Source organism: Solanum lycopersicum, chromosome 2 (assembly GCF_036512215.1).
Source record: "Solanum lycopersicum chromosome 2, SLM_r2.1".
NCBI classification, from domain to species: Eukaryota; Viridiplantae; Streptophyta; class Magnoliopsida; order Solanales; family Solanaceae; genus Solanum; species Solanum lycopersicum.
Window position 1 is genome coordinate 58,355,417 of NC_090801.1, and position 284,660 is coordinate 58,640,076.

The 284,660-nt window shown below is 31.0% G+C and overlaps 39 protein-coding genes, 2 long non-coding RNA genes, 1 other non-coding gene and 1 pseudogene across 67 annotated transcripts; 18 read left to right on the plus strand and 25 right to left on the minus strand.

The window, feature by feature from the left end:
• Positions 1-6,954: 6,954 nt before the first annotated feature.
• LOC101248261 (phospholipase A1-II 1) lies at positions 6,955-9,061 on the plus strand. The gene is made up of 2 exons (XM_004232910.5): positions 6,955-7,912; positions 8,182-9,061. Exons 1-2 carry the CDS (start codon positions 7,271-7,273, stop codon positions 8,797-8,799), a joined length of 1,260 nt encoding a protein of 419 aa, XP_004232958.1. The 5' UTR covers positions 6,955-7,270; the 3' UTR covers positions 8,800-9,061.
• A 5,688-nt stretch (positions 9,062-14,749) lies between these two features.
• On the plus strand, positions 14,750-16,633 carry LOC101247979 (phospholipase A1-II 1-like). The gene is made up of 2 exons (XM_004232909.5): positions 14,750-15,698; positions 15,791-16,633. The coding sequence occupies exons 1-2, from the start codon at positions 14,994-14,996 to the stop codon at positions 16,373-16,375; spliced, it is 1,290 nt and encodes a 429-aa protein (XP_004232957.2). The 5' UTR covers positions 14,750-14,993; the 3' UTR covers positions 16,376-16,633.
• A 3,430-nt stretch (positions 16,634-20,063) lies between these two features.
• LOC101252954 (GDSL esterase/lipase At1g28580-like) lies at positions 20,064-25,735 on the minus strand. Of its 2 annotated transcripts, none has more exons than XM_004233802.5 (5): positions 25,346-25,730; positions 24,994-25,218; positions 21,137-21,285; positions 20,789-21,065; positions 20,064-20,386 (listed from the first exon to the last, which is right to left on the minus strand). In XM_004233802.5, the coding sequence occupies exons 1-5, from the start codon at positions 25,599-25,601 to the stop codon at positions 20,136-20,138; spliced, it is 1,158 nt and encodes a 385-aa protein (XP_004233850.1). In that variant the 5' UTR covers positions 25,602-25,730; the 3' UTR covers positions 20,064-20,135. The 2 variants fall into 2 exon arrangements, with proteins under 2 accessions (XP_004233850.1, XP_010316801.1); XM_010318499.4 differs by lacking the exon at positions 20,064-20,386 and adding an exon at positions 20,467-20,697 and having other exon boundaries at positions 25,346-25,735.
• A 1,580-nt stretch (positions 25,736-27,315) lies between these two features.
• LOC101247389 (phospholipase A1-II 1) lies at positions 27,316-29,009 on the minus strand. Of its 2 annotated transcripts, none has more exons than XM_010318497.4 (2): positions 28,205-29,009; positions 27,316-28,143 (listed from the first exon to the last, which is right to left on the minus strand). In XM_010318497.4, exons 1-2 carry the CDS (start codon positions 28,826-28,828, stop codon positions 27,535-27,537), a joined length of 1,233 nt encoding a protein of 410 aa, XP_010316799.1. In that variant the 5' UTR covers positions 28,829-29,009; the 3' UTR covers positions 27,316-27,534. The 2 variants fall into 2 exon arrangements, with proteins under 2 accessions (XP_010316799.1, XP_004232955.1); XM_004232907.5 differs by having other exon boundaries at positions 27,316-28,137; positions 28,205-29,003.
• A 481-nt stretch (positions 29,010-29,490) lies between these two features.
• Positions 29,491-30,967, minus strand: LOC101252657 (phospholipase A1-II 1-like). Its single transcript, XM_004233801.5, has 2 exons — positions 30,290-30,967; positions 29,491-30,214 (listed from the first exon to the last, which is right to left on the minus strand). The coding sequence occupies exons 1-2, from the start codon at positions 30,935-30,937 to the stop codon at positions 29,621-29,623; spliced, it is 1,242 nt and encodes a 413-aa protein (XP_004233849.3). The 5' UTR covers positions 30,938-30,967; the 3' UTR covers positions 29,491-29,620.
• A 1,749-nt stretch (positions 30,968-32,716) lies between these two features.
• Positions 32,717-34,370, minus strand: LOC101247684 (phospholipase A1-II 1-like). The gene is made up of 2 exons (XM_004232908.5): positions 33,545-34,370; positions 32,717-33,466 (listed from the first exon to the last, which is right to left on the minus strand). Exons 1-2 carry the CDS (start codon positions 34,166-34,168, stop codon positions 32,858-32,860), a joined length of 1,233 nt encoding a protein of 410 aa, XP_004232956.1. The 5' UTR covers positions 34,169-34,370; the 3' UTR covers positions 32,717-32,857.
• A 733-nt stretch (positions 34,371-35,103) lies between these two features.
• On the minus strand, positions 35,104-40,201 carry LOC101252358 (factor of DNA methylation 1-like). 2 transcript variants are annotated; one of them, XM_069293635.1, is made up of 6 exons: positions 40,048-40,201; positions 38,714-39,920; positions 37,121-37,336; positions 36,467-36,695; positions 35,652-35,861; positions 35,104-35,452 (listed from the first exon to the last, which is right to left on the minus strand). In XM_069293635.1, exons 2-6 carry the CDS (start codon positions 39,305-39,307, stop codon positions 35,262-35,264), a joined length of 1,440 nt encoding a protein of 479 aa, XP_069149736.1. In that variant the 5' UTR covers positions 39,308-39,920; positions 40,048-40,201; the 3' UTR covers positions 35,104-35,261. The 2 variants fall into 2 exon arrangements, with proteins under 2 accessions (XP_069149736.1, XP_069149735.1); XM_069293634.1 differs by having other exon boundaries at positions 38,714-40,073.
• Positions 40,202-40,731: 530 nt separating this feature from the next.
• LOC104645841 (uncharacterized protein At4g18490) lies at positions 40,732-51,592 on the plus strand. Of its 6 annotated transcripts, XR_011214744.1 has the most exons (17): positions 40,737-41,059; positions 41,799-41,862; positions 42,326-42,452; positions 42,766-42,951; positions 43,090-44,046; positions 44,212-44,400; positions 44,465-44,593; positions 44,738-44,836; positions 45,290-45,472; positions 45,562-45,736; positions 45,982-46,046; positions 46,125-46,164; positions 46,283-46,459; positions 47,378-47,488; positions 47,585-47,662; positions 47,760-47,834; positions 47,999-51,592. XR_011214744.1 is itself a non-coding variant. In XM_010318493.4 (16 exons), exons 2-15 carry the CDS (start codon positions 41,799-41,801, stop codon positions 47,648-47,650), a joined length of 2,568 nt encoding a protein of 855 aa, XP_010316795.1. In that variant the 5' UTR covers positions 40,737-41,059; the 3' UTR covers positions 47,651-47,662; positions 47,760-51,592. The 6 variants fall into 6 exon arrangements, 4 of the variants coding, with proteins under 4 accessions (XP_019067842.1, XP_019067843.1, XP_010316795.1 ...); XM_010318493.4 differs by having other exon boundaries at positions 47,760-51,592; XM_010318494.4 differs by lacking the exon at positions 44,738-44,836 and having other exon boundaries at positions 47,760-51,592.
• On the plus strand, positions 50,915-51,592 carry LOC104645840 (CLAVATA3/ESR (CLE)-related protein 2). The gene has a single exon (XM_069293636.1). The coding sequence runs from the start codon at positions 50,915-50,917 to the stop codon at positions 51,134-51,136; it is 222 nt and encodes a 73-aa protein (XP_069149737.1). The 3' UTR covers positions 51,137-51,592.
• Positions 51,593-61,639: 10,047 nt separating this feature from the next.
• LOC101247090 (GDSL esterase/lipase At5g45920) lies at positions 61,640-66,727 on the minus strand. The gene is made up of 5 exons (XM_004232906.5): positions 66,453-66,727; positions 66,149-66,376; positions 62,843-62,910; positions 62,564-62,728; positions 61,640-61,957 (listed from the first exon to the last, which is right to left on the minus strand). Exons 1-5 carry the CDS (start codon positions 66,549-66,551, stop codon positions 61,795-61,797), a joined length of 723 nt encoding a protein of 240 aa, XP_004232954.1. The 5' UTR covers positions 66,552-66,727; the 3' UTR covers positions 61,640-61,794.
• A 1,993-nt stretch (positions 66,728-68,720) lies between these two features.
• On the plus strand, positions 68,721-72,594 carry LOC101246784 (uncharacterized). The gene is made up of 3 exons (XM_004232905.5): positions 68,721-68,941; positions 70,882-71,267; positions 72,192-72,594. The coding sequence occupies exons 2-3, from the start codon at positions 70,900-70,902 to the stop codon at positions 72,313-72,315; spliced, it is 492 nt and encodes a 163-aa protein (XP_004232953.1). The 5' UTR covers positions 68,721-68,941; positions 70,882-70,899; the 3' UTR covers positions 72,316-72,594.
• A 12,456-nt stretch (positions 72,595-85,050) lies between these two features.
• LOC101246495 (pyruvate decarboxylase 1) lies at positions 85,051-88,178 on the plus strand. Its single transcript, XM_004232904.5, has 7 exons — positions 85,051-85,818; positions 86,042-86,205; positions 86,344-86,905; positions 87,048-87,136; positions 87,299-87,416; positions 87,567-87,755; positions 87,843-88,178. Exons 1-7 carry the CDS (start codon positions 85,348-85,350, stop codon positions 88,011-88,013), a joined length of 1,764 nt encoding a protein of 587 aa, XP_004232952.1. The 5' UTR covers positions 85,051-85,347; the 3' UTR covers positions 88,014-88,178.
• A 999-nt stretch (positions 88,179-89,177) lies between these two features.
• Positions 89,178-90,427, minus strand: TCP1 (TCP transcription factor 1). Its single transcript, NM_001246854.2, is given in 1 exon segment — positions 89,178-90,427. A coding segment is annotated over 1 exon segment (990 nt). The 5' UTR covers positions 90,359-90,427; the 3' UTR covers positions 89,178-89,368.
• Positions 90,428-95,487: 5,060 nt separating this feature from the next.
• On the minus strand, positions 95,488-100,768 carry LOC101246204 (SUN family protein SUN5). The gene is made up of 6 exons (XM_004232903.5): positions 100,497-100,768; positions 98,588-98,697; positions 98,297-98,464; positions 96,981-97,208; positions 96,150-96,263; positions 95,488-96,063 (listed from the first exon to the last, which is right to left on the minus strand). The coding sequence occupies exons 2-6, from the start codon at positions 98,660-98,662 to the stop codon at positions 95,740-95,742; spliced, it is 909 nt and encodes a 302-aa protein (XP_004232951.1). The 5' UTR covers positions 98,663-98,697; positions 100,497-100,768; the 3' UTR covers positions 95,488-95,739.
• Positions 100,769-102,518: 1,750 nt separating this feature from the next.
• TRNAI-UAU (transfer RNA isoleucine (anticodon UAU)) lies at positions 102,519-102,592 on the minus strand. Its single transcript has one exon. It is a non-coding gene; the product is annotated as a tRNA-Ile (tRNA).
• A 421-nt stretch (positions 102,593-103,013) lies between these two features.
• LOC101251749 (sodium/calcium exchanger NCL-like) lies at positions 103,014-107,506 on the minus strand. The gene is made up of 9 exons (XM_004233798.5): positions 106,999-107,506; positions 106,051-106,248; positions 105,794-105,975; positions 105,436-105,581; positions 105,082-105,343; positions 104,846-104,997; positions 104,454-104,715; positions 104,052-104,357; positions 103,014-103,370 (listed from the first exon to the last, which is right to left on the minus strand). Exons 1-9 carry the CDS (start codon positions 107,390-107,392, stop codon positions 103,122-103,124), a joined length of 2,151 nt encoding a protein of 716 aa, XP_004233846.1. The 5' UTR covers positions 107,393-107,506; the 3' UTR covers positions 103,014-103,121.
• Positions 107,507-109,199: 1,693 nt separating this feature from the next.
• LOC101245909 (GTPase ERA-like, chloroplastic) lies at positions 109,200-115,721 on the minus strand. The gene is made up of 9 exons (XM_004232902.5): positions 115,258-115,721; positions 114,513-114,658; positions 112,973-113,113; positions 112,786-112,899; positions 112,216-112,341; positions 110,888-110,986; positions 110,665-110,766; positions 110,158-110,238; positions 109,200-109,931 (listed from the first exon to the last, which is right to left on the minus strand). Exons 1-9 carry the CDS (start codon positions 115,676-115,678, stop codon positions 109,845-109,847), a joined length of 1,317 nt encoding a protein of 438 aa, XP_004232950.1. The 5' UTR covers positions 115,679-115,721; the 3' UTR covers positions 109,200-109,844.
• A 2,238-nt stretch (positions 115,722-117,959) lies between these two features.
• Positions 117,960-122,319, plus strand: GLR1.2 (glutamate receptor 1.2). Its single transcript, NM_001320631.1, has 5 exons — positions 117,960-118,207; positions 118,946-120,249; positions 120,420-120,732; positions 120,878-121,269; positions 121,378-122,319. Exons 1-5 carry the CDS (start codon positions 117,967-117,969, stop codon positions 121,903-121,905), a joined length of 2,778 nt encoding a protein of 925 aa, NP_001307560.1. The 5' UTR covers positions 117,960-117,966; the 3' UTR covers positions 121,906-122,319.
• Positions 122,320-123,650: 1,331 nt separating this feature from the next.
• On the plus strand, positions 123,651-125,998 carry LOC101245610 (peroxidase 19). The gene is made up of 3 exons (XM_004232901.5): positions 123,651-124,050; positions 124,387-124,587; positions 125,203-125,998. The coding sequence occupies exons 1-3, from the start codon at positions 123,790-123,792 to the stop codon at positions 125,782-125,784; spliced, it is 1,044 nt and encodes a 347-aa protein (XP_004232949.1). The 5' UTR covers positions 123,651-123,789; the 3' UTR covers positions 125,785-125,998.
• A 542-nt stretch (positions 125,999-126,540) lies between these two features.
• On the plus strand, positions 126,541-130,439 carry LOC101245317 (uncharacterized). Of its 2 annotated transcripts, XM_004232900.5 has the most exons (7): positions 126,541-126,740; positions 126,845-126,936; positions 127,056-127,122; positions 128,563-128,593; positions 128,735-128,875; positions 129,986-130,011; positions 130,106-130,439. In XM_004232900.5, the coding sequence occupies exons 1-7, from the start codon at positions 126,699-126,701 to the stop codon at positions 130,166-130,168; spliced, it is 462 nt and encodes a 153-aa protein (XP_004232948.1). In that variant the 5' UTR covers positions 126,541-126,698; the 3' UTR covers positions 130,169-130,439. The 2 variants fall into 2 exon arrangements, with proteins under 2 accessions (XP_004232948.1, XP_025885164.1); XM_026029379.2 differs by lacking the exon at positions 130,106-130,439 and having other exon boundaries at positions 126,544-126,740; positions 129,902-130,017.
• LOC101244924 (SNI1-like protein) lies at positions 130,318-138,892 on the minus strand. Its single transcript, NM_001346819.1, has 15 exons — positions 138,644-138,892; positions 138,490-138,556; positions 135,910-136,003; positions 135,725-135,814; positions 135,551-135,628; positions 135,362-135,430; positions 134,348-134,429; positions 134,207-134,256; positions 133,867-134,085; positions 133,727-133,797; positions 133,578-133,647; positions 133,357-133,422; positions 132,096-132,248; positions 131,790-131,920; positions 130,318-131,000 (listed from the first exon to the last, which is right to left on the minus strand). The coding sequence occupies exons 1-15, from the start codon at positions 138,813-138,815 to the stop codon at positions 130,928-130,930; spliced, it is 1,485 nt and encodes a 494-aa protein (NP_001333748.1). The 5' UTR covers positions 138,816-138,892; the 3' UTR covers positions 130,318-130,927.
• Positions 138,893-146,723: 7,831 nt separating this feature from the next.
• Positions 146,724-150,144, plus strand: LOC101244636 (GDSL-like lipase/acylhydrolase superfamily protein). Its single transcript, NM_001346821.1, has 5 exons — positions 146,724-147,181; positions 147,645-147,775; positions 147,995-148,228; positions 149,231-149,480; positions 149,869-150,144. Exons 1-5 carry the CDS (start codon positions 146,905-146,907, stop codon positions 150,057-150,059), a joined length of 1,083 nt encoding a protein of 360 aa, NP_001333750.1. The 5' UTR covers positions 146,724-146,904; the 3' UTR covers positions 150,060-150,144.
• A 503-nt stretch (positions 150,145-150,647) lies between these two features.
• LOC101251151 (GDSL esterase/lipase At5g45960) lies at positions 150,648-153,452 on the minus strand. Its single transcript, XM_010319027.4, has 5 exons — positions 153,140-153,452; positions 152,777-152,907; positions 151,656-151,889; positions 151,080-151,341; positions 150,648-150,980 (listed from the first exon to the last, which is right to left on the minus strand). The coding sequence occupies exons 1-5, from the start codon at positions 153,441-153,443 to the stop codon at positions 150,787-150,789; spliced, it is 1,125 nt and encodes a 374-aa protein (XP_010317329.1). The 5' UTR covers positions 153,444-153,452; the 3' UTR covers positions 150,648-150,786.
• A 3,039-nt stretch (positions 153,453-156,491) lies between these two features.
• Positions 156,492-157,873, minus strand: LOC104645837 (uncharacterized). The gene is made up of 2 exons (XR_002026845.3): positions 157,654-157,873; positions 156,492-157,491 (listed from the first exon to the last, which is right to left on the minus strand). It is a non-coding gene; the product is annotated as an uncharacterized lncRNA (long non-coding RNA).
• Positions 157,874-158,586: 713 nt separating this feature from the next.
• On the plus strand, positions 158,587-162,594 carry LOC101250863 (ethylene response factor B.2). Its single transcript, XM_004233795.5, has one exon. It carries the CDS (start codon positions 161,652-161,654, stop codon positions 162,444-162,446), a length of 795 nt encoding a protein of 264 aa, XP_004233843.2. The 5' UTR covers positions 158,587-161,651; the 3' UTR covers positions 162,447-162,594.
• Positions 162,595-167,148: 4,554 nt separating this feature from the next.
• PTI5 (pathogenesis-related genes transcriptional activator PTI5) lies at positions 167,149-167,925 on the minus strand. The gene has a single exon (NM_001247058.2). The coding sequence runs from the start codon at positions 167,889-167,891 to the stop codon at positions 167,406-167,408; it is 486 nt and encodes a 161-aa protein (NP_001233987.1). The 5' UTR covers positions 167,892-167,925; the 3' UTR covers positions 167,149-167,405.
• A 2,067-nt stretch (positions 167,926-169,992) lies between these two features.
• On the minus strand, positions 169,993-173,115 carry LOC112940987 (LOB domain-containing protein 27-like). Its single transcript, XM_026029759.2, has 3 exons — positions 172,681-173,115; positions 171,215-171,998; positions 169,993-170,759 (listed from the first exon to the last, which is right to left on the minus strand). Exons 1-3 carry the CDS (start codon positions 173,071-173,073, stop codon positions 170,707-170,709), a joined length of 1,230 nt encoding a protein of 409 aa, XP_025885544.2. The 5' UTR covers positions 173,074-173,115; the 3' UTR covers positions 169,993-170,706.
• A 6,868-nt stretch (positions 173,116-179,983) lies between these two features.
• Positions 179,984-182,951, minus strand: S (compound inflorescence). 3 transcript variants are annotated; one of them, XM_010317546.4, is made up of 4 exons: positions 182,181-182,951; positions 181,380-182,081; positions 180,351-180,617; positions 179,984-180,247 (listed from the first exon to the last, which is right to left on the minus strand). In XM_010317546.4, exons 1-3 carry the CDS (start codon positions 182,302-182,304, stop codon positions 180,370-180,372), a joined length of 1,074 nt encoding a protein of 357 aa, XP_010315848.1. In that variant the 5' UTR covers positions 182,305-182,951; the 3' UTR covers positions 179,984-180,247; positions 180,351-180,369. The 3 variants fall into 3 exon arrangements, with proteins under 3 accessions (XP_010315848.1, XP_010315847.1, NP_001234072.1); XM_010317545.4 differs by having other exon boundaries at positions 181,380-182,084; positions 182,181-182,950; NM_001247143.1 differs by lacking the exon at positions 179,984-180,247 and having other exon boundaries at positions 180,370-180,617; positions 181,380-182,084; positions 182,181-182,304.
• Positions 182,952-193,668: 10,717 nt separating this feature from the next.
• Positions 193,669-196,233, minus strand: LOC101244338 (rac-like GTP-binding protein RAC13). Its single transcript, XM_004232897.5, has 7 exons — positions 195,693-196,233; positions 195,508-195,595; positions 195,028-195,137; positions 194,734-194,797; positions 194,562-194,626; positions 194,081-194,146; positions 193,669-193,986 (listed from the first exon to the last, which is right to left on the minus strand). The coding sequence occupies exons 1-7, from the start codon at positions 195,789-195,791 to the stop codon at positions 193,885-193,887; spliced, it is 594 nt and encodes a 197-aa protein (XP_004232945.1). The 5' UTR covers positions 195,792-196,233; the 3' UTR covers positions 193,669-193,884.
• Positions 196,234-197,364: 1,131 nt separating this feature from the next.
• LOC101250571 (uncharacterized) lies at positions 197,365-204,384 on the minus strand. The gene is made up of 8 exons (XM_010318488.3): positions 201,610-204,384; positions 200,480-200,517; positions 199,737-199,814; positions 199,353-199,436; positions 199,228-199,262; positions 198,310-198,395; positions 197,812-197,877; positions 197,365-197,723 (listed from the first exon to the last, which is right to left on the minus strand). The coding sequence occupies exons 1-8, from the start codon at positions 201,674-201,676 to the stop codon at positions 197,689-197,691; spliced, it is 489 nt and encodes a 162-aa protein (XP_010316790.1). The 5' UTR covers positions 201,677-204,384; the 3' UTR covers positions 197,365-197,688.
• A 651-nt stretch (positions 204,385-205,035) lies between these two features.
• On the minus strand, positions 205,036-206,588 carry LOC101243853 (phospholipase A1-II 1). Its single transcript, XM_004232895.5, has 2 exons — positions 205,865-206,588; positions 205,036-205,777 (listed from the first exon to the last, which is right to left on the minus strand). Exons 1-2 carry the CDS (start codon positions 206,450-206,452, stop codon positions 205,157-205,159), a joined length of 1,209 nt encoding a protein of 402 aa, XP_004232943.1. The 5' UTR covers positions 206,453-206,588; the 3' UTR covers positions 205,036-205,156.
• A 12,337-nt stretch (positions 206,589-218,925) lies between these two features.
• Positions 218,926-220,534, minus strand: LOC101268830 (phospholipase A1-IIgamma). The gene is made up of 2 exons (XM_004232894.5): positions 219,827-220,534; positions 218,926-219,759 (listed from the first exon to the last, which is right to left on the minus strand). The coding sequence occupies exons 1-2, from the start codon at positions 220,454-220,456 to the stop codon at positions 219,151-219,153; spliced, it is 1,239 nt and encodes a 412-aa protein (XP_004232942.5). The 5' UTR covers positions 220,457-220,534; the 3' UTR covers positions 218,926-219,150.
• Positions 220,535-225,168: 4,634 nt separating this feature from the next.
• On the plus strand, positions 225,169-228,195 carry LOC101268159 (transcription elongation factor 1 homolog). 5 transcript variants are annotated; one of them, XM_069293638.1, is made up of 7 exons: positions 225,169-225,292; positions 225,382-225,419; positions 226,069-226,163; positions 226,435-226,558; positions 227,131-227,201; positions 227,803-227,824; positions 227,913-228,195. In XM_069293638.1, exons 4-7 carry the CDS (start codon positions 226,446-226,448, stop codon positions 227,974-227,976), a joined length of 270 nt encoding a protein of 89 aa, XP_069149739.1. In that variant the 5' UTR covers positions 225,169-225,292; positions 225,382-225,419; positions 226,069-226,163; positions 226,435-226,445; the 3' UTR covers positions 227,977-228,195. The 5 variants fall into 5 exon arrangements, with proteins under 5 accessions (XP_069149739.1, XP_069149740.1, XP_004232940.1 ...); XM_069293639.1 differs by having other exon boundaries at positions 226,069-226,137; positions 226,239-226,558; XM_004232892.4 differs by lacking the exon at positions 226,069-226,163 and having other exon boundaries at positions 226,239-226,558.
• Positions 228,196-229,362: 1,167 nt separating this feature from the next.
• LOC101266385 (transcription factor VOZ1) lies at positions 229,363-234,085 on the minus strand. Of its 2 annotated transcripts, none has more exons than XM_004232884.5 (5): positions 233,952-234,085; positions 233,139-233,379; positions 232,589-232,720; positions 230,344-230,851; positions 229,363-230,222 (listed from the first exon to the last, which is right to left on the minus strand). In XM_004232884.5, exons 2-5 carry the CDS (start codon positions 233,343-233,345, stop codon positions 229,666-229,668), a joined length of 1,404 nt encoding a protein of 467 aa, XP_004232932.1. In that variant the 5' UTR covers positions 233,346-233,379; positions 233,952-234,085; the 3' UTR covers positions 229,363-229,665. The 2 variants fall into 2 exon arrangements, with proteins under 2 accessions (XP_004232932.1, XP_010316788.1); XM_010318486.4 differs by having other exon boundaries at positions 233,139-233,390; positions 233,952-234,064.
• A 4,814-nt stretch (positions 234,086-238,899) lies between these two features.
• On the minus strand, positions 238,900-241,321 carry LOC101266992 (octanoyltransferase LIP2, mitochondrial). Of its 10 annotated transcripts, none has more exons than XM_010318483.4 (3): positions 241,012-241,313; positions 240,397-240,515; positions 238,900-239,722 (listed from the first exon to the last, which is right to left on the minus strand). In XM_010318483.4, exon 3 carries the CDS (start codon positions 239,716-239,718, stop codon positions 239,041-239,043), a length of 678 nt encoding a protein of 225 aa, XP_010316785.1. In that variant the 5' UTR covers positions 239,719-239,722; positions 240,397-240,515; positions 241,012-241,313; the 3' UTR covers positions 238,900-239,040. The 10 variants fall into 10 exon arrangements, with proteins under 10 accessions (XP_010316785.1, XP_069149744.1, XP_019067844.1 ...); XM_069293643.1 differs by lacking the exon at positions 240,397-240,515 and adding an exon at positions 239,790-239,851 and having other exon boundaries at positions 241,199-241,309; XM_019212299.3 differs by having other exon boundaries at positions 241,199-241,307.
• Positions 241,322-243,148: 1,827 nt separating this feature from the next.
• On the minus strand, positions 243,149-250,684 carry LOC101266689 (OPA3-like protein). Its single transcript, XM_010318479.4, has 4 exons — positions 250,163-250,684; positions 248,980-249,114; positions 244,517-244,603; positions 243,149-243,794 (listed from the first exon to the last, which is right to left on the minus strand). The coding sequence occupies exons 1-4, from the start codon at positions 250,289-250,291 to the stop codon at positions 243,636-243,638; spliced, it is 510 nt and encodes a 169-aa protein (XP_010316781.1). The 5' UTR covers positions 250,292-250,684; the 3' UTR covers positions 243,149-243,635.
• Positions 250,685-252,456: 1,772 nt separating this feature from the next.
• Positions 252,457-253,273, plus strand: LOC101267861 (histone H3.2). The gene has a single exon (XM_010318478.4). The coding sequence runs from the start codon at positions 252,706-252,708 to the stop codon at positions 253,114-253,116; it is 411 nt and encodes a 136-aa protein (XP_010316780.1). The 5' UTR covers positions 252,457-252,705; the 3' UTR covers positions 253,117-253,273.
• Positions 253,274-255,948: 2,675 nt separating this feature from the next.
• Positions 255,949-257,660, plus strand: LOC101265884 (trans-resveratrol di-O-methyltransferase-like; annotated as a pseudogene).
• A 4,064-nt stretch (positions 257,661-261,724) lies between these two features.
• Positions 261,725-264,473, plus strand: LOC101265297 (probable O-methyltransferase 3). The gene is made up of 2 exons (XM_004232880.5): positions 261,725-262,918; positions 263,995-264,473. Exons 1-2 carry the CDS (start codon positions 262,154-262,156, stop codon positions 264,301-264,303), a joined length of 1,074 nt encoding a protein of 357 aa, XP_004232928.1. The 5' UTR covers positions 261,725-262,153; the 3' UTR covers positions 264,304-264,473.
• Positions 264,474-267,024: 2,551 nt separating this feature from the next.
• Positions 267,025-275,230, minus strand: LOC138342179 (uncharacterized). The gene is made up of 6 exons (XM_069294385.1): positions 274,045-275,230; positions 273,833-273,951; positions 273,455-273,694; positions 272,293-272,725; positions 267,741-267,877; positions 267,025-267,120 (listed from the first exon to the last, which is right to left on the minus strand). Exons 1-6 carry the CDS (start codon positions 275,228-275,230, stop codon positions 267,025-267,027), a joined length of 2,211 nt encoding a protein of 736 aa, XP_069150486.1.
• A 797-nt stretch (positions 275,231-276,027) lies between these two features.
• On the plus strand, positions 276,028-277,836 carry LOC101264992 (trans-resveratrol di-O-methyltransferase). Its single transcript, XM_004232879.5, has 2 exons — positions 276,028-276,904; positions 277,238-277,836. The coding sequence occupies exons 1-2, from the start codon at positions 276,131-276,133 to the stop codon at positions 277,544-277,546; spliced, it is 1,083 nt and encodes a 360-aa protein (XP_004232927.1). The 5' UTR covers positions 276,028-276,130; the 3' UTR covers positions 277,547-277,836.
• A 931-nt stretch (positions 277,837-278,767) lies between these two features.
• Positions 278,768-279,970, plus strand: LOC101249987 (uncharacterized). The gene is made up of 2 exons (XM_004233793.5): positions 278,768-279,051; positions 279,213-279,970. Exons 1-2 carry the CDS (start codon positions 278,824-278,826, stop codon positions 279,765-279,767), a joined length of 783 nt encoding a protein of 260 aa, XP_004233841.2. The 5' UTR covers positions 278,768-278,823; the 3' UTR covers positions 279,768-279,970.
• Positions 279,971-280,040: 70 nt separating this feature from the next.
• Positions 280,041-281,047, plus strand: LOC138341801 (uncharacterized). The gene is made up of 2 exons (XR_011214745.1): positions 280,041-280,305; positions 280,447-281,047. It is a non-coding gene; the product is annotated as an uncharacterized lncRNA (long non-coding RNA).
• Positions 281,048-284,660: the final 3,613 nt, after the last annotated feature.

Below are 284,660 nucleotides of genomic sequence, written 5' to 3' on the forward strand. Positions count from 1 at the left end.
TATCTTTTTTTTTTGTTTAAAATATCAAATTTATATAATTTAAATTACTTTTAAAAATTAATCAAATTAATTTTCGATAAGTATAAATGACAAATAATTCTGGACGGAGAAAGTATACGCTCTGCTGTAAATTATTTCCTTTTTTTTGTATAGGGAATGGTGCAAGCTGCAAAAGAGATGGAGTTGAAGAGAGTTTGAAAAGGATATGCTTGCAATTTCGATCAATTAGGTCCCACTTTCCAGATGTGGCAAACTTTAACACCTTGCTGTATAATCAGGGAGCAAATTAGCCAATGAAATTAGGATTTGAGCGTAAATTAATGATCAGTTCATTTATTCATTCACTATATTTTAAAATATTTGATCCAGTTTAGTCAAAAATTGTTTTGATACACAGTAAAAATTTATTGATGAGGTTAAATTATTTATCATCTTAAATGTGTGTGGAGTGTTATTTTTTTTTTTTATACACTTTAATAGAATCAAAATGTGTTAAGTTACGAGTCATTGTTAGCCTATTTCATCCCAATCAATGGTCCATGCAATTTTTGGACTAGTCATAACATTTATTAATTCATTAATATTGATTTAGGTGGTATTATATCTATGGAATGATAGTGAACTAATTAAAATAAAGAAGATATTGGTCAAAAAGAAACCAAATTAATATTAGAAGAAATGAACTTCACGTCTTACTGAAGGCAGAGTAACACAAAATAAAGGGGCAGACAATTAATTACGTCTTTTGTAATAAGCCACTTTGAAAAAACTTTTGCCAGTATATATGTAGCTAGGTATATATATTTATTGCCTTTTCGTTTTTAATTTTGAAACTGTAAATTTAAGTCACTAATAAAATAAAAAGGATGAAAGTAACACTCTACGTTTCCTCAAAATCCGGACAAAAAATCTATACTAATGCTAATCATTGAGAGAGTTATCTTTGTAATTAATTCATTTGTTATTGATCATTTGTCTCTAGGCTCTAGCTTATGATATACTCTCTCGTTTTTTTTATTGCATATTTTCAATTTTAATTTCTATATGATTTGATTACACACATTTAGACTAATTATTTAGAGTGCGATAAAATCAATAAAATTGAACTATTTAACATAATGATGGAAGTCTAAGCTATATATGGCCCCATAGTTAGGGTAATCAATATATTGAAGCCAAATCTGACTGTTTTGATAGAATGACATAACAAATCACTACAACAAATGGTCAGTATTAACATCATCAACTGCTATAGAATCTTAATGCGATGTAACTAGTAAAGATTTGCAATTGGAATATCTAATGTACAAATAATAATGGGCCAAGAAAGAATTTTGATATTCTCATTATGAACAGATTAACCCTAAATTCCGATTGCTAGAAATTTTGATAGTTCTTTTTAATTATTTTTTATATCATTTTCAGCTATGAGATACATGTATTATAACATGTCAATATATATGTATCTATCAAGATTAAAATGTCGAGATACATAATTAAAGGAAAAATCCTTTTCGACGACAAAATGGTATTGTACCTATGTTATTTTATCTTTTTGAATATTTTTATCTTTTTAACTTTATATCTTTTTATTAAAAAAAATCAGTTTATTCTAAAAATTTAAAAAATACTATATATATTTTTATTTTCTGTTCATTTATCATTATCCATAATTTAATACTTTTGAAATAAATGTAATAAATCAAGTATTTCCTTAATTAAAGGAGTAACTTATGGGATATTAACAAAACAAAACAGACCCCCTTAACATAAAAAATGTAATAATAAAATTGAAAGGAAAAAATAGTCAGGTGATTTAAATTAAAGTTATACTTACTTTGAAACGAAAAAATATTTAAAATTATCAACAGATATAAACAAGAAGAAACAAATATTTTGCTTAATAGATGAGAGATTGCACATGTCGTCGTAAATTAAAGCAAAGGGGGGGTTTGAGAAAATGACACAAAGTAGATATAACCAATACACGGCCATCTAAACAATAAATACAGAGGAAGACGTTAATAATACCTTCAAATATTTTGCTGCATGCTGATGATCAGCTTTCTCAAATTAAACTTAGCATTTATTCATGAAAATAGCTTGTTTCTTTCTGCTACTATTATTATTTCCATGTTTTATTGGGGGCCACCATGTCACATGCTCATATTAAACACAACAATCCCCTCCCCCACCCCCTTGGGCCTTCATTTCCTTGGTAATAGACGCTTTGTTTCATTTTTTTTTTTTTAAAAAATAATAGTTTAAATAAGTGAATTATTCAAAATTTTGTTTAAAAAAGAATAGAGTGTCGTTAAAATTTAAATATTTTTTTGTTTCTAATTACTTGTTTATTTTTGAATTGGTAGATATATTTAAAAAATGATTAATGATTTAGTTAGTTTACTATTTTATCTCTATTAATTATGAAGTGGCTGAAAAGTTTTACATATTTCTAGTTATTTAATTGTAGATAGAATAGATTAAAAAAAATTGTCCTTTCTTAATTTATCAAAATAAACAAATAATTAGGAACAGAACAATTATTTTATTTTGACTTTAAAGTTGATTTAACCATTTTTAATTAAAAAGCTTATTAACTTACAAAAATCTTATATTTTTTTCGTGCAAAATACATATTTCAAACATAACTTTATTTTTGTAATTAAACTTTAAATATTCTTTTTTTGTTTCAGATATCATCGAATTCATATTCAAACGTCTATTTAATTTCTTGGATAAGAGAGCCGTTCCCCTAGAGTTAATAATCAGGTAACGATAATTTGTTGACTCAATTATAGAAGCTCAAGTCTACATTATTTCTAAAAACTTATACTAATATTTGATGGAGGAGGTTAAGTCTTAATTAGGGACCCTCATCAAGAATTTTATGTGGAGCAAATTAAAGATGTGATTTAATTTAATTTAATAGGGCATGAATCTTTTACCAAGCACTTGACATATGAACTACTACTATAAAATATTGATGAATTCAGAAAAATCGCTTCGATCGGATAGATTTTTTAATCACAACTTGACCCTGCAAGGTCCATATGCAATAGCATCATCTATACAAAACTTATAACTTATAAAGTTATAATCAATCGCTACCCTCCCAAAAGAAAAAAAATAAAAATTAGTTTTCTCCTTTCAAAATATATGTGATGATGATTGATTAGCGTGAAATTTAAGAATTAAAAGAATTGCATCTTTCTAAAAAAATTTAATTATAAACATTTATCTAAGATTGTAAATCATCTTGTTATAGATTAAAAGAGAAGTTTAAAGTTGAACTGTTATATTCTTTGCCTCTAAATAAGTGTTCTGTTAACCCTCTCACTCTTACTAAGAAATATAACTTTATCAACTTATTTATAACAGTTATCTACTCATTTATATTTATTAGATGTGTTTGTGAGGCAATAAACACATTTTAATAAAATCATTCAAGGACATAATTTAAATCATAATTTTCATTATTGTTCTTTATGAAATCATAAATATTATTTTTTTCGTCTCATTTTATATGTTATTCGTTTCTAAAATACTTGTTATTTTATAAAATTTATGAATAAGTTACCATATTTTACCTACTATATTCTTGATAAAATGTTAATTAATTTTGTCATTAATTAATAAAGTTGACTAAAGAAAACATTAAATAAGAATAGAAAAGTAAATTTACATTATTATAAATGCAAATATAAAATAAAAGTGAAATATAAAATGAAGGAAGAGAGTACAATTTAATAATTAATAAGGTCGGCTGCTCGATATTAGGACCGGTGGTACAAGGCAAAGGCAGAGAAGGGAGGGCACACTTTGATTTAATGACTATATATATATATGTATATATTGACATTGTGGTCTAATTAAGTTAATTTCGTATGATTGAGGGAACCATTAATCTTTCCTTCTCTGATTTGGACTCATCAATCACTCAAATCATACTCCTCATATCTCAAAATAAAAAACCAAAAAAAAAAAAACAATATCTAAATTTAGCTTCACTTATAATTGAAAGGATTTTGCAATTCTGTCTAAAAATATTGTTACTACAATTTTGTCTCATAATATTGTGTTACTGCAATTTTAATCATTCTCATGAAAATGAAAAGCTTTGTCCCGTGACTTCTGTCTTTGCTTTGTATATATTCCCTAACATAGAAAAATTACATTAATTAATATATTTTAAAAAATAATTACTGATTTTAGCGATATTTATAGCAATGCTTTGTTAAATCTGAAATATGTATTAAAAGTGAATTATGTATGCAATATATGAATTGTAATTGTTTTTTGAAATATATCATGTTTATTTGGTAAAAAATTATCACATTATATTATAAGTGTATTAAAATGTGTGATATCATTATTAAAATTTATATTATATATGAATAATAAATTGGTCTTTGTAATATGTATTAAACTTGTATTATAAATGAATTAAAAATGATCAAGTGAAAAAAATATTATTACTATATTGATAAATATTTTTTTTATTATAGTATATTTAGGTAAATTTCTCCTAAACAATTTATTTTAAATGATTAGAAATTTAGAATATTATGTAGACTAGTATATAAAATTTATATTTTTTTCATTTAAAAGTCTCGATTTAGAGATTAAGCACATGAAAAAGGATTTTTTTTTTCTAAAAACAAATTTAATATGTAATATTTTATATTCATGGTGTTCCACATCCTCCGGTACACCTCATGATTAACAAGAAAATAATTTATCATAAACAAGAATTTTTTTTTTAAAAAAATATATTTATTTTTCTTTAAAAAAATTTCCTTCCTACCAAATACACCCTAGATTTACACTTTTACAATAAAAGAGGAAGTATAGTAACACTAGAAGGAGCTAAAATGGATTCTCAAATAGTAGCATATTTTAACGGCCCAATATGATTCAAATGGACTGTTGTAAGTTGGTAGTGAAATTTGATATGAGGTTCGTATTAGTTGGGCTACTTAATTTGTAATCAAATAAATATGATCTCCAACTTGATCAGCACAAAATAAGTTATCATTTGTTACATATAAAATTTTATTATCCGAGATGTATATTACCTTCGTCTTATTTTATATGTCACATTTTAAATTTCAAGAGTCAAATAAATCTGTCTCTGATCGTAAATTTTTCATAGATTTTACTAATATTTGGAACTATCAATTATTGTGACTCGTATTACTTTTTACATAGTTTAGAAATATATAAATTTCATTTAGAAAAAAATTGAAGATTTATGCGCAAATTTCTGATCAAACTTAAATTGTTTGACTCTTAAAACATAAAAGACGTCATATAAATTGAGACAAAGAAAGTATATTGGACGTATTATCTTTTATTTCATATCGTCCTATATAATAGTTGGCGTTTCAAAACTTGGTCCGTCGAGTTCAAAGGAAACTCTATAAATTAGTGGTCTATAATTAGGTTCCACCGAAGTGAGCGGAGGCGGAGCTAAAATTAGGTAAAGTGAGTAGGTGGAGTTAAAATTAGAAGTTTTAAATTTTATATTTTAAAATTAAAAAAAAAATATTACAAAGCATGACCGTTAAAAAAAATAGAAAGAATTAGGCAAAGTGAATCTAAGTCTAATTGTCTACATAATTTTGTTCTTTATTCTCATTATGAGCAAACCCTATGTGTTATATTGTTCAATCTTTTTATATTAAGAAAAAAAGAAATTAAAACATATGTTAACAACAAAGCATGAATATATAACAAACAAATAAAAAAGTGAGAAATATTTTCGCTCGTTCTATTCTTTTTGTCTGCTCTTAATAGAAAATTAAAACAAATGAGGATTTGTAGGAGTTCCATTGCTCAACAAGAAATGTGCTTAGGCCATGTAGGTGAGGTAAAAACTATAGTCCAGTTAAATGTTCAAAGAGAACTTATTCAATCCATAAATCCTCATTTTGTTAATGAAATGAATAGATTGAATAATTTTCTTATTTTTGAGTTAGCTTTTGGGTATAAGTTAGGTCAAAAATCTAATTTAATAAATTATATCTTAGAAAATTGTTTTAAAATAAAACTTCGACAAATATTAAATAGCCCTACAATAATAGTGTGTTTTAATTCTAGATAGCGTAAATAAATAAAGTATCTCTTTTAATAGTAAATAGGGTATATTGATAATACTTATATTTTTAATGCTTATACTCTTCTTGTCTACTTTTAATTATCGTGATTTTTTTTTAGAGTCAAATTATTAAAACATTAACATTTTACGATTATTTTTTCATATTTTAATATTTTATAGTATTTTTCATATATTTTTTTTAATATCTAAATTTTTTTCTTTAAAATATCGAACTAACATAATTTAATTTGATTTTAAATATTAGTCATATTGACTTTCAAAAAGTGCAACATGTCAAATAAAAATACATTGAAAAAATATTAGTTATGCTTATATTATTTATTATGCATTTTTTGGCGTGATATATTAAAAATTGTACCCATCATATAAAAATATTTATTTACAAAAAAGCTTTTCATAATTACGATGGAAAATATTTATTTAATGCATATATTTATATTAGATCCTTTTGTATTACTAATTCATACAAATTCATAATGTTAATAATACACTATTCAATATATAACAAAATACGTAATTAATACAAATATTAATTATTTATAGCATCAGAAAATATATCTTACCAAAGTAATGTACCAAACTAATACACAAAGTTACGAAACTAATGTACTATTCCCCAAAAGCCGCCACCAACTTGTGTGTGACCTTTGTGTTCTTTTTCATCACTTTCTTTATATTATATATTGGGAAAAAGTAAAGTACGACTCTTTTTTTAAATTAATCAATATAAAACAACTATGTATTTATAATGGACCAAAGGAATTACTGATTACTTTTTATTATTCAAGCCCCTGATTGATTACTTAAATAATAGATTATGTTTGTTTTAATTTATTCATTTGATTTTAATTTTAAAATTAATATGAAATTTTAAATTAAACATATATATATAACATATTAAAATATTTTTTAATCTCGTAATTATAAAATAAGTAATATTCTACTCAATAATTTATTCAACCAAAAAAGAAAGAAAACAGAAATGGAAATGGAGGGAGTAATTATTTTTGTAATCACTTTGGCCTTTACCCTGTTTCCAAAGTGTTGCTCTTTGCTTAGCTCTTTCGTTATTTGGAAGAGAACTGCTCTCTAACACAACTTTAAAAGTGGTAGCAATTTTAATTACTCCATATCTATTGAAGTATATCTATGGGCTGCATAAACAAAGGATTGGAAGCTGTTAGTATCAAAATCAGAAATTTTTTCAAAAAGAAAAAAGGGATCGAAAACAGAGACAACAGCGTAGCAGAAAGATGGGAGATTTTGAATGGAAAAAACAACTGGGAAGGCTTACTTGACCCTTTGGATTACGATCTCCGACGATACCTTATTCACTATGGCCAAATGCCTCAAGCCATCTGCGATTCATTCAACAGTGAAATAGCATCGAAGAATTTAGGGACAAATCGATACTCCAAAAAGAATTTCTTCAAAAGAGTGGGACTCGACAAAAACAACCCATTCAAATATGAAGTCACAAAATACATCTATGGAGCTTCAGATGTACCAAGTAAAACTGAAAAGATCAAATCATCAAATTGGATAGGGTTTGTTGCTGTTGCCACTGATGAGGGCAAAGTTGCATTAGGAAGGAGGGATATTTTGATTGCTTGGAGAGGAACCATGTGTCCTGCAGAATGGAATGATGATTCTGACTGGGTTTTGGTTCCACCCACAAAAATCTTTGGAGAAAATACGCATGACACTCTTGTACACAGAGGTTTTTATTCAGTTTATACTTCTCTTAACGACGCTTCTAAATTCAATCGAACAGCTAGTGCCAGAGACCAGGTAAGAATCTCTCTGTTTTTCTTTCTTCAAAAAAATTAGGGTATGGATAGGGGAAGGGGAAATGAGTGTGGAGATTACGAGTTGGAGATTTGAACCCTTATTAACAATAAAGTGAAAGTTCATAACTCAATCAATTGATCTATTAAGATTCTCTTATTTCTGTTTAGTATACTTGCAAATTCTATGATTTATTTACTAAAAAGAGAAATATCATGATATTAGCCATAGATTGTAGCTACTATCGAGACCCTATGGTTTGAAACAAACAGGTTATTGAAGAAGTTAAGCGATTGGTGGAGCAATACAAGAGAGACAAAGTTAGCATTACTCTAAGCGGCCACAGTATTGGTTCATCATTGTCCACACTATGCGCAATTGACATAGTTGTCAACAAAATCAATAAGGAGTTTCCAGTGACTGCATTTTTATTTGCTAGCCCACGAACTGGAGAGGCCAATTTCAAGAAAGCTCATCAACATTTGAAAAATCTTCAAATCTTGCGGATTACCAATGCTCTTGATGAAGTTCCTGAAAAACCAGACCGCGGACAGGTAGAGGGCTCTGATACAGATTGGAGAGTGTATGAACATGTTGGGTATGAAGTTAAAATTGATACTACAAAATCAGAGTATTTGAAGAAAGATGTAAATAATCATTCTTTGGAAGTTTATCTGCACGGAATTGCTGGAACACATGGACCAGAAGGAGAGTTCAAGTTGGAAATAACTCGGGATATTGCGTTGGTGAATAAGGAAACGGACGCATTGAAGAATGAATATGGTGTACCAGTGTATTGGCGGACCGTGCAAAATAAAGGAATGGTTCAACAAGAAGATGGATCTTGGATTCTCAATGATCGTGAGGATGATACTGATCTTTCAGAGTAAAATTACTCCTTTTTTTAGGGACTATGTGATCTTGTTTTTTCAAAGGGCATGTTAACAGGGGCGGAGCGTTCATCGGCACGAATTCAGTAGCTCTTTGTAGACCCTATATTTTGTATTAGAATCAAGTATTAACTTGTGTACCTTTAAATACACTGACTGACAGTTCAGTGATAAAGAAGCCAAGGAAAATGTAGAACTACTAAGCTCCTAATACCGACTTTGTCTCTGCCTGATAATGCATTATACCATCTTTATGATCGTATAACGTTGACTTCCTTCCTTTGCTATTTCTAATGTTATGCAAGTTTGGACGTTTGCAATAGAAACAGCTAGGACAAAAGGGGTAAAGCTGTAGGATATAATGTTTTTCTAAAATCTTAATAGCTGACCACCTTATAATCTATTGTTCTATTTCCCTTTACTACCCACTTATTTTTGTAAAGTAAAAACAAAAAAAGAGTATTTCTTTTTCTTTTTTTGTTCCTTTTCTTTTTAGTAAAATAAGGATACCCTTACTTCGAGCTTAATCATTGGACAAGCTACTATGCTTCGAAGAGATTATTAACTTGTCAACTTCACACGAATACTCGAGTTAATACCTCAAATGGTCACTCGACTATGTACTCTTCTCTCAGAAAGTCACTTAACTTTCAATTTTCACTCAAAAGTCATTTAACTATGCACTTCTTTCTCAGAAAGTCACTCAACTTTGAATTTTAACTTAAAAGTCACTCAACTATCCACCCTTTCCTCAAAAAGTCACTCAATCTATTAAATTATTTTTTTAATTAAAATTTATTGATATTAATTATTTATATAACAAACCAAAATTTTAAAAAAATAAAAATACCATTTAAACCATTTAGTGATCCACCCACCTAACCCAATCCATTAAAAAATATGATATGACCCATTTTATTTTGTCTTTAATCCTAATTCAAGGTTTAAAGAGAGGGATAATTTAGGATTAAAGACAAAATAAAATGGTCATCATATTTTTAATGGGTCAGGTTAGGTGGGTGGATCACTAAATGATTTAATTTATTTTTTAAAACTTTTAGTTTGTTATATAAATAATAAATATCAAAAAATTTTAGTTAAAAAATAATTTAATGGATTGAGTGACTTTTTGAGGAAAGAGTGAATAGTTGAGTGACTTTTGAGTTAAAATTCAAAGTTGAGTGACTTTCTGAGAAAAAGTGCGTAGTTGAGTGACATTCTGAGAGAAGAGTGCATAGTTGAGTGACCATTTGAGGTAATAACTCCTATTACTTTGATCATTTTATAGTAAGTGATGTTTCTAGTATAGACGCCCATTTTCAAAAACTATTCATTTCTAAAAACTAAATTACATTTTTATTAATCAGATATATAATAAATGACTTGAAAAAGATGTACTAGTTGTTTAGTGTCCCTTTAATGAAAATCATGTTTATTGAGAAATCAATAAATAAAGCATCTGAATATTATTGACACTCTCCTAATAAATTAATCAAAAATTTGGTAGTTTAGCTAGTTGAGTAGTAAAAAAAAAAAGGTAATAGATATTGATGTGAAAACAATATCACATTTACGAGAAATCTGAACGTGAAACAGTAATGTGTTCATCCTTCCAAAAGAAGCAACAATAAAGTAACGACAACACAGTCTTTTACATAAAAAAGCAACAATCATTCACAATTTATAGGCATTAAATTTAACAAGATCTTGATTGGAAAAATATATATATGAAATTCTTTGTCATGATATGTGAAAACAGCAAATTTTCTTTTCTGGTTGCTTCGGTTGCTTTTATTTGATTCAATCATTGTGTTGTCTTTTATTATTTATTTTTTTCATTTGGTGTTCAGTTATTTTTCTTTTTAATTAATTTTAATCTATTATATATTTTTAAAACAAATTTTTATTTTTACTTTATCACTTTAACTTCGTTACTTTGCTAATTCAATTTTTATGCAAGTTTGGACGTTTGCAATAGAAGTGGCCAGGATAAAAGGGGTAAAGATGTAGAATATATTCCTTCCCAAAATATCATAGGTTGGATATCTAATTTCTTTACTTTTTTGATAAGGATCGTAGTCCATTCTTTGATTAATTTCCATTTCCTTGCCACGATTATTAATAAAAATAAAAAAAGGAAAAGAAAGAGCATTCCATCCATTGATAGAAGTGTATATAAATAGTATATACTTACGTGCTTAATCATGGGATAGAAAACTATGCTTCTAAGAAATTATTATTCTTTTCGTCCGAGTTATTTTGATTTGGTATAAAGTTTAAGAAAGAAAGTATTTTGATATCTATAATCTAAAATAAGTTATAGATATTTGTGCGACTATAAATTATTTCATTAAGAGTAAGACGAATATTTTAAACTTAAATTGTCACTTAATATAAAAATATATGTGGGGACAAACTAAAAAATATATAGCTCTGTCATATAAACTACGATAGACGAAGTAACTTGTTGACCTTAAACTAACACTCCATTTCAAAATAAGTAGTGTTTTGAGCTTGAATGCACCATTTAAAAGAGAAAAATTATTTATTCCTAAAAAACATAAACATGTGATTTTTAATATTTTTTTCATATCAAAATAAGTATTACTTTGATAATAATCACATTTTTAAGCAATCAATAAATACAATATATAATTTATTGAACATATATTTTGAAACGAAAAGAGTAATTAAAACATCTAAGTTCTATGTAACCTGTGAGATATCATAACTTTTTTTTTTGAAAAAATACTAAATATAAAACATAAATAATTTCAAAGGCGACTTTTAACATGATGGACACAATATTATATAAATGTGAATTTAAAATATAAATTTAATTAATTTGATATTTTAGATTTTATCACTAAATATTATTAAATTTATATATATATATATATATATGCGCGCGCCCGGAGATATAAGATCAACTGAACTCATTAATTATATGTTGTATCATCAAATATTATTGGTTTTAATGTGCATATTTGGTTTAATTATATTAAAGAATTACAATGCCAAAAAATAGGAAAATTCCAAAGCGAACTCAAACTTTTTGAAAGATTAAACAATATATATAAAATGATACCAATTACCACTTAGAGAGGTGTTATCTAGTTTTAGAAAAAAAAATATAATAATGTAGATGTAAAATTTAAATTACTAACATCTATATTTAATAAAAAAAAATATAACACTATTATATCTGTTTTTAGGAGAGGAGCATATGTTCACGTTAACCTAGTGACCCTCTTTTGCATACGCCACTACATAATAATTTATAAATTTACAATCTGATAGCTTTTAAACAGTTTTGAAGATTAAAAAGTATTTTTTGCAAAAAAAAAAGGTGCTATTTTGTTCTACTTGAAGTTTAGCTAAATAGTCGAGGATTACTCCCTTCTCTCTAATTACTTGTTTGTTTTTAAATTACACACATATTAAAAAAAGTAATGATTAAAATAGTGAGATTACTATTTTACTTGATTAATTATGAAGTGAATGAATTAAAAATTTAAGATTTTCAAAATTAACTAATTAAGCATATAATAAGTAAAAAAAAAGTTCTCATTTCTTTCTTGATTATGTCAAAATGGAAGAATAAAAAAAGAAATTAAACAAGTAATTAAGGATAAAGATAGTAACATTCACTCTGTCCAATAATAATTATTCACTATATACTTAATACACCCCTTAAGAAATAATAAATAATAGAAAATTCTTCATATTAGATTTATTGCTTTAAAAATATGTTAGATAATTAATAATTAATAATAAAAATAAAATAAATTATTTCTTAAATTTCCATGTCTCAATTTCCAGAAGTGTTGAGATAATGACTAGGCATTATTGAGTTGAGTTAAAAGACTTGTCAATGTGAAATTAGCGATGCGTTCATACTTCATCAAAACAACAGCAGAGTAACGGGAAAACATTATTTTCCGTCAAGAATCATTGACAATATTTTGGCATTAAATTATACTCTCCAGGTCTAATATTTGAGAAAAATATTAAGGTGTTTCACGTTTAAGAAAAGAAAAGAAATTAAAATTAAGTATTTTTAATAATTATTATCAAACTTATAATTAAATATTAATTTTAATACTAACTAATTGAAAGATAAAAAATTGAAAGAATATACTAAAAGTATTTTTGAAAATTGCACAAAATTATTTAGAAAAATAAAAATGTCTCAACAATTCAATTAATTTGTCCTTTATAAAATCAGAATTATAACTTTGTAGGTAATATCTCTCAAAAATATACAATATCAATAAATGTAACATTCATTTTTGAATTTTGAACAATAAAAAGATTCATAAATATAGCTTTGGAATGTTGATATAATATATTTGAGACATTACCTATTAATTGAGATAAAATGATAAAAATTTACTATATTATTTATCGTTTTTCTTAATGGGTGTATCAAATTAAAAATTGATACTCCTTTCATTCTATATTAATTGATTACTTTCTTTTTTACACATCAAGAAATTATAAATAAGAACATATTTTTACAAGTTCACCCTTAAAAACTTATAAAAAATTAATCATAAGAATAGTATAAAAAATAAATTAATGTTAACTTGATTTGATAAAGCGGATAACTAATATAGATTAACTTTTTTTTATTAAGAAAATGAACTAAGATGAAACAGAAGTAAATAAATAGAGACGGAAGGAGTATGAATTTTTGTCTTTGCCATGGGAACGGCAAAGGATTTCCCATTCTATTTTCACGGGTTGCTTTTATTTGATCCAACCACCATTTTGTCTATATTTTATTTTTCTTTTTTTTGTTTTCCACCTGTTGTCCATTTGTATTGATTTTGCATAAATTCTATTGAAGTGACAAATACGCTTTACCATAAATATATTTCACATCATTACAGTCTAAGTGATCAATCTTGCATATTGTCAGGTCGGCTTAATGTAGACATTTTGACACTTCTTTTTGATAAATAATTATCTGCACAGGCTGTTCAAACATAATGTAATCTCTATTATTAAATAATTTAATGCAGTAAAATATATATCAATTAATTATAATTAAAATAAAATAAATTATTAATTTAAACATATGATATGCATATATGAATTTGATATGAACATTCTATATGAATAAGTTTTATGTCTTCCTTTTTCATTAAATCTTTTATTTCCATCACCTTATTAACAAAAGGATCATGGCACACACATATATATATATATAAAGTGAATTGAACATTTAAACATTGGGTCTTTAAAATGAGATATGTTGTGTAACATTTAAAAATTAACCCTTATTTTAAAGTGAATTGAAATTAAAAAAAATTCTACCAAAGCTATCTTGGGTCTTTAAAACAGTAGCGGAGTCAGAATTTTTAATAAGAAATTTAAAATGTGAGAAATAAACACACAAATTAATAGAAGAAGGTTCAATATCTATTTAAAAAATAATGTTTATATTGTATAACTAATATATTTATCGCTGAAGGGGTTCGGATGAACCCACAAAGTATATGCTGCCTCAATCCTAAGGTGTTTTATTCCCAAAAAGCAAATCATCATTTAAGATACTTCACGTTTGATCTGATACTGTTATAAAATTATGCTAGCATTGGCTATCCCGAAAATGCCCTCTCTAATAGGAGATAAGGAGGCCAAAATTAGGACTTTATGTGTTGAGTAGAAATTAATGTAGCTCATCACATTGCTAAACCGAAATTGGTTAGCAATGTCAGCATGACATCCAAATCGTATGGAGTGGAGATGCCAAAAGGAACAGTAAAACTTGTCAAAATCGATGAATAATGTCCCCATAAAATTGGTGAAAGAAGATTGACTTATAAATTAAATATAACTATAATTACTCAAAAATTATACAAAAAACTTCTCTAAATAATATTCTACAGTGACTTGCCCCATATAACAATATATTTATGGATAAGATAATGTATTGTTACGAATATCACATTAATTCCCAAATAAAAATTTGGGAAAAAACAGGAGAACAAAAAGAAGATAAGAAATTAAAAGGAAACGGACCAGTTCAAACGTATAGATTTGGCCGCCCAATTAATGGGGATATCCAGAAGCAAGAAAGTTGGACCACCACAAGTTTTGCCCAAATCTTTTAGGGGTACTATTTAAATTCGAATTTTGAACTTTTTGCAGTCCAATTAAAAAGCAAAATACCCCAAACAACAAAGATGTTCAAAGCAACAAAAAAGGAAACCATAGAAAAAATGTCCATGCCCAAATTGTTATTAGCACTTTGCATCTTTTCTGTGGTTTCTCCGACTATAGAAATGATGCAAAATGTAGACAAAAATATGGGGAATATAACAGAAAGATGGAGAATTCTTAGCGGAAATAGCAATTGGGAAGGGTTATTAGATCCACTCGACAATGATCTTCGTCGGTACCTCATTCGCTATGGCGAAATGACACAAGCAGCTCGAGACGCCTTCAACACCAATAAAATTTCTAAGTATGCTGGAACTTGCCGATATTCTAAGAAGAATTTCTTTTCTCGGACGGGGATTGAGATATCGAATCCGTTCAAGTATGAGGTTACTAAATATATATACGCAACATCAGCAGTACAAGTTCCGGAGGCATTGTTCATAAAATCATTGTCACGAGAAGCTTGGAGTAAAGAGTCAAATTGGGCTGGTTTTGTTGCTGTGGCTACAGATAAGGGGAAAATTGCATTAGGAAGAAGGGATATAGTGATTGTGTGGAGAGGAAGTGTTCAGACTCTGGAATGGTTTAACGATTTCGATTTTATTCAAGTTTCAGCAACTAAAATATTTGGTGAAAAATCTGATCCTAAAGTGCATCACGGTTGGTATTCCATTTATACTTCAGATGACTCACGATCACTATTTAATAAGGAAAGTGCTAGAGACCAGGTAAATTCATTTATTATGTCTTCTGCGAATTTAACATTAGTATTATTTGCAATTTTAGATAGAGCAAGTGATAATCACGAATTCCATTTTAGGTACTTGGTGAAGTTAAAAGATTGATGGAACAATATAAGACGGAGGAAGTTAGCATAACAGTAACAGGGCATAGCATGGGGGCATCCATGGCAACATTAAATGCAGGGGATATAGTTTTCAATGGAATTAACAAAGGATTTCCAGTCACTGCATTTCTATTTGCAAGTCCTAGAGTGGGAGATGAAAATTTCAAAAGGACTTTCTCAAAACTCGAAAACCTTCGAGCTTTGAGAATTCGAAATGCCCCAGATTTAGTTCCAAGTTACCCATTGTTCGGCTACTCAGATGTTGGTGTCGAATTGGCCATTGACACTAGGAAATCGGGATATCTAAAAAGTCCGGGAGATCAGAGCAGTTTTCATAATACAGATTGTTACTTGCACGGAATTGCTGGAACACAAGGATCCAAAGGAGGATTCAAACTAGAAGTGGAACGCGATATTTCACTCATTAATAAGTATTTGGATGCGTTAAAAGATGAATATGGTGTACCAACTTCATGGTGGGTTGAGAAGAATAATGGAATGGTTCAACAACAAAATGGAACCTGGATTCTCGTGGATCATGAAGATGATGATTTTTAGTTCTCTATCGAGCAAAAATATAGATCTTAAATTTATGAACGAACAGAAACAAAAATAGTACCGGTTTTGATTCCATGATTGATTGGTTCATCATGTACACACGTATGAGAGGATAATTTTTTTTTTTATCTTTTGTGTAATTTGGAAGTAGGGCCAAGCGATATACAATATCTCAGATACGATTATTGGCACTGCAACAAAAAATAAATGCAGTAATTATTTACTTGCATTAATATATACAAATGTTTATTACTAGTATTTTATATAAATGTCATTAGGAATGTGATAATATTAATAATTGACGTTGATTGTTTTTACAAGTAATAAATATTATCCTTAAAAAAAATCTATCTCAGTTAAATGTCTCTTTTATTGTTGCAAGTGATATAAAATGGATGACTAATGCATTCTTTCATTGACGAATGGTTTTTGTTAGTTACGATAATAACGAAACAATAAACTGTACATTTTTGTTTTTTTTGCTTAACAACTCGTGACTCCCATCAATATCTTTTTTTTTAATCATAAGAATCAAATGTTTCCGTCGATCACATAAATAAAAATTTGTTTCATCTCCTTCATGTGAAATTATTACTTATTTTGAATTATAAAAAAAAAATTAACAAGTATATTGAAATAGAGGAGTATTGAACTTTAATTCACCAGTATACGCGCGTTTGATGCGATCTTTAAGGCCTGCAAGTTTTTACTAGGCAAGTACTACAATAATTGCTTCAACATGGGTCTTAACCGTATCAATTCAATTCAATAATCTTAATTAATCAAATATATTTATTTTACATATTTATTAAAAAAATAACAATGATATGATATTTCTTGTCACTTTAATTTCCGATAGATAATACAATGAATAAAAACCTTTGTGTACATGAATGTTATCCCTATTTTCAACAAATATTTTTGTTGGTTGGACTAACGGCCATTTACAGTCATCGTTGTTTTCTGATTTATTAAAGAAGGGATTACTTAAAGCTTTAGTGTTAGGTTCATTATATAAATAATTGTAATTAAGAGGACTATCCATCAAAGAAGTTGTTAAAGTAGTTAGAAGATTGTTAGAGTAGTTAGAATAAATTCAGTTTGTTATTCTTGTATATATATAGTTGAATGTACAGGTTACAAATATATTTTTGAAATAATACACAAGGATCACACGTATCCTTCCTCTATACTGCTTCTTCTTCCTTGCTCTTCTCTGTTTCTTTTCTTCATCTTCTTCTCCACTGTAGCTTCATGATCATGCATGATTAACATGCATCAGCTACAAGAAGATTAACATGATTCCGTCATGCTCCCTCTCCAAGCAATCAAAATTTACTTGAAGGCGCACACACATATTTGGTGATTTCACGTGGAGCCCCACTCTTGTGAAGAGGTTTCACTAATCACTTGAATTGATATAAATATTAATAAAACATTATTTGATTTAGAGGATATTTAGATTGACATCATTTTTTTACTAATATAAAAATAACTTAATATTAGTAAAAAAAATATAATTTAGGATGTGTTTGGTAAAATTTAAAAATATATAATATAACTTAAACTAAGTTACACATCCCTCAGCTTTTTATTTTTTAAGTTAAGTAAAAAGTTTAAAAAACTATTTAAAATGTATATTTAAAAAAATAAAGAACTCGCTACTTTTTATCATTTTCTCTCCGACCACAAACCATTGATTCTGTCACAATTTATACTATTTATTTTTCTTTTCAATCAAACTAAAAAAAAATAACATATTTTTATATTAAATAATAATTTAATTTTAAAATATCATTTTATTTTTATAGAATAATTTAAAATTACATATTTAAATCTTTTTTCTGATTTCTAAATTCCATACCAAACCAAAGAAACCATGTCCGAAGCTGATGCATCTGCTTAAGTTCGTTAATAATAATAATAACTTTATGCGCAGTGAGTGGGACTCGAAAATACCAAAACTATTGTGACGTTACTGAGCATTTGTCGGCTTTCCTCAATTGATTAATTTGTAGCTTTTTCTTTACTGTGTGTGATATTAGTTGATGGTTTTATAAAAAAATAAGTATTCTATATTAATTGTTTTAACTTTTTTAATTAGAGATAAGTGTTAAAAATATATTTAATTTTCAGTTTGAGAAACACACTTCAGTGGTGTGTGTAGTACACTGTCTCTTTTATATGAAAAGAATTTAATACATGACATTCTACATAAATAAAATATTTTACCTAGATAAAAGTTAAATAATAAAAAATTAATATTAATTAAAAATTAAAGAATACTATCCATATAAAAATTAAATTATTTTTCTTATCTCACTCCACCACCTCCTCCACGTACCTCCCTTCCACGCGACAATCCCATCTTTTTTTTAAAAAAAAATATTTATAAAATATTTTTAAAATTTCATACTTCATCCTCCTCCTCCCCGATAGAAATTGCTATTATTTTATTTAAAAAAATCTACCCCATCCTATTTAATCTTCCGCTCCTAATATTTTTTACGTTTTTCTTATTTTGTGTTAGATATGCACGTACGTATATTTTTAGAACAAAATTATACTAGTTTATCGAATATAAAATAAACAACTAAAAAATATAAAAAGTCTTGTGGCAGCAAGTAAAAAATATTTTCGATATACATACCTAAACACTGGGAAAAAAATTGAAAGCAGAGGGTTAAGTGGGATGGGTAGAATTATATTTTTAAGCAAATAAAATAATATTTAAATTTGTATTTGATGAGGGAGAGGAGATGAAGTAAGAAATGAAATACTTTTATAAAATAAAATAAAAAAACTTTTATAAATGGTGTGGTGTAAGAAAAAATATTTTACATTTCTTTTGTAAAAAAATATTTTTTTTATAATATTTTTTTAATTTTTAATTTTAACTAATACTAATAATTTATTTATTTTTTGTGAAGGTTAAATATTTATTTCATGTGGAGTGTGATATGGAAATTCTTTAAAATAAGAAAGAGAGTGTGTATTACACATACCATGATGAGAATGATATAAAAGAGAAATGTGTGTTTCTCAAACTAAAAAATGATAATTTAGGTATAAAACTCAAAAAAAAAAAAAGTTTAAATGTGTTTTTGACACTTATATCTTTAAATTAAGAAAACATTATTTAAATACATATATGAAAAGGAAAGTGATCATAACGTGAGAGTATCATACTTAATTGAATGAATGTGAATGCTTAAGCATTAAGATGTGTATTAAACTAAGATGATTAAATTAAATATTTACACATATGTTTCATTTTATGTACCATCATTTTATTTGAAAATCCTCAAAAGAAATGTTACATTATTATAATTAGATACATTTTAATTTTAATATTTTATTTATTTTTAATAAAATGATTTTCAATTACATAAATCTGTATATTTTCTAATGGCGGATTGTTTCACCTGAATCACATAAATAACAAAAATGTTTCATCTCATTTGTGTGAAAGAATAATAATGTGTTTAGACTTAATGTAAAAGTATAATGGAAACACAACCCTTCTTTAGATAATTGTGTTTTATTTTTTTAATGATAATACTAGAGATCATTTGTTGGGACAAGTTATCTCGAGATTAATTATTTTGGAACAACTTTTCATCTCTAAGGTATACGTGATGAGATAAATAATTTCAAGATTGTCTAGTAACTTCAACCAAACGCAAGATAAAATAATCTTATATTTTATTTTTAAAATTATTATACCTTATATCTCACACGACTCAAAATAATAAAAAGTTTAGCTTACATTTGGATTGAAACGATTAGTGCATATTTTAGGAACGGGAGGAAAAGTGAAAGTGCCTTGTAAAAGTCCAGTGGCAATCCATTTATACGCAGCTTCTGTAAAATGCATTCCATCCCAACTAGCATACACTGAAGTGTCACTGCAAATATCTCTTGCTGATGGATCCCCACACAGTGCTGAAAATTTGAAGTTGTATGGACCTCCTGCTCCACAACATGCAACTAAAGCTCCTTTTCGAAAACCTGTAATAATTCATTGAATTTTTTGAACGAATCATAAGATTAGCACTTCATTCAATGAAGTGATCAATAAATTGTTGAGAATTTGATCTCCTTATATGGAATTGGACAATCCTCCGTGAAGCTAGATTTTGAGGTTGAGTTAGACCCATCTTTACATGATATCAAATCCAGATTCATTCCAGTTTCTCTGTTCACCAATGTTCCCCCTATATTATAGTGTCCACGCTCCAGCTAACAAGGTCTGGGCGTGCGGGAAGTGTTAAAAATTTTCATCTCGCAAAAGGGATGGAAATTTGATCTCCTTATGTGCCCTTGAAAAATCCTCCCATCATGAACTAATTTTGAGGTTGAATTAACCCAAATCCATAATTACATGAATTAAGAAATGAAATTAATAATTACCATGGCTCTTTGGAGAGGCATAAAATTGCATGGCTGCATTGTAGTAGTCAGCATAGATTATTGTAGCAGCAGGATTAAGGTCTCTAAGAAGATGAAGTTCCTTCTGAAGAAGCTCATTATATTGCTGCGAGAATTTGTTAAGCCAATTAATACAACCAGTTTTGGGATCATACTGCCCCTTATCTGAGTGCATAAATTTTGTGAGATAAGCAGTTGAACATCCAATCGGCAAATCCCCTGGAACTAACAGTGTGCTTGCACCTAACTCGATTAATTCCTGCGCGCATTAAATTACGTACTATGGTTTAGTATTATTTTGAGGTAAAGCAATATGAAGTGTGTTTTGACCTGTATAGCTGAACTAATAGTCTTGACGACTGCTGGAACATATGATTCAACCTCTTCCTTAGTGCTGTTACCAAGAAAACCATAGTTGAAATCATTGCCTCCAATTTCTCCCATAAGTATCAATGAGTTTTGAAGAAATTCCTCGCATTCTTTGTCACATAATCAAAAGAGAGTTGGTGATAGACAAATGTTGAAGAAAACTTATCCAAATATATTCTAAACTTTTTTTTTGAAATGTCTATAAATATTTCTGAACTATTCAATAGGTTCCCATTTAATTTTCCTTCCTATTTTTTTAAAAACAATTGCTCCCTCTGTTTAAAAAGAAATGACTTAGTTTGATTCGATATAGAGTTTATGAAAAGAAAAAAAACTTTTTATTTTGACATAATACATAAATATACCCTTTAATTTGGCTTCAAATCACATTTATGCCCTTCAACTTTGGGTGTTCACAAGTAGACACTTAAACTTGTATACAATTAAACAAATAGACACACATGTTCTATGTATCATCCTATATGTCATTTTTTGTCCTACGTGGTTTGTGTCATGTAGAACTCATGTGTTTATTTATTTAAAAGTTGGATAGTTAAAGTGTTTGTTTGTGCATTACGAAAGTTGGAGGTCAAAGTTAAAATTTGAAACCAAGTTTAGGGTCCAATATAAGTATTATGCCTTTTATTTTTGTAGTTCTAAATAAAAGTTAGGCATAATACATAAATATGCCCTTTAACTTTGCTTCGAATCACATTTATGCCCTTCAACTTTGGGTGTGCACAAGTAGACACTTAAACTTATATAAAGTTGAACTAATAGACACACATGTCCTGCATGTCATCCTACATGTCATTTTTTGTCCAACGTGGTGTCCTACGTGTATTTTGCCATTTAGGACTCATGTGCTTATTTATTTAAAAGTTGGATATTTAAAGTGTCTGTTTGTGCATTATGAAAGTTGGAGGTCAAAGTTATAATTTGAAGCCAAGTTGAGGATCCAATATATGTATTATGCCTAAAAGTTAGGCATAAGACATAAATATATCCGAGTTTTTGACCAAAATGAGCTATTTTAAAAATCAATTTACCTAATTAATATATTTTTAATTTTTTTTTATAAAAATAGTATAAACGTACTTTATGGTAACGTTTTAGGATATTTTCATTATAAAAATTCAACGGACAAAAAGTTAATGGATTGACGACGTTAAACGCATAAACGTAACTGTGAGTAACGTTTTAGGTGTAAAACGTTACTCAAGAGTACGTTTTTGGAGAATCCAATCACGGGCCACTGACTCCAATCCTGCAAAGGCGGAGTCAAATCATTCAACTGTAAAACGTTACTATGAGTAACGTTTTGCACCTAAAATGTTACTTTGACTTCCGTTTCTTAAGAATCTAATCACGGGCCTTCGACTTCTGCAAATTTAGAATATATTTAGCTATAAAACGTTACTCACAGTGACATTTTACTTTAAAAACGTTGCTTTCAATTACAACACTCTGTTAAAGTCATATTCCTCAATTTTTCAAACTGACCAAAGTGATTATAAATAAATGTTGTTGTAATATTTTGCATGTTCAAATATAATTCAGCAAAAATTTTCGTTGTGTGGTCCATTTTAAAAATAATATTCACAAAATTTCATCGAGTATGATACATTTAAATGTCTGTCATATTGATGTTAATCCAATTAATATTTTTATATAACATTATAAATCATATAAATAAAATCAAAGATTTTCATAATACCAATTGCATGTAAATTGAACTGTTGAAAGTATATATATAGGTACGCGTTTCATAATACCAATTGCATGTAAATCAAAGGTTGTGAATATTATTTTTAAAATGGACCACACAAGGAAAATTTTTGTTGAATTATATTTGAACATGCAAAATATTACAACAACATTTATTTATAATCATTTTGGTCAGTTTGAAAAATTGAGGAATATGACTTTAACAGAGTGTTGTAATTGAAAGCAACGTTTTTAAGGTAAAACGTCACTGTGAGAAACGTTTTATAGCTAAATATATTCTACATTTGCAGAAGTCGAAGGCCCTTGATTAGATTCTTAAGAAACGGGAGTCAAAGTAACATTTTAGGTGTAAAACGTTACTCGTAGTAACGTTTTACAGTTGAATGATTTGACTCCGCCTTTGCAGGATTGGAGTCAGTGGCCCATGATTGGATTCTCCAAAAACGTACTCTTGAGTAACGTTTTACACCTAAAACGTTACTCACAGGTACGTTTATGTGTTTAACGTCGTCAACCCGTTAACTTTTTGTCCGTTGAATTTTTATAATGAAAATATTCTAAAACGTTACCATAAAGTACGTTTATACTAGTTTTGTAAAAAAAATTAAAAACATATTATTTTGGTGAATTGGTTTTTAAAATAGCTCATTTTGGTCAAAAACTCAATATATCCTTTTACTTGGATTCGAATCACATTTATGTCATTCAACTTTAGGTGTGCACACTTAGACACTTAAACTTGTATAAAGTTGAACAAATAGACATACATGTCTACATGTCATACTACATGTCATTTTTTGTCCTACGTGGTGCCCTATGTGATTTGTGTAATGTAGGACTCATGTGTTTATTTATTTAAAAGTTGGATAATTAAAATATTTGTTTGTGCATTGTGAAAGTTGGAGGTCAAAGTTAAAATTTGAAGCCAAGTTTAGGGTCTAATATATGTATTATGCCTAAAAGTTATGTCAAATGTATCAAAATACTCCTTAATTTTGTGATCGTAAACATACCACGTGAAAAGTTAAGTTAAACTGTTAACAAAAAAGAAAAGAATCATCTTTTTGAAACATACTAAAAAGAAAATTTTGATCCGATTAATAAACTCAACTCTAACCACGATGATTTGCCTTCAGCTCTTTTTCTTCTTGTGAGTGTGAAAAAACAGATGCAAGAAAGTGCCCTCTGCTTGTATGATCAAATGGCTCATAGAAACTATTTATTTGTAGATGTAGTTGTTAAACTTGTAGCTATGTATTAAAGGCAAAACAAGTGCGGTTGTTGAATATGGGACCTATTTAATTGTGGACATGACATGACTACTTTACTTATTCTATTTTCTATCACCATATCTTTAAATCAAGTGCTCTACCACTGAGTCATCCATTCTTGTGGTTCTTAATTTAAAGGGCGTTTAATGTTTCAAATCATGAGAACCAGAGGAACATTGGTGTTGTTTTTTCACAAATTTATGGCCTCAAATCTCAATATTTAACTAATCAATAACGCTTAGGTGGATTATAAATCGGGTCAGAATTAATGATTCATAATTTAGTGAGAATTTTAGTTGACAATAATTAGGTGGAGGGAATAGTTTTGCGTGGTTTGTCACGTTATTAACATTTGAAATATTAAATCTTTACGATATTTGTGATCTTTTGAAAAGATAAAATTATCTATTTAACATAGTTGAAGAGCAATTTCTGACTGTTTTACCGTTTAAATTAAGACAAAGCAACAGAATGCTGGGTCTTATTCACACCTTCTTCAGTGCACTTAAAATTCAGGCAAGCTGAGACATTTTCTAATTTCATTGCAATTCAACTTTTATTTTCTCAACAAACTGATCATGAGAACAACACCTCGTTATAAATGAGATGTTTTCAACAAATTGGGTTATTCTTGCAAATTTTAGTAATTTCTCTGTTTTTTTTTATATTTTATCTTTTATTTTAATTTCAACTATTCACGTGACATTTTTAGGACTATATAATTTGCATGCTTTAATTTAAAATTATAAGACTCAATTTTCTTTTTCTTTCTTAAATATTAAAGAAGGCTAATAAGAGGAAAAATCTAATATTACTAACCTGAAGGAAATTTGCAAAAAGAAGTCATCATATCTTTGAACCAATCCATTTGAGTCCCCAAAGACACATTGTTATTGGGTATTATTCCCTTATCCAACAAGTAGGCAGAATCAAGTGCTGTTGCCCCTCCCACGGCAAAATTCACACCTTGCCTGAATTTTACATTATTCCTTTCATCTTTTCCTTCCAAATATGCTGGCACTAATGGGAGCCCCAAACTCTCAGCTACAAATACAACAAGTGATCACAAAAAAAATAAAAAAATATATATATAAGGCATTCAACATCTTTGCATAAGAGTTTAGACTTATTTAGTATTTATCATACATGTAACAAATTTGTAGATACGTACCAATAAAATCTATAACAAGACGTCCATCAGAAAATCGACCGGTAGGATGATGAAAGAAGGTTTCACCATAAGGTGGCAAGGAGAAATGGGAAGGAGGGGTTTTGTTTAGAGAGATATGAAGTTTATTTCCTGTGTCAGCAAGCGAATCGCCGAAACTAATAATAGAGTCGAAACACCCCTCAATTCTCTGAAAATTATGGTTTAACACCAAAAAAATGAAACTCCATTTAACCAATTTTAGAGAAGAAGAAGTCATGATAAAGACAGACAAACGGCGTTTAATTTGCAACAAAGAAAAAAAGTCACATTTTTATAAGCGAAAATGTGACACAAATGATCCCTTATATTTAGTGCTAGGTTAAAAGTAGTTCATTAAATATCATCCAAGTGATTTTGGTCTTTTAATTTAAGATTATGAGTATTTTTGGTCTATTTATCAATTTTTTGTTTGTAAATTTACTGATTAAATTATGAGTTAAAAGGTTGATAAATATCTGATAACGGTCAAAATAGTCCTTTTTGGCTAACTTTAAAAAGATCAAGATTGTTCATATATAATAAAAGGACTATTTTAAATTTACTACCAAAAATAAAGAACTATTTTTATCATTTTTTAAAAACTCTATGTCATGTTGAAAGCATGAACGTCGTTTCAGTTTATTGTACAATCCTTAGTGATTAAATTTGTCCCCACCAAACTACTCGTTGAAAAAAAATGGAAAAAAAATTTGAAAAATATTTTAATTTTAGTTAAAATTATTGTTATAATATCAAATTTTATAAAAAAATTTTTACCTTATATTATTTGATAATGTATTTTAAAGACATATATGTGGTGGACACATTAGTATTTTCAATTATACAATACTTTTTATGTGCACATGAACACATATATACATTTAAAATATATTATTAAATAGTGCATGGAAAAATATTCTTTCTAATTTTGTATTGTTACAACAATTTTGATCCAAATTCATATATATTTCAGATTGCCCCGCCCACAAAAAAAATAATTATACAATCTCATCATCAAATCACTCATTTGACTAAAATAAAGAGGGAAACAGTACAAGGAGTAGTTAGGAGGCAAGTACTCCAGCATGGGTCTTAACAGTATCCGTTCGATCAAAATGCATCCACTTTACTGAACATTCTATGAACACAACTCACTTTAGGTCTATTATATTAGTTTTATTATGTTTGGTAAAGTTTTTTATTAGGTTTAAAAGTCAATATGATCTATACAATGTTTGATTGATAAGTTCTAAATATTATATAAAAGTTATTCATGTATAAATTTATACGGTGTTTGATTACGCTTTTTGTAATCCTACATAATTAATATCTACATAACTTATAAGGAAAACTATGTATAAGTTATGAGGTGAAGTAACTTCTGTGAGTATTTAATTATAAATTTTTAAAAAATAAAATTACTCATTTATCCCTATTAATTTATTTTTATTTAAAAGTTTACATAACTATTCTATTTTCCCAATTATTTTTCTTTCTTATTATGAATAGGAATGTATAATTTTGATAGCACATGCTTTAATTATATATTCACATTATATGTTACAAAATATATTCCACATATTTAATTATCATGTATTATTTTTTATTTGAAGTGTGAATTTATATATGATTTATATATTTGGTATATTAAAAATGTACAAAAAACACATGCAACATATTGATCGAAAATTTACATTATATAATATAAGATAGCGCAATGTACTTGAAATATATTAATAATATTTTTTTATAAGCTTTAAACATTAAAAAAATAAAAGAGAAAAAACACACACAATTCCTAGTTAAGTATAAAGAAAATTTGTTTCTTTATTTTTTTCAAGGGAGAATTTATTCCATTTTCTTACTTATTTTATTTGTAAATAATATACATTAATTTATATTAAAATCAATATTTAAAAACTAATAATTGTCTTTCAAGATGACTCAGTTGGTTTATGAAGGGTAGTTATCCACACGGATAATCAGAATTGATCCCTACTCAATGCCTTATGAATCGAGTTTACATATTCTTATATGATTTGCAGACTATTAAACAGTGGATAACAAAACAACCATTACATTACATACACAGTACAAACAAAAATAGGTTACCACAACTCTAAGAAGTAATTTTCTTGAAATTGACTTTCTAATTCTAACATAATAGAAATCTAAGTCTCATGATCGATGAGAATCCAAGATCCATCTTCTTGTTGAACCATTCCTTTATTCTTCTCAATCCACCATGCACTTGGTACACCATATTCTTCCTTCAAAAAGTCGCCTTGCTTATTCACCAGTGCAATATCTCGATTTATCTCCAGCTTAAACTCTCCTTCTACTCCATGTGTTCCAGCAATTCCATGAAGATAAACTTCCAGAAAATGACTAAATATATCTTTCTTCAAGTATTCTGATTTTGTAGTATCAATTACAAGTTCAAAGCCAACATCTTCATACGCTCTCCATTCTGTAATTGCACAACCTTCTACCTGTCCACGCTCCATCAGCTTCGGGATGGGATCAGGGACATTGGTAATCCGCAAGATGTGAAGGTTTTTTAAGTTTCTATATGCTTTCTTGAAATTAGCCTCTCCAACTCGTGGGCTAGAAAATAAAAATGCAGTCACTGGAAACTCCTTATTGATTTCGTTGACAACTATGTCAATTGCGCATAGTGTGCCCAATGATGAACCCATGCTTTGCCCGGTAACACTGATGCTAATTTCCTCCTTACTGTATTGCTTCAACAACCTTTTAATTTCTTCAAGAACCTGCCGCTTTTAATTTTAATAGTTATATACTATCAATCGGAAATCAAAGTTGCAAGAAATGTCATACCTGATCTCTGGCACTGGTTGTCCTGTTGAAATTTGAAGCTTCGTTAAGACAAGTATAAACTGAATAAAAACCTTTGTGTACAAGAATGTTATCCCTATTTTCACCAAATATTTTTGATGGTTGGACTAGAGACCATTTATCGTCTTCGTTCATCTCTGATTTCGTCTTGGTACCTCTCCAAGCAATCAAAATGTCTCTCCTCCCTAATGCAACTTTACCCTCATCAGTGGCAACAGCAACAAACCCAATCCAATTTGATTCTTTCGTCTCTTCAGTTTTACTTGAAGCTGCATACACATATTTGGTGATTTCATATGGGTTTTTGTCGAGCCCAACCCTTGTGAAGAGGTTCTTTTTGGAGTATCGACTTGTTCCTCTGTATTTTGAAACTTTCTCATTATTGAATGAGTCGCAGATGGCTTGAGGCATTTGGCCATAGTGAATAAGGTATCGTCGGAGATCATAATCCAAAGGGTCAAGTAAGCCTTCCCAGTTATTTTTTCCACTCAAAATCTCCCATCTTTCAGCTATGCTGTTGTCTCTATTTTCGATCCCTTTTTTCTTTATCAAACAACTACTGATTTTTCTACTTACAACCTCCCATCCTCTGTTAATGCATCCCATCTTTCTTATGATTCAATACTGGAGTATTGTTTTTTTTCTTTTTTAGATCTGCGGAAAAATGTGGCAATTTAATACTCTCACCATGAGTGATAAGTGGATACTATAATCAAAAATAGCAGGTCTGAGTCTCGCCACGATTCTCCAAAATTATATTCTCATTACCCCCACCATACACCTCTTTCAATCAATACGGTGCTGATATTTCGTAATGTTAGGTTAAAATTTAATGTTGATTTTGATCGTCACCTAAAAAAATTTTATTATAGCATATTATTAAATTTATTATCAAAATACCTTAAGAGAGTGTTATCTTATGTAATGACTAATTTAATTTTTAAGTGCATCTTTCCTCTTCTATTTCTTTATTCCTTCTTTGTATCATTTCTAACTCTATTTTTAGGGGCCCTCCATTTATATGAGGAAAAATAGACCGACACATCACTCAGGTGTGAGCATATATGGCTGCCATAAAAACTCCAAAAAGAAAAACCATGATCACGTCTCCCTCCATATATATATATATATCCAGGATCTACTTTCTTGAATAAGAATCTACTAATACTGGTAAATTATTAGATCCATTGACACATCACTCTTTATTAATGTGTATATTTATTACCACAAAAAGCCTTTTTTGTTATAATGTATACTTCAACAAGACATACCAGAATTTATCATAATTAATATTTATTGATATTATCATACATTGCGAGTTTTTTATCTATTTATTTTTTGTACATCGCGAGTTCTAATACTAGTGAAGGTAGAAAAAAAAACGTCCTTGTAAAAGAATTAAAAATCATTATCTTCATCTTCATGATCCATAAGAATCCAGGATCCATTTTGTTGTTGAACCATCCCTTTGTTCTCCACAACCCACCACGAAACAGGTACACCATATTCATCTTTTAACGTGTCCATATGCTTGTTAACAAGTGAGATATCGCGTTCCACTTCTAGCTTGAACCCTTCTTTTGATCCTTGTGTTCCAGCAACTCCATGCAAGTAACATTCCAAGTTATGCCATGTCCAATAGTCTCCACCACTTTTTAGATAGTCCGATTTTCTAGTGTCCATAATTAATTCAACACCAACATCTGAGTAGCCAATAAACGGATAATGTGGAATTATATCTGGTATATTTCGGACTCTCAGAGCTCGAAGCTGATTTTCAAGTTCTGAGAAGGTCTTATTGAAATTTTCATCTCCCACTCTAGGACTTGCAAATAGAAATGCCGTGACTGGAAATCCTTTGTTAATTCCATTGAAAACCATATCTACTGCATTTAATGTCGCGATGGATGCTCCCATGCTATGCCCTGTTACTGTTATGCTAACTTCCTCCGTCTTATATTGTTCCATCAATCTTTCAACTTCTCCAAGTACCTAATTATAAAAAAAAAATTAGATTATTATTGTTAGTAACAGGACATATTTAATTTTTTTTATTACATCATTTACCTGATCTCTAGCACTGGCTTTATTGAATAGTGATCGCGGATCATTTGAAGTATACATGGAATACCAACCGTGATGAACCTTAGGATCGGAGTTTTCACCAAAGATTGTTGGGGCTGAAACGCGAATAAATTCAAAATCATTAAACCATTCCATAGGGACAACAGTTGATCTCCAAGCAATCACTATATCCCTTCTTCCTAATGCTACTTCCCCCTCATCAGTGGCCACAGCAACAAAACCAATCCAATTTGACTCTTTACTCCAAGCTTCCCCTGACAATGATTTTATGATGAATGCTTCTGGAACTTGTATAGATGATGTCGCGTATACATATTTAGTCACCTCATACTTGAATGGATTCGATATCTCAATCCCCACTTTAGAGAAGAGGTTCTTCTTAGAATATCGGCTACATCCAGCATACTTTGATGTCTCGTCATTGTTGAAGGCATCTCTAATTGCTTGTACCATTTCTCCGTAGTGAATGAGGTACCTACGAAGATCATTGTCAAGTGGATCTAATAAGCCTTCCCAATTGTTGTTCCCACTAAGAACTCTCCATCTTTCTGCTATATTCTTGTTTCCATTTTGCATCTTTTCAATGGTTTCCCTTGGGTTTTTTCTTGGTTTGAAGCAGTTGAAGTACATTTTCCTCTTGTGAGTTAACTTGATTTTTTTTTTCTTCCGCTATATGTATGATGAGGCCATTTATTGGTAATATAGTTAACAAATTGCATCATTCATTTATCATGAGAAGTTTTGGTGTTGCTTTTTCATTCTTTCAATTCCACACTCAAACTGACATTGCCTAATTAACAGAAATGTTATGGAAAGAAGAATTAAAGGGACATTCTTGACATTTTCACAAGGCAAGAATTCCATCTGTTTTGTTTTGAACAATTTACACTCATGTTGTTTGTTGGAGAATATATATTGAATGTCACTAGCTATGTGACATTCAAAAGTTCTTACCCAATAATTATCTATTTTGGTTTTTAAGAGAAATCCTTCATCAACACTAGTCATTTTAGTATGTTAAAAAACAATCTAGGTGAAATATTTAAGACTGTTACATTAAATAAAAAATTTGTAAACACCTGATATATTTTTAATCATAAGATCATAAAATTCAAAAAAAAAATTTAATTTCTTAAATTTTTTATCAAATCAGAATAAGATAAACAAATCAAAATGAATGCTACATTATATTTGCTAAAAAAGTCTCACTAGTCTTTCTTTGCTTTGAACTCTTAAGCATAGTTGCTTATACTTGGAGCACCAAATATTTAATATGAATAACATAATCTGAAGTGGGAGGACCCAAATCAACCCATTCATTTGAGTCCTCACACATTGGATTCATTGATAACTTAACTGGCTATAGCTCTCGGAATCACTAGTTTGATTATTTTTCAAATGCATTACTTTTGTCTCCCTCGCTTAATTTTATGTTATACAATTTAAATTTTACGAAGTAACTTTCTTATTTTGTTTGTGATTTGAACCTATGATCTTGTAAGAGGTAACTTTTTTTATTTTGATCATAAATTTGAATATATAACCTCAAAGTTTTTTGGAAAAATAATTATACATTTTAAAATCATATAAAATATTATAAATTATAATAATTTAAAATATTTAATAGACATAGGAGTAAATTGGATTAAAAAAAAATTCTTATTTGACTTTTGAGAAGTTAAAAGTGTCAACAATAAACAAGGGCAAAAAGAATATTAGCATCCGTTAACTAAAAGAATTTTCACTTTTCTCCAAAAAAAATCATTTCACTGTACGTATTGTAAAACAACTTTTGATGATGAAAAACAAATCTTATATTTTCATTTTTGTTCACTTCTATTATATTTTTACCCTAAATATTTTATTTTATAAAAATCACGCATTTAAATTATATTTCATATATTTTAGAAATAGTAACATTCAAACAACTAAATATTATTTACAAAATTTATAACCAAATTTAACTCCAACTTTAAAATTTCAAATTAAAAAAATATCTGCAATAGTACTAATAGTTCGTTTATAAGATCTAATTATGTAATAGTTCGTTTATAAGATCTAGTGTACAATATTATGTAACTATTAATTTAAGATATTATTCTTTTAGAACACATTTAATTGTATATTTTAGATGAATTGATTGAGTTGGATGATTTATCCCTTTTTTTAAAATAGGAGGTGTAAATCATAAAATTTTAAATATCTTTTACAAAAAGTACATAATCAAACACAATTTTATTTTTCAAATACCAAACAAAATAATTTTTTTTAAAAAAAAATTTCTGGCCAAATGCCCCACTATATATTTTCAAGAAAAGTTGAAGGGCTATGACCCACTACTCTGACTAATTAACTTTTTTCACATCTTATTAGGATATTTTTTTATTTTATTTGTGGAGTATAAACAAATTTTTTTTTTTTTTTAAAAAATATGTTATTTTTAATGTATCAAATTAAATATGATATATATATATAAAAAAAATCTCAATGATAACTGATATTTCCATTATTACACTTTATTTAACACAATTCTCATTCATACTCTACTCCCTAATTGTGGTCATCCTCGTGATCCATAAGAATCCAAGATCCATTTTCGTGTTGAACCATTCCTTTATTCTTCTCGATCCACCACGACGCTGGCACTCCATATTCATCCTTCAACACATCATCTGCTTTATTCATAAGAGCAATATCCCGATTCATCTCCAACTTGAACTCTCCTTCGAATCCATGGGTTCCAGCGATTCCGTGCAAATAAACCTCCAAAATATGACCATTTATCTCTTTCTTCAAGTAGTCTGATTTTGTAGTATCAATGGAAAGTTCAAACCCAACATCTTCATACACTCTCCAATCTGTTTCACAACCCTCCACCTGTCCACGATCTGGCAGCTTCGTAATCAGATCAGAGGCATTGGTAATCCTCAAAATGTGCAAGTTTTTCAAATTTTCACAAGCTTTTTTGAAATTGATCTCTCCAACTCGTGGGCTAGCAAATAAAAATGCAGTCACTGGAAACCCCTTATTGACTTGGCTGACAGCTATGTCGATTGCGCATAGTGTGGCTAATGATGAACCCAAGCTGTGTCCTGTAACACTGATGCTAACTTCCTCCTTTTTGTATTGATCCATCAACCTTTTAACTTCTTCAAGAACCTGTTTGAATGTAAAAATTACAAAAGGGAATTTTAATGAATATCACCTGTGAAGATATAAAAAGAAAAACAGCCGTACCTGATCTCTAGCACTGGTTGTTCGATTGAAATTTGAAGCGTGATTAAGAGAAGTATAAATTGAATAAAAACCTTTGTGTACAAGAATATTATCCGTATTTTCTCTAAAGATTTCGATTGGTTGAACCATAGACGATTCGAAATCGTCATTCCATTCAGAGACAGTTATAGTCCCTCTCCAAACAATTAAAATGTCTCTCCTCCCTAATGCAACTTTACCTTCATCAGTAGCAACAGCAACAAACCCGATCCAATTCGATACTTTGACCTTTTCGGTTTTACTTGAAGCTCCATAGAAATATTTGGTGATTTCATATTTGTTTCTATGGAGACCAACCCTTGTGAAGAGGTTCTTTTTGGAGTATCGACTTGTTCCTCTGTATTTTGAAACTTTCTCATTATTAAATGAGTCGTAGATGGCTTGGGGCATTTGGCCATAGTGAATGAGGTATCGTCGGAGATCGTAATCCAAAGGGTCAAGTAAGCCTTCCCAATTGTTTTTTCCACTCAAAATCTCCCATCTTTCAGCTATGTTGTTTTCTCCATTCTCGATCCCCCTTTTCCTTTTCAAACAATTACTGATTTTTCTACTTACAACCTCCCATCCTTTATTAATGCATGCCATCTTTCAATACTGGATTTGTTTAGTTTTATTGCTACTACTGAAGAACTTGGCAATTTGAATTTGAATGGCAGATCTGAGCCTTTGCACCATTCGCGATGATTTACTTCTTTCATAGCCCCAGCACCACAGAGTACTTCCTCTGGTCCACTCTAATGAATTATTGGGGGGTGTGACACACCTATATTTGAAGACATTCATTATAATATTATTCGTTTCATTTTGTCAAGTTCTTTTTTAAAAGTAGAGAGGGTCAAGTAGTAATTTCATTAAAAAAAGAACAGTAATTTTAAATTTAAATATAATAGAGTACTACGTGAACCTTACCAAATACTTAGACATATGAACTACTATTACTATAAAATTATTGTGACCCAAGTTCATTTCTACTTTTTCACCATACTAAAATTAAACTTGTTCGCTCTTCCACTACACCATTGGGAGAGACAAATTTATTTTTTTGATTTTATCTTTAACATAAACTATTTATTTTAAATCATTTCTTGAGTAAATTAAAAACTATACATTAATTAGTACAAATATTATAATAAAATATGCACTTCACATATTATTTTTAAGAATTGTATAAAATTTATTGTGGACAAGTAAAAGTGAACTGATCAAATACATTATCACCGAATCACTCCTCTTTTGAAAACAAATGTACCACACGTGAACACTTCATTGTCTTTGTTGTAATGTTTTAGCTCTTCTTGAATGTTAGCAATATTCAAGTAAAGTGATTATTGCATTGCAAAATATAGTTGTAGTAAAGTGATGAGTGGTCACCATCCATTAAATTAACACTGAAAAATGCAGATACTATGGATATAGAGGAATCACAGTTGGTTGGCTACCTCAGTTTGATTCCCTACATTGTAATCTCCTCTCCATTTTGAAGGAGGCGCACTGTTGAGAGCCAGAGAACAAGAGTATGCGATTTTGAAGTTCTATTATTAAAAGGACACAAGCTAATAACCTTTTGGGCAATCAATGATACAATGAGCTTCTGTGCGTAAAGAACCAAACATATACACCAAGGCATTCTTAGGGCAGAGGTCCTGCAAGTCCAAGGTGATGAATAGTGTAGAACTCATCAATATTTTAGGATCGCTTCATACTCAGCTAAAGACAAATTGCAATCTTCATCATCATCTACATCAAATTCCATAGGTTCTGCAACTTTGATTTGCATCTTATTCTCTACAGCTAATCTCAAGAAACCTCGATAGATTTGGATTTTTGCACCATAAAGAAGTAGGATGCTGCCTGGCGTCATTAAGTCAACTACATGACAAAACCAGAGTTATCATAAGCATAAGCAATAGATATTATGCAAATAGCAGTAACTTTATGACCATCATTTATGGTTCCTTGATAGTGGAGAGCTAGATGGAGCAATATTGGACTGGGGATACAAAAAGAAAGAAAAGATGGAACTAGATGAAGGCAAATGAAAGAATAGAGAAAAAGAAGATGGCATTACCTTGTTCATTACGAGTAGTTAATATGATAGTTCCGGTTTCATCTCCAACTAGACTCTCAGCTACACGTGTGGTTCGGAAAGAAGAATAGTGGTATGACGGTAGGGACTGCTGCTCTTCCCTCTTGTCAAACACCACATCAGTATTCAGGACCTTAACAATTAGATTAATGCCCTCTGTCCCTGGCTTCAACTCATCCACCTTCACAAATCCTAGTAGAAAACTTGTGACTTATTACAAAAATGCATACTTTTCATATATCTTTATAAATAGGGAAATCAAACAACAAACAAAATTATGGCATGTTCATTAGGATAAGAATCTTTAACCCAATTTTTTCCTCCAACTTTATCTAAAGTGTAGATCGTGCTTATGATCAGAATAGATTTTGGCTATCATCTAAAAAAAGTGATTTTAGTTTCTCATTTATAATGCAAGAGGCAGAGGGAAGAACATTCACTAAAGCCCTTGTCCTTATCTGGAAAAAGAAAAGATGGAACAATTGCCCTCTTTGAACAATCTAACTCCCCCATTTATAATACAAAGCTTAGTACTTCTCTTATTTTGCTACCACATACTTGGCTTCATTATACAAAATCTGTTTTGATGTTCCTCTTGATCTTATCTGGCCACTAACAAGTAAATGGTCACTCAGAGCATATCATTATGTGTTTGATTGACCTCACTGAATAATATAGCATTATAGCACGGTGTTTGTAAGACTTAAACATGTCAAAGCAAGGTTGACTTGAACCTACAAGCTGAAGGAGAATACAATAATTGCATAAATATAAGAGTATAAGACACTAAAGCACACCTGTATCTTTGATCTTTGCCTCCGTCAGTTTTTCCTCCATTAAACAAATGGCTTCTTCTAGTGTAGCTTTCCTACCTTCCTCGAAATTCCAAAGCTGATGTGTCGTAGTTCTTTCCTTCATGCTATACTCTTTGATTTCTTTCAAGGCTATAACAACAGCTAAATATACTTCATATCCCCAGTCTTTCCTCAGTTGCTGGAGATGCTGGTCCTCTTGGTCTATTGTTTCCTGAAGCACAAATAATGGTTATGAAATTGAAATCATGTAACTTAAAGTAGAGAGAGTTCAGTTGCAAATGTTTCGGAGGGGACATCATATAAACAGTTGAGTTAGAATTCCACGGAAGGAGAGAAAAACTTCAGAGGAATAAATTGTATCAATAACAAGATGTTTGCTAATTAGACCATAGAAACTATAGAAATCAGTTTGAACATAATCATTTTGTTGCCCATTTCACTAATTTATTATGAAAGGGGTGTGTTTATTGCATCATTTGACTACATGAATGTCTTGACTTTCCAGAACTTACTTTCAGAAATTAAGAAACCAAAAAATTTCATTTCATTTGACAAGCAACAACAAATTGAATATATTTCTACAAATATTGAAGCTTAAACAGGTAAAAGGGAAGAAGAAAGGATTCAGATAGATACTGCTTGAACTTCCCCACTTAAGGTGACAGTTTTGAATGGATTCCACTTGGGGTTCTCCACATTTGCCTGCCATATAGAACACAATTCTGTCGCTTTTTCCTCGGCAACTTGATGAGAGAATTTCTGCTTGCATGCAGCGCGAAAAGGACAAGTATCAATGGCACCAAACCTTTTTATGCCAATATCCACATCATCATAGTTCAGCTCAGAAAGAACCTGAAAAAGAAAGAAAACAACTCGGTCATTATCGCATAAATTCAGAATGGAAAAGTGAATGAATAAGGAGTTTCCACATTGATTTACAAGTGCAAACCCTAGCAATTCATGTATTTGAAGAAATTACATCCAGAAAAGTTACACAAGCCAGAGAAGTATTTCACTAGCATAGACATCAATAGAACAAATATTGGATAAACAGATAGACCTTTTGACTTTTACACAATCTTACAGTGATGACAGTTTATACATGCGTTTCTTGCAACACATTTTCCTAGTGGTGACACTCACGTCATTGAATCTTTTCAACCACATCATCCATCTAAAGGGAGGAGTAGGCCACATGCAGAAAACAAAAAATCCCACAGACAAGCAAAGACGTTACTCTGCAAGCAAATGGTGGTAAGGCAACAGGCCAATGAACAGGTATTTTGCAATGGTTAGTGCCTACATGAGCCACACCATTCTCTACTCTTAAATACCTACAAAAAATTTGATCGGCAACCGCTAATACATCCTCATTTGAGATGAAGTGTACCTGTTACAGAATTTTCATTTACTTACATGTAGAAAGTCAAAACAGGTAGAATTCCCAAATACATACTATACTATCAAAGCACATAAATGTAAGAATTCCATACAGATGCTTATACCAAACATCAGATGATTAAAACCTTATGTGCATATTTTAAGAGTTACCTCAGCCCATAGCCTCTAGAATTTATAGGCTAATAGCTAGGGTACTTCTTCCAACCATGAAATAGAAGTAGAAAATCAACCTAAATCCTAGGAAATGGATTCCTCAAAGTCATGTAATTTCCAGGTAAAACAAGGGAACCAAATTCTTCATCAAATAGTAATATAATTGCTGGTAAGTCCCAAGACGACTATCAGATAAACAGACAACAAAACTTGCCACATACTTGAGGAATCGCTGGTTATATGGAATTTACTTTGTGCATAGTTCATACATGAGGAACATACTAAACCAAGTCTCGGGAAAACACGAAATTAGATGGTTCATGAGAAATGCATGAGGCTATATCCATTGTCAATGATGATTTAGGAGTTTCGACCTAGGGAACTTTTCAGAATGAAATCCTACACTGAATGCTTTCAAATTGCTTTCTAAGCAGATAGGTATAGACTCCAATTTACATATGCAGATTGAGGAGAAAAAGAAATAAAGAAATATAGGATAGAAAGTTGTTGGCTTAGATGCTGAGATTTGCTTATTCTGAGCATCAAAAGCATATTTCCTGGCAAAGAAACCATAGTAGTAACCTGATGTCGGATATAATTAGCAGATTTAAATGAATAATGCTTATGGCATAGCTGTAGTAAAATTATGTTTAAGAAATGTCCAAAGACCCATACACTAATCATCTTTTTTCGAGCTTCTACTAGCTCAGTTGTCTCACTTTCCTTGCCCTTAAGCTTCTTAGCTAAAGTTTCCCAATATTGTCTTTCCTTGGTGAGCTTTTGCACAGTTTTTGTCAACTCTTTCACCTTTTCCGTGGGTTCTTTATCTTCAACTTGGACCTCCCTTAAAGCTCTTATAGCTTGCTTATATGCTTTAACTTCCTTAGTTTCAAGCTCCTTCTCAAGCATAGCTATCTTACTCATTGCAGAGTCCTTCTCTATCTTATGCTCAGCATTTATATACTTTTTATAATCCTCAAACTTGGTTCTTAGCTCCTCTTCCTTTTGAAGCGGAGCATTCATATACTTTCCAATTTTCTCTTCCTTAGTTTCTAGCTCCTTCTCAAAAAAGGCTATCTTCTTGGCTGCGTCTTCTTTCTCCTTCTCTAGCTCCTCTATCTTACTTGATGCAGCTTGCTGCTCCATCTCAAGCATAGCTATCTTACTCATTGCAGCGCCCTTCTCTATCTTATGCTCAGCATTTATATGCTTTTTGAAATCCTCAAACTTGGTTCGTAGCTCCTCATCCTTTTGAAGCTGAGCATTCATATACTTTTAAATTTCTCTTCCTTAGTTTCTAGCTCCTTCTCAAGAAAAGCTATCTTCTTGGCTGCGTCCTCTTTCTCCTTCTCAAGCTGCTCTATCTTACTTGATGTATCTTGTTTCTCCATCTCAAGCATAGCTATCTTACAGAATGCAGCTTTTCCCTCCTTCTCAAGCAAAGCTATCTTATTAACTGTACGTTCTTTCTCCTTCTCAAGCAAAGCTACCTTATTAACTGTACGCTCTTTCTCCTTCTCAAGCTTGTATATCTTAATCAATGCAGCTTGTTTCTTCTTCTTTACTGCGACTATCTTACGAAGTGCAGCTTCTCGTTCCCTCTCAAGATGAGTAATCTTGCTCAATGCAGCTTCTACCTCCTTCTCAAGCTCAGCCTTACTTGATAGCAATTCATTCCCCTTCTGTAAATCAGATAATTTTCATCAGAAGCTAACTCAACGGGATTTTGAACTCAACGGGATTTTGAACTTGTTGTCATCCCATTTGTGTGTTTCCAGTTATTTTTATCAGCACTTACATGGGTGTTTGAATTTTCAGACGTTGTGATGATCTCCATTGTTCTCTTAGGTGTGTCAATCAGTAAAATGCAAAGTCTGATAACCTGAAATTAGAAATATGCAGAGAGCTGTAATCTGTATGTAAAGCTACCTCCTCCTCCTTTCAGTTTGCATTAATCAAATTTGAGCCACAAGAAGGGAAACTAAAATTCTAAATGAAAGTTGACTGACCTTTGAAATGAACTCATCAAAAGTAACCTTCTACTGTAAATTATAATCTCAGTTTTTTTTTCATCAGCGGGTGGAGTTGGGAAAACTGTGAAAGAAAGAAATGGAGGGAACCTTTTGAATTTTGAAACCCAAACCCTAAACTTATTTCCAGATTAAATTAATGAACATTTCCCCTATTCCCATTTATTACTTGTTTAGTTTCCAAATATTAAGAAAATAATAATTTGCATAATTAATTTACTATGTAATTATACTGATCCATAGAATTTCAAAATCAATTTACTATTAACTCTATAAATATATGAAGATGTAATATGTAAAAAATATTATTATTTTTTAATTATCAAAAATAATAAATAAAAAGTCAAAATAAAACAGAGAGAGTGATAAATACCATTATAAAATATATGATTATAAATACAATAAATTTTTTACTCTTTAAATACAGAAATGGCATCGTATAACAAAAGAGTGTAATAGTTTTTGTATATGAAATTTAACGGAAATAACAATATCGTAAACAATAAAATTACTCTTTGAACCACTATACTTTTGTTTAATTGATTCTTACAAGGAAGAAACAACTCATATTAACTGTTAGTTTATCGATACAAATGTTTATAGTGATTTCAGAATTACAAAGAAGATATCGGAAGAATATTTTTGTTAGCTTATAAAAGAGGTGGACAATAATTGCTTGTAATTTCTTCTGCTAGTCCTTAAAAACAAATTTTCCAGCTATGGCAATTTAGATTCCTTCTTTGGCACATTCCGGAATAGAAATCCTTAATTTTGTTTGCCAATAATACCCTTAATTGTCCATCGATATAAACCCAATTTAGGCGCGAAACGATTATTATTTCGACCCCGAATTCTCTGTAGTCTCTATTCACTCCATATTTACACTAACGCAAAGCGAAAGCAAGCGATCGGGATTCGGAACCAAAGCATTGAATTCACCGGGAAAAGAAGCTGAAACCGTCTATTTCAATCCGTCGTTCACTTTCAACAGGTTTTGCAGATTCGTATAGTTTTTGCTTTTACTTCGATTTCTTCCGTATGTAGAAAACTGTGAAAATGTTTAATCGAGGAAATTTTGTGATGCATAATCAATTTTCGCATAATCTGAGCTGTGAATTTTTGTTTCAATTTGTAAATTTGGTGAATTGGTGAAGAGATCAACTCGTTCTTACTGAGACATTGATTTTAGCTGCATCATCAACAAATCCTCTATTTTCTGACAATTTTAGTTGGTGATTGATTTAAAAATCCATCAATTTATGTATGTTTTAGTCGACAGTTGTATGCGAAGATGATTAATCTACTTGAACAGCTCAGGAGAGAGGTGAATCCACGTGATTTAATTTCTCATAGCCTTGTCATCGAACCAGTACGTATAATTGGAAAAATTTTAAATCGCATTTTTCTTCTATTTTCCAGTTTATTCAATAGGATTTTCTTTTGCACTCATGAATTTATCATGTTATTTGGCTTCCTTAATTGGCAGGAAACTTAACTTCTGATCCTTGAACTCTATTCTATTAGTATCTCTAGGATTGGAAAAGAGGCATAAGACTACGAAAATATATGTTTGGTTCTCTTTTTATATCCTTTGCATTGAGAAAGCAAACTCTGTCCACATTCAAATAGTTTCTGGAATATTCGTTTCTTGTTTGGTTGGATTTCGTAGCACTTTGTTATTCCTTTGAGAGCCTGCAGCAGTTAACTACAAAACCATTCTTTCTGTGCAGATGGCAGAAACACAGAAGAGAGCATCCTCGACTGTCAAAGCAAAAGAAAACAACTCGTTACTTGGTATTTACCATTCGTTTTGGGTTCCTACTAGGGCTCTAACCTTTTTGTACCATTAGAAACTGAAAAGTGCTTTTCTTAAAACTTAAACACATCCGATTTCAACATTAATTACCTACTAAAACAGATAGCTTCCTTCAACAGAATGTTATGTAATACCAAATCTGTTTTAGTCAATATTACAGAGACAATCAAGATGAGATTCACATCACTGATCCATCAGTACTTGGTGTACCAGAGACATTTCAGATAATTAGCTTTCTTAAAATGAGAATGCCACGAACAACAGATATTGGGTGACATCCTTCAAAATGGGAATGCTACATTGAAGCATAATTTCTGTAAAAGATAGTTATCGACAAGTTTTTACTTATCCACATCTTGAGTAGTGCAGTTATTAAATCAGTAGTAATTTGTTAATGTCCTTGTGTCTTGAATAATTGCTGTTCACATTATGTTATGACAGATCTGGATATTGGAAATGACTTTCTTAAGTCGTTCAAATCAGTGTCTATGGGAGAAGATGATGCAATGGATTTCGACTTTGGGCCTATATCCAAGAACAAGAAAAAGACATTCAACTTTGACAAAGAGTAAACCCTGCATAGCCTTGTTTCTATTTTTGATTGCATAATTAGTTTATTTGCTAAGCTACTGTATCAAATACTCATATTCATGATTTTTATTTTACTCGTATATTACCTTTTTTATTGTGTACTTGGATCTAAGGTTTCTGTCATTAACTTGCAAGTCTATTTGTCTGCCTCTCTTAACGGTGCTGTTCTATGTTATAATTTGCAGTACTTTTTGATAAACAATTTTCCAGACTTGATTCAGGACAAGCTAAAGAATGTAGAATAACGGAGAAATGATATGTTGCTTACATTGACATTGAACTTTCTTCAGGGATATGGATTTCACTCTTGATACTGATTTCGGGAAGATTTCGTCCTTCAACGTTGACATGTCAGAATTTGATATATATCCCCCAAGTAAAAAGGATCAAAAATCAAAGGAGACATCAAAAGAAGAATCCACTGTTGCTGTCAACAAAAAGAAAGGAGATGGCTTCAATTTTTCATTTGATTTTGAGTATGTACTACCTTTGGTGGTCCTTTATATTCTGTTCTGTATTTATCTAAGGCGTAAATTATGCTTCAGTTCATCAAAACATGACTCAGTAGTTCTATTTGTACCTAAGTGGAGTATCCCCTCCTGTGTTTGGTTCAGGTTGGATAATTTCAGGTTTGGGTCAAGTCAGGAGAGTAATGGCAAAGCGAAGAACAACCAAGAAAAGGATTGTTTCAATTTTGGATCAAGCCAGGAGAGAGAGAAGGCAAAGAACAACCAAGAAAAGGATTGTTTCAGTTTTGGATCGAGCCAGGAGAGTAGAGAAAAGGCAAAGAACAACAAAGAAAAGGATTATTTTAGTTTTGGATCAAGCCAGGAGAGTAGAGAAAAGGCAAAGAACAACAAAGAAAAGGAATTTTCATCTTCTAAGAGAAGTGGTAATGAAGGCTCTGGAAGTCATCTGAATAAAGACATTGGTTTGTTAGAGGAGGGGACAGTTCAGAAACACACTGCATCAGAGGCCAGGGTGACTTCAATTGTCGATTCTCATATTGACATAGATAAAAGTCATGGCACCACAAAACATAGTTTATCTTCAAACAATACTATGAGCAACAATGAAATTTTAAAATTGCAATCTGCTGGCTATGAAGTTTCACTGGAAAAAGAGAAAAGTTTATTACAAGAAAAAATATCCACCAGCACTCGTGAAACAGTTTGCCAAGTAGAGGAGGGATCATCTTTGATATCACAGAGTGAATCAAGGAGGAATAATTCTTCAAGTTTGCAGGAACATGTTAATTCTGTGGCTGCGGATGTTAGTCTCTTAGGTGTAGGAACAGATTCTAACAAAGGGGTGCTTTTGGACTCTGACACAAACTATGATAAGTCAGTTTTAGAAAATTTCTCTTTGGAAGATGTGGCAACCTCAATGAAAGATGCTAGTGATAGGAGAAACTTTGACAGTGATAAGCACGTTTTGATGACCAACAAGGACAGGACTGAGACACATTCCAACAGTATGTCAAATGCTACTGAAGAAAAAATGCGAGACATGAAAGTCTGTAACAACATTCAGAGCCCAACTTCAGAGCCTTCTGCATCCTCGTTAAGCAAGTAGGTCAATATAGACCATCTCCCTTTTATTTATTCAGCATTACTGTCCAGGATTTCTAACTTGGAAACTGTAGGGCTTAGCTACTGCACAGAATGGTGTAAATAAGTATCTGTCATGCATTTTATGATACTGTGGTGCACTTGCTTTCTCTGAAATTGTCACAGAATAGTAGCTGAAAAATTGACAGTAGAGAAAAGAAGAGAAACTGGTGTCATCAGGTCAAAGTTTTTTATGCCATCAATTAAACCTGCAGCACAGATGCAGACAACAACATCACTGACTGAGACAAATGTTTCTGCATTTAGTAACAAAAGAATTGGCCCCATACCACAGAGTCGTCCAGCTGAAATAATGTAAGCCGATGGAATAAACTAGTCGAAATTTTGTAGACAGTGTATATGATATAATCTAATACAGATCTCAAGATAACAAAGATGATGACACTGGGAGCAAGGCTGGTTTTGCCTCAGATTCTAGATCTCTACCAAAGATTAACCCTCTTCAGACAGGAAGTCAGGAGGGATGCCAAGTTTTAGGGACTTCTATGTAAGTTTTTGGTTACTTACTTTTTGTATCATGCTTAATTTCCAAGTTTCATTTTACTTTACCTGGCCGTAGTTTCATGGTAACTGCAAAAATACTAACTTCTGTTGTTGATAATCCAACGTCATCGTAATAATAATACTTTAGCAAGGGCTCCCAGGCGGATGCTGCGAAAAACATAAAAACATCGACCGCCAAATCTGCTCCCCAGAAAAGCAAAGCAAGCAGTAAAGTTCTTACTTTCAGGTTTTTCCCCTCTGATTGATGCTTCCAACCAGATATGCCGTCGAATTCACCTTGTAAAATGTTTGACATGCATATATGACTATTCCTCACCATACATGGAATGCTTAGCTGATTATGTTGCTTAGTGTATATGGCAACTACTGTTTCTGTTTGGACACCTGCACTATAAAGAGTTAATATATTGATCTGATCTATTTGATTTTTCTCTCTTAAGCTAGTCATGCTTGATGCATATGGAAATCATTTCAACCAAAATTATTAGTAATACAAGATATTGTTTGGCAGACTCAGAAGATTAAGAAGTCGTCTTATTTGTTATGAATGATAATTCCATATTTCTAAGCCATATATACGACACTCTGATATTGTGCTTGATTCCAGTCAAATGTCTCTCTTGATCAATGAAAATAGAAACATTTTCTAACCCAAAAATCTTTGACATGTTTCCTACAGTTCTGGGGTAAATCTTCCAAGCAAAACTCAACAGATAGCTGCATCCGTCCCATGCAGCATAGCCATTCCAAGGAACATAGCTCCGATTCCAACTGCAAAGAGCACTCTCAACCAAGGAGACAAAACACTTCCAATTAAAGCTGCCAGGAATCTTCTAGAGACATCTCGCTTAAAAATTTCAGCGTACAATACTATTTTTCTTTCAAATTCTTCAAAAATACGCCTTCTCATATTTCTGCAAGCTGTCAATCAATCACATGTATCACATGCAGAAAACTTGGTACAAATCCTGATACACCTCAGACAGTGTTGCAAAAAAATTTGAAGTCCTCAAAAACTGTGGACCAGCATGGTGGGTTTAAAGCTATTTTACAAGCCAAAGACAATTTCAAAGAGACGCTGAAGCAAACACCTGTTTACTTGTCTATGAAGAGGAAAGTATCAGAGGTCTGTTTTCCTTCCTTTTTTTTTTGATAAAGTTAAAGTTGTATTCTTCAGCATTAAGGGTATGCTGGTTACCTCCAAAAAGTTTCAAGCTAAAACCATAATTACATTGATCCTAGGAAATCTACAAGCATTAAGGTCTGCTTTCCTTTTCTCCACCACTTTCCCTTGCAAAAGGAGCAACTTATCTGCATAGTTACACAACCACTATGGGACATCTTTGACATTTGTGATAGCATTTAATGCAGACAAATTCAGATTTCATGATCCTACTTCCATCAAAGCGTCTTGCACAATCACCCAATGGAAGCAGGTTTTTCTATAAAATTAGTTAGTTTCCAACTTTTCATCAAGCTGAATGTAGGCATGATTACTCCTCAATATTCTACAGGGGATCCTCTGAAGGTACAGAAAGTATATTCAACAAACAGGTGATTGGTAGAAAAGGAACAGATATATATGTTTGACATAGTTTTGCAAGTGCTTCACTATATTGGAATCTAAAAGCATGTCAACATTTTAAATATCTTCACCATTCTTCACTGATAGGTTAATGACCATGATCATTCTGTAAATGGTAATAAGACAATCGAACATGAAGATTGTCAAATCTCTTTACGTGATGTTCCTACGAGGATGAACACCAAAGAGTTAGGAAGCCCTTCTGTGATAGAAGATGAGGACAACATAAAGAAGGCTCAGACTTTGTCAAAGGATCTTGAAGATGTAAGCAGTGCTTCCCACTATTTTTTATTCGCCCTTGTTTTCTATTTCTGGTTTAGTATGAGCATCTTTTCAAATAACTCATGAAGTAATCACTGCCACCAATTTTGAAAAAAAGATAAATGCTTGTTCAGCCAGTATTTTTGTACTCTAAACAAATAACCAGACAACAAAAAGTTCATATTTTAAGCTTCTCTGAGAATTAGGTGCATGATACCACCTTCCCATTTTATATTGGCTACATGAACAAGAAAAAGGCATTCTCTCTCAACTTGTTTTCTGTTGGTAATTTTGACTTGTCCTTGTTGGTCCTTGAAATTGTTACAGTAGTTCCTTTTAGGTTTATATCTTTGGATTTAAATTTTCTTAAAATTCTTAGCATTGTATCAATCCTAGCTATTGAGTTCCACCTTAGTGAAAACTTTCAGTATGCTTTTGAAAGCAGGGTCTGTTTTCACTTCACCCCAGTAGTCCAAGAAGCATCCATAAATTTGACAAAGAAAAAGAAGAGACGAACTACAAGACATTTTTGACTGTTATGTCTGATTTTGTTGGTGGGCTAATGTATCTCTTATATTGGTGGAACATAATAGTATCCCAAATCAGTTGGTTGATGCAATAATTAGTGTCCTAGGCTCCTAGCCTACTCTTGTTTTAATGCTTTTAAGCGGATAATAGAAGTCCAAACATTACGGGTGTGCAAGAATTCTTCAGTCTTCAACTTAGCTTCTTTTTCATTCTAGCTAACAACAATTTGTTCTTAGGTGAGGCCAGGACCTGAGGCATGATATGGGAGACTGTCTTCAACTTAGCTCCTTTTCCTCTGTGCTAACAACAATTTGTTCTTTATTGAGGCCTGGACCTGAGGCATGGGACTGGAGACTGTCATTGCTGGCTAATAATAGTTTATTGTGTTTGCAGATATGCAACATGCTGAGAAAAAAGCAAGAGGAGGCAAAAGAACTATTAGTTCGAGCTGTTGTGAACAACAATAAGCTGCTTCTGCTTAACCATCCAATTTATAGAGAGAAGATATCCTTATTACTGACCTACTGTCGTGCCACTTCCTTTTCACAATTTCAATTCTCTATTTAAAAATAAGTTGTGTATGCCTTCACCCCTTAAAACATACACAGGGTTCAGAAATTTGCTGCTGAATTGATGACGAGGAATCACCAAATAGAATCACAATAAGACAACATAGAGGTATTTTTCTCCTATGTGTGTTACACCCCACGAAAAGGACTTGAGTAAAGATATTGAACACAAACCTTACTGCTTTGTTTGTCATCCCTGGTTCCAGTTCTGTAGTTTCAGGCGGAGTCTGCTGCATGTTCAAATGCAGTCGCGGAGAATCTTTTTTCTTTGCTTTCCTCAGGTGAAGAAGCATTGATTACACAAATGTAAAAGAAGACTTTTGCTGATAACAAACTAAAATGGTTACTCTCAGAGGCAGATCTTCCCGCTGAAGGGAAATCAAACTTCTACTAAATTTCAAGTACCCCACATACATTTGGCATCTAATAATATGTCCATGTACAGGTGTGGGCAGTCTGCTTATACTGAGAGCACCAGAAGATATTGAACCTCTTGTTAGTCTTTACACAATTTTGTGATTCTTTACAGCTTCCTTCTCTTGGGCACCTTATAAAGACACACCAAATGAGATATCTGTCTTCTATTACTACCTATATGTGATTCATTTCCAAATACAGGTCAATAGCCCAAGATCTGAAGTAACTCTTAACAGTATGAGCTAAAAGTTGAACTTATGACGAGTAACAGGCTAAAACACTGAGGGGGGAGTAAGATAACAGTTCTAAATTCTAAAGGCATACATTTTATGAAATTACTTCTTGTCGGAAAAAAATGAAACTGCCCTATCTTGAGCTGAATTGTCTTTGGGCTTATACACTTGGGCCTCTATTATTTCTAAGTTCTGACCTACGCAAGTTCATTCAGAGGAGGAGTAGGATTAATATTCGGGTGTAACTAGGACTCTTCATGTAAATAATCTACCTTGCAATTATTTTAGTATTTATCTTTTAGAGTTAGTATTTATCATTAGGATTTATATTCGGATGTAACTAGAACTCCTCATGTAAATAATCTACCTTGTAATTGTCTATAGTACTTATCTTTTAGAGTTAGTATTTATCATTAGGATTCTTTTTGTATAAAGAGATAGCTTCTCTGTACAGTCGAGGATCAAGAAATACAAAGCAAAATTTATTCTTCTAGTCGATCTCTAAATGTTTTTTCATTACTTAAAATGGAATCAGAGCAGTCTCTAGAAAATTTTTATGAACTATCGAGTTTGCTTGGTATTTTTTTTACCTCAAGTGACCAACTTGTCATACTGTGGAGCTGTAGGTGGCATATTTTGTTTTTTACAAAAATAAGAGGTAGTATGTGGTAAGAAATAAGGTATGACGTTGGATCATACCTTTCTAAATCTTGTTGTAGGAGAAAGAGGCTTCCCTTTGCAAAGTTGAAGGAAACAAGAGTTGAGAAGACTAATGAAAAATCAATTACTATTAGTCTCCCATGATTAATATTACAATGAGACCATAGTTCCTCTATGGAGATCTTTTTTCCTGATTAAACCCCATCTTAAAAAAAAGAGAAGAAAAATGAAACTTGGTTGGGGGAATAAGCAAAATGGAAACTAGTACGTTGGCCATAGGCTTGTTGTTGAGAGAATTATATGCTAATCCTCACTTTATTAGAGTATGATGTCAATCAGATAGCTATAACACTGGTTGCAGTTAAAGCATTCTTAAAGTTGGTTTATCATTGTTAGGTCAAAAGTGTGGAGGCAACTAATAGATTAGGTATACATAATTTTCAACGCTAGGTCTTTCTTAAGTAAACTGGAGCCACTGTCCATCGTATCGTGGAGCTGATAGTTTTTTTCTGTATATTGAGGTGAATTTAAGGCAAGTATTTTAAATTCAATTGAACTTTAGCTCGAATTATGTATATATGCGCATGTAAAAAAAAAATTAAAATGTACAAATATAATGAGACTATGGTCATTCTGAACTTCTTACTTTGGATCTTCGATTCAACTACATGACCATTTAATGCGTTGAGTAATTTTTTTAATTTTGACTAAGGATTATAGGTTTTTTGCAAGAGAAACAGGGGTATCAGGAATGAGTCTCTGTTAGTTAAAGAAGGCAGCTATTATCTGCTGATAAGATTGATTTTGGCTGAATCTAAGTATCGACAGGACATTCTTTAATCAGCGTGCTTTATCAAAATTTGACTTTTTTTTTATTCTTTGGACATGAAATGGTAGAAAAAAGAGTCTTAAATTTTGAACAAGAAAATTATCCGAATTTAGACAACTTCATATTACCAAGGACATGATCGTAGATAGGTGGCCGTGGAGGTCATGTATAAGCATAGAAGGTTAAAAGATATTGTTGTCTTGTTTTTCGAGGGCTTAGGCTTGTTGGTGTTTGTCGGAGTACTAGCCGAATTCTTGTAGTTCTTGCTTTTGATACCTATCATTATATGTTTATTGTGTTTAAGTTACTGCGCTATTTTGTTGTTGTTCTTATTCCTTTCTACTATTTCTCTTATTAGTTTTTATGTTGTTTCACTGTTTTTTCTTCTTTTCTATAGCTGTATATCCTGTACTTGAGCCAAGGGTCTTTGGTAGTACTACGACATGCACATACCTCTACCCCCATTGTGGGATTTCACTGGATATGTTGTTGTTGTAAGATTATCTGAATACATAATTCGAATAATATGCTACAAAGATCTTGAATTATTTTTTTTTATCTAATCCACAACTTTGCTATTGATGTTGAGATGCTGTTTTCATCTTAGTTCCTATTGGCTTTTGCATTAAGTAAATCTCTCTTCTTTTTTGCTGCTTGGCTCACTATATCTGTATGAGTTTCATGTTTATCAGAAATACCAGTCCATTAGGTATCATATATCTGCTTATAAATTGGTTGTTGACGTATAATAAACCGTTCAGCCAATGAACTTAATTCTATCCCCATCAGCATCTATTCAAATTAGATGAATTCCCTGCTGTATATTCACTATTTTTATCAAAGTCATCCTCCATAATCCCTACATGTGGTCCTCACTAAATCTTTATTCATGGCCCAAAAAAGCAAATTTATAACCTTTTAAAATAAGCTGACACAAAGAGAGTTGACATTTTCCTAGGTATCGCTTGAGAAAGAATAAACTTATAATTTCATAAATGGACAATGCAGACCCCATGCCTTAACATTACTGGATAGTGAAAATTGTTTGGATAAAAATAAAGACAAAAACATTGTGCTTCTTGAATCAGTTTCCTCTAACTAAAGGTCTACAAATGTATAAAAAAATTATGGAACATAACGAGTAGTCACAGCAAGAAATGTATATATAATGGGACTGATCTCTAGCTGTTGTGAAACACTCTGGCTAGTTGCATATTCTTGAATGATAAATACAATGTCTAAGTTCAAGTATTTATCTTGCATTATTTTGCTATTGCTTTCGTCTGCATTACTCGAGGCTCGCCCCATAAGGTCTATTAGGATTGCCAGGGAAGCGTTGGAGGAACAATTCGAAAGAGAGAAGGCGAAAGTTGGCGCACACGAGTGGCCTCAGCGAGTGAGTCCAGGAGGACCTGACCCTCATCACCATTTTAAAAACAACTAATCAGAAAGTTGTAGTCTTGCCAAGACTGAGTAAGAACTAGGGAAGTAAAAATCAAGATTAATCGATCCTCCCTACATCCTAGCGTCCATATTAATCTATGTTACTCAAATCCTTCAAAAATGTCATCGGGTGTGTGTTGGATGCTCCAAAAGTAAATGCATTTTTGGAGGATCTGACATGTGTGCCGCTGCATTTTTGAATGTACAAAAAAACGAGTTTTTTTGGGGATTAGTATGAAAATTCACAAGAAACTTGTTTTTCTGCAAATTTTCATACTAGTTCTCAAGAAAATCTTCATCCCCATGTAATTCACAGTTTTCTTGTAGTGACAAGTGACATAGTCCAAAACTGGCTCAGTATGTGTCTAGATACAGTGTGTGATTATAGTTACTAACAAGGAATGTTTTTTTTTCCTTCTGTATAATAATAATAATATGATCTGATGGTTTTTGAACATTTCCCTTTTGTATTGCTTTTTACGTTAAATATTCTAAACTCAGAATGATTTCTCTTTATATTGCTGAATTAATCAATTCTGATCTTTGTGACTGAAAAAATAATACATTCAAGAATTTAACTAACAGCTGCTGATACTAACTTTCGAATTTGATCCAAGTAGGAATTCAAAATAAAAGAAGGGAGTATCAAATTATCTGATGCTATATTACACCACTAGATACAAAAGTCCGGACAAGTTCAGCTCAATATATATTATTTTATTTATTTTAATTTTATAATTTTGTTATAACTTATTGTTATAATTTTTTTAATGTAAATTTTAAATAATATATATGGCATAATGTGATATTTTAAAAATTTTAATTTGCAAGCCGCAGCAATAATCTTATTATGACTAAATTATTGTAAAAATTTAAGAAATCTCATACTGTAATTCAATAATCTTATTATGACTAAATTATTGTAAAAATTTAAGAAATCTCATACTGTAATTCAATAATTCAATAATTATACTTTGTCCCTACAAATTTAGTATTTACTAAAAATCCCTTAAAATTTTTGTGTCGTGATACTTTAGACTCTGGTGATACATGATAAATTTAAACTGTTAAGAAAAAAATGGGGAAAAAACAGTACATTTAAACTTGTTAACTAAAATAGCTTAATTTACGGTAACAGATCATTAATCAGCATTAAATTAGCACGTAATTGAATATTAATTTCAAATTTTGAAAATCAAAGATTATATCATCTATTTTGAATACAATTTTCAAAACCGCATGATACATAGAAAACATTATGATACACAGCAAATTCATGTATCAATGCATCGTCTAAAACACTATACACACTGATTCAAAATGTATCAGCAAGCACACTTGATGGATTCAAAATGTATCAATGCATCATCTAAAACACTATACACACTTCATGTATCAATCCATCGTCTAAAACACTATACACACTGATTCAAAATGTATCAGCAAGCACACTTGATGGCGCAGTTATTGAAATTAATCACTGAAACATTATAAAAATTTACGATAAAAATTTGAAATAATTTCAGATTGAGTTAGTAGGTTTCTTTTTTTAACATTAAAGACAAAAAGGAACAGATTGATTTTTCAAAGAGTTCAAAACTATAAACAAATATATATAATTTAAAACTCTTATATAGAGAAGAATTAAGAAGAAAAATTGAGATCGTCTGTGATAATTGGGTCAGCATCGACCCAATTTTCAGCAAAATCATCAACTTGGATTTGATCAAGCACAAGTACTAATCTCATGGCAAAGGCACAATCAAACCCAGGCTTTATTGAGAGAGAGAAAACGTCTTTTCCAAGCACCACAAGAGCACAAGCATCCAATTTTCAGAAATTTCAAATTTTTTAAATTTTGAAATTCAAAATTTCATATTAAATGTTGTGAAACATTTTTAATTAAAATTAATAATTCAAAATTCAAAAAGTGGAAGATTGAGTGTTTTAGTGGAGAAAAAATAGGTATGATATGGGGAAGTGTGTGTTATAGGAGAGAGAAGACTATATATCTCTAAACTTCTACTAAAATTAAAAAAAAGGGAATTATGTAATATTTAAAAAAAGAAGGAAAAATTAGAGAATATTAAACTTATAGTTGTGTATTTAAGTTATATTTTCTAAATTATTCTCGAACTCAAATTTTATTTCCGGAAGCACTCGCACGGGTCGACCAAGATGTGTGTCCCGTATATTAGTAGTGGATATAGAAGTAGTGGATACACAAATAGTATAAAAAAAAAAAATTATCTGGCAACTTTAGATACTAAATAAATAAATAAACATTAGGTGATTGCCTATGAAAAGTGAATCTATAACTGAAAAATAACAAAGTAAATAACGGTAATGTGTGAAAAAAAAAATTCCTGGTGATTTCCATAAATAGGATCTTCAGGTATCACTATTTTAATACGTTAAGTAATGAAAAAGTCTAATATTAGTAAAATTAATAAGTTTATTCTCCTCATAAGTATTAGATAATCTTCTTTCCTCTTGAGAGTGAGTTAAAATTTAAATTAATAACCTAATTTTATATGATATCAAAAGTATAATTTCCTTTTATCTTACTCGATATTGAATTTTCAAAAATTCAAATTTATTCATGCATTAAATGTCATGATTTCTTATTTGATATTGGAAAAAGCTTTTCTTAACAAGAAGTTATAGCGATGAGGATCATTTGAAGAAAAAAGTTTATCCGCTCCGGGTATTTATATCAAGCCAATATAAAATGTATCATTACGTGATTTAACAAAGTAAAATGAATTATAAATTTAAATACACGACACATATATATTAGCTTAGTATAAATGTCCGATTCGAATAAATTTTACCCTCATATCAAACATTTTGTAATTACTGTCAGAGATTTTAGTCAAAATTATGACAATCACCGCAATTTGTTACAAAATAATTTTAACACCACATTTTTGTTTCAAAATTGTTGCAAATCAACTATATATTTGATATACAATCTTCTAATGTTAGTCCAAATTAATCAGAAATAAGTAATAAATATTCAATTTTTTAAAATTCCTGACGAATATATGCATATATGTTTGCACAACTTTTCTTAACGAAAAACCAAAAATTAAACACCAATCTTTTAATTGTGGCCTTTCTTTCCCTTAAATTGGAGGACCTAGGGCCAGGGATGGACTCTTTCGAAGCATTGAAGGGGCATAAATGATAGGGATAAGTGACCATTTCCTCAAAGATCCTTTATATAAAGCTAAGACACTTTAATTTGTTGATACATATATTATTTTATCACTGAGATCCTAAGATTTGACTATTATTATGGAAGATCAGGCTTAATTAATTGATGATTAAGGATTAATTTCAGATGCACGCCTGAGCACTTTGCTTTAATCCTACTGGAAACTTATAAAGCAAGGGCATTGCACATTAATACATTCCTTGTTGGGATATTACTTTTAAATTTTCTTTTTGCTCTTATACTTATCTCTACAACATCCTCTTCTTTGAATATTTTGACGTATTGCTTTACTCAATGAATTATTATTATTGTTAGGTAATTTGTAATGACGTATTTTTGCAAAGTCATAATTTCTCTTAGATTGAAATAATCAAATTTGTGTAAAAGCTAACAGAGATTTTTATATAATGACGCTTGGGTAATAGCTAAGATAAGAGTTGATTACAATGTAAGAAAAATAGTATTTTAATGATAATTAATTAATATGAATATGAATAAAAACTGCTAAAACTTTTATCATTATTAATTAATTGTCATTTGATTTAATAGTGCTATAAATTTTAGAAATATTTATAAAGAATATTATTTATTTTAAAAAAATATTTGACGATAACGAATAAATTATAATTATTAATGTCATTCCTGGTAATAGCAAGTGGTGGTACCAGAGGCGGATCCAAAGTTAGGAGTTTGAGAATTCTAAATCAATTCTGTTTGAAGGTTCATATGTTAATATACATGTATTTATTTAATTTTTTAATACAAATATAGGATCTAAAAAAACTAATGGATTCGGTCATATTCATAAATCTCACTCAACTCTGCCTCTAAATGATACCCGATTTTAATTAAAAGCCGCAATGTTTATCATAGGAAGTTGTCAACATATATATCTAACTGTTAGTTGTCACTTGTCAATTGGGGCTTAAAAGCTCTTCACTTTTGTGCTTATTAATCTCTTCTACTAAAATAAACATCAAATAATTAATTGATATCACGATTGCGTTCTTTGACTTGTATAAATTGACAATATTAGTACAGTAATTGTCAAAAAAGCAGCAAATCAACTATATGATGTGATTGTGACATGGATTAGCACCATCTTTCACATACCGGAAATGCCACACATAATCTAATTAATGTAATGTAATGCCATTTTTTTTCCTTATTATTGTTATAATTTGACCAACGAGGTTATAAGAATTTTTAATTGATTTTGTTTGGGATTTTGTGTTTGATCCATTGAGATTCTGGGCCACGTCTTGAAGGTCGGTCACTATCCACCATTGACATTAAAGAGCACACGATGTTAGGAATTTTGTTATGAATCAGCCTCGGCCCAATGTAATGTTGCACAACTAGTTATTGAGTAGAGAAGAAGCAACGTAACTGAAAGGCCTTCACAAAGGTTGATTCGGGATCCATACACAATTAAATGCTAGCTAAAAGGGATAACGGATGAGAAAGAAGGATTTACGCATCTCCTTTTTGTGAGTTTCGTTGTTGAGTTTGAATTGCGTTGATCTTGTTGTTGGATTTATTACAAATTTTCACTCAGTATTATATTAGAACATCGATCTATGACCATTAATTATATACACAATAGTCGTTCTGAATTTAATCATCTTCAATATTATTCGATTCACATTATTCTAAAAAAATTGCTTGGATGTATTAATTAATCATAGGAATTAGATCAATATATCAACTAAGCTCTCACTTTTTTGACAACATATAAAAAATTATTTTGATATCAAGAACAACATAATCAATATGAGAACCATGATCACCAAATATTTTAGGTGGATCATTAGATTATTTTCACAAAATCCAAAGCATCATTCTGCATTACATGAAAAATAAAAGACATTATATTCCAACCGCCCATGAAGTGTAAACGGACAAGCCACCTAATAGTAACCAAAAAAGAAGTGTTTTAATATTAGCCATAAAAGATAAGATACTTTAGAAGAAGGGGACAAGAATCTTGTTATTTTATTGTTTGTCTTTTGTCTTTCCACATAAGGAAGATAATTCTTAGTACAATGTTGACTCACAAAAAAGATTATAGTAAATCATGTATATATGTCATTTGGCCTCCATATCCACTTTGCTAATTTTAAATCTTCATTTCCTTGTCTTTCTTTGATGTCCTCAAGCACCTTGTAGACAACAAAAAAGGCTTCATCATCGAATCCTTTTTATCTTTTAAAAGTCGGTGACGCAGTTTAACTTTTCACGTTTAAAATATAAAAATTTGATCACATAAAGAAGCTTGAAGGGATTCAATATTTTTATACATACATTAAAAATTATTTTAATCATACGTATAAAAAGAATATATTTTTTATTGAAAGGTTCTACCTAGCACCGTCCTGATAAGAGCCCTAAGAAAACTATGAGTAGTTGGATAAGCACATTCTCAAGAGAAAAAAAACAATTAATTACCGACAATATAATTTACTATTTAGGAACTTGAAAGAATGATAGTACTAATTAAGATATAATAATAATCAAAAGGTCTAGAGATTCTTCATCATTTGTCCTTTTTTACGTTGCTATATGCGGAGCGGCGATTCGAATATAAAGAAAAAGATTTAATATGCAAAGAACAATATGACAAGAAAAACTTTTAAACCTTACGTATATATTTTGTCTTTTGTCTTAAAGTAAACATTAATGTATTATCAAATTATATAAATAGATTTTTCTTTTTGCTATTACGTCACAAGTTAGGGACAACTCTTATATAATCGAGCATACGATCTATTTTCATGCTCAGGAGTATATGTGTAACGCTCATTACAAAAGGTGAACATTGACATAAAGAATGATTGATAGATTTTTAGATTGATCGATTTTTTTCTAAAAAAACTATATACATATGACACTTTAAATAAATTTTTAATTTGAAATTAAGAAAGAGGAAGTTAATGTACAGTAATGTTATGTAAGACATTAAATTGTACGTGTATTTTTTGGGTTCGATAAGCAACATATAGCAAAGGACAAATCTATTATGAGATCACTTTGGGGTAGAAAAACAAAATATCAACTAGTTAAAAGAATTTGAGGACGTTGAATCAAATACAGATGCATTCATGAATGAGCAAACTTGTAATCTATCTCTTATTATATTGAAAATGGCCAAATTCTGACCTGTTATGTTACCTTTTTTCATATGCTCTTGATCTATATGAATTAAATAAAAATATTTTTTATTTAAAGTTTGGTTCAAAAATATCTAGTTTGGTTTAGGGATATCAATTGATCGAGTTGAATTAAATTTGAACGGGTTTAAATGGATTAAGATAATGAACGGGTCAAGATCGACTAACTCAACCCAAATTTGTTTGGGCCAGAATGAGTTGGGTCAAAATGGGTTAGTAATGGGTCATAATTCAATCCATTCAATTTTTACTAAGTTTTATCTTATTTTTAGAGAAACTTTCACATATAACAAACATAAAAATCATATTTGTATGATATAACTATAGTTTGCATAATTGTGCTCCATAACAAATTTTATGTTTGCTATGGAGATTTTTGATATGTATAATTCGCTAGATATATCCAATTATATACAAATTGTTCAGTTTTGTATAAATTCATTTTTGTATTGTAATTTGTATAATTATAAGTGTGTATGACAAAAATATATGTATTTGTATTTGTGTATACACTTTTCTCTCGCTTTATACAATCAAAAACACATTTTTTACCGAAATGAATAAAATGGCTAATTGTATGCCGAATCAGATGACAAAAAAGGGGGATTTGCTGCGAATTACAATAAAATAAACTATGGCTATTGCATTTAATTTGAATTAATAGAATTTGCTATTTCATACAATTTTTCTTATTTTTTATTTTATAAGCTTTTTTAGTACCTAATAGATTTTTTTTTCTTTATATAACTATATAACATATAGAATCGGGAAAAAATTTAATAAATATTTTGGCAAGATTTCTTAATTAATTAATTTGGGTAACATATCAACTCAAATTTTAACGGGTTGGGTTGAGATGAGTTGAGCTAACAAACGGACGGGTCAATAACCAACTCAGATTCAAATAGATTGGATCGGATTGGATAGGTTGAATTTGATTTTGCTACCCCTAATTTGGCCAATAATAGGAACATTATTGAACCAACTATTAACGAGCATTTTTATTTAATTTTACATAAATCCAATAAAAATATTTTTAATCCTGTTCCGCTTACTTTATAATGGGAAAATTGTATATAATAGCAAACTAATAACCTAAATTAAATGGAATAGCTAGGGTTTGATTTAATTGTGCTCCATAGCAAACATTAGCTAAAATTTGCCAGCGTCTCTCTCCCAAAAATCTCGCTCGCCACTTTCCATTCTCGCTCGCCTCTCTCGCTTTATACACAGAAGTGTATAATTCTGTTTCTGTTTTGTATAAAGCGAGTGAAAATTATATATACTCATGCAAAAATGTATATATTCGTGTTATACACTTAATTATACAATTTACAAACATTTTACTTCAAATATTGCAGAGAAAAAGGCCAACGAATTATACAATTGCAGTGAAATACAATTTTCTCTAGCTTTATACAACAGAAGTGTATATATTGTGCTTCTGTTTTTGTATAAAGCGAGAAAAACATATATCTTCTTGCTATACACTTATAATTATGCAATATACATACATTTTAACTCGATTCAACTGTATGCAAAACAAATTATACAATTGCAGCGAAATAGGCCAGCGAATTATACAATTTGCGCCAGCGAATTATAAAATTGTATATGTATAGCAAATTATACAATTTTATGTTTGCTATGGAACGCAATTATGCAAAGTTTGTTATAGCATACAAATATGAATTTTTTATTTGCTATATGTGAAAGTTGCCCTATTATAATTAATTAATAACAAACACTCAGCACGCAGGCCTCTCTAATATTATTGGACTGACCCCAGTTCTGTTTTTGGTAATGTACTATGTATTCTTAATGTTGATTTATATGGGTGCCAGTTAATTATGTTGAGAACAATCCAAGAAATGATGACAAAGATATTAGTCATCCAAATCAACGTGATATATATAGTGGAAACTTTGAAAGGAAAAAGAAAGAGAACACTATGAAATCAACAAAAGTTGCAAATGCAATCGAATCGAATGGAGAACTTCTAATGATTTATTTAAGAGGCAGAGTTAGGTGGAGTTCATGAATTTGGATAAATCTCATAGCTTTTTTAAAAATTTTATATTTATACTAGAATATTAATATATATGTATATTAATTTTTAAACCCGCAACAAAATTGATTGACAATTTTTAAAGAAATTTAAAACCTCATATTTTTAATTTTGACTTCGCCTCTATCAATATTTAATAGTTTTTATGTAAGCAACTTAACCTGAGTGCAAAATATCATTAAACAAACCACAATATCTCAAATCATTATAAATTTCAGGATGGAAGATCCAAAATTCTTTTTGTATACCTTTACTATTAATTTGAAATAATACTATTTTTGGACACTTCCCCTTTGGATTTTCCTTATATATTTGGATAATAATTCTTGATTTCTTACTTCACCAAACTTGCCACCTTCCGCTAACTCTCTTATAAGTCTTTGAATTTTCTGATCAAACCAATATATCTAGCTATGGCCAAATCTAATTTTATGCTAAGCTCAATTTCAGTCCTTGTACTACTAATGTTTTTTTCACTAGTAAGTTTCTCCGTTGCAAGAGCAGCTACAAGTTATCGTGGAGTCGAGAACATGAGGAAAAAGATAGATAGCAAACAAATATTAAGAGAATTATTAGCGAATGATTTGGGAAATAAAATGGAGCAAAATTATAGAAAGGTAATGATGAATAAAGATAGAGTTGCACCTGGAGGACCAGATCCTCAACATCATAATTAGCAGACAACCTCATGAACTACAACAAGAAGACGTTTAGCGACAATTGAGTTGATGTTATTATATTGAAAGTCGCTAAAATTTTTTAGTGACATTTATACAGAGTGATGATTATAAATATTCATATTTGATGTTGCTGCTAAACTCTTTATAAGTTGCAGCGATGTATTAAATTTTCATCAATATATGAATGAAAATATATAATTTTCTCTATGCATGATTTGGAAAATGTAACTCTTTTTCCTAAAATCTTTTTATTTTGTAGTATAGCTATACTCTTAGGTCGGTTGCTATTTTTGGTTCTAGCTTGTGACACTTTTTAGACATGCATGCAGAGGCTATTCATCTGTCTGATTTATTAAAAAATGGTACGATCGAATAGTGGTATTTTGGAGCTTTTCGTTATAATGCAATTGACAAATCTAGTGTGTTAGGGTCTAGGGAGTTGCTTAACGATAAACTTAATTGGAAGAACAATATATATATATAATTTTCTCTCGCTTTATACAAAACAGAAACAAAATTATAAGAAAACAAAGGAAAACAGAGCAATAGTAAATAAAGGGAGAAAGAACAACAAAAAAGAAAGTAAAAAAGAAAGGACAACAAAAATGAAAAAACAAAAAAGAAAGGACAACAAAAATGAAAAAAGAAAGGGAGAAAGATAGAAAGAGCCAGACAGAGAAAATGAAAAAGAAAGAAAAAAAAGGGTGAAAGAGCGAGACGATACTGAGAAAAGGAAAAAACTAAAGAAGCTGCTATAAATGATAATAATTAAAGAATATATTCAGAATAAATAATTATTTTTTAAAAGGAATTCACTCATGTAATTAATCCTTAACTTAATTTTTGATGGGCCGAAATAAACTGAAAATGGACTAAATGTTTTGGAAAAATTGTGCAAAGTAACAAACATCTAGTCTATATTAGGTACTATAGAGTACAATTTCTCCAATTCTTAATATTTGCCCCGATTTGTATAAATCCTATAATTTTGTTCTTAATTGTATAAATTCATAATTTTATATATGTTTACTCAAATTATTTTTATACAATTTATGAAAAATCATAATAAATTACCCTATTTATGTATTGACAACCGATATATACGAACAGTGTTCTAAAAAATTATATATGTATAATACAAAATTTGTATATACTTGCCCTATTAGTATATTCACAAGAGGAACAGGCAGAAATATACAAACCGCAACTTCAATAACAAATAGAGCTACAATTATAAAGCAAATTATCAAAATTATAGCTATAAAGCGTTATTGTGTCTATTATATTTGTTATTTCTAAAATTTAAGGTTAACCAACCTAAACTTCCAACTATATATGTTAAAACACATATTCATTTGAGCTAGGATTTACCACGATAAATTACTTGAACATTGATATCTTCAAGTCAACAAACAATACACTGTCTTATTGTTCTAAAAATAGGATAAAATCTATTCCACGATATATATTATTGAATAAGAAAAGGAAAGGAAAGAGAGATTTTAAGTTTTTAAGTCAATACTATATTCCTTCAAAAGACTTTAGGGGATCATTTGGATCCACTTCATTAATCTGTGGGAGATCAACTGCTAGAGTTTTCAGACTCAGTCCTTTCTTTTTAAGAGCCCCGATCACCTCCTCAAACACTATTTTGTTGCCAGTTTTAGTCAGGTGCAAACCGTCGCTGTAACATTAAAAATGGATAAATGCAATGAGACTATTAATTAGAAAAGATTTAACTTATATACACCGACCTATAGATCATGATAAGTGAAATCTGTAAACCTGGAAATAAAGCAAGTTAGAAGCTGCAGGATGTAAATATTGTCTACATTGTAATGTCAGTGTATTTAACTAAAATCAAGAGATGGAGCAAAAGAGAATCCTAGGATTAAACAGAGTTTGCAGTATATTCTAAACATGTCATTTGGCATCGATCACACTTGAAGCTTTCTAAATTGAAATTTTGAAATTATGAAAAGCTACAAATAATATAATTGTGATCAAGTAGCAACTATGTACTACATTTGCCCCAGCAATTATATATGATTGTAATTTGAATCTAAATATATGTAAACAATGCTTGCCGATATGTAGAATTGAAATGCATTACAAGAATTGAAGTTTTACGATAGGGAAACAATCAAACAACTTAGATGATCAGAATAATATCCTTTTAGACTCAACATGTAGCATTTCTGGTAGTATGCAGAGGCAGCCAACTAAATGAATCACGAGAAATAAAATCATAAAAAAAAAAAATTCTTGTAGAGAGGAGGGGATCAGATACCTTAAACAAGCTGTTTGCCAGCCAGGGATTTGTTGCATTTTGGTCCAGAGATCGATAGCGGAGACCCCACATTCAGCAGCAACAGCCAGACATGCCTTGGCGTAGTTTCCAGCAGCTTCGTTCGTCCTCTCTGGCAGTCCCAATTTGTTCTCTGCAAAAGGACATCTACATTTGGTTGAATTAAACATCAGTACTGTTTCAAGAAAAGTAAAAATAATAATACTGTCATCATGTTGTTCTAGTCAAAGAATCATGAAAACATATATATGTAAAGATTACAGGACTCGCGAAGGCTCATCAATTGGAGGAGGTGAAATGAGGATAACTTCAGTTGTTGGCCATCTCCCCTACAAATAGCAAAGTGAATCTTCAACATGAGCACTAACTATAGAATATACACAAATGGATGGCTATTAAATTACAAGATAAAATTTAAGCATTATGATAGCAAACACCGATAATTTTATGTTTATACTTTGATTTTTGCGAAGGGCTTAGTCAATGACTACTTATATAATGACAAACTACTTCCCTCAATCAAAAAGGTTCATCAAAAGTACAGGCGAATTCATCAAATTTATATTTGATGAATGCAAAGTTACGAACTTTTTGAGATTATGAATTCAAAACTAGATATTTATTAAAAGTTCAGAATGTTACATATACCCACATCTATCGTACGGTATAGACCAAATATGTGACGTTCATCAATTGAATTCCATATTCAAAATTATAGGTCTGCTCCGGTCCAAAAGCCAGACTCAAATATTAAGCGTGTAGTTCCACCATAGTAGCTTTCATAAATTAAAGGTCTGGGCTACTGACTACATGTTACTAGGTTTACACAGGGGCGGAGCTACGTGGAGTTAGGGTGTCCAGCTCGTCGAAAAATTACAATATATATATATATATATGTACCACATATAGGTCAAAATCAAAGCTTACTTCAAACACCCTTAGAACTAATAATGGAGAGTTGTAGCACGGTGGCAACGGTATGCTCAAAACATACGTGGTGCCTAGGTTCAAATCCTTGTAGAGTTGATCAACAACTATGCAGTATACAAAGAAGATAAAAGGTATGAAGTGTCATCTTCAGTATTATATTGTCATGCTAATAAGGAGGACACATATATAGTGAATAATGATTCATCAAGTTGACTTGTTGGAATTATGACCTCCGCAATTCAACTAAGGAACACGTATGAGCTACATGTTCCTAAATTATTTTGTAGTTTGACGTTGATATGTATGCAAATGGATAATACTACAGTTTTCAATTATACTTTTATTGAACCACTTACCACTTATCAATACATATCAATTGGAATTATCAAGAATTGGAATTATTTGTGAGCAAAATCTTTCTTGGATCGATGAAAAAGAAGAAAAGCACAGCTCGGAATTGCGTTATGACGTCAAGGCAAAAGCAAATCAGCTTATATATTTAAACCAAGAATTGCATGAAAATGACAGGGCACTCCATGCATTGCATAAAGAAACAGAAAATTTACTTCAAATAAAATCAATAGACAAGTGGGGGAGCAAAAAAAGCAACTACTGGGCCTTATATTTGAACACTTTTAGTTGGAACTGCTTCATGCTTATTATACTGATCAATATATAAGCAAAAGAGAGGTTCATGCTTTTACATTGAGAACTACATACACTAAGGATCCATCAAACCCCACTTTAAACTTTTTTCCTTCCTTTCGTTTTCAAGTATTGTAGGACTCATTTTTGGCATAATTTATCCCTACATATTCGTGCAAAATAATATAGTGATTAAAACCAGCTTGAACACAACTCAACTAATTTCCTGATGTACCTACTATATGCTTTTCGCCAGTACAAATGCCAGATAAGTCTATCCACTAAAGTGTGGACAAATGGGAAGAAAGCATCTAATGGTTTTTTTCCTTGCTAGAATTCAAACAGGAGATTTCGCGATTTTCAACCTACTTGATTGACAACTAGGCCAAACATTTTGTATAGAAATGAATTTTTTAATACAAATACCGAGTTTGAGGAAAGCTAGAATACATAGATAGTACTATGGCTCTGACTCTGATATAACATCCTGTTTGGACTTGACTGTATGGAATATATTTTTATTTTGTGTACCTTTTAAAAATGCTGAAGGGTCAGTAAAGTAATTCGTTCCTTCCAGGACGGAGGGGTAAAACTTAAACATTTTATATCATCTTATCCCATATTCTTCGTGACATAAGAAAACTAGAATTTCTAGAAATCTTAAAGTGATGAACTATTAACTAAGCTTAAGAAACAACACTACAATCAAATAATATAAGAAAGAAGCATAAATAATGAGTAACTTTGTCGATAATAATTTGAAATTTTTTACTATGATTAATTTTCCCTTTTTTAAAATTTATAGGAGAATTTTCCCTTGTCTAGATTCAATTTTACTAATTTTCAAAACTAAACTGAAATTATATCAACTCAATATTAAAAATATAAAATTTTAATATTCAAAACTTATATAAAACTATAATAAGTCCCAATTCTTTTAATGTCAATTTTGTAGAAAATAAATTTTAAAAAATGTTATCATACTGTCAAGGGGTATGTGTAGACGCAACGTAACAATGTCAAATGCAAATACCCTAAGATTGACCATTATATACACGGTCGAAAATGTCGCTATATGTCCAAATTATTATTTTTGATCGATATAAAAATAAATTATAATATAATCTCAAAAAGTAAGTTTCAAATTTTATTCTTACATTATATCTTTACAAAAAAAATTTTGTTTCTCATATTTTAAATTAAATGATAAAAAATAAGAAATTCAAATACTAATAAGCAAATAGATCTAAATTTAGATTAGCTGTTGAATTCATTCCCTGATCGAAAAGGAAAATATATTTATTTCACTTGTTTCTAATAAAATAATTTACTACTATAATTATTCTCTATTTCCTTCCTTTGTTTTATAATGAAAATTTCGTAAGCGATGGTAAATGAAGGCAACCATACAACACACAAATCAAGAAGACAATATTTAAAAAAGAAAAAAATATAGGCATAATATATATATATATTAAATATAATTTAAAACTGAATTAAAAAATATATTTATATATTATGTCAAAAATATACCATACTATTTTTAACCTGAAGCATTTGTTGGGCTACCAAACAAAATTAAAAAAACCTATCTATACACGTGATCCAGCACAATTACAGCTGCCGTATCTTATTTTATTTACCAGGAAAATAGTGAAAAACGTCAACAAACTCGTCAAATTTCAAAAACTGCAAATCTCAACGTATTATCAGATTCATGATACTCATTTGATGGATTTATGACATTTGCACGTGTAGAGAGAGAAATAGGAATTTACTTGTTTAATTTTATGAAATTAATAAGTAATTTTATATTTTATTTGTAATTTATTTTATTATTAATTATTATTAATAATATATTTAAAGAATAATTTTTTAAAAATATATAAAGTTAATAGTAAATATAATATACTATTATTTTTCAACATGAATAAAATGTCTATTGAGATTTCCCCAATTTTAACTCAATTTAAAAGAAAAAAAGAAAGGTACCTTAAGGAAGGCGACAATGGAGTGAAGATTGTGCTTGAACTCCTCAAGAGGAACGTGTTGAAAAGCAGAGCATCTATCAGCAAGAGACGCATCGTTCGCTCCAAAGAAAACCGTCACCGCCAATGGCGATTCCGATTCGGATTTCTCAGTCGCCGGAAAAACTTTCTCCAACACTTTCAATGCCCATCTTGTGTTATACCCACTATACCCTCTTAACACCACATCCGCCTAAACAAAACAAAAATCATCAACAGAAAAGAGGAGAAAAAAATTAAATTAAACAGAAGAGGTGTTGAATATATACGGTGCGATTGAAGTGTTTGACGAGAGAAGCACCCCATCCACCCTCATCGAATGACATTTCAGTGATGGAATCTCCAAACAGATAAATCTTTGGTCTCATTTTTCCTGCTGAGAATCAAGTGAAAAGGAGAGGAGAAAGAGAAGGTAGATTTTAGCTTTTAGGGCTATATGGAAGAGCGTTGATGATTGTAGGAGGAGAAAGATGCAGTAGTAGTACTTTAAAAGCTTTTTCCCCTTTTTACATAAAAGAAAAAAAAGACTTCTAATGTTTCCTTTGATAAATACTCTTTTATTTTAATTTTTATTTCCTTTTTTTTAGATCAGGGTCAGAAAGAAATGCATTTAATAGAGTATGAAGTTTAAAGAAAAAAAAGGAAAATTTACCGAATTCACACTAGATTAGAACTTAAATAAAGTCTAAGTTTGCAATACTAGAATTTTTATCAGACATATATTTTGAGATACACGAGATTAAAATTAGATATAATTCATTATAGTTACATTATATTCAAATGAATTTGCATATATATTGAATACATAGTAAATCTCGCTTGCGTCCCTTCCATCTCATTAGTCAATTTCTTATATATGTAAAATCTCATATAAATGTGAATATATATCATATCATACAAATATATGTATCTAGTATATATATAATGTGATTTACATTTATATGAAATAGATAACTATCTCGCTCGTTTTCCTTCACATCTTGCTCTCCTCTTTACCTATTTTAGTGCATATGGTAACAAAAATATTTTTGTTTGAAACTTTGTTAAATCAGCCACAAATTAAATAACTTCGAAAAGTGAATACGAATTGAATAATAAAGTAAAAACTCACTATCAGTATCTTTTTTTAAAAAAATAATAAAATTACCACTCCCAGGAGCTCTTGTCTTTGTTTTATTGATGATTCAATTTATGTTTACCATCTGAGCAAAAATGTAGATTTCTTGATAGCGAACATTAGATTTGAACTCTTCTCATCTAATTAGGGCCCAACGTAGCTAGCAAGTAGCAAGGGCATTTTCCATACAAGCCCAGTTTCTGTTGCTACATACCTGGCGATTGGTGGCCTATTGAAACCTCTACGATTTAGGCATAATTATATTTTGTCTCAAAAATTTTATAAATTACAATAATTTTTATTTTTTTTATTATTTGTGAATGTATTACTAAGTTATATATCAGATACATAACTATATATTAGATTCATACCAATTTATGTTTGAAATAATTAGGATAATGTATCAACAATAATATTTGTATTCTATACAAATAAAATGATAATATTTCTAATAATGGCGGATTCAGAATCTTTTAATTAAAAATGCTTAGCTATTTCTAATTTGAAAACTAATTGGAAAATTGGGTGCTCAATATATGTACATTTTTGTACAAATTACTAGATTTCCAATATAAATAATAATAGTGGCTCCAAAATGTAATGGGTATTCAAGCACCCATAAGCTTGAAGGTAGATCTGCCATTAATATCTGATAAGGATGAGAGAGAGAGAAAAATAATATTTTAATGTATTCAAAGGTTAAGAGAAAAAAGGAAAATAATATTTTGTAATTAATTCAAATATTAAAGATTTTTAAAGATTCTTAAGTCGTGTAATTACTTAATTTTTTCGAGCTTTTCTTGGTGAAAATTCGATACGTACTTGTGTAGCGTTATTATCGCCCATTTTACAAACTTCTAGTTCTTCTTCCCCTTTTTACCTTTATACCTTCTAATTTTCTCTCCTTCTCTAACGTACCAATTATTACAAAATCTATGAGAGTAACTATGATAAAAATATTTTTTTATCGATTATAAATATATGTATTAATAAATGGTGCTAAATATGTATTTTTATTAATTAATTATCGCTAAATTCAGTATCATATAGGCTTTAGAAACATTTATAAAAATATTAATTACTATTAATATATATTTAGCAATAATTAAACTATAATTTTTAATTATCACCGCTAAAGGTCATCAAACATAGGAGTGGGCATAAACACCGGAAAATCGAAACACCGAACCGAACCGAAATTTTTCAGAATTTCGGTTTCGGTATTCGGTTTATTTTTTTGTATTTTCGGTATTTCGATTCGGTTTTCGGTACGTATTACTTTGGAATTCGGTATTTCGGTTTAAACCAAAATATTATATTTTAATTTATAAATTATATTATATTTAATAATTATTAATATTAAATAATTTTTTTTTAAAAAAATAAGAAACCTAAATCCCTAATACTTCATTTTGACTCTTCCTCACTCAACAAAGTCTTCATCCTCCTCTTCAGCACTCAGCACAGCAGCTTCTGCCATCTTTTCTCCTCTTCCAGTCTTCCTCTTCTACTCCAGCCAGCCTCCCGCGAGCCGCGACAGCAGGTCAGCAGCAGCCAGCCGCCGGCGACAGCAGGTCAGCAGCAGCCAGCCGCGGCGACAGCAGGTCAGCAGCAGCCAGCCGCCAGCCAGACCAGGTGCAGGTATGTAATTGCAAATCGTAATTTCGGTTTTTTTTAATTTTTTTTTTTGATTTTTTTGATTGTTTTTTCTGATTTTGTTTTTATTACTAGTTATTGAACAGGCCCACTAAACAGCCCATTAAAAAATCGAACCGAATTAATAAAAACCGAACCGAATCGAAATATTTCGATTCGATATTCGGTACGCAATTTACAAAAACCGAAAACCGAAAAAACTGAAGAAAAAAAAATCGAACCGAACCGAAAAACCGAATGCCCACCCCTAATCAAACAGTGATAATTCTTTACGCTCACATACTAACACGTATAATTATACCCCTAAATTTTATAACAAAGAACTGGAATTGGCTTTATGACTTAGCAAAGATATTAGGTGGATCAGGGGTGTCAAAAATGAGCCCAAATATAGGTAACTTGTTCGACCTGTTTAGAATTTTAAGGATTGGGCTTTAAGATAATTTGAATTGGGTTCAGTCTCAACCCATTTAAGCATAACCCATTCGAAGAGAATCCTCAATTAAATCTAATTCAATCTCCAATTTCAATCCGTTTTAAAAATTTTTATTACGATATCTTCCTATATTTAAGGTATGAATTATTATCTATTTAATATCTTTTAGAATTTATCTATCAATTTGTTAATTTTTTTAAAAAAGATTCTTGAACTAAAATTCAAATTATGATTATAAAAATTAAATATCAATAAGTTAAATTATTGAAATTAATCGGGTCAAATTGGGCGGGTCAAGACCTAACCCGTTTTTAGCTCATTTGAGCCCAAAGTAAACTTGGATGAGTCAAAATGCAACCCAACTTTTTTTCAACCCGTTTTAGTATTTCTCAATTTCAAACTCAAACCGTCTATTTCACACCCCTATTTGGATATTTAATTGGTTGTTGCTAGGCAGCTCTAAACAGTCACATGTGAAATGGATTATGAGAAGAGTTTCTTTCATAAATAGAATTCCTTTAATTATTGTTTCAAAAACACAAGGAAGTAGACAATTATGCATTTGTTAGCTGCGAGTTCATGCCAAATATTGTTGGGGATTTAATTTGGGACACTAATACTAAGATGATACCGTAAGAGTTTGACTAAGTTAGTTGGGTGAGTGATTTCTTGAGTGGGAGAGTTGTGATCGATTTTCTCATAGTCAGAATTCATCAAGTTGAATTTATCTTTTATGATTTGTATTTTATAGAATAATGAGAAAGTTACATATTTGACACAATTAAATAATTTTATATATATAAATAATAGTTATCTTCTAGTATTATTTTAGTGTACAGACATATATGTAGTATAAAAAAATTCTACAAGACATCAAATCTCCCCCCCCCCCCCCCATGATATATTAAAGTTTTTTTGTACTATTTAAATAATCTGAGTGAGTATTCAACTTTGAAATCTTAAAAATAAATAATAAAAGTGAAGTGACCCGAACATCATAAATTCCTTCAGAAATTTGTTATACAACTAATTATGATGACAAATGTAATACCTAACACGACGTACCGTGATTGAACAATAATATTTTTTTTAAAAAAAAATAATCATAATGAGCTGGTCATTTAATTCTTTCGTTAATTTTCTAATATTATTTAGAATTGTTTGAGTCAGCAGTTATCCATTTCAAGCTGTTCATTTCTAAAACACCAAATAGATTCTTAATTTTAGTAAAAATAAATTAAGTGCATTGACTTTGACTTTGATTGATTTTCTCATGCAAGTGGGGATGCACATTCCAATAATTTATTCCAATTGGGAATTCTTAAACAAGGGGGAGAAATCATACGTTTGGTTGGCTATTACCAATTACATTCTGTCTTGGACTAAAAATGTTATGAAATCTCTACTATATAGAAATGTGCTTTAATTAATTTTTTTACGTATGACAAAGTCTTCAAGTTTTTTTTTTCCCTCTTTACTATAAGCTCAGCTCACAATAATCATCAATATGGATTACAAAGAAGACAAATCAGAAATTTCGCGATCATCCATTGAAGAAGTTGATGTACATAAAGAAACAAAGTCGAAAGAAGTTAACAATGATCAAGTAATTGTTGATTCACCGAAGATTGTAACAATCAGAAGTGATGAAAATACAAATGCAGAGCAAGTTAAAGACGAAGAAAAAAACAATAATGATGATCCACCAAAGATGGTAACAATCGAAAGTGAGGAGAATAGAGATGCAGAATTAGTAAAGATAAATCAAATTGAAAAAGAGACAAAATGCCGGCCAATAGCATTTCTATTGGGACTTCCATTTGCCTTAATCTCTCTCATCATCGCTTTTATTGGAGGAATTATCTGGATTATCGGGTTTGTCTTTCTACAATCGATTTTTATTTCGTCACTTATTATATATCTGCAGTAACATATAGTTTATCTTATGAATTTTGGCGACTTGATAGTTAAACTCATTCAAAACATTGGTCAAAAAACTCCTAGCTCCTAGAAGTTTCTAACTATCGAGAGAGAACGAATCTAAAATACTGGGTAAATTTTCAAAAATTCAATAACTTTATACTGAACTCTACAATTATATTTTCAGAAATCTATTAAATATAAAAAAAAATATCTATTGGAAACCCAATAACAAAACATTCACTTGGTCCAACGTCGGTGAAGGAACCACTTAAGCTTAGTTAACCTTTTGTACGAGGGTGATTACCCTTGGTCACATATAAATAAGTTCTCTTTTTGTAACTTGTAGGAAAAACCATGAAATGATTTTATGTATTTACTTTTGTTTTTCTTATTAAACACACGGATATGAGTTACGATTACTTTCTCTTTTAAAAAAGAATCTAATTCGATTTGACATGAAGTTTAATAAAATAAAAAAGGTTTTTGAATTTTGTGGTCCAAATTTAAAGTTACGTAAATATATAAAAAATTGTCATTTTATCTTGTGACCTTAAACATGTCATGTAGAAAACTGAAACTAAAATATTATAAAAAAAAGTCATTTTTTATGAAACTGACCAAAAAGGAAAGAATATCATTTTTTTTTAAAACGGAGGGAATATTAATTAGTGTAAGATTAATTTGTGGGAGAATTTATGTCGCGGCCATCCAAGTAAAGGGTTATATTTTTGCACAAAAAGATGTGAACTGCTAATCAATTTAAGAGTGTTTATTAGTCTGACTTAATCCCAAGTAGCTTAAATTTAATTTATTGTTAGAGAAAGCTATGATGTTCATTAAATGTAAAAGTTAACAAGAATTTTGGTGATGGTGCAGGTTGATTTTGACTTGCATATGCCCCTGTTGCTTTTGTGTGACTGTGTTGGTAGAAATGGCACTTGGTCTGGTGAATGCTCCTTTTCAACTCTTCCACTATATGACTGATAAAATACCTTTCTGATCAATTAATTAAGACCCTTCCATATGGGATTAATTAAAATGAAGATTACTCAATTTTGTACATAACAAGAAAAAAATATGTGTTTTATATATTTGTCGTGTCTTCAAAAAAAATTTCTTCTTTTGATGGTTCTCTTTGGTCTCTTCAAGTGTACTACATCCAATAATTTGCTTGGTTAGTTTTGTTCTTAATTTTGATACAAGTTTAGACTATTAATGTATATCTCATGTGTATTTATATTGTGCTCATAATTATTCAACGTAACTACGTAAGTGTGAATTGTGATCTTCTTATAAGAACAATGTGTAAAATTGTGTAGTATTTGAGAATAAATTAGAATGAAATTGATTCATTCTTAAAAAACTTCTTATCTAATATAGAGTATTTTTGAATTAAAAATAATCTACGTTATCATCTAATTTCCATCACTTTCACGTACAAATACGTTGTATTAGGATCTCTAATTTCTAATTCTACGTATTATTCGTAAGTGAAAGTGATAAGAATAAATGAAAACGATCCTCCCACACCCACACACACAAAAAAAAACTAAATGTCATTTTTCACTATTAGTATTATCCTTTAATTATTCCAACCTAGTAAAAATGGAATAAAGTCTCAAGAATCTCTTTGAACTTTAATAAATTTATATATTTTGAACAATCAATAAAAATTCAACAATTCACTTGACTCAAAAAATTACTACCAATAACAAAACACATTAAACTTAGACACGATTAAAAACTTACGGTCATAAATGTTGGGTTTTATTTGCCCTGATTTCTTACCATAAATAGGTTTTCCTTTTAGGAAAAGGTTTTGAATTGACTAATCCTTTTCTTGTAGGAAAAGGTTTAGGACTCTATAAATAGAGAAATATTTCTTCTAACTTAATCAGCATTCACAATGTAGTTTTAAGGGTTTTGAGAGTTTTGGTTAGGGAGAGAATTTGTGGGTCACAAGCTTGATACGTTATCACTTGTGTGAACCTCCCATGTATTCCGAGTGAATTGGTTGACGTTGTTTCTCTCTGTATTTTCTACTCTCATATTTATAGTGGATTGCTCATCTCCTTTGTGGATGTAGGTCGATTGACCGAACCACGTTAAACTTCTGTGTCTTTTGGTGTATTTCTCGTTGTCTTCTTACTCGTGGTCTTTCGAGGTTAGCTTTGCTAGCTTCCGCATTTACACCTGCTTATTTCCGGTCCTAACAATAAATGCATGTAATCTATGACCAATAACATTGCACGCAACCAAACATTTAATTATAGTTTGTAACATAAAAAAAAAATTGTTTCTAAGCTTAGATTAGATGTATTATAAATATTTGTATTATATAAAGTCTGTGATGAAAATAAGAGAGAACAAAATTTAAAATAAAAATAAAAAATGGCGTTTGGAACATTTTCTATGTTGACATGCATTTCACTATTAATTTTCACATTGATTCCTCAATTACCTTTGGCTGATGGTGCTATTGAATCCTCCCTTCGAACAGCGTCAAGTAATGCGCGTATCTTAGCAAAGGAATTTTTTAATCCTGACATCACTGATTGTAGCATACTTTTGGACAATTATGCTGCAAAATATCTTGATTCAGCACTTGAGAAATATAATGATGGTGAATCCAAAGATATTATAATTGAACAAATTAAAGAAGCACAACATTATATCAAAGCTTGTCAAGAATCAGCTGAAGCAGAGTTTATGCTCACTCAACAACTTGTTGATCTTCAATCACTTGTCAACAAAACTAAGGAACAAGTGATCGACGTATATAAATTTGGGAGCAAATAAAATATTACATCCATGTTGTAGTTATATTTTTATATTAAACACACGTAACCTTTATTTTTTTTTGCATCACTGCTTATACATATGAATGTAACATTTGTTAAATAAAAAACATAAAAATAAAAGCAGAAAATAGAGTAACAAACGTATTATATATATAGTAATAATAATGATAAAAAAGAATTGGCATAAAATATAATTGGAAGTATGTTTCACCTAGTTAATTGTCTCTCAAAATGTATTATTTTGTCCTCAATCTTCGTCTTTGTTTTCTCAAAACAAATTTCTTTTTTTTTTCTGTAATTGTTTCTGTCAAACAATTTTTTTTTTTGTTCGTAGCCTTTTGTATGCTCATGAAAGGTGAAAGTTTCCATTGATAAAATATGGCGTTTGATGTGATTTTTCAGGTTATTGTTTTATATTAAATAATATTTTGGATTGTTGAGTGATGCTCCAATTTGAAAAAAGAAGTGTAATATTCTACCGTCTATATATAAACTTAATGTCACTTATAAACTCAAATTACATCAATATGTCATATTTACTCAAAATCATGCAAATTTCATATCCTGGTATGCACAAAAAATTTAATAAAAATACCTTCTCAATGGATTTGACTTTTTTAGACTTTTGGAAATTTTTTAATCCTCTTTCAATACTTGAACTAGCTGTTTTTTCCGTAACATTTTTTTTTCACTTACAAAATCGAAATCGAAGTCTGAATGTAGATGTGGGTGACGTGCGTTAAAAATTGATAATTGTAAATTAAGAAAATGCTTGAATATTGCAATTGATGATTAACAACTCTACGCTTGATTCTCACTCATTAGTTAACAATTGTTTCTCTCATCTATTAATTAATATAATATACAATTAATTAATTTATAGATTGACATATTACTAATACATGTAATTAATATTTTATTACTAGTAATTAAAAAATAAATTTAGAAACTGTAATATTAATCCTCAGATAGATGTGTGGGGTGATTTGGGTAAATAAATCCCAACAAATAGGTTATAACTTCTTTGTCTATTTTTACAATTTAATATATCAAAAAATATTTTATAATTATGAACATATATAATATATCAAACAAAAGAGGGATTTGCTCACTATTAATGATAGTATTCCAAAATTTTAATTAAAGATAATTTAGTGAAAATACTTTTACTTTCCAAGTGTGAAAAGATCGTCATAAATTAATGAACGTGTTTAATGACAAAATACATTGCACTTTTATTGTATGCAACCAATACATTCAACATTACAATTTTGTAACAGAAAAAAAAGTTAATTTATAAACTCGTAGTATTAGATATAGTTATATCATTAAATACCGCACTTATTGAAACAGCCCAATTAATATTAGATATAACATCTCAAATTTAATTAAACACTTAAAAAAAATCATATATATATATATAAACATAAACTTCTTCCGATCAAACAAAAATTATAATAATTATAAAAAAAAAAAACTTCTTACAATCTAACAAAGAGAAAAAAGAAAAAGAGATTCACAAAATAATGGCAGTATCTCTATTTGGTACAACTTCCATGGTTACATTCATATCAATATTAATTTTCTCACTTATTCCGAAATTACCCTTGGCTAACGATGATATCGTATCCTCTCTTCAATCGGCGATAGATAGTATCGGACGTATAAAACAATATTTAGCAATTGATGAAGTCATATATTGTGAATTCAGATTTGGCGATGCCGAAAGAAATCTTAAACTGGCAATTACGAATTATCAAAATGGTCAATTCAAAGATGTTATCAAACAAATTGATGAAGCTCTAAATAGTATCAAAAGTTGTCAAAATACATCTGATGCACAGAGTTATATTGACGGAAGTGTAGTACAAGCTATGGATGGTGTTGTATTACTGATCAACAAAATTAAGAAACAAGTATTGGAATCAGCTTTGAGCCCACAAATATATCATTGATTTACTATATATGTGTTGGAATTTGGAAATGTTTGTACCAAAAAAAAAAAGATGGATAAATATTTATGCGGATTTATTATTAAGCTTCCTATGCATGAAACTTTTAAGATTTATGATGAATGGCATATACTTTGTAAGGGATCATTGTAACTAATTTATATAATCATAAAAAGACCAAAGATTCTACTCAAATGTTGACCATTTTTGACATTTTAAAAACAGATCACACGAGGGACATAATTGACATTTTTTAATTTTCAAAATATTAATTAATTAAAACTTTGATTATGACAATACGTCTAATTTTCGAGACAGTGACTGTAAGTTATATAATTGAGCAAAGGACAAAAATCACATACATTTAAGGTAAAATTATCATTCCTCCATTATAAATTTATAATTACAAAAATCCACTAATCTGATACTCGAGATATATTAATCTGATGTGCGAGATACATTAATTTGATGCGCTGACACATTATTCCGATCCATAAAAAGGAGAGATTTTGGATATTTTAAAAATTAATTGGGAATAATAATAATAATAAAAACTTTAAAATGAGATTTTTATCATTTATCAAAAAGAAAAATTAAAATTGGTCTGGAAAAAATCAATTTAGGTAAGAATTCCATTATCTTCCTAATAATTGCATGCTTATGGGCTGAGATTGTTTGCTCCATTAGTTTGAGTCCAATTAGCATGATGTTGGAGACAAAATGGCAAAACATAACACTTCATAGATTAAATTAGCAATAAATAGTCTATTTTTAACTTTTAGCAAAAAAAAAAAAAGACTTTATTTTATTTATTTGGCATTGAATAGTTATTTTTTTTAAAAAAAAATTGTATATTTTTTCCCTTATTTTTTCTCAAACACGTTCTTAACAATTATTGTTTTATCAATCCTATTTTACCTTTTTTTTTTATTTTATTTTGTCAACAATTTTAAAATAGAGTTCTTTTTTTGTCTCATTTTTCTCTTTATAGAATCCTTTTCATACTTCTATACGTAATTCTCTTCCTAATTTTAACTTTTTTCATTAATTCAATCTGTTTATGAAGATCAGATTTAACAATATGTTTTTATGGATACTTCTAAAACTCATCTTTATATATAATTTTGTTCTTGTCAAATTGATTGTTGAATTTCATGACTTGTAGAATTGAAACTTTTTCAAATTTGTTTTTGCGACTCAACCTTTTTTTGTTTTCTTTCTAAAATTCATTTCTTATGTAAATTTACTTTCTTTCTAAATTTTCTGTTATTCTCCTAAATTTATTATGTCTATGCAAATCAAATATAACTGAATGTTTATTGATTGATCCTTCAAATAATTTTTTTAGTAGATAATTATGTAGCATTTCTTGCTCCATTAATTTGGAAATTTCGTCATTTGTGGAATTAAAGTTTTTAAAACTTTTTTTTGATGAAATTTCAGGTTATAGTTTTTTGAAATTTTTGTTCTTAATTTCACGGGTAAGAAAGATCTTCGTAAAAAATCAGAATGATGATTTTGTTGAATACAACCTAATGAATACTAATAAATTTTAATCTCAATTTAATTAAAATATCCTAATTTATTATGTGAATACAAATCGCTGAATACACGATAAATATGAACTAATGTATACATAGTGCAGTCACCGTATACATAAACAAAATCACATGTACAATTAATGAATAAAATTTATATATGTGTTATATTAATCTCATTCTTGTATTTATTATAGTAATAACTAATACTTATAATTGATAGTAATATTCTTATGTATACAATATAAAATTTATGCATACATGCTACAATTACAGTATACATCAATAAAATCTACACGTTTATTTTTATGAATATTTTTTTGTGCATACATATTTTTTTTTATGTACACATTATATAATCGCAACTTTCATTATTGTAAAATTTATGCATATATATTATTACAGTTACTAAAAAAAATATCATTTAATATTATTTGATTAATTATTATCGATTATGTGATAATTAATACATGATAGATCATTAATAATAAATTTTCTTACCTTAAAAGTAGTCACAATCTTTTAATAAGTTATTTAAAGAATTTTAAAAAACTCATTCCTTAAACGTTTGTGTAACCTTTTTTTAATAGGTTAACTAATAAATATATATATTTCACTTCTTAAAAGTAGGAATTGATTTTCTAATAAACTAATTATTGTTGTTTGGTAAAAAAAGATAATTCATAAAATTGCAATCAAATATATCTTTAGATTTAGAAATTTTATTATAAATTTGGATGAGTTTTGGGTCTAAGCTAGAGATATAGCAATATTAATGTTGTTAGTTTCGAAATCATATCGTGGTTATTTATTTGAATAGATTTTATTGGTTTGGAAGTCAACAAAAAGAGGAAGGCTCAAGTTTTGGAGTCATTGTTTGACTATTTGAGGCAAGTGGATTTCTAAACTCTTGTTAAGTGTATGGAATGCGTGTATTTCCTTGTGATATATGTTTGGGAGTAACGGGATTGGTGATGGGTTGACTTGTCCACATTGATTAATTCTAATGATGAAATAAAAGGGATAACAAAAGGCGATGTGATTAATTATTTATGTGTGATGTGTTGAGAAAAGTTTGATGGCTTGTTGAATCATTGTTGATGTGATTTCATGTTTGTGTGGTTGTGAACTGTGCAATGTTATGAAAATGGTCATCTTCTCATTATTTGTGTGAACATGTCATTGCATTATTCTGAGGCATGGTTGTGGAAGTGTTATGTGCATTGAGAAAGAGTGATAACTTAAAGAGGATGTACCATTTCGAGGGACGTATCGCGCGCCGCGGTGGTTACTATATTTCGAGGGACGTATCGCGCGCCGCGATGGATACTATATTTCGAGGGACGTATCGCCCGCCGCGATGGTTACTGTTATCGAGGGTCGTGTCGTGCGCCGCGACAGATGCATGGACAGATATGTCCCCCATGGGTCCCGTACTGAGAGACAGCGGGTGTGTATCACTAGGTCAGACATGCATCATTATACTTGACATTGCATTCCATTACATTGCACATACTTATCATTAGTGAACTTGATATTGTGTTTTGCTGATCTAGTGATTGCCTTTTTGCGGAACTTGTGATTGTTGAATACTGAGCTTGTTATTGAGGATATATAATTTGTTGAAGTGCTGTTGTTGAGGATATGTAATTTGTTAAAGTGTGTTATTGAGGATATGTAAATTTGTGGAAGTGTTGCTATTGAGGATATCTAATTTGTTTAAGTGTTGATGTTGAGGATATATAATTTGTTAAAGTGTTGTTGTGGAGGATATGTAATTTGTTAAAGTGTTGTTGTGGAGGATATGTAATTTGTCTAAATGTTTTTGTTGAGTTACGTTCTATGTAAACTGTGAGTTGTTAGATTGGGCTGATGTTTATGCAGGTTGTAGTTGCGGAGGTTCGGTTGGGGGTGGTAGGAGTACCCGTATTTCATCCCCTTAGCTTGTGTCTAGAGGTTTACTTGCTGAGTACTGTGTGGTTTGGTACTCACCCCTTGCTTCTACAAATTTTTGTAGGTTACTAGCCCGGACTTTTATGATATATTCTCTTCTTTTCCGAGGCTTCCTGGAGATTTTGTGAGGTAGTTGTTGGTCATCTCAGCATCCCTCCTTACCCTTGTTTATGATTTTGTTCTACTCTAGAAACAATATCATATGAGACTTATATTTTCTTTTGATCCGATTGTAATACTTTAGAGGCTTGTACACGTGACAACCAGGTTTTGGGGTATAATGTAAGTTGATAGTAAATTTTCCGCATTTTTATTGTAATAGTTGAGTTTTAGGCTTACTTGTCTTGGTGGAATAAGACGAGTGCCATCACGTCCATTTTTGGGTCGTGACATAAAAACAATGAGAAAAAATAATTTCACATCTCCTTAATTAATGGAGATTTGTTGCACATAATTAAAGGAAAAAAACTATAAAAAGTTGATTTTATTTTTTTTAGGCTAATATATACTAATTTTATTTCTGGCTATTAATTGCTAATTATTATTTAGCTATATGTTGTCAATTATATATAATGGTCGTATGTTTGTGTCAATTCCTTGATGTTGGAACTATGTTTGGACCTTGTATGGCCTGACCCACCATCTCATTCGGTGGTTATTTAGCAATTTTTTGTTGTATATAATACCAAATACCATCTCATTTTATGACTTCTTCTAAAATCTCATATATTTAGAGGTTAATTGTATTATATTTTAAAAATTTTACTAATTAAGAAAAAATTGGATTTTATTTATTTTTTATTAGATTTCTTGATTATGACATATTGTAAATGATATATTACTTAATGGAAGTGATGTATCTCAGAGGGAGAACTTTTATAATTTATAAATAGCATGAAATATAAAAAGGAGGAAGTATGAAATTTTTTTTTGCTTTTTGTGGTATTCTCTTCATAATATTCTTATTATTTCTTTGACTTTGTTCATTTATTTTTATCGTTCTTTCGTGATCCGATCTTATTTTACATTTTTCTTGTTTACCTCACCTTACATTATCAAGAAAATTAGTAGTACTTTCAATTACTTTTTCAATATTATTCGAATTTTTATTCTAATCGATTGATGTTACAAATAGTTAATCACTATAGCTAATTTATTTATATTAAGGTAATTTTAACATATGAAATCATTCAAAATACGTAAAATATAGGTCACATGCACAACATATGAAAATTAGCAAGGTCGTTACGCCCTTACGACACCAAAATATAAGCCACATGCAAACTAAATTCATACTGGCCAAAAATAATGTTACGCTTAATTATATATCATATGAAACCAAAATTATCCCCCCGCCCCAAGCCATGTACTTCAATTAGGAGACACATTTTATAACGTAAGAAGTTATTAATACATCTATAAGCTAAGGTAGATGAATATGTATTATTAAATGTCGCATTTATTCAAGCTCTCATCAATAAAATATAGACAAGAATTATAAATACAACCTTTTAGTGAATGCATGCAATTAATTAATTATTGCTACATGCTATAAAAGAAAACTATTGATATATCAAATAAAATCTAACAAAAATCATGGCACGTACCACTAACTATGCATTTTTCTAATAGTAGTATTTATTCCAGAAATATGTTTGGGTGATGATAATCTTGAAAAAACTCTTCTATTGGCCGATGAAGCAGCTCATAAGTCTTTATTCGCAGAAGATTACGTAGAGTGTGCCATTCACTTGCTGTATGAAGTTTCTCAAGATATTAAATTGGCACTTAAAAAATATCATGAAGGTCAAATTAAACAAGTTATTGATCAGATTGATGATGCCTTATATGAGATCAACTCTTGTTCAGATTATTTACTTTCTACGCCATTCATGTTTGGAGGTCCAGAAGATATAGCCAAACTTCAACAACTTCTTGAAGAAAGTAAGAAACAAGCTCTCTCAATATTAAGCAACCTGCTTTGAGCCCAGCTTAGCTACGTCGTTATCTTAATAATTTTTCTTCTTTTTATTATTAACAAAGTATTGTCGTTAAAAAAATTAAATTAATCTATTTATATATATATATATATATACTAAGGAGCTACGCATACACATATGTCGAATTACGCTGTCCATGATAATTTGTTGCGTTTATTATTAGTGTTTCCTAATTTAATTAGGAGAAATGTTATAATAGAGAAAAAAGTGAAATGAAGAATAATATTTGTCTTATTTCTAGATTTTGAAATATGCTGGAATATAATTTAACTTAGTTCTTTGTTTCATTACATAAGGTTACTTAAAATTTTAGTTTTACTAATTCAATTGTAATTGATGCTACTACATCAATTAACTCGTTTAAGACCATTTATGCATTAATGTAGTAAGATTAATTAATCAAAAGAAGGAATGTCTACAAACATGATTTTTAAATACTTAATTAGTACATCATATATTATTATAAGTGGGAAGCTCCTAACCTCAAAGTTGAATTACCATTTTGTCCTTCATTTAAATATTCTTTTTTATGTACAAAATAAAAAATATATTCTAATAATTAAATACAAAACTAGATATAAATGGGAGCAGTTTTAAGGTATTCAAATGTGCATTATATTATGTATTAGGGGACGTTTGGTAGGATGTATTAAAAGAAATAATTCATGTATTAGATGTGGTATAATTTAATACTGTGTTTGGTAGGAATGTGAGCCTATGTATAACTAATCCATGGATTAGTTAATACATCCTACATGGTATTATGTGATGTTTTGCTAATACCTTCCATTTGAATGTATTAGCTCTAATACCATGGACTATTCTAGGTAAAGACAAAAATACCCCTCAAATCCTTTTAATATTTAATTTATTTTTTTGATTTTATATTTTATATTTTATACTAATAAAGTTATTTAAATAAATTAGCTTACAACTTTTATTATTTAGATATAATTTTTTATTTCAAAAATTGAATTACTTAATCTATTTATTATTAATATAAAATATTATAATCCGACTAATATGTTAATGTTGATGTATGAATTTAAAAACAATTCATAAGTAAAATATTGTCTCTTAATGAAAGTTCATTAAACATATATATATACACACACACACTCATCTCGAGTATAAAAATAGTTTAATTTATTTTTCTATATTTATTTTATATTTTTTATTTTATTTTATGATAAAGAGTTTTTTAAAATTTATTGATACAAAACAAAATTCAATAAATTTTCTTTATAATCATTATAGTTGTGTGACCTTTTGAGTTATTAACTCTAATTTATTAAGATGACAATTATTTACTCTCAAATAATTTATGTGAGAAAATAGTGAACATGACAATAAAAATTTTATTCTCCTAACTAGTTAAAAATGTTATAAAAAATAATATTCTCCGTTAATTATCTACTTTGACTCAATTACATGAAATACAAAATCTCATAATAACTCTAGGGTATAATTGGAAAGTTTTTTTTTAAAAAAACATTTAGACCACACACAAAATTATAAGAAACAATGAACCAAACACGTGATAAAAATAATCTCTGCATTACTAATCCCTGCATTGTTAATTCCTGCATTGTTAATCCCTGCATTACTAATCCCTGCATTATTCATTTCTGTACCAAACGACCCCTTAAAGATAGTGGAATATAGAAAGTTATTTAGCGAAAGTCCAAGCATTTTAGAACTGAAGAATTATCTTGATGACACTTATTTCACATTCTCAAAGTTGATTTACCATTTTGTCCTTCATTTAAATATTCTTTTTTTATGTACAAAATAAAAAATATATTCTAATAACTATATACAAAACTAGATATAAATAGGAGCAGTTTTAAGGTATTCGACTGTGCATTATATTATGTACTAAAGATAGTGGAAGATAGAAAGTTATTTAGCGGAAGTCCAAACATTTTAGAACTGAAGAATTATCTTGATAACACTTATTTCACATTATTATTGTCCACTTCAATGTAATTGTTAACAATTATATATATGAGATGTTTATGGATTATTTGATAAGCATAACTTGTGAATCAGTGAATGCAAAGATGGAGACAAACCACTCAAGAATTATTTTTCCATTCTCTCTTTTATCGGTAAGTTAAATCAAACAAATAATATATTGCTTCTATTTTCTTAAATAAATATTTCATATTTATAAGCATTTTCGAATGTATTCATCATCTTGAAATGTGTATGCATGTTTACTTATGAATCATGATTTGAAACATGTAGGTTAAATTATCTCATTATTTTATATCATTTCATGAATTTATATAAAAGAATTTTAAATTCTTTAAAATAAATTTTACACATTCATAAATTACAATCAAAAGTGAAAGAGAATTCACTTTTAATTATTTTGTGTTCGTAGATAATCCTTTTATTTATTTATTATGAATGACAATGTAGATGTAAAAAATAAAACAACAAAAACAAAATGGATGGAACATATATAAACGAAAGGGGAAGACAAGAATTAAGTCGAAGGATACAAAATAGTAATGTTAGAGAAAACAATAATAAAGTAATAAAAAAAAGGATAAAAAAAATTAAAGAATGATAAGAAGTATGAAAAATAACCATGATCAAATTATTGAAATTTTTGTTCATGCTACAAAGAACAATAAACATACTATGTCATGTGAATGCAATATGAAAACAACTTATACACTTGTTACAAGTATATAGGTTAATTCAAACTTTGGTATAAATTGAGAAGGTATGTAATGGTTGTATTGTCCCTTTCTTATAGAGAAGTAACAAACTAATATATTGTAGGTTTCGACCTAATAACATAAAAAGGTAAATTATTTATCACATTAAATTTCGTTGTTCCAAATTTGACAGGTTACCGAAATATCTAATTATTTGACATTTACATTTTACGACAAAAAAGTCATTTATAAAGGTTGATTGTTCATTTATTTCATTTATACATTTTTTTCGTTAAATGATTTTTGAAATTCATCACAATGTGATTTTAATATACCTTCTACAACATATTATATTTTTGTGGGTCTCACGTGCAAAGCACGTGTTCAGGACTAGTGTAAAATATACACGCAAAGGCCTGTCAAGAGCCAAAATTGTTTATTTTTTCCTTCATTTTTTTAGCCTATTTGAATTGATTTATTTTTAGTGTTTTAAAGTCAACAATCACTTTTAAACACTTTTAAAGTGCTCGATAATTTAAAAAAAAAAGTTTAAAAATATTAAATTTTAAGCTATAATAAAAACAAATCAAAAATTAAATTTTAATGTAAACACGATCTGACTTCAAATGAATAGCCTGTTGTAATTGAGGCATGGTTCAAAGCCCCGTAACAAACATTCAACAAGTCGCCCAAGTTGAATAATTAAGCACTTGTTTTATATTATTAAAACCAAGACCGCCTCTGTTTAGTAAAGCCAGCGGTCTTGCTATATTCAAACCCAAAGAAATATAAATAGTTTATTTTATTCGATCAAAATACGTATACCCGAAAAAAGAAAAAAGAGAATCGTTTAAACAATCCATCAATACCGTAGTAATTTTTTATTCTAAATAATAATAAAAACCTCACTATACAATTTTTTCAGTGGAAGTGTACACTGTACAGTTAGCAGTTTTTCTCTTGCCCACTGTCTTCAAAACCATTACCCTGATGATCATAAACAACTCATCAACTATATATAAACACCCTTAATCACAATTCACAATCATCTTCAAAACTCATAATTCTAAATCAATTTTCTGCTACAAAATCACCAAAAGACAAAATTATTCAGAAATGGAAGGTAACAATGCCATCGGTTCCACGGCTCAGTCAGCTTCAGTTCCAGCGAGCTCTCCGTGTGGAGCTGGAACTCTGGGTCGGCACTTGGCTCGTCGGCTAGTACAAATCGGTGTGAAGGATGTGTTTTCGGTTCCCGGCGACTTCAACTTGACGTTGCTCGATCATCTGATTGCCGAGCCGGAGCTAAATTTGATCGGCTGCTGTAACGAACTAAACGCTGGGTACGCCGCCGACGGGTACGCACGTGCGAAAGGGGTGGGGGCATGTGTAGTGACGTTCACTGTAGGGGGACTAAGTGTGCTTAATGCTATTGCTGGGGCATACAGTGAGAATTTGCCTGTGATTTGTATTGTTGGTGGACCGAATTCGAATGACTATGGTACGAACAGAATTTTGCATCATACTATTGGCCTACCAGATTTTAGCCAGGAACTTAGATGCTTTCAAACTGTTACTTGTTCTCAGGTATTTCCTGTATTTGCTCGTTTTACTACTGTATCTTTGTGCTGCAATTCTGCAACAATTGATCTTACTTCATTCATTACATATATTATGTGTGTAATTCTTGATTAGAGAATAACTACTAGTTTAGTTCTTCCACATTGATTTAGGTAATTGCGCTGGACTAAATTGTATGTGTTATTTGGAGATGTTCAATGAAAGTGATCAAGTTGGTATAATGTAACAGGCAGTGGTGAATAACTTGGATGATGCACATGAATTGATTGATACTGCAATTTCAACTGCTCTAAAGGAGAGCAAGCCAGTTTACATTAGCATAGGTTGTAATTTGCCTGGGATTGCTCACCCAACATTTGCTAGAGAACCTGTTCCATTCTATCTTGCTCCAAAGTATGTTCTTCCCTGTTCGTATATTTACATATATTTTCCGTTTCCCGAATCCACCGTGATTCTTTTAACCATTTTAGTGGAAGGATATATGGTACATTAGGATTTTATCTTATAGGGAAATACATTTGCAAATTACAGGGTCAGCAATCAACTAGGATTAGAAGCAGCTGTTGAAGCAGCAGCAGAGTTCTTGAACAAGTCTGTGAAACCAGTTATTGTGGGAGGTCCCAAAGTAAGAGTGGGAAAAGCACAAAAGGCCTTTGTGGAACTTGCTGATGCATGTGGCTATCCGTTGGCAGTAATGCCATCTGGTAAGGGACTGGTGCCAGAGCACCACCCTAGTTTCATTGGGACATACTGGGGAGCAGTGAGTTCGAGTTTTTGTGGGGAGATTATTGAATCAGCGGATGCTTATGTCTTTGTCGGCCCCATATTCAATGACTACAGCTCTGTTGGATACTCATTGCTGATTAAAAAGGAGAAGTTGATTGTTGTTGAACCTCATCGTGTGACTATTGGAAATGGCCCCTCCTTTGGTTGGGTTTTCATGACTGATTTCTTAAGTGCATTGGCCAAAAAGCTGAAGAAGAATTCCACTGCTTTGGAAAATCACCATCGTATTTATGTCCCTCCGGGTGTTGCCTTGAAACGCGAGAAGGATGAACTTCTTCGAGTCAATATACTCTTCAAGCACATTCAGGTAAATATGAGTTGTGATTAACACAGAACACATTGTAAGAAAGAATTGAGAATTACATGACACTTGATACAACAGAATAAAAAGAGGAATTCTTACAGTCCCTGGAAATTTTAATTTGTTCACTTTGCTTTATCCTTCACAGGAAATGCTAAGCGGTAACACTGCAGTGATTGCTGAGACCGGGGACTCATGGTTCAATTGTCAGAAGCTAAATCTTCCAGAAAATTGCGGGTAAGCTTGACTCTAACTTTATTCTAAACCCTGCTTATGAGGAGTAGAATCAAAAGTATTAATGGAAGAACAACACAACTTGACAACATATCATTCTCAATAACAGTTCATGAAGTCTGATTGTAGCTATATTAAGATGAAGTTCTATTCAAATACTTGCAGGTTTGAATTCCAGATGCAGTATGGATCCATTGGCTGGTCAGTCGGTGCTACTCTCGGTTATGCTCAGGCTGCTAAAGATAAACGTATCATTGCCTGCATCGGGGATGGAAGCTTCCAGGTCGGTTGCTCATATTGGTTGTGAACTTATGATCATACTCTCAACTGTCATCATTTTTTGCTGTTCAAGACTCATTAGCATACTAGTTTTTCTTAAAGTGAATTATGAGAAACATAATTGATAAAGCTAAAACTCTTTTTGGCAACATAGGTTACTGCTCAGGATATATCAACCATGATAAGATGTGCACAAAAGAATATTATATTTCTCATCAACAACGGAGGTTATACCATTGAAGTAGAGATTCATGATGGCCCATATAACGTGATTAAGAATTGGGACTACACTGGTCTTGTGAATGCTATCCATAATGGCGAAGGCAAATGTTGGACTGCAAAGGTCAGTATTTAGGACATAGTGTAACATTTTCTCCCACTGTTCAATTACATGCACCTATACAGAAATTTATGAGATATATCCTTGCAGGTAAAGACGGAGGAGGACCTAACTGAGGCTATAGCAACAGCGACAAGCACACACAAGGACTCCTTGTGTTTCATTGAAGTCTTTGTGCACAAGGATGATACTAGCAAAGAGCTTTTGGAATGGGGATCGCGTGTTTCTGCAGCTAATAGCCGTCCTCCTAATCCTCAGTAGCGATCTATCGTTCTCCAAAATAAGATACCAGGAAAAGGCTTAAGAATTTGAATGTTTTTCCTTAGTTAATAGTTATGTCCTGCTTTTGTATTCTATAACTTAGAAGAATCATCGTCCATGAAATGTACCACACGTCTCTATTATCAATAATAATATTGTTGATCACTTTTCATTTCTCACGTGGCCACATGAATGAAAAGTTTCTTTTCTATCAGCCATGATTGCTGAATGGAAAGGCACAATGAAACCCCACAGGGTCACTATATATGTCACAAGTTAATCGAACATAGATTAAACCTGCTGACACTGTTGCATTGCTAATGGTTGTTAATGCATATAACTTAAATCTATTAGTTATATAGTATGAACAATAATTAATGACGACATATGAGTCTTTGACCATCTAGAATGACTTCCTCACTTTATGCTGTTATATTTCCCTAATTATGTTTCCAATGCCATATGGAAAACACCTCTAAAGAGCTTCGACTTTTTGTTCCTTTTACAACTCGAATCTAAAATTGGAACAAGTGAATGTACTAATTAGGTTTTATGAAAGGGACTTGTATAAGAATTGGCATCTAAATGAGGCTGACAATTGGGAATTGAATGCATCCAAATAATAACACAAATTTGATTGAAACAGATGAGTAGGAGGGCAGTACTGTGAGATGCTTTTAATTGAATGCGTTTGCTGCCAATAGAACTGACAAAGTATCAGTAGAGTAGCATTAACAATCTAGACTTTTATGAATACGACACTGATGATGTACCTAAGTTACAATCACTGCTTCTAGATCCTGTGTGCTAACTGAAAATAGCCAAATCTTTGAGAAAAACCCAACTTTCTTATATCCCTTTAATTTGATTCTTTGATAGCTACAACACCAAATATACATGACATATTTTTCGTAATTCGCATCTTGGTCTTTCTTTCATTAATTCAAAGTATCTTCTTCCTCTTGCCCTTAGCTCTATCTAAACTATTCATCTAGTCGTTTGGTTGGTGGGATTAGGTGGGTTATACCGATTTAAAATTTGAGACTAAATTTATACTATATTATATTTGGTTGGAAGTATTAATCAGGTCGATTACTTATCTCATAGTATATATGAGATAAGTTATCAAGGTTATCGTCCTAATCTTAATCGCAATAATATAACTTTTTGATGAAGAGCTGATCATCCAATTAAGGCAAAATTACAAGAATGATAATTTGACAGAAGCTTAAAAATAGTAACCTCAGAAATTCTACATTACATCCACTCAACATAGGTTTCAGCTTCTGAGAGAAGTGAAGAAGATTATGAAAAGAAATGCTAGCTTTGAATATTGATAATCCAGAGGCAGTGGGTCAAGAAGCAGTAAAAAATGTAGCCTGCTCCTCTTCCCCTTGAATTCTTGAAGCACTAGAAATTATTCCTGAGAAACCATCATTGGAAAATCCATATGAAAGGGTCTCAAGTTGTGTGCTTAATGGATCACTCATTAGAGGGAAGAAACTGGACTGAAGGGGTTCCCTGTGAGAAAACACCTGGTTTTGACTTAAAACTGATGGGAAATGATTAACTGAAGTGGTGGTGAAGAACCTGCCTTGATGATGATTACCAGAGGATAGGACTGTGTCATCTTGTAAAGACTGGAAATTGAGAAAATGCCCATGTGGGTGGCTCTGGAGATCACTTAAAAATGGAATCTTGAAACCATCAGATGATGAAAACAAGTTTGGGATGTCATAATTCACCTCTTGCTGGTTGTCTTGAACTCCACATTCAGAATTGGGAACACCTCTGTTTTCTTGGCTAAATTCTGGACTCTGTTCTTGATCAAATGAATATTGCATTTTTTGGGGATTTAGTTTAGTAGAGTGAAAATTATTAGGGAACTCACCAAGAGCATCAATTGCAGCTTTAGCTTCTTTAATCAGCCAATCAATAGCCTTACTTGGACGGTCATACCCAAGCCTATCTTGCACATCATAGAACTGAATTGCAGTGTTTGGTGAAAGCCTAACTCGTCGATCCTTCGGACCTTTTGCAGTTGAAACCTTACTGTGTCTGTCTTTCCTTCCCGTGGCTCGAATAATTCGGCCTCCATGGCCTTCTATAACATCTGTTTTAGCTCTCTTTGGCTTCATTCTTCTTGTCCCTTTGTTCAATTCTTGTTCACTTACTGTGAAATTAGCCCATTTTTCTGGCTTTTTGCAGAGTGACTGTGGCATCTGCTGGTTTTGGTAGTGACTTTGAAGGTTTCCAATGTCATTTTCTTGAAAAACTTCCTCTTCCTCCTCCTCTTCTTCTTCTGATCCATCTTCTTCATCTGATACTTGAAACTGATGATTCATTGGAGGATTCAGATTGGAAGTAATCTATTCTCTCTTCCACCTTTTATCTTTTTAGTGTTTGGAAACTTTGCAAATGGCAATGGCAATGACAGCTTTAATAATAAAGTCACTGCCACTTTGGGCCCTTAAATTTTAGCTTTACATAAGCTAATTGTAAGGTTGTAAGTTGTAACTACTAAGTAGTAAGTCCAAAAGGATTGATGCAAAATATCATGGAAATTTAACAGGCTTTCGATGCGAATTGGATTTAGTAGAGTCCAAAGTAGGTACCAGAATTCGGGTGGGAATCAAAATTTTTTGTAAAGAATGTGAGCAAAAGCAAGTACAAACACACAAGTATAGTAGAGCATATAAGACTTTCAGGTGTGTGCCCCAGTTTGGTTAAATTTATGTCACCATCATTTATGGAGATAAAATTATACATAACAACAAAAATATTGAGCAAATGAAAATGAAGAGAGACCATTTTACCTTCATGCATCTGGGCCCTAGAGGAAAAAAATAAATAAAAATAACACTAGTACATTTGGTACATTCCTCACTCATAATTAAACAAATGACTTTAACTTAAAAGAGTTTAAAATTAATGGGGTAAAGACTAAAGTAATGTTTATCTTTTTGTATATAAAGGTTGCACTTTTAGTTAAAAACATTCACTATTATTTACCCTTCATCATTTACAACAAGGTTGCACTTTTAGTTAAAAACATTCACTATTATTTACCCTTCATCATTTACAACATTCCCTATTGGGCTATTTATATCGTGTGAAATATCACTATAATGTGTCGATTTTCATATGATTATCGTTCTAACATTCATGTTCATTAGAACTCATGGTGTCTAGAACTTACATATGTAAAAAAATAAAGCATATATAAATAGAGTTAATTAACAAGTATACAACTATACCTATTTTTTAATTTCCTGTCTTGTGCCTACTTTTTTTTCATCTCCAAATGACAAACTAATAAATCGAATTAAATGTTATAATCACATTTTGATTTAATTGTACTCTGTAGCATATTATTTGCCGGTCTCTCTCCCTTAAACTTTCGCTCGCTCGCTCACAAATGTATAAAATGCTTTTGTATTTGTACAAATCGAGACATAATTGTATATATACATATATTTTTATCCCCTCACCCAGATATCGCTTTCTAATCTCGCCTTTATCGCTTATACAAACAGAAACGAAATGTATAAATTGTGTTCCTGTTTGTATAAAGCGAGAGAAAATTGTATACACATGCAAATACATATATTTTCGTCCTATACACTTATAATTATACAATACAAATATTCCGCTGTCCAATTTTCTTTTGTCTTTCTCTCTTTCTCGTTTTATACATACACAAATTATACAATTGATTTGTATACAACTGCTTTCTTCTTATATGTATAGCGAATTTACTATTGGTTTCTTTGTATATGTATAGCGAATTATACAACTGTTTTTTTATATATGTAAATATACATATTTATGTTTGTTATGGAGTAATAATGCAAAATTTATAGCATACAAATATGCTTTTATGTTTGCTATATGTGATAGTTGTTCAGTTTAATTTACGTTCCGCAAAATCCATTCGAAATTGCATGCTCCCAGCAGAATTTCTCCCGGCCTAAATAATTGATGGCCAATGTCCCAACAAGGTAAAAAACCAACTCATTTTACTCTTTGAGATTCACATCGATCTCCCTTTTTCTTATGACATTCATACAGCCCCTCCGTACAAAAAGTTATTACTACTGTTGTTTACTTACTTTATTAACCTGCTCGATCGCCAGAAAATACTTGACCGAAATTAATTAATTACCAAGATTAAAGCATCCATCTTTACAGTAGTAAATCCATGAGAGTAGGTTACTGAATTGAAATTTTGAAAATGAATGTGACCCTCTATCCCTGCTTTATTTCTTGATGTTTTGCATGTCGTGGTAGAGTCAGAATTTTTCTTTTTGAGTGGAATAATATTACAATTAGAAATTAAACCTACGATATAAAGTAATTTTTTTGGTACCCTTTATTACTCTACATAAAGTTTCTTCTTGTGTGTGATAATTTTCTTTTATTTATATGTGTAGCATACTTTTAACTTATTAGAAAAATACGCAAGTACTATGGGCCTATTTGCTTCAATTCAATTTGTACAATGGTTCTGTTGTGGTATACTGCTCTATGGCTTTACTTTATAAAATATCCCAAATTAGATTGTACTTTCTCTTTAGTTTGTTTTTTTATTTTAAATCCTTATGTTTCATATAATTTTAATTTAGAATCACAATTATTTTTATATGTTCAAAATTATAAGATTAAAAAATATTTTAATAAATTTGACATAATTTTAATTTAGAACTATAATTTTTATAAAATTAAAAAATCTTTATATTTTTTTTTATAAATTTTATATTAAATTAAAGTAGATCATTATTTTTAAAACGAAGAAAACAGGTGGTCGACCCGTTTAATTTGAGGGCCCTCCTGGGCTTAAGGAGCGATAACAAATTGCATGCGTGCATGTGCATGGTCTTTTCTTACCAACTGTAGTACTATATATTATATCACGTGAATCCCTTCAGATCCTCCCTTTTCATGCTCTAATTTTATCATTCACTACTCTACCATGTGATGAATACCTTTTTCTCCTTTTCCTTTTTTTTTTTTTTGGTTTTTTCCATTTTAAAGAGTTTTTTTTTTAAAATAGTCACTCAAATAATAGGTATTATTTTGAAATAGTTATTTTATTTATTGAAGATAATTGAAAGCAAAAATATATGTGTTTTTATAAGATAATAAAATAACTATTAATTTTGTGATTATCAGAAATCGAAACGCATTTTAAGTTGAGGCCTAATCTTATGTATATAGCTTGTATGTATAATGATTGATAACCAATGTATTTTTGTAAAGGAAATGATTGAATAGGGTACCACTAACCCCTTGTTATGTTGGTTGATTAACTTGATATATAAAAAAATTGTTTGAAAAATTTATTTGTGATACTAACATGCAAAATTGTTAAAGAATGATAAAAAGACACTTAATGAAATGAGTGCATTCCATATAAGATTTGGACGAGTTTTGTCTCTTTGAGTTAGTTTAAAAATAATAATTATAAGGCTAGTAGAGCTAAAATACGCAACCTTAAAAATTTATTACAATCTCTTTACCATTAAACAAAACTTTCAACTTGTATTATTAGGTGTTAATACTTATATAAATCTTTATTAAATTAAAATTTAACCTTTATATATATATAAAATTTTTCAATAAATGTGCATTGGTATTTGGTTCGATACTCCTTAAGCAAGGTGGCTCCGCCCCTGGTGGTACTCACGTTTCATAGGAATACAAAGAAGTACTAATTTGGAGGCTTTGAAAATAAAATGAGTTTTCCCTATGAGAAGAAATAAGAAATTATCTAAATTGTCGGTACTTCAATTAATCCGTAATCATCATATAAAAATAATACTTAGCTTAATTAGTGACAAATTACGCTTTTATAGATTTAGTTTTCTCTAATCTAATCCATGATTTCCTAAATAATTCCTTTGTTACGGCCAATAAATAACTATAGTCAGCCTATAAGCTGAAAAGGGTCTAAATAAAACTAAAAGAAAAGCTGCATAATTGACTTCAATTAGTTGAACATTCATTAAGATATTTTATATAGCTACTGTTACGTCTAATATTATTGCCCCTATTCCTTTTATTAAGGAGTATACTTAGTTATTTTTATCTACTTTTTCCCCTCCACCACGTGATCTATATGCATCTATGTCTCAAAATGGTCAAATCAATAAATACTAAGATAATGTTTAATACAAGGGTGTTCACGATTTGGATAAAAATCAATTCAAATAAAAAAAATTAAACTAAACTGATAAAAATAAACCAATTTTATTTGGATTTAGTCTGATTTGATTTTAGATTTTTGAAAATTGATAATATTTGAATTGATTATAGTTTTATTCGAAAAGATCAAAAAAATAATCGAACCGAATTGATAAAATAAAATACATATATTTTATTATAAATATTTAATATATTATTTTATAAACAATTTTAAAGGTCTTATTTATATTTTCATCAAAATTTCTTTATGACTTGCTTGTAGAAAGCAAAAACATGAAATGTGAAAACATTTATTTTATTGGTTTCATGTATATGAGTATCTATGACAATTCTTTATTGGACTGAAAATGTTAATGTCTCTTTGTTTGATTTTAAAGCTTTATTCATGATAAATTCAGTGATCGAAAGTTGAGTAATTTCAGTCATTCTAACTTTGTTTTGTTTGGACTGGAATCTTGTCACTTTTTTTACATTTAGAATGAATTGTTTCTTTTATTTTTGTTTATGGTTAAAACCGAATAACCGAACTAAAGTCAATAACCACCAAAACGATATATCTATATAATATTTGGTTTTGTTAATTATAAAATCGATCAAGTTGATTTGATTTTAATTTTGACCAATAATTGATTCGAATCAACCCATGAGCACCCCTACACACTTATCGCTTAATTTTGGTTAATACTAATTTTTCACTGTTAAATTAAATTTGTTTGATTTAGTTCATAAATAATCATCAGTAATATATATATATATATAATAACTTTCTCTACATTAACTTTAGGCCAAACAATATAGTATATATTTCATATATAGCGGAGATAATTGCTATTAGGCAAAAAAAGACGGAAAATAAAAGGAAACAAGGCAAATAATTAATTCTCATAGTTAAGTTGCTTCATAGTATCTTTTTAGGCATGCATATAAAGGTTAACTAGATGAATTAGAAACAGAATTCAGAACCCACGCCGTATTTCAGTTGCTTCATTTTATCTTTTTAGGCATGCATTTTCTTTTGAATTTTCAAGTATTTGTAAGATACGGCCCATTACTTTTTCATCATCTTTCACATGTATTTAATGTTCATAAAGTGAAAAACTGTTGCTTCAACTACGCAAAATAGAGAGCCCGACATCAAAATAGACACGACAGACATTGTATACAAAAAAAAAAAAGTGGCCTTTTTGGCTCCGGACTGCAAATTAGATGCAGAGTTTTTTGCTATATGCTACTCATTAAATTAAACGATAAATAGATAAAAGGAACAGAATTTTCTGAGCACGCCAAGCTATAATATAAATTCTCTTGAATGAGACGTGATATCTACACACATGTTAACCTATGAATAACTTATCATCTCAGATAAACATATGAAGAGAAGAATTTGGAAATATAAAGAACACAATGACAAACTCTCAGTCCAGTGATTATAACTTACAAGTTTTTTTTCACCTTCATCACCAGCAAAATGCATAACCCGAAATGTCTAGGCTTCGTATTTTCAGTAAGCTTCGATTACCATCTATTGTTTTTCACTGCTGGTCTCCTTAACTTCGTTGCTCATCACTTTTTGTGCAGCTACTTCATTGGACTTTTTAGCCTTTATAGTGCCTTTCCCATTGAGAGAAGTTAATATAACAGAAACTGGTGTTTTCTTTATCGGGCTTGTAGTACTTTTAGTGTTCTTGTTTGCTTTGTCGTTGACTTTCTTTGGACTTGCATGAACAAGAGCTCGGCTTTCCCATGGTCGAGCAGCAACCCACCGATCCTTCCAGCTCCAGCCCCAATTAGCTTTGTTCATTTCATTATTTCCAGAACCAAATACTGGGTTGGAATTGGCCCTCCACTGTAACATCATATTATTTCAGTAGGAATTCCTGTTCTGTAATGGCAGTATAAACAAGCTGAAGATTGTCATCCAGTTTAATATACCTGATGAGAAAATGCATAGGCCATAGCTCGTTCGCGTTTAACAGCTGCTTCTTCTCTCTGGTGAATCCTTGCTAGAATAACTTCCATTGTTTCGGGGCCACCACTCCATTCTATCTGTCAGCCGTTCACTAATGTTAGCAAGAAATAATATAGCTAGGTAGGATACGAAATTGCACCATGGACAAGATATGTCAAACACAACTAGAGAAAGCAATATAAATATGGGTTTGTGCAAGTATTTAGTTTGGCTTCTAGTTTATACTTTTTGCTCGAGAGAACAACTACTACGCCTTAGTCCCAAATAGAGCATAATTCGTAATCTTTGTCAAGTGAGAAGGCATCATAAGACATAGAAACTGTCATGAGCTCCTCTGATTGGAATACAAAAAAGATAAACAAAATGCAGTTAAAGCAGAGAGTTTGTTGAAAAGTTCTTGCTCGAGAAGTTTATAGCTTAATTTCTGTAAAATCAAAGGCATAAGCTTACGAGGGTTTAGCATCATGAATTATAATCCTATGGAAGAAAATGCAGCAAACTGGAGCTTTCGTTTTGACTCAGTGAGTTTGGATATCTGAATTCTATTAACGGATTTCCACACATTCCTTCTAATAGTAGAAACTTATTTTTATTTATCTTGCCACCAAAGAGGATCTTCTCTAATGGATCATTTACATAGGGTTAACAGAAATGATAATTTAGTTGAATGATCCAGGCAAGAAAATCTATTGATAGCAGAAAGAGAAAGCAAATACTGATTTAAAAGCTTCAAAGGCTCTGGAGAAAAGCTAGTAGGATAACAATTAATGGGCATAAAAATGTCACCAACTAACCTCTATGTTTTGAAGCTTTGTCTCTAGCTTCAATTGATTCTCGTGCTTCTTCCTCTTAAGATGCCCTTCCATTACCATGTGGACACGACGAGCTCTTATCTCATTTTGCATGGTGTTCCATGAACAGATATAGTTCAAAGCTGATGAAGCTTGTTTTTTCACTGAAGGACGTTGTGTCAGGGATTGTAACCTTGTATGTCCTTTTAATCGACGTAAAGTTTTTCTAGCCTGCAAATGGAGAAAATTCTATCAATCTAAAAACAAGAGTTGAAGCACTTCCTTTGGGTGATTCAGACAATAGTAAAACCAATATTGTCTTGTAAGATAAGAGAAAATGAGTAACCTGGAACAACAGCACCTGAGCATCAATTCTGCACATGATTATTTTAACAACTTCCTTACCATGATCATTCAGAAGTTTTCAATATTACATCAGTGAAGTAGAGGTTTCCTGATTAATCAGAATTGGTTTCTTTTGGTTTCGAAGGTTTGAAAAATAATATTGGCGTGAGATGAGTTTAAATGGAGTAACATGGTTATTGAGGATTTATATAGAAAACTTTGTGCCAAGCCGAACTATGTCAAACAAAGCGAAACTGAGGGAGTATAATTTATCAGCTGACTAAATGGATCTTTGGTCTAAAAGTTCGACATAGACCTTTACATTTAGAGAAAAGAATTCAAACATATACATCAGTTTTTTACGTAGCAATTCCATCCTAATAGGTCTCTCAAACTGCATATTTTGAGGTTATAGAAATGCTCATCTGACATCATTGGTTCGCTTTGCACTAAATAAACAATAAGTCACACTGGAAGGATATAAAATATTTTATTTCAAGTAATATTCAAGGATTTAGGAGTGATCAAACAAGTCCAGTGGCATTACAGAAAAGATACCGAAACCATTATGCTTGATACGTTACCTCTCCTCTTTCAGAGAGACTGTGATTCTACTTTATAGCATGATACAAATGATTTGATGGGAAATATGTTACTTATAATCTTCTGTAAGAGTAATAACAAAAGGTAGTGAGCATTGAACAATTAGGATGTTTCAGATACATAAAAATGATATTATGCTACGTGCTTCTTTAATTGGTTAATTAGTGTCCTATATTTGTAAGTGTATGTCTGATGATCGGGACAGTAACACAAAGGAAGGTTCATATCACTCTGTAACAGAAATATCAGTGTGTCAAGAGAAGTTATCAGAAGAAAAGTCGCACAAGAAATATCTAGTGGCGAGAAGAATAAATCACAAAAGCATCTATATGCTACTTATTATAAATAATAGTTGGATGATATGCTTTTACCAAATAAGCGCGGAATGCTGTCTGAATCTTAATAGCTGCTCTATCTTCAATAGGTATTCCCATTTCCCTCTGGTTCTTGATCAAGACAATATTGGTTATTTTAGAAGGCTCTTTCTGCAGGGGATTATGCCCTTTGCATCCATTAGACTTTTTATTTGCTGATGTTCCCTGTTTCAAACTAAAAATATGAATCCAATTGATCTTATAAAGTACTGCTGATTCCGAAATTTATAATAAAAATATGGAATAAATGGGCTGTCTTGAACTAATGAGACAACTATGACAGCTTACCTTATTTTTTTTCGATCTCCCATCCTTTGCTTTTCTCATACCGATTACATTCTTAAGCCAGTCTGCAGAACCCATTGCAGGTGCTTGTTATATATATATATCTTACTCGGCTGCAGCTCACAACAAATGGAACATGGAACGGTATTAGTTATGAAAATATCCAGATTGAAATTATTTTACATATGCTAAACTCTTCAATTCATTTGCATCAGAGGGTGAAATGTTAAGTGGATATTTCAAATGGTTGCATCATCCATGAAAATGTTCTTTCAACTGATCAAATTGACAACAAGAAGTCCTTTCACCCATACAAAAGAATAAGAGAGAAGTAACACACTACGTAACAGATAAAGAATGAAGCACACAAAAGACAATGGCCTACAAGTCTAATTGTCGGAAATTTCACACTGTCTAACAGATGATTAAATTAATTTAAATTAAATTTCTGTTTCCTTTAAAGACTTGATGATAGTCTTTTAAATGTATCTGAGTTAATTTACAGGCAGCCCCAAATTCTTAATTGTTTTTCCCTGTTAACTTCACATTTCTCACTGGTGGTCTGCAGGGAGGTGAGAAATTTTGGTTGGCTACAACTCTATAGAGGACAATGTGCGATCATTTCAGTCCATTATATTTGTGAATACATTACTTTGAAATCTTTAGGTGAACTGCAACTACCTAAGGCAAGTATCTGGAATAAACTCTGCCAAGATTTGGTTATGTTACCATAACAAGATATAAGTGCTTACTAATACTCAAGGCACTGTTAAACTGCAAGTGGAATAACTAAATACAAACAGTCAGAAAATGAGAATGAAATAATGATGTCCTGGTTCCAAAAAAGCTACTCCTGTATACTCACATACGCATTCAAACGACTTGTTAAAAGAAGTTCACACAGCCTAGCTGCTTGACTAAATCAGGAATTACTTATTATTACAAAAAAGAACTTCATCTGAGCAAAGAAATAAACAGTTCTCCCCGAATTTCCAACTGATATACATTTTCATTTACAAATCATTTAGAAAGCAACCAATTCCCGCCCTCACCAGAAAATTATCTAACATTTTACATATTTTACCCCTGAGACATTAGGCACTGCTTAATAAAGCTCTTACATAAACAAGTCAACAACTAGTTTGGATCCCCTTATGCTAGGTATTATGAAGCATAATTGCATGATCCAAAAGATTAACCCTGACAACCTATCACAATTTCCGATCATGCACAACTTTCTAATGTTCAATGAACAAAATGTAGCGTCAGTTTACACCCTAAGCACACGAGCTTCGGTCAAACCGCTATAACTGTAAATATCCATTATACTGGCATTAAACCTGCTTGGTTTAGTCAGAATAAGAAAGAACATGCTAAACCATTTACTTCAAATTAGTCTTCTATATAATCAATTATGAATGAAGAGCAACAGGAAGTCACTTAGAGAAATTTAAACAATTCAAATACACATAGCTAATTATTACTTATTCATGATCTAGGTATGGATACCACTGATCTATAATTCATCCATTTATTCTATGGTGGTGTACAAGAGAAAAACTCAATATTTACCAACAACAACATATCCAGTGCAATCCTACAAGTGGGAAGGATAGAAGTAGAGACATTGTATCCATATCATCTCCTAATTTGACTTCTACTACCAAATATTAAAATCTTCTAACACATTTAGTCACAAAAACAATATGAATAAACCAATAGTCAATCAAGATGACATCTTTTGATTGCTTTTTCCTATCAAGCAGACAGATTCTGTATTCTATATGAAATTTCGAGAAAATAAATAGCACCCATAAACATATTTCCACCATAGACTAAGAAAAACAAATAAAAATGTAAACTTGAAACACAGAACAGAGTACACAAAAATTATGGCTACAGGGAAGCATACCAGAGATAAAACCCTTTACTTTTGTAAGCTGTTTCTAGCAAATGGGTATTTCCAAAATGCAAAGTAAAAACAGAATAAAAAGAAGAAAACCCAAGTGACAGAGTAGTGATGGCAGTGGGAAAAAATAGGATGAGTAGAAGAGAAGAAATACTTGAGAAAGATGATATTAAAAGAAATAAAAAAAAAAGTTGGTACAATTTGATTGTTGTTGTGTGGAATACTGATAATTTGGCATGGCCCCATGATTAGAAGTAGTTGAGTATATTTTCCACAAGAAGTTGAATCAGATGTACATTTGTTGGATTAAAAAGGAGCAATAAATGTATTCTGTTTAAAATTGGATTAGAATAATGGGGATGTCTGTTCAAAATCAAAGGCATCCCAATCAAGATTATTTGTTCTTTAGTCAATAAACTGCTGCTGTAGGGACAGCACAACAACCATAGTTATCATCCTGATTAGCACTAAAATATGGGCAATTGTTTATGGCAGAGTTTGTCTGGCATTTTCTAAAGAGAAAAAAAAAAAAAAAAACTGGCATAGAAGTCACATACTCCAAGTTTTGGATTAAGAAAAACGAACTACTTACCACACACCAGACTTGATCACGCCTGATAACTTTTAGTTAAGTATGTACATGTATTTAAGAAATTTACTAAATATATATAAATGATCTAGTAACATTAATCATTATGATGTGATTATTGTACACAGTCGAGTAGTGACATAGTGTCAAGGGTGTCTAATCATTTAAAAAATAGTATATATATAAGTAAAATGATAACAAAATGATTAAATAATATATTTTGGACACCTTTAATTTGACAAGTAGCTATTTTTGGACACCCTTTAAGAAATTTTTGACTCCACCGCTGATTATAGAAACACATAAATTTTAATTTTGAATCCGACTTTAACCAGAACTTTTAGTGATTGATATATAACCTTATAAACTAATTTTTTTAGGAAAATTATTCCTTTTTTCTTACAAATAATGTTTGTTTGAGCCAAATCATAAATGGAATGACATAACTCACTTCTAATTATCTACTCCCTCCGTTTCAAAAAGATTGGTCTAGTTTGACGTGGAACGGAGTTTAAGAAAAAAAAGTAAACTTTTTAATTTTGTGGTTCTAATTTAAAGTTATATCAAATGTATCAAAATATCCTTTAATCTAACGATCTTAAACATGCCACGTGGAAAATTAAAGATAAAGTTTTGCAAAAAAAAAGAATGGAATTGTTCTTTTTGAAACAAACTACAAAGAAAATGGGGTCATTCTATTGAAACGGAGGGAGTATTTTTTTTTTTGCTCAAACAAACATTATTTTTTTTAGAAAAAAAAAAACTCAATAACTAAGTGTGCAAACTCCAACAATTCAAATGCCAGCTTAATTTAAAAAGAAAAAAAAACTTATGTTGTTGTTTCACTTGTTTGTCTTCCTTCTTTTTCATGGCACAATGATTGAGGATATGACAAACAAATATTATTAATAATTATGCAAACTTTAGAATTAAGAATCCTCTATTGAATTTGAATCTGGTGGTGTGATTGACTAATTTTTTCTTTATCCTTCCTTTACTACATATGGTAAGGTGAAGATGGAAAATTTTTATTAAGAAAATACATAGGACAAATACTTTTAGAAAATATAGGTATGTATTATGTCTTTTGCATGTATTATTGTGGTCCCAATTATCATTAAAGTTTATAATCTAATTCCAAAACGTGAATAGAATCAATGAATCATCAACCAAGTACATAATCATCTTTACATAATTTTAATATATGTTGACATTATGGGTTAGTTGTTGAATATTTATGGTGATCATTGTTTATTATAGTTGAGTTGTCTAATAATGTAATTGTGAAGTACTAAAAAAATTATAGAGGAAAATGATAATAAATATTGATGTTAGGTGCATTGGGTCCTATAAGGAATAAGTTGGAGATCCGAGTCAAAGGTCCTAAATTAAAATTAATGTTCCGCAGCGGAAAAAATGGGAAGATAATTACAAGTTGGTCCCGGCGGGGCTCGAACCCGCGACCTTCGGCTCATAAGACCAACGCTCTAACCAACTGAGCTACGGGACCATGTTTGTAAATAAAGTACCTTTTTCTATAATAAAATAAAATCTCTATGATTGAACTCTAAGCATTTTGTAGAACTTGCGTCAGTTTATTTACTTGCAATAGGTCTGGTAATTATTCATTAATCATTTGAATATATATTATTTGCTTTCTCATAGGCGTGGTTACTATTTAATTCCCGGAAATAAAGTTTTACATTGATACTTGAAAATAAAAAGAGTTACGTATAAGATTTTTAATGAAAAATTTAAAAATGTTACGGATTTAGGTTAAAACAAACAATATCACACCATATCAAAAATATCTTTAAACTGTTTTAGCGAAACAATTCCTTCTTTCTCTTAATTCTCTAGCCCCACGTCTTATTCTAGCTTCAAACATGACAATTCATAAAATCTAATCAAATACACCAAATAATAGAAAATTCATGAAAATAATATAACATGATTATTTCCTCTTTTTTTTTTATTCAAAACCTTTTACAAGTTTTCATGAATGGGTTTGGGTTGGGTAGTTATTATGATTATCATCATTAGGCCCAACCAAAGACACATTCAAGAAGGTAAAATAGCACCACAGAGAAAGGGTATAGAGAAAATGCTACGAGACAAGTCCAAAGTGGATATGTGGTGCTGAAAAATGCAAGAAGGCCAATTACAGAGCAAACCACCAAAATTATTAGCACTTCAGCTGAATAATCCCATCTTAGGTCCTTTATACACACCACTGCCAAAAGTGTTGCCATCCCCATGATGTTGTTCATAATCACTCCTCCATATATCTGTCAATCAACAGTCACACTCTTAAAGAACAATCAAACTTCAAAAAATTACTCCCTTCATTTCTATCAATCTTACTTTTCATTTTAATATTGTAAAAATATGGTACGTAGGCCTAATTCAACTTCAAAAATTAGCTCATGAGGGGAGGATTGTCCAAGTCCATACAAGGAGACCACTAGTCCACTCTCCGACAATGTAGGACTTCACTCTAACACCCGCTTCACGTACAGGCTCCAATTGGAGCGTGGACCGTGAGTCCAAACGGGGATGGACCTGACTCTGATATCATATTAAGATATGACACTTGAGTCTAACTCAACCCTAAAAGCTAGCTCATGAGGGGAGGATTGCTCAAGTTCATATAAGGAGACCACAAATCTATCACACTTCAACTAGTAAGTTTTAAAAAGAACGGTCTCTTTCTATATTTGATAACTTTTTGAACCCAACATTTTTCATGACTTGTTTGAAATCAAAAATTCAAAGAACATCTTGGGACACTACACTTATTTTTAGTTTAACACTATAAGATTTAAAAGTCTAACTTTGTGTTTAGTCAAACTAAGATACTTAAGTTAAAACGAAGGGAGTACATAAACAATACAAAGGTACTACAAACATAATGAAATGTTTGAACAAATCACTGTGTGTGTGTGAGAGAGAGAGAGAGAGAGTTAAACCTCTGAGAATGTCAAAGATGCAGTTATTGAACTCTTCTGACTTGCTGGAAATATTGCTGCTATTGCCATTCTTGCATTTAGAGCTAGAGGTACCATAACAAAAGGGATAAGGAAAGAAGGAATCCCCATAGCATCTGATAAATCTTCTATACTGATCACTAAAGGTTTTGCACATAATGTCATTATTGCAATCCCCAACAGAACTTGAAGCACAGATTTGTTAAATGTCCATGTCAACAACTTATAGTTGATCTCTCCATCACTTTCCACCTCATACACTATTTTGTCAACTTCACTCCACTTAATCTACGAAACAAAGCCACATATAGTGCTGAGATTTGTCAACTGTGATAAGCTTTTGTGTTTAGATACATTTGTATAGAGCAATGCTAGATACTTTACCTTGTCATATTCATCAATTGCCCTTTTCTTGTCAGGACATTTAGTCACACTAATGGCCTCATTCAGCCATCTTGTCATCCCATGGACAAATTCATCTTCATCGATCATATCATTACCATTTCTATCAAAATCCCTCAACACTTTCTTGACAGTGTCTTCGTGATTGATTTCAACTTCTCCGAATTTCACTGAACCTATTAGTTCCTCTAATTCAGGTTTTGTTATGGCGTTGTTCCCGTCAAAGTCATACTGATGGAAGATCCTGCCACAATGTAAACAGAAATGAGTAGGAATAGAAAGGTCTAAGACTTTTATCTTTGGATGTAATACAAATAGTATAATGAATTCTTACACTGTCAGTATGTACTCTTAAATTTATAAGAGTAACTTACTCTCTAATACGTTCGATGTTGGGGGTTCCATCATCTTTGACAAGGTGTTCAGCTTCTAATGCTTGAGTTTGAACATGCTTCAAAAGTCTTGCCATTATATGCTCAATTTCGGCAATTTCATCCCTTTGCTTCTTAGTATATTTCTCAACAGCCTGTTGAGGAATTATGCTTGAAGCAACAAGTATTTCATTTCCTCAATATGAATTGAACTTAACTATAAGTAAGAGTTCACTTGCCTTGCGTAAAATCTTTTTAGTACTTGAATCATCACTTTGAGCTAACTGTGCTGCTTCTTCGATCCATTTTTTGCATCCTTCAACAAACTCTTCTTCCTGGATTACTTTGTCGTTGTTTTTGTCAAAAGAATTCAATATCTTAGAAATAGCATAATCCTTGTCCACCTCGACAACCTTCCCCGATTGCATTTCAAGTATAAGATTCTCCAATTCAGTAAGTGTTAGGCATTTGTCGGCATCTCTATCAGTTTCATGGAATAATCTGAAAAAAACAAAAAGGTTACTTATCAGTCTTATAGTTTTGTTAGCTTCACTTCTTAAGAGATTATCTTTCTTTTTCTAATATCTATCTACCTTTTAATGACATCTATATCAGGTTGCCCTTCTTCATTAATGAGCTTCCCTCTTGCATGCCGTTGTACATGATGCAGAAATCCTGCTAGCAGATTCTCATATTTGGAGTACTCTAAACTTCTTTCTTGCATCCACGGGTCCAAAACCTGATGAATAAATTCAGAAATTAAGAACGATACACGAATCCAAGGCCTTCAACTAGGATACATTCATTAGTACATAATTTGTTAACAACATATGAACAGAGGTGGATCCAGCATGTGGTAAAAGAAATAAACTAACATCCATTGCTAAATTAACCCACTGACTCTAAATTCAGTTTCCATCTCAGCATACGGACATTCGAAATTTTGATTACCTGGTAAAGGAAGTATGACACCAAAAGAATGAGTGATACTATAAGTGTGATGAAAATAAGAATACGCCTTCCAACGAATGAGTTGAGAGCAGTGACTGGCTGAACTAGTACAAATGGGATCAAGGAAAGGAGCATAATTCCAGCAGTGTAACTAGTTTCCTTGTCAATCCTAACACCAGTATCTGTAACACATATACTATATAAATAGAACATATCAGCAACTTAAATTCAAGAATGTGAACGAAAGAATGAAATACCTTGTAAGCTCTTCAACCTTTTGAAAGGTGAAGATTCTTCAGATTGGGAATCTGGTTTATCTGTCATATTTTTGGTGCCACATATCAAACATATTCCCCACATCAAAGTAAGATTGAATACTGTGGCTCCAACAGTAGTGCTAATTCCAGAAGAGATTTGAAACTGAGCTTTCTCTTTACTAGCAGAAACTCCAGATGCTACAAAAGTAGAGTAACATTAATATCAGTCCATTTTGTTCATGTTGCTTAATTTCTATTTCCATTTTACCTTCACCGTGTCTACCATGTAAAAATAATTCTCCAATTGATGATTTTTCAATTTTAGAATATGAATCTTGCTTTTTCTTAACCCTCTCATTTAGCAGTTGCTTACTCTCAGCAAACTGGCCTAATTACATGTCTTAGTTAGACCGGTACTAGTTGGGATATCGCATAAGAGGAATTTCATTATAGGAATTCTCTAAAAGATCTCCTGAATTGTCAATTCCTTTGCCTTGCTAACAACTCGTTTATGTTGATTCACTGAAATGTCTTTGACCACTTTCTGAAGGAGAGGGGACTAACGAACTCTACGTTGAACACCTGTGTGTGTCTTAATTAAGTAGCTGATTGGAACCATGCTTCTTCTGATGTAAAATAAGATATTCAAATAAATAATATTCGTATAGTGAATAACTATTCATCTAGTGTAATTTCATTCAAATAGGAGACAAGAAACTAATAAGTACCAAAGTTCATTGAGAAAACAAGCTAAGCTTTGTGATAAGCTTGATACTATTGGGAATGGCTCGGGTCAGAATCATGGTAGAACTCTTGTTATCAGTTATAGCTTTGGGCATCACAGTAAGTGCTTGATCTTAACGAGTTATATTCCAGGTTATTACTATCTTAAGCAGTTAAAATTAAAGTGAGACAGAAAAAATGATAGCTAGGCAATAGACTAATTACCAATGACCATGACAATCCTTGGCAAAGTCATTAAGATTTGAAAAACAGTGGCCCCAAAAATGCCAGTGCCAAGAATATTGAATAGAGTCTTGCTTCCTCTTGATATTAGGCTTTCCCCTGTATTCAACAAGTACTGGCACACTACTATCAAGAAAATGTATCCTGCAATGTTGTTTGCACACGGAAAAACACCGTAAACCTGCTCACATGTTTTGCCAGAAGAAGAAACCAAAGGTGGTCCATGTTCTTGATTGTTACTAACTTGATCAATCCCATATGAGATATTCAATAATTGGTTATTATCTAAAGAATTTAGCTTTAGAACCCTGCACTGGACCTTTCCAAGTAGAAGAATAAATGTGATAAAGCATAGTGAATTTGAAAGGCTTGGCATCACTACCAAAGTACAAGCTATAACTCTACTCTATGAGTTAGGATATTATAAAATGAATTCCAAATTTAGACAAAGGTACTTTTATAGATGACATTTTGCAAAAAAAAAAAGAAAGAAGACAAGTGGTACTTATAATAGTGAAAGTTCTGCATGAAAGATAAGGGTATTTTTTTTTTTAATATTGACAGTCTTGTTCCCACAATGATACTTTTTTAATAGTGGGAGTTTTGCTTGAAAACAGGTCATTTTTAGTTCTTTTAGCATGTAATTTGTCTTATATATTTTTCAAGATTAAAAATCCATGTGTTGAGGAAACTTATCAGAAAACATATATCTTAGGCTGATCTGATAATGTAATAAAGTTTTTCTTTATACTATTTAAACTCTTTACTACTCACACCAGAAAGCCAAACAGTCATCTATCATGCAGAAAATGGACTTAATATTGATTAAAAAAAAAGAAAATTTATCTTGTTTTTTATTGATCATGGAACTAGTTGTTCAATTGATCCTTATTTAACAAGATTGGCATTTTGGAACTGGCATCTATATACTTTAGTATCTTATTATTCTAATATATTTGATAAAGCGTGTGGCAATATCCAATAACATTGGTTTATGGAATCCTATTCCTCAACACTTGGCATCTTAACACCATAAAATGTAGTTGAAGAGACTTGAAATAATTTTCCATTATATTCAATATATGTTTTCCACGATTGTTAGATACCAGAATTTAACTCTTGTTTTAAAAAAAAATTAAATAGAAAAACACATGTGACATTTTACTGTCTCAATTCTCACCTATTACTCTAATTACGTAGTACATATGTAAGAATGACCTTAGGATGCCAATATCATCAGTATTTACGTCATCAGTACTACTGTACTATAATAATTCAAAATATGTAGGAATAAATACTACTCTGTTGAAGTCCAGATATGAAATTTTCTTCGAATTCTAGCTGGTGATGCACAACAAGTGATAAGATGACCAACGTACAACGGCTGTGGGTTATGGAACCTTTTTAACACTTTGATCTCAACAGCATAAGATAAAGTTGAAGTGACATAATAATATTTTATTTTGCATGTGAGATTAAAGATTTCTAATGTGTTATGATAAAGAGACTCGAATTTTGACTCCAAAAAGAACCATATCATCAACTACATGTTCGATTACCCTTTCCATCTGCATATCAAGATAGGGAGCAATAAACAAGTTCCATTGACATCCCTCCGTACATCAGTTAGGTCAAAGTTACTTTTAATTGTAATTAAAAAAAAAGAAAAATTACTTTTAATTATAATTATAAAAAAAATGCATAAGTTCTCGCAACCTATGCTCGAAATCCCAAAGACACAATTATACTATATTAAGATGCTATTACCCCTTGACTTATTTTAGAAATAATTTTCTACCACTTTTTGACTTGCGTGACACTATCAATCAGATAACTTAAAAGAATTGTCAACACGCGCTGAGCCCAGAAGATAGTGTCACATGGTCGAAAAGGGGTAAAAAATTATTTATAAAATAAGTTCGGAAAGTATAAATGTAGGTTGAAAGCGTACTTATACATTTCCTCTAAAAAAAATATCTATATAAAAAAAAATTCGGCTACCCTAAAAGAAATTTCTGACTATGTCACTGATTGGTACACTTACTACACCAGCAGGTCAGCTTGTAACCCCTCTTGGATTGTGTTTTATAACATGTAGACCTAGATCATGCTCAACACTGCCTCTACTCGAAGTGGCTCTCAATAGTTGAGCCTAGAATAAACAATTACAGCAGCATAAAAGATTGAAAATGTCAAAGATACAATAATTAAATTCACACACCAGTATAAAACTTTGGAAATGTGAAAGACAATGTACCGATCCAGTGACAGCTGAAGACTACTTCCTACAAAAATCTCTACTGCAAATAAAATTTACAAAATAATTTGTGCACAAAAACATGTCTTGCAGTGATATGAATCAGTTCCCGCCAGAATTTGAAGCAATACACGTCTCTCTACTTTTTCCAATTAACAGCAGCAATTAGTACATCAGAATGTCTTAACATTGCAATATTAGTTAGACAGTTGAGTAGTAAAGACAGAACGAACGTGTAAGGTTTACTTGCTGAGCAGGCAGCCACCTGCATCTTCTGTCAAGTTCTTCCTCCCTTCAACGGCATCCCTCAAGGGACAACTACATTAATCAGAAATGAGATTGGCAGCTGAGATGAGATCTGGTGCATTTACATCATGATCTCTCCGCAAGGATATTTCTTGTACCTGATCCTGACATCAAGAACTTTCACAAAATCCCGTCTGCTTAATTAGCCTGCTGTACTTTGGGAAACATTTATAGAAATTACAGCTAGTTCATCATGGAGAGCATCAAGAGCTACTGATCATCATTCACATTCCATCCATTAAGAGTTCAAAACAGAGTTTCCAAATCACAAAGCTTGAATATGGCCCCCGTAGCCGTAGTCCTTCAGGAGACCTTCATCTTGCCTCCAATTCTCTTTCACCTTCACCTCAACCTGTTTCAACAAAAAATTAACATGAGAATCACTTTTTCCAGCTAAGTATCTCAAAAGTTATACCTAGGCAAAATTGTGTCAGCTGGAAGTAGGAAGAAGCAGCTGCAGCACATTAATTTTAAGTATCACAACATAAGAACGCAGCGCGTTAGTTCGAAGTACTGATGTAAGAGTACACAAATACCCTATGGAATTCATTGTGAAGACAGATTATCATGAGAATTACCTCCAGAAAAACTTTCTTTTGTAGGAAATCTTCTATGTCAAGCCTTGCAGCTGTGGCAAGAAGCTTTAAAGCCTTCCCTTCCTGAAAACAAATCAAGAGACATGTAATACAAGATACTGGCGTGAGCCCCCTTTAAATGCCCTTTAATACCCGATATAGGACACTGTATATCTAAACACTCTCTCACATGTGCAACCATTTTCTGGAGTTAATACGTGGACTTTAATCTGGAATTACAAGTCTGGGAAAGGGGTTTCCAAAACTTGATTAGCTCGATCACATATGTGAAAGCACCTAGGCAGGATGGAAGGCCAAGGAGAGGGTGAAGGTGGGACACTGCTTATTTACAGTACACATAAGTTACAGAGTTGGAACGTCTACTGCGCTTATAAAAAGAAGGATGAATCTAATATAACATAAAGAAAAAGGATGGTCTTTCTTTGTTATAAAGCATATCTAAAAATAACAAACACAGATGACATACAGAAACAAACTGATGGTTGTTACCTTTCCAATAAGGATGATCTTTTGAGTGTTTCTCTCCACTATAACTTCGACTTGAATGAAGTCTTTCGCATTCGGTCTAGTCTTGTAACTAACTACATTAACCTGCAGAGTATGTGGCAGATTTAGAGGAAAACTGAAAAATGATGAAGTAAACTCCTAAAGGAAAACTAAAAAAGCAAATATTATTCCGCAATCAACTTGAAGTTCTCAAACACATTTTTACCTGGCATGCATAAGGAACTTCATTTCGGTATTGCAGAAATATCTTCTCTCTGACAATTTCAGCCACAAAAAATCTTTCAGGATGCTCACTAGCAATGTCCTGAAAGCAAAGATGAGATGGGCTTGTTAATTAACCTTGGCAATTACTAAACATCATTATAGCCTATAGGAGGATAAAGATTATATTGCTACAAGACTTTAACGCATTAAGCAAACTCATTTGACATAATGTTGTATATGCAAGATAACAGCAGCAAGAAAATCTATGCAGACTGCAGTTACTTGTGAAGCATATGAGGAAAATAGAGTCTTACTCCCAGGTTTAGGAGTAAGACCTTAATCTACCCTACCCTGGGAATAAAGAAAATCTCTTCCATATCTCTAAGCAAAACATGGAAAAAGAGGATCATTTATGGAAAATCAAATCAAAGATAATGTCCACTAATATATGTGAAGATAAATAGCAGCTATAGACTGGAAACTGCTGGCTTAATATACTTTTATCCTCATACTTCCTCAGTGTCCATGCTACACTATTCTGACATCCCTGATACCAAAGGAACGATTCATCTAGAAGGTATATAATAGTATATAGCAATCATTTCTTTCTTCTTCTCTTTCTTTATGTAGACCTTAGAATAATCAACTTTTCTCCTACTTTATTGCAACTCCTGCAGGTTGCATTATCTTAATAGGGCACAAACTAAATAAGGTATTTCTTTCTCCCTCTGCTACCCAACTCCAAGCCCCCTCGCTCAATACAGATGGGTGGATTCCATACTACCCTCTACCTATTCAAAGACATGATTGACCTTGAGCTTGATGTGTTATAGACAACAGACTTGAAATTGCACATTGATCAAATTAATTTAAGGTGTAATTTATGTATGCATCAATGCTGATTTTGAATATTTATAGAGTTAAAAATACAAACATAATGGAAGTGTATCAGTTGTATATCACTTCCAGATGGCATACATATCATAGTTTTCAATTTAAAAAACAAGTTCAAAAGAAATATATAAAAACACGAGATGGAATCAAAGTTACATATAGAAATTTTTGGCAGTATTGGCAACATAGTTGCATGGAGAGCGAGGGATGCAATCTAACAACATTTTTGAAAGCAATTATCTAGTGCAACATAGATGCCATTTGTCTAATGCCCAAAATTGAGTCGTTGACACCAACAGCTCTCGACAAGGTTAAATGCCACCAAAATCATACAGATCAAAGTTGAAGATGACTACAATGAATTTTTCCTCATTTTCAAGAAAGAAGACAGTGAATAGAGGTAATGGAATATCGAGACAGAGTATATATCTACACCTTGGGATAATAAGCAGGCCCAAGAGGAAGTTTAGATAATATCCAGTCTTTGACATCTTCTACTCCATGACCATACTTCGCACTTACAGGTATGACCTCATCAACGTCCGTAAATTTCTCGTACCACTGAATGGGAGAAAACGTAGCATCAGAACATCTAAACTATTTGACTAATTAAGTTCATCAATAAAATATCCAATCTAAATAAGTTCAACAGCTATTCTTATATGTCTCAAATTCATAATTTTGTCATCAGGCTAAATCTGTGTTTTATGTGACCATTATAGGCTATAAGAATAGATCTACCTCTAGCACTTTAACATCAATATATTACTACGGTTAAAATGGTACTCCAAAACGCAAAATTTTCTTTCTTTTCTTTTGGATAAGGTAATCAATTAGCAAATTATTTCAATTCCAATGATAATAGCCATTGCCAAGTAGTTGATAGATTCTACAGAGAAATTAAATTAGTTGACTCAAATCGCTTATACTTTGTCTGACTAGAATAAGTGGAGGCTCTTTGTAGGACTTGCACAATAAATGATCTCACAATCAGCAGTACCTTACCTCAAGTCTCTTTGCAATTTCACCAGGCTTGATTAGGTCCTTCTTATTCAAGACTAACAATGTTGGTACTTTATACTTTAGGTCTCCAACACCCTCTTCCAACACTTCATCTATCTGAAAGAAGCAATTAGAAAAAGTTAAAGGATAAAAACATTTCCCAATGGCTCTTTATAATAAAGAACCATACCTTTGCAGGAACCTTACATGCGTCCACAACAACAAGCACGCAGTCTGCATTAACAGCTGCACTTCGGACATTCTTCATCATCATTGTATCTAGCTTATGCATTTTCTTCTCTATGACACCGGGAGTGTCATAAAGTATCATCTGCAAGGGAACGCCCAGGCATCACTCATGAGTCTGAGACAGGTGATAACATATGTGCAAAAAAGATTGAAGTCTAGGGAGCAGATATGGGATAGCAAATTGCAATAACTAGAAAAGGATTGCATATTAATAACATATGATAAACTGCAGACTGTGTGAAATAGTGAAGTATGCTAAAGTAATAAGAATTAATTGATTAATACAATAACAGATAACAGCTGCACAGGCAAGGTGAGGAAAACCAGAAGGTCAAAAATAAGAACTCTTCCTATTTCTGGCAATAATAAAAATTCAAAGAAACAAAAATTTCTATCAAAAAGAACAGCCTGCTTGCCACCCTTCTCACAGGTACAAGCAAAATTAACATAACTGAGCTGGAAGATTGAGTAATAGTAACTTTGATAAACAGATACCTGTTAAGTGTTAGGCACTGAAAAATGGGTTCACTAGACAATATTCTGCATAAAAACTTATCAATATTCAAGCACCAATGGCCTAAGCAAAAGAATTGTTTTTTTTATGAAGAGTGACCAGTGGTGGTCCGGCTATTTTCACCAAGAGGTTCCAAATATGAAAAAGCAAACGCACAAAGAATCCAAAGGGGGTCAACATTTATTATATATACATAAAGAATGATTTTAACTATGTATAAACAATTTATTTTTCCGCTGAAGGGGGTTCATGAACCCCTTAGCCCTACCTGGCTCCACCCCTGAGAATGACTGTATATCACCTTATCCTACACTGCAACCAGATCTGAAAACTATGGACTATGTTCTTGAACATATACTGAGGGTGAATTATGCCTGGAAGCTTAAAAGAAGCACTACATAGGTGGAAGGCAGAAATGATAGAGAAAACACAGACTAGTTTAGAGAACTTCCCTGTGTACACTTTGGACATTGTGGATTAAGGCAAAGAGGATCATATATCATCCAAAATATCTTCTAGTGTAGGATGAATCATGCCTGGATGATACTCTAGATTTGCTTGACTCCTTCTAGACATAAAAGGAGTCAGCCTAAGTTTATTTTGTATAGGGTGATGACGCCATCTTGCTGCTGCTATGTTGATAGATAAAGTGAACAAGCCATCACTCCTAAATCTTTTTTTTTTTTTTAGAAACTAGGCCCAACTAAAAAAAAAACAATTTCCATTGCAATCACAAAAAAAGAAACGTATGTTGCAATCATTATTTGACTCTAGCAGTACTACAACAAAGTTAAGATACTTGCAGCATAAGAGTAGAATTTTCCTCGGAAAAGAAGCTCTGCAGCTACAAAGCAATGTGTAAGACACATTTTCACATCATGAGTCAGCCAAGAAGTATGCGGACATAAAATGAACTGAGACATGTTGCAGCTCAGCAGAAACATAGTGGTAGAAGAACATTCCATACCTGATGATCTGGACCAGAACATATTCCAAGAACTCGATGACGAGTAGTTTGAGGTTTATCAGTAACAATTGACAGTTTCTGCCCAACCATTTGATTGGAAAGTGTACTTTTCCCAACATTCGGCTTCCCAAGCACAGCTACATATCCTACATTTACACACACTTTCTGCTTAATTTCAATTTCTTTCACATACATTAACCCTTTTTTAAAAAATAAAACTCACATACATTTACCTACACATACACTTTGCCTATTAAAATGGTACTGCATGAAAAAATATTTCAAATTCCAATTGTCCTAATGTCGAAGATGATAAAGAGAATATATATTTTAAATTTTCGGTCAAAATTCAATTATTTTGAATCCGGGGAAGCGAATAGTGAGGAACATTCCTGGACAGTGAGTAGTAACTATAAAAGACTATTTAAGATACTTTTCAAATTCACATAGTTTAGTATCCGGAAGCAAAAAGTGCCAATTATTCTTTTTACTAACAATAGCATAATCCAATACTCCAACCTTCCCGAAATACTTGTCACAATTTCCTTTTCGAGAGTCAAACATATGAATTTTGTCCAGTACTTTAAGATGGTATTTTGTTTCATCAATTTGATATAACCGAAATTGCAATTTACAGTATTCCTGGTATAGTTTTAAATATCTAAATTTTAATATTAAAGTATCAGAAATGTCTAATCAAATTGAGTCTTGAAGAAAGAAGTGACAAGGAAATGAGAAAACAAACCACTGCGATGATTAGGATTTTCAGGAACAAAATCGAGCTCCTCCATTTCATAATCATCAAGTAAAGCCATGTTTCGGTCTGGTTTCACACTCAGAGATAGCAACATCGACGAATCGTCCTCTTCTTCTTCCTCCTCTGTGTCTACAACACCTTTAGACCTCCTCAATCTCATAGCCCTAGATGTTTCTTCAGCTATGCTGGAAAATTTCTCGTTTTCTCCTGCTTGGACTTCCTCTTCGTCGCCGAGAAAAATCTCCGACTTGCTGTTTCTCCGGCGAGTAGTGGTGACTCGTTGCCCGAAACGGCCATTATCGCCGGGAAAGGAAGTGGAAAAGCAGTTACAGTAGGAGTGGATAAGAGGAGTGTTATTTTTGGGAAGAGTCGCTGTGAATAGAGAAACGTTGAGACATAGCGCTCTCATTTTTGGATAGTGAACTGCTCTTCTTCCTAGTACTAATTTAACCGGCCTTGTATCTTTTTCTATTTTCGATTTTTTTATGGAAATATGTGCATTATTATGTTGTACTGTATTCTGTAATGTTGGTACATTCGCTCTTGTTGCATGAAATCAGTAACCAACTATAAACAATATTTTAAAAAGACCTACTTTTTTCTACTACAATTTAGTTAGTGTATAATTTTTTTGAAATTATGAAATTCATTTTACTATGACTTTTAGTTTTAAATTTATATTTTTTAGTTGTTGTTTCACTATTTTGAATGTTAGTAATATTTATTTATATCTTGTAACTATGTTGAATAAAAATTTTAACGGTTGAGAAAAAAATGTTTTAATTATAGACATTTTCATGGATCTCTTCATAATAAATTTGTGTAAACAAAAAGTAATTAACCACTTATATATCTAAAAATCATATTAAATTTATTCAACTTTCTAAATCCTACATATTCACATAAATTAAAATAAAAAATACTAAGATATCGGACTCGTGCTAACAGACACCTTCATCTAGCTTATCTATAAGAAACAATATATATTCAATGAAATATTTGAGTCTATTGCGAGCTGACTTAGGTTATAATCATTCTTCTATATTAATAATAAAATTATATTGACTTAATATAAATATTTGATGCTGATAAATTTTTTCATCGTTATATAGAAAAAAATGATCCTTTAATACTTTTCTTCTATTTAATTATTTTATTATTATATCAATGATATACTTTACAAAATATGTATTGGGTCAAAATTTTCTTTTTTGGTTCTTCCTTCCTTCTTCTCCTTTTTCCAGGTTGAGCCATTAAAAATTTTCAAAACTCCATTTAAAATTTGATGTGTCACAAAATGATTTGAAGTGAATAAAATTAAAAGAGGAGCTTATATTTAAAATTTTAGACTATTAAAGATGGATTTTAAATTAATCAGATTGATGAAAATTGTTTGAAGTGAATAATATATTAAAAGATTTGATATATCAGGAAGAGCTTATATTTAGAATTTAAGACTATTAAGAATAATTTTGAATTAGTCAAAATTAAAAGAGTATTTCATTTAAAATTTGATGTGTGGCAAACGAATCAGACTAATCAAATTATCGAAAGGAGTTTAATCTGAAATTAGCTTACGGTATGTGCTTGACATAATATTATTTTTAATTCTCTTCCTCGGCTATACGGTACATCTAGAAAGAGCGCATTCTTATTTGATATCAAATACTTTTCAATAACTAAATATAATTTCTGAGTTGAAAATCAACTTAAACTCAGTTAAACATTAAATTAAAATGATTTTGGTTTTCAAATAAAAACGATGCAGAACTTTTTATCTTTAATTTAATTTGCAGTACTATGACTTAATCTAAACATAATGAATGAACTAATCCAATTTTTCAAATATTTTACGAACACATTTTGACAATCAATTCTTCCACAATAACGCCACGTAAAGGTATTTGACTCAGACCTAATCTTCTCTTTAAACCACAGATTACTAATTAGTGCAAAATAGAAGCTATTAGAAATTAATTGAGACACTGCTATCCTAGATTTTTTTATTTGGTCTAAGTAACTTTTATAGCACAAATTGACTTTTTAAAAATAGACCAGTACATGGTTTAAATTTTCCGACTTCAAAGCCATAAAATATATTTATTGGAATGGATGATTTCCAAGTACCTTTTTTTCTTCATTGAAATTTCAATATTTATTTAGTAAAAAAAAGCATGCTAATGGCGTCTCTACAACTCTATATACCTCTTAAAAGTACATATTACTTATTAGAATTAGAATAGTCGAATTCTTCGCCACATCAAATTTATCTTAATATATTTTACATCTTCTATATTTGTGAATTACGTTGTATTACACATGAGCAAGCATATGTAGCATGATTTATCATGTACACATCAAAAGTATACCGATCGAATTTTCTTGTGATCCATGAAAAAATAGAAGATTTATACATTTTTCTTTTATGTTAGTTTTCAACTAATATTCCCATAGTCTGAAAAAATAATGAGTACTCTTTTTGATATTTGTACAAGTCCACACGGTTCAATTTAATTTACAATTGGTGGCAAAGTATGACCATTCTTTTACTTTTCAATTTAAACTACAAGACATATAGTCAATTCAACTGCAAAATGAAAAAAACAATTGACAAGTAGATAACATTATAGGATTATATATATTGGTTAATTTTGTAAAGAAAAATATATTTTCAGCTGAAGTAGAAAATTTTTAATAATGTTGATCTTCATCCTCAAGGCCTTTCTTTTTATGTCCCTTGTAACTGTCAAAGCAACTGCAAATGAAACCATAAAAATAGGTGCAATTATTGACTTAAATTCTCGTATAGGGAAGGAACAGAAAACTGGCATAAATATAGCAGTAGAGAATTATAACCATGACAGAAGAAACAACAAGCAGCTTATAACAGTTCATTTTAGAAACACCAGCAAGGACACAATTCAGGATTTCTTCACAGGTAATTTGAAACTTAGACTTTTCTTTTGATATTTATCAATTTGATATATCTATATCTCGTCTAAAATCTAAATCCATAACAATTATTCATGGATTGTTTGTACGTTGGGGATTGTTATATGGAGAATAACTAACACATTGGGAACTCTTATTTATAATTGTTAGATCAAAAATAACTAATACATTGGAAAATCTTAATAGCTCAAGTTAGTTCATTACCTGAACACGGTGACCGGTGAGGATTCAACTTCCCCTTCCCCTTCCCCTCCCCTACCCCCAATTCTTTTTCTTTTTTTTTTTAAAAAAAGGGAAAGAATAAATAACACATGGATTATTGTTATATGGTCAATAAAGAATACAAATATTGCGTTATAGGTACATATTACTTATTCCAAACTTTTATCCCATACAAAATGATACCAATATTAGTTATGCAACTTTAGGTTTCCAGTATTAAGAGTCGCATACTTATGCGGATTTTAAAAGGAAAACGAAACATAATATAAAGGTATATAGGGATTAGATGGTAAGTCATGGTTTGTACTTCATACCATATGTTGTAGAAAACAATACAAATTTTTACACCAGGATTAATCGTTTTTGCTTATACTTTGATTTTTAACATATTACTAGTAGTTAATGTTTATCATACAGATTTAGTTATACAAATAGTTTTTTTAGACCGTTAGTGCATAGAACTCAAACTCATTTCATAGTTGTTTTTACAATTGTGGTGCAGCTGAAGAGCTGGTTGAACGAAACCATGTAAAGATGATAGTTATTGGCATGCAGACGTGGGAAGAAACAGCTTTAATTGCCGATATTGGGAAAAGGCATCAAGTTCCAATTATCTCTTTTGTCACAGCTTCCTATACACCAGAATTGGTGCAGCTTAGATGGCCTTTCTTGGTGCAAATGACTACAAGTAGCTTGGACCAAATAAATTGTACAGCTAGTGTAGTTAGCTCCTACCAGTGGAGGAAAGTCATAGTAATTTATGAAGATGACATGTATAGTGATTCTAGTATGCTTGCAGTTCTAACTGAAACACTCAAAGGTCATGGTGTAGAAGTAGAGCATCAACTAATTCTTCCACAATTCTCTTCTCTGTCCGATCCAAGGGAGGTTGTTCGACGAGAGGTTGTCAAGTTACTACAGAAACAATCAAGGGTCTTTATAGTTCTTCGCTCATCAGTATCCACTGCCAATCATCTGTTTAAAGAAGCCAAGGAAATTGGACTTATGGGAAGAGATTCAGCTTGGATACTTGCAGATTCTCTTGCTGATCTCTTGGATTCTGTTGACAAAGCCTTTATTTCATCTATCCAAGGGGCTTTAGGAATCAAAAATCACTATGCAGAAGCCACTAAGTCTTTCCGACATTTTAAAGGTCAATTTCAAAAGATTTTCCGGTCTGAATATCCTACGGAAGATCACTCAGAGCCTGGAATTCATGCTCTAAAAGCATATGACAGTATCACAGCTTTTGCTAACGCTGTGAACAATTTGGGTGCGAAAAGTTCCAATGACTCAGTGTTGATGAAAAACAGAATTCTTTCCAGCAATTTCACAGGTTTGACTGGCAATATTAGTTTTGTCAATGGAGTACTGTCACACCCTCCAACGTTTAGGATTGTAAACATTGATGGAAACAGGTATAATGGACTTGGCTTTTGGTCATCAATGTTTGGATTCTCGAAAGTTCTTGAAGCTGAAAATGGGGAGTTAATCGGGGTTAATGGTTCCCGTGTTATGAAGTTTAGTATGGTTAAATGGCCTGGAGAATTGAAACGTGTCCCGAAAGGGTGGGCAATGCCTACTGATGCAAAACCATTGATTATTGGAGTTCCAGGGAGAACATCTTTCGAGAAATTTGTTAAGGTTGAAACAGTGGCTGAGACAAATGAAATGAAGTATACTGGTTTCTGTATTGATCTTTTCAAAGAAGTACTTAAAATTTTGGAGAAAAATTATACACTACCTTATGATTTTGAAGCATATGATGGATCATATCCTGATCTGGTTCAGCAAGTGATTAATGGGGTAAGCATTTTGTTTCCAATATGCTAAATACTATCTAGCTTTTCGTCTTGTCGCCTACTTTTTTATCATACAGTACCCTGTGTTATACCAAGCAAAAAACATTTAGTACTTGAGGCTTTGCTTTGGACTTGTGTAATTTTTTCATGTTTTGATATGTCTCCTTCTGTCAGAGATATGATGCTATCGTTGGAGATATAACGATATTAGCTGAAAGGACAAAATATATAGAGTTCACACAGCCATTTGCAGAGTCAGGGTTGACCATGGTGGTTCCAGTGAAGTTTGATAAATCGAAAAAGGCATGGATGTTCTTGAAGCCTTTCACTGGAAACATGTGGGTAGCGACAGGTTCTGTCTTAGTTTACACAATGCTTGTAGTTTGGTTCATGGAGCATCAGTCCAATCCTGAATTTAGAGGCCGGTGGAAAGATCAACTCGGAACTGCAATGTGGTTTACATTCTCTTCACTATTTTTTGCTCATAGTAAGTTTTGCTATCCTACATTTAGTATTTGAAATCGAACAACTTGTAATCTTTAATGTTAAATGAAGTGTCCGTGAAATATTCATATTAACTTTGTTTAAACAGTAGAAGGAGATAACAATTTTTTACTTTGGCTGATAATCAGGGGAAAACATCAAAAGCAACTACACGAAGACTGTAGTAGTGGTTTGGCTTTTCCTGGTCTTCGTGTTGACCTCGAGTTATACAGCTTCTCTGACATCAATGTTAACTGTTCCTAGACTGGAACCAAGTGTGAAAGATATAGGGTGGATAAAGAGAACAAACGCAACCGTTGGATGTGATGGTGATTCCTTTGTTAAGGATTATTTGAGGCAAGTCCTGGAGCTTCAAAATATCAAGAACATTAGTAATCAGGACGATTATCCGAAGGAACTTGAAAATGGAAACATCAAAGCCGCCTTTCTTGAAATCCCATATCAGAAGATCTTCCTTAGAGAGCATTGCAACCAGTATGTTGTAGCTGGTCCTAATTACAGATTTGGAGGACTAGCCTTTGTAAGTACAAATAACTACACCATTTGCTCTTTTTAAAACCATGACCAGTCCCATAGTTGTGTCTATAGTCTGTATCTCTGATTTGCATAACTTTATTGATGTTACCAGGCATTTCAGAAAGGCTCTCCGCTAGCTCGTGATGTATCTGAAGCCATACTGACTCTAACACAAGATGGTACGCTTAACCGCTTGGAAGAACATTGGTTTGCTTTGTCAAAGAATTGTGATAATGTTGATCCTACTGGTGAAACAGAAAGCCTCACCCTTGGGAGCTTCTGGGGCTTGTACCTAGTCTCTGGTGCAACATCAACTCTCTGTTTGCTATTTTATGTGTATCATTTATTCAGAAAATCCCGGCAACTGACTGGTGCATTTCGTGACAATATACTTCATCCATCAACTGATCAAAGTTTATGGACAAAGACAGCTGGAATTATACGGTATAACAAAAATGACAAGCCTATAGTAACTTTAAGGAGAGTAACGTCTGCCCGGGCAGCAGGTCTTGGGGTAGACGAGAGGGCTGATTCGCGTAAGTGGCACTTGGTGAGTCCTTCAGACGCTGCCCAAATTTATGATGGCTCTTCCCAACATCCTCAACTTGCTGTAGAATTGGGGAATTCAAGGTCAAATTGAAGTGGGATTATTCGGAGTAACAAAATATCAAAACATACTTATATAGGTTTTCAGTTTTCTGCACTAACTTCTTATAGCGAACATTGATTCCTCTGAAATCTGAATCAATTCAAATGTAAAGGTTTCAATAGAATTATAAATTGTAGAATAGTATTCCAACTCATGAACAAATGGATAGGCAAAGTGGAATGATCATGACAACATGAAAGTTCGAATGTTATGTACTTCTCACAAAGTGGTCACTCACTTGGAAACAAAAAATTTATACTTGAAAGTGACTTTTTAGTTTTTAAAAATTCTCCTTTTTCAGGGGCACAATTAAAGCCTGGCATGAGAAAATGTGAAGCCTGGAAGTGCATGGTCCACAGCATTTACTGAGCTCATTTCTGGTAGAAAGCCAGTGATATCAACAAAGGGATGATTGAATTTTAAATACAAAGAGTAAAAAGTGCATCTTGTGTGAAAGTGAGGTCTCTCATTGCACTTGCACATGCTATGCATTTAAGTATCTGAGCTTCGAAAGTTCTTTTGAGCAATCTTTCTTTAGGTGTGGCTTGAAATGGAATTCCTTTTGAAGTGAATATTTTCTCATAAAATGGGGTGTTACCAGATATCTCTACTCATCAGGACAAGTTGTAAGAAATCAACCAACGTCTTCTGTTTTTAAATCGTTGTTTTTTATGACTCTCACCTACTTTATTGACGTTTAGGTTGTACTCTTGGGTGCTTCAATTTATTGTGAATATTCCTTTTGAAGCATAATTTGCATATTTACATGGAATTAGGCCCATTTCAGACCAAACATGTTATGCTGAAAAAAATACTTCTATATTTTAAAACAAAAATAGGTTCACTCATAACAAACAATTTCACTTAAGTAAACACAAAATTAACAGATCCAAGACTGAAGACTAATTATCTTTTGGCTTTTTAGGTAGTGAAAAGAAAGGAACAATCATGAGCTTAGTTATTTCTTTGCTTGAAATACAAGTTGCTTTTGCTTAAGTTTTTGTTTTGTCGAGCTTCCTCTTCTTTTGGTGTTGGTAACATGATTAATTATAAAAATGAAATGGCGAAAGCATAATGGAACAGAGAAAATGAGAAAAAGTTACTAGTGAACATGGACATATTATTAGAATTTCTTCATGTTTTGACTAAAGACACATACCTTACCTTTTACTTTTTGCCTTTCTTTGCTGTACCATAGAAAGCAAATCAGTTAAATTTTGTGTTTTATGACATAAAGCTTAGTCACTGTTCCACTCATCTTTAACCTTTTACTTACCCTTTTTACTTCACTAAATTTAACATAAGATTCTTTAAGTGTACAACTTAACAGATGGTTCCATCCCTTTTGTCCCCCACCCCATCCTAGATTAAAAAGAGCAAATAGTATACAATTGAGGGCTAGCTCACTTGATTAACTGACAATTGGTGTGACGTAGTAATCAATGAAATGGTTAAAAATTCTATCAAGACAAAAAGAAATGTTAGGTGATTCTTCTCATTTGTCCTAGCATTGATGGACAGTTACCTTAGTACTTGTTGCTAATAGGAGGTGAAAGTATCTGTGGAATCAATTGAGATGCGCATCGACACCACCGTCATTAAAAAGAATCATTGGTTAGTGGTCACAACTACCGTAACGAAATAGGGAGGAAAAATAAATAAAAAATGACTGAGAAGTGTATATTCACCTGATGTCTCCCATCATATTTATTTATGTATTCCAATATTTATTGATTGGGCATCTCCTCACGGGTCCATTTATATCCTCTTTGGAACATGGCTACTTATTGTCTGTCTATAGCAGTCACCTTTCGATTTTTCCTATATACTTCTCCACAATTTCCTATTTTGTCTTAGTCACTTAACCGAACAACCATGTCTTCTTCTCCCACATTTTCTTCCTTTGTCACCATTTTTATGTTCCTCTTCTTCCTCAATTTACCCTTCTCCAATTCTCAACTACCAATCAAGGCCACCATTCGGCGTGCTCCTCGACAACTCTCCGTTAACTACTACGCCAAATCATGCCCTCAAGTTGAATCTCTGGTAGGCTCTGTAACTTCCAACATGTACAAAGAAGCCCCTGCCTCTGGTCCTGCCACCATTCGTCTTTTTTTCCATGATTGCTTTGTTGAAGTAAGTCACAATTTACTAGCAGTAACTTTTTTCAGCGCAAGTGCTAGCTAGGTTCAAAAATGCTATTCTAAGTGAATTGCTTACATTTATACAAATAGAGGCGGATTTAAAATTTAAACTTTATAGGATCATATATCCGTAAATGTTCTTTTGAAATTTCTTAATAGATAGAGCTAAGTTACTGAGTTCTGCTAAATTCGTTATTAACATTGTGCATTCACCTCCGAGAACCTTTATAGTCGAGTTGTGCCAAGTTGGCCGGGATACAGTTGTTATAAGAAAAAATAAATTGCGAGTACATATGTTTTTTTTTTTAACTTTGTTGTTTGAATGCAGGGGTGTGATGGGTCAATATTGATATCAAGTAAAGCAGGAAGCAAAGAATTAGCAGAGAAAGATGCAGAAGATAACAAGGATATAGCTAAAGAGGCATTTGAGGGCATAAATAAAGCCAAAGCTATTGTAGAAAGCAAGTGTCCTGGTGTTGTTTCTTGTGCAGACATTCTTGCCATTGCTACCAGAAATTTTGTCCACTTAGTAAGTCTACTAATTCAAATACAAATGAAATACACTCATAGTACAACAAAATAAGTCTAAATAAAAAGAAAAAAAGTGAGCCATTTGGTCTTATTTCTTTTTCGTCGAAATCGTCTCCTTCTCATATTATCCAAATTTTATGAGAAGAATCAAACGGTTCTCAACGAATGTTTAATATATTGGAGGCAATAGTCCAAAATCGTACAGTATAATATATATTTTTTGACACATAAAAAGTTCAAATTTATAGCTGTCCAATTGGCATAATATGATAAACAAGACAAAGGTCATACTTTTTATCTTTTGTCAATTAGTACACTAGTCATCTATATATATATATGTTGGCAAGAGAGTACCAAATTGCAGTAAAGATTTCTCAATTGAAGTGGCAGTTAAAAAACATACCTGATCAAATAGATTTAGAATGACATGTGAGCTACATATTTTAATCTACTTATAATACCGAGGACTCCAAATGAACTCTTGGGATAACAACAAACTTTTGACTTGACCATTGCATTTTTAATCACAGTTTGTCAGAATTCAGTAATTTTAGTTCAGACTTTGTATTCGTTTTAAAATTTTATCGTAAAGATTTGTTGATTTGATGAATAGGTTGGAGGACCCTATTATGAAGTGAAGAAAGGAAGATGGGATGGGAAGTTATCAAAGGCATCAAGGGTGCACCAAAATCTTCCACAATCAAATTCAACAGTGGACCAACTTTTAAAACTTTTTTCCTCTAAAGGGCTCACCTCAGAGGACCTTGTGGTCCTCTCAGGTGCACATACAATAGGTTTTGCACATTGCAAGCAATTTGTGAACAGAATTTATAACTACAAAGGGACCAAGAAACCTGACCCTTACATGGATCCTAGGCTTTTCAAGGCATTAAAAATGTCATGTCCACAATATGGTGGAAATGTTGATATTGTAGCACCATTTGATGTGACAACACCTTTCTCATTTGACAATGCTTATTATGGGAACTTAGAGGCTAAATTGGGATTATTGGCTTCTGATCAAGCTTTGTCTTTGGACCCTAGGACTAAGCCATTGGTTCAAGAATTGGCTAAGGATAAACATAAGTTTTTTCAAGCTTTTGCTGATGCTATGGAGAAAATGGGAGGTATTGGGGTCAAAAGGGGAAGAAAACATGGGGAATTTAGAAAAGATTGCACTATGCATCATGTGTGATTTTTGTGTGTTATTGGATTATTTTATTTTTCACCTAATTATTTTATTTTTATTATTATTTGATTATTTCTTCTAATTTTGTTGAAGGAATCTTGTACTGCTTGAACACATCTATGATATCTCCTTGGAGAAAGAGGAGAATTGAGATTAAAAGAGAAAAAAAAAACTTTCCCTTTTTCTGTCATTAATATATTTTTCTTTTGGCTTCCCTCAATTAGATGAATGGAAATGGGGAAAATAAAAAGTGTTCTCCAGTGTAGTGCACTAACATTGTAAAATAGTGTTTACACAAACATATCATTTATAATTACAGTTAATTTTATTTAATAAGATTAATTGGTAATGTAATTTAAAAAAATAATAAATAACCAATTAAAACACGAATTAATTATGAATTGTGATGAATGATTGGAATCTCTTAAACAAGGACGGGTTTATGCTATGGAAAATAAGACAGACACTTGTCTTATGCCCCAAATTATTGTATCCTTAAAATTACTAAAGAAATTTTTTCAAAAGAAAAGAATTTTTTTAACAAAAAGTGTTTTGTACGTTCAATTTTTCGATTAATACTACAAGATTTAAAAAAATATTTTATTTTTAATTAATTTTTAAATTTCATAAAAAGTTAAAATGTACAAATTAAAATAGACACTATTATTTAAGAAAAAAGATTTTTTTTCATATAATTTTGACTTCAATAATTTTTCCAAAAATAAACGACTAGCAAAAGTCAAAAGTTGAGAAAAAAATACTTTTATTTCTGTTTTACTAGAGAAAAAAATTAGAGTGCGTGCTAAATTGCGCCAGGAATAAGAACAGCAAGGGTGTGCTACATTGTGCCATAATTGCTCCACCTGACTTGTCTCGCCAGTCGCCGGCGACGAAGAAGTTGTGAATCGGAATAACCAATAATGAGGGCCGTGGTCCAGCGTGTTGCTTCAGCCAGCGTAGAGGTGAAACCTTTGAAGATTTTTTTCTTCTTCTATTTATTATATATATACCAGCTAGAATAGTGATGCTCATTGCTCACCTAGTGAATAATACCAATTTTTTTCAGGTCGAGGGGCGTACGGTATCAGCAATCGGGCCGGGCTTGCTGGTTCTCGTCGGGCTTCATGAATCAGACGTTGATTCCGATGCTGACTACATGTAAGTGAACTGTGACTGTAAAAATTAGTACTTTGAAATGCTCAATAGAAGATAAATATTTTCCGAATCAATTTTTTTCCTTTGTTTTTTGGGTTCTGTTACTGTTTGTAATTTTGCAGATGCCGGAAAGTGTTGAATATGAGATTGTTCCCAAATGAGGAAACTGGAAAGACATGGGATCACAGTGTAATTTTCTCTCTGTTGTCCATGTAATAGTGAACCTCCTGTAGAGTGAACACCCTTATCATGAGCTTTTGTTGCTATATGATGGAATTGCATATTATTTTTTGCCTGATATAGTGTGTGGCTTCTGAGTGCTGATTTTTACAGCTATATATTGCCTAAGCATTACTAACCAATTATCTGATTGGACACTGAAAATTTTAGCTTGAATCAATGCTTTATTATTTTGTAAAAAAATTTACCTCTTATGCTAGTTGATTCTTAGAAGATATATCACTGATAACTGATAAGCATTGACATAGAACAGTTCATCTCATGAGATGAATATTTGGCTGCATTACAAGAGCATCCCATGTCCAATTTATTAGAGGAAAAGAAAAAGCAGAACATATAGAGCATTCATATCATCAACACCAACTAGTTTGGGATTTAGGTCTAGCTGATTGATTGAACTTGTTGCTATCTTGTAAACTGTAAAAGGAAGTAGGATAAAATGGATAAGTTACTCCCTGTGTTATTAGCTGGAGGTTACATTTGTTAAGAAAATGAGAAGTTCGTCTTTGCAATGTACTCTTGGTTTGAAAATTCATTGCTTGCATTAGACTGTTTAACTTCTATTGGAGATACTACGAAAGATAGGAGATTGCACAATAAGACGAACTGCAAATTTTGAAATAAAATCATCGCTCAAACTTTAGACTGAACTATAAGACGAACTGCATTTCAACTCAGAAAGAATGTAAATGGGCCATTTCTTTTACTCCCTTATTGACCTTACTCTCCCTTTCCCATTTAATTAAACTTATCTTTTTGGTCAATTTGAAATAGTCTGGCCTAGTTTTAAAAATGACATCCTCCTTTTCCGACTGAACTCACGTGATTACCTATTGAACTTTTCGTTCTTAGACTCTACAAGTCGAATGGGTTTAGATTATTGGGATGGATGGAGTACATTTATCCATGTGAGTGTTACCAAATACCATCTAGAAAATGTGGTAGATATTACACAACAACAACAAACATCATAAAGACTTCTCATATCATGAAAACATATGTTTGTAAACATTTAAGGAAAAAATTTCAACCCACATTGAATGGCATTGTCATGGAAGATAATCTCCAAAAGCAGAATGTAGGATACAGAAGAAGATCTTTGACCAGCTAGTAATACATGTATGAAGAAGTTAATTGTTTAAATCTTTACTCAAGTCAAGACTAATTTGGAAATGTCACCATGTTGGTTATTTTTAGGCACTGCGGTTTCATAGAGTATAGAATATCATTGCCTTTTTATATCTTGTCGGAGATTGCGATGCATCTTTGTAAATGATGATCGTATTTCATGGCTTGACAAAAGATGTATTATTTACTGTGTACATATTTACTTAGTTTTACGTCACTGCTTGAGTCTTAAGTTTGTCCGCTTCTATTGTCCATTGGCAGGTAGTTCAGAAGAATTATGAAGTTCTATTAGGTAACTGATCTGTTGCACAGGTTCTCACAGTGGTCTAAGTGTTAAAGATGATGCTTTGGCTGTCTCAATGATGGGAAAATAAGTTAAACTTTGATCAGGATGTATAATGATTTACTTGTATGTCTCTACTGGATGGTGCAGTGAGTCAGTTTACACTATATGGGATTTTGAAGGGAAACAAGCCTGATTTTCATGTCGCAATGCCTCCTGAGAAAGCAAAACCCTTCTATGCCTCTCTGGTTGAGAAATTCCATAAAGCTTACAAACAGGATGCCGTCAAAGGTAAAAAACTTTTTCCATGAATTCTCAGTTTTGATCTCCTTTTCTGTTAACACTAGTCCCTATGGAAAGATAAAAGTGGATATCAACTATGTCTCTCTTTGTTCTTTTGCTGAATGGCTTCTATATTTTTGACTGAACTCCTCCTACCTTACTTTCATAACAAGTCAGCACCAGTTCCAGTCTGTCAGCACAACGCATTTCCCCCAATGCTGATTACTTGCTTATCTTTACTCTATTTGCAGACTATACATGTCGATAACTTAACCATGAAGGTTCTAATACAGAATGCTAATACTTTAATTTTGCCTTGAACTAAAGAAATTTAGTGTTGTAATGTTGGAATATGTTCTAATCTGGAATGTTGTGATATAATAGCTATCCCCTTCTATGAGAAGGAATGTTTAGTAATCGTTTCCTCAGACTAGAATACTTATATATCAGTACATATGGAACACAAGGCTAAATTTCTCCAGCCATTGTGAGATATTCTTCTAAGTAATTGAAGTGTTTGGATGAGCTTTTGAAAAGCCTAAGCTTTTAAATTGTTGCTTTCAACATCATCCATGCAGTCATAGTAATTACATCTGATGACTATTCACTGGATAAAGCTATTGGTTTTTTATCCATGGTGTTGCTCTTTCAACTATCTCATTATTGGGGGCTCTTATATCTGCTTGGTTTGGAAAAATTGCACAAGCATAGATCAGTATCACAGATCTTAAAGCTGAATTAATATCTGGTTTCTTTCAAAATCTCCAATTCTTGAAGATATTTTAGTCTCTGTAAGTAATAAAAAAAAGGTCTTCGTTAGTATGATGCGAAGAAGTTGTGTTTCTCTGTGCAATGATCAAAGATTGACTGGTTTTGATACTCTTGTTTTTACTGATGAGGTATAAAGTATTATATCCTTGTATTTTCTGGTCATACTATTTTACTCACCGTAGTTAAGCCCCAGAGCTTCAGCTATTAGACTGAAATGCTTTCAAAACGCCTAACTAGGTTACTCGTTGAATAATGGATCCACAGGAGTAACTTCTGCACTTCTAGTGAGAATGCTAAAATTACACAAATTGTATAATGCGAGATGACCTTATTTGTTGTTTATTGCAGATGGTGTCTTTGGAGCAAAGATGAAGGTGAGGTTCTCTGAAAATAATTATTTCTTTTAGCTTTAAAATTCTGTTGAACTGTAGGATATTCTCAGACTTTGGTATTTCTTTAATTTTGTAGGTCAATTTGGTCAATGACGGTCCTGTGACAATGAATCTTGACTCAGCACAACCGTCAAAATGAGACTTGAAGCAATTGAGGAAGTGATTCCTAAGCACTTCTGTTGCTATTTGAATGATAAAATCTAGCGTTCTAAAAGTAGGCACCAAGTGTTGGGTTATTATTTTATGAAATTTTAGTAATCTCAAAACCTGAAAGATATCAAAAGAGGGGGAAAAGAAAAACTCTGTTTTACCCAAGTGAAATTTTATTACTCATACAGGATTATACTCCTAACTCTCAAACTTGTATTAAAGTGTCATGAATATGAACTTTCAGCTTATAGCTGTTATCACTTGTTGAAGTAGCTGCAAACTTACTCCGATAGTACATTGCACCAACATTATTTGAGAACATCCTGCATATCATCCACAGCACATCAACACCTCTCATGAGAACATGGCGCTTCAAATAATTCATCAGACAAGTTTCATTGTTTGTTTCCATTTTGTTCTGTTCAGTGTTTTCACGACTATCATTGGACAGAATACACTAACATTGAAGTGATCCATTTAAGCATTAACACATAGCTTAGTGCTATGGATATATTCATACATACACCAAGTTCTTTAGAGTTGCCCTTTTTCGGTTTTCCTGTAACTACAAAGGACAGTTCCATTGGCTATTAAATGAAGCTTTCACTGAGGTTTCCTTGATCAGCATTTGACCACTACTGGCTGTGTAGAAACATCATTTGGCCGACTTCAGGTAGGAGGGCTTTGCAAATTGCCCCCATTTGACCAAATATACATTATGAACAATAAATAGTAACTGCTGTTTCTCCTATGACTTGGTTGAGAGAATGGTCGAGGCTGTAAACACTGCTTCTTTACCCATAAGTAGAATTTCTGTGTTCCTGCATCATGATATGTCGACTTATTAACTTGTGCAGAGCTAGAAACTAGAAAAACTTTTATGTTAAATTAACTTCAAGTTCTCCACGTTAGTATATCATCTGAGGCATCAAAAGAAGAAGTGTTCTAATACCACAAATCTGTAAGGACAGGAAAGCCAGCATTGCAGAAAAAATTCTAATCACTTGCTAGCTCAGAAGTGACAGAATGAATTCTAGATGCAGATCACCATGTAATCCTCCCTAGTTGCATCTTCAATCATTTTCTTTTCCAGATCTGAACAATTGTTTGAAATACCAGTAATTCTAATTTCCTAGAGAGGACTTATGTCTCACCCAGTTGTTTTTCTAACTACAGTACTAATCCAAATTACAAGTGAGACCTGATCAAAAATTCCTGGACTAGATGTGGCCTTCTGATCTTTTTGGCTCATCCAATCTAGCTCTATATGGAAGTTGGAACTAAGTAAGGCATCATGTTTCCTAAAGAAGCTAAACTGCTAAGAGGAACGTGATCCATACAAAATTCACAAAAAGAATAAAAATATGGGTACTTCAATGGTCATGTTGCAGGTGCTAATGAACACTTCTGCCCAGAGAACCTAAAAGTTATTAGGTGCCTATTTCATTATGTGAAGCTTGTGCAATGGGTGGCTCAAAAATACATGAGAAGGCGGCAGAATTTTTCCATGGAAATTCAACATAACATCAGCATGTGAAAGCAAGGCTAATCAACACACATCAAGTGAATCTTACTTTACAAAAAAAAATAAAAAAAATAATGAATCTTACTTGTATTCTTTTCTGATAAAAGTAAAAGCAGCTATTATATGCTTGCAGATTTCTGTGAGAGAGCTTCCTTTCACCATCTCTTCAAAATCATCATTTTGAGCAGAAGAATCCACTGATACTGACAAATAAGCCTACAAGAGGATGAAATACTTATCCTGGTGAGAAAAAGATCAAAATGATTATCTATAACTGAACTCAAAGATCTTTTTGCAGCATCTTATTGAAATTCTGCGGGGAAAGAACTATCCAAGGAATCAAATTGGATATCCTAGAAGTAAACAAATTTTTTTTGCAAGGATTAATCACCAAAAAGGCATGCGCAAGAAGCAGCTGAGCAACATCCATTCCAATTTTCTTGATGATATTTTTTGTGCTCCTGCTGTTTGAGAAGCACTTTAAAACACCTTCAAATGTGGAATCATTCACCAGACTATTTGATCTCCTAGTACGAACAGGAAACTGCAACATAAAGTACATTAAAGTGGTATTAAATTCTCAAAATCTTATAGCTTGTAACATCGGTATCAAAGCAGGCAACATCAAACAAAGAAGGTGAGAAAACCAAATAGAGCAACTTTTTTGTTAGAGGACAACTCAACTAATATAGGGTACAGGAAAACAACCAACAGAACCAAAAATAAAATAAAATTGGGACATAGATCTTTTGGAATTCCTGAAAAGGAAATGCAAACTAGTAATTTGCTGAAAATGTTCAAGTTGTCAAAACAAAGGACATTTGTAACGCTCCAAGGAACTTGCTCGTACACCATTCCCCATCTAAGAGGTTTGGAAAATTAATGCTCCAGATTTTCCTAATTCCCAATATAAATTTTCCATAAAGCATCTAGGGTCCAACCTATATCCATACTTCTTGAATATGATTGAATTGAAAGCAAAAGCTCCTGGGTATCAAAGCACCAAGCAACAGAGGGTTCCACAGTCATGCCTAGTACTTCAACAATGCATTGACCAGAGTCTAGAAATCTGTAGGGAATTCATGATTAAATTCAAAAGGAGATTAGCAGGGGACTAGTTAAAAGTAAATAGTTATCTTTTATGATAAGTCTGGTTAAAGGTAATATCTTGACAAAGATTTTCCTATGCATGCATGGACAACTTAGCATTTCTGCCATCAAAAACAAAATGAAGAGACCTGCACAACATAGCCTAAAAGAGAACAAATGGTAAGTTGTATTTAGTAAGTACATGGAAGTACTAGAATAAGCAAGGAGTCATTTGATGTATGTCAATGTCTCAAATAAAAGAGTCTGGTGGTCAATATCTACAGAGGACTCCTCAAGTACAACTTATTCGAATGTATACAACATTAGACATCTTCAAAGATCCAAGAAAATAACACAGATCGATGCATAATAAAACAGAATGACAGTAACAAAAGAAGCCAATAACGAAATATTAAGCTTCAAAATAAAAATATATTCAATAAGCTAAAACAAAGCCCCAGTCCTTGTATCTAGCTTACATTCGGTGAATTAAGTGAAGATACTTCTGCTGTCGGTTTAAAAATCAGTTAACATATGGCACGATGATAGAAGAATGCATTTACCTTAGGAGTGTATTTCTGAAAGTGCTGCATGATTATTTTTAGCTTCCACCAAGGGTCATCAAAGACCTGCAGAAAATTATTTGACCATATTATACAGCATTCTCCTTGACAAGCAAGATACATCAGAATGATAAAGAAACATGTAGGGTAAAATGTTAACATCGTCCCAATTAAAACATAAGTTTCATCTCATTATCCTACTTAAGAGGAAAGGACATTACCTGAAAAAAGGGGGAGAGCATATCAGAATTGTAAGCGAGTTCATCCAAAATGATCTCTGCAGCAGGTGTTCTGCACTATCTCTGATATCAATTGGATTTTCCAATCTGATGATTTTATTTAAAGTAAAATCATTCATTCAACAAAATACCTCACACTATCAGCTCTGGTGGTACAGCCTTGAACATCTGCCACATTACGTGATGTATCCAGGTCCATCATCTAATTGTGAAACAAAATCACAGTTAGAATTGGTCAAATATTTTAAAGAGTAATAGCTCAGGAATCCACCATCCTCAGGAGATTCTTCAGATAGATACAAGTAGACCGTTTGAGTTCAGGTAAAGCCAGTGCAAAAGCAGCAATGCAATTATGTGATATCTCGTTTGAAGGAGGTGCCACTGAATCCACATCAGAGGACTCATATTTATCATACAAGTCAGAGAACACATCACATATAACTGACAGGCAGTCCTTGACTAAGCTTCTATAGATTATTTTTCTTGACCCCTGAACAATGAGAGGAAGACAAATAAGAAGTGGGATCCTAAGCATACATCAGTAGACTCACACTTCTAAGTAGCAATATTACAGACAAATAATATGGTGACATTTGAAAATGAAAACATACCAGAAGCATGCTGAGCAATGAATCCCGCAAAATGGTCCAACTCATCTTTTCTGCAAGATGAACCTTTTAATGATGGTTTTGAGAAGACCTCTTAAGGTGCATGAAACTAGAAGAAAACAAGAATCCTCTGAAAATTATTACCTTTGAATGCTTTGATACGAGGCACAAAGTCTCCTTCAAGCACACTGACAAGATAGTGAAGTAGTAGCATCTTCCTTAATATCTGCAATAGGTGTTGTCAGACTATTTGATGAAGATACAAAGGCAGGATAATTCTTCAATGATGACACTATGCACAAATCACAAGACAACTGGCTGACAAAGATATAAATACAAAATTGACCTGTGAATTATCTTATTACTCTTAAAGAAAAAAATTAAAAAATTGACTCATAAAATTATCTTATTAGTCAAGATTGTCAGATGGCTGTTCAATTACATGTACATCCACAAAGGAATTTGATATGTCAATACATTCAGAGTTTAACGCTCAACTAAAAATGCACACTGGACAAGGATGGTCATAAGCTAACTGCACATTCTAGCACTTGGTTAATCATTAAGTCATCACCCCGAGATACTGCTCCAACAAAAACATGTGAAAGGCAAATAACTTACATACTTCTTATGCCCAAGGAAATGACTACATCTTCTCATAAATCAAGGAAATTCTGATATGACAATATGGGCCAAAAGAACCCGGTCACCTGACTAATAGCCTGTTGGGTCAAGCTTCGGGAGTACCAAAAGTGCTTCTTTTTTCAAAATAAACAAAAATGCCTATTTTAGAGAGTTGAGGCGTTTGGCCAAGCTTTTAAGGGGGAAATTTTGTTTTTGACAAGTAACAAAAGTTTTTTACAAGCTAAAAAAGCACTTTTGGAACATTGACTAATTAGAAAATACTACTCTAATATTAGCAATATTGTTTTTGATATTCATTAGCTAAACACAAACTGCTACTCCATAAAAGTACTTCTGACAAAAAATCACTTCTCCAAATATGTTAATGGTAGAAGCTTGGCCAAACAACTATTAAGTATATCTGAAATTGTCATGTCTGTTGATATATGAGCTAATACGCTATGATAATAAAGGAATAACATATAATACTGTGAGGCATAGAAATCAAAAGAAAGCTTCAATATGGTGACTGACCTTTGTTTCTAATGCTTTTGACCTCTGATTGATCATTTTCCCAAGTTCTTGTATTAGTGAATGAAAGCCCTAAAATCACCAGAAACATTAATGCTACCAAAATACATGTGAGAGGAAGAATAATGTTCAGTAAAATACACATAGGAAATTGGTGTAAATGTTTGATGTAGCCATCACACACAGTCTTACCAAGGGGTCAATTGATCCACTTGAACCTTTATTTATTTCATCGTCCCTATCCAATCCTAGAGTAAATGGACACCAGTCCTGACATAGAGAACCCGATCATTATTGAAGTTAATATTGAGAAAACATCTGCGTGTGAGAACAACTGTGTCTTCATCTGTGAGAGGATGGAGATACCTCTTCAACTTCAACAGGTTCATTGAGAATGGTTGGTGGCAGACATGATGCTTGCTCCTCCATTTTGGGCAAGCACAGCCTAGGAAATCGCTAAATTCAAAAGAAAATCCATCCCAAGTAAGAAAGTCAAATGCAGCAGTAATAATATAAAAAAGTTAAACCTAAGGAATAAGGCAAGCTCTTACCTTGTCCAACTCATTTAGAAGTTGATAACTTCCCATTATTAGCTCAAGTGAAGTCTCTTCCTTCAAAATTTGGAAAATCGCTTCACGCATCGTGCTGTTCCAGCATATCCGTGATATCAGATAATAGGAACCTTATGTGGTAACTTTTTTTAATCAAACATTATGTGGTAACTTGAAAGCTAAACTGACACACATTTATGATGGGGGGCAGTGTTATGAAAGGTGCTCGCCTCTCGCTAAAGGCGATGAGGTGAGGCGAGGCGATGAGGCGAGGCGATGAGGTGAGGCGAGGCGATGAGGTGAGGCGAGGCGATGCCTCGTCGCCTTTTACTGGTGAGGCATGGCGAGTCCAGAATGGCGATGCAGCGAGGCGACAAGGCGTCATTTCTTTTTATTTTATTTTTTCAAAAAAAGATCTGGTTTAATAATTAGAAGGAAATATAAGGGTTAATTTGGTGTTATTGCAAACCTAAGACTTCTTTCCTTGCACCTTCGCGACCCTCTCTTCTCCAGTTCTCCTCCCTCACTACTTCGCCACTCTCTTCTCCAGTTCTCCTCCCTCACTACTTCGCGACTTTATTCTTCTCTTCTCCAGTTCTTCTCACTACTCACGACGAGACCTCAGCTACTCAGCAGGTATGGTTTTAGGTAAAAAAGATTCTTCTCTTCTTCTGTCATATGCAGAAGAAGAAGATCAGACTTTGTTGTTTACTCTGTTTTGTTATTTTGAAGCTACTGCATTTCTGCAATCTGCCTACATTTTTAAAAATAAATAAATCAATTCTTCTATATTTATTTCTACCCTACTCAATTTACTTTTATACTAAATAACATAGTATTTGCTAATATATGCTATTTGCTTTTGAGATTTCGGATATTTATATATGCGATTAAATATTTTAAGTTTTTGGTATTAATTAGCGCCTCAATTCAAAAAGGCAATCGCCTAACCGCTCGCAACTTTTTGTGTGTATATATATGTGTGTGTGTGTGTGTGTATAGAAAATCATATATATAATACGCTTGCCACCCATCAAACATAATTGCCAACAGTGCAATTGCAAAAGGCGCAACGTAGTACGTGAGGGGTTGAGGGTTCGAATCCTCGTTACAGTGCATCAACTCTTCCACTCTTTTTTTGTTCTCTTCTCTTCTTTTTCATTATTATGTGCAGGGTTTAGTTTTTTTCCATTAGTTCTTTATTTGTTATTAATTATTTATCATATTAGGAGTAACTATATTTTGCTTTTTCTAAATTATTCTTATTGACTCTCTTTCACTAAGAATTAGTGATTCATACGAATGTCATGTCTGATTCTATATTAATTAAAGATTAATTTAGCGTCTCATAAATATTAATAAGAATGTATTTAGAGAATAAGGTCTCATTCTTTTTTTAAAAAAAAATTACGTCGGTACATCTTAAGTAGTAGAATATCTAAAAGAAAACACTACTGAATATTCATATTTGATCAATCTGTTTATAAAAATTGAAAAGAAAAACAAAATAACTCGAAGTATGATCTAAAATAAGGAACCGACCCGTTTATCATTTAGACAATATGACACCCGCAACCTTTGAATTCTAATCCGCCTCTAATGCCAACTACATTGCAAGTTTGCAACAATGGTTTCTTCTTTGCTTTTTCTTTTTGACAAGTAAGCAAAAGATTATATTGCCACAAAAACTAAACAAAGATGCATCAAAATTGTTCCCCCAATGATCATAGTACAAGCAACATAAAAGGCAAAAGTCCTAGACAAAAAGATGTTTTCACAATCACTTATACAAAGGGAGAAGTTCTATGCAATTCATGAGCTTACATAAAAACAACCATTTAAGACTGGAAGGTAAGTTCATGCAAAATTGGTAGAGTACATTCTTTCCTTATTAGTAGACAAAGAGAGAGAGACTATATATCAACCAATAGATGTAATAAGAAACTATGCACTAATAAAGTGAATTGACTAAATAAAAGACTTGCAACAACAAACCACATTAACAATTATTATGTATTTCTTATGACAAAAGAAAGAATAATAATTAGAAAATAGAAAGGGGAAAAGGACAAGCTGAGTTAAAGCTTCAGTAGCTGGACAACAGAAGTAAAAGGCATCATCTTTTATGATTCTAAAACTATGTGTGCAAATGAGTATATACCAACAACTTCTGTAACACCCTGCAAAGGAACACAATACTAAACCAATCAAAGATGGGAAGTAAAAGCAAACAGACCAGACATACAAGAGGACACTACTTTTAGGGATAACTAAGACCTAAGGAATTTGTGTAGTTAGTTGTTCTTCATTTGCAATTGCCAATTAAAAAGGTTTGGACTCCATTTTTCCTCAAAATCATCATAAAGATCTTAAATTTATGATACAGCAACAATACCAAGTACACATACCAATCAACCAAAGCCGCTAGATACTCTCCACTATCCGTGCAATTCTCCAAACACACACATACATACGCAGTGTGTGTATGCATCTATATAGTTCAGTTTACATATGAATTTACAGAAAATCATTATCATACAACATCAGCCATTACAAACAGAGAAAAAGAGGGTAAAATACCTAGTAGGCGGTGTTCTATTTTCTGGTAGCAATGAAGCAGAGCGAACAGCTTCTAGAAAAGCAAGACCTGAGAGATTTTTTTCAATGTATCAATCGAAGAAGAAAACAGGTAAACAAATTATAGAACAAAAGAAGAAAGAAGCTTAAAGCGTACTATCGTCGTGGCGGTGGTGAGAATCTCTATTGAAACCAGAAGTATCGAGAATTGCCATTGTGTTCTCTTCGATTCCTCCATTGTTGCTTCCTCCTCCCTTTCGCTTTTCCATGTTGCTTCCTCCTCCCTTTCGCTTTTCCATGTTGCTTACTCCTCCCTTTCGCTTTCCCATGTTGCTTCGATTTTCAAAACCCTAGAAAAAAGAACCGAGTGGACTCACGCACTCCTGATGCTTTTTTTCCCGCCACTGTGAAGCCGTGATTCAGAATTTACAACTTATAATCATTTAGTAAGTCTTGAGAATAGAGAAGTATTAAAAAGAAAATTAAAAAAGAAGTCTTGAGAATAGAAAAGATAAAAAAAAAGTATAAAAAAGAAAATTAAAAAAGAATTCCGGTGCCGGGATTTGAACTGGGTCTTCCGGGTAAGAGCTGAATATCCTGACCAACTAGACTAACGGATGAATAGAATGACACGGTATATATGCATTTTTGATAATTAACTTTTGTTTTTTTCATTAGAATTTTAACTAGATAATGATTGTCAACGGTAAATTACGAGAATACACATTTATTTATATATCTACTTTGTAAATGTGAATGTTGAAAAATTTTACAATGGGAGAGGTCCAACCAACAATAGTTGGGTGATCCTCTATTGATTAATTGACATATGGATAAAGGTACATTTTCTTATCTTTTAATGAAAAATTTTACAATGGAAGAGGTCCGACCAACAATAGTTGGGTGACCCTCTATAATTGACACATGAACAAAAGGTATATTTTCTTATCTTTTACGAAAAATTTTACAACGGGAGAGGTCCAATCAACAATAGTTGGGTGACCGTCTATTGATTAATTGACACATGGATAAAGGTGTATTTTTTTAATCTTTTTACCATCTCTCTCTTAGTTACATTTCTTTTTTTTTAATTTTTTATTTCTAATAAATATTTCTTAACTTCATTTTCTTAAATTGTTGATATATTGAATAAAATAATTAATAAATATTTATTTTTATCACAATAACTAAAAAAAATTAAGACGGAGTATTTAAAATACTAATATCATACAATGTTTTTTAATAATATCAAATTAACTAAAAAATATTTAGTGTTTCAATTACTAGCACCTAAAAAAAATTAATTCAAATTTAGTTTTACATTTTTTTAAAATTCTGTTTTACTTTGTATATTTATAGTCATTGTTATTTTAATTTTGTTTTAGTTCATATGATATTATTTAAAAAAATATTGCATGATATTAGTATTTTAAATTCTCCGTCCTAAAATTTTTTTTAGTTATTGTGATAAAAGAAATAATTATTAATTCTTTTATTCAATATATCAACAATTTAAGAAAATAAAGTTAAGAAATATTTATTAGAAGTAGGAAAATTAAAAAAAAGAAAAGAAAAGAAAAAAAGGTAAGTAAGAGAGATGGTAAAAAGGTAAAGAAATGTACCTTTATCCATGTGTCAATTAATCAATGGAATTAATTTATTTTTTTAGGTGCTAGTAATTGAAACACTAAATATATTTTAGTTAATTTGATATTATTAAAAAATATTGCATGATATTAGTATTTTAATTACTCCTTCTTACAAAAAATTTTAGTTATTATAATAAAATAAATATTTTAATTCTTTTATTCAATATATCAACAATTTAAGAAAATGAAATTAAGAAATATTTATTAGAAGTAAGAAAATAAAAAATTAAAAGAAAAAAAAGGTAAGTAAGAGAGAGATGATAAAAAAATAAAAAGATGAATCTTTATTCATGTGTCAATTAATCAACGAAGGATCACCCAACTATTGTTGATTGGACCTCTCCCATTGTAAAAATTTTCGTGAATGTTGTGATAGTTTTGTCCTTTTAGTAGCTAACTATAAGTTCATGCAATTACACTACGTGAGATTTGAATAGAATAAAATGACCTAACTGCTTCTCAAAATTATGTCATAACTACTTTTCTTAATTAAATAAATATTAAATTTTGGATCTCACTAAAACATTATTATCACATGAGTGATTTATCGTGGGGTTCAAAAGATTTTTGCAAAGGTAATTAACATTTGCACTAAAATCCCAATATGTTGATCATTCCATTTTCCAAATGTAAATTAATCATACTCTTTATTGTCCATTTTCTCAGGCTTAAAAAGATCTCAATTTATTTAGTTAGCGATGTTTGGTTACTAGTTAGAGTTATGCAAGGTTTAGTTATATAGGTATTAGTTATGCAGGTATTATTAGTTATGCAAGGTTTAGTTATGTAGGTATTAGTTATGGAGGATTTAGAGATTACAATACATGAATTATTAACTATTGAATATTAAACTTATTGTAAATTATTAATATATATATTACTCACAAAATAATAATACATGTTAATAAAATGTGAAATATATTGAATAACTGTATAATGCTAATATTTGATTAGCATATGTACCGTTAAAAAATATACAATTAATTTCTAATATTAAAAGAATATTTACATTTGCATAAATCAATCAAAACGGTAAGTATATAAAAAAATGAAAATAATCTATATATAAGAAGAAATAAAAACAACACGTGTTGATAGGAAACAATAAAGTTTCCAATTAAAAAAAATAAAAGAAATAAAAATGGTCTAAATATAAAAAAGAAATAAAACAACAAACTTATATACAGAAAAACAACAAAGTTTTAAATTAAAAACAATAAAATAAATTAATACAGTAAATATGTAATTTATCACTTTAATACATGTATAACTAATATCCACATAACTTATTTCACCATCTACCCTTCATAACTTTATACATAGATTTTCTCATAAGATATGTTGGTATAATTATGTAAGATTACAAAAAACACAACCAAACATGGTATAAGTTATGTTGACTTTTCTACCTAAACCAAAAATTTCTACCAAACATAATATAACTTAATACATTGTTTTATACATAAATAAATGTCTCTTATGCAGTAACCAAACGACCCTTTAGGGGTTGTTTGGTTACTGATTAGAGTTATGTGGGTATTAGTTATGGAGGGTTTAGTTATGCAGGGTTTAGTTATGTTGGGTTTATTTATGCGGATATTAGCTATGTGGATATTAGTTATGTAGATATTATTTAGTTACGTAAAGATTACAATACATGAATTATTAACTATTTAATATTAAAATTATTGTAAATTATTTATATATATTATTTACAAAATAATAATACGTGCTAATAAAATGTAAAATATATTGAGTAATATATAATGCTAATTTAATTAGCATATGTACCGTTGAAAAATATACAATCAAGTTCTAATATTAAAAAGTATTTATATTTGCATAAATCAATCAAAATGGTAAGTATATAAAAAGATATGAAACTAATCTATATATAATAAAAAATAAAAACAACACATGTTGATAGGAAAAAATAGAGTTTTCAATTGAAAAAAATAAAATAAATTAAAAGAAATAAAAATGGTCTAAATATAAAAAAGAAATAAAAACAACAAACCTATATATAGGAAAACAATAAAGTTTTTAATTAAAAATAATAAAATAAATTAATAGAGTAAATATGTAATTTATCACTTTAATACATGTATAACTAATATCCACATAACTTATTACCCTGCATAACTTTATACATAAATTTTCTCTTTAATTATGTTGGTATTAATTATGTAGGATTACAAAAATGCAACCAAACATAGTATAAAATCATGTTGACTTTTCAACCTAATATTTTTTTTTTTACCAAACATTATAAAACTAATACAATATTTTATACATAAATAACATATCCTCAAACGCCCCCTCGATGTCTTAGCTTGATGAACGAGAAAGGTGTGCCTATGTAGACACGTAAGTTAATGCCTCATACACTAAAAACTCCAATTCTTGCACCTTAGAGTTGGCATAATCAAATAATTCAAAGCACTTGGGGTGTAATTTCCTTTTATTCAAGTATCAATTGGTGGACAAAATTATTGAGCACTAATATTGATAGAAGTATGTAACATGTAGTACTCGAGTTCAGGCCGTCTAGGCAGGAGCGGATCTATGAGTGTCTATGGGGTGTCACGATATTCATTGATCTTGAATTTTTTTGTTTATATATATATATATATTTAAGAAAATGAATATATATTTTTTTTGTCACAGACTAAATAAAATAATCAATAGTTCAATTGGCAAAGTAGATAATCTGTCACACAGTCAGTATCGATTTGAAACTTGTTAGCAGCATTTTCTTTCTTCCCTTTTTTTCCCTTTTGTTTTGTCTTTTTTTTTTTAATTTTATTAATGTGTGAGTTTTTTTTCCCTTTTCACTCATTCTTATTTATTTACAAGTATTTTTTGTTAATCCTATTCATCATAATTAATTATAAGTTCTTTTACTTTCTATTTTACTAATTATTAATCTCTTGATATGTGTGTTGCGTGTTTATTTTATCAATTAAATTGTGAACGTGATATAAATGTTATTAAGAATATATTTAAATAGTAATTTTTAAAAATATAAGTTTTAAAAATGAAGAATATTTTTATTAGAGTTCTTTTAATTTGATTTCGATCTTCACCAACATTATTGCTAAATAAAACGACTGTATTGAAACTATATTCTCTTTTATTATATTTTGCAACAACACATCAAGACAATGGAATATGAATATATGGAGTCAACACTATTAGATAGTTTATTCAAGCTCAAATTTTAGTGTGAAAAACTCTTTTTTCCTCAAAATTTCAGCGAATAAGGCCACTAATTTCTAAAAAGAAATAAAAATTGAATTGTTACTTAGCTCTAATCTCATAATATCTAAAAGAAAATATTATTAACATGCATGTTTGATCGATTTGTCTATATAGATCGAAAAAAGATAAATAACTTGATTGTAACTCGAAATTAAGGCAACCGACCTGCTTATCTTACTTGAACAATGTGACAACCAAGACATTCAAATTCTAGATCCGCCTCTGCCCTCGGCCTCTAAAGTCACCGCTTGGGCCCATATTTGTTTATTTATTTATTTGGGGGGGGGGGGGGAGGGGCATTTTTAAAACAATTACTCATATATATTTCTTTTTTGAAAAAAAAATATATGTACTATGAGTGTTATGATTTCTACAAGTAAATTGCATATGAAATGAAAATATATCTGAATTTTGTAAGAAATAATTTGATAAAAATATGGATAGCGAAATCACAAAGGCATTTGAAGAATTTTTAAGAGATGATTGTTTTATTTATGTAGAGTAGATCAAACTATTTTTTCACTTCAAAATAGAGTTGAACCAATTAAAGTATATGATTTTTTTTTTGATTTCTTATTTAGTAGTAAAATATTGAGATCACTAGATGATGAGAATTTAGAAAATATTGTCTTAACCTTGAACTTTATTTGACACGTAATAGTTATTTCAATATTGATGTTTTAGATTAAATTTTTGAATTAAAAGTGTTAAGAAAAATAATACAAGTAGAAGATAATGACATAGTGAATACTCAATAAAATAAAAAGACTTGATTCTGTTCCAAATACACATATTACTTATAGAATAATGTTAACAGTTCTTGTAATCGTCCGAAAGAAGTTTTTTGAAATTGAAATTGATTAAATCTTCTTGAAGATTAACAATATATTAACAGAGATCGAATGAATTAGTTATATTATCATTTGAAAAGAAATTATTAAAACAAATTGATTATAAAACAGTGCATAATAATCCACATCTAAAATAGCTAGAAAAGTAAATTTTAAATAAAAATACATATGATAAAAATTATATATATTAGACCCCTTTCTGAAGATTCGCTTTAAACTTTCAAAATGTTGTTGAGTCGACCGAAGTGCACCCATGCTTGCGGACACCGTGATACTTCATTTATGTTTGATTGTAGTAAGAAACGTACTAAACTAGTCCTAGCTGACCCACTCTGTTTACCCAAAGTAATGGACGCTAACACCAATTGTCAACTTTAAAGTGAAAAAGTATGAAATATCTATACCTACTTTTTCAAGCTTCTAATAAATTGCCTAATCTATTAAAAATACACTTCTTTTTTGTTTCTTATTCAATTCGGAGTTCGCATTAAAGTCTTGATTAATTTCAAATTTATAGACTCATTCGGAGTTAACGCTCGTAACATAATTTTCTCCATATCAAGAATATGAATAAGATATTTCTGAGTAAAGATGGAGCAATCCCAATAAAATACATGTTCATCTTGTATTCCTATATAGAGAAAATAGAATAACAAATAGATTAGAAACAATATACAAAATATTTTTCTCAAAGAAAAAAATCGAGCCATTGAATGCGAATTGTCCTCTTAAGGTGTTTATTCCCCTTAAGTATTCGAGGTTAATGAAATAAATTTTCCTGTGATAAATTATCTTATTCACCTGCGTATCGGTACCTATAACCGGTGTCAGTGAATCACTCGTCGACAGTAAAGTACACTTATAATACTAGATTTAGTAATAATAGTAATCCATAAATTTGATTTTTTTTTTAAAAAAATAGAGGAAATTCTTCTATTTATTTATAGACAACAAAGAGTAGTATGAAAGATTCTTACGTGACTTATCGAAAAATTCACAAAACCTTTAAAAAAGTCATAATTTTTCAAAAAGTTCACAATCTTTCATAAACACAATTTTTCATATAAGTCACATCTCCTCATAAAAAACACAATTTTTTATTAAGTCACAACTTTTCATTTTCATCTACAAGTTTTAAAACCCAACAATACACTTGTAAGTTACCATGCGTAAACGAATTGCTACAATTAACAAACTAAAGTAGTTTTAGAATTTTGGTATTTCATAAGTATTATCTGAACTGCCATTTTAAGTATTCTTCATTAACATGATATGATGATTGGTGACGCTGATTTTATGGTTTTGATTTTGAATTTTTGCTAATTTAGGTTGTCAAAAATGTTTTAAAGAAAAAAATGAGAATATATTATAATAACAATGAATACCAAAATTAGTAGGACGGCTCAAATGTAATACGTTTCGAGATTTTTAACACAAGGCAAATTATTTGTGTTGCATTAATAAGCGAATGGACAGATAATGTTAGCTAAGCGTTACAAGTTACAACTACTTGCATGACTTTGGTGATTTTTGTTAATAGTCAATGATAAATCTGTAATCACAAATTTTAATAAATATCTGTAATCACAAATTTTAATAAATTTTGAATTATTTGCTTCCACTATGACCAATTATATAGTTATTTGTTGTAGTAGACACGCTATGAGCCATATTGAAAGACCAGCTGGGCCATTAATCTTGTTCAAGGTTGGCTGAAAAATTTATGACATGTACCACCGCTTATTAATTGTCACATGACAATTGTTTTGAAATCAAAGGGCTTTTACCCAACTAATTACGGATAAAAAGCCTTTTACTTTGCTGTCATTTCTGTTTTGGCAGAAGAGAAGAGCGTCGGTGTGTTCTATTCGTTCATATTTACTTGTCATTCGTGTTAGATATATTCTTTTTTGTTTTATTTTTAAGTAATATTATTAAAATTAATTGTCTCATTTTATTTGTCAATTTAAAAAATTAAGATAGAATTGACTACTCTTTTATTCTTACTAAAATAATTCTTTTCAAAATTGGAAACAAGTTCATGAAGTTTTTTAAATATAAATCTTAAGGGGTAAATTATGTTTTTTTTATATTTATTATTTCCTAAGGGTTGTGTAAAGGATAAAGTAGACAGCTAATATGGGACGGAGGAATCGAAGTACTTGTCAATTTTAACAAAATTTAAAAAGTTTTATTTTCATACTACCGCTTACTATTAAGCAACTACATAAAATAGTATCAGTAGTCAAATTTAGAGTTGCAAAATATCATTAATAAGGTACTTTAACAAAATACACCTCTAATCATATTGAGATTTCAAGGGGCATATAATATGAGTCAAAGTAATTATGAAATTTTTCATTTAAAAAATAAAAGTTTGTAATATTACATGCAAACCATAATGTTATAAAGTCAATCTTCCTTAGCGTGTGAAATTGAACGGAAATATCCGAAATTAGCATATTGCTCATGTATGTGAGCCTGTTATTTTGCCATATGAATCATACAAACGTCTAATGCCAGCTAATTAATCAATCGACCTAACAATATTTAAGTTTTTTAAAACTCTATTTAAGGACGGGTATAGGTAGTTCACTTTTCTTCCCTACACAACTTACATATTTTACGTACTCCATGGTTGAATCAAGTGTGTGAAAATGCTGATGAGGCTTCTGATTATCCTGTTTTTGGGTCTGGTGGCGTTACATGATCATAATGGTGTAGTACAAGGCATTGAAGTGGCTGTGTTGAGGAAATTGGCAGCCAAAAACAATGTAACATGTTTGTTGGTGTTTGGAGATTCAAGTGTAGATCCTGGAAACAACAACCATCTTTCTACAATAAACAAGGCTAATTACTTGCCTTATGGGATGGACCTTAACTCTCAACCTACTGGCAGGTTCTCTAATGGAAAACTTGCCACAGATTTTATTGGTAATAATTACTTAATCTTGTTGCTATACTATTCCATCTCTTCACGATAAATTTCGTAGTTAATTTTTATTTTTATTTTTTGGTAGTGAATTAATTTTGTTTCTTCTTCTATTTTTCCTACAAATTTGTAAAACAGTGATATACTAGATCACCCTATTTGTTGTTTTTTGTGATTGTTATGCTTCACTCATGAACAATAATGTGACTCCACTTTGTTTAACTTGACAATACAATATTAATTTACCTTTTTGATCCATGTAAAATCTTTACTAATTATTTTTCAATCTCAAATATATTATTCTCCACTAACAATTTTTTTAACCGTTAAAAAAGTAAAAACTGATTTTATTAGTATATGAAAGTCAGTATATTTGGACCTTTTTAAATTATAACTAGCTACCTGTCTAAATATATTAATCAGTTGAACAAAAAGAGTCTCTGAAGTAAAATAATGGTTTTGCAGTGGAGGCACTTGGTTACGTAAATATGACCAGAGCGTTTCTAGACCCACAAATAAACAAGGTGGATATGCTACACGGTATTAGTTTTGCTTCAGCTGGCTCTGGTTATGATGATCTCACCGCCAATTTCTCGGTATGTTAATAATCTTTTAATATCTTGGTACGAGCTAGCTTTCACCTTTTTTGCTCTATTAGTGACTTTAATCTTAAAGTTTATTTGAGAAGTCTTAATATTTCAATTGGTCAATTTCTCACCGAGGGATCCCCTACACCTACCTCCAATTTTTATTTTTTTTTGAAAGTTCATTTTTCCTTATCTTTTTGGCCTTCTTTTTTTCTTCTGAAAAATCAGAATGCAATGACACTAGCGAAGCAAAGAGAGTATCTGAGGCACTATGAAATCCACTTGAGTAAAATGGTGGGAGTTGATAAAGCAAGAGAAACTATGAAAAATGCACTATATATATTAAGCATGGGCACTAATGACTTCCTACAAAATTACTTTCTGGAAGTTATACGTTCCATGCAATACACAGTGGAACAGTATCAGAACTTCTTGATCCGTTCCCTGTTTACTCACGTCAAGGTAACCCCCTCACACTTTTTTTTTAATCGATGTTATTTCAATTCAGATACTATTATTTGTTTTGTCCGATACTTTATTTCAACTCAGATACTATTATTTGTTCATCAATTTAAGTATAAAGTAATTTATAATTCGATCTTTCAAAATTTAGATATTTCATTGATGTGATTACATGCATTATTTCCCCTTTTCTAGATTATATGTTTTTTAGTAAAACGATCCACCATTGTTGGGGTAGGATCCAAAACCAATTCAATTATATGCAACCAAACTTGTTGATATTCTATTTTGAAGTAATGATATACTCCCTCCGTTTAAAAAAGAATGTTCTTATTTCTTTTTATTTTATTTCAAAAAGAATGATCTTTTTTTCTTTTTTGGCAACACTTTAACTATAACTTTCTACGCAACATCTTTAGGACCACAAGAATAAATGATATTTTGGTATATTTGACATAACTTTAATTTAGAATCACAAGATAAAAAAATCTTTCTTTCTTTTTTAAAACTCCGTTCCAAATTAAACTAGGTCAATCTTTTTAAAACGGAGGGAACAATTAAATTCAACAAAGTTTGGTTGGTGGAATTAAAATGACTTGTACGTACATACATTACCTGTTCCAGCTGCCTAGTCCCACTAAAGATTCAAAGCGTGGGGTAAGTACGTAAGGCATAGAAAAAGAGTTGTGTTAACACTCTTGGAAATTATATTTACGGTACTTGCCCTTTCAATTCATTTTTTAACTAAACTTTTACAAAAATATAATTTAGTATATCCACCCTATTGTTAGAATTTCAACTGAAATTTCCAAAAACATAACATACGGTGAAAATAAAATCAACATGTAGTTTGTTTATTGAACCTAATTAAGTATATTCGCCCCCCTTAGAAAAATTTCAATAGTTACTCTACACATGACTTACTATTACAAATTTATAATGCCTTAATATTTACAAATTTAAGTTATATAAATTGACAGTTAATTTTGCTATTTTCTACAGATAATTCATAGTCGAGGAGCCAGAAGATTGGCAGTGGTCGGAGTTCCTCCTCTTGGGTGTGAACCACTTATTAGAACCATTCGAGATGATGAAACCAAATGCGATGATGATTTAAACAAAGTTGCTTTTACTTTCAATCTCAAAATCAAAAGAGAATTGCAAGCACTTAAAAGATTATTTGGAATTAAAGTTGCCTACATTGATATTTATAGCATCATTCTGGAAGCTGTCCAAAATCCCCAAAAATTCAGTAAGAAATCTAGGTTTATTGTTCTTAGTCAGAGGTGACAATATATATCATAAAATCATTTTTACTAGATACTAAAGATTATGAAAGAACAAATAAACAATTGAAACATAGTATAAGGATTGAGTGTGTTGACCCACTCACGTAAATTTTAAATGGATCGATAATGCACCAATTTATTAACTCAACTCATCTTATCCTGTCTAAATTCAGCTTAATCCATCCGTTCGTCACTATATACTCTTTGTATCCCAAAAAAAATAAGTTGCGGTCATTATTATCTCATATATATTATGATATTTGATAAATAAACAAAAAAAATATAAATATATTTCTTTTTTCATATGGATATTATATATGTTGCTAATGAATTATATACATAATGGAACAGGTTTTACAGAGACAAGTAAGGGGTGTTGTGGGACAGGAACAGTAGAATACGGAGAGAGTTGTAAGGGGTTGAAAACTTGTGGTGATCGAACAAAGTTTGTGTTCTGGGATGCTGTTCATCCTTCTGAGAAAATGCATAAGATTATGGCTAATGAAGCTCTTAAAGCTATTAATGTTGATTTACTAGACTAATAATCATCTTTTTTCCTTTTAATCATTTTGTTAATTATTGTTACAATTGTTTCCTACCAATAGTTTGTATTCATCTTTTCCTCTATGCTTTGTGCCTCAACTATTCCAGATTAGCATCGAACGTGTGTTTCCTTCTATTATCAGTTTTTTTAAAATGTGAACTTTTTATTGTTTTTACTTATGTGGCTCGTTCATTAGTCTTAATTTGATTTTGATTTAAGCTTATTATATTTACTAACATTTATGGATTATAATCTTTTATTTGACCATTTAGAATTTTAAGTTTTAAACTTGTAATAATATATTAAAAGATAGAAATATTTAAAGATTGTATCAAAGTAAATATTTATGTATAAAATAAAATTTTAAAATTGTCAATATAATGTTGGGTTGATTTGGTCTCAGGTTTTGATTTTTTCTAAGTTTAAATCAAATCAACCCAAATATAGTCAGAATTTTTTTCAATACTAAACCAAGTCAAACCAAACATCAAGTTTTTTTTTCCAATTTAACTCGATTTACAATTTAATTTGATATTCGGTTTGCTTTTATACGCCTCTACCGCCTCCATAATAATCATCTTATCATGAAATCATTTATTCAGAGGAGTAAATCAAAATTTCAATTCACACCTTACTTAAATCCAAGAGAAAATATTTCATAAACAACAATATCCAATTGATCATCAAACACATCTACCCCAACCCCCACAACAATATACTTTTAATTATAATTTAAGCATAACATCAACGGTGGGACGCAAGGAATTGAACAAATTATAATACGTAGCTTGAGTTGGATGGACTGCGTCCCAGAAAATATATTCCGAAGCATTTATGCAAACAAGTGAATTTGGATTGCATAAAAGTGCAAGCTCGAAAAGTCCAGTTCCACAACAACCAGAGTAGACGTTATTAAAACCTATAAAAAAAATAATATGATACATACATTTATTAATTAATCAATAAAAAATAATTTACTTAAACAAAAAAAGAAAAGAATTAAATTTTGGTCACTCACCATACTTGTTGGGATTTTGTACCATGTCATATAAAGGACTGTATATATCAGCATATATTATTTTTGTGTCATAAGTATTCATATTTTTTAACATATTTTGGAGAAGCTGATTATACTCTTTTCCTACTTCGGAATATGAATCAATACATTGACGTGGTTGCAATGGGCTGCCGGCTGTTTTCATGGTGATCACCACCGGTAAACACCCCATCGGCGGTAACCCTACTATTCCGATGACTCGAGCTCCCTCAGTCATTAAATCCTAAATCAATTTAATGAACACAACGATATGATGCATCATAATAAATTGATATAATATCGAGAGGAACACATTCTAAGATCCTTAAATTAAATTTTAGTAAATTTTATTTAGACACTAAAATCATAATATGTTTCAGTTGAGAATCTGAACACATAAATATGTAACAGACTAATGACTGTTTCTATTTATCATAAGTTAACACTTGTTATAAAAAATGATTTTTAAGTAATTCGATTGTTAAAATATATTTTTCATGTAGTGAGTACATATACAACATAATCTATTTTAAAAAATTAGTTCGAAAGAGACATTACCTTGAGAAATTGTTGCGTTAGTTGTAGCAAAAACTGCTGGTAGTCAAGGAGTGTGTTAGAATGTCTTCTCAAGTGGGTGTTAAAATAATTGATAACAAAATCATTTGTGCCAGCACTTATAAGGAACATTGCTTTACTTATTAACAATTTTGTTTTTTCTTCCCCAATCTCATTTTCAACTCTTATTTTGTACTCTTTAAAATATTCTAGCTGCTGTTCCAATGGAATTACGCCCTGCCACAAATATATATATAAATTTGTCAATATAAATTTATGGACTAATGAAAATCTTAAATAATAAAACAAATTTTGAGAATTATTTTATTTATCGTTGAATTCTTTTTTATGAATCGTAGTTATTTAAATTTCTAGCTCTTGTCAGTATGCAACATAACTCCTGCCATGTGTTTAAAATTAGTACTTGTAGGAAAAAGAACAGCTTAATTATATTAATTGCTAAAGTTTACATTCAAAATTGTAACGCCTGGAACATATATAGTAAAACCATATTATTGTTTTCTACTACACTCATTAATGTTAAATAAAAAGCAAGAACTAATATGAATTAAACCTGATCTTTTACATTTATATTTATTGTTGTATTTAATTGACCTCACTCAAAAGCTACTTAAAATCTATTTTTTTTGCTCGTTTTTTATACTAAAAATAGATATTTTATTTAACGTGATCATTTTAGTAAACGAAGAAAATTTTATTGAATTTTTTCCCATACTAGTCTTCTACCCTATTACTAAGGTAATTTTTATTAAAAATACAGCTCTAATAAAAATTTTATTTAAAATGTGTGATAGAGCAATTTGCTTAAGAAAAAAAACCGGTGCATAAGGTGTGTATTTTGCAATAATTAATTTATACTAGTTGTAAATTGTCTTGTTATTATGCACAATTTTGATTACCCCTGTTATAAATTTAAATCAGATCATAAATTTAAGTTCCAATGATTTTAACTTCTATAGACCGATCGAATAATTATCAGTTGATTATCTGAATTAGTGCAATAATTGATATGAATCAATATTATATCGTAGAATTCTTAATACGATCGATATACATAAGTTAAGTAAATTACGATAATAAAAAAGTTCATCTGAGAGAGATACGCTTATTTGAGCGGTGAGAGGGTCTAAGCCAGAGCCACCGGAGGCGAAACTAACGCCAGTCATCAGCTCCTCCAAGCTAAGTATTGGATCCAAATATGGTGGTACAAATTCTTTGAGTCCTATATATGAAGCTGTTCCAAACAACAAAAACAACATGGTAAGAAAAAAAAAAGACCAACATTTTTGTTTATATGTTCTTTCTTGTGACCCTTGTAAACATTTTATGTGTCACACTTAAAATAGAATATGTCATACTTATATAGCTTAAAAAATCTTATTTACGACTTCTCAATTACAAGATTAACTTACAGGCACAATAATATGTAATCAAATATTACATAATTCGGGATAGAACATATGTACCCGTCATATCGGTGACGAGGCGGCCATTGGTGAATCTTCCTGTGGGAATGTGGTTGACAAAGTCCCTTCCATAGGGAGGAAAATTGCTCTTTGTAACAGTGGGTCTGCAGTTGTTGTTGCCAGGGTCAACTGTGGAGTCTCCAAAGACAAAGATAGCTGAAATGGTATTATTGAAGGGCCTAATTAGGACATTCTTTTTTGTTAATGTTCCAGTTTCACCTTTAATGTTACTACTGATGATGAAAATAAGGAACAGCAACACTGGAGAATATCGAAGAAACATGACATGACAAGAACATTTCATTTAGACAAATTGAAGAGGTGACACAAATTGGACTTTGAGTGGAATTGTGTGTGTAATATATACTTATTTTGTGTAGGTGCAGTAATTGCAATGGACCTTATTTTTTTTTACCATTGATGTCTAATTAACTTTATGTTAAAAAAGTCTAAACTTAATTGCATATACAATGGGTTATAGTCAAGTCCATTATTGGTTCTTTCGAGAAAAACTTAGCTAGTAGATGTATTACAATTAAAGAGATTTGACATGTAATAAAACTGATATTTGTGAATTTAACCTTTTGAATTTGTATCGGAGAAATATGATTATACATAACATGTGTATTTGAAGTTTTTTATGGACATGTTTCTAGATAGAAAAATATAAAGGTCGCGTCTAGTTTTCCTTCTCAATAAGTTTTCCTAACTTATATTATTACTTGTGAATTGAACTGTGCTTCGCGCGGAAATAATTATTGTTAAAGTAGTTCTTTTAGAAGACTTAAGTAATAATATTTTAATCACAAACATAAACTAATAAAATTTTATGTTTTAATCTAATTTATTATTAGCAGTTACTATCCTTATAACTTTCCATCCCTTGAAAGTGTTGATAGATTTCGAAGAACAATTGATCTACTCGTGTCTAGATTAAATCATAGTCTTCCTTTGTGTATTATTTAACATATGTATATATGTACTTGTTTTTCCTTTTTCTTTAGAATTTATTGCATAGTTCTAACTTTTAGTTGCACGCCTACTTGTAAAAATATACTTATTTTATTAAATTAGGTCTTTCCATTCATTTTTTATATCATATTCATAGATCGATCATATTTTTACTTTTACAATAGTTTAATTTTCTGAATGTTCACATGGAATTCAATTATAATATCATATTAAATTAAATTTAACTTAAAAGATTAATTTTTTTAAAAGAAAAAATTGGTCAAGCCTTATAAGTTATAAGGAGACCCATAAAACCTTGAAAATTTCTTCCTTCATCATATTTTCTATCACATGATGACACACGTAATTTTAAAATGTATCCCCTCTTGTTCTCAAGCATGTGAACAGGTAAAAAAGTTATAAAATATTTTGTATAGTCTTTCATTGAAATATCTTGTGCTATATTTTTGTTGGCTAGTGAAAATCAAGCAAAACGTAACATTGAAATTCAAAGATGCATGTGGCATGAGGTTAATTGAGAACCTTCTTAATTAATCTTTCTAAGCCAAAGTTGTTGGTAATAACTCCTTGTAAATTGTCGAAACAGTACCCATATATAACATAAAGTCCGATGATACTATGGAATTGGAAATATGCCCGTTGAAATGTCACAGCGTAAGACATTTAAATCAAAATACGTTTGATATAACATATAAAACTGTCAATAAAAATTAATATCATTATAATTAATCTCAAAATTTCTCTGTTATCTAACTAACCACCACTATTATATCCTACGGCATGAGTATAAAAAGACATGAGAAAAAGTAACGTCAGGAAAAGCAACGGAAGCACATAATTAACATTATTGTGCGGAATTTGAGATAATACGAGAAAATATATAAACGCGAAAAACAAGACAACAGATTTACGTGGTTCACCAATAAATTGGCTACGTCCACGGGAAGAGAGGGAGCAGTTTTATTATGGAGAGACAAAAACAGAATTACAAAATATAGGGTTTGCCATAGCGTCTATATATAGTGCTAAGCTACGCCCTAACAGGCTTGGGCCCAACATACAGAATTGACAGAAAATTAAGGGCCCAATACAACAACATTGTATACCGTCGGGCCGGGGCGTCTCCGACCCCAGGCCAGGGGGCGCGTCGCCCCCCTGGACCCCCCGACTCGCTGATCGGGCAGCGAGACCCCGTCCTTTCTGTTTATAGCGGGTCCGATTCAAGGCATTCAACAAACATGATAAATGCACTAAAAAACTAATAGCCATCTTCAACTATTATTTAATTGTGTTATGTATAAATGAATGATAATAGTAGATTTTTTGTACAAAAATCTATAGATTGAGCTACACTTTTTTTTAAATAATAATAATAATAATAATAATTATCATATGCAAAAGTAAATTTTAATAAATTTTGCAATAATAATCTATTTTAAAGCACCATATATAATTAAGTGACGAAATTATGTTGACCTTTCCAAATGCTCGAGCACCCATTAAACTTTACCTTAAAATCTTGAAGCCACCGCTACTCTAATCAATAGACATTTTCAATAGAGACTACTAACAGAAGCACTATGCGGAAACCTATATACTCCTAATTAATTTGTTTCTATGCACTATGTCGATACAATTGGTAAATAAAGTTCAATAAAAGAGCTAGCAAATGCTAAAAAAATAAAAAATTTCTGTCCAGTAAAATTTCTTCAGCTGTATTCAGGAACTAAGCTAAACTTTCATTTAAGTTTGAGTGAATTGAGTAACTTCAATCCAAACTTTATATGTATCTTAATAAATCTATCAACTCTACAAATTATTGATTTAATTAAAATCCAATAATATAAAAGAATCAAAATTTGAAACTCATAAGCTTGAAATTGACTATATAGACTCTCTTCGTCCACTATCAAAATTTGTCATACTTGTCATTTTTAGAGTCAATCTATAAAAATTTTGACTAACATTTTACAATATATTTTTTCATCATATTGCTATGCAAACAATTGCTATGTATAGTACTTTCCGTATAGTTTTTGAATATCTGAATTTTTTGTTTAAAATATCAAACAAATGTAATTTAATTTAAATTTAAAATTTATTAATTTGACTTTTAAAAAACACAACATAACAACTAAAAATGACAAAAAGTATTATATATATATATATGTATATATTTCAATTATTGGAATCATACAATTGCATAGAAGAGAGCCTTAAATATCACAATCTTGAATTGTTTGTTACTTTTCCTTTGTGATTTAACGTTAGAAACACTCTTTGCCACAATTTATATGCAGATTCACTCTCATTGGTTATTAAAGCATGAATTGACGTGAGTTATCGAATAGCCTTTTGCGATTTAATTAGGAAATGGAAGTTTCTCATTTAATTGAGTAATTATCTAGGCAATTTTAAAATTATTATAAATAAGATAAACACGGCCAGTACTACATCACCTTTTTTGTTATAGATATAGATTAATACACAAATACGCCCACTCCAGAACATGAAGAGGAACTACTCTCAAAGATTACATTTGAAGCTAGTAACAATAAGATAAATTATTTCTCTGTCAAAAATAAAATAGCAAACATCTAATTTAGGACAAACAAAATTGAGTTCACCTAAAAAAGAGTTCAATCCGTTTGTTTGCTCTTTCTCAGGTGAAGCAAATTTCTTCCCCGAGGATTATGAATTATGATTTTCACCATCCCAACTATGTTCTTGTGAAGATTCAAAGGGTTAATGGTAGTCTTTTGAAACTTGTCGTCGTTCTTTTTCTCCTTTCCTGTTACATTGCGATACTATTGCTGATATTTGACCACTTCCAGAAGCATCCTTATTTCATCCATGGGCAACTGAGCATGCTCAACCTTAGTTCTCTTTGTATAAAATCTATATCATCAATCAAATCAAGAAGTTATCTCTTCCTAGTGCTCAGCATCAACAATCTTGTGCTTCACGTGATTTAACTTTTTCTTCTCAAAGATACTCTGTTAGACGGAGTTGATATAAACTTTGGCTTCATTAGTTCCAAATTTGACATTACAATATCAATTTAGTAATAAACTACAATCCTTGTACTAAAATATTACTATGTATTTTGTAAAAGGAAAAATGACTATACACATATATTTACATATACTCACTGCAAAAACTTATAAGCAAGATGCGATGTTGTGGACGGGATTGCTTTCCTTGTAAACAGAGGTCTTGGTTCAAATCTTTGGTAGAGTACTTCCGTACCAATGGAGCCTTATTATGTATGAGTCCATATATAACTGGGCTTCAGTGCGAATATAAAAAATATTCCATAAAAACTGACACACTTCCGATAGAAAGAACTTGGCAAAACATTGTGAACTTTTGCCCTATTTCTAAGAAAAAGAATATAATTTTATCAGAGTAATATTAGCAAATCATTTTTGTTCCAATGCCTAGATAATTCATGATCAAATTACAGTAGCATAGAAGGAAGAAAAGGTTGAAATTACAACCAGAAAAAAGGAAACAAAAATAGGATAAGTTTTGAGGTATACCTGGAGATGGGAGTTTTTGCTCGCAAAGAGGATGATGTGATGGGACTTCTGCGTATAGCTTTACAGAGGCGGCTGAGGAGACATTAATTTTGAATTCAGAATGCCAAACGACGTATGCAATTATTATGGGCTTAATTTGAGGAAACGGTTAAAGGGATACAATTATAACGGTAAATGATGTCTTTCTATTTTTAAACTTTAATTAGTTAAAATACATTAATATGGAAAAATAGGAAAAAATTTGAGAAAGTATATAAATAAATTTCCTCATCATTTAGGCATGCCACATCAGCAAACTAAAGATCCTCTTTTATATATATATATATATAGATTTGTTGTTTTTCTTACATCATATTTTTTCTGTCCACTTTTATTTGTCTTGTTGTGCTTTTCGAAAGTTAATTTGACTAATTTTTAAAGTCAAAAAATTAGATTATATTAGTTCAATATTTTGAACAAATTTTTTAAATATTCAAAAACTATATAAAAAATACTAGTATACATTATTACAATTTTTTGCATATTTAACTTTAAAAATAAAAATAGTAAAAAATTAAAAATGGACCGAAGAATATTATCATATTATTGCTACAATTCTCTTCTCCTTTATTTTTTGCTCGACTTCTTTACATGAAAAATTCTCAAACATCCTTTTATATTTGGGGGGAAATTCAAGAATGAATTCAATCAAATATGCACATTGTGGACGACATATACAAGAAATTAAATGCCTGTTTTGAATAGCAATATTTTCTTTTACTCTTTTTAAAAAAAATATATTATTATAGGAAACTATTTAAAAATTGACTAGCTAAAATAAAAAATAATAGGCCAGATAGGTAAAATTAGGAGGATAGATCTTGTGACCTTTGCGATATTCAACCCCTCATTACTCGTTTGGCTATAGATTATCCAAGTAACATTAGATTTTTTTTTTTTGATAAATAGTATTTATTCATGCAATTTGTCATTATTTGATAAATATTTTTAATAGATAATTCAAATTCTCAAATAGTAAAAAATAAAATTAGTATTCGGATCAAATCTTATAATTTGGGAGCTTTTAAAAGTTCAAATTCTACATATCAAAATTTTTATTTTTTACAAAAACACCCTCTATAGAAATTGTATCCGCTATATAATTACATAATTTTTTTTTTACATAAACACCAAAATAATGATGTAATATTCAATAAATATAAAAATAATAATATAATTATTAATAAAATTGACAAACAATCATTTAAGATAACAAAATCATGGCATTCGTCTGGCAAGTAAAGCAATTACACATGAAAAGAAAATAAGGAGAAAAAAATTTCTAGTTCTAACGAAAGAAAGCTATATAAAAAGTGAGTAGTAATAGTGAAAACATTCCTTATCAATCAAATACATCGAATGTTAACAGCCGCAATAGCATCTTTTCAAAATTTTGCTTTGCCATCAAGTGTATGGAATTTATTCTCTCTTCACTTTACATTTATGATAATTAATAATAATATTTATCATAATATTTAAATTAATTAATAAATAATTTCTAATTTTAAAAAATAACTTTAACCTAAGTAATTAACAAGAGGATAAATTATAGCCAAAAAAAATTAATATACTTGCTATGTTAAAGATGATAAAAAATTATTTTAAAATACTAAACAAATAAAAATGAATATTTGTCGTGTCAACTCCCAAGGAGAAGCGTGTGGCTTGTTTTCGAGATCCCGTGTTTCATTATCTTTCCGTGTTTCATTATCTTTCTTTTGAACTAACTTGAAGAAGAAGAGGACCAATTAAACAAACGACATAATACGTATATTGAATTTTAAATTTATCTTCAAATTTTAGTTTTGATCTCAAATTTTTATAATGCACAAATAAAAATTTTAACTATTCAACTTTTAAATAAATATTAAGTGTCTATTTATGAACATTTAAAATTAAAGAACATAAATATAATTTAAAATTAAATTAAAATGACATATTTATATATTATTCTTTAAAAAAAATAAGGGGGCGAAATGAAATGTCGAAGTCCCACATATATAGGAAAATAGGAGAAGTATTGGATAATCCATTCATTGCATGAGTTCGTATAAAATAAATTATGATTATAATTGGATAATATTGAGTACTCTCCACTCAATATATATCTAGGATTGATGCACCTTTGGACATTAAATTCTACCTACACACATAGAGATCAAATATATATTTGAAAAGATAATTATTTTCTCTGTTTTAACTTTTTTTTAAATAATAATATTTTTTTTCCTTTTAAGATAACTCTTTAATTTCAATTTCACACATTAAAAGTAAATGATATTTTTATACTTTTATATATTTTTAATTTAAAATTATAAAATTATAAAATTTATTTTATTTTCTTTTAACTCAATTCGCAAGTATAGATATGAATAAAAAGAATGTTTGCAGCAGGTCAATTGAGATCCTAACAATCAAATAATTGTGTTTGTTTCTCATTATCTGCCAATCAAATCTAAGTATAAAATATCCGGAGATTAGAGAAATAAATGAGGGATAGTAGATACAATTAAAAGTTTTATGGTATGTGACAAAATATTGTAAATGAAGAGATAACATTCAAATATGCATATGAATTACCCTTTTCCTCAGTTTGAACTATCATCTATTCAATAATTCTTTTTTATATTATCTATGCGCTAAAACACACCTAATTGAGTAGATTGTAATAATCTAAGTAGGAGAATATAACAATTGATAATTGATCTAATCAGTTTCGACTTTCGAGATATATTTTAACACATAAATAATATGATAGTTTAAATAAAAGAAAAAGAATAATCAATAAATAAGATGTGAAACTTACGAAAGATAATATCGATTTGTTTTTGACCATTTAACTTAAAAAATAAGGAAGTATAATTAGAGTTCTAGTACATTGAGCAGGAATGGTTTGAAAAAGAACAGTAAACCTTTAAAGCCATGGAAAAAAAGGCAGTAGGAATAAACTTAAATAGTTAGTTTCCCACTAAACCGCCAATTAATTTGTATTTTTTGAAGAGTATTTCGCAATAAATGGCTTTTTTCTGCATACACAAATAAAATCTTGATAAACCAGCAACCCAAACAAATGTCAAACGTATCTCTAGTTCTTTGAGGTTAAGAGAGGAAGAAAATTTTACTCACACAAAATGTTTACATCAAAAACTATATTAACATAGTTCGGTCCTTAACCAAATTCAAATCCTAGAAAAAGAACGGAGGATTCTTTCCCGAGACAGGGAAAATCTTATTGTTAGAATGGTCTTCCACATCCGCGACGGACATAACTATGAGTCAGTCCACTCTAATTAAATGAAAGTAATTAGAATACATAATAATAACTATAATTTTAACATTGTGCAATTTACAAATTCATGTCATACATCTATTGATTTGATATAAACACGGTAGTTTTTACCTCTTTTAAAGTTTTATTGGGGGGTTTTAAAACCAGTTTAGAGATTCAATGTGAACATTCCTTCCTTAACTAAGAAGTTCAAGAAAATTAAATTAAATGTGGACTTTTTGCGATCGAAAAGAGAAAAAAAATCATCTTGAACAATTTTTTTCATATTCTTCACTTGCTTGTTATCTCATTAATCATTTAGTAAAAAAGGGAATTTCACAATAAATAAATATTAAAATATAGCTTTTTCAGCAAACAACACACAAAATGATTAGTCATAATCAAAGCATTCAACAAGAAAATATTAAAAACAGTAAGTGAACTCCTTTCTTCATGTCTAAATTCTAGTAACATCCTTGAATTTAGCTTAGTCATAATTTGTAATACAAGTATCCTACTGTCTTCCAATCCATCAATTGGATTAAACCATTTGCTGAGCTGTTATTTAATTCCTAGTCATTATTAAACAAGAAGCTAGCCTTGCACATTATAAGATAAGAGTGTTATCTCTTATATTATAAATAGTCCTCAAGTTAATTTAATTTCAACAAATATATATATATTTTTTCATATGAGACATTCTTTAAAGATGACTACTCATCATGTGGAAAATAATAATCAAGAACAAGATCAAGTAGCATGTGAAGAGATTCTAGAGAATGTTTGGGCAAACTTCATATCCAAGAATGATCAAAATTCTCAAAAGGTGACAAATGAATATTGTTGTGAACAATATTGGGAACAACTTCCAATTCTTGAAAGATTACCAAGCTTAGGAAGATGGATATCAATGGGAGCTGAAACTTGGGAAGATATTCTCAATGGAATTATTATTCCTTCTCATAACAACGAAAATTCAAACGACGAATCAACATGCAAAGATGTTGTCAACGTTGAGAAGAAGGAGGAGAAGAAGAAGATGGTGCATTATAGAGGGGTAAGAAGGAGGCCATGGGGAAAATACGCGGCTGAGATAAGGGATTCATCAAGAAAAGGAGCTAGGGTTTGGCTAGGGACATTTAGTACTGCTGAAGAAGCTGCTATGGCTTATGACAAGGCGGCTTTGAGAATTAGAGGTCCCAAGGCCTATCTTAATTTTCCACATGAAATGGTTGCTCAAGCTATAGGAATATCTAATGGTCCTTGTGAAAAAGAATGGACCTTTTCATCATCAAGTCAATATAATTCAAGGAAAAGGGTATCAAGGGATTGGAACATGTATGAAAATTTGGATGAAATTAATCAATTGCCTATGGAGAAGAAAATTATGAGAAGCATGGAGGAGGATCTTTTTAATGACTTGGATATCCTAGAGTTTGAGGATCTTGGAAGTGATTATTTGGATAGTTTATTATCCTCTTTGTAATAGAAGAAATAATAAGTTTTAGACACAAAATATAATTAGGGAGATACAAGGTAAGGGAAATTAAAATTCTTGGGTATTATATATGTATAGGAATTAATTATTGGATGAATCATGATTTTGTATAAAATTATGTGCCACTTGCTTTTAATCACCACCTCTTTTTCTTTCATGTTTCATGAATATATTGAGTTGCAAAATTTAGATTATTATTGTCTTTTGTCTTTGTAGAACAAAATTGCCCGTTAGTATTTGGTATACGTAGTAATGAGCAAACTCAACAAGAACAAAGTACACAAATATTTAAATGTGCAGAATAATTAAAAAAGAGGTTCAGAGTTTTCGTTATTTTAGAATGAAAGAAAATCTCTCTATTTAAAAATAAGGGTAGTATGAACAAATGTTTGTTGTTCCTTATTGGATAGGTCACAACTATTTGAAAAAAATTACAACCCTTCAAAAAGGTCACAATCTTTCATAAAAGTCATAATTTTTTATAAAAGTCGTAATTATTCATTGAAGTCACAACTTCTTATAAAAGAAAAAACTAATTTTAAAAATAAATAAATAAAAAAAAATATTGATATGTGATGACGCTATATAAACGGGTCTAAAGTTCTCTTTTATTTATATATATAAATTTTTATTTATATATATAAATAAATGATATAGGAGTACACTAAATATTTAAGTGGTAATATTTGATGTGAGCCATTCATATATTTTAAAGTGCACCGTAGATTGATTGAATTATTCTCACAACTCCATTAAAGTAATAAAATGCGAATTCTATTGCTCAAAAGTGTATAAAATACATCATTACTATCAGCGGTAACGAAGAGAAGTCGAATCCAATTTTATAAAGGGATACAGACAGATAATTTATATTCTGCTAGAATAATCATCTACGTCTCTTCTTGATTTTATAATATCACTTCCTTTTCATGAGTGATTAATTCTGGAGGAGGTAATTAAGGTTCTATGCCCCTCTTTTAGTTTACTTTTTGAATTCTAATACTCCCACTTTCCCAAATTAATTAATTGTCACTTTAGTTTGGAAATATTATCCTGATATGATAATTATTTTTTAAAAAACTTTTCAAAAAAATTGATAATTATTTCAATTTATTTTATTAAATAAGAATAGCATAATAATTATATCATATATTCATTTTTTATTAAACATAAAAAGACATTAGTCGACAACTACATACAATATATACAACAGAGGAGTGGTAATATATATATATGTATGTTACATATATCTATGCCTTACGCCCTTTTCTGTCCACCATTATTATTTTTACGTATAAATTTATGTTTCGTGTTAAAAATATTTATAAATTCAATTAAAATTTACATATAGTCAAGAGGCTTGACTTTTATTTCTTGACAAGAAAAACACAATATACGTATACTTCTGTAAAAGTTGGTAGGTATCGAACGCAAGTGTTGCAGACTTCATTGATTACGTATAATGTTTTTCTAGATGGGACGACCGTTGAAGTTTATAATTAGAAAAATTTGACGTGCTTATTTTGGTCTTGGTGTCTTTATATATATATGTATATATATACAATATTAATTTTCTTTCTTCTCTTTATAGTAAACGTGTGACGAATATTTTTATGATTGGATTTCTATGTTCTCGAGTAGTTTATTTATAAAACGAAAAGTCATCAAGGTGTGTTTATAAAGTACATTTTTAAAAAAAGTTTATCTTTATTTTGGAAAGATCTATCCTTTTTATAAAGAATATCCTTTTATTATATATATATTTATATACTAGAATTTCTTTTATTATGTGAGGAGTCTAGAAAAAGTGGAGATAGATATTAAATATATATACATAAATAGATATATGTGTTTTATACGATAAATTTGTATTTTCATATGATATTTTATGTGTAGTATGTTATGTAGAATTATTTAAACATAACAAATTTAACATTGATTTGTATACATTTAAATTGAAGGACAGATATCAATTGTTACATTCGGTTTGGATTATTGTTACCATTATTTTATAATGTATTGTATATTTATATATTTATGTTGATATTATCATATTAAAAGTATAACTTATATTAAGAGCTCGTTTGGATTGACTTAAAAAAGTAGGTTTAAGTTAAAATTAAAAAGTAAAAGTTAAATGACTTTTAAGTCAAAAAATTAAAAGTAGCGGGAGACCTACTTTTAATTTCTGACTTGTTTTAAGTTTACTTTCCGAAACACTTCGTAACTTATAAGTTATTTTTGACTAATTTTAAATTATTTTCTATATTTGCCAAACACGTCGAAAAATAAAAATCTGACTTGAAAATCTGTCACCAAGCTCTGAGCATCATTTGTTTCCATTAAGATTAAGACATCTGAATCTGAATATTAAGATATGCATTAAAATCTAGATGTGTAAATCTAAATAAACATCTGAATATTAAAATGTTGTCTCTGAATCTGAACACTGAATTATTGGAACTGTTTGTTTTTAATATCTGAATGTACATATGAATTAGAACGCTATATAAATAAGATATTATAAAAACCTCATTTTAGTAAAATATTTTTTTTATATAGAAAATAATGTTTTCAACATTCTTATCGTAACAAGGTAATGTGATTTATTTATTAAGAATTTAATATTACGTTACATCATTAATATGACTATTCTTTGTACTCAAAAACTTTGAGAATCTAATATAATGCAATGTAAAATAGTTTAAACAAAATAGTAATATAATGTTTATGAAAACATTTTATTTTATAATGGACATTTGTTATTGTTATTGATCAAATAATTATACTTTCTTATTTTCTGAAATTATGCTAAATATTATATCATGAAGTGCTTATCAATTCAAATAAATTGATTAATTTATGAAAGTAAAAGATGTATATTAAGTTAGTAAGAATAAAGGAAATTGGTAAACATGTAATTAAATAAGAAAATATTTTTTATGAGTTGTTGTGATGCAGTTGAATTAATATAGGGGTTCTATTTTTGAGTCTCACTGATGATATGAAAAGGTGTTACATATCTGATTCATTCAAACGTATTCAGACCTATTAAGAGAATTAGAAGAAAATAAAATAATCAAATTTAATGAACTAAATTTGAATAATTAAAATTTAATTCTAAAAATAAACGCACTAAATAAAGTGAATCTCTGATCGATTAGAATTCAAATCCCATTAAGTAAAAAAAAAAAAAAAAAAGAAAGTGAGGCCTAATCTCTTTTCTTAAAAAATAATACTCCATATTGTATTTTTTTTTATATGGCGGTTACATTGGGGAGTCAAGAGTCAAATTTAGATAATTAATTACAAAGTCAATAGGCAGATATTCCATCTCAATCCTTTCTTTAAATTCAAGACAATTCTCGTGTGTCTTTTGACTGCTGACCAATATGCAAAGTGCTCTCACCAAATTTTATCTTTTCTCCATTATATATAGACAGATTTAGCCTTTAAAGTATGAACTCAGAAAATATCATTGATTTAAATTACATTTAAACCTTTTGCAAAATATGAATGCGTTTATTATTTTATAGTATTGATCATTAAAGATACTACTTTTGTTACTATAAAAACTCGTAACTTTAAAACCATAGCTAATATAGAGTTCGTAAATAAAAGGGTGATATTTTTTTTTCAAAAAATATAAACGGCATATTAAAATTTTATTTTATTAAAAGACAAAATAGAGTAATTTTCTTCTGACGTTGATGATGGTGTTAAATTCTTTTATCAAAGATCGATGCACTGCATCGTTTTCATTTCTAGAAAACCAAATATAACAGCCTTTAATAAAATAAAAAACAGAAATTAAAATTAAAATTATTGCGTTGGCAGAAATTTGCTTTAAACCCATTTTTTAAACCATGTCTGTCACTTAGATTTTTACTTTTTTCTTTTAAAAAAAGTCCGAGATTCTTTTTTTTTTAAAAAAAAGAATTTTTTAATAAAATATTGGCAGCAGTTTTCTAATTTTTTTAAAAATAAAATTGCTGTTTGGTTAGCAATTTTTATTAGTTTCTTAAGAATCACTGCTAGCAATTTTTATTTTTCTATAAAAAGAAATCGAGAAAAATGCTGCCCATGTATGAAAAGAATTTTTTTTTGGACAAAATTGTTGTCACAGACGGATTTTTTTAGAGTAACGGCGTTAATAATTGTCAGGACACAAAATAATTTTGCTTTATTTGGTTAAAAAAATTAATATGTCATTTATGTTTTTTGAAAGAAAAATATTACCTTTTTAGCTTCGGACTCAGCTAATATAAATCTGGTGTTTTTATCATTACAGACGAGACTTTGGAATTGTGAGGTGCTTGGCCGGTTACGATACAGAGATTATAATAAAAGACCGATTTGATTCGGTAATCTAACAAATTAGTGAAAATAATTTTAAAATTAAACCAGTTCAACTATGACTGTTTGTTGCTCAATGTTTGCTTTTAGATAAAAATGAGCAGGTCGATTGACAAACAAGATGTAATTCAACTGGTCTAACTTTAATCACTTATATGTTTGTATATCCTTATTTTTATGTACTTAATAATTATCAAATCAGATTTTTAAAAAATCCTTTTATTTATCAGGAGTAAAGTAATTTAAAAAAATTATCATCAAACCGCGAAAAAAAAGATTTGAATATACATATAATATTCCGTCTGTTTGAATTTTTTGAGAAAGAAAAAAAAAATAGAAAATAGAAGGTGTATATTACAACTTATAAACATACTACTAAAGTATCCTAAGCAATCTTTTTACATGAGATTATAGCGTGCGTCGCTGCAAACAATTCCATAAGGAAAATAAGAGAAGAGGCAAGCACATAATATAAATACAACAACGAAATTTTAATAGTTCAGTTGATTCTTACATAAATAGAAATATTTTCTACGTGTCCACACATTATTCGCTTAGAGTGCCAAGAAATTCTCCATGCACAGCTCTGTTTTAACATCTTGATTCAAATACATCATTAGTTCCACTTGAAACTTCATTTAAACTTGAATCTGAATTATTATTCGTAGTGTAACTATTTGAGCACAAACTTAATTTGTCTACTGAAACAGAGGCGTTCACTATTTCAGATGGAAAATTAAGTAGTGCCTTAGCACCTCGCATTCTAAAAGCCGCTCTATCATAAGCTAACGCAGCTTCTTCAGCAGTTTCGAACGTACCTAGCCATACTCTCGCACCATGTCTAGCCGAATCGCGAATTTCCGCAGCGTATTTCCCCCACGGACGACGTCGTACTCCTCTGTATTTCTTGCCTATGCACTGTAATGGACGAAGAATATTATTTCTAGGGAGTAATTGATTTCGTTGGGGTAAATAAGGAATATTTAGAGCATTAGCTTCATTAAGAACTTCATATAATACCATCTCTTGTGAGTCATTCTCATTAAGAGGTAAATCACTTTGAGGAGTTGGAACCATAGCTTTTATTAGAGGGGATTTTGGTTAATTTGTTGGGGGAAAATGTTATAGTTTAATGAGGTATTTAACATAAAGGAATACTAGAAAAGTAATCGTTTAATCGTGGGGCTCTTTTTATGAATTTTATTTATCTCGTGGAGAAAAAGGAAAGTATAAGGAAACAAGTGAAAAATTGTGCACGTCTTTTTCAATTTATATTATATAGTTGGTGTCTTGATGGGTTGTGACATGGTTTAATTAATTACCCCTTGTTTGCGTTGATATTTCAAAGTTTAGTTAATTGTTATGTACGATAAGAAAATTGAACATAATTTGACCACCATTAAAATAAAGAGAATTTATTGCTCGAAAAAAACGCCTTTTTAAAATAAATAATAGTGATGAAAACATCGTTTTCAATTACAAATAGCTCAAAATGATACGAGGGTTTTATGAGCAAGCTAATCTTCAGAAGAATAAAATTATGCTTAGTTTGTAGGCATTCAGTGAGATAAGAAAAGATAGTACTCCAAATAAACAAGATGAGATAATGCTCTTCGAAGAAATTAGATCCAGGTCATCCATGTGTTTGGTCAATTGACATCATATAAATATTTTTTTGCTTTAAATTTATAAAGAGAAAACGAAGTAAAGACACCATTGAAGTTGTCCAAGATTTTTAAAAAGACAACTTATTTTGTAATTATCTATTAATTCACTATGTAATTTTGAACAATTATTATTATATTATTTTTAAATCAGTCATATTTACGTACAAATCATTACATGACACATATTAATTTAATTAAAAGTGTATATTATGTCTATTTAATAAGAACGAGAATGGCACATATTTCTTATTTGACCCAATAGAAGAAATTTCGACAAAAGGATGAGCAAGATGACTCACATTTGACGTTCTAGAGACTCCACATCGATGTGACTTCACTGGGTTCGTATGGGTTTCCTAGGTCTATTTGGTGGGCCAATAAAAGGATCTAATTTTCCAAGACATTTTGTTTTACAATTGACTGTAATATATAGTCTTGAATTTAACAAACAAGGTTCATGAATCATCAATAAATTAAAAACAAAAAGTGCTAATTTAGACTTCTATTTGCTTGACTAAGAATAGGATCAAACATCAACTCATTTGTTCATCAATATACGATGATAATTATTATTACTTTATTTATGTGTTTCATTTTATTATTTTAATTTAAAATTAATTTAAAAAAGATTTTTTAAAAAAAAATATATGTCATAAATTAAAGATGTGTAAATATATATTAATGTCTTTAATTTTATGATTTTAAACATGTTATGTAAAACTTTTAAAAATTATGTGAATCAGACTAAAAAGATAAATAAGACTGAGCGAGTAATTTACACGAAGAATAATCTAATTTTTCACATGGTTTTATAATGATATAGACATTCAAATGACTAGTTTAATTTTTTGAAATGATGGGTATTCAATTCATATATTATACTATATGATAAGAATTTTATTAAGGGATAATTCTATATAGTAGCAAATTAGTAACCTAAAATAAATGGAGTAGTTACTGTTTGATTTAATTGTGCTTCATAGCAAACCTTTGTCTTTGCCAGTCGCCTCTCTTCCAAAACTCTCGCTCACCACTCTCCATCTGCTTGCCTCTCTCGCTTTATGCAACAGAAGTGTATAAATTGTATTTTTGTTTTGTATAAAGCGAGAGAAAATTGTATATACACATGTAAAAAATGTATATTTTCGTGCTATACACTTAATTATACAATTTAAAAATATTTTACTTCGATTCAATTGTATACAAATGCAAATTTTATACAAATATTACAGCGAAAAACGCCAACGAATTATCTCGCTTTATACAACAGAAGTGTATAAATTGTGTTTCTGTTTTTGTATAAAGCAAGCGAAAAACATATATCTTCTTCCTATATATACACTTATAATTATACAATATATAAACCTTTTACTTCGATTTAATTGTATGCAAAGCAAATTTTATACACATATTCCAGCAAAATAGGTCAGCGAATTATATAATTGCGCATTATACAACTGCAGTGAAATAGGCGAGCGAATTATACAATTGCAGCGAAATAGGTCAGCGAATTATACAATTTAGGCCAGCGAATTATACAGTTATATGTTTATTATGTAACGCAATTATACAAATTTTGTTATAACATACAAATATATATTTTTTATTTGCTATATATGAAGTTGTTCCTTTAAACTGTCTTTGGCTGCGACAAACTACTGCGCCAAACTATGAACCCCACAGGCACGACACATCACACATGGTCGCCAAACTAATGTGCACACATTTATTTGTGCAAAAAGTAGGTGCAAATATATTTAACTTTTAAAAAAGAGACATGTACATTTGAAAATTATTTGACTTGGTATACACAGTTCTGAGCAAGATAGTGCTATAACAACAATATATCCTTAACCGGCTGCATTATCATATATGATAAGAGAGGAATAAAATTGTTTTTCAACAAAGTATCGATATGTTAATGAAGAGAATAATTTAATATCTATATTTCAAAGGCTGTCTCAAAATGAAATTAACTAATATTTGATCTAGTCAGAATAATTTCTTTCTATTTTTTTTTTGAACGATACACTTTTCTTTGAAAATAAAATTCTTATTTACCTGAAAATAAAATATATTGAAAAAGATAAAATTTAGGATAATATAATATGAGATAGGACTTTTAGGAGAACTTACAAATGAATGATGGAGGAGGAATCTGTAATTACCACCTTTTCCCCCTTATATCATATGGCAACAAACTTAGAAATAATGTGAAAAATGTGCTATTTGGAGGTTGAATGATCTCTATTAACCATATCTCGTTGCTTATGTTCACCTTCAAATATAGAGAACAAAAAAAATGATTATTAGATATACGTTATGGTTTAAAACATTAGAGGCATCATAATCTTGAAAATTTCAAATCTAGTAATTTGATATTAGCACTTGTATTATTCGGCGATGAAAAATTCAGAAAAAAAAGAGTAAATTTTTATACACCATCAGGTCATCAAAATATATATAATGAAAACTTGAGAAAAAAAAAGAGTAAATTTTTATACACCATTCAGGTCATCAAAATATACGTAGAGGTAAACTATATTTAAATTAAATGTACAATCTAAAATTTTAAAATAAGTATGTTACCTACTACTAGAAGTGGCAATTAGGATCAAATTTGGACGAGTTAAAGACAATAATCGGCTCAAGAGTCAATCCAATCTAAAATCGATTGGACCAGGCAAAAATAATTTGATGGTCTATATAACTCGAAACTTATAAAAGATTTACCTGGTAAATCATTGTGGTTATAGTTAGTGAAGTCCTGAAGAACTGTTGCAACACCTTGTGCTCTTTGATTTCTTCCATCTTCGACATGTCTTCCATTAACACTATGATTCGCCATTGTCCCCGTAGCATTAACAATAATCGAGTCAACACTAGAACCAGAACTACAATTTGATATAATTGGGCTATGTCTAATCATTGGGCCAATTGACCCAATTCCCCTTCCTCGTACATGTCTACCATTAAAATTTGGATGCACAAATTGATCAGTTTGGTCCTTTCTTCTTCTTTCAAGGCCCAAATCAACATTGTTGTATGGAAATCTTTGTTCATGTAATTGAACATGTCCACCGTTATTGTAAGTAGCTTGACGATGAACCATTGGGATATAACCATTTCGAATTTGTTCGATTGGTCGATATGGTAAATTACCATATCCAAACATATCGTTGCCAAAACCAATATTCATCAAATTAGAACCATTACTAGTAATTCCTTGAGTTTCTACTCCTTGTGGTCCATGCCATTGGAAATGATTAGCATAATTCGGTACACTTGAGTTCAGCATGTTATAGTCTTGTTGACTATGATTTGCACCATTTTCTCTATGATGTTGATCTATTGCCAAATGGGGGACGTAGCTAGTTGTACTCTCTGATGTTGTTGTTATTGGAACCTGGGGTACACGAGGGAATTGAACTATTTGAAGTTGTTTGTTCCTTTGTTCCTTCATAAGTTGTTTTTCCAACTTCTTGTATTCCCCTAATGGCCCGTGAACTGGATCTTCCTGTCATGGAGAGGTGTCACAGGTGTCATTTGGAAGCTCAAACCTCGAAAAATATACAAAAGACAAACATTCGAGAAGCTGCAATTAATTAACAATTTACAATTAAATATGTATTTTTGTATTAATGTATCTATTTATTGTCGCTAAAAATTATTTTGGCGTTAACATAATAGTTATGTCTCACAAATTCTGTTCAATCTGAAGGTGCTGTCTCACAAATTCTCCATCTAATACATTGAGGTTTTCTAGCGGGAGACATTATTTTATATATTGAGGTTTTCTAGCTGGAGATATTATTTTATTCTAGGTGAACATGTGATATATAAATCCACTAAACCTGGATATATAGATATAATAAAAACCCTCTAAAGTTTCAACAAAACACTAAATTTCAAATTCAAAATAAAAACTTCAGAATTGAATTCATCATCAAGTTAAAGTTGAGTCTTCTGATGAATAATAGATAACATAACCTTAATTAAAGGTAAACTTCAAATCATGTTAGGATCGAATTCACACACACGAACACAACAACTTTCAAGAGAAAGAGATGAAAGATCTAGAGAGAGAAAGAGAGAAACCAATATTTCGTAACACTCCGAAAGTAAACTTCCACGACGATAGGGTATATATATTAATAAATCAGGCTCCACAACCTAACAGAATGTGCATGTAGAGTTACCTGCCACAACTTTGCTTCCCACAAGAAGGACTTGATGGATTCATCCTGTTGAGCAACATCATCAAAACTCTTAATCTTTTTTGTAACATTAGATATACCAAAAACCTTGTGAACTCCAAGAAATTCATCCATCTTGCTAGCTGGAAAGTGGCGCCACATAACACAGTCCCCTGACATACACTTTTTTCTTTGATGCTTACACGAAGCACATGCCGGACGATTGCTACCTACTTCCTGCAATTCATCTTCACCACTATTACTATAACTATTATTATTATTATTATCATCGTTGTTATTCGGCATTGGTCCATCAACAAAACAACAGAGTAGTAGAATATTCTTGTATAAAATCTCTTGGGAAAACAACATTATTGCTATGGTTGCATTAATCATAAGTTAATTATGGATGAAGTTTGATTCCTTTATATGGGAAGAGCAAAACACGGAGGCGAAAGAGTACAATTAGGGTTCTAATACAGGTAATATTAATATTTATTTTATTTTTATTAAGGAAAAAAAAACAATAAAAGAGCTACTATAGTTTTAACAACAAAAATATATTACTATGTATTTATTGTTTGTACTAATTGAAATTGCTTAACAATTTGTTGTAGCATATATTTTCAAAATTTTACTAATATAATTAGAAGTCGTAAATAATTAAATTTGTAATTTACTTTCTACCTCTTAATTTGTCTAGTTCACTTTGTTGGGATGTCTACTCATATATTTCAATGATTAAATGAATAAGATTATCAAATAATAAACTTTAAAAAAGACATCATCTTAAACTTTGGATGTCTTCTAAAGTGTAACAATCACTACGATATTAGTGATTTAGAGCTATTTAATTTTGTAACTAAAAATGCTATGAAATATCATACAAAATAAAAAGTGAGTTTATTTAGCAAACTCAATCAGGTGAAATATTAATTCTAATTTTTAAGTACTTCTAGAACAATCCTGATAAGTTTGTGTAATAATTGAGTCAATTGAAAAGGTTTTCAGAATATAATCAATACAATTTCAGATAAAAATCTATACATTTGTCTATTTATGTCTTAACACCTATTATACTGTCAATTGAAAAAAAAATAGTTATCATCAAGTTATCATTAACGATAATGTAAGAAGTTAGAAATATAAAATATATACAAAAAACAATATTAAATAAACGTAAACATTCAACACATTTACTAGACCATCTTCAATAAATATATACGTGTGTTTCGAGTATTTTACTATGACAAGTTTGTTGTTAACTGAAAACCTAACTAATACCAAATATTCGTCACCAAGAGATTTTGACAATAACGTTCGAGATTTAATAGTATATATGTATCTAATAAAAGTAAAATATGTCTTAGATATATACTAAAAATATATTGTGAATGCTACTATTAAAGTAGAGAAATAAATAGATACAGTACAATCAAAAGATAAGGTTATCCTATCGGAAAAATGATGTATATATATATATGTGTATGTATTACCATGACTAGCTGAATATATATATATATATATGGTGAAAACCCTTCAACAAATACTAAATTTCAAACCCAAAACAAGATCTTCACCATCATGTTTAAATCTCTTTAAAACCCCTCTAAATTAACTAATTCTTATAGGTAGAAAATATATATCCATACATACATGATAGAATGATACATTTGGTAAAAGTTTTGTATTATCAAAATGAATTAAAGTTATGTATCAAAATTAATATTTGAACATGATACAATATGCATGATAAAATTGTAATGTATCATAGTGTAGAAACAAAAACATTGTACATTAATTAAGAAACAAAATTAAGTAGACAGTTTAAATAATCTAGTTAATGTATTACAAACTATAGCGGTAAGATAATGTAGTAATTTGATACATGATAAAATTGTGATTGCATCATAATGTTGAAAGGAAGGCATTATATATTAATTTAAGAAACAAAAACAACTCGATATATAAAAAATCTGAACGTGTATGCATCATAAAAAATGAACAAGAAAAAATTGAAGAAAAAAAAAATCAACAATTTGATTTGTTTCGACTTCTCCTTCCCTACATTCACTTTAGAACTTTAGAAGACATCAACATTCACTCTTATATCTTTTTTTCATGGTTAACAATGGGCTCATTCATGAATCTCAATCCAAAGTCCTTACAAGAGCTAGATTGGATTTTTCTACCTTTTTGAGCATTTTCCCATAGTCGATAAGTCGATGATGCTTTCTTCTTCGACTAATTGATAAGCCCAATATTAAAATATGGACCTTCATTCATATGTATGAATATTTTTTATAATGAAAAAAAAAAAAAAAGCAAAGCTGAAGTTATAGAAAGTGATATACCTCTTGGATAACTAAAAATAATTAATTGGAAGGAGAAAAGACTTGAAATTCCAAAAATGGATTAATGGGTAACTATGGAGAGATTTGTGGCGCGAAAAAAGGAGAAAAAATAGTTGAAATTTTGTATCCACCAGTTTTGTGTTGTGCTAAAAAAATGAGAAATTTTAAAACTGATAAAAATTAATAAAAATTAAAAAATATATATATATCGATAATTTTTTTCTAGTAAATACCGGAAAATAGAAACATTTGTGCGAATGACCAAAATATCATTGCGTTCATATCCTAAAAACTTTTGAAGCCCAGTCCAATGCAGGACATAGCCTTTCTTACCTACCTAAGTACCTAACCTAAGATATTAACCGGCCCAAATAAAACTTGGAGGAATGACTCTTAACTAAATCTTTATGGGCCTAACATTATTCAGAATACACTATTAATCATCTTTTTCCAAAAAAAATCTAAATAATACTTTAAGGGCAATTTTCACATATAGCAAATAAAAAATTTATACTTGTATGCTATAGCGAAGTTTACATAATTGTGCTCCATAGCAAACATAAAAACTGAATAATTCGCTATTACATATACAGTTGAAGCAAATTGTATAAAACGAAGTGTATAAAACAAGAAAGAAAAAAACACTTGGGCAGAAAACAATATAAAAACGAAGTGGATAAAACGATTGTATTATTATAAGTGTATAGAACGATTATATACAATTTAAATTTGTATAAAATGAGAAAGAGATAAAGACAAAAGAGACTTGCCAGGGAATATACAATTAAATTGAATCGTATAAAACGAGAAAGAGAGAAATTTAATACAATTTGAAAATTGTATAAAAAAAGAAAGAGAGAAAGGCAAAAGAAACTGGGCAGGGGGAGTACTTTTATTGTATAATTATAAGTGTATGGGACGAAAATATATGTACTTGCATGTGTATATACAATTTTCTCACGCAATTTATACATTTCGCTTCTGTTTGTATAAGTGAGAAAGATGAGAGTGGCGAGCGAGATTTGAGAGAGTGCCGAGCGAGATCTGGAAGAGGAGAGAGAGGGGAACAAAAATATATATATTTATACAATTTTTTTGCTTTATACAATTAGAAATAATTTTTATACACTTATGTTAAATCCTAGCTACTCCATTATTTTAGGTTATTAATTTGTTATTATATACAATTTCTCCTAGTTTAAATCCTTACTAATAAATGTAGTTTCTCATATGTGGTGGCAACAACAAATATATTTTCTTCTCATTATCACAGCGGAAATCAAATAAAAATGTTTTCATTAGAATAAACTATTTACATTACATTTTTTGGGATACATTATTTCTTTATATTCTATTTATACGGAATGCTTTGTGCACTTAATTAATTATTATTTTGTAAGAGTCCGTTGAGCTGGACATCACCAACTTTGCTTTGACAATAATGAATATATGACGGATGAATGATATGAATTTTGGGAAAAGTTAAGCTTTTACGGTATAAATTTTAAAATTTTATTTTATTAAATATATTTGTTAAAGATAACTATAAATAATTATAAAGAAAAATAAAATTGATAACATGAAAATCTTAAAAATAACCTACTACAATGATATGTCAAAATACTTTAATGACATAATAGTTCTTAAATCATGTAAGATATACACATTAAAGAAAAGGCGACAAATATGACAATAGGTTTACGAGACTTAATAGTTTTTACTCGTGCTCTATATATATGTAGTATTGTTAAAATATTCATTATAAACTTATGAATATTTACCCTACTAGTTGATTTGTCTTGGTCAAAAGACTTGTAGGTATGCTCTTTCCAGACATTGAAAATAGAATTTAGAATATTGGATAGAAATGAACATGTCAATGTCTATTGAAGGCTACCCTTTTGACTTATTATTCTATGACTTGAAAGCCTAGATTTCACAAGTGCTAACAAATATGAGACCTTTGGATGGGTAGTACGATAGCATTATGGGTTAAAGACCATCTCCAACCCAACATCGAAACTAAGAATTTAAAGTTTATTGTTAATATATTTATAGAAATTTAAACAAAAAAAAATTGAATTTATGTGAACTTGTACATTTACATGCTACCTCGACTTTGATATCATAATATAATCATGTGCTAGTATATATTTCCTCTGTTTCTTTTTAGTTATCATTATATTAAAAATATTTGTTTCAAAATAGTTGTTAATTTATACATCAGGTGATAATTAATTATCTTTTTCTAACTTTGTATGTCACATTAATTATTCTAGAATTAAGAGATATATATAAACAAATAAAATTAAAGAATTAATAAGGGATATATTATTGATCAAATAACACTCCTTATTAAAAAAACTTTTGACACATTACGTTAAATCTTATCATGACAATTAAAAAATAAAACAGATGAAATATATAAATATCTCGAGCGATAAAAGGCGAAAAGGCAAATATTCTATGATACATTCAGAAAGACTACATTATTCAACTAATTAACAACTCCTCCTAAATTCCTTTTGAGTTCACTTAATTTGAAAAACAATCAATCACTTGTCTCATTTCAAGCACCATAACTATATTCCTAATTGTACATTTTTTAAGCCCAAAGTCTTTGGTGGTAATGATGATTATAATTAGAAAAGTTTCATGCAACAAAAAAAAAGGCACTGTTAAGTGTTATGATGACGTACGTAAGAGAGGAGGGATAATTATAATTTTGCAGAATATAATATAAATATAAAAATCACTTCATTTTCTGATCTATCAATCATATATATATAGGTGCTATCAAATAAAACAAAAGGGGAAACCGATAGCATTACTGTTCTCAATCCTTTCCACGTCATCCCCTCCACCCCCCACCCCCTCAATCGATACCATTGTATACAGCAGAGGAAGATTTTTCCTTTTTTTGCCAAACGAAAAGACTATTTAGTATGTGTTTGGACATTAAAAATGTGATATTGAAAAAAAAATATTTGAAAATTAAATTTATGTTTGAAAATGTTTTTAACATGAAAGAAATATAAATTTTGTGAATAAAAGAAAAATAATATCTAAACAAAGCACAAAATCTTTAATATCAGGAGAGAAGATAGATCGAGCTCTAAATAGTCCACTTTCCATTTCATCATAAAACTTTGAAATAGCTTTAATTTTTTTTTGAATTTTTTTAAAAAAGGAACATGATCTTGTGTGAATAGTCCCAGGACATAATCAAAGGATCATTGAAAGAAATTATTCCAAACTCAATGTGCGTGTATATACAAGTTTAATGAATAAGCAAAATAAGTATCACTAACATTTTTTTACTAATTTATGCATATATTTATCTTAATTTTTTACTTAACCATAACAACATAATATAATTTGATGTAAATGTTTAATTAGGAGAATAACTTTTTTAAGAGAAGTATTGTAAACACTCTTGAACTATTGACAATTGACAGTGTTAAAAGCACTTATTTACTTAACGGATTAAACTTAGATACATTCCCTACATGACATTGCGACTGGTGTTAAACTCTTGTAAAAGTATGAAACTCTCGATAAAAAGTCAGGAGAAACTTAGCAAAAATTTTAAAGTGTATTTCACTCATATTGTAACATCGAAAAAAATATTAAATTTAATTAGTCTATTAAATAAATATTTTTAACATTATCAATAATTTAAAAATGCATAATACTTCAATCAAAATTTCATGGTAATTGAGAAACAAACTTATCTGAGAAGAATGTGATTCTTGTTTAGAATGACAACACGCTGTCTGCTAAAGCACAGTGTTACCTTAGCTACTCCCTAAATAGACACGACTAAACCTTGTTTTTCTAAAGCTTCCTTTTTTCCTACCACTTTACGCCTCCACCCCACCCCCACCCCCTGCATGACAAAAATATCAAGTATAAATTGAGTTAACATTTTTTTTTTCTGTTCATCATATAATAAGTAAATTTCATATATGCATGATAGCTTTTTCCTTTATACATATATATGTATATAGCATTTTCTTCATTTCAATTTATATGATATTCATTTATTTTTAGTCTATTTAAAAACTCAGTATAAATTTATAATTGAAATCTGATTATAGAATGAAATGTACCCTATTTAAGTAGGGTAGGAAAAATGTTTCGATTGAATCTTAGCAACTCTATTTTTATTCGAACTTAGGTCGATGCACACCACTAGTTTGAAACAAAAATATACATACAGACTCAAATTTAATTTATAGAGGTAAAATCAATAGTGAACTAATTAAGAATTAGAAGGGGTACCCACAGAATTCTTTTTCGAAGAAACCAGAGATGACTGTCTAAAAACATGAAACTACATTTCAAGCCATCAAGTTCCATTACATATGAAAGGCTAAGAAAAGAGAAATCCCAAAAAGATTACTAATATATATTTTTTTATATTATATAGTTTAATCTAGCTAATTGCCTACTATAAACAATATAATTACCAATAACTTGACCTGATAAATAGAAGAATTTATTTCACATTACATGGTACATACATAAAAATTAGTATTACTCTAGTACTTTTTAATTTATATACCTCGTTAGTGTATTAGTAGCTTTCTTATCTAGCTAGTCGCATGAGATTTTTTTACTTATAAGTAATCCTTAGAATGTGTGATTAAATTTTAACATGAGTTAGTTTATCGCGATAATAACGTGCATAACTTAAACTTATAATAAGGTATAAAATGAAAATAAAGGCACTTAATTACAGCAACCATGCTTTGCTTTCCTTGCAGAATAAGCAAACAAGTAAACATGAAAGCTGCCAGAAAATATGTTAATGATGATATCACAGTTATTGGATTTTTTCTTCACCTTCATAGACACATATATATCATCACATGTAAAAATAAATAAAAATGCAACTGAAGTCATCCATTTTACTAATTAATCAACTTATTTGTATCATCAAAATAAAGTAATTAAACCTCAAAAAGGCGCATTTATATTATAATATAATAATTTGTTAGTTTCATTTCATCATAAAAAAATGAAACATAGTACACATTGACTAAGGACTTAATTAGATTTCTGTAATAACTAAAATGTCCCTTAAAGTAACATACTAATTAACACTACAAATTAAACTAATTAACCCCCCCCCCCCCCTCCTTCTTTTCTTCAAGAGACAATGAAACAAAACACAACACCAAACATCTTTTTCTTCTTCAACATCAACAAATCTGCAGTCAAATATGATTTTTAATCAAAATAAAAAAAAGTATTTCCTAGAAAGGTTTTATAATGTGCAATGTTAAAAAATATAATAAAAATTTGAATTCGTACCAAATCAATTATGTCTCCGTTATATATGATGAGTCGATGCAATACTTGACGTGCGAAGCAAGTAGTAAAATGCACCATGCTGTAGTGGCTGAATTGTGATACCCCATTCATTAGTAATAAGTGGTTCACCAGATGAATGTATAAGCACCGCATCTTCACCGAACACTTCCCTCACGTTAAACGGTCCTATCCCAACCTCAAAAGCAACGTCGTTGATAAACACTGTCGATCTTGTGGGACCCGCATCATTAGGATCCACAGTAACCCCTACAACCACACGTACGTTACACAATCATGAGATAAATGTAACCAATGCAGTAGTCAATTTTATATATACATAAATCCAAAAAATCCATCCATGCGAACGTTTGTTCACAAAAAAAATGTAGACAAGAAATCAGAAAATGAGGAAGCCAAAGGACAAATCTAACCTTGTCTTATCTATAAAACATAACGTATGAGAAAATGTAAAACTACTTTATTAGCCTTTGTTAAAAAGAACACTGTGTAAAAAGTGAACAGGCCTAGCATAGCATCAATCACTTCCATGAAATGCCAGTGGAAGATTTTACTTATTATGATTAAATTTCGTATGAATAGAGACAAACATTTATTCTCATTCTCAGTTCTGGCCCTAAAATAAAATAAAATGAGTGGCTTTCAACTTTCTAGACTCTATTTATATATCTTCACTTTTGTCATGAAGTTAATGGAAAAAAATGTTAAAGTGCACATTCATACTAGATATGGTATCATTTGTACTGAGTAGCTAGCCCACCACATACTCAACATTTTTTTTAAAAAAAAAAGTAAATAAATTAGCATTTTCAGTTACTCAATAGTCCTCCCCTACTCTATTTTTTTTTCCGTTGTTTTAATGTTTCAATTTATATGATAGTATTTGACGATACATAGATTTAAATGAAAATAAAAAATAAAAATATCCTTAAAACTTGTGATATTTGGAAACGGTTAAAAAAAAAAGTATCATATAAAATGTAACGGATGAAGAGTGAGTAAAAGGCTTACCTTGAATGTGACTAATGGTGGGAATAGTGGTAGTAGCAAGAGGAGAAACAGTTGAAGTAACTGTATAACTCATGAGCTGTGACTGCAAATTGATTTTGTCATTTTCATCTTTCTTTGAATTATTAGGTGCTTGAGTACTTATCCCCCCCATCCATTCATTAAGAAGAAGTCCAGAAGAAGAAGAATGAGGAGTAAAAGTAGATGAATCCTGGAAGCAAAACCCTGCGGAGTGATCATGAGTTGGTACTACTGGTGGTGGTTGTACAGTGAAAAAGAAAGGCTGCTCGTTAGACAGGAACTCGTTATAGTTTTGTTGGTTCACCGAAGAAGTAGGAGAATTGAGCAAGTCCATAACATTGGAGGTACCAATTGAGAAAGTCAATGAATTTGGTGAAGATTTATCAGAAGATGATGAAGATGAAGTAATAATAGGTTGATGAGATGAATTATTGTTATTATTATGGTGTTGTTGTTGAGCTTTAGCTTGTAAATGACGTTGTTTGTGTTTACTTCTTGATTTCCTGTTTTGAAACCAGTAAAACACATTAGCATCACCTACTTGACCATATTCTTGAAGTTTAGCTCGGATTTTCCTTATCTCATCCCTTGGTGGATTCACCATGCCTGAATTAAAGATTGCTTCAAGTATACGAATTTGCTCAGGTCTTGGATTCCATCGAGGCTTTGGCTCTGGACTTCGCTCTTCTAATCATAATTATTATAAAAAAAATTTAAATCAAAACCTCATTCATTACAAAAGAAAAAAGAAATGTAAATATATATATATATATATATATGTACCTGGATTGCATGGAGGTCTTTGTTGAATGATAGAAGAGTTGATGTCATGTTGCCATTGGTGATGATGAGAATTGCAAGGTTTGGATTTAAACATACTAGGCCAGTGTCTATTTGATGAAGCCATATTTGATGAGGATGAAGAAGAAAATAAAAAAGGTAACTCTCTTTAAGCTTTTTTTTTTTTTGGTAGTCTATAAACAACCCTAACACACTTCTTATATAGACTCCATACCTACTACTCTTTTCTTTTTTTTTTTAGATTAAAAAGAAAACAAATTGTAGAAATAAAAAAGACAAAACCCAAAACAAGAATCACCTGTTAAATGATAAACAAAAATAGAAATGAAATTAAATGTAAAGTGAAAAAGATAGACTAGAGATCTAGTACATGGCCCATACCCTTATAATTATAACTTGTTCACAAAATTATTATATTTCAGACTGAAAATACTTGTTCACTACTCAATGTAACAAAAAGCCCAATTAGTTCAATTTGAAGAGAAAACAAAGAGAACATTGAAAGAAGCACATGATGGGGCTTATATTAGAATCTTCATCAGAGTGAAAGACAGTGAAAGCTCTTAAATTCAAAATAAAAGAGAGAGAGAAAAATACAATAAAAATTGTGATGTTTAATATCTTCAGAAGTCTGATGAAATTGTCTCTTTGTTTTACATATTTTTTGAGTTTTGATGTATTTTTGGGGTTTGTATATATGAAGAAAAGAAAGGGAGTATTAATGGAGAGAGGTGGAAAGGTGTGGATTATTCTAATGAGAATTAAGGGGTTGTTGCAGCAAGGAATAAATAGGGGAGAAAAGTAAGTGGGGTAGGGGGGTTTAGGGGGGTGGGGTAAAGAAACTTTTTTTTTTTTTTTGAAAGTCAAGATAATGTAATTGTAGGATTTGAATAGAAAACGGTGGAAGAGAAGTAATTGCTCTTTGTAGATTTGAATGTTTTGGCCAAAGAAAGGAAGTATTGGATTGACTCGAGGGTCATTTTTATTACTACAAAAACACATTTCAAGATATTTTGCTTAAATGAAGGAAACTAAAATTAATTTCTTTTTTCCCTTTCATTTTCATTTTATAAATATTTTTTTTTTAATTTTTAACGTTCTATTAAACTTATTTATCAATATATATTGAGTATGTATACAATATGTATATTAAAATTTTACACACTTGCTAGTTATTTTGTAAAGTAGATCATTCAAATTGTAGTAAGAAATATGGAGAACTTTTAATATTTTTTATTTGTATAATGTTGATATAAGATCGATTTTTTTAATAAATAGGGAACATGGTAAGTGAAACTCGTATAATGAATTTAGTTTATTTGGGGACGGAAATATAATAATAGTTGTGAGTGTTGCAACTTTGTTATAAAGTAAAACAAAGTGATTTTTTTAAAAAAATCTTGCTGAGGTAAGAATAATTTTAAGCTATATTTTCATCACTTCAATTCTCCAAAAAAAAATTTAGCCGTTGTTAGTCTAATACAGTAGTCAAAGCTTTATTTTCCTTTTTCAGTTGAGGCAAATTAATTTAATTAAGAGGAAAATAGCACTTATTATTATTTTCCATAATCCATTGTGGTAAATATTTTATTGTTTCATTAAATTGGAGTCCTTTCACATTGTATTTTACTAGAGGAGAATTTTCAGTAGTATATATGTATTCACACTAGTTCAATTTGGCATCTATACTAGCTATATTTTAAAACTTTCATCATAAATAATTGACTGCATTTAAGATATTTTCCGAGTAGCATTATCCTGCCGTTAGTATTAGCAAGAGTTACATAGAGTTATTGTAACGTTATTAGGAAGTCATCTGTTTAAATTTTTGTATAACTTTTTATGGAAATATAAAATATTAACATTTGTGTATAGTAATTTTTGTTTAGTTGGGCCTTCTTTTAAACCTCATATATCGTAGTAAAAGTTCAGTGTGAAAAATATTTTAATCATAAATTATGCTATGGTCCTTTAAAAAGAAGCCTAACATGTTGAAATTGGGTGATAGAGTTGGTGCCTAGAGATTGTACAACTATGCTATAGGCTTCATCAAATAACACAAACATTTTAAAATTGGGAGATAGAGTTGACAAAAATATAATGTGAAAATCAAGAAGAACATATGATATACGAGAAGTTGGGATAGACATAAAAATTTTAAAAAAACGGTAGTAACGTCCAATTTAGATTCCATCTTTTTAAAAACGCAAGAACAAAATAAAATTTATAATTTATAATTTCTCATTTTTCTAACCCATAAAATATTTGATCAGAATTACGAATATTTATTTGACACACAATGTGAGGTTTCTTATACTTATCGATTTAATCAAAAGAATATTTATTTATTTTTACAATATTTGACTTAATTTGCAATAAAATACTATTTATCTCTTATTTTAACCGTTATTAGCTAAAAAAATTATATTATTATAAAGTTTCATCTACATAATTTTCCGTTCTCTTTTTATTTGTCCACTTTTAAATTGACACACTTATTAAGAAAACAATTAATGACATAGTGAGTTAACCATTTTACCCCTATTAATTATGAAGTGAATGAAAAATTTTATATTTTTAAAAGTAATTAGTCATTTAATTGAGTATATAATAAATAAAAAAAAATTGTTCTTTCTTGATTTGTCAAACTGAAAAAGTAATTAGGGACAACTATAAAAAGAAAAAATGAATAAGCAATTAAAAACGAAAAGAATATTTAAAAGGAAGAATCAATATATATACCATTATTAGATACATAGAAGTAATTAATAAGTTATATTTTATATTTATTATTTTCTTAACGAACCTAAAAAATATCAAAAACGATAGTTAAAATATGGATGAAAGGAGAAATTTGAAAAGATTTATTTTAGGAGGGTGATTAAGGAAGAGAGTAATTATTAATGGACTTAATTTAGTCCATGTTGTGTTCCTCTTATCCCGACATACCAAGCTCTAACTCCAACTCCCTTGTGTCCCCATTTCACATCCCTCTTTAATTCCACTTTTCCTTCATTTCATTTCTTAATTTTCTGTTTCAAATTATGTATCGTAATTTTTTTAAAAAATATTACTTAGATAAGAAATTTTTATCTAATTTGATTCATAGTAATTTGATAATTTTAATAAAGTATTTACACGCACAATATATGAGTAGCTTAATCAAAATCTATTTCCAGCAATTGCTAACTTTAATTCCACTTATTATCAACATTATTAAGTACTTATCAGTAGTGTTAATTATTTTTACTTGATTTGATAGTTGCAAACAATCTTGATATGGTTCGGTTATGTAAAAAATTATTAAACTAAATTAAAGGGCTTGTTGAATTGACTGTTGATCAGTCTTGTTGAGATTTCCTACAAGAAGTGGGTAGTATTATCACAATTTTCAAGTGAAACTCAAAAAAGTAAATATCAACTGTTCACACATGTAAAATTGAATATTTGATTTTGACCAATGACCATATAATATACCTGATTCATCAGTTACAAACACTACTGCTTAGGTAAACATGACAAAATTTCAAAGGATAAATGATGGAGTCAATCTCACTTCACTTTTAAGTACCTCTGATGAAACAGAAAGAAAGAATGAAAAGAGAAATAAAGCACAATCCCATCACAACTCAGAAAGCCCATAACCAATACTAGATATGGTAGTTGTTGTTTAGTAGCCACTGCATTTACAGACACCTCATGCCTTCTCTTTTTTCTTTTTTTTTTTGCCTTTTTATAATCGTATTTGTACACATCTCGACTAATTTTACGATGGATATAATTAATGAGATGATAAGTTTACTATATTATCTTTTGAATATATGATAAGTCACTACAAAATATATATGTGATACATAGGATGAGGTTGTCTATGCTTTAATCAGAGGTCACCAGTTTGAACTTTGGGTATTGAAAAATCCTTGATAGGAAGTGTTTTCCTTTAAATGGAGCATTATATGTGTCCATAAACTTAATATTTTGGAAAATACATTTGAAAAATAACTATAGTTAATAATAAGTGTGAATTAAGAAGAAGTGATACACATTATATTGATTTTTCAAACTTGATACCTATTTTAAAAATAGTAGATAAATAAAAATGAACAGAAGGAATTGAAGTAGTTCCTACCGACGTAGATATCATGTAAGACTAGCTTTGACAGATTAAAAAAAACTACTTAGTTTATTTACTCTAGCATGAAACTTTATGATTCTTAATTACTTTACTGACTAGTACGTCACATTGTTATTCTGATTTTTAACATCATGTTGTCGAAGCACAAATCATGATATGTATACTGTCTTACAATTTATCTTTACAAAAATCTAGACATTATTAAAATAGACCCTCGATCGACTTAAAAATAAACAAAACTCAAGTTGTAACTTCTTTTTATTTTTCTCTCATTGTGACTAGCTAGTATTGTTTTCTTTGCTGACCAAACGTGTGCTCCCACTGTAAGTTCAATTTTCAGTAAACGTGGGATTTTCTGATACATAGTACGTGAAGAAGTAAATACTTTGATAGCTAATTTAAGTGATAGCAGTAGATTCAATCTTTTTCCCAAGAATTTATTATCTACTTTTGAGTTTTACCTCATCTCTTGCCCTTTACCTTTTTCTGCTCACCCATTTTGACTTCATCAAATTTGTCTAAACGATTAAATTTACTTTACTTATTGGTCCCTACACAATTCTATTTTTCTATTTTTTTCTCAAACAGATATTAACTTGATGCAAAAAAAAATTAAAAACAATTATTTTACAGCTATATAATTCTTTAAATATAAAAAATTAATATTTCGAGAAATGCATCTAATAAATGCTTATAGTTAATAATTAGAGTAAATTCTGAATTAAATGTGAAAATTATGTATTGATTTTTCTAAATATGACAAACAAAAAAAATGAAATATCTACGTCTTTTTTCCTTGTTCTATTCAAGAAGAAATATTAAAACGAGAATATTATGATTTTTTTTCATCAAAGTTAACTATGTCGGATGGAAAAAAGAACAAAAATATTACTCTACTAACTTGAAAATCATATTTACCGAAAAACCAAACTTTTACATCAGTAATAATTTTAATTTTTCGCTGTTTATTAAGTGTTCAAAGTCGCATTAGAATTTCAATTAAATTTAAATTGTGTATTAGAGGATCTATTAGGAATAACGCTTTCAATAAAAAAAAATTCTATTTTTAAAATTCGAATCGAGATCTCTTATTACTCGTATAATTTGTTATTCTATTGTTATTTTTATTTTTAATCTAGTAAATACGTATTCAAAATAAAGAAGATCGACCAACCAAATTAGTTAGCGTTCTGATAAGTACTGAGAGGTGCAATTTATTATTACCTTCAAATATATTCATATAACCTATCCAACACCTCCTGTACCAAACACACTAATTTGTTTATTACCAGTTTCAATTTAACGCATTTATTCAAATAAGTAAATAATATTTATAAAATAAATAACGTTGGAAATTAATTTGAAAATAAATAATTACATATTTGAATATACGTACCATTGAAACAATTAGTGTGTCTCATAAACGTCCTTATAAGTTATTTATTAAAAATATTACGGATAATTTCAAATACTTCGTTTCAGGTTTCGCTCTATAACACTCATCTTTCTTATTTTCATTTTCTTGTAATCATTCTTTAACCTTATTTAAAATAAATATAAATTAATTTAGATTTTACAACGATACGCCTTCGCTCATTGAAATATTTAACAAACAAAATCTGATCGTTCTTATCGAATTTCTCTCTTGGGAAGTTCATTTTTATCTTCTATTTGAAAAAAATTGTTGCCAGAAAATGATGATTATTGTGGGAAAAATCTACATGAATTGGTAAAGGTGAAATGGAGATGAAGAGTTAATATTTTATGTAATTGGTGGGTCAGCTTGAATGAAGACTTCGATCTTTGTTGGATAAAAAAAACATGTATGTGCTGATTTATTTTTAAAATATTTGTTAAATGAATTGTTTTTTATAAAATATTTATTAATATGTAGAAATTAATATAAAGAAGGTTATATTATCAAATCTAAATTAATTTATATTTATTTTAAATAAATTTAAATAATAATTAGAAGTAAATAAAAATAAAGAAGATAGACATTGTAAACCACAGGAGAGCTCAAAATATTAATATTTATTATGAAAGTAATTTTTTTAACCCAAAAGAGAAATGAACGACAACAATAGAATGTAAAAACAATTACAGTCATGTTTTAAGAAGTATATTTTGAAGACTATAGATTATATAAGCCATAAATAATAAAATAATTGGCTAAGACAAAAATACTTGCTATAAGTTATAAATTAAGTGTCATCTGTTTTTGGCTTTATGACTTTTGTTTTATTTATTTATTTTGTGTCTAATATATATATATATAAATTCAATAACATTTGAATTGATGCTAGAACTATAGAATATATTAGCCATAAAATCATAAAAGAATTGGTAAGCCAAAAATACTAACTATTATATATATTATGAGTTGTACACCTATAAGTTAAGTGTGATGCATTTTGCTTTTGACTTTTAATTTTTAAATTTTTTTTACAAAAAAATTTATTTTGTGTTCGATATTTATATTAGAATTCAATCACATTTGAATTAACATAAAAAAAAAATTCACTTTATAAACAAAATTTTTTTTAACAAAAACGATCCTGTATCCAGTGAACTTCACCGCCATCCTTATGCTCTGAGTTGATGAGGGTTAATGAAACAATGTGTGTGTTATATAGGGCATATAGATGATAGAACCCATCACATGATTATACTGAATGTTCTATTATTATTATTATTATTTATTATTATTATTATTATTATTAAAATAAAATATAAGGAAATGGGTATGAGTGTGTTGCGCAAAAAGCGCCAACAGCATTTAATCCATGCAAACGTGCATGCAGTAAATACAACCACAACATGTTCGATTAAATGCTAAGACTTGCCCCATTCATTATTTTCCTGCACATGCAAACAAAAATATACAATTCCATTTCAATATTTCGGCCACGATAGTACTAAATTTTGAATCGAAGATATTTAATAAAAAATTTTTATGTCATATGCAGATGCTTAATTGAAACAAATCTGAATTTAGTACCTAATAAAATTTGTATTCAAATTTGAGGTAATGTCAATGTATTAACCTTAAGATTTATAATCATAGATGGTGTATAGACTATAGTCTATCTACTAAGTTCATATATTGAAGCATTTATAAGTTCATTTTTATCTCGTAGATTGTTTTTTTTTAGGGTGTTAATTGTTGTTATCTTTGTTTATTTGTGGATCCTTCAAAAGCTAAAAAGTTAGTGAATATTGTACATAACAAAATAATAGGGATCTGATTTGTTTTTATTGAACACAACCAACAGCTTATCGATCGTGTCTAATGATCCGTGAATTACGCCTACATATTGTTTTTGTTTTTTTTACTTCTTGAATTCGACCTCTTGGAAATTGAGGACCCCTAATATATTATATTATATATAAAAAAGTATTCTATAAAACTACTATCTGAACTTCACTTAAATGCTCTTAGAGCTTTTACTTCATCACCTAGCAATTAACCACTTAATTCATTCGTTTAGTTATATATTTTCAGGGTAATTGCATTGGTGCAACAGATGGATAGACCCAACATCGGGTGAGACGGGCCCTGTTCTGATACCATATGAAATTAGGTCTGAAGAGAATTGCCTAAGCCTTATAAAAAATCCACTCATCTCATTAATATGTGGAACTTTTGTCATTCTTTAATAGGTTCCAAGAAAAAGTTGTTGTCATTAACAATAAGAAATGAACTTTTACACTATTGATTTACAAGTAACCATTCATAATAACGGGAGCTTAGTACCATGATTAAAAATAAAGTAGGCTACCGTTACAACAAGTTAAAATACGTTAGTAGAAAAATCGTTTACAATAGTAACGTATATTTAATTTAAATCTTTTTTTAATAGCTAAAATACTCTTTAAAATATCATGTCTAATACCAACAACGGTGTCATGGTATTGGGAAACTTGAAACTGTTTTAAAACCCTCTTCTGGAATGGCTTTCTTCTTAACTTTGAGGTGAGGTTTAAAATAATTTTATTACTATGAGTTATGATACAGTAGTGGGACTGATTCATCCTTAATTATAAATTTCGAGTTTGAGCTTTAAATATGACAAAAATAATATTTAAAGCGTCATTCCAAATAAATCACGGAGTGCACGATTAGAATTTGATCGAACTTTAATGTGACTTTTGAACACCTAGAAAAGAAGGAAAGAGAAGGCCCTCAATTTTAGGAATATGTAGAATGTATCTTAGAGTGCTTAAAAATATAAGGATTGAGGAAGGATTAATATATTTGCAAAAAGTTTGGTTCGTTAGGTATAGTAATCAGGTGTTAACATATATTCCGATTAATTTAGAATCTTTGTAAATGTTACATGTTCCAATGAAGGTCCAAAAATCATCAATAGAGGTTAATAATATATACTACAAACTGCCTAAAGTTTATTTTATTTTTATCTAATTAAGGTGATTGTACCGTACATTTCCGTTAGAAGTCAAACTATATTATACATTATGATATTCAATAGAATAATTACGCAAATTTTGAGAACTTTGCCGCTTTCCGTACCTTACTTAAATTTAGATTATTTAGTTAATTTATTCTTAACCGTGATTATTTAATTGGAATTGAGTTATTCATGGTAAAATAAATTGCTAGCTACATATTCACAAAAACAAGATAACATAAAATATGTTATTTTCATAAAGCAAAAGTCAAAAATACCAGGCTATTGGATGCATATTGGGCTAGGTGAAACAACTTGACCACATTGTGTTTTTTTTTTCTCTTTCCGTTCACCTAGATTGGTTTAATTTAAAATTGATCTAATTTTTCGTAATTTATTATTTTATAAATTCATTTTTTTTTTAAGAAAGAAGAATTTTTAAGTAATAACAATTTGTTTATTAATGACTATATGGTAAATCAACTCGTTAAATTTGTCATCCAATTTGTAGCCCTTTTAAGTTAAAATGAAGGTCAAATACATAAACAGATTTCTAAACTTATTGGGTTTTTTCTTCAGGTGCCTCAACTACGTCATTTTCCTATTGAATCATTGAACCACCCATAATTTGTTCCGTTTAAAGAAACACCGTTGTCTAATGTGGAACCAAATTTGTGAGGGGTATTTATAGAGGATACATATGTTGTTCCAGAACTCATTAGTCCAATTGATAGTGAAAATGTTTGAGAATAATTGTGTTTTACATAAGTTATTTGAACACATTAGAAAATAAATGAGACTAACATGATTTGTATTCATTTCTTTAATCAAAATCATTACAATTCGAACACAATTGAAGACATTTACAATAGAAAAGCCGATCAAAATCAACCAACAGTGTTTTAAAAGAACAAATTATGGATGAGATACCTGAAGGAAAAAACTCAACAAGTTTAGATGTCTATTTATGTATTTGACCTAAAATGAAAGTTCCATTAAAAAAAATTAAAAGTTCAAGAACTCTATAGAAATTCTTGAGACACAATGGAAAATCAGAGATATATTTAAAATAATGATGCTAGGACTCTCTCTAATTATGTCAACTTAAAATGCCAGGACATATTTGTCTGCCTAGTTAATTGGGATGTTTTATTAATATAATATAATTAATAGGGAACAGATCTTTGGTGATGATTATAAGAATTAATCATTCCTTAATAACCTACATTCCTTCTGAATCGGATAATATTCATTCATTTAAAATACAAACAAAACGTAGTAAACATTATGATTAATTCCTTGATTTCTTATAATAATAATAATAACAATGTAAGAGCTTGCTGATGTTTCACTTATGTTAATATAATTATTTCATTAGGGGTTTTATTTTAGAACGATTAGGTACAGACTAATGACTACACATATGAAATGAATAGCGTAAACTTAATGCATGGGACAAAGAAAAATGGGTAGACTGATTATTTTTCATAGTTCAATACATGATTTTTTTTTAATAATTAAAAAGACGATAGATAAATGCTAAAATGCATGGTGTGCCTAGTAATTGAATCATGTGACAATTTTATTTATTAAAAAAATGTTATATATATTTAACGTCTCTGTATTCTATAGATCTTGATTAATAGAAGAGGCAAAGTCAAAAGTTTACAAGTAGTATGGCTTGTCGACTATCCCTACGACTCCCCGTGTGATATGTCACTCTGATTTGATACAACTCACAAAAAATGTCAAAAAAAAAAAATATAACTCATTATCCCCGAGGAGCTTTTAACTTATGGAATGTATGGGACCTTAATATTTATTCGGATATCAGATATTTGTATCAAATTAATTTTTTTAATTTATTATAATATATAGTGAAATATACATTAGTTGATTAAAATTAAGTAATCAAGTATGTGTATATTCATATAATATGTCTTTATTGATTGAATAATTATCCATCAAAATAATAACCTTTTGATGTTATCATGTGATATGCATATAAAATATATGACTTTGATACAAAATAGTGTATATATATATTTGATGAGTGAATGTAAAATTCTTTTTGTATGTAACTTATCAAGAGCGACAACTCCGTATGACCAAATATTATACTATTTATATATGATAAAAACTCTCATAATATAAGAGTTAATTACATTATTTTTCTACTATTTTTCAAATTACAAAGATTCCATACATAGATTTCGAATATATCTTTGTACTTCCAGATACATCAGTAGACATTCAGATACATAGAGGATCTGTTAAAGAGGGGATATGATATCCATTATCAAGTTACATGGGAGTAATGTATCAGAGAGGGTAAAGATGTATAAGAGAGGAGAGGGATGTGTCCGAGGGGGAAGGAATGTATCATGGAGGGAGGAATGTATCCGAGAGGGAGGTAGAAATGTATCAACGAGAGGGGAAAGATGTATCCGAAAGGGTATTTGAAAACTTTCAAATGGTATTATGATAAAATAAGATGTGTATTTAGATAATTTTTTCTAAAATTATATTTTAAATAAATAAAAAATGTTAGATCTCCAATAACTTTTTTATCGATTTGCTTCTTCGTATTAAAATCAATAACTAAAATATTTCGGACTTTACCACTGCACCAAACCACAGAAACCATAATTCTCACTACCACTTATAATAAAAGTATCTATACAAATTTGAGACGGAAGATAATTATTAATGCAACTATTACAATTATTGCAGTTGGTCTATTTTTCCCAATCAATAATTTTTTGAAGTATTTAATATGGTATCGGAAACTTAAATTGAAATACGGATAGTTGTACAGTCAAGTTGAATTTAATTTGTTTGAAAATAGTTAAACGTTTTAGGGGGGAAAAACGTGTTACTATAAATGATTATTTCAACAAATATTCTAGAAGGCAATCAGGAATAATAAAAAGAAAACTAGCTATTACAAGATTTTATTATAAGGAACAAATGTTAAAAAATGGAACTTTAATACATCACTAACATCTAGACTTTTTTAAAAAAAAAAAAAAGAAGAAGAAAAATTACAACTGAGCATTTTCTCTTATACTTTTACAAAATGATAAGAATATAATTGAATAATATTTGAAATGTGAAAAAAAAAAAGGCATATTAATATTCATAGAATTGCACATAACGTCCTCCTTTTTTGGGGCCTTTTCTTCATCTTAGGGGGTCGCAATGCTACCTTAATTGCAGTATCAAATACAGCTTTCACATTCTGAAAAAATAAAATAAAATTGGGGATTAATTGATAAGATTTTTATTTAGAGGGTAATTATTGATTAAGCCATAACAGAATTGTTAATTAATACCTGCTGAGTCTTGGAGCTACACTCAATGTAGGCAACCGCTCCTATCATCTTTTTCAATTCCTCTCCCTAATTAAAAATAAACAACAGAATAATAAGCTTTTTTTTTTTGTTAATCACTGATTAATATAAGTGATTTTCACTTCATATTTTAGAGATTTTTGTTATTTGTTTGAAAAGTTGACCATAAAAACTCAAAACTTTTATGTTAATATATTAAAAACTTCTTGTATATATACACATGATATATAATGATATCCTTTCAAAACCTTTTTGTATATAATATATAATGATTTCATTTGCTGTAATTTGTCTCTACCTATATATACAAGCCAAGCCACTCTACCCACTTTACGCGGGAAAGTCAAGACAACTCCATTTCTAAGATCTCTAATTAAGGATAGAGGAATACTACAACCAGGCATAAAGATATCATTTTTTTTAAGAAATTTGCTAATGATTGCAAGTCAATAATGGGACTCACCTGGGCAGTTGATATAGGAGTAGCCCCTGGATGATCACTTAAATATTGTTTGTCTTCCCTCAGGTCTGGCATAATTAAATTAAAACAGGTATAAAAATCATATTGCACATTAGGTTATAGTATATGTTCTTATATATAATTATGACATAATGAAATATTAAATTGATCTTACCAAGTTTAGTTCCCACCAGAACAATTTGTATAGTAGGAGCATAGTGCCTTAACTCAGGGATCCACTGTTTGTTGATCAATAATTAGAACTTTTGGTAAGTAATTATCAACAAATAAATCAGGACTAGAAATAGGAAAAATTATGTTTTAATATCTTTGGATAATCTAGTTTTACGTTGTATAAATGGTGTATACTTTAGTATACATCGTTATACACAATATATACAGCTAAGTGTATAAATGATATATATTTCGGCCATGTTGATAAACTAGATATTTATATAAATACACTAACCTTTTTGTAGATGTTCTCATAGCTTGCTTTGCTAATTAGAGAAAAAGCAAGCAAAAAGACATCAGCTCCTCTGTAACTTAATGGCCTTAGCCTGTTATAGTCTTCTTGTCCTGCATTTCACAATCAACAATTCAACAACACACAAAATCAAAATCAAATGTTCTTATATACCTACACAATATCGAAGAATATTCCCTTCAATGATATTAGTGAGAGAAAAAAAAAAGATTCATAATAGAATCAAAATTTATATATACACCCAATGGTGTGGTCTAATGGTCAATAAAATGAATCGAGAACCATGAAGTTTCAGGTTCAAATTCCATAATAGACGAAACAACATTAGTTGATTTCTTATCATCTGTCGTAGTCTTGGTGGACAAAGTTAACTGGTACTTGTTATTCATGGAATTGGTGAAGATGCACGCAAACTAAACAGACACCATGTTATTAAAAAAGTCATGTGAGAAATAAATTTACCTGCAGTATCCCATAGGCCAAGGTTAACAGTGCTACCATCCACCACCACATTTGCACTGAAGTTATCGAACACCGTTGGAACATAATCCTATGAAATAACATTAATCTTATGAAGTTAACAACTCGTATGCATGAAACGAAGATAAGATTAAGGAAAAAAGTGGGGAAAAAACGAATATTATTACCGTTGGAAAAGTATTACTAGTGTATGAAATTAGCATACAAGTTTTCCCAACAGCTCCATCACCAACAGTAACACATTTGATGAATCTAGCAGTAGTCATTTTCTTATAAATTGGCTATTTCTAGCAAACTTACTGCTTTGTTTCTTCTCCACAAGTTTTTTTAAAGATGAGAAACACTTTGTTTTTATTCTTCAATGATACATCTATCTTCTTAGCTAGTATATATCCTTAAAATACTTTTTTTTCTTTACTCCTAATCATAACACCAACTTGTTTAAGTTAAAATAAGTGGATTTTGAAACTTAATCAAAAGATATTTGGCAATATGGAGAGGGTTGGCATATTGGATTTGGATGGATTATACACCTAAGCAATCATTGCTTACACCACCCTTTTTACTTTCCTTTAACTTCAAGGCCAGATAGCCAAATGAAATAAAAAGGGGTTAAAAATTTTTCCAAAAAAAAAAAAGTTTGTAAAGTAGGTGTAGTGGTGAGTGTTGGTTGGTTTAAGTGTTGAAGAAGCAATTGTATAAAAGATCAAAAGAGGGGAAAGGTTGCTTAATTGGCCTATATACTATGATGATCAAAATAGAATATTTCAACAAGTGGAAATTAAAAACAATTAGGATAGCGATCTATAAGTAGAGAGATATTTTCATAAATACACGTCCAACACAACAATTTTCATCCACATAACTTTCAAATTATATACCATATGGATCAATTCAGATGAGGGTTGAAAAACATGACTCATTTTAGTAACAAGTTTTAGTCAGGCAACTCATAATTGAGATTGAGAGTATAAAAGTGTCTTAGTTTTCAACTCGTTACGAAAATTAGATTAAGAAAATGACACATGATTAACGAACTTAATGTTCATATTAAGTAAAAAAGAAAAGATATCTGGAACTAGAACCCAAAGAATCACTTTAAATGAGTAATTGTTAAGTCAACTGTTGTACAACAGCTTGGCCACTGATTCAATCTAACAGGAATTCAAGCATAAGAAAGGGCAAAGGGAAGAGATCATATCAACTCTTTTAGCACCAAAACATATCATTTTATTCAAAGGCTCAGGAGATGGATGACACGACTAATATGGAAAGTGCAACAGAGGCAGCGGACTATGATTCGTGATATTGGGATGAACAACCAAAGTTATTCAGGTCAAGAAAGCAAGTTACACAGCAATACAGAGCAGCAATTTGGCCAACAGAAAGGAAAAGCATATGCATAGCTGGAACTTGCATTTAAATTCCTGCAACAATTGAATTTTAGGTGATCAACTCCAGAATAGCCATACACTTTCCCAACTCTGTAGTGGCACCACACACTCCTAACCATAACAGATATTACTACTCATGTTTACTCACAATTTCATCAAAGCACTGTTCACTTCAGATGAAACACGTCTACTAATAAGCTGACCCAAGGTGTGTATGATATAAATAGCCAAAAACATGATAGCAACTTTGAAAAAAGCTGGTGAATAACACAATTTTACGCTAAGATTAAGAGAAATACAAAGTATGGAACCAATACACAGAGAATCAAATCACATATAAATTGTGGTGCAAGTAGAAGTGGAAGGAAAGGAACCTCAGTATCACTGCGGTCTTGTTAACACTCTGCGGCCAATCATACAATGGGAAATAAGGAAGAACCACTTCTTTTCTTAGGAACATTTTCCGTAAATTAAACATTTTTCATACCAAACACCACAGTTTACCTAATACTGTAAAATAGTCATAGCTCAATAATTCAACCAATAAAAAAAAAAAGTATACCCTTCCCATGATTGTTCATGTTAAGGCCAGAAATATTGTGTATATAAGATTTAGAGCTTATAATATAATTCCATGATTTCATCTATAAGATGTCTACTTATAAACTAAGACAATAACATAAATGAACGGTGAAATATAAACTCCATCGTTAGCCAAATATTGGTAGGGATATCTCTTGTACTTGGGAATCAATAGTACCATCATATGTTACTTGCGGGCTTCCGACTTCTTCTGTTCTTTGGCTGCACAGAAAATATGCAAAACATTTAACCCTGGCAAATTAAGGAAGAGAATCTTAGACAACCAGCGTGCAAGTATAGAAGAATGTACCAGCTTTCTCCTCCTCTCGCTTTTTGGCAGCATCTGCTCTTTGTTGTCGTATGAGAGCCAAGCGTTCTGCAAAATTACGAGATAGAATTAGAAGTAGCACTTTTGCGATCTATAACAGAAGAAACACTGGTTCAAGTCCATGGCACATCATTTCAGAGTTCGTTCATATCCAAGTTCTACAAAAGTGGAACAGCACAAAATCAATATATTTTACTTTAATATGTGCCCAACCAGATAACAACTTACCAACTTCAAACTTCACAACTCAAATACAGTCCTTCACATCACCACATATTTACAAATGGTATGATCATATTCAAGTAACAAGACGTTTAAAATTAGACTTGAGAATAAAATTTGATTCTGATGAAAAAACCTCAACCCACCCACCCAACAGCTCAAACAAACTATTAAGTACACAGAACGAACAACAAGACCAGATAATTCTAAGCAAAACAAAGTAAGTCTATTGCTAGAGCCATTGCTCTGTAATATTACCTAAATCTTTCTTAGCTTGATCTGTTTTTCCTTGTTCTTGCAACCTCATATACCTCTCATGAGCTTGTTGTTTCTCTATCTCTTCCCTGTGAACAAGTACCATGTAAATTAATAACGACATAGAAGTTACCGAGGACCAGAAGATATGTCACCAACTATGTTACCGTGTTGCATGTATCAGTAACAGAATTAATACACAAGACTTCAGATATTTCTTCCTTCTTTTAGCTTGACTTGTCAACACTCCAAAGAACACAAAAATACTGTATAATTTCCAAAATATAACAATAACAAAAAGCCTACAATTGTTCCCGCTGTATGTAATACAAGTTCATTGCACCCATTGAGCTAAACACAGACACAAGTAGCTGGGATTTTGGATAGAGCAAAGAGTATTTCCCATGCAAAGAAGCAGCTATCTGCAACAATGGCCTGGGAATATAGTCTTGTCGCAGAAAAATAAGAACTAATCTCGGTTTAAATTCGGGCCTTTAAGGTGTCCGTGAGATTTGGCACATCCTGAACTTCCTAGACATTGACAAACTCTGGCTAAAAGAAATAACTTTGGGAAAGATATTATTCCCTGTATATTCTATTCTCTCTGACAACGGTTGATAACAAGTAAAAGGACCAAACTAGCAGTCATATCTCCAATCATTAAAGTGGTACAGGAAGTTAAAAAAATTGATGATAGAGAAATCCCAAAGATTAGTGACACAAGGTTTGAAACTCAAAAGATGCAGGACAGTGAAAACAATGAGAAAATGAAAAAAAAAATAGGGTAGTTGCTGAAGTCCAAGAACAGAAAAGGGAGGGAGTATTCATGCAAAACATATAGGAGGCATACAAAAGGCTTCTTTATCTGTGACTTCATTGGGATCATATTGTAAAGGAAACACAAAAAAAGCTTCAACTTACCTTTCACGTCTTGAAAGCTCAGTTGTTTTCTCAATCTGCACAGAAAATGCCCACATTCAAAGTTACATCCAAAAACAATTAAATGAAGTATTGAAAAAATGCAAGTTCACTGTGCCCCATCTTACATCAACATTTCTAGCTTTCACGTTCTTTGGCTTCACCAAATTGGGGTTCTCAATCTCAATGATACCCTGGGTACCTTTCCGCCTCTGTTTGGAACAATAAAAGAAGTGAGCATCTGAATATACATTTTCCACAGCCACAAAGCATAGAGGACGCAAATTTCCATATTAAATCAATTCCAACTTTGAAATGAGGATTCAAATAGTCAAACCTCAAATAACTTGAGATGTAAGTATAGTATGTCACAAATTCGTTTACAATAAGTAGTGCACTAGTTTTTTTAGTAAGGGAAATACAGAAAAGATTAAGAAGTAGCAGTTGTCACAAACCACTTACTCTTTCCTAAAGTGTAAAGAAAATGAAGCAATGAATCATAAATAACTGACCTCTCCATCAGAATCTTCTTCAGATTCCTCTTCAGACTCCTCTTCAAATTTCTCATTATCCTCAGCTTCAGCCTCTTCCTGAAGACCTCAAAAATTGATTAGGCAGAGCACACAATAGAAGTTAAGCATGCAGGCAATACTAATTATAAAGGCAATTTTCTTTCATCATATATCAGATAATGCATATTATTCAAATCATCAATCTCAGATTACATGCACAAGAGAAGATTTTTGATGACTGAGATATATTAACATCTATGGACACAAACATAGAAGAAAATAGAATAAACATCCCAGGCAGAGTCACAGCATGCCCTTCGAAGGGTAAGTCAACGAGGATGTTTTAACTATTAACAAGGCAACAAATATGAAAAAACTGTTTACAAGATAATGACACCAGTTTGCACACACAACACAAAGGTGACTGATTAACGCACTCTAGCTCGTCATGAGAACACATTCACATACCACAAATTGTATAATTTTGACAATTCTTCTCATACCACATCAAAAAGTTGATCGCAATGGCTATCATCTCACATGGTTATGTTTCATAAAGAAGTTAAGTTTTGAAGTTCCATGCAGTACAATTTCAAGGAGAACACCATAAATAATGTTGTGAAGCTGACCCATCAGTGCTAACCCCTCTTTACTAAGATGTATGCATAGACTAACTTCTAAAAGTAAGAAAGAGGATATAAATTTATTAGGAGCAAAGAAAAACGAAAGCCAAAGATATTCACCTGCTTAAATGTGCGAGGACGTCGAGAAGTACCAGCAACTGCAAAATAAAAGCAAATATTAAGAATGACTTAGCAGACTATGAGCAGTTCATTGCAAGCATACAAGCCATGCCATGTCAGCTCCAGTATGTCAACTATTTGAATAAATAGGTATTTATAACCAGTGTCTCATTTAAGAAACAGAAGGCGCAATAAATATTAAACAGACTCAAGATAAAGCAGCCAGATCCACAATTACTAGCACACAGTTTTCACATGGAAGAGAACTCGTTACACCAGTACATGCATGGAAAGACAGAGAAATTGCATGAGCGAAGGGAGGGGATATGGGAAGGAGATCTCACCACTAACAGGAACCAAAAGATCATAGGGAATCAGCAATTAGAGTTCCTGCACCATGCATGACCCCCCAGGTTCTTGAAATAATAGTATGATGATTAAGCTATATGTCTAAGTCACTCTTATTTGTGTTGTAGCTAATGCCTAAAGAAAAATCCTTTCTTCATTACTTAAGTGTTTAAGCACATCAATCTGATATTTCAGGATACTGTAGTTATATTGCACTAGGCATAAACTGAAAACTTAGTTTCAACCTATAAAAAGATTCTATACAATGAGAAAAATAACTACTTTTCACCCCTCAAGAACCTTTTTTCTCATTCAAGTTTCTGCTACCAACACAAAGTAAAATCTTTCATGGCACACACACATACACAATGAGCACTGCAACCTAAATAAGGTTTGTGAATATACAACTTCATCCACAATAAACAAAAAACATATCTACAACTACTTCAACTATCCAACTAACCATCAATTATAAGCAAACCTTCACTAAGTAAATTTTCAAACATACTCCACAGTGTCAACATCTTCGAACACAATAATCATTAGATATTCCAACTAATTGTGAAAATCCAGCTAAATTCACCTAAGATAAGAAAATTCTCCTGACAAATCTACCATAAGAAATTTAAACAAATCAATTAAAGCAATAACCTTCAATCACCAATCGACCTTTAACCAAACAAAACAATTCGAATTCCAAGTAATAGATCTCAAAAATTGATATTACAAATAAAAAAAGGAATCAACTTAGCGATTCGTAAAGGCAAGTAAAAGAGACATACGCATCTCCTCAGGAGTGGAGAACTGGCGGCGACCAGTTGGCTTTCCCTTGAACTTTCCTCTTCCCATAGCTTTCGCCTTCTCACTGAATCAATCAAAGTTAACAGAAGGAGGAAAGCCAATTGAAGATGGAAAATCGAAGGGTTTGCTAGTTTTCGGAATTTCTTCTCTGCGCAAGAAAAAAGAAAAGAAAATAGGTATTCTAAAAAGAAGAAAAATAAAGGGGAGGAAAAAAAAAACCCTAGCTTTTTTGGTGAGTGGGGAATATTTAAGGTGCGAATGCTCGTATAATAGAAAGAAGTTGTGAGTGGGAATCGAACATTAAAAGCGTTTTTTAGCGATCACATATTCCCATATGGGTTTGGGCCTTTTAGGTATGAAAAAGGCTTTTAGAATTTTGGGTTGGACCCCTTCTCGAAAATATAGGAAATATGAACGAAATTCCACCTTTAAATTCTCTTATTATTATTATTCCTTATTAGTTTTATAAATTTTCAAAAATTTTAATTTTCACGCATTATTTTAATGTATCAGTGTGGCATTCAAATTAATGTATCTCGCGCATCATATTAGTGTATTATGTATAAAATGTAATGTATCTTACTTTGCGATTAACGTATTTCGCACATGAGATTAATGTATCAGCACTTATATTATTGTATCAGTTTGAGAAATTTTTGTAATTATAAACCTATAAGGAATAAATTGTACTTTTACTTTAAAAGTGTGTGATTTCTGTCCTTTGCCCGAAAATATACGTGTTTTTTAAGGGAATCTAATAAATATTAACAAGAAAAGAGAGCTAAGAGATTCTTTTTTTAGATGAAGCGGTGGAGGTACGTTGTAATGGGGTAAGGTGATTAAACACGATATGATATTGTCGAGGACATGGGGTTGATATCTTTAATTCCTTACAAAATTCAATATAATACTTACAAATTTCATGAGGTTAGTTTTTACGATCACGTAAAAAGGACGATTTTTAGGACATGCTTATGAGATGGTTTTTCACTGTTCTTTTAGTGGTGAACTGGTAATGAATAAATGAAAGAGTAGGAACTAGTGTCTCTGTCGTCCAAAAAGTGGTGAACTAGTATAATAAAGGATATACATATATCATTTACGATAGTTCAAAAATATATTTACTCCTTCCGTCCTATTTTAATGTGGGATCATTTCTTTTTTGGTCAATACCAAAAAGAATGTCACATTTTCTTATATGGTAAGTATTTAAAGGTATAATTTCTCTTTTATCCTTGTTGACCCCACTTAAGTATTCTAATACATTTATAAAAAGAGAAAAATGTGAGTTTACTTTTCTGAAAGGCAATTTGATAAATATTTTAAAATCTTCATTATTATATAAAATGAAACGAAAGATATATTATTTTTCCTTCAAAGTAAAAATCCCTCTTTCTATGCGCGCCACTTAGCTTTACAATGTTGTTATTTTTTCATTGGTTTGCACGATAAATAAAACTGGCCCAGGTCATAGTTAATTGGAAAAAAAAACTTAAAAAAAGTATGACCGCATACTAATTTTAATATTTTTACATAGACTTTACTTTTTTCTCCTTTTTCTTTCCGGTCTAATGTTTATTCTTGAAGGTCTTTGTTTTCGTATAAAAGCAAATTCTTCAAATTTATGACTAATCTTTTCTTCAGTAATCTTACAACGAACAAGAATTTTTCTATTATAAATTCGTACGGAGCAATCAACGAATTCCAGCAAAATAGAAGATTAAAAAAGAATGACCTAGTTTGACTTGGAACGGAGTTTAAGAAAAGAAAGAATATTTTTTAATCTTGTGAATTCTAAATTAAAGTTATGTTAAATGTATCAAAATGTCCTTTAATTTTGTGGTCTTAAACATGTCACGTGGATAGTTAAAGTTAAAGTGTTATCAAAAAAGGGAAGGGATCATTCAATTTAAAACAAACTAAAAAGAAAATAGAAACATTCTTTTTAAAATGGATGAAGTATTATTTAAGTAAATCTAAATTCAACTACACTTTAAAATTACTAGCTACGCCTTATGACCTGACCTCTAACTAAGTTACCATCAAATATTGGAAGGTTTTAATTTAAGACCATCTCTGGTCTAATTTTGGAAGAACGAACCTATAGATTATTCATTTTGATAGATCCTTTTAAATTTGTAAAGAAAAGTCAGCTATAATTTACATGTTTAAACTATCATGACAATCTATTATACAATTCTATTCTTTAAAAGTGATTTTATTTAATGTGATAGCGAGTATAATACACCACATATCGTGAGAGTAGTGTTGCACATAGTAGAATGGTATTAAATTTACTTTTAAGTAGTCAACGTGTATAATAGGTCGTCATAATAATTAAAACGTGTAAGTAACTTTTCAAGACAAATTTAGAAGAAAATCTATGTCTTTTCCTTTTTTTTATTTATACAATATTCAACCTTACTATATTTAATGCATAAATGATCTCAAAGAATTAAACGATGCAATAGTATAAGTTACAATTTAATTTACTTTATGTAATAATGAAACATAAAACTTAGCTAAATTGGGCATATTTTAAGATAAATTTTATATCTTTGACCATTCATTTAATATCTTTAGTAATGATAATCCTAACAAGTAACAACAAATTAAATTGGAATATTTAAAGCTTATAAGGAAATGACTAGAACAATTAGTAGGTATCCATCCCATCACTACTCAATGCTTGTCATCCTCTCATAATTGACTGTATGAAAAGGACACAATGAGTCTAAAAAACTAGATTTTAAAAAAAAGAATATTATCTTTTCGTGCGTATATGTATGTCTAATTAAATTAATACGCTCTTGATTATAACAAGTATAGTGCATGTATAATAGTATGTCTTTATATTACATGGTCTAACTTTAACATATTGGATCTTAATTTATTAATTGTGTCTTAATCTATTTGTAAGATATAATTAAGGTACTATTATAAATACACATAGATAAAATCTTACTGACATTAGTTCATTGAATCCAATATCGCTATAGATTTTGAAGACGTTTAGAAAAATGTTAAGTGTCACTTAAAACATAATTTTAATGTTATTTACAGCTTATTTTTATCATTGGTCGATCGATCAGTGGAACTATATATTCATATTTTATTTTGTAACTAATCACCGTACATGCTTGTCCTTAAGTTTAGATTCGTTTCCGTGAAATAACTCATCGATTAAATCAATTCGCAATTATCACATCGTGCATGTGAAATATATCTAGCATATGAGTAAATAATAAATTTGATTCGAGTTCGTTTTAACGATAGTCATTTATGATGTGCAAGAAGGGTCTGAATTTACTAAAATACAACATTCTTAAAAACATGTACACAAAATTAACAAAACAAGTTTAACTTATATAAGCATTAAGCTGCAGAAAGTACCACTTACAACACACTCACAAAGATTTGTATTTATTGCATATGATGTGTTCGTAATAAGCCATTATTCAAACATTACATGGAATTAAAGAAATAAAATTAGAATAGCAAAGTACATTAAACTCCAAATTAATTAAATTAAACCTCAGCCACAACTATATCATACTCCTCTCGATCATTGAGAACCCACTTTCCATCTTCTTGTTGAACCATTCCTTTGTTCTTCGCAGTCCACCAATTTGCTGGGACAAGATACTCACTTTTCAATGCACCTGAAGATTTGTTAACAAGCGCGATATCACGATCCACCTCTAGTTTGAAACCTGCTAAAAGTCCTATACCTTGAGTTCCAGCAACTCCATGCAGGTAACACTCCAAATTATGCCATGTGAGAATATCTCCTGGGAGATTTAAATAAGGTGATTTTGTTGTGTCGATTATTATTTCCTGCCCAACGTCGAAATAGCCAAGAGGTGGGTATTTTGGAACAATATCCAATACGTTATGAATTCTCATAACATGAAGGTGTTTCAATTTGTTAAATGCGTTTACAAAATTGATATCTCCAACTTTAGGACTTGCAAATACAAAAGCTGTCACTGGAAACTCCTTGCCTTCACTTGTTTTATTGATTTTATTGTAAGCTATGTCAAATGCATTCAGAGTTGCAAGTGATGCACCAAGGCTATGCCCAGTCACAGTTATGCTCACCTCTTCATTCTTATATTCCTCAACCAATCTCTTCACTTCTTCAATAACCTATATATACGTAATTAATATAAAATACCCCTAAATCAAAGTATGTAGTATACGTACGAATTCAAGATTAAAATTATACATATATACCTGATCTCTAGCACTTTTTTTATTAAAATTTGATCGTGCACTTTCTGATGTATAAACGTTGTAGAAGCCATGATGCACCAATGGTTTAAACAAAGGAAGTAAACCCCCATCACCAAACACTTTTGGTCCTGGAATTAGTAAAAACTGAAGGTCATTAACCCACTCCAGTGTCTGAATTGTTCCTCTCCAAGCAATCACAATATCTCTTCTTCCTAATGAAACTTTACCCTCATCAGTAGCCACAGCAATATATCCCATAAAATTTGATTCCTTACTCCATGCTTCCCTCGACAATGATTTCGTAATGAAAGCATCAGGAAGTGGAATAGATGAGGTAGCATAGAAATATTTGGTTACGCGATACTTCGATGGGTCAAGGCCAACGTTAGAAAAAAGGTTTTCCATCGAGTATCTGCTAGCTCCCGCATATTTAGATACTTTATCAGAAATGAAGGTATCGTAAGTCACTTCAGCTAATTCTCCATATTGAATGATGTATTTACGAAGATCAACATCCAATGGGTTTAATAGCCCCTCCCATTTGTTTTTCCCACTAAGTTCCTCCCATTTCTCAGCCATGCTAGACATTTTTTTTTGTTACTCTTAGTTTTTTCTAGGTATGTGAACTACATTAAGCCCATGAATTTATAGGGAAGCAACTTCGTTGATCTCTAAGGTTTTTCCCATTTTCATACATGAAACACGTTTTTAGTCAAGCAATAATTGAAAGCATTAATAAAAGTACTAATTTAATAATGATTTCCAATATTGAATTTCTAAACTACTACCACCATTAACATTTTGCTGTTCGGCACATATGAACATTTTGGCATATTTGAAAAAGGAATTAATTAAATTGCATCTAAGTTTTAACTTACAAAACTTCAAATCGATCTATTTTATCAAGAGTTGTGATGGAATGGTAACCAGAGATTTCGAATTCGCGTCCATCAATGGGTATCCAGACTTAATTGAGCTCCATTATGAGTATTGGATATTAAGTGAAAACCGTGAGTATCGACCCTTGAGGTATTAATTTATTGTTCCTTAATTTATGTTTCTCATTTGTTTTAATACAAAACTTAAAGTAGGTGATAGAACTTTGTGTTATTTTATATTTAAGAAAGCTACTTACTGAATAGTTAGAGATGAAAAATAAGTTCCAAAATACCAACTATTTTACAATAGAGAATAACGAAAATCATATAATATGGGTGGATAATTTTATTACTTCACTAATGTATTGGTAAAATACACCAACCAACTTGCTGGTTGTTTTTGTCGAATACCTAAACTTATTACTTTACAAATTTCATTTCTAACATGGGTGCAGTTTTTTATAACGTTTGATTGAATGATTTCCAATAGACGCGGTCCAATTTATATATATATATATATATATATATATATAGTCGTTAAGGGTGTATTTGATCGGGTTATTTCGGGATTTTTAAGTGTCAAACTAAATTATTTGTGTTGAATTTTTGAATTTGTAAATGAAAACACACCTATAAAACTCGGATTTTTCCACTTCGTTTTTTTTTTTAAAGATTTTTGAGTTTTTTCAGTTTTTTCCGGTAAAGTGTTCATACAAACATATAATTTATTTGTACTTCAAATATGTAATGACCCGGAAGGTCATTTTTGGAAATTTTGAATATTTGCTTAACTTGAGTTAATTAATCGATAGTTTATGGGCTAAAGTGATGATTTATTTAAGACCCTATACTAGTTAGCCTTTATTTAATAAAATATGTGGGTAAAATCTATCACAATTAGTACTTAATAAATTTAAATAATGAAAAGAAAAAAAAAAAAGGGGCGAAGGGTTTCTGTGCGGCTTACGAACTGCTAGGTAAGTTTTCTCCTTTAATCTTCTTGATTCTGCACATAGATGTGTGCATATAATAATATTATATAATAAAGTATATATATATGTGTGCATAATTTATTTAATGATGAGCATTTAATGTTTTGTGCAATTGTGAATCAAGTTGAGTTTTGGATGTTGGTTGCTGTTTGTCCGCTGTCCGCCACTGGTTTTAATACCAGTGGCTTCCATCAATATATATATATATTATTATTTTGTTATCATATTATATTAAGTTTGTTATACTAAGATAGATAATTAATTGTTGGTGGATTATTAGAGTTGGTATTGAAAAGAAAAAGGAGGGACTTAACCTTAGACTTGGAACTTGAAAAATATAATAGTTGAAATGTAATTACGAATTTGATTATAAATTTGAGGTGAAATTTTAAGTCAAGATTAAACACACAAAAGTGTGAGTGTGTTAGTTCTGAAACCTTATTGTGAATATATATACTTGTATAGATTGCATTGATTTGGAAGCTCAACGGAAAGGGAAGGCTCAAGTCCCAGAGTGATTATTCGAGTGGTTAAGGCAAGTGGATTTCTAAACTCTTGTTAAGCGTACGAAATTCGTGTATTTCCTTGTGTGATGTTGAGAATGATTTGGAGACTTGTTGTTTATTTGTTGGTGTTGTATTTCTTGTTGTAAATTGTGTTTGGTTATCAAATGGTTATCTCCTCCCTTTTCATTTGAGCATGTCATTTGCATTGTATCTGAGACATTGTTGTGGTAAGAGGATGGTGTACTATTTTCGAGGGTCGTATCGCGCGCCGCGACGGATATTATATTTCGAGGGACGTATCGCGCGCCGCAAAGGTTACTACTTATCGACGGTCGTGTCGTGCGCCGCGACAGATGCATGGACAGATATGTCCCCCATGGGTCCCGGACTGAGAGACAGCGGGTGTGTATCGTTAGGGAAGACATGCATCACTATATTTGACATTGCATCTCATGGCATTACACATTTTATTATTGATGAACTTGAACATGTGTTTTGTTGATCTTGTGAGTGTTTCTCTGTGAAGCTTGTGACTGTTGAATATTGAGTTGTTATTGAGAATGTGTAAACTGATAGAGTGTGGTTATTGAGTTGTGTGTTTGGTAAACTGTAACCTATTAGACTGTAGCGTGGAGGTTTAGATATGGTGTAAGGAGTGCCCGTATTTTGTTCACTTAACTTGTGTTTAGAGGTTTGCTTGTTGGGTACCGCGTGGTTTGGTACTCACCCCTTGCTTCTACAAATTTTTGTAGGATACGAGCCTGGATCATCGTGATACTTGTCATTCTTTTCGTTTCCGAGACATCTTGTGGAGGATTGTGAGGTAGCTGCTTGTCATCTCAGCGAACTTTCCTACTCCAGTTTATGACTTTGTTTTTACTTGAAAGACAACTTCATTTAGACTTCTATTTTATTTCAATTCTAATATTTACATTAGAGGCTTGTGCACGTGACAACCTGATTTTGGGGATTGGATTAATATAACTTGGTTTCATAATAGGAATTGTTGTTGGATTGTCATTTACTTCCGCACTTTGTTAGATATTTGGTTTTAGGCTGACTTGTCTTGGTGGGATAAGACGAGTGCCATCACACCCATTTTTGGGTCGTGACAAAATATTTCTTTTGTCCTATGTATCATAATGCAACTACCTAAGTTGTTTTTTAAAAAAATAACACAAAATGTAAAATGATTAACGACACTTAAATATCCAACAAAAAATAATAATGAAATCGCGTAAAACAAATATTACAAATTAATAAGTTATAATGAAATTGATTATAATTTAAAAGTACTAAATCATGCTAAAATAAATTTAATAAGTATTAGTTACATGACTAAATATTAAATGAAAGTAAACTTAGATAATGTATTTCAATTGTATAAACCTATGTAAAAATAAAAAATAAATATTCAATATTATTATCATTCTTAGTGTTGAATTGATTCTCTCCTTTTGCATTACCATTAATTTGATTTTGATTTAAACTTTATTATAATTACCAACATGTATGGACCATAATATTTATTCGATCATTAAGAATTCTAACTTCAAACAAAAAATAAATATATTAAAAGATATAAACTATGAAAAAATATAAGTAATATTTAAAAATATATATCAAAGTAAATATTTTTACGTATAGAATAAAATTTTAAAAATTATATATATAATGTCGGATTGGTTTGGTTTCCGATTGTTTTTTTTTTAGTTGAAACCAAACCAATCCAATCCAAATATAGTCGGGGGGTTTTCTCACATCAAATCAAGTCAAACCAAATCACTAATCGAATTTTTTCTATTTGACTTAATTTGCAGTTTGATTCGATTTTTAATTTGATTTTGTATCCCCTAATAGTCGTTAAGCCATAAATAATAATTTAGTAGAGATTTAACTCTAAAAAATGGTGCTCTACTAAATAGGCAAACTATTGAATATAATAATCTGGATGATATTAATTGGAAATAAAATTTAATTAACGTATGAATTACTCAAACAACTCGAAAATATACTATTTATAATAATTATATTGCGATTTTTTCAAAACATATTTATTACGTCAGGATGAGAGAAGGCATACTACAGATATGAAAGATGTAGGAGGTCATTAATGTCAATAAACTGCCCTGACAATGACCAAAATAATGTGAATCATAACAAACAATAACATATTCAACTTTAAATCATGATTTTCAATTTTAAAATATTAAAATTTGATCATATGAAACATGTAGGAGGTAATTAATGTCGATAAACTGTCCCTGACAGTGACCAAAATAATGTGAATCATAAGAAACAATAACATATTTAACTTTAAATCATGATTTTCAATTTTAAATATTAAAATTTGATCATAAGTTATGTTTTATGGAAAAAAAATTCGTGATTTTACAAATTTGAATATATATTATATTTTTGATTTATTTAAATAATTTTATGGTGTATATTTTTTGTTATTTTTTAAATTGAAAATGATTTATACTTAGTATAGTGAAAAGACAAACATTCACCTTAAATTTATTTTAAAAAGTCAATTTTACCCTCAAACTAATATAGCAGCTTATTATTCCAACAAATGTACAAAGCTAGTCGCATAATTCAGTGTGATCTACATGTGCTTGTAAGGTCTTTGCAAGATTATCCGTACAAAAATCACATACTTTAAATTTTTAAAGTAAAATTATCATTTCTTCCTTATAAGTTAATAACTATAAAAATTTCTTAAATTGATACAATAATATAAGCGATGATATATTAATCTAATATATGAGATACATTAATCAATAAGTAAGATATATTATATTTTATACATGATACACTAATCTGATGAAAGATACATATAATGCGTTGATACATTAATCTGATGCGTGAAAATAAAGAATTTTGAAAATTTATAAAACTAATAGGAGATAATGATAATAAGAGAACTTAAATTCGAGATTTTTTTCATTTTTCTATAATTTATTTATTCATTCTCTTTTTTTTTTCCATTGTTTTTTTAATATTTTCTCTCTCCACTCTTACCTAAATGACTCCACTTTTGTTTTCAAGAAAACCACTAAGAATGTCATCTTCTTCTTCCATTATTATTGATACAAATATTAAAAATTTCAATATTATCACAATCTTAGTGCGCAACACATATCATCAAATATCACACGCTATTATTGTCACCAAAAATCACCAAACCTAACCACCTATTTCACCATCCGACACCCAAAGAACTATTACAAAAGATTTTAGTCCAACAATTGTCGGTTTAATGGTCGATTTAATATATTTGAACTCTATATATTAATCACTTTTTATAATATTAATTAAGAATACATATTTATTAATTAGTAGATTTTTAATATATAGTATCAATCTTAGATACCTAATCACGTAAGGATCGGAGTAGAATATTTTTAAAAAAAATAAAAAAATTTACCCCAAATATAAGGATCGTATTTTAAATTTTCTTTAGCACAATTACTTTCACCATCTTATAATAGGTAGGAGTATTAATAGTGATGAATAAATAGAAAAGTACTCTTTTGGAAGACGAAAAGAAAAAAAGTACTCTGAATACAAAAAAATATTTCATTCCAATTTCCACCTTAATTATTATTGATTTGGTGTATGTACACTGAATATGTGAATTTTTCATCCATTAAAAGTAGATAACATGTTGTGGGGGCAAAACAATAATTATTTTTAAGGATGGGTATGATATGATTGGTACGATATTTTCTTCAATAATATTACTTTATTTTTAAAAATGTTATATTGTTATTATATTAAAGTAATTATTTGATTTAACTGAGACCTATGTGATTACTCCAATTTATTGTATATACATATTTCTATTTATTTTAATTATTGACAATCACATAATTTTTTTTTATTTTTACTTATTTGCTATTTCAAAAATAATTACTTGTTATTTTTAATGTATGAAGAAAATATAATTTTATTTTCTTCACAGTTTGTCGTTAACATTAATGGTTTATTCTTTACGTTATTATTTAAAATATAATTGAATATCAATTAATAAAAATAGTATGGTAAAATAGTCATATTAATTATTATCTCAAGTGAATTCGAAATATATGAAAAATAAAAATAAATTTTATATAAACACGACCCTTAGCTTGACGTCAGTTGACAATTATGAAATTTAACTTTGGATGTGCACAAGTAGACACTTAAACTTGTCTAAAATTGAACAAATAGACACATTCGTCCTACATGACACTCCACATGGCAATTTGGTGTCCTATATGCATTACGACATGTAGAACATGTGTATCTATTTGTTTAATTTTATACATGTTTAAGTGTCTACTTGTGCATACCTAAAATTAAAGGTCATTATTATCGATTGAGGTCAACTTAAGGATTATATTTAGGCATAATACATAAATATGTCATTTAACTTGGCTTCGAATCACAGTTATGCCCTTCAACTTTAAGTGTGCACAAGTAGACACTTAAACTTGTATAAAGTTGAACAAATAGATACACATGTCTTACATGTCATCCCTACATATCATTTTTTTGTCCTATGAGGTGTCCTGCGTGTATTGTGTCATGTAGGACTCACATGTTTATTTATTTAAAAGTTGAATAGTTAAATTGTTTGTTTAACCATTATGAAAATTGAAAATCAAAATTTAAAACTAAATTTAAAATCTAATATATATATTATATCTTATATTTATGTATTATGCCTAAAATTACCTAACAATTACAACTCATTTATATTAATTTTAATACATCACTTTCGAACCAGCAATCAAAGACGACCCCAAGTTAATGGCTCAAAGGCCATGTGAGGGAGGGTAGGACAAAAAACGACTTGACTTAATTTGAAAAAAGAAAAGATCTCCATCACCGAAAAATAAACAATTTTCCTATATTATGAGCTAATTTATTCAATCATTTAGAAATATATATAAAATTAATGTAATTAAACATGTTTAAAAATATCTACACATCTTCACACTTTATTTTAGTATTCCGTATTCTTTTATTTTTTTTGCAAGTAGTTATTTGAAAGTAACTTTGCAACAATCAATTGTTTTCAACGAATTTTTCGCTGTTATTGAGTTTTTGTCTTATTCAGAAAATTGTTATTCCGATTATTTTAGAAAATAATTTAGTAGTAGGACCTAACTAATATAGATTATTATATTTCATTAAAACTCGACACTTGTATTATTGCATTAAAAAATTTATATTGTTTAAACTTTAAGTATATCCACAATATCATGCACAGTTTAATTTGGGAAAAATTTCTTTCTACAAATTCCCTTCCGTAAAGAAATAAAAAAGTACAAATTATGGAAGCGGCCATTCGATTTTTTGCTTTATTAAAAAATTCATCTAATTTTCAGAATTATCGAAATTGAACTAATACGTTCTTCTTTCCAGTTTTGTCATCGATGACTTATTTTTCTTCTTCATTCATTCCTCCTCCGTCTTCTTCTTCATTATCATCTTCTGTCTTCTCCTTTTTTAATTCGACACATAAAAAATAATGAATCATTTACGTTTTGTTTGGATCATTGTTATTCATTATTTTATAATGTACTGTATTGTATTGTATTGTACTCTAATGTACTGTATAGTATGGTAGATATAATGTTTGGCTAGACTTCATTGTTTGTTGTTGTTTAATAACATTTTAATTGTTTGATTTGGTAGTATCATACTGTATTTTAATTTATAAATTTACTAAAATATCCTTAATTATTCTAGGATAGGAGGTTTGACTAAATTTACAATAATTAAGGTAAAGGGTAAAATAGTATTTTGAAATATTATGTAAAGATATAATTAAAAAAAGAAATTAAGTAACAACGGGAACACACCAAATTGGTTGTTCCGTAAAATAGGGGTTTTCATTGTTACGTAACAACTAAATTTAACAATACAATACAATACATTTTAAGTAACAATAAAACTAACATTGTAGGTATAGTAATGATCGAACAATACAATGCAATGGGTAACAATGATCCAAACATAGTGTTAGAGTGAATTATATATCAAAAAGACTCGAAACATTGAGAGAATTTCGTGTATAATTATTTTGAGTTGTGTTAAAGGTGATTTTGAGTTGATTGATATTGAATAGTCACTATATACTTAATAATCAATGTATAATTTATGTATAATTAAATTATATACAATATTTTTGAATGTATCATAAGATATCATCAGTGTATCATTGTATAGATTACTATATTGTATAGCCAACATATATGTTTTTGTGACTTTGGACAAGATATGTTGTATAGTCAAAGTATATTTTTTTTTTATGACTTTTGATTATTTTTTATGTAAATAAAATATGACTATATTTGTTGTAAAGCTAATTACTTTGATATACATATATTTTTTTTTATATTTTTTACTCTCCCAAGGATATCTTATCCTTTTTTCTCCTTTGGTGACTCGAATTAGCAACCTTCGAATGAAAAGTGAGAGATGCTTACCATCCGAGCAACTTTCTCTCGTCCTTTACTATATATATTTGAAACTTATATAATAAAAAATTCAATTAAAGTACGATCTATTTTATTCTCTCGCTCTCACACAAAACATGTGTAATCAAATATAAGACATCTAAATATTTTCACAGGTCACTTCTATCACCCACCAAAATTTTTCTTAATAATTAATTATTTTATGTAAATAAAATATGATTATATTTATTGTAAATCTAATTGTTTTATTGTATATATTTGAAACTAATCTAATAAAAAATTAATTAAATTATAATCTATTCTATTCTCTCTCACACATATGTATATAAAAAATCAAATATGCTCAAAAACATCTAAATATCTCACGCGTCACTTCTATCTTCACCAAAACTTTTCTAAATAATTAATCATTGGAAAGTAACTTTACAACAATCAATTTTTCTATGGTATCTTTATATTTATTAAGCTCTTTATCTTATCCAAAAATGTCATGTTTTGATTCGTTAGAAAGTAATTTGAGTATGGTAGTACCTAACCTGCAAACGACTATATTTTTATTTAGTCATAAAAACATGTCGTATAACTACATCAAAAATTTACATATTTTAAATAAACATCAATAAAGTCATGTAACTTTAACATGGGTAAAAACCTCTTCCAGGAGATCTCCTTCAACGAAAGAATAAAGATCTAGTAGCTATTTTTTGTTTTGAAGTGTCTAAAAATACATAAGAAAGATCAATATGATCAAACATATTTGATATCATACAACTATATTTACACGTCACTATTATGTTCAATTAAATTTTTCTCAGTAATTGCTATTCCTTCTATCCCATTTTATGTAAGGTAGTTTGACTCGACAAAGAGTTTAGGAAAAAAATAAAGACTTATAAAATTTGTGGTACAAAATGAATGACAGAAATTTGCGTGGTCGTAAATAATTTCATTAAGGATAAAACAAACATTTTATAGCTAAATTGTTTTTCAATATATAAATGTGTCATTCTTTTTGGAACTGACTAAATAAGAAAATAAGTCAAAGAGAGTATTAATTTGAAAGTAACTTTGGAGCTATTATTTTTTTCCAAACTTGTTACCGTATTTATTGAGCTCTTATCTTATCCAAAAAGATAATGTTATGATATTTTAGAAAGTAATTTATGAGCCTTACAACATGTTCTATTCAATGGTAGTACTAACCAACTCGCAAAACTGTCTTTTTTTAAAAAATAAATAAAGCTCCAATTTAATTTCGTTATCTGATTTTATTTAAACGACGTTCAAAAATCTTAAATATATTTTGCTTTAAAGAGACTGCTAGAAATAGGGACACACTAAGTTTGAGTTAAAAAGCTAATAACGAGGGCATATTTTGCTCGAAATAAGAGCAAAATTTGAAGTAGAAGATTAATAAGGAGGGCGTTTTTTTACTCCAAAAATTATCGTTGTAGATAATTTTTTATCTGAAAAATAAATAAAATACAATATTATATCAAATCTCATAATTTATAAATATTTTAAAATCTCCTTCGTAAATATATTACACTCTACCACTTTATAAATTTACACTGTAAATAGCCTAAGGAGTATAAGAGAGATCCCATAAATACCAATATAACTTTTTATGTGCATGATATTCTCATTGGTAAATTGTAATTTAGAAGTCTTTAATAATAATTTTAAAATATTTCCATGTTGTAATGGTGTCGTCGTCATTGATGTGTTTAGCATTTATAATATATTAGAGTGCAAATCATTATTTAAAAAAATATAGATAAAAATGTAACACGAAAAACACATTGTATGTTAAATTACTCCAATTTTTACGATGTAGACAAGAGCGAGTGGGTTGTTACAATAATTTAGGTCAGGCTTTCACACTTATTGGGACAACGGATCAATCTTTATCACCAAATTAAATACAATATCTAAATAAACATTGATTGAAAATATTGTAATTAATCATTAACATATACATAGAAAAAAAATATTTTCTCGACTTACAGTAACATAATATATACTCTACTAATTTCATTTTTAACATGTGTGCATTTAATCAAGTCATTAAGATGTAGATTTTATGGAATAAACAGTTCCCTCTATATTTATCTTAAAAATTATCAAAGCAAATAAGAATGAAATTAATTTTACTATATGCCACTTTCAAATTCGGATATTAATGTTTATGTTAGTAGGTAAAAAAAAATTTCCCTTTTAGACTTAAAAAAAGTCATAACAACTATGTCGGTAGGCTCGGTTTGTAGAGCAAATTTCTTAGATAATCAACCATGGTTGGTGATGAAATTTGGAGCTCAAATTCAAAGTTATTTTAAAATTTAAATTAATATTTATTTATAAATAGGAATAAAATACTATTTCATTAAATTATATTACATAGAGAGATATATAATTTTAAATTTTACAAAAGAAGACCTATGTTTTACGTGAAGAGATTGTTTGTAAATATGAGGGGATCATATTAAAGAATAGTTAGTTATTGATATTATTAATTTATTGAATCAATGAATTTTTGTAAAATTATAACTATTTAAAAATATGTAATGATATATAATCGCAAACCTTTATTTATAAAGAGAATACAAAGATATACAATTTATTAACGTGACACCTTAAGATATTCGTTACATTGTTAATGTATTGTATATGGTTTGCTTGGTGAGCTCATAATAGTTTTTGATCATTTGTGGAGTTTTCATATTCATGAAAAAAATTAAAAACTATAGAATGTAAATTGCATGTTAAATAAAATTGAAGTTTTTGTAAGAATTTCCCTATTTTGAGTAGTTTTTTATTATTATTTTGATTCAATTTTCCGATAAAGTCTGGCTATTGTATTAATCCCAAAATTCAGAACCAGCATATATTGGAAGTACATAGTCTTTATCTTTGCCTCCAAAATTATAATTGTAAAATAGAACTATACCTAATTAAAATTAAGTTTCGACCAATAGCATCCAGTAGCCTTTGATTGTCATCCTTATTCCTTTAAATATAAATAATAGCTTTAATTTTTGCCTACGTTGGTCGTTTGATTAAAAAGTATGGCCAAAAAACTCTTATAAGTTAATATATGACATAATTTTCCTTTTATCTTACACAAGTTGTGTAGTATCTAAGTTACAAGATATAATTTAAATGATAAAAACTTTATAATAAGTTATAGATATGACATAAGTTATAGAGTATGAACTTCTTAGGATAAACATAACGTTCTAAAACTATGACTTATGATGACAGACTTCTTAGGATATAAGCATAACATTCTAGACTTATGCCTCTATTGTCATACGATCTAAATTTCTCCCTTTTAAAATATTTTTACCTAACTCTTTTTAATTTTTTGTTGTTTAGCTTATTATACATAATTCAGTAACTATCTTTCGATCTTATTTTTTTTTTTCAGAATAAATCTCCTCCATTTATAGAGCCTTCATCTTTTCCTCTTATTCTTCCCCAGTCCTGTCAATCTTTGAGACTTGAGCAACTTGCGAATTTATTTTTGTTTTTATGGATAGAGTTATTTCAGTTATTTTTTATTATTTAAATGATTAAATATCATTACAAAAAATAGAGGCTTTGACCCAATAGAATTTTCACCTTCAAATCAATATAATTCCGAATAATTTATTTGAATTGAGTCTTTATAGTACGTTTAATAGTATCGTGGATATGCATGATAAATACTTTTCCTTTTTGGAAGACTTTTGGTGGAAATAAATTATTTTGTAGCGCACTAATTACTTGAAAAATAATAAACTTCAAGAAATCTTATAGCTTGTTTGCCAAAATCTTAAAATCAGTATATTGTATTTTGTTTCTATGCTATTTTTTAAAGATAGTAATTTTTTAGTTAAAAGTAATTTTTATTTGATCAAAAAATGCTTTTACAAAAATATTTTTAATGTAATTAGAGTCTATTTGAATTGACTTTTGACTTTTTTGCCTTATAAACCAAACTAGTGTTGATAAGTTAGAAATTTTAAATTGTGACTTCAATGTAAAAATCAAGTGCTTATAAATATTGTACAAGTTCATTCAAATAATCTGATTTAAAAACATTTAAAATAAGTTAATTTCAATCAACTATCGGTATTTGAACAAATTTTTAGAAGTGTATTTAAATGTAACAACGTCCTTTTATCAACCAAGCTTATAATAATAGATTATCCCAAACCACAACTAAACTAAGACATGAAAGAAAACATGTAGATATATATAGCAAATAGATTGACAATAAGCTTTATCGCCCCGCCGTAGCTCTTTACAGCTTTAAGCGTGCACACTCATTTTCCTTATAATATTAATTAGAGTAACCATAATATATAAGGTTCTCTTTCTCAAGCTCAAAAAACATCTTTATTAAAACATAAATAAATTAAAAATGGCATGTAAAATCAAATCATAAATTTCTCACAACTCATACTCCTCGTGATCCATGAGAATCCATTTTCCATTTTCTTGTTGAACCATCCCATTGTGCTTCTCGACCCACCAAGCTCCAGGTACCAAATGTTCATCTTTTAGAATGTCCCATATCCTGTTTACTAGTGCGAGATCGCGATTCACCTCCAGTTTAAAACCATCTAAAGGTCCGATTCCTTGCGTACCATCAATTCCGTGCAAATAACCTTCCAAATTATGCCTAGTGTGTGGGTCCCCAGGATTCAATTTCAAATAAGGGGATTTTGTGGTGTCAATTATTATCTCCTGCCCAACGTCGAAATACCCAATCGGTGGGTATTTTGGTACAATATCTAATAAATTATCAATTCTCATGATGTGAAGGTTTTTCAATTTGTTAAATGTGTTCACAAAATTGACATCTCCAACTTTAGGACTTGCAAATACAAAAGCTGTCACTGGAAACTCCTTGCCTTCACTTGTTTTATTGATTCCATTGAAAGCTATGTCAACTGCATTTAGAGTTGCCAGGGATGCACCTAGGCTATGTCCAGCCACTGTTATACTCACCTCGTCGTCCTTGTATTCCTCAACCAATCTTTTCACTTCTTCAAGTACCTGAAAACGCGAATATTTTTACTAATTTATAATAATAAACTTTAAACAGTCAGGATTTAAAATTTACCTGGTCTCTAGCGCTAGTTTTATTAAACTTTGATCGTTCACTTTCTGATGTATAAATGTTGTAGAAGCCATGATGCACCAATGGTTGGGTTAAAGGAAGTAAACCTCCTTTACCAAATACTTCTGGTGCTGGAATTAGTAAAAATTGAAGGTCATTAACCCACTCCAGTGTCTGAATTGTTCCTCTCCAAGCAATCACAATATCTCTTCTTCCTAATGAAACTTTACCCTCATCAGTAGCCACAGCAATATATCCCATAAAATTTGATTCCTTACTCCATGCTTCTCTCGACAATGATTTCGTTATGAAAGCATCAGGAAGTGGAATAGATGAGGTAGCATAGAAATATTTAGTTACGCGATACTTTGATGGATCAAGGCCAGCCTTAGAAAAAAGATTTTCCATCGAGTATCTACTAGCTCCTGCATATTTCGATGCTTTTTCTGTAATGAAAGTGTCATAAGTTACATGAGCTAATTCTCCGTATTGAATGATGTATTTACGAAGATCAACATCCAATGGGTTTAATAGCCCCTCCCATTTGTTTTTCCCACTAAGTTCCTCCCATTTATCAGCCATGCTAGACATTTTTTTTTCTCTCTTTGTTTTTACTTGGTATGTTCTTATCATTTAGCCAATGTATTTATAGAGAAGAAAACTCGTTTCCTCTATTCTATAAAATGATAAAATAATCTTAATTCCTCAATTAATTAATTAAATGACCAAGCAATTATTAAATACCCTTCGTTGTACCACCAAACTTTCACTTATTAAATATATATAAAATAAAATAGTAGATGATTTTATCTACTCACGTTTTAATTAATCGATGATGGTAGATATATACCGAACTTTAGCCATACTACTAGATATAGGAGTGTGTCCGTGCTAGTACGGGTCTAATAGATATTATTTTTTATATTTTAATTTATGTGATACAGATAAAATTTGAAGATTTAATTAAGATTTACATTGGAATTGTTAATTATAATGATTTAATTATTTAAAAATAATATGCATTACTTCCTTTATCCAAATTGAAGTATACAAACAGAATTTCAAGAGTCAATCAAACTGTTTATATGCTTTATGTTTATTGTTTTGATTTCTTATATTTTTTTAATGTAATTTGTAAATAGTATATGCTACTTTTTTAATGACCATACTGTCCTCAAAATTATTTTTAAAGATCACATGTCCCATTTATCATATAGTAGAAAGTAGAATCCATATACTACTGCAGTCCCACTGTAGCTGATCATCCTCTCAGATCAGCTACTGATCATCGTCTTAGTAAGCTATGCCTCACCAACTAATCAGACGCGAGCCCCTTCTCGGACGATTGCTCCTTTTGCTCCTTAGATTGCGGGGTATTAGCAGTCGTTTCCAGGTGTTGTTTCCCTCCCATGGACAAGTTCTTACGTGTTACCTACCCTTCCGCCATTGAAAACATCCATTTTTTGTGTTTTCCGTCCAAATTGCATGTATTAATTAAGCATGCCGCCACCATTCATGTCAGGATCGAACTCTCCATGAGATTTATAGTTGCATTACTTCTTTGTTTGTAAACAAAGCGGATTCGGAATTAATTAACAAAACATAACTAACTTCGGAGATTTTGAAGTAGTAACTTTTTTTTCTGTGTTACTGATGCAAGGGGTATGTTTGTCTTACTGAATTTGCTTGGATTTGTGTTTAATTCATTCGATTGCAATTTTTTTATATTCATTTGAGAGTTTGATTTGATTTGAAAAAAATTAGAACTCAAACATAAATTTTTAATTTTAAAACATAAGAAATACTATCAACTCTGCCATGATTCCCATGATTAATTTAATTACCTTATGTTTGAAATCAAGGAGTGTAATTTTCTATCTAGAACTGTTGTTTTATCTTTTTGTGTACTTTTTTAGTAATTATATTTAATAGAATACGAGCCAAAAGAACATTTCAAAATGGACCAACCTAATGTACACTAGTTTTGTGTGTGGTAGGTTTACATTAAACGGTGAGCTTCAAATCCCAATAGGCCAATACTATCGAATCTATCCACCTAGTATTTTCCATTTTTAATTGGTAACTCAACTGTTTCTATCGTCCATATTAAATAAATTATTGGAAACTTTTTTCTTAATTTAAAATGAATTAGATATTTTTTTTTAAAAAAAATTTATTAATTATCTTTTTAATATTTATTTTGAACTTTATATTTTTCAATTTATATGATATATTCTTTTAGTTAGTTAAAAAAATATTTTTATATATGATAGTACTAATTTAACTTTAAAATTCGAACAAAAAAAATAGTCTTCTTAAATTGATATTCAATTAAACATCTCTCATTACATATTAGTTGATCACCTTACTAAAAATAGTTTTCTCATATTAGTTAACCACATGTAATAATAAATAGTTGTCTTGTATTAGTTGATCGCCTTACTAAAATCAAAAGAACATTAATTAAATATTTTTTTAATTAATTTATTATGTTTTGCCATAAAATTCTGACGATGAAGTGGTTGGCAATAGATTAAGAATGCTCAGCCTAACTTTATTCAATTTTATTTGTTTCTATAATTCTATCTATTTGTCTCTCACAATTTAAATGCTAAGAAACGTGATTGACAGCGACCATAAAAGTGTGCATCATGAGAAACGAAATAGTAATTAACTATTACCAATCATTTAACCTTATTATAAAAAGCATTTAATCACTAGTTATTAATTGGTGGTATAATGACTATTTACTTTTTTAAGATTATGTAGTTTTTATTTAAAATAAAAGTCAAACTATGCAAAGTAAAAAGAAGATTGAAATTGTGTCTTGAATATTGATGCATGAAATTAACAAAGTCAAATTTCCTTGTGAATTAAAATCAAAATCAAATTTCATTATTTAATTTCCTTTTCAACTTACTAAACTTAAAAAGTTATAACGTTTTGAAAACAAGTTTTTTCATTTTCCACACACAATCCAAAGTATATCTTTTATTATTCTGAGAATTTTATAATAACTCAGTTATCAATCAATATTCAATATCTTACACTATAGTCCCTTTTCTTTCATTAATTTTGTAATAATAAAATAAGGCTAAAATTATAAGTTTTATATTTTCCCACACCCTTTCTGTTTTTACTTCTATTTTAATTTTGCTTTTACCCCTTTCTAAGATTCTCTATCCCTTTTTTTTTCATTCTTGATAATTTGAATTTTACTATTTTAGTATTAGAAAGTTAGGGTTCTTATCATTCTAGCAATTCTCTCTTGTTAGTCCGTTGTATTTGACACATAAGTAAAAAGTAGTATTATTCAATAAATATTTAATAAATAACTTAGATAGATATTATGAATTTAAAGGTGGAAGGTTGGGATAGGAGGTGTGAGAATATAAATAAATTTATTTTCTTAAGTAGAAAGGTCATTTTTCCTCATTTTAAAATAAATTTATTTTCTTAGACTAAATATATTTCAAAATCTTTTATCAATAAAATTAAAAAAAGTTGAAAAACATCTTCTATTTCTTTTTCTCCCTGTTGAACGCATCTAAAGCAAGTTCTCTTTTTCCCACTTAATTAAGTTTATCTTAAAGAAACTTTTGCGAGGAAAAAAACGAGTACTATTTCTCATTAAAAAAATTGGTTAATCAGTATGACTATTATAATATTTAATGTCAAGATTTCACAGTTAATGAGAGTATGAGACAGTGGAACGATCCTTATCTAATTAATACTCTGATATGAATATGATTATATTGTCAATCATTGACATATTAAAAATATATATAAAATTCCCCGTCTAACCTATACATTTAAGTCTCGTTCGAACTATTGGCACAAGCAAAATAATCATAAGTTCATTACAATCAAGCTTGGCCCAAATTTATGTGACCCGTGTCCGATCCATGAATAATTTAATGGGCCTGTGCATGAGATGATTTACTGACGGGCCACATTTGCAGCCCAAATCAACCCGTGATTTTGGACGGCCCAAATCAGCCTAGGAATCGCCCTTCCCAATAAGTTATGAAACAAGAGGATGTGGGCTTAATCTATTTCATCTAGGTTAACTTTGAGTGTGTTAGCAACTTTTCATTTATTTGTTGAAAATAGTTTTTTTGTCCCACTAAAAAACGAATAATATCTACGTATATTCCATTATTTTTTACCTCATTATGAGATTATATAAGATTATTATCGTAATCTTGCTGAAATTAGTTGTCATATCAATTTAGGTAAGTAACGTGAACAAATATGATAGGCTTGAAAATAGAACCACGTCATTCTTGAAAAATCATTAACAAAGAAAATGAAGTGTCTCGTGTTATTAAGTTTGAAAATCTTTGTAAGTCACATAAATCATGAATCTATTGAGTAAGTTCCTTAAATGGTCATCCAATTAAAGGAAATAACTCAATAAAATTTCTTTTTAGGTTATCTACTCAGTGTTCATAGTGTATATTGAAGTTTTAATTAAATTTGAATTGCATATTACATGTTAAATTTGGGATAGCTCTCCTAATAAATTTATTTCCATTCAGGGCTCAAAATCGAAATCTCTAGTTAAAGGTGAAATGCAAAAAAGTTATTCATGCATTATTTGGGATAACAAAGTCATCTAATTTATAACAACAAAATCACCCGACACATGTTTTATATATATATATATATATTTATTTATTTATTTATTTATTGTTTCAGCACATCTTTTTTGTTCCTAGAAAAAAAATTATGGTAAAGATTCATGATAATCGAACATACATATAGCTCGAAACTTTCTTCATTTTTATATATAGAGAAAGACATTACTTTATGATTATTACGATGAACATCTAGATAAAATATTTAAAAAAAATATATATAAGGACAATGCATATTGTATTTCTAATTATTATGCAAAAAATTCGTATCGATATTAGAAATTACATGGTATAAAGCTAGCTCTAAAAGGAAAAAGGTTAGCCATCTAACTTTAATAAATATTTGTATTACATAAATGTTTATCATTTTCTTTTTATGTACAATTTTAATTTTATAATTATTTACGTGATTTTATTATATTTCATTTTTTACATTTATTTTAATATAAATTATTTAAATCAGGAAATTATATACATATTCATTATTATTTTTTTCTGTATGTTTATGTGTATGTTTGAATTTGTTATTTTTATTTTCTTTCTTTATATCCACTTAAATATATGTTATTTGCGTTTCGAAAGAAACACAAAATATTCAGAATTCCTTTATTATTTTAATAATAATTTCGAATGTTAATATCTCTATTAATTTTTTTCCTTTTCTAAATCTCTTATATAAAATATATAGTATGTTATTTGAGACTTATCCAAAAACAGTTGTCTTTCCGAAATTGTACATACTAAAGGTTTTAGTATATTCTTTGGACTATATAAATATAAATACTCTTTTTTTTTTTCCAATAGTCGACAAACAACCGAGTGTGTAGCGGTGAGTTTCTCTTCATAGAATTTTTTTCTCTCTTTTTTTCCTTTCTCTTCATAGAATTTTCTCGTAAAATTTCAATCTTGTTTTCGCAGATAACGAAAAAGCGATATCAATCTCTGTTCTTCATCAGGTATATAATCTCTTGCTATGGCTGAAATGAAAGAATTGTTGATATTCCATGATTCTGCTTTGAGAATTTCTCTAAATCTTTATATGAATCGCTAGAAATAATTGTTTAGTTGAACTCTAGGGTTTTGTATTTTGGGAAATTTTACCGCTTTGAGTTATTGATGAATTCTGGGTTGAATACGGAATTGCATTCTGTTATTTGTGTTTTCATAGAGAATCCGTTGATTGGAGATTTGGTCGACTTTTCGTACTTGAATGTGTTCCCAAATATGGTTTATGATTATCTAATGGCACTTGATTTGACGTTATTGTATTTCACTTATTGCCTCTTGGAATGTTTCAAGGAAATATTCGGAAGTTTCATGCTGTTTATGGTCCAATGTACCTCTATTTTTCAGTGGAGCAAGGTTTTGATTAAAGTTCGATTGTATATTCTGTTATCTTATAAGTTGCATCATGTTGCGAGTGCTCGTATCCAGTTTTGAAGTTCATACCTAATTGATTATTTGAGGGGTTATTTATAGCTTAGGAATACGTATCCATACATGTTTGATGTGTCATCACCTTGGTAGTTACTGAATCTTTAGTTAGATAAGAACACAAGTACTGGCTTACAGCTTTCCTTATTTTATGAAACATGTGGACAAAAGGAAGAAGGTCGTATAGGTGGCACAAGTAATTCCCTGGGATAAGATACAATAACTAATTTTGGAACCGAAGTATGTGCGCTTGAAAGTGAGATTGTGTATGAACATGCAAATGTGTCTCTTAATTCTTCGTTTCTTCTGGTTTGAATATTTTACTTTTTTTTGCATAACAGTTAATGCTATGTAAGGTCGGCATAGTTGCTACATCTGATTTGTTCCTATCATGGTGCAATGAAGTAAAGTAACTCAAATTTGAGATGGAACCAGTTAAAACAGGGTGCAGAAGAAGCTATAAGTGTCACAATCCCCATTAATGATTTACCTTGGCTTCTTGTTGCTGATATGTGTTCCTAATTTTGTGTTTTACAGTTGCTTGAGCTATGGGAAAGAGGAAGTCGAAATCAAAGCCTCCTCCAAAGAAAAGAATGGACAAACTTGACACTGTCTTCAGTTGTCCTTTCTGTAGCCATGGCACCAGTGTCGAATGTCGCATGTAAGTTAATTACATTAGCATTTCTGTGTCCCGAGTTATTTTCTGCATATCCATCAGCTAGATCGGCTTTTCCATTCTTTAATGTGTACCATTTTAGACATTTTTTATGTGGGTAAAAGATAGAAGGATATGTAATTGTGATTGGATACCACTACGTGTACCTTTATATACTTCCCTTTCCTTGCTAGATCCTGTCACTTAGACTTCCTTTAGAAGAATATCAATACTTTTCCTTGGGGTTTGATTTGTGCACATCAAAATACCCCTCTTGGAATTAGTGCATTCTATGGAGGTATACTTGTAGAAGTGGGTAATAACTCCCAAGTCCAATAAGGGTGAGCTATAGTCCCTGTTGAAGGTGCTTGATAATTATAAACACACACACACAAAAATCAAAATCATGAAGCTCATCCTTACTGCAGCCAAAAGTAGCTGAGGAATAAGCTGTGTCTTCCTCTATAGGTCAGATAAATAAGTTCAGTAACGCAGCTAAAGTGTGTACTACCATTTAATTATTGTTGGACATTTATTTAATCTGTCAATCCTCAAGTTTGCACTTACCTGTTTTCCAGTGATATGAAGAACTTGATTGGGGAGGCAAATTGCAGGATTTGTCAAGAGAGCTTCAGCACCACTGTTACAGGTATATATCTCGTGATTTCTCATTTATTAATTTATTTATTGTTTCACTGAATCTGATTCATTTTGAAAAAGATGGTTCAATTGGTTTGACAACATAAAACATGGGAGGGACCAACTTAGAAAGATGGAAAAAGAAACTAAAGATATTTTCCTTTTATGTTCTACCTCATTGTTTTTTATGATCAAATCAATTATTATGTTCAATTTTAGTTATCTGCATGTTGTGCTTCTGTAAGATAAAAGAGTACAAGATGTGCTCTAAACGCCTTGTGTAAGATAAAGAATACAAGATAAGATATGCTCCATTGCTAATCATCAATACCTACAAATTTTTGAGCTGTGCTGTTGGGATTTTTTAGTTATCAAAAGGACAAGAGGACAAGCTGCATATAATTGTTTCAAGTTTGTTTTAGCACATTATTCTGTCCTTAGCCTGCAAAATGGAGTAGATAGAGGCGTGTTACAAATCTAAAATAAATGATAAAAGTGCCTCCCATCTCTTACGACATAATCTTTTAGATGAGCGTTACATGCTTCATAAAATAGCTTCTTAGTAATAGTTTCATTGTTTTGCTAACAGTTGTTACTTTTTTATCCTGCAGCACTGACAGAGGCCATTGACATGTAAGTTCATCCTAGCATTGCTTTGTGTCCTGCTTTCCTTCCTTCGTACCCCTATCCCTCTCATACTCTTTTTTCTGAAAACTTACAGATACAGTGAATGGATTGACGAGTGCGAACGTGTGAACAACCTTGAAGACGATGATGGTTCTTAGGTTCTAGTGAGTCTGCTTTAGTTGTGTAGTCAGTAGCCTGAAGATGATCTAAAGCCGACTTTAGCTTTGATGTTAGTTCTGTTGATATTTCTCTGTTTCATTACTAAAGTTGTACTTGAAGTTGCAAAAGCCTCTTGGGTTTGATAAATAAGCTCCATGTGTGACAGGCTTTCTATGTTCAAATAATTTGAAATAGATTATCGTGAATTATATTCTGAATGTGCTATTACAGGTCGTGTGAGATTGAATTTTACTCCATATGATCTAGTAGATTTCAACCAGGGCAACTAATATTCAAAGCTTACTAATAGTCAACAACTTATTCATGCTATGAAATGCTTGTGTACAATTTGCCTGTGCTATGTACCATCATCGATAGGAAACTTGGTTCAAATATCAAGATGGATACACAAGTTGGTTAAGAAAAAATAATGTAATTATTAGGGCAATAAATCCAATGAACCATTTGTCATAACGAAGATGGTAGCGTCACGTTTGGTTGAACAAGCACACTCAATAGCTTCTTATTTTTTGGTTTTAACTGAAGCTAGAAATTATTTTTTTCTAAAAAAATCAAAAAGCACATGTAAATAAGTGATATGTTATAAATAGAGAAGAATTTCACGTCAATTATATGTGACTAATAAAATCGATTTGATGAATAGAAACATCTTCGTAAATCATAAGTGATCAGAGAGTAGACTTCGAAGTATTATTTATCATTATTTTATCTACCATTTAGTTATAGCATTTACTGAACTTCATAGTAGTACTGTATCGTTCTATCAAATACCATTCATTATTTATTTTTTTTTCAAAATAGAAATGTAATATTGAATTACTATCTAATATTGACAGATGGTCACAAAGATATCCTTATTTGTCTTATCTCGTGTTGCCTTTGCACATAAATTATTGACAAGGAGGAGCTTTTAGTTATTTCAAGCCATGTTGCTACTACCAAGACAGCGCAAGACCCTAATTGGATTCTATTTCTAATTCTTGGTTCGGTTGCTTCCTAAATGGGCACAAACGGTAAAACAGAATCCGTCGTAAAAATAAGTTAGTCTCTTTTTGGAAACTATAAAACCTACTATCGAAATTTTATTTTATAACGGAAGTTGTAGTTAATCATGTCTTTACTGTCGATAAAAGACGTTACTTCATTTACTTTACTACATCCATGGATACTGTACACACCAAAAATAATCCAACATATTACCAATCCATGAATTTATCACACCGGGTAGAACTCTCAACCCATGCATATGAAACTGTCATTCCTATGTAAGTCATAACTACGATGAAAGTCAGGTGAAAACAGAGGCAGATCAGTAAAGCTTAATGATCATTCCTTGTCGTCACTGAATCCAGACACAAAAACCATTAACTGCATTCACTTTCATAACTTGGCTGATATGTAAAGTTAACTGAACAAGTAAACAGGGATTATCCACCTCATCTTCAAGTAGTTAAAAATGCTTCGAGGTTAGACTGTAACAACACTTTTAGATGACAATGATGTATTGACAAATGTACCTACGGGAACAGGAGGGGGGTTCCACAGATGCCTCCACCTTATAAGAAGGAAACAAGAACCTCCGTTTGACTCCAGCCACCACTGGAGGTTGAGTATAATACACAGACAAAATGCAACATATTTTAAAAGCACCCAACTGCTAATCCGGTCTACGTTATGTAGTAGCCACCTATATTATCAACAAGATAATCAGGGAAAGGTGCACCAGCCACATAATCAAACCCTTCAATAGCGGGAACAGTTTGATTTGGAGCAGGAGGCCCGTTAGTAACAACATCCTTTGAGTTGGCCTTTCCTCTGCCTTTAACAGAGCGCTTGTTCTCCAAAGGAATATCAGCAGAGAGCCTTCCCATTTGCTTTTGCAAATCAGCAACTGATTCATTCATTACTTTCCCTTTTGGACTCTTCTTCCCATCAACAAGTTTCAGCTCCAATCTGTACAAGGCCCATGCATCATACTTGTTGATCTCATATTCATACAAATGCCATTCCAGATTTTTCATCGGCTGTGGATCCATATAGTAGGATCTCTTCAGCCCTCCATAATCATTTATCACTTGCTTCCTAGACTCATGCCAACCCCGCCCGTTATAATCAGGCAGTGACCTCTGCTTTCTGTTTCCACTTTCAAATGCTCTTCGAGGCTTATCAAAGAAAAGCCATTCCCTGATTGTTTCACCCTCAACAACTTCAAGGTCAAAGAGCTCTGCAGAAGCACAAGCAAACGAATCGATATCAGATTTTACAAGTAAAACAAAACAAGAATAAACTGATCTGGTGCATGACATTCAGCAATCAGAAATACAGAACTGTCTTAGCACACTAACCTGGTGCATTCCAGGGGGACTTTGCAGTGGCAGCGCCCCTACATTCTGGAACCCCAACATCTTTCCCGTGTGCTTTAGCACTTAGTGCTTGGAAAAGTAAACTATCCTTTAAGCCAACACCCATTGGTCGAACAACTGGAGGTCTTCCAAGATAGCCTTCATTAGGCGCAAGAGCAGCATGATAGTCACTGCAGTAGTCATGAGACTTCTGGCACCAATCTGACCCCATCGCAGGTCGAGGACAATCCCAAAGTGCACATTTAGGTCCCAGGAAAGCAGAGGGTGGAGGGCTAATCTGAATAGGAGACAAATTCTCCTCTAGGCAGAGATTTAAAGCATCAAATCCAAACTGATCGAAATCTTGCTGCAGATCAAAAGAATGGTAATCTAATTGTGTTGCAACGCCTTCATTGTTAATCCCTGCATTGTTGACGGCTAAAGGTGTATTTTTGCATTCATCATCCAGCTGGTAACCTTGTTCCTGCATCACCGGGGTTGCATTGAAATCCTGCAGAAAACACATCACTTAACTAGTGAGGATTCATTGATAAAATTAATGGGTGAAACTGATTTGAGAAAAAAGAATTCAAAAGAAAAGCTAGTTGAAAAAGGACGGTCAAGAAGTCTCTACAAGGAGTGACATTCATTGGAGAATGAGGCTAGAAAAAGAAAAAATGCCGGCAAACGGATTATCAAATTGAAGCAAGAAGTAAAACTTCAACAAGATGGTCAGTCATGACACAATACATTATGAGGACACAATTTGGAGGAAAGCATTTACGAGTCCACAATACCAAGCCAGCTATATCAAAAAGAAGATTAAAGATTTAAAGCTGTCACTAGTCAACTACTATCTTGAGTCCTTTAGGCAAAAAGGAATTAGACACAACCAGCAAATGGTACGAATAAATTTATTCAACAAATGTAACAGAGAGAGAACTCAGCCTCTGTGAACTTTCCAAAGCACAGCTGGTCCCAGCCAGGATTAAAGGAAAAAATCCTGATGGGTTTAAGGCCAACAGGAAAATAGTCTAGCTATGCTGATCCTTTGAATATAGCAGAATGGATACAAAGGATGTTAACTAGCCCTAACTAATTTGGTGCGACAGTTGATTGATTGATTGATTAATGTGTAATGAGGGACTGAGGAAAACTGAATAACATTCACAGTTTCCAAATTTTGAGATACTTCCAAAAGCGCCTTCTGGGACCAGAACCGAAGAGATGAAAGACCAGCTTAATTGGTTTGGTTTGGTTATAACATTTAAAAACCCGACTTAATAGGTTTAGTTTCCTTATAGAGGAAAACCCATCCAAACCAAACCATGTACACTCTTGTCTGCAAGCTTCCAGGGGGCAATAGATCGAAGAAACTAAGGCAATAGTGGAGAAAAATTTATATAACAAAAATTAGATTCAATTTACAAGGAAACTAACATGTTTCAGATAAACCAAATTAAGCACCTACTCTACAAGAATATACGATCAAAAAATACAATGGACTTCCACACTGTGGTCTACCAGGACAAGAAAAAAAAAAGGTATATCACATATCGAGAGATCACTTTTCTGTTGATAAGGTAAATAATGTTACTTACATTGTAAAAGCTCCGCCGCATACAAAAGGCATACCAAAAGGCAGAGACTCTACAAAAGAATATGATTCTCTTCAAGTGACACCCAGTCGTCTATACAAATAGGAATTTAAGGGTGCACAAAAGAGCAATCAAAGACAAAAGGCTATTTCTCGAATGTACAACATCATTTCAATTTCATCTAACGCTCACCTATTTCTCTCTCCATACAACCCACATAAGACCTAGACGTGCACAACCTCCCACCCTATGGTATCATCCCTTACTTCTAACTAACCAGCAGCATAACATATCTCTGAGTGTCTCGTATCAACCACTGCATCCCAAAATAATACAATACCATCCCTACATGGATCCAACGCATATAGCATCAGCTAACATTAGCAATATTTCTCTTTCACATTCTCAGCTATCAAAATCGCAACAACCAATGATTAATTAAGCTGGGAAAATAAAAGATGGAAACTGGGTCAAATAAAACAAAGATGGAGAGTCTAGCAATACACGAACTACAATAAAATTGAAACTCCTAAGATGAATAACCAACCAACCGTATTCTAAAATGGATTCGGAGAAGGTTCATTCTGTTAGAAACAATAACGGTCAAGTGTCCATCACATGAACAAGATAATCTCAAGGAAAATAATTACCTCCTGGAAACCAGCAACATCTTGTTTTTGAGCATCAGGCTCAGGCTTAGGAGCAGCTAATGCACTGGTAGCATCATCTTCCTCCTCACCATGCAGCAGCCTATAGAGGTCTGATGAGATACGGCTTCCTCCCTGCGCACCATGTAATAAGATAAATGCTACGACTTCATGTGCATTAAAACTATAAAAGGCTTGAACACAGAAATATACTTAAAACACTAGCTCCCATGATTGCACACAATTACACCATAATGGAGACCGACACAATTACTCTTCAAGTGATTCAAATTTGCACGTGTAATATATCCAAAAATTTGTAAGCATTTGTTCAAGATACTTCAATCAAACATAACATTAAACATTACAAACACACTCAGATAAAAACACATGCAGGTCGACATAGAAATATCAAAATTTGATCACATTAATTTAAGACTGATGTGTACTGGCCAATATCAAAACATGGACATTGTGGACAGTAAAGGTAACTACACCCACTTCACACACACAGACACACACACCCCTAAAGGGACGAAAGGTTGGTTCTTGCCTGCAAAGAAGAGGCAGGGGAAGGCTCATTGAGCTCAGCTTTCCACTCACGAAGCATCTGGTGGACCTGCTCTTCAAGCAACCCAGCATCATGAGTTCGACTTTCTTTCCTTGCAGATTGCAGGTTCATGAACATACCCTGCAGATCATCAACGCGATTTTTCGCCTTGTCTTTGAAGAGCGCACCATTCTTCGAACCCTTCCCCATCTAATCAAACAGAAGAAACCCTTCAATTCTTCACCTGCAAAAAGCCTAAACATTCTCAGTTTTAAAGTAATCATCGTTATATGTTCCATTCCATTCCACCATCAAGCACAACACATAAACCCAAGATAACCAACAAGATCACATTCAAGATTTCATGTTAGAAAAAGACACTAAAACCCACAAAAAAATCCAACCTATGCACACAAAATCAAGTCCTAAACCCGAAACAAAATTCCCATACAATCAAAGTAACAACCACCAAAATTTGCCCAAATTTCACCTCAAGAACCAAAACTTCCACAACACCCAAATCAGAAAAGACAACATCTTGATCGATTCAACAAAAACCCAGTAAGTAAGGCGATCTTAACGGCGGTAGACAACCCATTTACCTAACCCTAAATCTAGGGAATCAAAAGAACATTAATATCATCACAATCAAGTAACAATTCTGAAGTGAATATACACATAAAGCAAGATTTAAAAGAAAAAAGAATAAAACATGGCAAAAAAATAGACAATTACTCACAAATTAGTCAATCAAAAAAAGTTTTAAAAAGCCGAAATTGGTAGAGTAAGCCAACCGGCAAGAAGAAGGGTTCTTACCGGTAATCGGCAGGTGGGTCGGAGGAGACGAGAGAGATTGCGGCCTCCGAACAGTGAAGAGAGAGAAAGTGTTTTTGGGTTTTGATTTCTGTCTGTGAAATTTTCTCTATATATATAATATCGAAAAACTTGTTTATATATATTTCTATCCAAACCCTTGAGAAAAATAAAATAAAAATCCACGTAGCAGTTGTTAATTACGATAAAAACTAAAAAATTAAATCCAACTGAAATTAAATTATTGGTGTGTGGTCTGATTTGATAAAATCATGATTTAATATTATATTAAATAGAAAACGTATTACGAATCAACTATATATATATAGAAATGGAATTTTTTTTTGAAAAAAATCGAAGGAAACATCAGTATATATTGTACTTTCTTTTTTCGGCAATGAATTTATCACATTTTAATTTTTGTATAGAAAAAATTGAAGATAGTTGGTGAATTTTTTAAAAAAAATATATTTTCATTTTTTTGCATGCTTATTTTATGGACATAACTATCTTAATTTGCAATACTTTATGACTTTCTCATTGGTTTTCGACACAACGTAGTCATGCATTTAACATAATAGATTTCTTTGCAAAATTGTCGGAATAATTAATATTGTTTTAAATAATAATAATATGCATCCTTATCTCAGATGTGTCTGCACTATTGCGAGTATTAGATAATAATGGTTTTGATTTTATTAGAAAATATTTTATTTGTGAAATTTTTTGATATAAATTTAAATTTAATCGAATATCAAATGAAAAATAAAAAATATACTGACTCTATAATACATATGATAGCTAATATTTCTAGGTAAACTCTTAATAATGAATCTAGGTTTATATTTATCAGTGGAACTATCAAAGTTATATGCTTCCTTCTAAAAAATAATTATTTACAACTAATAAATTTAGTCTTTCGGGTAAACCAACAAATCTTAAATATTATTTTATAGAATATAACTTGTTTTAGCTTTTATGATTTCTTTCCTAATAGGCGTACCGAGAGAAAAAATTGCATAAGGAAATATATAAAATCAATATCAATAAGACATGTAAAATCCATAATTTTTTATTGTTCTTTTACTCCTTAAATTCTCATTTTCAAAATCATTTTGAACAACAATGAGCATCCGAAGTATTTTCAATTAGGCATTATTCAGATTAAATCGAATAATTAAAATCAAATTAAATTAAATTTTTATTCGGATTGATTTTTTGTTTTTTTGGATTAGTTTGGATTATTAAATTGTTTTATTTGATTTTTTGGTGTGGTTTCGAATTTAAAAAATAAAAACTGAGAAAACTAAATAAATAAATATATATATATATATATATATATATATATTATTTAGGTTTTAATTAAATTAGAGTCGACCATCTTTTGTCCATTTTTTGTTATTGTCTTTCATGATGATTACGTCTATATTTTATATTTGAACATCTATAATAGGTATAGTTATAAGTATTGTGTTTTAAGTTTTACTTGTGATTTATGTTAGGAAGTGCATTAAGGGATTCAATATTGTTACTTTAGTTATATTATTAGGTATTGACATAATCGAATAATCAAATCGAGAAAACCCTAACCGAATAGAGGAAAACCAAACCAAACAAAATTTATTTGTATAAATTATAGGAACCACATATTATAAATACAAAATGACCTTTTATCCCTTTTAGAATTGAAATTACTAAAAATCCCTTAAAATTCAAGGAAGCGGGATACATCCAAATAGCACGGGATACATAAGTCCTGATACATCATATTTTGCATCTGCTGCTATTAATTAGGAGTAATTACCATGATTTTTTTATTTGTAACTGAAATCACGTAATTAATGCTATACAACTTGTGTAACTGATTAGTAAATTCAAATTTTAAATCAGATGATCTTCATAAATCAAAATTATTCTTGTAAAAGTTGATCTGCATACTAAGAAATAAAAAAAAAAGGTTTGAAGATGAATATCTCAATTCTTGCTGCGGCATTCTGGAATTTGGGTAAGCGATGTTAATTATGAAGGTTACAAAGTTCATGGTATTGTTGTTGGCCATTCCATTTCATTTGTGAATCTGAAAACGTTGATTTTATCAGAGCTTGAGATCGACACTGTTACAAAGGATATTGAAATACGATACATTGTCGAGGCAAGCTCATGTCCATTGAAAATCAAAAACGACATGGGTGTGAAACTTTATTTCGAAGTTAAAAAGAATGCATCTGGAATCGGCATGTATCCGCTTTGTATTGATACAACTGATAAAATTTTATAAATAACTAGATTCAACAGTGGTGCGTTTTCAATGTAACAGTAATGCTATATGAGTTTGTTTGTGTATGTGAAGTATCATATACATGCATATTATTGAAAATATGTTATATGTTACATGTAGATTGTCTTTTTAGTTATTCAAGTGTACAAAAAAATTGACTTGTTCAATTGTTTACTATATGATTCGTGTATACAACCTTATGAGTTATAAATTTGATATATTATATTCAACAGTGTTGGGTTTCAATGTAACAGTAATTAAAGATGAGTTTATTTATGTATATTATGTATCAGATACATTCATGTGATTGAAAATATATTATATTTTTCGTGTATACTCCCTTATGAGTTATTCTAGTGTCCCAAAACTTGACTTGTTCAAATGTGTACTACATGTTTCGTGTGTACTGCCTTATGAACTATAATTTTGATGTATTACATTCTAGTGGTGCTTTGCACTGTAATATTAATCTGTGATTAGTTTGTTTATGTATATGATGTATCATATACATTCGTATAATTCAAGTTGCTAAATATGTAACTGCAATATTTGTACATGTATGTATTATAACTTATGTATCATATACATCATTTTTATAAAGTGAAAAATACTTAAAACTCAAACAATAATGTATCATACACATTAGATCTTAAGTGTCATATACTTCATTTTGTAAATTAACTGTCAAAAATATTTAAACTAAAACAATAAAATTTTGTACCTTAACGTTATAAAGCAACAACTGTGTCTAAAATAATAACTTGAAAACACATAACATTAATAACTAACAAACTATTGTAATACCAATAAGCTTTTAAAAAAACACAAAAGATAATTGTCTTCAACACAAAACAACATAAAAACTTGTTCATCCTGTCTCAGCTAATTACTAATCTATGTTAACAATGTCATCTTCAGTTGGTGTTGTGAATTACCATCTCCAGATTTACACTCTTCCATAATATTTGTAAACTCACACGATGAAGAGAAAGAAGGAGACTAAAATGTTTGCCCTTAAAAAACTTAGAAAATCTGGTTAGAAAGAAGGAGACTCCTACAAAATATCAAATAGATATGGCTGCAAATTTGTACTTGAATTCAAATTTTGTTAAACTGCAAACGTGTGGAATGGGGAATTCAAATTAGACAATTATACACCTAAAACGTAGGGAAATAAAAAAGGAATAAAAAATAATATGGTAAATTTTAATTGGGGCTGTTAATGGGGAAGTGGGTAGCTTGAAAATAGAATTTTGTTTTAGTAAAGTAAAACTTGCCAATTGGGTGAAAAAAGGGTGGAAAATCCTTATGTATCTTTCATATTTTTTTAATTGGGGGGAATAAGGGATTTTTGAAATTTTTATAATAAGTAGGGATAAATGGTTATTAAGATAATTAAAGGAGTGTAGTTAAGTAATTTTTCCAATTTATTTTGAATTGGATTACACTTTTACAAAATCAAAAATCAGAAAGAATCCAAAATAAATAGTGCAAAACCAAACCAAAACACTGAATGCACATCCCTACTCTGGACAATAGGAACATAAGAAATATTATATCTTATTAAAAAAATATTATCTATTATTTTTTTATTTCAACTGTATTATTACGCTCAATCATATCACTACTAATATAACAAGAAATTTATACGCGTCACTATTATCAACATATCCGAGAAATAAACAATTGAATATATTACTTTATTATAAATTTATTGCAGGATCATGTACTTATGAAAACTCCTCCAACTTTCTAATATTTCAAGTATATATAATCTTTTCACTGACTCATAAGGTTTTTTCAATTTACTTTTTGTAAAAAATAAAGCATCATAATTTGTAAATGACTAAATAAAATGACTTCACCACAAAAAAAAATGTTAGCAACATAAGCATAGAATGAATGCTTATTTTAATTTTATTTTTAAAACTTTGATTTTATACATTAAAAATATATCAAAGATTAATTTACCCTTTAAAATGCTTTATGAATTATAAATCTGATTATTAATATTATTATATATAATGGACCAAAAAAGTTAAAAGAAGAAACGAAAAAAGAAACACTAAAAAATAGGACTCCATTTTTAGAATTGGTGTGGCACAAAGAGATTGGTCCTTTTTAACCACATTGAGAAAGATAGAAGCTTTTTGTAGTCAATTCATGATGCCTCCCATTCATATAGGGTGGGACTGAAATGTGCTAAACTATAAAGATCGATTTAAATCTTTATTAAGATGAATAATGTATTAAGAGAGTGGATTATTAATTTAAAAGGAATTATTAAACAAATCTATTATAAATAGTAACTTACAATTTCACATCTAAAAAAGCTAGAAAAATAAATTTCAAACAAAAGTATGTATAATGAAAAAATAGAAGTATTAGGGCCCTCTCTTGTATTTCGATTTAATCCCTCAATCCTATTGAGTCGGTCTTAGAGCTCGTTCATATTGCTGGTCTCAAACTTGAAAGTTACAGAGTCAATCGGAAACAATCTCTCTGCGCCACAAAAACTTTTAATCTTACCCTCCTTAAACTTTACTTATGGGGTTAGATTGAATTTGTTTTGCTTTGTCCTGTCCTCAACAAATATGACTCACCTGTGCCTCCATAGGGTCAAAGGAATTCAGGTTCCTCGTAAACAGGACTAAGGATGTCAAAAATTCAAAGTACAGCACAAGAAATTTGCTTTTGATATCATAGCTTACTCGTCGACAATGCTAATCTGATCAAATGAATGAATGTCTACTTATACAAAAAAAATTAGTCAGATAATGTATCAGCCTATGTTAACATTAGTGCTTAATCAAATTATAACACAGACTTATCTTTTAAGACAACGTCGTTGTACCCAAATATTCTTACAAAACAAGCGATCAACTGCTCCTGTATCACATCTTCAGCGGGAAGCTCTACATCTGTCTCATTCTTCAAAGACGTAACACCTTTATTGACAATCCCACAAGGCACAATATGCTTAAAGTAGTTTAAATCAGGGTCCATGTTGAATGCTAATCCATGAGATGTGATCCCAGATGAAATTCTAACTCCAATCGCGCCAATCTTTCTGTCCTCAACCCAAACACCAGTTTCGCATTTTTGTCCAGCCTGTGCTTTCACACCATACATAGATGCCAATTCAATCATGGTTAGCTCAAGCTTCTCAACATACATTCTAGCCCCTAAACCAATATCTCTCAACGAAACAATGGGATATAAGATTGCTTGCTGAGGACCATGAAATGTAATGTCACCTCCTCTTTGCGTATAGTGAAGTTCCGCCCCCATGGACTTGAGCTCAGAATCAGGAATGAGTAGATTATGAACTGTTTCCCTTTTGCCAACTGTATACGTCGGTGGATGCTGTAGAGATAATAGGGTATCAGTAATTTTTAGAGCTTTTCTATCAGTTGCCAGCTTCTCTTGCAGCTTCAGTGCCTCCAGGTAATTTACCGTGCCCATCTTCCAAACCTCAAGACTGCGCCTCATTTGCCTGAACATCACCGAACAATCAATCATTTGTGTAATTGAAGAATACCGAAACAAAATGACAAGCTCACGATATCAGATTTGATGGCCGGAGCAGTTTCTCAGGTCACAAACCTATCCCAAATGTTATACTCTGCATTTTCTCAAAGTAAAGACAAAGATACACGTTACGTGCATAGAAGAGTTTAAAACAAATCTGAACTATTACAATCCAAAATAAAAAAAGTTCGATAAAGAAAACCTACACTACCTAAACTAGCCTATTCTATGCTTCATCCGGTGTCTAGGGGTTCTGTCCATAAACAGCATCCATTCTCACATTTGTTTTCTTCCGGGAAATGGATACATGATATTAGAAAGCAAATAAAATCACACAAGCAATCAAATGTGTCTCAAATTTTGCCTACCTGAACCTCATTCAATAGGCTAATATTGCAATAAAACTTGTTCCATAATTTAAACAGAACTTATTCTAAATCATTAATCAATTAGGCTTCTTTAATCACACAAATCATCTTTCATCCCAAATTCACCTATTTAGCAAACCATCATTATTCCTTTTAACAAGTCTTCATTCTAAACAAACAGATTGTCCATTCCATGAATCACAGAATCACATCGCCAGAATATCAAATCGAAAAGGAAACGAAAATGAACATAGATTTGAAGAACTGGAACCTCGCTTCTCTTTGCAATTTTGGCTATAAACAGAGAGCTCTAGAACTCGGATTGAGAACAACACTCGGAGTGACCCATGACCTCAAATGGTACTGATCGTTCTCAACAGAGACTTTCACCTGGGATATATACATTTTAAATCCAACTTAAAAATTTGTCTTTGAATCTGATTATTCAATGTAATGCCAAATCAAGATCTGGGGTTTTCCTTTTTCCTTCTGTTATTGGATAAAGTATCAATTACATAATTTAGTTTACAACAACAAGAAACACCCCTTTTACAAAATACAACCCTCTATACTCAAAACTCAAAAGTTAAGGAAGCTAACAAAGCAAGATCTGGTTTTTTTTCCCCTTCATTCACCTACCATACATCAAACATAAAAGCCCCTTAAAAGCATATGACTGTTACATCAAAATATTCACCAAGAATGGATTTTCCCCCCATTTACACCCTTTAGGTGAAGCTATATTTGGCAATAAGGGAAAAAATTTAATACATTTTCAGTTCTTGCTGAAAGAAGAGTAATTCAATACAGTTCTTAAGAAAAAGGGAAACACTCAAATCAATTCAAAGGAAGAAAAGTATATAAATAAGGTAGAGAGAGAACCTACAAGATTTTTCAGGGGAAGCTTCAATTCACTGCAAAATCTTATTTTCTGTTAATTTTCCACTCCATTTCTTTCCACCCTTTGCTTCTCACAGTTTTTCCATTATTGGGTTATTGGTTGAATTTTGAGTTTTTCAATATGAATTATTCGGTAAATTGATAATCTATTAAAATTATAATAGGATTCTTACCGGTAATCGGCGGTGGGTCGGAGGAGACAGGAGAGATTGCGGCCTCCGAACAGTGAAGAGAGAGAAAGTGTTTTGCGTTTTGATTTCTGTCTGTGAAATTTTCTCTCTCTCTATCTATATCTATGCATTGAAAGGACTGGTTTTGTTATAATAAAAATCTACGTGGCAGTTGTTAATTAAGATAAAACTAAAAAATTAAATCCAGCTGATTTGGTAAAGTAATGATTTAAATAGAAAATGTATTACTAATCAACTATATGTGTATAGAAATGGAATTTATTTTTTGAAAAATCCAAGGAAACATCAGTATACATTATACCTTTTTTTTTATGCAATGAATTTATCACATTTTCATTATTGTATAGAAAAAATTGAAGATAATAGGTAAATTCAGTTTTTTGTATGCTTATTCTATGGGCATAAGATCTTTATTTGCAATAAGATATGACATTCTTATTGGTTTTTGACACATTAGTAGTGTTTAACTCTACTTTTTCTTAGAGTAGTTGCATTTAATATATACATTTCTTTGCATAAGTGTTGAAATAATCAAATATTATTTATAAGAAAATTGTTCTATTTTTGGGGGATAATAAAGGAAATATATTATAATATGCATTATTACATCATATGTGGCTGCATTATTGCCAGAATCATATAATAGTATTGGATGCATAATAAATATAATAGCTAATATATTTAAGTAAACTCTAAACAATGAATCTAGGTTTATATCTATGAATCGAATCATCAAAATTATACGACTTTCTTCTAAAAATAGTAGAGTAACTATTTATAACAAATGAGTTTAGTTTTTTGGTTGAACTAATAAATCTTAACTATTATTTTTTATAATATAGTTTGTTATAGTGTGTATGATTTATTTCATAAGAGGCGTACGAACAGAAAAAATTATGTTAGAAAATATATAGAACCATTATAAATAAATGTAAAATTCATGATCTTTTATTGTTCTTTTGCTCCTCCTTTAGTTCTCATTTTCAAAATCATTGTGAACAACAATGAGCATGGAAAGTATTTTCACTTTTAACAATAGGAACATAAGAAATATTATCTCTTATTTATTTTTTTAAAATACTAGTAATTGTTTTTTTTAATTTAAACGGCATTATTACACTCAATTATGTCGCTATTCATGTACCAAAAAATTTATATGCATCACTATTACCAACATATCCAAGAAATAAACAATTCAATATATTACTTTATTATGAAGACTCCTCCAACTTTCTAATATATCAAGTAAATACATAATTTTCCACAACTCATACGGTTTTTTCTATTTAAAATTAAAAAAAAATAAGGCATCCTATTTTGTAAACGAATTCACCACAAAAAAACTGTTAGGGGGCATAAGAACTGACAAGCATACAATGAATTCTTATATAATTTATACATTAAAAAGGTATCAAAGATTTATTTACCATTTAAAATGCCTTTTGAATTATAAATCTGATTATTAATATATTATATATAATGGACCAAAATTGTTAAAAGAAGAATTAAAAAAGACACTAAAATAGGACTCCATTTTTATAATTGGTGTGGCACAAAGAGATTGGTCGGTCCCTTTTAGCCACATTGAGAAAGAAGATACCTCTTTATCCCTAATTACTTTGTCCAAATTTTATTTTTTTTAATTATTCTAATTACTTATCCATTTTAATAAATAACTAAAAAATTTATTAACCTTCAATTAATTACTTTATAAAAAGATAGAACTTGTTGAAATTTGTAGGTTTTTAATTTATCCACTCCACAATTAATAGGGATAAAATGGTAAATTCACTATATCAATAAGTACTTTCTTAATAGGTGTGGTGTCAATTAAAAAATAAACAAGTAATTAGGGACAAAGACGATAAAAGCTTTTTGTGAGCAAAATCCAGATCCATCAGCAAAAAGGTGGAGAGAAACAACAAGGCAAGGAAGGCATAAAGGGCACACCCCACTATGGGCTGTAGTCAATTGATGATGCCTCCCATTCATATAGGATGGGATTGAAATGTGCTAAAGTATAAATATTGGTGTTATATTAGTATTACATAAAACTTTTGCAGGTAAGGAGCATCTGGTCAAAATGTCACCTCACCAGTACTGAACATTAGAAAATGGCTGGAAAAAAAATCTCCAAATCCAACATTTCACAATTAGCACCCTATGATGCTAAGTGCTAAGTACACAAGTCTCTTGAAAGCATGTGGTGTTAGACACTAGTAAAATCAGTATAGTGCCATAAATGAAAGGAGGCTATGGAACTCACAGTATTGATAACATCAATGGAAATTTTCATAAGATTCAACTTCATTTTCAGCAAGGAGCCTAGGCTTCTGGTTTACAGAAGGCATATGATTCTTGGCTCCAAAGAATGAGAAAACATCTGATCATTTTGCTGCCAAAAACATCACACAATAGATCAAGCTGGTGTTGGTACCTTGCCTTCTTCAACTTGAGAAGGTCTGAAATTGAACACTCCAGCTAGTCCTCGTCCCCTTGCCAACTGTTCAAGCTCTTGAATTTTGCTTTTCAGGCTCTCCACCTCTCGTGACAATGCATCATCTCTTTCCCTCATTTGCTGAAAAAACAAACGAGGATCTCAAATATAGCTCAAACAAATTTCAAGAAGGATAAATTTCAGTTCACTATAAGAGCTAATAGGGGTTTTTGATCTCAAGTCATGATGTAATAGAACATAATTGTTAAACACCAGAATAAATAAAATTCAAATTAGCAAATTACAACAGTTACTTCTGCCGCTACAAAGAGCCAGGTAAATCAGGGCGCCACATCCATCATTGCTCTTGCATACATCTCCTAGAGAAGATAGAAATGATATGTAATTGAAGGGATACCTGGTGCATCCACCTATCTTCTCTAAGAGATGTATGCAAGAGCAATGATGGATGTGGCACAAAATTGGTCCGTTATTTAGCAGATCAACGGGACTAGATCAGCGGCCAGTTATCCGAAAAGTGCTCGCTTTACTGGGCCCATTCCATGAAATTACATTGAGATGGAATAAGTAACCATAACCTAATTTATAATAACAATAATATTTATAAGTAATAATAAGAATACGTAAAAAATGGACCTTGTCAACTCAACCTCAAGAGTTAGCTCTTAAATATTATAGTTGCTAACCATGAACTTGAGAAAGAGATGCAAAGGTAGATGTTTACTGAGATAACATCACAGGAACTAACATATACTTTTAGGAATGTTCAATGTTTTTGGTTTTGGGTGATATGAAAGAGTTTGTCAAGACCAAACAAGTAACCGAAGAATTCGAGAGACTACCTCCAGCTCTTGCCTGCGAAGTTCCTCCTTTTTGGCTTCTGACCGAGAACTTCTTTGCACCTCAAAGTAAAGTGCAGCAACTGCAACCTGTTTCAGCAATTTAAGAAAGTAGCCAAAGCAAAAAATTAGACAACATAAAGGTGCTAGATGCAAGATGCCAAAGTTAAGTGTTATTGCATCACTCTAAACTGACCACCATTATTAAGAGATTCAACCAAATAAAGTGATGTCCTCTCCAAGCTTTATTTTTCATGATTCATTACTGTCTCACTCACAAGAAATTCACAAACAAATGAAACAGATTATCTTTGTTACTACCTGTTGTTTCCTATGCTTCGGTAATCACATTATTTGATTGTTGTAACTGTTACTTGTTTTCTGAATGTTATGTAGTGTTTTCCCTATTGTTTGTAATGTCCTCATTACTTTTGGATTTTTCTCTTCAAACAACTTTGATTATACGTTGCTTGAGTCTAGGGTCTTTCAGATACAACCTCTTTACCTCCAGGAGGTAGGGCTAAAGTCTGAGTACATTCAATTCTACCTGGATCCCACCACCTGTGGGATTACACTGGGTATGTTGTTGTTGTTGGATAAAGTCAACCGATATCCCCTCATTCTAATTCATATTGTGTACGCTTATGAAATGCTAAAGTAAAGCTTCCAGATTTGCAAAAGAATAATAGACTTCCAGTCAAAATCATATGTCACATATGTGAAGGGGAAGGTTTTTTTAACTAAGCAGAGAATGAAGATTAGAGTGGTTCCAATTGAAGATGCTAACTCGATCCTGTAAGCCCTAGACATAAAATCATAGACATAATAAGCACAGATGGAAGTAAGAAAAGGGTATGAGTTCGTGTGGCAGCTGGTGACTGTTAGTGATCCAAAGACTTGAGAAGTCAACAGAGGTGGATGACAAATGCAGAAGAAGAGTATAATGCATATTTACACCTGCAGAAGGATACTTACCTTGGCTATTGAGTATTGACAGATGGCTTCATTAAGTCTTTTTATTATCGCTATGGAGAGACTAAATGATATGTTGAAAATCGCTCAAGAAAAGTCGTGGCTGAGAGGTTTTAGGGTATCTAGTAGAGTGGGGGCTGAACTGGAGATTACTCACTTACAATATGCAGATGACTCTCTTGTCTTCTGTGATGCTAAACAAAACCAACTCAAGATTTAAGGGTAATCTTCGTTCTTTTTGAAGCTATCTCTGGGCTTCACATCAATTGGAACAAGAGTTTCCTGTATCCAGTAAATGAAGTTCCTGATTTACCCTCTCTGGCTAGGATTTTGGGCGGAAGGACAGGAGATCTACCAACTACATATTTAGGGATGGCCTTGGGAGCCAAAAGCAAATCTATAGGCATTTGGAATGGGGTGATTGAAAAATGTGAAAAAAGGTTGGTGAATTGGAAGAGCCAGTACCTTTCTTTTAGGAGGAAGACTAACACTCATCAATAGTGTTTTAGACTCTATGCTACATATATGATGTCACTTTTCCCTATTCATGATGGTGTTATTGACAGACTTGATACTTTGAGGAGGTATTTCCTGTGGGAAGGAAATAGTGAAACCAAGAAATTCCACTTGGTAAAGTGGGATACTCTGATTAAGAGTAAACAGGCAGGGGGATGGGGATATGGAATTTAAAAATTAAAAATCAGTGTCTTATGATGAAGTGGCTATGGAGATTTGCTTCCAGTGAGCAAGCTCTGTGGAAAGACGTAATACATGCTAAATATGAAATGGAGGATCTCTAGATAACTAAAACGGTCACTAGCACTTATGCATCAAGACATCGGAGAGCCATCAGAAACCATTGGCCAAAGCTCAGAGAAAACTGCAGTGTTAAATTAGGGAATGGAAGGAAAACTTCTTTTTGGGAAGATAGATGGCTAGAACAAGGATCTTTAAAAACCTTGTTCCCGGATATTTTCACCCTAAACAAGCAGCAAAGAGCCACTGTAGCAAAGATGTGGTCAAAACCAAGGGTGGAATCTGAGCTTTAGAATACCTCTAAATGACTGGGAGATCCAAAGGTTGGTGGAGTTTTACAAGGTTTTAGGGCAGTTCAAAGGAACTATTAATGCACAAGATAGTTTGGTATGGCAGTATCACAACCGGGACAATTTCAGTGTTAGAAGAGCGTACAAAAAACTTAATCCTTGTAACAGTCAGGGGAATGGGTAGCCATGGAAGTTGATATGGAAAACTAAAATCCCCTACAAGGTGTCTTGTTTTACTTGGCTACTTGCTAAGCAGGCAGTTTTGACCCAGGAAAATCTCATGAAAAGAAATATTCATCTAAGTCCTAGGTGCCTTCTATGTGGTGAAGAAGAAGTAGAGAATGTCAACCATCTCTTCCTTTACTGTAGAATAACCAACATTTTGTAGAATGTCTTTATCAATCAGAAGGACATGAAATGGGTTATGCCTAGGAAAATTACACAGACCCTGAAGTTATGCAGCAGTTATACAAGCATTTCAGGACATAAAAAAAAGATGGAAAATCATTCCAGCTTGCATCTGGTGGTCCGTGTGGAAAGAAAGAAATCTCAGATGCTTCCAGAACAAAAGAACAGTTCCATCTAGAAGATTAAGATGAACTGCTTAGTTTTGTTCCTTTTTTGGTGTAAACAGGAGTACATGGTAGATCTAGAATCAATCAAACATGTTTTAGGTTCCTTGTAAATTTTGCTATAGGATTAAAGATCTTCCTGGTACTCTCCATAATTTTAATTAGGAATCTGTAACTTATTGTGGCAGGTTCTGGTTTTTGTTTTGGAATAGAATACAAGTTGTTACTGTCTCAAAAAAAAAAAAAAATCTCTCTCATATAAACAGTGAAAACCGTACACTTCCTACTAAACTCTAAAGACATCCGGAAGGTCAAAGAAGTTGGTGACGTGATGACAGGGGCGCCAGCAACTGAAGCCCCCGTGAACAGTGACTGTAACTATAACTGTCCTAAAGTTGCGAAATTCCATGTCGGGTTAGCTTAGAAGTTGCAAGTCACAGTGATGTTTTAGGTATGTTTATCTGAAAGAGAGATATTAAGGATGTCTTCAACATAATACGTAGTGTTCAGTATGATCTAAATATTGCATTGACCACTCCTAAAAATTTAGAATAAGCAGTAATTAAAAGGAAAAGATTGACTTCTCGCGTGTTGGGATGTCAAGAAAGTTGCCTGAAAATATATTTCTTGAGAATTTTGAAGTAAACAAAAGAAAAGGAAAACAAAAATCATTTCCTTGCATTTGTTTATTGAAAGGAAATGGATTTTTAAAACACAAATTATTTGCTTTCAAAATATTTTTCTAGGAAAACTTGAAGTTAAGTCTTTCATGTAGGAGTGTTTTTCATTGCTTGCTGATCACCACATATAAAGTGTAAATAATTATCATCAGCACATTCCTTTTCCCTTCCTTAGCAACAAACGATACTTCAAAAAAAAAAAACAGATAAGCACTAGAGCCTAGGAGTTCAAGTGTAACTCTTGGTACTTCCCTTTTCTTACTTAGCAACCCATGATAACTCGAAGAAAAGGAGATTAGCACTAGAACCCAAGAGATCAAGTCTAACACATCCAAGATAGCTGAAAGGGAACTCGCCACACAAACTCGGTTCAAGATTTTGTAGCACAACCAGAAAGCGCAGTCAGTGTAAAATGTTGGTTAAAATTATACTTGAAATCTTTTTGCTCTAATATTTCAGAAACTAAAAAAGAAAATATAGAAGTCTTCAGCAGGCAATATTATTTTTGACAATCCAATAATGTGAAAATCAGAATTGTGAGGAACAAGAGGTTAGGCCTTCTAATACAATGTATCTCGAGATGGTAGGTATGAGACTTTTGTGTGTGCAAGTTTCAGAGATCTAAGTTTTGCGTTTCAAACTCTTCCTGGGAAAAGAAATCACAAGGCATTTGAACAGAGAAGGATTCAGTGGACATGTTGAATCAGACTTATTCCCACATATTGATGCAAAGAGACTTTAATGCCCAAGATTTCAAGGGCTATGTGGATCATTAGAAATTGCCACTGCTAGTCTGGGTGACAAAGGTAGCACGACTACATCGATTCTGCAGTCAGAGTGAATATCATGTTTTAAATTCACCAGAATTCAAACCTAGAGTAGTTAGCGAAGTGTATGCACTCAGAGGCAGAGCCCGTATTTAGAGTTTTAGGGTTCTAAATTTCCTTCTCCTTCCTTACCTTTGAGTTGTCAATTAGTTTTATTAGGTGTTCACAAGTTATTACTTAATTTTCTAGTACAAATTTCGGGTCTACAAAAAAGCTACTGGGTTTGTCTGACCCATGAACTCCCACCTAGCTCCGCTCCTGTATAATCTTATCTAAACAATAATGATATGTATCAGTTAACAAACAGAGGAAGCATAGATGACTATCTAGACATGTCATTACAGAGTCAAGTGGGAAAATCGGCAATACCGAAAAGACAAAAGCCTCCCCCAGAAGATCAACAGCAGCTTGAACAGCTTTTTCTTCATCCAAAGGCCGTATCTCTACATTGGTTGCATGACCATATAACCGCCTCTGCATTGTTGTTGTGATCCGGTGGTTTGCCTGCTTCCAACAATGGATGTGTTCAAACAGATGAAATATGAAATGCTAATTGAATTCAAGAGATTAACATATGAAGGAAAAAGTTTTTGAAAGATGGTATTTGCATCTACAAACAAAGGATAAATAGCTGAAATAATGCACTGAGGAATAATAAAGTAAAATGTTTAGAGGAATGCAACAACATTTCTAGCATTGCATTATTAAGGGGTTAAAAGAACTAGAGAGCAAGAAAAGTGCATGCACTTATTAAAAGTAAGGAAGCACATGCAACAATCAGATATTTAGAGATGACAAGGTCAAACAGCATTAAAACTCCTCAACCGGAACACCAGCCACTCGTATCAGGTATTGTAAGATGTGACCATTAGAATCATCCAATCACCTAAGTAAATCTTACCAGTCCCTCAATTCAGAACTACAAGTGCTAAAGAACAAAGCACAATTCCCCAAAGTTATAACCAAATACAAAGATATTAGCCAATCTTCCCATGTGAAATAAATTAGCATATGTATGTAAAATGGTTTTCAATTGCATTTTGTTTTCTGAATGATGAACTATGCAACTGTGCTACTTATTCTCTTTCAATAACTCACAACTAACTGAACTAGATGTGAGACTATAACTAACTAACAGGAACAAAATTGTAAAATTGCAGGTTGGATATGCTCTTGTCAATTAAACTCTTTACTCCTTAAGTCTAAAACCAACCACATAACATTAGGCATACATCAAACTCTTCTCTCCCTGATTTATACTACAATCATTGGTGTATCCGTTTGAATAGCCCCAATTAGATTCTGGTAATGTGATAAACAGCAACAAGGACAACCCTTTTGCTCTGTTTATTACGGAATTGGAATGAATACCCTATGTGGTCACGAATTCTACACAAAATGTAAAGCCCTCACTCCTCATATACATAAAGTTAGAAACTTTGCTAGTCCTAGTCCTACGAAGAAAAGCACAATTTATGCCCTCTCCATTCTAATCAGGTATGGGCAAAAAGAAGATTCAGATCAAATTCATTCCAAAATAACCGGAGATTACCTGGGCCATGCTAACAATGAAATTACGGAACTTGGGGTGCAATCCAGCTTGTTTCTTGAGCCTACTGCCAATGGGTTTACTGAGAGTTTTCAATGCAAGTGTCCCAAGCTTCAACAGTGGGAGGACCATTACTTCTCGATCTGGGTAAATTCTAAAAGGAAATCAAATCAAGGATTGTATATGCAAAGACGCTCCATGTGTGTAGTTATATATGTAAGGATTCATCAAATTGTCAGTTGACCGATTTCTTGAGGAATAAGCTAAAATGCGTGTGGGGTTAAAGCGAAGGTTCTTTCATGGAAGCTAGAATGTATAAATTCCTATCAAATTGTGAACATGTTTGACCGGAGATAATCAATATTAGTATTACAGTAGTTGACTTCTCTCCGACGATGATTGGTGGATGGTTGAAAAGAGATTTGGCGGTGTTTAGAAATGATAAATTCCAGGGAATAAGGGTTAAAATTGTCTTTCCGATCGATCCCACAATAAATTATCACGAGATTAATTAGTTAATTAAAAAATTATTTTTGTCTCACCCTTAATATGGGACAAAAATAAAGTAAGTCATGATTTTATCTTATTAAAACATAAGTGATTTTACCTCATTCAAACATAGTATGAAGTTATTCAATTTTACATATATTCTCGATGAGTATCTTTGACATTTTTCATAAATTCTATTACTATAATTTACTACTATCATTTATATTGGAAGAAAATTGGTTTTAGGTTTTTGGTTATCGAATAAATTTGATTTGATTGTTGTAATATATAATATGATACATTTAGTCTTTAATTAATTAAAATGTTATCGCTTTGACTCTTTAAAGTATGAATTTTGTATGTTTAAACTATTTTTGGGACGATATTAGGTTCGCATATGAAGTAAAAGTACAAATTTAATATAACACATCAACATAATATATAAGTATGTATTTACCTATCTTGAATTTATCTAGGTAGGCTAAGCTAAATTTCATTAGAAAGGAAAATTTATAGTCGAGCAGTATCTCAAATCATATGTATTGGAGTGAAATGAATAAAATGCTTAACTCATTTTGAAAATAAAAAACTTATGAATATAGTAGATTGTTTGTTCTAACAATATTTTTTTTTACGTTGAATCTCTTTATTCGTATATTATTAATTTAAAATAATTTATATTTAATTCGCACGGAATATTCTTTTACCGTAAAGTTTTGAGTAATCTCTCAAGGCGGCCTTTTTGCTTTTGCGATAAGTTTTTCAATTTGTCACCAGATCTATTGTTTTCTTAATGGTAGATTGCAATTGGAGGCTTCAACTTCAATTTGTCATAATGCTTAGTTCTTTTTTTTCTTCTGAGTGATTACTTTATCTAGATTTCAATTTAAGTAACATAAATGAAGAACCATCAAATCCTTCATTTTAATCACTCGAGAATAGAGAACAAGGTATTTTAATTATTGATATTATATAGTTTTTGTCTGAGTTATCTTCTCGCTTTCTTTGATTCATCCTACGATATACAAAAGCTTTGTTACAATATTTACAAAGCTTTTCGTATGTCCTAGGATGAGGCAGAGGAAGCGAAAAGATAACTCACACAGAAACTACATATGTCAGTTATAAACATCACTCATGAATTTTAATATGTAGTTTATTTAATTTATAAAATTGAATATATATTAAAATTTCAACTAACAATGTTATTTGTAAATGTAGATGGTTACTATTGCTTACCGTCTTTTCAATTTTTAAAGTTGATAGTTTAATTTTTTTAAAATTAAAAATTAACATTTTGTAAGTGATGAATTTACTAAGATGACAATTATTTATTCTCAAATAATCTAAGTTAAAAAAAAGAAGCAAACATGACAATACAATTGTTGTTTTCATAACTAGTTAAAGAAGTCATAAAAAAATATTATTGTCCGACAATTATACCATAACCCATTTACATAATAATTTAAGGATATAATTGATTTTTTAAAAAATAAATTTTAAATAAGATAAAAAATAATAAACCAAACACTTAATAAAATAATTATGTAAGAATAATTCCTGCATTATTAATCTTTGTACCAAAAGACCCCTAAATTTTATTGTTTTGATTTTTGTTATCACATAATGCACATTTTATGTTTATCATCCGTGCCAAAACCCCTTGGGAAATGTGAACCGTAGATGTAAATGGAATTGACGTGCCTGATTACCCCACCTATTCCCAAAGCACAAAACTACCACGTCATCAATCCGCAACTTGAGAATACTATAAGTCAATCACAACCGTAGATTGTGCACCCATTCACTTTGTAACCAACGCACAAGATCACTTTTGGCTCCTCCACGTCATCGATCCACTACACTAATCAATCCCCAAATCTCGTCCATCCATTCAATTTCAATTCATCAACGGTCAAGATCACTCCTCCTCCTTCCCTCAAATTTCTTTAAATTCTCCCTCCTCTCTTCTTCCGTCACCATCACATTCAAAATCTCAAGAACTATCTCAAATTTTCTATCTCTTTTCACCGAATCTCATAAACCCTAATTCCCAAATGGCTCGTACTAAGCAAACAGCCCGAAAATCTACCGGAGGAAAAGCTCCAAGGAAGCAATTGGCGACCAAAGCTGCCAGAAAGTCAGCTCCAGCCACCGGAGGAGTGAAGAAGCCTCACAGATTCAGGCCAGGAACTGTGGCTCTTCGTGAGATCCGCAAGTACCAGAAGTCAACTGAGCTTCTGATCCGTAAGCTTCCATTCCAGCGTTTGGTTCGTGAGATTGCTCAGGATTTCAAGACTGATCTCCGTTTCCAGAGTTCTGCTGTTGCTGCACTCCAGGAAGCTGCTGAAGCTTACCTTGTTGGTTTGTTTGAAGACACTAACTTGTGTGCCATTCATGCTAAGAGGGTTACTATCATGCCTAAGGATATCCAACTTGCTAGGAGAATTAGGGGTGAGAGGGCATAAATGTGAATTCATGGTAACTATTAGTTGAAAAAAGAAAGAATCAATGGTAGATTGTTGTTAAGTATTTCCAGTGTATTTTGATTCAGAATTTACTCGATTCTGGCGATGTAGTTGAAATGAAAGTATTCTAATGAATTATTAGTATTTTTGCAAATAATATGTCCTTTTCAATTCAGTCTTGATTATTGGATTGACATTCTTTTCATTGTCGTTGTATTGATTGGAATAAGTGATGTCCAGTTTCTGTTTATAATGGATGTTAATCCAAACGTTGATTTCTTAATCTATCTAGAAGTCAATGATATGTGATCTGAAAATGTAGAAATTAGAAATAGTAAACCTGAATGTGAATCACCAATATTCTCCATAAAGTCAGGATTGATGGTGGAACAGATAATAATATCGGAAGACTGAAGTTGCGAGATGTTTTCAAGTGTTGATCATTATCTGGCATGGTGTGGAAGACTAGGATTTTGTGGAGGTAATGTATCGATAACTGCCAAACACAAAGCCTGCCTTACAAGTGTCATATTATTGCAATTTTAATGATTATCCATTAATCTACCTTCTTTTTATCCCCTTTATTCTCTTGTAGTTTTGAATTATCATTTTTGTTACAATTTGATGTACCTCTTTCCAGTCTGTGGTGTTGGTTACCCAGCAATACTGGGTCAAATCTCATCTTCTTTGGGGAGCTGTTCCTTCTATAGTGTATGTAATGGAACACTCATCCTTTTGCTAATCTTTTCTACATATATTCATGCCAATCCAACAATACTAGGATCATCTCATTTATTAAACCTATCTATGGCTGGCACGGTATATTTGAGAACTAATAGGTTTGAGGTTAAATTAGAGGGCATTACCTATAAGGCCAAAGAGTTTGAATCTTTATGTGCAATTGATTTTCTTTTTCCAGAAGGTAAAGTTTGGGTTCGTCCACCTGTTGTTGGCCTTGACGCCATGCGCCACCCTCGTGATCCCACCATAATTTTGGTTCTATTGTGTTTTGGAGTAGGTTGTCTGATCCTCAGGTTTCATTCTGGGGAACAATTACCTGATCCTGTCCTAAAATTCCTTACGGATGAGAGGATCCGATTTGTTGGTTTTGGAATCCCAGAAAAGAAAGATATATTCCCATTTGAGGAATTAGGTTTGACTAAAGATAAAGTAGACATTGGCTATATTGCCACCAAGTATTTCAAAAATCCCAAATATAAGCAGTGTGAACTAGGAGAGTTGGCGCGCAAAGTTCTTGGGATCAAGAGAATGATAGGTCTTACAGAGGCTTCATCCTTTGAGAGACATGAGCAAATCAAATGCGCTATCTGTCAACTTTTCATATCCAATGTGATTGCCATGTCATTATTGACTACAGCTGATAAGAAAAAGTGGTCAGATGCTCCAAAGAAGACATCATTTCTAAAGAATCTATCTTCTCTGCCTTTGTTGAGTGAAGGATGGTTCAAATTGCCTAAAGGGAAAAAGGGAGACAAGAACCCTTCATTGCGAAGAGGTACAGATGTTCTTGTTCGAACATCATCAGAGGAAGAAAAATATCTTGTTGACACAACCGTAAGCAAACAAAAAGAAGGTACAAACGGTAAAATTGCAGAATTTACCTTCTGTGATGATTCTGCTGGTTTTTGGGGTGATAAAAAAAAAGTCATGGTTGATGATCGTGTCCAAGGCAAAGGTAGTAAATGTAACTTAGATGATGGTGCCTCTCCCTGTATAAGTGGTGGTGAATTTGGTTCGGGTGAGGATCTTTTCCTAGTCAAAGTTAGTGAGGATAAGTCAGGAGAGGATTCTGCTTATGGCAAGGCTAAAGAGATTAGTGCAATTGATGATTCCAATGAGGATGCTTTAGACCTTTTTGCAAAAAATGATTCCAAGGAGGCAGCCTATTTGTCAAAAAGGCCTCTAAAAGGGATCCTGAAATGTCCATCTGCAGGTCAGGAAGCTTGGAATTCATTATGTCCTAAACTTGATTCCCCTCTATCGGTGGACAATGGTACAATTTCATTGAGACGAGCCAATTCTAAGGGGTGTAATGTTAGCTTTAAAGAACAGTGGGTGTGAAACGCTGGTATACAATCCATGTCCGTTATGTCTTCATATTGTTTTCATGTTTGTTCTCCTTATGTTATTGGAACCTCTAGTGCCATCGCATTGTACATTACCATTAGACTGGCTGTTGTAATGTATTTTCATTGTCAGACTTGTGGTGTTCCAACTTTAGCAACCTCCCTGTGCTTCTACCCAGTCTCCTTTAGTCTCTGTGGCTGTGTGAGTGGAACTGTGGAAGCACTGACCGAGGTTGGAATTCATAACATTGTTTCTTTTGAATTGTATGTTCAAGCTCAAGTTGTTAGGATACTTTTATCTATATGTTTGTGTTTAAATCCCTCCATGTCTGAGATCATATTCTTTTTCCTGGAAAGCAAACATCCTGCAAGATTTGAGTATTTTATCAATTCTCAGTTTGCTTTCCAGTGTATACGAATTCGGAACTGCATTAATGAAGACATTTTCTTGTAGTTGCTCCCTTTAAAGACAAATATTTGATTCTGCATTTGTTCTTCAAATTCTCCCGAGTTACCATTTCTTAGAAGACTTCTGCATTGTGAAATAGTAGTCATTGGACATACTCTTTGCAATTACACCATATATTACACTCAAGTCACCAATATTCTGTCACTTAGCCCACTAAAATCATAGGAAAAGGAAGAGTCAAGATCTTATGATGCAAAGTTCCACCGCCATAGAGTTCAATGAGCAGTTAATTGAACTCTATGGGGATAGAAGGGGTGATTGATTTCTCACCACAAAGAAAAAAGGCCGAGGATATGAAATAGATAGAATCCAGTCCAAAATCTAAGGGAACCCAGTGGAGGAAAAAAGATTCTACATAAGTTATGAAGTAGTTGAATTAGTCCCTGATAGTATTGGATGGTATCGTACAAAGGATGATGACAAGCAACACAAAGTCAAATTAAACCAAAATTGAGATACTCTATTTTAACCTTTAAGTCAATTACTACTATCCAAAATCAAAAGCAGTTGACTTATCGGCTTTACCCTTTGTCTGGCTCTGTCTATAAGTGCATCACTATCTTTGTGTAGCCATTAAAAGTTTATACTCCATATTTATTTAAGTAGAAAAGAGCAGGGACGTTCTGATGAATGATGGCTAATGAAATGTTTGAAGCTCAGGCTCATATCTACAAGCATGCGTTAAGTTTTGCAAATTCCATGGTTCTTGGTTGTGCAATTCAGTTAGGCATATCAGATGTTATTCATAGTCATAAGCAGCCAATGACTCTGTCTCAACTTGTTTCTGAGCTGAAACTTCCTCTTGAAAAATCAGATGCAATTCATCGATTGATGGGCCTATTGGTATACTCTGGATTCTTTGCTACTACAAATACAATATTGCTTGATGAAAGCTCAGAAAATCAGCAAGGGTATATTCTAACACCTTCTTCTAAGCTGCTTTTGAAGAGTGAGATCCCAAATTTGTCACCTTTTGTTAGAGCAATTGTTGCTCCTGTTTCAGTGAATCCATGGCAATCTGTGGGGGATTGGTTTCTAGGAAATGAAACCACCCCATTTGAGACACCGCATGGTGCACCCATGTGGGAATTCTTTCACCAGAATCCAGGTTTCAACAATGTTTTCAATGAAGCAATGGCTAGTGATTCACAAATGATGTGTGTTTGGTTATTAAGGACTGCAAAGAAGTTTTTCAAGACATGGATTCCTTGGTTGATGTTGGAGGTGACACTGGAATTATAGCTAACACTATTTTAGCTGCATTTCCTCATCTTAAATGCACTGTGTTGGACCTCCCTCATGTTGTTGCTAACATGCCAGACACACATAATTTGAAATATGTAGGAGGTGACATGTTTCACTCAATTCCCTCTGCGGATTCCATCTTGTTTAAGGTAACGCGATTCTAGCCTTTGTATACAAACTGCTGGAACATATCATGACATGATTGTTCAGAAATTTCTTTGCAACTTCCTTAACATTGATGTTGAACATGACAGTGTTACTATTTGCAGCATGTGTTGCATAATTGGAGTGATGAGGATTGTGTGAAGATATTAAAGAGATGTAGAGGAGCTATCAAGGATAAAAATGAAGGAAGAAAAGGGAAGTTTCTTATCATTGACATGGTATTGGATGGAGATGATGAAGAAGCAAATATGACTGAAGTGTGAAGCTCATATTTGATGTAGCAATGATGGTTGTAGCTACTGGAAGGCAGAGAACTGAGATAGAATGGAAAAAACTATTCATGGAGTCTGGCTTTATGAGCTACAAAATTACACCTCTCTTTGGCCTAAGGTCCCTCATTCAAGTTTTTCCTTTTAAAATATATATATTACATGCACAACAATTAAAATAGATTGATTGATGAACGACATGCATTGTCAAGTTAATCAATCAGAGAAAATGGTCAAATTTATATTTGTATTGTATCATGTTATATCATATATTAATATATGAGGGAACCAAAAAAGTTAAAAGTTGAATTACGATTTTACCCTTATTATAAATTAAAATATTAAGATATTTAACTATTTAATTTAAATATTAAATTTTATTATTTTAATCAAAATGTTAATGACTTTTCCACTTCTTTAGAATAATTTTTAATTAAAATATCTAATTTAATTTATTTTCTTGAAATTATTTAAAATATTATTTTTTCGTTTAATATTTATTTCGGGATTCAATGACTTTTTTGCCTTTTAATTAATAAAAATTTTAATAAATAAAAATAACTAATCTAATTAGTAGTAGTATTTAAATTGTTACGCAAGCTAATTAAATAGGAGTAATATTTTAATTATCACTCAAATTACAACAACCTATATTCAATGTTTTGAAATTGCTAGCTTTTCATCTTCCTAAAATTTTCCTATATTCAATATTTTGATTTTGTTTCAACTTTTTGAAATTATGAAACATTAATGTGAAGTTCATGAATTTCTCAAGCCCTTAGTAAACTTTGTCTTTTACTATATAATTATATATGCATTTATTCCATTAATTTAAATTTGTTATTTCTTTTAAATTTCATCCGTTAGAAAACTTTTCATGTACTCTATTAAGTTTTATCACATAACATTTTAAAAAAAATATATAGGATGTTGTTCCAATTGATTTGCACAATAATTTTGATAAGTGTATTACTATTCAAGTTATATCATACAATTGAAAACTTGAGATTCTTATAGCCGATTGCATATTTGAGGCAACAATGTCAAAGAACCATTTCGTGGTAGTTTACCTATCAGGTGATGTTGATTAATTAGTTAAAATTGTTGTGTCTTTATTTTGTTATTTTTTAATTTATCTTACACTTTAATATATGTTAGTACATGTATTACTATAGAAAAAAATGTTATATATGACATTATATACTTGAGGTTTAATAAAAAATTTGAAGTTATTAGTTTAATGTGGTGTTGCAATGCATGAAAAATATTGATTTTAATAGTTTGTCATGTTACATTCGATATATATATATATATACTATTTACTAATTATTTATGTTAAATTCAAAAAAGAAATGACTCAGAAGTTTAAATCCGACAAAAAATAATCTTCCTTTTAAATTCATATAACTCATATTATTTTCTTAAAAAAATTACTTAACGTGAAATATACGTGCGTTGCACGTATTCGAGAACTAGTATATTACTATAAGTGGGAAGCTCTCAACTTAATAGTTGAATTATTATTTAGCCCTTACAACATATTAAAAAGTAATTAAATTTTTAATTAATTAAATAATATTATTGAACAACATTTTCTGACAATTAATTTGAAAGTTGAAAAGACTTAATCACTTTATTATGAAATTTGAAAGGATACATGAAAATGAAGAGTATAATCATTTATGTACGAAATATAAAGGGTTACATCACTATAAATAAGCTTATATCCTTCATTATATGGAATTCAAATGGCTACATCAGTACCATGATTGACATATATTCATCATTCGGATTGTTATAAAAAGAGTTTTCCAGGGTGGATGGAATTCAAAGAATGAAACAATCTTAGCTTCTTGGACAAATATGCTTGGTGTATTGATAGGAGAATAACGATTTGGGATATCAGGATCGATATATTAAGAACAAACTGTAGAAGATGGATCACTAGAGTTACTATTTATTCATGGTTATATTATTACAAATCTGACATATGGCTGAAAACATCCACCATGATGATCACCTGTATAATCTCCCCCCACCCCCCTACCCGATGGTCTAGGATACTAATATATATATATATATATATATATATATATATATATATATATATATATATATATATATGTCCTTGGGCAAGTAACAACTATTTTTCTCTTTACATTTTCATAAATGTATTTAGCCAACAAAGATTGAGTCAAATTTTGTTTTCATTTAAACGTGTAATATACACGTGCAATGCACGTGTCAAGAACTAGTATTATTATAAGTGGAAAGTTTCAAAGTCAAAGGTTGAATTACCATTTTGTTTCTCTACTAAATTAAACTTTTATAATTTCATATATATACTGTAATCTTCTTTCTCATTTCAAAATTTTGACCTTTCAAATTTTTCGCATAAATTTTTTAAAAAATACAAATGAGTAATTATTCCTTAAAGACAAGAAATTGAAGTAGATTCATGTATCTTTTAAAGTTAAATTTCATCTTCTATCTTTTTTATTTTTAATAGTATTTTTGACCTTTCAATTTTCCATGTGTCTTTTCATGTTTCCTAATTTTGTCCCATAAATTTAATTTTGCCAAGAAAAACTTTTATTTACTATTCCTACAATCAATCTTGAATCCGACGGTCTTGATCTTGATTGTTCTTAAATTGACTTGAACTTTATCTGGATCTTGACTTTCTAGCTGAATTCAAGGGCTTCGAGCTTGATCTTGAATTCGGTGGTCTTTTGATCTTGACTTGAATTTTATCTGGATCTTGACTTTCTAGTTGAATACAAGGGCTTTGAGCTTGATTCTTGAATCTGGTGCTCTTGATCGTTCTTGAACTTGTGATCTTGATCGTTCTTTAACTTGATCTTGACTTCTTAAAATCTTGAACTTGAACACTTGAATTCTTGAATCCTTGAACTTGTAGAGAAATTTATAGCTTTTTGTTTAGAAATCTTGGTTCTCTTATTTATAGTTTTAGAATAGATGAGTTGCGATTGAAACAAGACTCCCTTCAGTAAATCAGATTTAAGTGAAATATCATATGGACTTTATGGAGCGAGCTTTAATTAAATTCATATTTATCTAAATTTAAATAATTAAATTAATTATATTAATTCACAATATTTATTTGAACTAATATATTCATTAATTTAATATAATCCAAACAACTTTATAAATTTATATTTAATAAATTTTAAGTGACTACACTATTATTCCTTCTTTTTTTATAAAAAGAAAACCTCTTAAAATACAAAGGTTTAAGACAATTGCTTTTTTCTTTAGAGCCGCCCTTGCAAAACAAGCAAGTCCCATCCCCTTTAGTCAAAGATGATTTTCATCCCTCCTTTTGTTGTGGAGGTAGCACTATATAACTTTCATATAATATTCATACAGAAGTAATATAAGTACAGTAATATGCAAACTAAAAATTTACTTTTCATACAATAATAATATAAAACTTGAATAAAATTTTGATACAATTCAATAGTAACTTAAAATTTCAATTAGTTACGATGGCTCAAATCTTACCTAAATAGCCCAAAACTTTAGATTCAAACTCTCTTCCAGTATATCATTCACTTGAAACTAAAAAAGAAAATTTAATGATAAATCAATTTTTTGAATTTAAATATCGATCTCTTTTAATGACGTGACAATTTTTTTTTCCTAATATGCTACAAATTATATAGTTGTTATATATTCGATGAATAAGTAAAAAATATGAAATCTTATTCAAATACATAAGTTAAAATATTTATATATTTGATAGAATAAAATATGATTTTTACCAATTACACCGGACCAAATACATGTATAGTCGACTCTTAAAATTGCCACAAGAAAAGAGGCAGCTGTCACAACTCTAAGTATGTCATCACAAACATAATTACATACCTAATGACAATTAGACGAGCATGCATTTACTTAAGCAAATTAATTGTCACACACAATTAGGCTGTTAATAGTCCCTTGTTAAGTATCTAGTTACGAGACGTTGTAAAATAAAATCTGAAGTTTTTTTTTTTATCTATGGTGCTGATTCGTTAAAGAGAATCTATAATATGTTGAGTTTGAAGTAGTCAAAGACTTGGTAATTTTTTGCTTAACATTTTATTGAATTCAAATACATTAAATGCAACACAGATTACAAAGAAAATAATTGTCTAGTGCCTACTACAACTGAATGAGAAAGTGAAGGAATAACCTCCTTACTGCAACAATTGCTATCTAAAAATAAGAAAAATAAATAACTGAAAAGCTGTGATAATCTACTACAAACACTGTTGGACAAAAATAAAAAATAAATAACTTATAAGCTGAAGAATTCTACTTTTGAATTTCCTTAAATAATCCATGTGTAAACCATTAGGTAGACTAAAAGGGTGCTAACATTAGCATACAATATATTATTCATAAATAACCAATCACTTTTCCTGATCTACCACCATATTCGGAATTTGACAAGTTGATAATGTGATATCAACACATAACCTTTGATAGCTTCAATATAGTTGTAAATAGTAATACTTAAAACTTGAGAAAAGAAAAAAAAAATTACTGAATATCTTGATTCGTCAGCTATAAATTAGACAGTTTATAATTTGAAAAAAAAAGCATAACCTTTGATAGCTTCATTAAATTTTAGATACTGGGTATTTTTACTTGTCGAACTTCCGATTTAAAAATGATTAGTCTATTACTACTTATTCAAAATCAAAGCAGTTGACCTATAGCCGGCCCTGCATTCAAAGTTTATACTATTTGATTGTTTAAGCAGAAAAAGAGCAGGGAAATTCTGATGAAGAATGGATGTTCCAATGTCTAGTGAAATGTTTGAAGCTCAGGCTCATATCTACAAGCATGCCTTCAGTTTTGCAAATTCCATGGTTCTTGGTTGTGCAATTCAATTAGGCATACCTGATGTTATTCATAGTCATAAGCAGCCAATGACTCTGTCTCAGCTTGTTTCACACCTCAAACTTCCTCTTGAAAAATCAGATGCAATTCATCGATTGATGCGCCTATTGGTATACTCTGGATTCTTTGCTACTACAGACTTTCTTGATGAAAACTCAGAAAGTCAACAAGGGTATGTTCTTACACCTTCTTCTAAGCTGCTTTTGAAGAGTGAGATCCCAAACTTGTCACCTTTTGCTAGAGCAATGATTGATCCTGTTATGGTGAATCCATGGCAATCTTTGGGGGATTGGTTTCTAGGAAATGAAACCACCCCTTTTGAGACAGCACATGGTGCACCCATGTGGAAATTCTGTGACCAAAATCCAAGATTCAGCAATGTTTTCAATGAAGCAATGGCTAGTGATTCCCAAATGATGTGTTTGGTTGTGAAGGACTGCAAACAAGTATTTCAGGAGATAGATTCCTTGGTTGATGTTGGAGGTGGCACTGGAATTATAGCTAACACTATTTTGGCTGCATTTCCTCATCTTAAATGCACTGTGTTGGACCTACCTCATGTTGTTGCTAACATGCCAGACACAGAAAATTTGAAATATGTAGGAGGTGACATGTTTCACTCAATTCCCTCTGCTGATGCCATCTTGTTTATGGTAACGCGATTCTAGCTCTTGTTTACAATCTGCTCGTAGTACATCTCTAAATATGTTGAGAATGATGCACTCTAGAATTTCCTCAATCTGATTAATTTTTGAGGGATGAAAGGTCTTGTTCCCTTCCGCTTGGCCTCAACTAATACGTAAACACTCCTACTCTGAATATGCAAGATACCTCAACCCATCTCTATTGTGTGAGTTAAACATTTCAATTTACAAAATAATTATCTAGACACCACCAAATTTTATGTCACGTCAGCGTCAGGTGTGCACCAGACACAGTGAGGCGAGTTGGAGTGTTCAATTGCCACTTGAGATCAACTTGAGGAGTTTAGATTTGCACTCTCAAAGTTGGAGTGCTTATTTACTAACTAAGACCAAACTTGAGTGTATGTTTATGTATTATGCCTACAAAAGTTCCTTTACAATTTGCTGAACATTGATGATGAACATATAGTGAAGTACATAAAACAAAGATCATAGCTTTGAGCTCACTGCACCCTTCCTCAAAAAAAAAATTTACATTAGGAGCGTATTGAAGATATAACTAAGTAAATAACTTTAACTCACATCTCAAGAGTTCGTATTGACTTATGTAGTATTTCAATTATTCCCTCCATCCCAAAAAGATTGCCTTAGATACTATTTAGACAATCAAAGATATTTTCCTTGATCTTAATTTTTTTTCCAAATTTTAAATATTTAGGATTGTTAATTTTTATGTAGTTCCTTAATTTATAAATTTTATTTTAAAAACTTTAAAGATTCTAAGTTCGAATTCACACCAAACATTAGTTACTTTGATCCTCATGTTCCGAATCAAGACACTCTTTTTGGAAGACTATATAGATTATGTGTTAAAGGCTATAGGTCATCATTCATCAGTTTGTGATGTTTACAATGTCTTGTTTAATTTCAGTGATGTTTTTATCTTGCTAGAAGGGGAAAAATAGACTATTCGAATCCTTGTTCTTCTGATCTCCTCTTGTCTGTTTTGTTGCTCATGCCATGACTAACAAAACAGTTTAAAAACTTTGTCTAATGGTTGAGAAAATGTGAGTTAATTTTTGCAGCATGTGATGCATAATTGGAGTGATGAAAATTGTGTGAAGATACTAAAGAGATGTGGAGAAGCTATCAAGGATAAAAATGAAGGAAGAAAAGGGAAGGTTCTTATCATTGACATGGTATTGGATAGAGATAAAGAAGAAGCAAACATGACTGAAGTGAAGCTCATTTTTGATGTACTAATGATGGTTTTAGTCACTGGAAGGCAGAGAACTGAGAAAGAATGGGAAAAGCTATTCCTTGAGGCTGGCTTCATGAGCTACAAAATTACACCTCTCTTTGGCCTAAGGTCCCTCATTGAAGTTTTTCCTTAAAAATATTATGTGAGGATTAAAATAAATTGATGAACTACATGAATTGTCGTTCCCTTGAAGTTCTTGCCTGTATATTGTGTTTCGATTATCACTATTTAGCTCTTGTTATTGTTTCTTTCTTTCTTGTTGACTTTACATTGTTTCTTTTATTAACGGATATGCTTTCTTCATATTGTTCCTTATTTTTTTACTTGGGTTTGATGCACTTGAGTCGAAAGCTTTTCAGAAATAACCTCTCTACTTCCTCGAGATAGTGGTAAGGTCTGGGTATATTGTTGTTGTTGTGATGAAGTACATGTATTATTAAGGAAACAATCATATGTAATTATGGAGCGTGCGACTAGCTCATCGATCCTTTTTCAACAGATGCTTCTTTATACTTTGACAAAATCAGCATGTAAGCTGAGAAAATCTCATTCCTCCATTAATGGAGGTTGAGCCATTAACAGCAGCAAACGAAGAAGAAGGAGAAGAAATTTCTTTAGAATCTATTTTCTTATCTTGATCAATGCAATGTGTGTGTGTATATACACAACAATGAACAACAAACTAACAGATTTAACAAACTATCAAAATGTAGAAAATGTGACTTCTAACTAACTTTAACTAACTACAACTAACTTTAACTAACTAGCTAATTAGTAACTAACTAATTACTTAAGCTAATTAACTGACTAGGCAAGTTTCATCACCCCTCCTCAAGTTGGAAGTAAGCTGTTTACAGACAACTTGTTCAACAAACTAGTATGTTTGACCCCAGTTAGAGCTTTAGTAAAGACATCATCTAGCTGAGAATCTGTTGGAATGTATTGGAGTATAATCAGTCCTTCTTGTAGTTTTGTCCTGACGAAATGGCAATCAACTTCTATGTGCTTGGTTCGTTCATGAAATACTGGATTCCTAGCAATGTGTACTGCTGCTTGGCTGTCACAAAATACATGTATTGGCAAGGACACTGTCATTGAGAGTTCACCAAGTAACCTTTCCAGCCACACTACTTCTCCTACCACTTGTCATATAGCTCTGTATTCTGCTTCTGCTGATGATAGTGACACTGTGGGTTGCTTCTTAGATTTCCAGCTGATAGGACTATCTCCCATGAGAACCAAATAACCACTCACAGACTTCCTTGAATCAGGACAAGAGGCCCAATCTGAATCACAATAGGCACTAATGGTGACATCAGGCTTATTATTGATAAAAACTCCCAAAGTAGGATCATGTTGTAGATACCTGAGAACACGATAAGCTTCCTTTAGATGAGGCTCTCTAGGGGATTGCATGAATTGGCTAAGATGCTGGACACTATATGCTATATCCATCCTTGTATTAGCAAGAAAATTAATCTTTCCCACTAGCTTTCTGTATTGAGTAGGATCTGATAGTAGTTTACCTTCTGTGAGCCTCAGTTTTTCAGTAGGATCCAAAGGTGAAGTGGTAGACTTGTAATGCACAGAATCAAACTCCTTCAAAAGATGAAGGGTGAACTTTCTTTGTGAAATGAGAACACCATCCTGCTTGTACAATATCTCTAATCCAAGAAAATAGTGTAATCTTCCTAAGTCCTTTATTCTGAATTTCTCATGCAAGAAGAACTTCAAGGACTCAATCTCCTTTATACCAGTGCCAGTTAAGATGATATCATCAACATATACAGCTACAAACACCAAAGATTTGCCATTTTTCTTGTAAAACAGTGAGTAATCACTGTCTGAATGAATGTAACCTTTTGAACAAAGGCTGGTGGCCAGCTTTTCATACCATTGTCTACTAGCCTGTTTTAAGCCATATAAAGACTTCTTTAACTTGCAAACCATGTCATTACTATCCACTACTAGTCCTGGGGGTAAAGCCATATACACCTCTTCATTCAAGTCACCATGTAGGAAGGCATTATTAACATCCAACTGATACAAGTTCCAACCTTTCTTAACTGCTAATGAAATGAGTGTTCTGACTGTAGTCATTTTTACCACAGGTGAGAAAGTTTCATTGTAGTCTATCCCAGCTTGTTGAGTGTATCCCTTCACCACTAATCTAGCCTTGTACCTCTCTATGCTCCCATTTGCCTTATGCTTGATCTTATACACCCATTTACATTCAATAGCATTCTTTTCCTTTGGCATCTTAACTAGTTCCCAAGTGTTATTAGCATGTAATGCATCGAATTCTTATCTCATTGCTGCTTGCCAGGCTGGATTCAGGATTGTCTCTTCATAAGATGTGGGTTCAATATCATGTGAAACATTATGAATTAACTGCTGACTCTCAGAACAAAGTGTGGAGAAACAGATATGGTTAGGGTGATTTGTGAATGAGGTTAGTGACTGCTGAGAATCAGTAGTATTATTTATAGGTGAAGAGGATTGTAGTTGTTGGGAAAGACAAGGCACTAACAAAGAATGCCTGACAGGATAACAGCGGAAGAATGCCCAAGTCTATACTTTCCCTTTTCGATTTGAACCAAGAGAAGACAAACAACCACAAGCAATATGATAGTAAGGCAGCAATTAATTCAATCAAACAAATATAACAAGACAATAATAAACCAATCACACAAGACACCGAGATTTACGTAGAAAACCCTTCGATGTGAAGAGTAAAAAACCACGGGACCAAAAGCTCCACTATAATCACCAAGAGTTACAATATTGTTCTCCAAAATTGGCCACAAAACAAGTGCCAAACAACGAGCAACAACAAAATAAGATTGCACCAAATCTAGAGAATTAAAGGAGCAAAATCACCAATTTCGCAGCTACTATTCACAACATCAAAACTGAAGCTGCAGGCCACCAAATCCAACTCTGTCAGTTCCTAATCAAAGATTGAGATGAAGATAATATACTGTCCAAAAATCAGCTCAATCAGACAAGAAACGAAGCGGGAATCGCAATTTGAAGTTGGCTGTTAGGGCTGAATTTTGACTGCGAAAATCTGCTCTTTTTCTCTCTTTTTGGCTGCTAAAAAACTCTCCGTGTATTTGAAAATAAGACCTAAATAGGCTTATATTTGCCTCATAAGAATGGGCCTATGGGCAAAAATGGGTTGGTCCAAATTGGGCTTTTATTTATCCACATAGGAATGGAAAAAGACCCATAACCCAACAATTCTCCCCCTCACGACTATGTGGAGGAGACCGCCATCCCGGCGACCATGCAACAATCTTCAAACTTCCCTTTTGGCAAAGCTTTAGTCATCATATCGGAACCATTGTCATTTGTATGAATCTTTTCAAGCTCAAGCAACTTAGAATCCAACACATCTCGAATCCAATGGTATCTCACATCAATGTGTTTAGACCGACCATGGAACGTAGAATTCTTGCCAAGATGTATAGCACTTTGACTGTCACAATAAAGTACATACCTCTCTTGAGCACAACCAAGTTCCCCCAAGAATCTCTTCATCCAAAGCAATTCTTTACAAGCTTCAACGATAACAATAAGCTCAGCTTCTGTAGTAAATAGAGCAACACATTTTTGCAACCTAGATTGCCAAGATACAGCTCCCCAAGCAAAAGTAACCAAGTACCCTGAAGTAGACTTGCGAGTATCAACATCACCAGCCATGTCTGAATCAGTATAACCACAAAGAATAGGCTTCCCTATACCAAAACACAAACTCAGACTAGAAGTGCCACAGAGATATCTCATAACCCACTTCACAGCATTCCAATGTTCTCTTCCCGGATTAGAAAGAAAACGGCTAACAACTCCAGCAGCGTGAGCAATATCCGGTCTTGTACAAACCATCGCATACATCAAACTACCAACAGCTAAAGCATAAGGAACTTTCTTCATATCTTCCTTCTCATCATCACTAGAAGGACACTGTTTCGTGCTCAATTTGAAGTGCATAGCTAAAGGTGTACTGACAACCTTAGCTTTGTCCATGCTGAATCTGTGAAGTACTTTCTGAATGTACTTCTCTTGTAATAATACCAATTTCTTGGCCTTTCTATCACGGACAATCTGCATGCCAAGAATCTGCCTTGCTGGTCCTAAGTCTTTCATAGCAAAAGACTTACTCAACTCTTGCTTCAACTTCTGAATCCTGCAAGTATTATGACCAACAACAAGCATGTCATCAACATAAAGCAACACAATAATAAAGTCACCATCAGAGAACTTTTGCACAAAAACACAATGGTCTGAAGAAGTCTTCTTGAAGCCCTGCTGACTCATAAAAGAACCAAACTTCCTGTACCACTGCCTGGGAGCTTGTTTCAAACCATACAAGCTCTTCTTCAATTTGCAAACATAATTCTCTTTACCCTTGACTTCAAAACCTTCTGGTTGCTCTATATAAATTTCTTCATCTAAGTCACCATGGAGGAAAGCAGTTTTAACATCCATTTGCTCAATCTCTAAATCTAGACTTGCAGCCAAGCCTAGAACCACACGAATGGATGACATCTTCACAACTGGAGAGAATATCTCATCAAAATCAACTCCCTTTTTCTGATTAAATCCCTTGACAACTAATCTAGCTTTGTACCGTGGAACTGGATTACCATCTTCGTGTTTCACCCGAAAAACCCACCTGTTTTTCAAAGCTTTTCTGTCTTTAGGTAACTTAACCAAATCAAAGGTATGATTATCATGCAAGGATTTAATCTCATCTTCCATAGCATCAAACCACCTTTCTTTTTCTTCACTTTCCATGGCCTCATCAAGACTCTCAGGTTCTCCCCCGTCAGTCAAGAGTACATACTCATTGGGAGAATAACGAGATGAAGGAATTCTCTCTCTACTAGATCGTCTGAGAGAACTCTCTGGAGCATCTATAATTGGTTGTTGGACAACCACATCATCTTGAACTGGAGCATCAACAACATCATGCCGGTCATTCTGAACATGATCACCATCTTCATTATCAACTTGATTTTCATCATTATGAAGATTTTCTTCCGATGCAATAGTCAAAGGAACAGGATCAACATCAACTAAGCTCTCACTACTCTGAAAATCAGCCTTGTCAGCTTTGTCAAAATCTTCAATTGTTTGGTCTTCAAAGAACACAACATCACGGCTTCTAACAAGTTTCTTCTCAACAGGATCATAGAAACGATAGCCAAATTCATCTTGACCATAACCAATAAAGATACACTGCCTAGTTTTAACATCCAACTTTGACCTTTCATCCTTAGGAACATGTACAAAGGCTTTACACCCAAAGACTCTAAGATGATCATAAGAAACATTCTTACCAGTCCAAACTCTGTCAGGGACATCACCATCTAAAGCAACAGCAGGAGATAAATTGATAACATAAGCAGCAGTATTAAGTGCTTCTGCCCAAAAGGAATCTGACAGCTTAGCATCTGAAAGCATATATCTAACCCTCTCAACTAGAATTCTGTTCATCCTCTCTGTTAAACCATTTAACTAAGGAGTCTTTGGAGGAGTTTTCTGATGCCTAATACCCTGCTCTCTGCAATATCTATCAAAAGGACCAATATACTCACCACCATTATCTGAGCGGATGCATTTCAAAGTCTTCCCTGTTTGTCTTTCAACCAAGGCCTGAAAACCCTTGAACACATCAAGTACTTGATCCTTGGACTTCAAAGGAAATACCCAGAGTTTGCGAGAATGATCATCAATAAAAGTCACAAAGTAAAGTGCACCACCATGAGATCTTACCTTAAAAGGACCACATAAATCAGAATGTACCAACTCCAGCAAATCAAGCTTTCTTGAAGGCGGATGACTCTGAAAAAAAACTCTTTTCTGTTTACCGGCTAAGCAATGAACACATTTCTTCAACTTTGCTTGTTTCACTCCAGAAAGCAAATTTTTCTTAGCCAAACTATCAATCCCCTTCTCGCTCATATGACTCAGCCTTCTATGCCATAACTCTGATGAAGTATCATTCTCCACCAAATTTACTGAGTCTCTGGACATGGAGCCCTGAAATACATACAAGTTAGACAACTTGTCACCACGGGCCACAACCATCAAACCTCTAGTAAGCTTCCACTGGCCAGCACCAAGTGTATTAACATAACCCTCATCATTAAGATATCCCACAGAAATCAAATTCAAGCGAACATCTGGAGCATGCTTGACATTATTAAGAACTAGTTTGGAACCATTGTTACTTTCCAAACAAACTGTCCCAATGCCAATAACTTCAACTTCATGATTATTGCCCATTTTCAACGTTCCAAAATTACCTGGAGTATAAGAAGAAAATAATTCCTTCTTTGGCGTGACATGAGAAGTAGCACCAGAATCCACAAACCAGCTAGACTCATCACGAACAAGATTAATGACATTTTCATCACAAGAAACAAGAAGATCATTATTAGCAACAACAGCAACACGATTTTCATTATCGCCTTCTCTCTTTTGTTGTCTCATATCTCTCTTTTGCTTGTAACAATATTTCATGATATGCCCATTCTTGTGGCAATAGTCACATGTAGTATTCTTGTATTTAGACTTTGACTTGCTTCTACTTTTACCTCTATCATTTTGACCTCTGGACTTGTTTCTCCCCCAATCTTTAACCAAAACATCGGAGTGTGAAGCTGAAGAAGATGAGGCTTGAGATCTTCTTCTCATTTCTTCATTCAAGACACCACTCTTAGTATATTCCATGGTTATAACACCACTGGGAGCAGAATTAGTTAAAGAAACTCGAAGAGTTTCCCAAGAGTCTGGCAGAGTATTAAGAAGCCAAAGTCCCTGTATCTCATCATCAAACTTTACACCCATTCCGGATAGCTGGTCAAGAATACCCTGAAAATCATTAATATGATCAGAAATAGGAGTGCCCTCTTTATACCTGATATTCATTAATTGTTTCAATAGGAACAACTTGTTGTTGCCAGTCTTCAAAGCATAAAGTGTCTCGAGCTTGTCCCACAAACTTTTGGCATGTGTCTCATTCACAATATGATTTCTAACATTATCTTCAACTCATTGTCTAATATAGCCACAAACCTGCAGATGCTCAAATTCCCATTCTTCATCATTCAAAGACTGAGGCTTATTAGAAGCAAACACAGGTAAATGCATCTTCTTGACAAATAGAAGATCTTTCATCTTGCCTTTCCAAATATGATAGTTACTACCATTTAAACACACCATTTTGCTCATATTTGCCTCCATCATTCAAAATGACAATCAACAATAACCAATGCTCTGATACCACTTTGTTGGGAAAGACAAGACACTAACAAAGAATGCCTGACAGGATAACAGCGGAAGAATACCCAAGTCTATACTTTCCCTTTTCGATTTGAACCAAGAGAAGACAAACAACCACAAGCAATATGATAGTAAGGCAGCAATTAATTCAATCAAACAAATATAACAAGACAATAATAAACCAATCACACAAGACACCGAGATTTACGTAGAAAACCCTTCGATGTGAAGAGTAAAAAACCACGGGACCAAAAGCTCCACTATAATCACCAAGAGTTACAATATTGTTCTCCAAAATTGTCCACAAAACAAGTGCCAAACAACGAGCAACAACAAAATAAGATTGCACCAAATCTAGAGAATTAAAGGAGCAAAATCACCAATTTCGCAGCTACTATTCACGACAGCAAAACTGAAGCTGCAGGCCACCAAATCCAACTCTGTCAGTTCCTAATCAAAGATTGAGATGAAGATAATATGTTGTCCAAAAATCAGCTCAATCGGACAAGAAACGAAATGGGAATCGCAATTAGAAGTTGGTTGTTAGGGCTGAATTTTGACTGCGAAAATCTGCTCTTTTTCTCTCTTTTTGGCTGCTAAAAAACTCTCCGTGTATTTGAAAATAAGACCTAAATAGGCTTATATTTGCCTCATAAGAATGGGCCTATGGGCAAAAATGGGTTGGTCCAAATTGAGCTTTTATTTATCCACATAGGAAGGGAAAAAGACCCATAACCCAACAGTAGTTTAGGTAATGAATAGGTGTAGTCTTTTAAATATCTTGGAGGATGACAAGATCTTGTTGTTCTTCTAGGTGTAAGGGATGCACTATCAAGGACAGGCACATTTGATTCTATAGGGGTTGTTGTGTATTCATTTGTAGGTGTAACAACAGGTAGATTTGGTTCAAGAGAAGATATTGTAGGCTCAGTTGTAGGTGTATTTTCAGATGTAGAATCTTGATCAAAAATGACTTCATCCAGTGTGTGGTAATTCAACATTTCATCATTAATAGAAGTAGTTGTTTTACTAGACATGCAAGGCAACTTATCAGAATAATGAACAACTAGATGCAATACAGAATTAAAACTGGAACCAGTAGGAGCAATAACAAAAGGAAGAACAGTTTCATAGAAAAGAACATCTCTAGACACATGAATTCTCTTGGTAGCCAAATTTAGAACCTTGTACCCTTTTGTATTAAAAGGATATCCAATAAAGATGTGAGGCACAGCCCTTGGTTCAAATTTGTCCTTATGAGTCTTTAAAGTAGTTGGAAAACAAAGGCATCCAAAATTTCTAAGATGTGAATAGACTGGTTTCTTTTGATATAACAATTCATATGGAGATTTTCCTTGAAGTAATTTAGTAGGCAATCTATTAATCAAGGTATGTGGCAGTTAGTACACATTCTCCCCAATATCTCATAGGCAATTTTGATTGAAATAATAGTGTTCTTGCTGTCTCAAGAAGGTATTTGTGTTTCCTTTCTACAACTCCATTTTGTTGTGGTGTGTAAGGACATGTTTTCTGATGTATTATGCCTTTCTCTTGGAAGAAACATGTTGCCTCAGAACTTGAGAATTCTAAATCATTATCAGACATGATGATTTTCAATCTAGTATGAATTGATTTTCTATTAAGGATATGAAAGCTTTTATAGTATGTAGAGCATTACTTTTACACCTAAGAAGCTGTGTCCAAGTAGCTCTACTGTAGTCATCTACCATAGTTAAGAAGTAGTGATAACCATCATGTGTTTGTACATTATAAGGTCCACATAAATCAACATGCAATAGTTCAAATATTGAACTAGTTGCAGTCACACTTTCTGGAAATGGCATTCTAGTTTGTCTAGCCATTGGACAAATTGTGCATGTGAATGGCTGCTTGTTGGAAAATTTTAATGGGATAGTAGATATATTTTTCATCTTTACAAAGGGTACATGTCCTAATCTAGCATGCCACAAGAATTCATTGTCTTGACTGACAGAAAGATTAGCAACTGAACTTGAGAAATGATCACTAGAACAGGCTTCTTTATTGACAGTATGAGAAGGCTTTATACATGGTAATGAAGACCTTTTACAGTAGTTAAGAAGAGAAACAGATTGAGATCTTTGATAAGAAGCAGGATCATCATTTGCAGATACAATGTGACACTTTGGACAAAAGAAATACAAACCATTCTTTGCCTTACCAAGTGCCAGAGGGCTCTTCAGAGAAGGGCCCTGCAGTAAGCAAGAACCATTGTTAAAACTGACTACTCCTTTGAGTTGATTAGCTAAACAATAAATTGATATTAAGTTGAACTTGAAGCTAGGTATGTACAACACTTTATACAGAATTAATGTTGAATTCAAACACACATCACCAATTTCAGTCACTTTAACTTTGTATCCATTTGGTAAGGTGATTAGGAAAGGATAGGGTAGAGTCTTAAGGCTTGTGAGATTGTCTTTTGTGAAGGTCATATGATGAGATGCCCCTGAATCAATGATCCAAGAGCCAGCAGTCAATTTATTACACTTACATGACAAATCACCTATCTTACTTAGTGAAGAGTGGCAAGCAAGTATACCTGCTAGGCTTGCAGCTCCACTTGACACATGATTTGAGTAATCAGATTCATTCCCCACATGCAAGGTTCCAAGTAGATTGAGTAATTGTTCATATTGACCCTTTGACAAATTCATTGGTACTTGTTTTCCCTGCTCAAAATTCTCTTCACATTGACCACTATCACCTTCAGAAGTGTGTACATTTGTTGCAGATCCTTTGCCTCTTCCTCTTGGATTTCTTGTGTTAGTTGGATAGCCATGGAGTTTGTAGCACCTGTCTTTGACATGTCCAGATCGTTTGCAATATTCACAAAACATGTTTGATCTATTTCCAGTATTAGAACTCCCTCTAAAAGCATTATTGTTGTTGTAAGCAGTGCTATTATAGTTCCCATTCCCCCTACTTGTATTCCCTCTGTAAGATCTAGAATTAGTTGCATTATTTTGAGATGACACAGAGGCATTCAGTGAGGTAGACTCCAAAACCATATGGTTTATAGGCTTCATTTCCCTTTGCTTTTCTTCCTGTGATAGAATAGCAAATGCTTGTGCCATTGTAGGCAAAATGGACATCATAAGAATGCTCCCTCGCACAGCACTGTACACTTCATTTAGCCCCATTAGAAAGTGTATGAGCCTTCTATCTTGCTCAGCCTTATGCATTTTCACCTTTCCTCCACAAGTACACACACAGCTACACTGTGAGTTCACATCAATTGTACTCATCTCCTCCCATAGTTTCTTCATTTTTGTATAGTAACCAGTGACATCTAAAGTACCTTGTACCAAATCATTTATTTCCTTCTGCAATTGATACAATTTGCATCCATTAGTCTGATCATATCGATCCTCCAATTCCTCCCACAATTCCTTAGCATTATTCACATACTGTAGACTATCTCGCAACTCTGGGGAGAGGGAATTTAGGATCCAAGATGTCACCATATCATCACATCTTTCCCACTGCATGAATAAAGGATCTGTAAAGCTTGGCTTCACTATCTTGCCATTAATGAATCCAGTTTTGTTCTTGACAGACAAGGCTCTAGGAACTGCTCGTCTCCATGATCTATAGCTAGTTCCATCAAACACCACAGGAAGCAAAGTAGAAGCAGCATTCTCAGATGGATGTAGATAGAAAGAACTATTGAAATCTGGTCGTTTCAAAGAGTTGTTGTTGTTCGCATCAGTTGAAGTGTCACCCATGGAAGCTATACAGAAACAGAGTGTACCAAATGGAAGCTAATGAATTAACAGAAGCAGGCAAAGAAAAACAGAGAAATCTAACCAGAAAATCGACTTGAACAAGAGATATCAGTGATTTTGATTAACAACTAGATCAAGAGATCTAGTGTGAGCAACCTGCTCTGATACCATGACAAAATCAGCATGTAAGCTGAGAAAATCTCATTCCTCCATTAATGGAGGTTGAGCCATTAACAGCAGCAAACGAAGAAGAAGGAGAAGAAGTTTCTTTAGAATCTATTTTCTTATCTTGATCAATGCAATGTGTGTGTGTATATACACAACAATGAACAACAAACTAACAGATTTAACAAACTATCAAAATGTAGAAAATGTGACTTCTAACTAACTTTAACTAACTACAACTAACTTTAACTAACTAGCTAATTAGTAACTAACTAATTGCTTAAGCTAATTAACTGACTAGGCAAGTTTCATCATACTTCCTCCTCCAAACTATTGCCACAAGTACAAAATAAACTAAAATTTTAGCAGCTAATACCAATATGAGGCCTGCTTGGACCTTTTCCCTAAAACTGAATACTGAATGTCCATTGTCCACAACAGCAAAACTTAATTGGACCTTTTCCCTATAACTAAAGCAAAAGAGTGGTTCAGTTTGAATGCTAAGAGACAGGAGAAGTCGTATAAGGATAAAAATAAACATGAGAATAAGCTATTTTTGGAATGGCACACATATTAATTTCTGAATAGCAAGAAAAGAGGGAGCTGTCACAATTCTGAGCATGCCACCACAAACCTAATACATACATAAAAACAGCTCATCACAAGCCTTATTCCATACATAAAAGATAGCTCATCACAAGCTTTCAGCAATAAGGTTCAAGACATCCTGAGCTTATGGAAACAAATAATAATGTTGAGAGAGCCAATGAACTCTTCAAAGCACAGGCTCATATTTACAAACATGCATTTGCTTATGCAAATTCCATGGCCCTGAATTGTGCCATTCAGTTAGGCATACCAGATATTATTCATAACCACAAAAAACCAATCACTCTTCCTGATCTACTTTCAGGACTCAAACTTCCCTCATCAAAATCAAATGCCATTCATCGACTAATGCGTCTGTTGGTGCACGCTCAATTCTTTGATATAATAAAGCTCGAAGAAAACTCAGAAACAGAAGGATATGTTTTGACAACTTCTTCAAGGCTGCTTCTCAAGAGTGAAATCCCAAATTTGTTACCTTGCGTCCGACTAATGGTTGATCCTGTACTTGTCACTCCTTGGCAATTATTGGGAGAATGGTTTCACAAGAATGAAGAAGCGACGCCATTTGAGACAGCACATGGTATGCCTATGTGGGACTTCTGTGCACAAAATCCAATATTCGACACAGCTTTTAATGAAGCAATGGCTAGTGATTCCCAAATGATGAAATTAGTTGTTAAGGACTGCAGAGAAGTTTTTGAGGGACTGAACTCATTGGTTGATGTAGGAGGGGGCACTGGCGTTATAGCTAAGACCATCTTGGAGGCAATACCTCACTTGAAATGCACTGTACTTGATCTTCCACATGTTGTTGCCAACATGCCACAGACTGAGAATTTAATATATGTAGGAGGGAATATGTTTCAGTGTATTCCCCATGCTGATGCAATTTTACTTAAGGTATGCACAAAACTTTCATCCTTTAACATGTTCTAGGCTGGAATTACAATTTACAACACTGTACTTCCTCACCTAAATGCACCGTGTTAGACCTTCATGTTATTGCTAAAATGCCATAGACAGAAAATTTGAAATATTAGGTTCCATCTTTCAGTTACTATGCGGTTTCTGTATTAAAAGGCTATAGGTCATTGGTTTGTCCTATGCTTGAGAAAATATGACTCTTATGCATAATTGCAGTGATGAAGATTGTCATGTTTACAGTGTGTGTTTTTCCTGTTCATGTCAGTGTCCAAACAAAACAGTTAAGAAACTGAGAAATTATTTTTGCAGCATGTTATGCATGATTGGAGTGATGAGGATTGTGTGAAGATACTAAAGAGATGCAGAGAAGCTATCGAGGATAAAGATGAAGGAAGAAAAGGGAAGGTCCTAATCATTGACATGGTATTGGGTAGAGATGAAGAAGAAGCAAACATGACTGAAGTGAAGCTCATTTTTGATGTACTAATGATGGTTGTAACTACTGGAAGGCAGAGAACTGAGAAAGAATGGGAAAAGCTATTCACTGAGGCTGGTTTCATGAGCTACAAGATTACACCTCTCCTTGGACTAAGGTCCCTCATTCAAGTTTTCCCTTAAAATTATCTGCTCTACGTCTCTTAAGCTTTATTTGTTTTTATTAAGATTAAGACGTCTCAATCTGAATGCAAATATGAACGATGTGTCTCTAGAACGTAATAATGGTAGAGATGGTTTTTAGTGATGGTGTTGGTGGATAGTAATGACGGTGTTAATAGTTGCCATGGTGGAGGTGGTTGGCGTTGTAGTGGTTGTCAATTACACGTCCGAACGAGCTTATTACTTATTTTTGTCTATGTTTAAAGTATATTTTTATTTATTCAAACATTACAGAAATAAGTCTATTTAAACATGCTCTAAATCCTTAATCAACCATAGCCTAGTTTTGAAAGTCACAGAAAATTATAAGATCATATATACGAGCAGAAATCTCTTGCATGAATTCAACCTTCTAGATCTTTTTTTGTATTACTCGCCGGTTTCAATTGTTTCGCTGACAGAAGGTAGTCTTAGCCTAATTGATCAAGTTATTATTATGTGATTAGAAATTCATCGATCCATATAATAAAAAGAAATATATTACATAAATTGAGACAAAAGAAATACTTTTATGAATTTTAGAAATGTTTTATTACCTCTGTTTCATCTGATTAACCATCTTTGATAAGAATTTGATTCACACTTTGTGAATTAAACTTGTGCAGGGTTCAATTTTGTGAGAAAATCAAATTCCTTAACTTGCACTGATGATGCAACTAATTTTGCCTGTTCATACATTAATACATTATCGTGTGCCAACGTTCAACTATGTCATTGAAGTAAATTGAAGTAACAGCTACTTAACTAGTTCATACATGACAGCCTGTGAATTGTGATACTCATACAACCATACTTGATGATCAAGAATCTAAAAGTCTACATACACAAAAAAAATAAAAAAAATCTTAACGTTTCATTTTATTTGTCCAATCTTTTATTATTTGTTTAAAAAAGAATGATTCGTTCCTAGTTTGGCAACTCTGTAATTCTAACTTTGTACATGACATGTTTATGACCATAACATTAATACATTATTTTAGTTTAAGGACGCAAGATTCAAGTATTTTCAACAAATAAATCGGAATAGAAGGAATAGTTTAGACCATATATTATATGTTGAGCAGAATGATGGCATTGGTAGGCATAAATTTGAAGAAATAATCACATGGAGATAAGAAGTCAAGAACATAACTACTAGCTATAGGTTACTTATCAAAATTCTGTTGAGATTCCCATACAAGTTGTTAATTCTTTGCTACACATGTAAGTAAATTAGGCACAAATTATATTTATAAAAGATGCTACTTGGAATTCTTCTTAACTACTCTGGCTTCTTAGGAGGAAGAGAAGAAAAAAAAATGGTTTTCCAAAAAGAGTACCTTGATTTGTTGTTGGTCCCAAGTGGGCTCTTCATCATGTTCACTTATCATCTCTATTTGCTCTATAGATACCTTACTATCCCTCACACCACTATAATGGGCTTTGAAAACAATGACAAGAGAGCTTGGGTTGAAAGAATCATGCAGGTAAAGTATATATACATACAGAAACGGGTTCAAGATTTAAACTTGACAATTCTGGCTTTTAATTCTTCTTGTATTTGTGTTTCACGTTTGAGATACTGGATTCAATTGAACTCGTTGAATATAGGCTGCACCTAAATTGTTACTTTTACTAAATCATGCAGGCTTCAGATCCGAAAATTATAGATACAGCTCTAAATGTTTTAGGATCTAATAACAGTGCTGCAACATTCTTAGCAACAGTTTCATTATCATTGAGTTCTCTCATAGGAGCCTGGATGGCTAACAACACTCTTTTCACTAGCGTACTAATTTATGGTGACACAAGGCCAGAAACAATGTCAATCAAGTTCATAACTCTACTGATCTTCTTCTTGATGGCTTTTGCATGTTTTGTACAATCATCTAGATGCTTCATTCATGCAAATTACTTAATCACAACACCAGATACTGATATACCAATTAGTTATGTTGAATTGGCTGTCATAAGAGGAGGTGAGTTCTGGTCACTTGGGCTTAGATCACTTTATTTTGCGACAACTATGCTCCTATGGTTTTTTGGTCCTATTCCCATGTTTGTTACTTCAATTGGGATGATTATTTTCCTCCATCACCTTGACAAAAACACGAAGCAATTGCACGATCATCGCTCTTCTAGAATAAGAAAACAGGTTCACAAGAGAGTTGAAGAAGCTACAAACAGGGCAACTCTGCTTTAGGCCAAATTTCATTCTGGCTAGTACACTACATGAGGAACTTATTTGTTTAATTTGTACAAAAAAAAAAATGCCAAGTGCTAATTTTGGTGTTTTTCTTGTAATATAATTTGGTAAATAAGTTTACTTACAATCACAACCACCAAAGTCAAGAATTCAAAATGTATAAGTTACTATCATTAATTAAATATGAATGTTACTTGTAAGATTATCTATTGAATACCTTAAGCAATAGGTTCCTTTTAAGCAACAATAATTTTTTTTTGCCAATTTCATATATCACAAACACCATTCCAATTCTACCAATCTCACAAATATTCAAACAAGAACATAAGAAAGGAGAAAATAATAATAATAATAATAATAATAATAAATGGTATTCCAAAAAGAACACCTTGATATTTTCTTGGTGCCTAGTGGATTTTTCATCTTGTTTGTTTACCATCTCTTTCTTCTCCAAAGATACATCAAGAATCCTCATACTACAGTCTTTGGATTTGAGAACAATGATAAAATTGCTTGGATTCGAAAAATCATGCAGGTAAGTACTAATATATCTCCTATTTAGTCCATCATGATTTTAACGTTCGCGGTCACATATGATTTGGTTGAAATTTGAAGTTGTGTTTGGACATGAAACCACAATTATGTATTGTTACTAAGATCTAGTGTTATTTTTCAGACCGAAAACCGGGATGTTATGACAGCCTTATATGTTCTATCAGCAAATAATTCAGGAGCAACATTCTTAGCAACTGTGTGTTTAACACTAAGCTCTCTAATTGGAGCATGGATGGCAAATACTTCAACTATATTTAGTAGTGAATTGATATATGGTGATACAAAGGCATCTACTTTGTCAATTAAATATATAAGTCTTCTTGTATGTTTTTTGGTTGCATTTTCATGTTTTGTTCAATCATCAAGATGTTTAATCCATGCAAATTACCTAATTAGTATACCAAATAGTGAAGTTCCTTCAAGCTATGTGGAGTTGGCTGTGATTAGGGGAGGTGATTTTTGGTCTATTGGGCTTAGAGCTCTTTATTTTGCTATAACTTTGTTGTTATGGTTTTTTGGTCCAATTCCAATGTTTGTTACTTCAATTGGGATGGTTTTTCTTCTTCATTATCTTGATACCAACAAGAGCCCATTGGTGCAACATCATTCTTCAAGCAGGTTTAGAGAAAATCATGTTAGTTGTCAAGTGAATTAGTTAAAAATTGAATTTTGTATCTTTGAGATGTAATATAAAAGCAAAAAAGATTTCTCATTATTCCCTACATTACAATTTGTTTGTCTTGTTTTGACTTGACATTGAGTTTAAAAAAGTAGAAAAGACTTTTGAATCTCGTGATCTAAACTAAAGATATATAAAATATATCGAAATATCATTTAATTTTATTGTCTTAAACATCTTATGTGGAAAGTTATAATCAAAAAATTGTTGATCCTTCAGATCCATTTTATATCATTGTATATCTCTTTATATACAGTGATACACTGGACCTATAAATAATCTACACCCGAAATACAAATAACTCATTTATTAATTGGGATTTGGAAGCATAATTCTTCTTTCTTTTCAGGTTTAGTTAAAAACTCTAATGAATATTACCAACCGTTTGCAGTAACACTCAATTCAAACAAAGGACAATTTCACCAAACTTTTAATGATTGTCAATATGGTTTACAATTTTTCAATTGTTACTTATAGTTATTAGGTGAAATGTGATAACTTTAGTTTTATTGTAGGAGACTACTAGGAGTTCAATTATACTTTATCAACGTAACCAGCTATTTTTTGTACTTTTTGAGAAAATTCAAGAGCCTAATCCCTTACTTTTCTAAATATAAGTTACTATAATTAGTAAAGTGTTGTTCTCAATCCACAAACACAATGGCTCCTTTGGGCCTCAGGGACCTCTGGTTAGGGATCACGTGAGGACGGTGGAGTAAGGGGCTTTCGATGGGACTAATTTGAAAGTTATTCCCTTGCTAATCCCGAACCTATTACAACAAATCAATAACTGTCGTCAAGACAAATTCAGAGATGTGCTACTCTAATGCACCTTCCTACCAATGTATACATGAGCTATAATCGGGTGAGCACGTTGTTCACATGGTGTATATCTTACGTAATAGCATGCAAATCACACGAAATTATATATTTTGTAATTATTGTAATTTAAGTATAAGTTCCTAAGAAGTTGTACTTAAAACTTGACAATAGAATGAGTATTATCCCTATTTAGTTCATACACTTATAGTACTCCTAAATTAACTAACCTACATGTAGCCAGTCCATGGGCTCATGGTCTGCCAAACTTAGCCAAATGGTTCACAAAAAGACGTGCCTGGACCGTAGGTGAGCCCAACTAAGAGGTTTGGACAAAAACTTGGGACATTTCCACTTTTGGCTTTATTTTGCGCTTACTTTTAATTTTTGTCTTTCAAGATAAATACTTATTTTTTTTTCAGAGCATAAGTTTATATGTTCACATTCTAATATTGTACAAATAATGTCTCACGTCTTTAAAAAATTTATGAACTATGAGACTAAGTTCGATTGCTAATCGTAAAACTTAAAAGATCAACTCATTCAATAACAAAAATGATCATTAGCGGTATATAATTTTTAATTGTCGTTAAATATGTATTTTTAGCGGTAATTGTCACTCTTTGTATATGTCTCTAAAACCTTTAGCGACATTGATCCTAATGACATTTTGTTAATGCCGGTAAAGACTTTAGCACTCTTTATTAGTATCAATAATTAATACCACTAAAAGTTATTTTTGTTATAATAACTCTTTATTGGTATCAATAATTAATACCGCTAAAAATTATTTTTGTTATAATGAATCGTATAAAAGACACAACTTAAAAGATTAATTTATTTAAAATGAAACTGTCCAATTAAATGAAAAAGATCCCACTTTAAGATATGTAGATGGCTTCAAATGCAATATCGACGAGGCTACTAGTGTCATTTTTGTATGAGTTGCCTCTATTATTAAAAAAAATCATTACTTAAGTCATATTACATTATGAAAATAGAGGTTTACATTTTTCGGATTAAATCAATTAACTAAAATTAAATTAAATTAAAATTTTATTTGGATTGATTTTTTAATTTTTTCGATTGGTTTTGAAAAACCAAAAACACTAAACTGTGTATATATATTTATTTAAATTTATTTGAATCGGATTAGATTACTCTTTTAATCCTGAGACTTCTTATCTTTGAAAAAGTATTTGCTACTCCACCACAATGTTTTTGATCAGTCATAAGTGTATTTATTGCAATAAAGAACAATTAAAAAAGAGACAATTCAAAATGCCACTATTCAAACCTAATTCTAATTGTACGAGAAAAAATTAATTATTCTGGTCTTTCTTCAAATATAGGGGTAAAAAATCAATGTTTTCTAATTGAAATATGTTTAGCAGTTATTTTCATAATATTTAAGTTGATTCAATAAGAAAAGAAAAAAAACAATAACATTTTCATACAAAAAGAAAGTTGGAAAATTTTTCACTATTTTATTAAGAATCTCTTTTTCACTATGCAGTAACGGGGGAAAAAATTATATTTTATAGCATAATTTTTTCAATTGCTTAGCAATTTAAAAAAGATTTGAAGTGATGTGATTTGATAAAAATAATTTGGTAATTAATTCAACTTTCTTCACGAAATTTCCTTATTGGATATGACTAATTTAAATTTATATTTTAAAAGGATCAATGAAAAAGGAAAAAAAATTACCAAATAACTTACTAATTTTCTCAAACCTTATACCATTTGCTTAAGAGGAAGGAAAATCCTCACTACGTAATCAAAGATGTGTTTCAGTGATCAATGAAATCAGTATAAAATTCAGGTTAATTTTCAATAGAGAAAAAAAATAAATGATTTTATCACACATATTCAATTTATGATTGACAAAGTTACCAATATATACGTTGACAAGACAAAACAAATACTCCATAAAATTAATTAGATTATAAGAAAACTTATTCGAACATATCACCACCATTAAAAAAATTCTAAAAACTATCACACTACACTATTAGAGTGATAATAATGCAACTATATCTAACCTATAGTTTAGAGTTTCCAAACATTTTCGTCTCATTATTAGTATTATTAATAGCTTCTTTTAATTACCAATCTAATCTAAAAATATAGACATAGGGAAGATTCATTAATCATATCTAGGTTTCTTGTAGTGGCCCTTGCTTCATAACAAAAATGTAATTTGTACTAACAAACCAAAATTTAATAACACCTCCAAACCTATATTCAAATTTTACAGGCTAAGCCCTAATTATTTTTTCTTTTAAAGCTGGCTAGCCTTAAAGGCTTTAGACTCAGGCTAACTACTTTTGAAATATGATTTTTCTTTAGTTTTTGCCACTCTTAGTTATTTATTGTAAAAATACAGATTTCATTAACACATTGGATAAATTGAGGCTCCCATTTTGAAGTTATAAATAGAATGCCTAATTAATATTCTTTTTAACAATTTATATTATTTTTTTCTATTTATAGCTTTAGCTTTACTGCTGATGGCTGTTCCATCAACTGTTTGATGCTTAGAAAAAGGCTGTATTGAGAAAGAAATAGGTTGAATTTTACTGCTTAAAGTTTTAAAATATTCGAAGTAAAGATAATGTTTATACTATTATTATTCGATTGTCCCTATAAAGTCGGACGTTTGTTCCAAGTTGCAACGGCTCAAAATATATTCTAACTTTAATTTGATCGAAATTAATATAATAATATAGAACTTTGTAAAATATCTTTTAGCTCAGTACTATTTGATAGTATATTTTAAAGATATATATATATGTTCATGTGGATATTATAAATATTGAATCACTTTAAATAGT

Coding starts and splice junctions, on each gene's coding strand:
- GLR1.2 (NM_001320631.1), top strand. CDS start 117,967: ATGTTGATCTTCATCCTCAAGGCCTTTCTTTTTATGTCCCTTGTAACT. Junction 120,733..120,877: donor TTCACTATTTTTTGCTCATA/GTAAGTTTTGCT, acceptor GCTGATAATCAG/GGGAAAACATCAAAAGCAAC. Junction 121,270..121,377: donor GATTTGGAGGACTAGCCTTT/GTAAGTACAAAT, acceptor TGATGTTACCAG/GCATTTCAGAAAGGCTCTCC.
- LOC101265297 (XM_004232880.5), top strand. CDS start 262,154: ATGGATGTTCCAATGTCTAGTGAAATGTTTGAAGCTCAGGCTCATATC. Junction 262,919..263,994: donor CTGATGCCATCTTGTTTATG/GTAACGCGATTC, acceptor TAATTTTTGCAG/CATGTGATGCATAATTGGAG.
- LOC101252657 (XM_004233801.5), bottom strand. CDS start 30,937: ATGTACTTCAACTGCTTCAAACCAAGAAAAAACCCAAGGGAAACCATT. Junction 30,215..30,289: donor AAGCCAGTGCTAGAGATCAG/GTAAATGATGTA, acceptor TTTTATAATTAG/GTACTTGGAGAAGTTGAAAG.
- PTI5 (NM_001247058.2), bottom strand. CDS start 167,891: ATGGTTCCAACTCCTCAAAGTGATTTACCTCTTAATGAGAATGACTCA.
- LOC138342179 (XM_069294385.1), bottom strand. CDS start 275,230: ATGGGTGACACTTCAACTGATGCGAACAACAACAACTCTTTGAAACGA. Junction 273,952..274,044: donor TGGAGCTGCAAGCCTAGCAG/GTATACTTGCTT, acceptor TCATTGATTCAG/GGGCATCTCATCATATGACC. Junction 267,121..267,740: donor AAGCTGAGCTTATTGTTATC/GTTGAAGCTTGT, acceptor ATCTTTGATTAG/GAACTGACAGAGTTGGATTT.
- LOC101246204 (XM_004232903.5), bottom strand. CDS start 98,662: ATGGGTTCTGCAGACTGGCTTAAGAATGTAATCGGTATGAGAAAAGCA. Junction 98,465..98,587: donor GGAGATCGAAAAAAAATAAG/GTAAGCTGTCAT, acceptor AGTTTGAAACAG/GGAACATCAGCAAATAAAAA. Junction 97,209..98,296: donor CAGCATTCCGCGCTTATTTG/GTAAAAGCATAT, acceptor CTCCATTTGCAG/GCTAGAAAAACTTTACGTCG.
- LOC101266689 (XM_010318479.4), bottom strand. CDS start 250,291: ATGGTCCTCCCACTGTTGAAGCTTGGGACACTTGCATTGAAAACTCTC. Junction 249,115..250,162: donor TCATTGTTAGCATGGCCCAG/GTAATCTCCGGT, acceptor TGTTGGAAGCAG/GCAAACCACCGGATCACAAC. Junction 244,604..248,979: donor GGGAGGCTTTTGTCTTTTCG/GTATTGCCGATT, acceptor TTGCTGAAACAG/GTTGCAGTTGCTGCACTTTA.
- LOC101268159 (XM_069293638.1), top strand. CDS start 226,446: ATGGGAAAGAGGAAGTCGAAATCAAAGCCTCCTCCAAAGAAAAGAATG. Junction 226,559..227,130: donor ACCAGTGTCGAATGTCGCAT/GTAAGTTAATTA, acceptor CCTGTTTTCCAG/TGATATGAAGAACTTGATTG. Junction 227,202..227,802: donor CTTCAGCACCACTGTTACAG/GTATATATCTCG, acceptor TTTATCCTGCAG/CACTGACAGAGGCCATTGAC.
- LOC101245317 (XM_004232900.5), top strand. CDS start 126,699: ATGAGGGCCGTGGTCCAGCGTGTTGCTTCAGCCAGCGTAGAG. Junction 126,937..127,055: donor GATTCCGATGCTGACTACAT/GTAAGTGAACTG, acceptor GTAATTTTGCAG/ATGCCGGAAAGTGTTGAATA. Junction 127,123..128,562: donor GAAAGACATGGGATCACAGT/GTAATTTTCTCT, acceptor GTCCATTGGCAG/GTAGTTCAGAAGAATTATGA.
- LOC101264992 (XM_004232879.5), top strand. CDS start 276,131: ATGGAAACAAATAATAATGTTGAGAGAGCCAATGAACTCTTCAAAGCA. Junction 276,905..277,237: donor CTGATGCAATTTTACTTAAG/GTATGCACAAAA, acceptor TTATTTTTGCAG/CATGTTATGCATGATTGGAG.
- LOC104645840 (XM_069293636.1), top strand. CDS start 50,915: ATGATAAATACAATGTCTAAGTTCAAGTATTTATCTTGCATTATTTTG.
- LOC112940987 (XM_026029759.2), bottom strand. CDS start 173,073: ATGATTAATGCAACCATAGCAATAATGTTGTTTTCCCAAGAGATTTTA. Junction 171,999..172,680: donor GGGAAGCAAAGTTGTGGCAG/GTAACTCTACAT, acceptor TCTCCATGACAG/GAAGATCCAGTTCACGGGCC. Junction 170,760..171,214: donor TAACCACAATGATTTACCAG/GTAAATCTTTTA, acceptor CTATATTTGAAG/GTGAACATAAGCAACGAGAT.
- LOC101252358 (XM_069293635.1), bottom strand. CDS start 39,307: ATGAATGCTCAGCTTCAAAAGGATGAGGAGCTACGAACCAAGTTTGAG. Junction 37,337..38,713: donor CTCGAAAAAAGATGATTAGT/GTATGGGTCTTT, acceptor TTTCTTTTTCAG/GTTCTTTCTGAGCTGAACTA. Junction 35,862..36,466: donor GGCAAAGATCAAAGATACAG/GTGTGCTTTAGT, acceptor GTTTTCTACTAG/GATTTGTGAAGGTGGATGAG.
- LOC101247090 (XM_004232906.5), bottom strand. CDS start 66,551: ATGAGACCAAAGATTTATCTGTTTGGAGATTCCATCACTGAAATGTCA. Junction 66,377..66,452: donor TCAAACACTTCAATCGCACC/GTATATATTCAA, acceptor TGTTTTGTTTAG/GCGGATGTGGTGTTAAGAGG. Junction 61,958..62,563: donor TGGCAAACAGCTTGTTTAAG/GTATCTGATCCC, acceptor TTAATGTTACAG/CGACGGTTTGCACCTGACTA.
- LOC101251151 (XM_010319027.4), bottom strand. CDS start 153,443: ATGAAATGTTCTTGTCATGTCATGTTTCTTCGATATTCTCCAGTGTTG. Junction 151,342..151,655: donor TAACGCAACAATTTCTCAAG/GTAATGTCTCTT, acceptor AAATTGATTTAG/GATTTAATGACTGAGGGAGC. Junction 150,981..151,079: donor ACAAAATCCCAACAAGTATG/GTGAGTGACCAA, acceptor TTTTTTTTATAG/GTTTTAATAACGTCTACTCT.
- LOC101266992 (XM_069293641.1), bottom strand. CDS start 239,748: ATGATTGATTGTTCGGTGATGTTCAGGCAAATGAGGCGCAGTCTTGAG.
- LOC101247979 (XM_004232909.5), top strand. CDS start 14,994: ATGTTCAAAGCAACAAAAAAGGAAACCATAGAAAAAATGTCCATGCCC. Junction 15,699..15,790: donor AGGAAAGTGCTAGAGACCAG/GTAAATTCATTT, acceptor ATTCCATTTTAG/GTACTTGGTGAAGTTAAAAG.
- LOC101268830 (XM_004232894.5), bottom strand. CDS start 220,456: ATGATAAGAACATACCAAGTAAAAACAAAGAGAGAAAAAAAAATGTCT. Junction 219,760..219,826: donor AAACTAGCGCTAGAGACCAG/GTAAATTTTAAA, acceptor TCGCGTTTTCAG/GTACTTGAAGAAGTGAAAAG.
- LOC101250571 (XM_010318488.3), bottom strand. CDS start 201,676: ATGGGAAGAGGAAAGTTCAAGGGAAAGCCAACTGGTCGCCGCCAGTTC. Junction 200,518..201,609: donor CTCCACTCCTGAGGAGATGC/GTATGTCTCTTT, acceptor TTTATTTTGCAG/TTGCTGGTACTTCTCGACGT. Junction 199,437..199,736: donor AAGAAGATTCTGATGGAGAG/GTCAGTTATTTA, acceptor TGTTCCAAACAG/AGGCGGAAAGGTACCCAGGG.
- LOC101243853 (XM_004232895.5), bottom strand. CDS start 206,452: ATGTCTAGCATGGCTGAGAAATGGGAGGAACTTAGTGGGAAAAACAAA. Junction 205,778..205,864: donor AAAAAAGTGCTAGAGATCAG/GTATATATGTAT, acceptor ACGTATATATAG/GTTATTGAAGAAGTGAAGAG.
- LOC101252954 (XM_004233802.5), bottom strand. CDS start 25,601: ATGACTTCTTCTTCTCTAAAATTGGTTAAATGGAGTTTCATTTTTTTG. Junction 21,286..24,993: donor TTTTTGCAAATTTCCTTCAG/GTTAGTAATATT, acceptor TATGTGACAAAG/AATGCGAGGAATTTCTTCAA. Junction 20,387..20,788: donor TGCCTCTCCAAAGAGCCATG/GTAATTATTAAT, acceptor GAATTATTACAG/GTTTTCGAAAAGGAGCTTTA.
- LOC101247389 (XM_010318497.4), bottom strand. CDS start 28,828: ATGGGATGCATTAACAGAGGATGGGAGGTTGTAAGTAGAAAAATCAGT. Junction 28,144..28,204: donor CAACCAGTGCCAGAGATCAG/GTATGACATTTC, acceptor TAAAATTAAAAG/CGGCAGGTTCTTGAAGAAAT.
- LOC101246784 (XM_004232905.5), top strand. CDS start 70,900: ATGGATTACAAAGAAGACAAATCAGAAATTTCGCGATCATCCATTGAA. Junction 71,268..72,191: donor GGAATTATCTGGATTATCGG/GTTTGTCTTTCT, acceptor GTGATGGTGCAG/GTTGATTTTGACTTGCATAT.
- LOC101244924 (NM_001346819.1), bottom strand. CDS start 138,815: ATGGGAAAGCGAAAGGGAGGAGTAAGCAACATGGAAAAGCGAAAGGGA. Junction 133,798..133,866: donor TGAAGAATCTCCTGAGGATG/GTGGATTCCTGA, acceptor TTTCACAATTAG/ATGATGGACCTGGATACATC. Junction 131,921..132,095: donor TTCTTGCGCATGCCTTTTTG/GTGATTAATCCT, acceptor ATCCTCTTGTAG/GCTTATTTGTCAGTATCAGT.
- S (XM_010317545.4), bottom strand. CDS start 182,304: ATGGCTTCATCAAATAGACACTGGCCTAGTATGTTTAAATCCAAACCT. Junction 182,085..182,180: donor AAGACCTCCATGCAATCCAG/GTACATATATAT, acceptor AATTATGATTAG/AAGAGCGAAGTCCAGAGCCA. Junction 180,618..181,379: donor CACCATTAGTCACATTCAAG/GTAAGCCTTTTA, acceptor GTGTGGTTGTAG/GGGTTACTGTGGATCCTAAT.
- LOC101244338 (XM_004232897.5), bottom strand. CDS start 195,791: ATGACTACTGCTAGATTCATCAAATGTGTTACTGTTGGTGATGGAGCT. Junction 194,798..195,027: donor ATGAGAACATCTACAAAAAG/GTTAGTGTATTT, acceptor ATCAACAAACAG/TGGATCCCTGAGTTAAGGCA. Junction 194,147..194,561: donor CTCCTATATCAACTGCCCAG/GTGAGTCCCATT, acceptor ATTTTTAATTAG/GGAGAGGAATTGAAAAAGAT.
- LOC101250863 (XM_004233795.5), top strand. CDS start 161,652: ATGAGACATTCTTTAAAGATGACTACTCATCATGTGGAAAATAATAAT.
- LOC101248261 (XM_004232910.5), top strand. CDS start 7,271: ATGGGCTGCATAAACAAAGGATTGGAAGCTGTTAGTATCAAAATCAGA. Junction 7,913..8,181: donor CAGCTAGTGCCAGAGACCAG/GTAAGAATCTCT, acceptor TGAAACAAACAG/GTTATTGAAGAAGTTAAGCG.
- LOC101266385 (XM_004232884.5), bottom strand. CDS start 233,345: ATGGGGAAGGGTTCGAAGAATGGTGCGCTCTTCAAAGACAAGGCGAAA. Junction 232,721..233,138: donor CCCCTGCCTCTTCTTTGCAG/GCAAGAACCAAC, acceptor CATGGTGCGCAG/GGAGGAAGCCGTATCTCATC. Junction 230,223..230,343: donor GTCCCCCTGGAATGCACCAG/GTTAGTGTGCTA, acceptor GTGCTTCTGCAG/AGCTCTTTGACCTTGAAGTT.
- LOC101245610 (XM_004232901.5), top strand. CDS start 123,790: ATGTCTTCTTCTCCCACATTTTCTTCCTTTGTCACCATTTTTATGTTC. Junction 124,051..124,386: donor TCCATGATTGCTTTGTTGAA/GTAAGTCACAAT, acceptor GTTTGAATGCAG/GGGTGTGATGGGTCAATATT. Junction 124,588..125,202: donor CCAGAAATTTTGTCCACTTA/GTAAGTCTACTA, acceptor TTTGATGAATAG/GTTGGAGGACCCTATTATGA.
- LOC101246495 (XM_004232904.5), top strand. CDS start 85,348: ATGGAAGGTAACAATGCCATCGGTTCCACGGCTCAGTCAGCTTCAGTT. Junction 86,906..87,047: donor TACTCTTCAAGCACATTCAG/GTAAATATGAGT, acceptor TATCCTTCACAG/GAAATGCTAAGCGGTAACAC. Junction 87,756..87,842: donor GCAAATGTTGGACTGCAAAG/GTCAGTATTTAG, acceptor ATATCCTTGCAG/GTAAAGACGGAGGAGGACCT.
- LOC101247684 (XM_004232908.5), bottom strand. CDS start 34,168: ATGGCATGCATTAATAAAGGATGGGAGGTTGTAAGTAGAAAAATCAGT. Junction 33,467..33,544: donor CAACCAGTGCTAGAGATCAG/GTACGGCTGTTT, acceptor ACATTCAAACAG/GTTCTTGAAGAAGTTAAAAG.
- LOC101245909 (XM_004232902.5), bottom strand. CDS start 115,678: ATGAGAGCGCTATGTCTCAACGTTTCTCTATTCACAGCGACTCTTCCC. Junction 114,659..115,257: donor AAATCCTAATCATCGCAGTG/GTTTGTTTTCTC, acceptor GTGTAAATGTAG/GATATGTAGCTGTGCTTGGG. Junction 110,987..112,215: donor GGCCTGCTTATTATCCCAAG/GTGTAGATATAT, acceptor CTTTGCTTTCAG/GACATTGCTAGTGAGCATCC.
- LOC101249987 (XM_004233793.5), top strand. CDS start 278,824: ATGCTACTTGGAATTCTTCTTAACTACTCTGGCTTCTTAGGAGGAAGA. Junction 279,052..279,212: donor GGGTTGAAAGAATCATGCAG/GTAAAGTATATA, acceptor TAAATCATGCAG/GCTTCAGATCCGAAAATTAT.
- LOC101251749 (XM_004233798.5), bottom strand. CDS start 107,392: ATGCCAAGCCTTTCAAATTCACTATGCTTTATCACATTTATTCTTCTA. Junction 104,716..104,845: donor AACATCGAACGTATTAGAGA/GTAAGTTACTCT, acceptor ACATTGTGGCAG/GATCTTCCATCAGTATGACT. Junction 104,358..104,453: donor CAATTGATGAATATGACAAG/GTAAAGTATCTA, acceptor TTTGTTTCGTAG/ATTAAGTGGAGTGAAGTTGA.
- LOC104645841 (XM_010318493.4), top strand. CDS start 41,799: ATGGCAGAAACACAGAAGAGAGCATCCTCGACTGTCAAAGCAAAAGAA. Junction 41,863..42,325: donor AGAAAACAACTCGTTACTTG/GTATTTACCATT, acceptor ATGTTATGACAG/ATCTGGATATTGGAAATGAC. Junction 44,837..45,289: donor AGTAAAGTTCTTACTTTCAG/GTTTTTCCCCTC, acceptor TGTTTCCTACAG/TTCTGGGGTAAATCTTCCAA.
- LOC101244636 (NM_001346821.1), top strand. CDS start 146,905: ATGCTGATGAGGCTTCTGATTATCCTGTTTTTGGGTCTGGTGGCGTTA. Junction 147,182..147,644: donor ACTTGCCACAGATTTTATTG/GTAATAATTACT, acceptor ATGGTTTTGCAG/TGGAGGCACTTGGTTACGTA. Junction 148,229..149,230: donor CCCTGTTTACTCACGTCAAG/GTAACCCCCTCA, acceptor TATTTTCTACAG/ATAATTCATAGTCGAGGAGC.
- LOC101267861 (XM_010318478.4), top strand. CDS start 252,706: ATGGCTCGTACTAAGCAAACAGCCCGAAAATCTACCGGAGGAAAAGCT.